We start from the raw sequence: 288,358 nt of genomic DNA on the forward strand, positions 1-288,358 counted from the left end.
TCAGAAACTCCCTTGGTACCTAAGCCGCCTAACCCTTTCCATACTAAGTAGGCCTGGTTCTTCAACCTCCTTCTTCCCAGAATGATGAACTCCAAGCCAAAGCCTACAAGATCCTTCAATGAACTCTGGTCCGGGGTGAATCTGAGTGATAATTTAATAGGCAAGGCTGGCAGGTGGGTGATGCTCAATTTTGTCCATCTGGCTGCACAAAGTGAAGCCAAATTCAATTGCTTATGTGTTATCCAGGATATTGGCAATTTCCTTGTTGTGATTTGATATTATTGTGCAACCTGGTTGTGGAAATATCTTTACTGGTGACGTTTCCTGTCATGTTTACTGAGGATGAGTTCTTCCCTTCCAGGTGGATCACAAATGCCCACCCTCCCAAATTATGTGTGGTATCCACTGCTTCTTCTATTAGAGAGAAAGCAATATGGCAAACTCACTTGAGTTAAAGTGTTAGTGACTTAATGTTTTTTCACCTTCATTAAAATACAGGATCTTAGTTTTAAAAGGACCTCAAGGAAAAAGCACGAGGCGTCCACATGAATGAATCAACAATGATGGCCCTTCAAGCACCAGTGGAGAACATACTTTGTGTAGAGGATTTCCCCAGGGCTCCCTAAATCACAATACATGGGTGGCTACCTGGTCTACCTACTCAAAAAAACTAGCCTTAAAGAGAGGCTCCTGACACTGATGAAATCAATATAGTGATATCTTTATCAGGTAGGGATAACTATTGCTGAGTCTAATATAGAACCCGTTCTCAAAAAGGCTAGACTGTCTCCATCCCAGAGACTAGTAGTCAGGAAATCCTCGAAGCTAGAGTCATGTTCTAATTAGAAGGAGAGGGAACCAAGGTGAGAAAGCAAGGAAGAGAACTAAAAGCTACCTACAGATAGCTAACCTGTCCTCCTCTGTGGGCTGGACATGCTGAGGTCCAGCCACGGACATCACAGCTGGGCTGGCTTGTTGATACAGGCTATCTACCAGCCCTCACCTCAGGAGCCCAGATGCTGCAGAAAGACCTGAAAGTCCAAATTCCCCCCAGACAAGTAATTGTCTCAGGTTCTTAATTGTCATCTGCATTTTTACCCCCTACACATGTAAATCAGAAACACCAAGCTTCTCAGGGATCTTTTCCTAACTTTTCTCTTTGCCTGATGACTGATCTTAGGTGCCTCCCCAAGAGACACGTGGCAGCAAATCTAGACCCACTGTGTAATCTAGAAGCCAAAATTTCAGTGATAACTAGATCTGATACAGGGCCGACCATTATTGTGGCTGCTTGGAAGTTGCATTGACAAAGTACGTTGTGTTCATCACTGTTAACGTGGTTTTCTTAACTCTTTCACAGTGATATTTATGTATTTATTAAATGAATTTTTGAAGTTTTAGAAATGAATGATTATCTATCCTAAGAGTGTCCTCACAGTGTGGGGATATTGAAGCTAGGAGCTTCTGTGAGGTGGATAAGATACTGTTCATAAATAAAATATAAACTCCCCAGTCTATCCTAACTGAAAGAGGCACTGTGGCTTCTCTTTACATATTTTCTGGACCTTAAAATTAACCCATGCTCTTTGTAGGTAATTTGGAAAATTCAGAAAACCTATGAAAATAAAAATCAGTGATAAACCAGTCAGAAATAATTAACTTTTTTTAAACTTTATTTTCTTTTTAAAAATTTTATCATTTTTTGTTATACAGCAGGTTCTTATTAGTTATCTATTTCATACATATTAGTGTATACATGTCAATCCCAATTTCCCAATTCATCCCACCACCACCCCACGCTCCCGCCGCTTTCCACCCTTGGTGTCCATACGTTTGTTCTCTACATCTGTGTCTCTATTTCTACCCTGCAAACCAGTTCAGATGAAATGAAAATGTACCATTTTCTACATTCCACATGTATGTGTTAATATACGATATTTGTTTTTCTCTTTCTGACTTACTTCACTCTGTATGACAGTCTCTAGGTCCATCCACATCTCTACAAATGACACAATTTTGTTCCTTTTTATGGCTGAGTAATATTCCATTGTATATATGTACCACATCTTCCTTATCCATTAGTCTGTTTATGGGCATTTAGGTTGTTTCCATGACGTGGCTATTGTAAAGAGTGCTGCAATGAACATTGGGGTGCATGTGTCTTTTTGAATTATGGTTTTCTCTGGGTATATGCCCAGTAGTGGGATTGCTGGGTCATATGGTAATTCTGTTTAGTTTTTTAAGGAACCTCCATACTGTCCTCCATAGAGGCTGTATCAATTTACATTCCCACCAACAGTGCAAGAGGGTTCCCTTTTCTCCACACCCTCTCCAGCATTTGTTGTTTGTAGATGTTCTGATGATGCCCATTCTAACTGGTGTGAGGTGATACCCCATTGTAGTTTTGATTTGCAGTTCTCTAATAATTAGTGATGTTGAGCAGCTTTCATGTGCCTCTTGGCCATCTGTATGTCTTCTTTGGAGAAATGTCTGTTTAGGTCTTCTGCCCATTTTTTGATTGGGTTATTTGTTTTTTCAATATTGAACTGCATGAGCAGTTTATATATTTTGGAGATTAATCCTTTGACCGTTGATTCGTTTGCAAATATTTTCTCCCATTCTGAGGGTTGTCTTTTCATCTTGTTTATAGTTTCCTTTGCTGTGCAAAAGCTTTTAAGTTTCATTAGGTCCCATTTATTTTTTATTTTATTTCCATTACTCTAGGAGGTGGATTAAAAAAGATCTTGCTGTGATTTATGTCAAAGAGTGTTCTTCCTATGTTTTCCTCAAAGAGTTTTATAGTGTCTGGTCTTACATTTAGGTCTTTAATCCATTTTGAGTTTATTTTTGTGTATGGTGTTAGGGAGTGTCCTGATTTCATTCTTTTACATGTAACTGTCCAGTTTTCCCAGCACCACTTATTGAAGAGACTGTCTTTTCTCCATTGCATATACTTGCCTCCTTTGTCATAGATTAGTTGACCACAGGTGTGTGGGTTTATCTCTGGGCTTTCTATCCTGTTCCATTGATCTATATTTCTGTTTTTGTGCCAGTACCATATTGTCTTGATTACTGTAGTTTTGTAGTATAGTCTGAAGTCAGGGAGTCTAATTCCTCCAGCTCCGTTTTTTTCCTTCAAGACTGCTTTGGCTATTCGGGGTCTTTTGTGTCTCCATACAAATTTTAAGATTCTTTGTTCTGGTTCTGTAAAAAATGCCGTTGGTAATTTGATAAGGATTGCATTGAATCTGTAGATTGCTTTGGGTAGTATAGTCATTTTCACAATATTGATTCTTCCAATCCAAGAACATGGTATATCTCGCCATCTGTTTGTGTCATCTTTGATTTCTTTCATCAGTGTCTTATACTTTTCTGAGTACAGGTCTTTTACCTCCTTAGGTAGGTTTATTCCTAGGTATTTTATGCTTTTTGTTGCAATGGTGAATGGGATTGTTTCCTTAATTTCTCTTTCTGATCTTTCATTGTTAGTGTATAGGAATGCAAGAGATTTCTGTGCATTAATTTTGTATCCTGCAACTTTACCAAATTCATTGATTAGCTCTAGTAGTTTTCTGGTGGCATCTATAGGATTATCTATGTATAGTATCATGTGATCTGCAAACAAAGACAGTTTTACTTCTTCTTTTCCAATTTGTATTCCTTTTATTTCTTTTTCTTCTCTGATTGCCATGCTAGGACTTCCAGAACAATGTGGAATAATAGTTTCAAGTATTGAAATAGTTTCAATGGCAAGAGTGGACATCCTTGTCTTTTTCCTGATCTTAGAGGAAATGCTTTCAGTTTTTATGTTTAAATACATTAGTGAAATTACAAGGAAGTTTTTTCTTGAGATGTGGTATCCAGAATATCATGCAGTTTTCTAGGTAAAGATGTTATCTTGAAAACACTCCGAAACAGAATCAGTTGTGAAAGTGACTTACATATTCAGGTGCTAAATCTACCACACTCAGGTCATAAGGTTCTGAACATCATTAACTTTTCAGAATTAGATATGAAACAAGGACTCAGGTTTGAGAAGAGGGGCTTCTAATATCTCCAGTCAAACTATCTGAAAGAAAACCCCAGATTTTCATCAATTTACATAGGGTCAAAGTTAACTGGCTGATTAACAAAGTTAATTGGCTGATTAACAGGGTCAAAGTTAACACAGGGTCAAAGTTAATCAGCTGATTAACAGTTAACTCACCAAATTGTCAAAATTACCTAAATCACTGCCTTATGGAATTAACTTCAGTTGTTTCTTCACAAAACACATTTACCGTGTTATCAAAGCAGTTAGTATTAGATTGATTTGCTTGTATCTTTCCTACTAATGGAGATTAAAAGCGAGGGTGGGAGGAAACTTTTGGAGGTGATGGATATGTTCATGGCATAGATTGTGGGGTTGATTTCATGAGCGTATACTTATCTCCAACACTTCAAATTGTTTACATTAAATATGTACAGCTTTTGAAACGTCAAGCATACTTCAATAAAGTGGTTAAAAAGAAAGAATCATTTGGAGAGAATTGGAGAGAGGAAGTAGGATTTATTTTGATTGTTTAAAGAAAATATAGACCTTGAGCTCTCGTGTACCAAGAGCTTCATATGAGGCCATTTGTGATGGGCCAGAAGACCTAGCACAGCCTCATATTTTAAGAACTCAGCAGAAATAACTCCCAGATGCAGATTATTCTCCTTTAGATGACTGGACCACTGCGTTTGAATGAGATTCTAAAATAAAACTGAGGCTGTGAAGTTTCTTTTTAGTTAACTCAACTGTGAAGTATGACGTGCAACAGAGAAGTGCTGAAAATAAATGAAGAGCCCAAGGAATGCCCATCTAACCTTCCCAAAGCCCCCCAATGAGAGAATATTGTAAGCACCTGAGAAGCTACCCTTTTATTTCTCCCAATTACCAACACCTTCTAACTCCCCAAAGTGAAGTACTGACTCTGAACTCTATGACTTGATCGTAACTATGTTCAAACTTAGTATAAAGGGAATCATAAATATTCTTTGGGGTCAGGCTTAAGTTTGTGATGCACCTGTGTTGTTGATGTTCAACTGCTTTCATTGCTGGGGGATATTCTATTAGATCACACTCCCCTTTCCTTCTGCAGTTGATGTGCACTTGGATTATGTCCAGTCTGCGGCCACTAGGAATTAGGTTTCTAGGAACATCCTTGAGCACATGTATATGTTCGGAGCAGGATGAACAGATCACAGGGTGTGCATTTTGAGTAAATGCTGTCCAACTGTTTTCCAAAGGCTTTTCTTCAATATACACTTTTTTCGCACACAGAGTAGTGCACAAGAGTTCCCACTACTCCATCAGCACTCAGTTCCTAGTCTCAACCTTTTTAACTTTAGCTGTTCTACCCGGTGTTTAGCGGTATCTCGTTGTGGTTTTAATTTGCATTTCCTTGGTAACTAATGAGACTGAGCACTTTTCCAGTTATTGGCCATTTGGATATTCTTTTCTGAAGTGCCTATTTGAGCCTCTTGTCCATTTCTCTAATTGGGCTTTCTGTGTTTTTCTTTCTTTCTTTTTTAGTGTTACGCGGGCCTCTCACTGTTGTGGCCCCTCCCGCTGCGGATGTGCAGGCTCAGTGGCCATGGCTCACGGGCCCAGCCGCTCCACGGCATGTGGGATCCTCCCGGACCGGGGCACGAACCCATGTCCCCTGCATCGGCAGGCGGACTCTCAACCACTGAGCCACCAGGGAAGCCCCTCTGTGTTTTTCTTAATGAGTTTTAGGAGTTCTTTATTTTCTATGGTACTGGTTCTCAGACTTCAGAATGCATCAGAGTCATCCTTCGGCCTTGTTAAGACAGACTACTGGTCCCCACCACCAGTGTTTCTGATGCAGTAGATATGGGGTGAGACACAGAATGTGCATTTTTAACAAGTTCCCAGGTGATGCTGATACTGCTAGCCTAGTGACCGTACTGTGACAATACACGTCCTACAGGTGTTTTAAATGTAGCAGCAACAGATGTTTCTTGTTAGTTTAGGGCAAAAAACAAAAAACCCAAAAACTTCAACAATTGACTACTTGGTTCAAGCTTGGGACATAAGTTAATACTTTCACTTTATGGAAGGGGTACAACTGGGATTACTTCAGTAGCAACTATTTAAATCCATCTGACACCCTCCTCTCTGCATAGAGTATCTGGTGTACCTACTTAGCCAAGAAACCAGGTGATAATAGATATTTTATTATCTCAGGGAACCTCATTGGCTTTCAACAGCAAGGACATGAGTCAGTTATACCTCTAAAAATAAAAATACAGATCTCTGGAGATGAAAACATTTATTTCAATTGAATTTTGTTTCATTAAAAAACTCTACAATGACATTAAAAAAGAAATAAAATAGAAACATATTTAACTGCCTTTAAAGACCAAATAAACCTCTAAAGACCAAATAAACACATATACATTTCAAATATTTCCACTGTTTTAACAAACCTCAATATTATCCTTGTTGTCACGTCAGTCTCCTGAAATAAGAACCATGACTATTACACAATTTACTGGACTAAACATTAACCATATTATTTCTAAATACCAACTGCACTCAATGTATTTTGGTAGGTTTCTGAGTATGTGGTTTTTAAGGCTTAATTCTATGAGACATCTGTTTCTCTCTGTTACAGAATCCCAAAACCGGCTATCAGAAGGCATATACGTGTGTGTGTGTGTGTATAATATATATAAATATATTCCATTTGAGGGCGGTTATGCCTTATTCTGAGAGCACACGTAAAACCAGGACAGTAAAACCTTTAGTAACTTGGACACACCATATCATAGCCACCACCATCAAGAAAAGCTAAGGACCCATGGTTCAAACAAAGTACGGCAGGCCCTAGGAGGTACTGTGGCTTGTTGATCTACTGATCAGAAAGAGCTAAACAAAGTACAGTTAGTGGTCAGAAGTAAACTAACCTAGGCAGCAGGCTCATGAAAGTGAACCTTCTTGACGCATCTTGAGAACATACTGCATAAATACAGTCAATGTATGCAACATCTTTCTGTTTTTCTCACCAAGTCAGGAGAGCCCATGCATGTGATTTAGAAAGGATTTCAATGACGGGCAAAGCAAAAGCCTTATGTCAGCAGAGGGTCAACCGTCAATTGACGGTCAATTGAGGGTCAATCACGGTTAGCAGCACGGCCTTTTTGAAAATATCACCAAGCTGAGTCTAAAACTGCAAGATGAAAATGAAAATAAATGCTGAAAATAAATGAAGAGCCCAAGGAATGCCCATCTAACCTTCCCAAAGCCCCCCAATGAGAGAATATTGTAAGCACCTGAGAAGCTACCCTTTTATTTCTCCCAATTACCAACACCTTCTAACTCCCCAAAGTGAAGTACTGACTCTGAACTCTATGACTTGATCGTAACTATGTTCAAACTTAGTATAAAGGGAATCATAAATATTCTTTGGGGTCAGGCTTAAGTTTGTGATGCACCTGTGTTGTTGATGTTCAACTGCTTTCATTGCTGGGGGATATTCTATTAGATCACACTCCCCTTTCCTTCTGCAGTTGATGTGCACTTGGATTATGTCCAGTCTGCGGCCACTAGGAATTAGGTTTCTAGGAACATCCTTGAGCACATGTATATGTTCGGAGCAGGATGAACAGATCACAGGGTGTGCATTTTGAGTAAATGCTGTCCAACTGTTTTCCAAAGGCTTTTCTTCAATATACACTTTTTTCGCACACAGAGTAGTGCACAAGAGTTCCCACTACTCCATCAGCACTCAGTTCCTAGTCTCAACCTTTTTAACTTTAGCTGTTCTACCCGGTGTTTAGCGGTATCTCGTTGTGGTTTTAATTTGCATTTCCTTGGTAACTAATGAGACTGAGCACTTTTCCAGTTATTGGCCATTTGGATATTCTTTTCTGAAGTGCCTATTTGAGCCTCTTGTCCATTTCTCTAATTGGGCTTTCTGTGTTTTTCTTTCTTTCTTTTTTAGTGTTACGCGGGCCTCTCACTGTTGTGGCCCCTCCCGCTGCGGATGTGCAGGCTCAGTGGCCATGGCTCACGGGCCCAGCCGCTCCACGGCATGTGGGATCCTCCCGGACCGGGGCACGAACCCATGTCCCCTGCATCGGCAGGCGGACTCTCAACCACTGAGCCACCAGGGAAGCCCCTCTGTGTTTTTCTTAATGAGTTTTAGGAGTTCTTTATTTTCTATGGTACTGGTTCTCAGACTTCAGAATGCATCAGAGTCATCCTTCGGCCTTGTTAAGACAGACTACTGGTCCCCACCACCAGTGTTTCTGATGCAGTAGATATGGGGTGAGACACAGAATGTGCATTTTTAACAAGTTCCCAGGTGATGCTGATACTGCTAGCCTAGTGACCGTACTGTGACAATACACGTCCTACAGGTGTTTTAAATGTAGCAGCAACAGATGTTTCTTGTTAGTTTAGGGCAAAAAACAAAAAACCCAAAAACTTCAACAATTGACTACTTGGTTCAAGCTTGGGACATAAGTTAATACTTTCACTTTATGGAAGGGGTACAACTGGGATTACTTCAGTAGCAACTATTTAAATCCATCTGACACCCTCCTCTCTGCATAGAGTATCTGGTGTACCTACTTAGCCAAGAAACCAGGTGATAATAGATATTTTATTATCTCAGGGAACCTCATTGGCTTTCAACAGCAAGGACATGAGTCAGTTATACCTCTAAAAATAAAAATACAGATCTCTGGAGATGAAAACATTTATTTCAATTGAATTTTGTTTCATTAAAAAACTCTACAATGACATTAAAAAAGAAATAAAATAGAAACATATTTAACTGCCTTTAAAGACCAAATAAACCTCTAAAGACCAAATAAACACATATACATTTCAAATATTTCCACTGTTTTAACAAACCTCAATATTATCCTTGTTGTCACGTCAGTCTCCTGAAATAAGAACCATGACTATTACACAATTTACTGGACTAAACATTAACCATATTATTTCTAAATACCAACTGCACTCAGTGTATTTTGGTAGGTTTCTGAGTATGTGGTTTTTAAGGCTTAATTCTATGAGACATCTGTTTCTCTCTGTTACAGAATCCCAAAACCGGCTATCAGAAGGCATATACGTGTGTGTGTGTGTGTATAATATATATAAATATATTCCATTTGAGGGCGGTTATGCCTTATTCTGAGAGCACACGTAAAACCAGGACAGTAAAACCTTTAGTAACTTGGACACACCATATCATAGCCACCACCATCAAGAAAAGCTAAGGACCCATGGTTCAAACAAAGTACGGCAGGCCCTAGGAGGTACTGTGGCTTGTTGATCTACTGATCAGAAAGAGCTAAACAAAGTACAGTTAGTGGTCAGAAGTAAACTAACCTAGGCAGCAGGCTCATGAAAGTGAACCTTCTTGACGCATCTTGAGAACATACTGCATAAATACAGTCAATGTATGCAACATCTTTCTGTTTTTCTCACCAAGTCAGGAGAGCCCATGCATGTGATTTAGAAAGGATTTCAATGACGGGCAAAGCAAAAGCCTTATGTCAGCAGAGGGTCAACCGTCAATTGACGGTCAATTGAGGGTCAATCACGGTTAGCAGCACGGCCTTTTTGAAAATATCACCAAGCTGAGTCTAAAACTGCAAGATGAAAATGAAAATAAATGCTGAAAATAAATGAAGAGCCCAAGGAATGCCCATCTAACCTTCCCAAAGCCCCCCAATGAGAGAATATTGTAAGCACCTGAGAAGCTACCCTTTTATTTCTCCCAATTACCAACACCTTCTAACTCCCCAAAGTGAAGTACTGACTCTGAACTCTATGACTTGATCGTAACTATGTTCAAACTTAGTATAAAGGGAATCATAAATATTCTTTGGGGTCAGGCTTAAGTTTGTGATGCACCTGTGTTGTTGATGTTCAACTGCTTTCATTGCTGGGGGATATTCTATTAGATCACACTCCCCTTTCCTTCTGCAGTTGATGTGCACTTGGATTATGTCCAGTCTGCGGCCACTAGGAATTAGGTTTCTAGGAACATCCTTGAGCACATGTATATGTTCGGAGCAGGATGAACAGATCACAGGGTGTGCATTTTGAGTAAATGCTGTCCAACTGTTTTCCAAAGGCTTTTCTTCAATATACACTTTTTTCGCACACAGAGTAGTGCACAAGAGTTCCCACTACTCCATCAGCACTCAGTTCCTAGTCTCAACCTTTTTAACTTTAGCTGTTCTACCCGGTGTTTAGCGGTATCTCGTTGTGGTTTTAATTTGCATTTCCTTGGTAACTAATGAGACTGAGCACTTTTCCAGTTATTGGCCATTTGGATATTCTTTTCTGAAGTGCCTATTTGAGCCTCTTGTCCATTTCTCTAATTGGGCTTTCTGTGTTTTTCTTTCTTTCTTGTTTAGTGTTACGCGGGCCTCTCACTGTTGTGGCCCCTCCCGCTGCGGATGTGCAGGCTCAGTGGCCATGGCTCACGGGCCCAGCCGCTCCACGGCATGTGGGATCCTCCCGGACCGGGGCACGAACCCATGTCCCCTGCATCGGCAGGCGGACTCTCAACCACTGAGCCACCAGGGAAGCCCCTCTGTGTTTTTCTTAATGAGTTTTAGGAGTTCTTTATTTTCTATGGTACTGGTTCTCAGACTTCAGAATGCATCAGAGTCATCCTTCGGCCTTGTTAAGACAGACTACTGGTCCCCACCACCAGTGTTTCTGATGCAGTAGATATGGGGTGAGACACAGAATGTGCATTTTTAACAAGTTCCCAGGTGATGCTGATACTGCTAGCCTAGTGACCGTACTGTGACAATACACGTCCTACAGGTGTTTTAAATGTAGCAGCAACAGATGTTTCTTGTTAGTTTAGGGCAAAAAACAAAAAACCCAAAAACTTCAACAATTGACTACTTGGTTCAAGCTTGGGACATAAGTTAATACTTTCACTTTATGGAAGGGGTACAACTGGGATTACTTCAGTAGCAACTATTTAAATCCATCTGACACCCTCCTCTCTGCATAGAGTATCTGGTGTACCTACTTAGCCAAGAAACCAGGTGATAATAGATATTTTATTATCTCAGGGAACCTCATTGGCTTTCAACAGCAAGGACATGAGTCAGTTATACCTCTAAAAATAAAAATACAGATCTCTGGAGATGAAAACATTTATTTCAATTGAATTTTGTTTCATTAAAAAACTCTACAATGACATTAAAAAAGAAATAAAATAGAAACATATTTAACTGCCTTTAAAGACCAAATAAACCTCTAAAGACCAAATAAACACATATACATTTCAAATATTTCCACTGTTTTAACAAACCTCAATATTATCCTTGTTGTCACGTCAGTCTCCTGAAATAAGAACCATGACTATTACACAATTTACTGGACTAAACATTAACCATATTATTTCTAAATACCAACTGCACTCAATGTATTTTGGTAGGTTTCTGAGTATGTGGTTTTTAAGGCTTAATTCTATGAGACATCTGTTTCTCTCTGTTACAGAATCCCAAAACCGGCTATCAGAAGGCATATACGTGTGTGTGTGTGTGTATAATATATATAAATATATTCCATTTGAGGGCGGTTATGCCTTATTCTGAGAGCACACGTAAAACCAGGACAGTAAAACCTTTAGTAACTTGGACACACCATATCATAGCCACCACCATCAAGAAAAGCTAAGGACCCATGGTTCAAACAAAGTACGGCAGGCCCTAGGAGGTACTGTGGCTTGTTGATCTACTGATCAGAAAGAGCTAAACAAAGTACAGTTAGTGGTCAGAAGTAAACTAACCTAGGCAGCAGGCTCATGAAAGTGAACCTTCTTGACGCATCTTGAGAACATACTGCATAAATACAGTCAATGTATGCAACATCTTTCTGTTTTTCTCACCAAGTCAGGAGAGCCCATGCATGTGATTTAGAAAGGATTTCAATGACGGGCAAAGCAAAAGCCTTATGTCAGCAGAGGGTCAACCGTCAATTGACGGTCAATTGAGGGTCAATCACGGTTAGCAGCACGGCCTTTTTGAAAATATCACCAAGCTGAGTCTAAAACTGCAAGATATCATGTAGGAGCCACGAAATCTAGAAGACGATTAATGATAACACGTGTCTATCATTATCAAATCCCCTAGAAGGGCTCCTATTTTCTGAAAGCATTTTCTCTTCCATCTCTTTTAGAAAATATAATTAAATACTGACCTTCTGTATTTTAATCATTTATCTTTTTTTTGGGGGGGGGGGCTCTCCTACTATAATGCCACTTAAACTAAAGTGTATTTTTTGTTTTTCCTATTAGTTTTTTCTGTACTAGTTTAGCCAGAGGTTTTGGGCAGGGAATAGTGGATCCTACTTATGTTAAAGAAAGTGGTAAGGCAAAATGATAACTTCCACAGTCTTCAAGTAAATAGAATCCCTGATATAACTAGAAAGTAATATGTAATTTGGGGGCAGTAAAAAACATCTATGACAACTTTGTCTTATACCTTAGAAAATGTGCTTTGGCTCTGGAGTCTCTTTAAGGCACAAAACCTGGTAAACAGCTTTTATTGGTGGCCTGTACCTCTGATTTAGATAAGACAAAAAATACTATAACGTATAAATAACAATAATAAATCATTTTGTTAGAGCTTGAAATCATTGGGTGAAGTGGAGGAAAAAAATCCAAATAGACGAACAACTTGTATGTAAATATTTGTTGCTGGTGTAAAAAAAAAGTAAAGTGTAGTTTACACAGTGCAAAGACTATTGGAAAAATGTCTTTGGAATAGACTTGACCTCATGGTAGAATCACAGTGCTGTCTCAAAAATTGTTAAGGCTGGGGGCTGTCCATTGGAAGCGTTCATAACCACATGCCCATTGTGAGTAATTTCTGGATAATTCCTTTTGAAGTACACCTGAAAAAAAAAAGACAGGTATAAAAACATGTTTAAAAGTTTTAAAGTCCTCCTCCCTAAAGCAGCGCATTTCTTTTCTTGTTTTTTAAATTTATTTGTTTAATTTATTTATTTTTGGTTGCACTGGGTCTTCATTGCTACGCGCGGACTTTCTCTAGTTGTGGCGAGCGGGGGCTACTCTTTGTTGCGGTGCACGGGCTTCTCACTGTGTTGGCTTCTCTTGTTGCGGAGCACAGGCTCTAGGTGCACAGGCTTCAGTAGTTGTGGCCTTGGGCTCAGTAGTTGTGGCTTGTGGGCTCTAGAGCACAGGCTCAGTAGTTGTGGCACACGGGCTTAGTTGCTCCGTGGCATGCGGGATCTTCCCGGACCAGGGCTCCAACCCCTGTCCCCTGGATTGCCAGGCGGATTCTTAACCACTGCGCCGCCGGGGAAGCCCCAAGCAGCACATTTCTATGTCCACTTTTCATGTGAAGCAATCCCATCACTAGTGGAGGAACAATTGAAAAAACCAGGGACGTATTTATTCTGTGGAGGAAGTAGCCCCATTAAAACCCTCAGTGGGGCTGGGCCTAATGCCAAACAACCTGTAGATCCACTTGAGTTCTGATCATTCTGATTCACAGATATGCTTTACCACTACGTTAAATTGATAAGCGAAATCATTTTACTGACTCAAAGCCTGGCGATAAATTAAAAACAGGGTGACAAAGAGGCTGGGAAACCTAGCGTCTGCATGACGGTTTCTCATTTTCGCACACAAAATGAGCACAATAGATATGGATGTTAATATCAGGTTGCAATCCCTATATTTTATAAACTCTGATGACAAGCATTGAAACGCTGGCGTATATGTATGAAATATCCTGGCATTTAATTTGTGCGGCAAAGCAGTTATAGGGCCTATAGAAATGTGATCTGTGGATAGTGGGATATAAGAATGAAAAGAGCATCAAAAGCTTTAACAATGACTCAACCAAGCAACTTCTCTAAAATGGAAGATGATACCAAATAATAGGACAGGTCTTTGCCAGGCCTTTGAGTTCTTGAATTCTACCAATTTCTAGCTGAACTGGAAGAGATACAGGTTTTCTGATAAATGTATAATCAGAACACAATGGAAATGAAATGCTGTCAAGATTGTCTGTTCCACAATCATCGGTTTTTAGTAGCTGTATCGTATCTCAGTTCCTTGACAGATGCACAGAACAAAATGAAATAATGTCAAGTCTTGTGAGCTCTTATCTCTAAATGTGTTTGGGTGAAAAAGGACTTCAAAAGTAATTTTTTCTTCCTCCAAAGAAGAATGTGAAAAGTTTTGTTTGAGTCTTTAAAACAGAAAATGTACCATCCATCTGAGGCTGGCTCGTGTCACGTGCTGAGGTGCTTAGTCATATGAGTTCAGATCTATTTTACAAAACCTGACTCCAAGTACATTTGTGGATGCTGTCAACAAAGTTATCATGAGAGACAGTGGACGTCACACATGAACTGGAAAAGCTATGAGACACCCACCTTCATATCAAGTGTACTTTCTTTTTCTCTTGTTGCTTGCATACTTGCTACCCCCAGAACAGCACTACATATGAAATGCTGTATATTAAAATGTCACTTAAAAGGAGAAAAATAAGAATTTCTCCAAGAATGCTTGGATCCAACTGGATGAAATTCGAGGCTATTTCCATTATAATGCAAGGATTTAAAAATAAAGCTTTTGGGGGGGCTAATTGCATTTCATCCCCCTCCTCAATTTTTTTTTAAATAGCCATACTTGTGTGGTTAGTATTTATATACTCTGTTAGTGAAAGTAAAAACAGCCAGAAGAACAGAAGGGACTTAATTTCATTTCCTACTGCCTGACAGCCACCCCTCCCCCATCGACCTGGTTCCTTTCTCCATACCCCTTTCTCAGTGAAATTTTTTATTAAAAATTTTTTATTATTAGCAATTTTTAACCAAAATGGTCTTCATTTCATGGTCTGAAATACTTGGAACTGAATAATGAAAATGAGCTTCCTATGTATAAAATCCTTGATTTGACCTTTCTTTTCCTCGTCTGTTGCCATGGTGTAGACTACACTCTGGCTGACAGCACAAGTGAGAGAAGCCATCTTTTTCACGGGGCGGGTTATGAAGGGAGTTGAGATGACTGAACGCTTGTTAGCATAGTCCTTGTGGATGGGTTGAGCCTGGGATGGAGAGGCCCAAACTCACCTCTCTCTCCTGGGACCACTGCTGACCTTGGAAAAATCACTTAAGCTCTCTCTGCACCAGCTGCCTCATTTGTGAAACGAGACAATGACTTACCTCATAGGAACTAATTGATGGCTACAAACTGCAGGTTGAAAACACGCTGAGCTAAGTGCTGGGTGTGATTATGATGCTGCTCAGAGACGTGGTCCCTTAAGTCCACAGAAAGCAGCAGCATCACCCAGCTTAAATGATGAAAACAAAACATCTAGGAGGCGCTTTTGTGAGTCTTTTGATTTTTATCTTTATAGAAGCGCAGGGTCGTAGTTCCTACACATTTTATTCAGTAAATATAGTAACCCGGGAGGCAGAAAATAGTTAAAAGATTACTAACAGTTTCTAACCTGTGATTTTGAGACGTTCCTTAGGCCCTTCTGCCTCAGTTTCTCGATCTGAGGGATAATACTACCATCTCAGAATGGCTTTAATGAGGATTAAAAGAGACAATGCCAAAAAAGTTCAAATTCTGGCCAAGCAGAACATAAGACCAGTGAGTGTTGGGTTTGAGCCTTTTCCTGTCCTTCTTTGGGTTTAGTTCATTATAGTTCCTCCAATGTAGGTTGAAACTAAATTTAGTATTTAAACTCCAACTTGTAAACAAAGCCACCGTCATGGAATTAGATCTTAGCAAAAGCAACAGAGCAATAAATGCTCCCCTGCACGGATAAAGGCCAGCAACCAATGGTTCAATATATGTAGAATTATGGTTCAAGAATCTGTCCATTCATTCTCCCTGAACTGCACGGCCCTAGTTCAAGCCCAGTAACCCTCAAACTCCTCATCTTTAAAGCAGGTCTAACTTTGTGGACATACTGACAGATATATTATCAAAGTTAAAGAGTGCTGGAGAGTTAGAGACGATTTCTCCTTTTAACTTAACGGAATATTGGATTTTTTTCTCCCCTTATCCTCTCAGAAATCACTCTCAACAGCAAGGATAGTGGGAGATTAAAAAGTAAGCCCAGGGCTTCCCTGGTGGCGCAGTGGTTGAGAGTCCGCCTGCCGATGCAGGGGACACAGGTTTGTGCCCCGGTCCGGGAAGATCCCACATGCCGCAGAGGGGCTGGGCCCATGAGCCATGGCTGCTGAGCCTGCGCGTCCGGAGCCTGTGCTCCGCAACGGGAGAGGCCACAACAGTGAGAGGCCCATGTACCACAAAAACAAAAACAAAAACAAAAAAAACCAAGCAAGCCCAATATTTGATGAAATCAGGAATCATTTGAAATCACAACTGACAAAATATCTAGAAAGACTGCCTTATGCAACTGGATCCAATGGGCTCTAGCAAGACAGAGAGAAAGTACCTAAAGAGAGCAGATCTCAGCAATCATGGGAGAGCACAGTTCTCCAACTAACTGGCAAATTCTAAGGTGTACATGAGGAATCCTATAGAATCACCATCTTTGCCTAAAGCATGAACACTGGTAAGGTCCTAGGACAAGAGAGATTCTGAAATGCAAGCAGCATTGTAACTGCCCATCTCTGAAGGCTAGGGAGGAGTACAGGCTAAATGAATATGTATTATCAATTTCTCTCTCACACTCACTCACTCACTCACTCTCTTTCTCGGGATCATGGGGAATGCTTCTATGTTAAGCAGAGGGAATACCCTTTAGGCTGAAATGATGTGCTAGCCACAACTATCTAGCAAATATATGGTCTTAAAAAAACGAAATTAAAAAGCGAGTAGTAGGAATAATAATAAATAAAAAAGTAATACAGAATTTGTAAAACACACAAACAAAAAATTAGGAAAAGTAACAGGATAAGCACATGATGGATGAAAGAAGTAATCACCGAACAGATGAAAATTATGAAAAAAATAATATTACATATTTAAAGAAAATGTAGTAGAATAATCAACCCGTGGAGGCAGAGATCTGAGAGTACAGGAAAACATGGCACAGCAACAAAAAATGAAACATGAATTGACAGACGCCAAAGTGAAAAGGAAGATAAAAATGAAAACATCAAAGAAATGACAGTTCTGAAGGCTGCACAAAGATCAGTCACTACTGAACAAACAATATGAGACATGGTGGATAGAACTGAGAAAGCAAGTCTAATAATTATAAATTAATAAAAATTTAAAAAAGATTAAGGAAATAATAGCTTTATGAAACAAAGGACAATATATACATTATAGATATTTGTAAAGAGAATCCAATCAACTAAAACAAATTCAAAGGTATAATTCAAATAAACTCCCTAAAATAAAAGACTAGAAGCTAGTGACCAAGAGTCTGTGCTGTTCTAGGAAAAACAAATGACTTTCAAAACAGAAAAAGAATCCTCTGAGTATCCAGGAAAGATCAAGTTATGTCCAATGTGCCCTTAGACTCCTACACGTGAATAAACAATGCTGGAAGACCTTATAGCAAAGATTACAACACAATAAGTGAAAGGACGTGTGATCCAAGAATATTGTAACCAGAAATATAAACTGGTGATGTAGCATAAAAATATTTCATATAGGTGACCCTTGAGCAACGTAGGGGTTAGGGACCCTCCACATAGTTGAAAATCCAAGTATAACTTTACAGTTGCTCCTTCATATTCACAGTTTCACATCATGCATTCAACCAACTGCAGATCATGCAGTATTATAGTACATATTTACTGGAAAAAAAACATACAAGTGGACTCCTCCAATTCAAATCCCTGTTGTTCAAGGGTCAACTCTATAGACAGTAAGTCGGGGATTCTTAACTCCAATGACCCTCCTTTATGATGGTATAGACATTTGTTTTCAACCTTTCATTTGTACTGCCACCCACAATAGTAAATACACTTAACTTTACTTTGAGTCTCAGTACAGATTCACAATCTGTATCTATATTTATGTATCCTGAAAGGAGTTTCATGAAATATTTACTATTACTATGAAAGATACATTGCTCCTTTTCTTCTATTCCATTCTTTCCTATTTCATTTCTTAAAGCATGCTGGTCATGACTGATTAAACGGATTTCTCAGCCCCACTAGTGAATCAAACCCCTAGGTGTAAAAACACAATACCAGAGGACAAATTTTAGCCAACTAAGAGATGGAAAAAGTATCATTTAATACAAGTAAGTAAAATAATAGAGGTTTAAGGATTTTTAAAGATATGAAGATAAACAGTAGAAGAAAAACAATTAAAATCTGATGGGAGAAGGGGGAGAGGGAAGATATGACATCATTGTTCATAATGGGGAGCCAAAAATAAGAAATAAAGTATTCTCAGAGGAAATGAAAGGAACATACATAAAACAGTGAGCAAAGAAACACAAATTACAGGCTAAAAAATTTTTTTAAAAAAAAGAGCACTAAAAACTGACAGTATAACACGACTGAACTAAGATAAAACGTAACTATAATCTCAATAAATGTAAATGGCCTAAACTCATATATTTGGGGGGGGGTGCCTCACGTGCTAAGATTAAACCTCAGAGCTAAATCTAACTACATGCCATTGCAAGAGACGTATCTGTAATCTGCTATTAAAAGATAATCAGAGGAATCCCCTGGTGGTCCAGTGGTAGAGAATCCATCTTGCAATGCAGGGGACACCAGTTCGATCCCTGGTCACACAACTAAGCCTGTGCGCCACAACTACAGAGCCCATGCACCACAACTACAGAACCCATGCACTCTGGAGCCCACACGTCACAGCTAGAGAGAAGCCTGCACACACACCACTATGAAGCGAAGAGCTCACGTGTTACAGTGAAAGATCCCGCATGCCACAACTAACACCCAATGTAGCCAATAAATAAATAAATATTAAAAAAAAAGACTATCAAAGACTGGGACTTCCCTAGTGGTCCAGAGGAGGTTAAGACTCTGTGCTTCCACTGCAGGGGGAGTGGATTTAACCCTTGGTCAGGGAACTAAGATCCCACATGCCCCACAGCATGGCCAAAACAAAAACAAAAACAGTCAAAGACATACCAGGCAAATGAAAACAACGTGAAAAGGGGAACTCAATTTAATTATGAACCATATTGGATTTAGGGCCAAGACCATTAAATGAATCAATGAAAGGCACTTTAAAATAGTAGAAAATATAATTCATACTGATAACAAAAGTCAAGAATATATTTGTGCACTGAAAAAAATCATATCATCAAAATTATAACAACCAAAGAAAGCAGGAAGTACAAAGTGAAACTTGGTAGCATGAGACTAATTCACCTAGTCCAAGTTACATTAAATGGACCAAAATAAATAAGGATAGAGAAGAACGAAATAATGTAATTAAATAGATCTAATTACAAATGAAGCTCTATAACTTAAACAGACGATAGCCCATCTTTTTAAATACCCACAGAACACTCACAAAAATTGCCTATTTACCAGAACACAAAAAAAGTATTAAGAAATATTGTTTCTTGGGGGAAACAGGACAAACAACATTTTTTGATCATAAGGTACTGAGACTGATGAGGAAAACAGAAACAAATAAACATGAAAATACTCCAACCCCCAGGAAGTTTTCAAGATATCCTTCTCAAATAATTTGTGGACCAAAGAGGAAAAGAAAACCAGACTCACAGAATCTATACAAAAAACCTAACTATGATGAAAGCACTACACACCAGCACCTGTAGGATATATCTAAAACAGTATTCAGAGAAAAGTTCACAGCCTTGAAATATTTATATTAATAAATAAGAAAAAATAAAAACAAATGCATTCAGGAAGTAAGCAACAATAAAATAAACCAAAGAAAGAAAGATAATAGAAGGTGATAAATTATAAAGAAGAATACAAATAGTAAGTGGACTAGAGCTCTTCCTGTGGGGAAATAAACATAAAACTGTAACAATTAATTAGAAGGGAAAATGAGGAGTAGGGAATGGAGAAAGCATAAATACTATGTAGCCATTAAACAGAATGAGATAACTATGCACATAGATATAATATCCAACAAAAAAATAAGGAAGAGCTATCGTTTGTGCTTAAAAACAGGAAGGCCACATCGGCACAAATTATTACTGAAGCACAGGACATGTCAAAAGAATAGTCAAAGATGGTGCTGGAGCTCCAACCCGGGGGAGGAGCTGTGTAATGACAGGAATGGTAACGTGACTTAAATTTCATTTATAAAATTTTAAAACCTATTCTAAAAAAGTAAAGTTTTTGAATTTTGTAGCATTAGACACATCATTTCTTTAAGAACTGATCATTAAAAATAAAATTTAATTATTTAGAGTCTCTAATGCTACTTAGAAGAACTGTGGGTACATTTTCTTATTGGGAGATAAGGGTTGAATCTATATCCAGAAAAAAAAAATGATGCGACTTTTATCTTATAGAATGCTCAATATTCACAAAGCGCTCTCTCATCTGATTCTTGTAATAAGTGCGAAGGAGCTGGGCAGCGCTGTAATCCCTGTACTACGTACAGGTGAGGACCCTGAGGCTCAAAGACCTTGGGCAACATAAGAGGTCACGAGGTTGCTAAGTGCCTCCTGCACTATTCAAACCAGTCCAGGGTCCTAGATCTAGGATATTAGGATTTCATAATTTTGGGGTTGTATCTAGTGATAAAACGAATAGATAAAATGAAACCTCTGTTACACACTGGCAACAAAGAAACTTCACAAAAGCCTCAGTCAGGTCTGCTTCATCACAGAAGAAAATGAATGATAGGCATTTATCCTTTGTTATGGGATGAATTGTGTCCCCTCCAATTTATTTTTTTTTGGTCTGTGTTGGGTCTTTGTTGCTGCACGCGGGCTTTCCCTAGTTGCAGCGAGTGGGGGCTACTCTTAGTTGTGGTGCACGGGCTTCTCATTGTGGTGGCTTCTCTTGTTGCAGAGCATGGGCCCTAGGCATTCCGGCTTCAGTAGCTGCGGCACGAGGGCTCAGCAGTTGTGGCACACGGGCTTAGTTGCTCTGTGGCATGTGGGATCTTCCTGGACCAGGGCTCGAACACGTGTCCCCTGCATCGGCAGGTGGATTCTTAACCACGGCGCCACCAGGGAAGCGCCCCCTCCAATTTTATATGTTCAAGTCCTAAACCCACCAGTTGTTCAGAGTGTGACTGTATTTGGAGATAGGGTCTTTACAAAGGCGATTCAGTTAAAATGAAGTCATATAAGTGGCCCCTAATCTAATATGACTGGAGTCCTTATAAGAAGAGGTGATTAGGACACAGGCACAAACAGACGAAAGATCATGTTTCTTTCTTTTTTCTCTTTCAAAGAGAAAAAAATGGCATCTACAAGCCAAGGAGAGAGGCCTCAGAGGAAATCAATCCTGCCTATACCTTGACCTCAGACTTCCAGTCTCCAGGGCTGTGAGAAAATCAGTTTCTGTTAAGGTGCCTACTCTGTGGTACTTTGTATGGCAGCCCTAGCAAACTAATGTACCCGTCAGCTTTATGTATCTGAAAGGTACTTTCTCTATTTCACGGATCATCTAAAAGGGTCAGTCAGACAGGGACTCAGCTTGCGCACACCATTTCCAGCAGAGAATCAACTACGTAGTCAAGAAAACATGACTTGGATGCACGTTTTCCCAGATGTTGAGTTTTCTTTTCAAATGAATGAATTCTGTTCTGTTAAGAGTGAAAAGCTTGTTGACTTAGGCTAATCCTCCCGGTGTTACAGCTCTGAACAATATCTGATGCTTGCACATTTAAAAATTTGACAACCTGACAGCTTGTTCTCCTAAGAGGATCAAGCATATGTAGAAATAACGTCAAGAAGATACTCAACTGAGATGAGAATCAGGATAGGTTATTTTGTTATGTCTTTCCGAAGAAGTGATCTGAGCCAGTGGCAGGACTGAAACCTAAGAGTGATGTTCTGTCTCCTTGTGAACTTGGGTGACTGGCCCCGCCTTGGCTACCACATGAAAGGAGCAGCGTTCTCAGGCTCGACACCGAGCAGAGTACCTAGGGCAGAACTCAGCCTCACCCACCAATTCACCCCCTGCGCTCCCTGGACCAGTTCTGTGACCTTAGGTGAGCCCTGGACCCAGTCTCCTCATCCATGATGGGGGATAAAAAAGGACCGTGATGAGGATTAAGTGCAATCATACATGTGAGAAGTATGTAAAATAAATTATAAAGAACTACACAAATGTAACTTACCACTGATATTGTTTAAGTACATGCAGGATTACTGGACCATAAATCAAAAGATATCTAATTCTATGACCTACGTCTATTTTTCTATGTATGTTACACTTGATTTAAAACATTTACTGGAAGAAAAGATTTCTAATCCTGTGTCTGCTGCACGGTAGCATCATCACTACTTGTATATATATGGACACTTCCTTCTAAGGGGGGCTTTAGCTTCCTTACCTGTAAAATGAAGGTGTTGAACTTATGTACCTACCTAAATGCTGTGATCTATTTCTCACTGCTCAATGTTTGATAATATATAATCATTACATATTTTCTAAGTGGAGACTTTTGACTCATACGTGAGGACATGTGTCTGATGTGAAATGCCTAAGATCAAAGAAAAAAAGGGTTTGTGAGATTCCTGGCTGTTCTGTGACTTAGGTTATATAGGGAATCCCAAATAATTACTGGATGTTAGGAGGGAAGCTCTGACTGGGAGACACTCTAGAGGATGAACGCGCTCTGTGAATTTCATGCATTAAAAAATATAGGGCTCCAAGTGCAACTTCTCTCTGTTTACATACAATATAAGTACTTATGAAAAGTTCAGAATACAATCTTCCCTGATCCCTAAACTCTTCAGCCAGCTCTGTGACCCAGCACAATTTCCTACATTATGAACAGTGGAAGGCACTGCTCTTCATTTCTAAGGAGGAGGAATGAGACAAAACAATGACAGAGAATTCAGGCCACATTTCAGATAAATGTTTCATATAGAATTACTTAGATACTGGGACATGTTTTCTTTTCCCGTTTTTTTGGTTTTGTTTTGTTTGTTTGTTTGCTTGTTTAGGTTGTGGCACATGGGATCTTCGTTGTGGCATGCAGACTCTTAGTTGTGGCATCCTAGGCTTCTTAGTTGTGGCATTCGGACTCCTTAGTTGCAGCATGCGTGTGGGATCTAGTTCCCCAACCAGGGATCAAACCTGGTCGGCCCCTGCAGGCCGTTCCCGGGGCCCCTGCATTGGGAACGCAGAGTCTTACCCACTGGACCACCAGGGAAGTGCTGCAACTGGCAACTGTTGAATACAGTATTCTGTATATGCCTATGATGTCCAATTGGTTAACTGACTATTCAGATCTTCTGTATCCTGACCTAGTTTTCTTCCTGCTCCATTAATCTGATAGAAAGTTGTTTTCATGCCTCCCACTGATTGTGGATTTTCCTATTTCTCCTTGCGGCTTTATCCATTTTTGCCCTTCTTTTTAAAAAATAAGCTATTTTACTATTTTGAAGTCTTACAATGGGAGCATACAAATTTCTAATTCTATCTCTTGTTGGTAACGTTATGGGACGTTTTCTTTAAGAGATATTTTAAATACTGAAAGAGTACTTTTATTCAACTTACAAGTGAAAATCTGGGAAATGCAGAAAAGTATAAAGAAGGAAAAATGCACCCATAATTTAACACCCGGAGGTAAAGTTTTGACAGAAAGCCTCACGACATACATCCCGAGGCCTCAGCCCACCCCAACCCACCCATCAAAAAGGGCAAGAAGAGCAGACCTTTCTTCTCGCCCTCTATCCTTCCATCAATCCCACTCCTATCTTATTCCAGAGAGAATTACAGCTGGCTGCATGACAGTGGCTAAGTCCCTTACCAGACCTCAGTTACCACATTTGTACTATGAGATACTCCCACCTCACCTTTGTTAGGCAGATACCACGTGACCTGAATGCTACTCATCAAGCACCTTTCTCACACCATGTACAGTGCTTAGAGCTTCCACACACCTCATCTGTGAAAACGCTTTGTCAACCTTCAAGCGCCATTCAGACTACAGTGTTAGGGTTATTGTGAATTCTTAATTTATCCTGATGACAAGTTCATCTGTTAGAAAGAAGAGGAAGCATAGGGAGGCAACCAGACCTAATTCTAAACAACGAAGAATTAGGGAGAAAGTGACGGTATCACGTAGGAGTTTTCTTTACAGTTAGAAGCCAGAAGAGACCTACACCTTTCCCTGGTAGATCATTCTAGACCCAATTCATAATATTCCACTCCAATTCTTCTTCTCAAACTCTCAAACCTCCTGCATGTTCCCCGACAGCATTTGCATCATAAATGTGCTAAGCACCAATTGTAAGAATGTGAAGGGTCCGCAAAACGAGCGTTCTGTGCTGTGAGATCTGACCCCGGAGGCCAAACATGTGGGAGCTCCAATCCGAAATCTCTCTCTCGTGCGCACGTGGGCGCACACACGTCCTGCATCCTGCCCCCACCAGTTCTGCAGATTCTCAGCAGACGTGTCCTCCCCCTGCAATGTACTCTTAAGGTGCAGTCACGAAGCTTTGTCTCTGGAGGCTTATAATTGAAAAGGGCACAGAGTGCTTGTTACCAGACCCCTGGTGCCAGATCCTGAGGAGTGAACCCTGGAGACGAACCTTAATTACAACTCCCTGCAGTGGGCTCACCTGTTTTGCTGTTTCAGTGACGGCAGCGGCCTCGGCCTTGCCCAGTTGTTGCACCATCTTGTAAAATAGGCCGTCTCTATTTTGTAGCAAAACATATGGCTCATCATATTCTTTCAGTCTCCCTGAATCCAAAACCTGTTAATCAGCAGAAAGAAGCCCATTAGCACACAATGTTTTGCAGTAACATATTATAACTCAGATAATATTTCCGAAAGGGGTAAGACAGCGAGAACAGAATCTATTTGGGTGGTAGGCCCGGCTGGTGTTTAAACGGTTTGATTACCCTGTTTTACCAGGCAGACAAAGGCCTCACCCGACCTTTTATTATTATAATGTTATAGGAAGAAAATGAAAGTTTTCGACTATGATCAGGGGCACTCAGCAGTATGTGGCATTTTATATTCTGCCCAGGGCATTTGCGGTTGTTATCATTAGTTAGTGCTTTTAGCTCTCAGACTCTTGAGCTTTGAGGGCTATTTATACAGATACACAGAGCTGGGAAATTTCTTGATTCAAGGAAATCAAACTCAATTTAGCAAAAAATTAGGGTGATGTCATAGAAACTGATGGCGGAGAGCAAATGAACTCCCGAGTTGGTTTCACAGAATCTGAGCAATTTTGGGGACACAAAGTAAATGCTTCCGGAATTTCCTTAGGGCCCTGGAATATTTCAGCTAAGTGGGGACAGAACCTTTTGCCAGAGAGGTTAAGGTGCTTCTTGAAGTTACCTTTGGTAGTAGCTTATCCTCCTGAGAGTGAAAAGCTGGCAATAAGAGTGGCTACCTAAACAGCTTTAGCAGGATTGCTCTGCACAGAAGAAAATCTCCAGAAATCCAATTTTCTCTTTGGATAAGTCTAAAGAAGCAATTAAGAAACTGAGCTCCAAATTCCAGTGATCACGGCCTGCACAGCACACGGGGGCAGCCCAATCTGAATTACCAAGGATCTGAATCTGTTTCCACAAATTATCTTTCCTTGCTTCTTGTTCTTTCTTCAGCTGCCTTCCTTTCACCCATTTTATTGCTCATTAATATGTCCACTAATTGGAAACTGAAAGGAAGAGGAAAGGGCTCTTAACTCTGCCTTTCTACTTATTAGTGGCTTTGGTTAATGGTTTCAGAGGGAAAAAAAAGAATCCGAAATAATTGGCCCAAATGACATACCTAGGAAAACAGTTTTGATGTTAAGTGGTACTTAGTTCTTCATTTAGATCATATTTAGAGTAAATGTATCGTAAGAGAATACGATGAAACTCTAAGCAGGACACAGGTTGTTCTTCCACATCTAGGTATTAACAGTTAATTTGGTCCCAGGGTATTCAATCGGAAACATTTATTAACTCTCATAAAGGCCATTTCCCTGTTAAACTTTTACTGCTAAGAATCACTGCTAACAGCAGGTCTCTCAAAAGAGTTTAAGAATAACTGAATCTGTTACATCCACATAATTACTAAAATGTCGTATAATTTGGCATGCCAATTTAGATGCCCTGAATGTGTAATTTTACTTATGTGTAGCATTATAGAGCATAACCATTCCTCCTGATGGTGAAGAAGAAAAAAATGCAATTTTAAAACATAGGTCTCTCTCATGCCAAAGACAAAGTAAATAATTATATCAAATTACTTCACACAACAAAGAATTTTCCATTCTTCAAAAGCAACAACTTTTAAAAATCACCACTTCAGAGTTGGTGGAAATGAGTTCTCTGACTATAAAGACTTTATGTATTTTTTAGGGGAAGTATTATTAATATTTTGTCCTTGTCCAACTTTCTATTTTATTTACTAAAATTTGAATGAATAGCAAATCTTTTCATTTCCTTTCATATTGTCTAAAATACATGATTCCACTGAGATGAGTAGTTCTCAGGATTGACTAATATCTAAGAAAGGCAAAGGCAGAAAAACATTAACACTCTCAAAAAACAATAGGATCAACAATGTAAATGGCAGAAAGATCTATTTTGACCCTTATAAGCATAAGCAACGTAATAACTACGCATAAGGACAGTTTTCAAATTTTTTTTGTCGGGGGTGATAAATAGTTTCTGGTTTTCATTCATCTGGGAAAACATTACTAAAAAGAGGTCTGAGTTGAGGAAGAAAGGCAAAGAATATTAAACCGTAAGACTGTCTATAAACAGAAGAGGTGGAATCCAAGTTTCCTGGCCCTGGTGTTGGTTCTTCATCATCCATTTCCAAAGAATTCTCTAACTGCAGACAGTGAAAATGTTGAACACAGGCAACAATATTGTTCGAGCAATTGCAGATTTTCACATGCTTCCTTTGCTCACACTTCTGGGGAGAATCCACAGTGATATGAAGACTGGAGTGTGCAGGGACTGGAGGGAAAAGCTGTGCTATTGGCTGAAGAGGAAACAGGTCACAAGCAACCAGCTAATCCTAAAAACTACAGAAAGAAGCCTTTCATGTAGAGATAGTTGTTGAGTCTTAGGAGGAAGAGGATTTCTGATTTGTCTGTCTTGCTCCACTGTTTTGTGGCAACAGAGAAAGTAAGGAAGATTCCATTAGCTGTCATTATGACTCCATCATGTTGAATAAACTTAAACTTGAGAGAACATCTTTGCAAAATAGAATTTTTAGCCTGACACATTAATGGTGCTTAATGAACCCAAACTGGGTAAATTCATTTGGAGAGCCAACACATAAACACAGCTATTAATTAGGTCACAGTTGTTTCCCAACAAGCCTTTTGCTTAATTTACTTACAGTAAACAAAACCATATCCATCCGACTTTGTGCCGAAGTATCCACCAGTGCAACAAAATGTAATTATTACACCTTAAGCACTTGTAATTACGTGACTTTATGGTGATAACTCTGTTGGTTAGGCCCTTCATTAGCATCTGTCACTTCCCCAGCTGCTCCCCCGAGGCTGGCTGCCCACCCTCTGGAACATCAGGGTATGCAGCAGATTGACTTGTCTTTATGCCCTTAAAGCTTTAGGAACAGACAATCACTGACATTCTGAAAAGCAAACAGGAAGAGGTATCCCTCGCAGATTTTGGGGGTTCCGTTCCTGAACACCACAAAGATATGAATATCACAATAAATTGGTTCACATGAATTTTCTGGTTTCCCAGGGCATACAGAAGTTATGTTTATACTACATGGTAGCCTATCAAGTGTATAACAGCATTATGACTGAGAAAACAATATACACGCCTTCATTTAAAAATGCTTTATTGCTAAAAAACGCTAACCATCATCTGAGCCTTCAGCAAGGCGTAGTAGTTAACACCAGAGATCACTGATCACAGGTCACCAAAACAAATGTAATGACAGTGGAAATAGTGAATGTGAAATAGTGCTGAGAATTACCAAAATGTGACCCAGAGACATGGAGTGAGCACATGTGTTGGAAAAATGGCGCCGATTGACTTTCTTGCCTTAGGGTTGCCACAGACCATGTGCTTCACAGATGTTGTAAAAAATGCAACATCTGAGAAGCACAATTAAACAAGGTATGCCCATATTTCTAAATCAAGCAAAAAAAAATTGCCACAAAAATCAAAGGTGTGGGAAAGAACATCATTTATGAGATTTTTGCAAGAGTGAAAGCCAACTGGTAATCAGGAGCTCCAGAACAACATAAAAGGTTTATGCCTAGGGTGGATGGGACCACAGAGGACAAGTCCCCAGCTCTGAAGCTAGGGGATGCACGTCTCTTGGGTCCCCTGAGGTCTAAGGAGTCAGCAACCGCAACCAGCTTGGACCAAGATGTAAACAAGTGGCCATGTTTACATTTCCTGGTGGGACCTCCCTGCAACATCACCGACGACCCTGACCAGGGAGCCCTAAACTGAAGGTCTCCCAACACAGGAGTGCCAAGGGCAGCTCCACGGTGAAGGGCAAGGTCCACCACAGAAAACAATGTTGGTCATCAAGAAGGTGACAGGTTCCGATGAGAACCCTTGCACTTCCCTTCTCCCAATGGACTCCTTCTTCCCCATTCACTCAGATGGTCAGGCCAGAAACCAGCATCGACTCCTCTCTCTTCCCTCGGATCCCATGTTCGATCCATCACACAGTTCACTTGGCTCCGTTTTTTCGTCTACCACAAATCCAACCATCTCACCATTTCCACTGCTAGCACCTTAGTCTAAGCCACCAATATTAAAAGAGAGGGCAAAACTATAAGAGAGAGTGAAAACCGCATTTGGAGAACTGAAAGACCATCAGTGTGGTTTTAGCTCTAAAGGAAAGAGCGCAGTGAGACAAAACTAGAAAGGTGGGGAGGGGCCGAGCTGTAAACCACTTTGTAAAACCATGTTAAGGATTTGTTCAGAAAAACTGAGAGAAAAATTTGAGACTCTAGAAATTTACCAGAATATACTGGTACATAAAGCATTAAACAAATGGACATATTTTGATAACGGCAACAAAGCTGATTGGCTAAGGTGATACAGATGTTCACACCTGTGGATCAAGTGCTGATGGATAAGATTTAGGAGTGACCAGCTGACATGTCTGCAAATTCTGTCCCTTCTCACTGTTTCTTTAACCCATCTTATATTCCATGGTGACAGTATTTCTAATAATTAGACAATAAAAGAAACCAGCTACCATAAATGCTGTAATACCAAAAACCAAAAATTGATCTCCAGGTTACATTTAGGAGCAATGATTAAATTCAGTGGATCCCCCAACTGAACTGGATGGAGATCAAGCCACCATTCTGCTGCTGCCTCGAAATACTGACAAAGGGCTTGAAATAGGTAAACTACACAGCATCATTCATTTCTTGTGGAAGAAGGGTGCTTTGAGGGACAGTCTGGAAAATACAATGCTGAGACACGAGACCAACAAATCGAAAAGTAAAGAACAGAAATAAAAGGATACTTTTCCGGTTGGTATTCAAGAACACAAAATGAGGGACTAAGGCTGATCCATGCTAAACAATGTTCCTGGTTTCTAAGTGTCACTGTCCTGCAATCTTGGAATGTCACCTGGTCCCGCACAGAAGACTGCTGGTGGGGCCTGCTTTCTACTGTGATGTGCTAGTCCAGATGACCAGACACACTGCTTGGAGCCCAGAGCATCCCTTTGGTTGGGGATGCCCCACTCCTGTCGTCTGCTCCCCAGAGCTCACTCCTGTGCACGTCCAGCTCGGGGGAGTGAGGCTAACGGCGCTGCTTCAGTGCTGACACTCTGCTATCTACTCAATGCCCCCACTGAGGATCCCATCTGACAATGTACGTGAAGTAGCGTGGGAGGTGACATTCCAGAGACTGCCCAAGAAGTCAAAAGGGACACCTCCATTATCACTGGACACGAGGGACTTTGGGCATTACTGATCGTATATTACTATCTTAGTACGGACCATCAAAATCACTAGTTAACTGCATCTGTTGCCTCTTATGACTTGTGCAGGCTTTCTTTATCTATTTACTTCATCACTAATCAGCATCACTAGATATGGTGGTACCTTGTGACAACAAGGTGGTACCTTGTGACATCATCTGTAAGATGAGTAGAACCAGCTCATTGCCACAGGCTGGGGGTTAGCCTGCCAAATAACTTGCATTCTTTTGGGCTTATTTGCAGTCAAAGGTTTTTCCTTTGAGGGATGATTATCTTATCATTTTCTAAAGCCACACCCTAAGATATATTGACACTCAACAAGCAAGAGAGGGAAAGGACAAAGAGAGAGAAAAGGAAAAGAGGGAGGAAGGAAGGAAATACAGCTAAATAAATAAACATTAAGTTACTAAGAAAGACAGAGCCAATCAAATCTGGAAGGAAGATACGAGACAAATATACAGAGACCAAAGCTTGGAGTCGTGCAGTGCCCAGACCTACTGTGAAAGAGACTTGCTAGTTAGGTCTGCAGATCTGCCCTAGATAGCTGCTTCCTAACATTACTTACGCAGTGTTCACTTTCATTTTCCCATGCCTCCAATTCCTATGTAGTAAAATTTCCTAAATTAAATCCATTCTGTTGAAATACTTTCTTTTTCTCACTAGGCCTTTCTTCTCATAGACTCCCCTCTGACAGGAAATCTTGTGAAAGTCCCAACAGCTGAGAAATTCTGCAACCTTACCCGACAACCTCTTGGCAGTCTAAATGAAAGGCTAATTTTTTGATTAAGGGAATCTAAAAATCTGAAAAAATAACTGACAAAGGCAAAATGACTGTGTTCTAGAACGCTGAAATATGAAGCTGTGTCTTGGATTTGGAGTATTTCTGTGGTTGGCCATCTTAATGAAAAATGACATTTCAAATAAACTTTTAATATGAAAATATGAAATTACTGGATATATTATTTAATAGCATATTCTGAAAGTGTAGGTAAGTACTTGAGTTACTGTCAGGAATGAGAGGAAAACTTAAGAGAAAATTAACTTATTGGAGGTTCCTATCACATTTTCTATGGAAGGATACATTGACAAAACTGAACGTAAATGGGAATGACTGATATTCCACAGGTGAGGGTCTTACCATTATCCTGTCGCTGTCAATAATGGTGTTCAATCTGTGTGCAATGGTTAGCACAGTGCACTGGGCAAATTTCTCACGGATTTTTTTTTGTATTAACTCATCAGTTCTGGAAACAAAGAAGTTGAATTTAGTTCAGTAAAGACAGAAATAGCAGACTTAAGACTTAAAAAAAAAAATCGCATATTTTTATAATGTTTTAAAAAATCAATACTTTAAGACATAATATTGCTCTTCAAAAACTGAGTATAAAAAGTCTCCTTAGAAGATTTTTCATAAAACAATGTAAGATAGTCTTCCCTTGAAATGACTTGAAACTATCAGAAGCTGGATTTAGGAATCTAGCTCTCTTAGGATGCCTAGTAACATTAACACCACATAACAGGTTTTGGTTTCTTCCTTTGTTTTCTGCAATTAATGTTATCAAGAGATATCTGTGAGGAAAAGAGAACGCTTAGAACATTTCTCAGCGACATTAAATGTTTTCCATTTACCACATTTAAAATTCAGATTCCAAGTTTCATGGACCTCAACTCCATACCTTGGATCCACATTTGCTGTGGCTTCATCAATAATCAGTATACGATTTTTCCTGAGAATAGCCCTGGCTAGGCACACCAACTGTCTCTGTCCAACACTAAAGTTCGATCCTGATTCTGCTAATTCAGTATCCATTTTACCAGGAAGATCTTCGATGGCTTCTTTAAGTTGTACCTGTGGATACAGAAAGAAGAATGACATTTTCCTAAATGAACTACTAATGAAGGAGACAAGCCTTTTAGACGTTAGAGCTTTGAAGTCCTCAGGACTTCTTAGGTATCTTACATGCACAGCCAGGTGATGGGAAGAGCTCCTTCCAAGTAGCGTTCACTGAGAAAGGTGGTAGAGTCAACTCAGGAGAGAAAGATCTCATTGTCCCCCATCACCACCACATGACACCCACCAGAAACCCCACCTCGGGATTAGTTAAGGAAGTCTCTCAAAAAATAAAGCTATTTCTCCCAATGTGATCTAAACAGGATCTTTAGGGCTGATAGGAGTCAGTACACTACAGGGAAAAAACATTTTTTTAAATTATTGTGGGAAGTATAGTTTTCTAGAGACATAATCTCATCAGCACTTTACCATGCTGGAAGGTCTAAAGGTTTAAAAAAAAAAAAAAATTCAAACTATGACAAACTGTACCACAGTAAACCTTGAGCCTATTGGGGGATGCTTCTTTCCCAAGTTGAACACCATACTGCTAGACCAGTCAAGGGTGTTTGCTTCAATTTCATTAATGTTTCATAGTGAATGAAAACTCATGAAAAACAGGACACAACATAAAGTTTTGTTTCCCCCAGACTATGGGTATAGATGGTGTTTAAAGCAGTGGATTGTTATAAGATTAAACTGTACTACAAGATTTAAAAAAAAAACAACAAAAAACTTTTAACTGCCAAAGATAATCTGCCTTCAGAAATCAGAATTACTGGCAGGAAAAACTGTAGGGCCGAATCAGCTCGCTCAGAGTCCAAGCTCATCCACGTAAACTGCAGATTTCACAGCTAACCTTGGAGAGGTGACACTAAGTGACAAAACGTACAAATTCAAAACAACAACAATGTGAGCAATTGGCCACTGGGATTTACACAAAAACAACAATAATAAAAATGCAATTTTTTAAAAAATAAACAAGCCACACTTCTCTGAAATGAAGAGATCAAGCAAATATTCAGTAACTGTTTATTAAGTGTTTACTTTCTAAAAGCAAAAGACTGCGCTAGGTTGTATGAGGAATTAAAAACCCGTGTATGGTTTAGAAGCCTAGATGTAGTTTCTGCCATCAGTAGCTGAGAATCAATTATCAGAACGAGGGCACATGCACAGAATAATTAGTATTAAAATATACAAACCATCAGCACCCTATCATTCAAAATCCTTTTCATGCAAGAGTAAGGAAATTCAAAGAAGTGGTCCAAAGTGAAACACTACACAAATGAGAGAAAATCCTCTAGAAATGAACGTATCCATATAAAAACTGAGCGAAAGGGCCAGGGTTCTGTTACCTGCATTCATGCTGCCGCATTAAAATGACATGATTGCCAATTAATAATCATTATCACATTCCAAATGTAGAATTCACCTTTATACAATTTTTTTTCTAAAACTTCACAGCATGTTATTATAGTATGATTTCAATTATCTTTCAGTTAATAATGAAAAACTATCATTGTATCCACTTAGTAGATGTTCCCTAAGACCAGAGGAATAAGATGAATGTTGCAGGGTAATTAGGATGATTAATTCACTAGGTCACTATTAGAATTAAAACCCATAATTTTAACTTCTAGTTTAGTGCTCTGCTAAGGACAAAATAATCTCTCTAGTTGCTTTGGGTTCTAGGGCAAAAGCTAAAAAGCATGACGCATTGTGTTGTCGGTTTTCATCATCATCATCAGTACACACATTGTAACTGCACCACGTCACCAGTATTCTCCTAGGAGGTAAACAAAGTCAGTTAAAACTATAAGCTCCCCTTAATTACCTGCAATGCTATAAATGCCCATCCATATATACTGATGTTAACAAATTAATTACATTTTATAAATTACCTCTTCTAAGGCATTCCACAGTTCCTCATCCGTATGCTCATTAAAGGGATCCAGATTTTTCCTCATTGTTCCAGTGAATAAAACAGGTTCCTAAATGCCACAAAATAGGGAATGTTATTACTGTAACTTATTTTCATTTTACACGAATGCTTACAGAAAATAATTAAAATACAAAAGAAAAATTCACTATAATCTTAGTAACAAGGTTGCAAATGCCTGTTTACAAAATTTTATCTCTATTAACTCTCCATTTTATAAAATGTGCTCCAAAATATCTTCCAGACCACTGAACACTAATAACAGAAGAAAGTGTTGAAGTGTATCACCTGAAGAAGAAACGGAAGAAGAGAGAGAAAGGTTTGAGTTTTTTTAAAAAATGCCTTCCTGGTAATAATAGCTACTTAAACAGAAACAAACGAAAAGGGAAGAGGATATAATTATTTGAGGAAGGTTACATCAAGAGCTATATAAGTTAACTGCCAATCCTGGTAGGATACTGGAAAATGCCAAGAGCATGATTAGTTGAAGTTTGTGGCTCAAAGCAGAATTGCTAAATATTTGCACGTTTGAACTGGAATATTTTCTTCATTCCTAAAACAGCCTTCAGGGATAGGGAATCTCTCCACATGTGTGAATGGAACATCTCCATATGTGCAAAGAGAATGTCAGCTACTGGGGCCCGTGGCACCTCTGGTTCATGAGGATTTGGCCTCTGATTCGGCATCAGCTGATCCCCATGTTCTCTCACCAGTGCATCAGGATTACGTGCTCACAGAACCTCACTATTAACTGCAAGGCCAGGAGGACCTGAAACCCATTGTGACCTGTGTCATAATGAAACTATTTTGATTTAAATAGCTCTTCCTATTCATCTGCTTCAGGAGGAACCACAAGGAAATTACTCTGCAAATATACGCCTCTTGCTGGGTTTCAAGAGAGAATCTTGTATGTAAACTCATGTAGGCCATTTAAGTTTTCTTCTGGAAGGCTCTAGTAAGCCAGGGCACAAGATCATTGGCAACAGAGAAGAGCCCAATAGTCTTGGGGCTGGACTATTCCTCCTCACTTCACAAAAGCCTGAGAAGAAAGAAGACATTTCTTTTCCCTAGACAAGAAGAATGACACTCAGAGAGCCTCCAGTCTGTTCTTTCCCTATTGTCTTAGTTTTAAGTCTGGTGAGAGAGAAATGCATGAAAACACAGGGTGTGCCACGGAAAAGATGCATGCCTAAGCAAAATCCAAAACTGAAGACATTATAAAGGCAGCTTTCTTTGCACAAAGTTGATCAAGTGGCTGATACACTCCAAAAGCACTGAAATCACTGGTCATACGATGTTTCAAAATGATTACTGAAGTGAACTGAAAAACCCAAGCCCCAAGTTCCTCATCAGGGGAATAACTATCATTCTACTTCAGAGTTTTATAAAAAAGTTTTTTATTCTTTGTAATTATCAACTCTAAGATTCTAATAAGCCAGGCGATTTTTCTTCTTTTATCTGTGACCATGAGGTTTACACTAACGATGTGGCCAGAAGAGGGGAGGCCGGTCCCCAGTATTCCACCCTCTCCCTTGACTCTTCTCCACATTCACCACTTAAGGCTCTAAACCATGGGCAGGATGCTACTCAGAGGCCCCAAATAAGGGACTCTTCAAGGACTTGTGTTTGAGGAGATAAAGGGGCTGAAAGAGGCCAGGTTTAGGAATTAATTAGATTGAGTCCAACTGGGAGAAGTGAGACAGGGTATCTGCTTGTAGTAACAACGGGACCATTTCTTTGGCCAACAGGGCTTGTACAACCTGAACATTTTTTCCTTCAGGTTCTTCTCATAGGCCAAATTCACAGGCGGTAAGAGGTCTGAGTTTCCGATGAAGTGCCTACCTGGTTTTCTTAGTACACTCCAGAGTCATCACTTAAGCTAATCTATGAAATAAATTGCCCTCTTTTTAAAAGACAGACCTTTCTTCCCTCCTTGAACAATCAAAGGGCTCACGGTACTAGCACGTTTGTGAAGTGCGGTTTTGGTGGTTCAAGAGAGCAGTCACAGGGACCTCATTTAAAGTTTAATCACAGGCTTCCCTGGTGGTGCAGTGGTTGAGAGTCCGCCTGCCAATGCAGGGGACACGGGTTTGATCCCTGGTCCGGGAAGATGCCGCAGAGCAACTAAGCCCGTGCGCCATGCGCCACGACTACTGAGCCTGCAACTGTAGAGCCCGCGAACCACAACTACTGAAGCCCGAGCACCTAGAGCCCGTGCTCCACAACAAGAGAAGCCACCGCAATGAGAAGCCTGCGCACCACAACGAAGAGTAGCCCCCGCTCGCCGCAACTAGAGAAAGCCCATGCGCAGCAACCAAAACCCAACACAGCCAAAAATAAAATAAATAAAATAAATTTTAAAATAAATAAAGTTCAATCACCTATTTCATAATCAGGGCCTCTCTCTATTGTCACTTCCCTCACCTTCTTCTCTTTAGGAAACTCTTTGAAGGGCATGAGTCTCTCCAAAGACTAGGGGACTAAAACGGGATTCTGTGCAGAAGAGGAGTCCCTCATTTCTGAACCCCTGACCAACGCCTGAACTTGGATGACGCTAACCTTTAAACAGAGCCCTCAGACACTCTGTAGGCCTTAAGGGCCGAGGGGGTGCCCACTTAAGTCTGTACTGTCAGTCTAAAAGGATATATTTGGAAATTTCACTTCTTTATTTATCAGCACTAGATGGAAGAAAATTGTTTTCTATACAAGAATATTTCTCTTTGTTAGGACATGCCCAATATATATTTCAAAATCCGTAAAATTTCAATCAAAACTTGTTGAATGAAAAGGATGATTTACTAAAACATTAACTGATTGAAGCTACACTTTTCTTTAAAGCCAGCAGGCGATTTGTGAACAAGGTCTGTTGTAATATGTCAGTGTGTTTTATGCATGGCGTTCATTTTGGTTTCTACTCATTCTTCTTTCATCCACTTGCCAAATGAGAAAACATTATATTATCTACAAAAGGTAATAAAATGCTCACTGTAGACACATACTGCAAGGGCAGATAAGGGTCAAATTAATGATCATTTCTGATAGATACTACTATTTAAAGTACCCACCTCGAAGCAATGAAGTTAATAAACTAATTGTATAAGTAAGTGTTGTAGAAATGTTTGCATGCAGAACACTTCAGTGTAGAGATTTATGGCAGGATATACAAACTTCATGTAAATATACACTAAAATTATTAGCCTAAGAATATTTTTTTCTGAAGGGACACAACTAAACCTCACTTAATAAGAGGTGGCACAGTACACTCAAAAACACATGCTCTTGTTTAACGTAGTATTTTAAATGAAGCATTAGTTTCAAACCTGTTTTTCATCAAGGTTTAAAGTTGATACTTTTTACGTGTAACCCTTTGTGCCATATTCAGTAGTAATTTTTTCCTTGTTACTAACATAACACGAGTTCATATTAGGCGTGTAACCCCAAATTGGCCACTCTGAATCAGAGTATTTAATATAGTAAATTGATAATCCCTCGACACATCTGTAAGACTGAAAACTGCAGTCTTACCGGACCTTTTGTATACGCTGCTGGAAGACAAGCCTCTCATTATCTTACAAAGAAATCCTACTCACTAACCTTCAGAGGGTTAAAATGCCCTGGGACCAAGACAAAAACTGTACAAGTGGTTACAAACATGGGAGGATAAAAGCACAATCCTTCCCCTAATCATTTCAGTCCCAAACCAGGAAACTGCCCTCTACTGAAGTTTATGTAGAGTAGCTACTGCTAAATACATATACGTAAAACTGAATGTATGCTTTGCTGTACACCTGAAACTAATGCAACACTGTAAATCAACCATACTTTGATTTAAAAGAAAAAAAAAAAAAAAGAAGTAGCTACTGCTGCTGTTTCCTCCAGTCCTAAAGCTATGTTCTCATTTCTCATCTGAGGACTCTTAAGGGGAAGCTCATCTCCCTGTTTCCAGGATAAGAGAATCACCTGAAGTCACTTTACATTTTGGTTCCTTTTTTTTTTTTCCCCCCTAAATCCTGTAGCCTCTGAATGAACTGATCATCATCCACATTCAGGAGAAAAGGACATTGTTCTCCAACAAAGGAAAGAGAATTTAAGTCCTGTAAAGTCCTCTTTCAGGGGCTCCAGGGAGCAGTTCCAAGGGATTTAATGAAGACTTCAGTGTCAGAGACAAAGGGCCGACTGCATTAGGCTAGAATCCAGTTGTATTTCTTTACTAGTAACAGCATAGCCACCTCTTCTCTCTTTCAGTTTTGTTCTCAACAAGAAAAAAAGGGAAAGAAAACCAGGTAATCAGCAAGAAGTCTGAGAGACAGCTCTGGTTCACGATCTTCAACCTACTGAAGAAAGCTCAGGGAACAGAAACACCAAAAGAGCAGACTGGACTGTATTAAAAAATACCTAGCTGTTGACTTGATTGAGAAAAGAAAACTTTTAAATATAAAACATGAATCTGTTTAATCGTGATAACGATGATGGCTGCTGATCTGTGCCAACCCTTGGGTTGCGATCATAAATATTGAATTTGCACGGAAGCCCTCTTCAACTAAAAACATTTTCTTTGTGCCAAGAGGATAAAGGGCTCTAGGTGTAGAGATCATCCAAAGAGGTTTTGAAGTCCGTTTTTCCAGATCCTTTCAGATAAGCAATCTGCTCCCCGAATATAATCTCATCTTGTCCTCTCTAACAAACTTAACTACTTCATATCACGAGCACAAATGCCATGTACATTTCCGCTACCTGTTCTGTTTAAGGAAATTATTTCGGAAGTGCTTTCATTTTTTGCTTATTCCTGAAACTGTGAACACGGATTGAGGAGTGCCTTATTAAGAATATGGTATTTGTTTTTGAAAGTTCCATCCAGGAGGCAAGGATTGATTGTCTGTGTCACCACTCCCCTGCCTCTGATTCCTATGCAGGTCTTGGTACTATCACATCTCCTCCAATTCTAACCTGTTCACAGTGAGGTCAACAGTAGTGGGGATGAGCCTGGGAGAGAGAGATCACCCCAGAAGCCCGCTGCCGCACCCAGGATCACAGAGAGCACCCAGGATCACCAGGGGAGAGGATGTGGGCTTGGCCCACCACAGCGGAACAACTCAAAGAAGCAGGACTGGGCTCCCTGGGCTCCCTGAATCTGCAGAATCTGCTTGCAGTTTCTAACGTTCCCTAAATTACGGTGTTCAGACATAAGCAACACTTCTTCCTATGCATTTTAGGAGAAGAGGGATGCAAGCTTTTTGCAGTTAAGGTTTTGAGTATCGTCTCCTGACACATATTACCCCATGACATATAAATGAATAAATGTGTTTCTAAATTGATACTGTCCAAAAGCGGGACATAGCACAAGGAGAAGTATCTTTCAGCTCTATTCTGCACTTGTTAACTTTTGTGATGGTTTTGGGAATCCTTTTTAGTGGGGTGGTAGTAAAAAAAAAGGGTAAAATCTCAAACGAAAACATCATTCAGTACAACAAACATATATTGAAATATACATATATGTATTTGCAGTCAGACAGTTCTGATTCTACAGCTTATTAGCGATTAGACTCAGGGTAAGTTATTAATCTTCCCAAGACTCAGTTCCCTTACTGTAAAATGGGGATAACGCTGCGGGGCTCCTGTGAGAATCTGGAACAACAGTGAAGCTCCTGGCGTAGTGCTAACAATGACCAGGAGCCCAGCCCAACAGGGGGACAGTGAGGGGTGGTGTTTGTCAAACTGCAGGCGCAACCAATGGATCAGGAAGTCCATTGTGTGCCTTGTGACCATCACTGTATCATTCATATTAACTAGAATAGAAGGGATATAATAGAAAATATTAGAGTGCAGAGCACAAGAGAAATAATACTTTTTGAAATGTTTATTCGTGTGTGTGTGTGTGTGTGTGTGTGTGTGTGTGTGTGTGTACATGACTGCAGTCAACAGCATGTTGAAGTCGCCAGCAGAGTGGTTAGCTGCTCAGGGTCTGGAGTTGAGAAACTCCCTAAAATAAATGTGAATACAGACTCTGCCGCTTACTTGATAAGTGGGTTAAGCTCACAGTGCCTCAGTTTTTAATCTGTCAGATAAGGATAACTAGAAAATTGTGAGGACTAAGTGGGAGATGGTAGAGAAAGAGGCTAAAACGTGTTAAGGATTCCACAAATGTTAGGAACTCTTATTAAAACGTGTGCAACTTGTCAAGGCCGGCAACAAGCACTAGAGCAGCAGAAATGAGAGACACAGGCCCTGTCCTCAAGGAGAGGAAGAAAACAGTCGAGAACGTGGGGAGGACTGAGAAAAAATGCCGGAGGTCTTGGTGGAGGACTGGAAAGTATGAGTGGGGTACAGGGTGGTAGTCAGGAAAGAACCTGGTGGGAGGGAAGCCAGAAATCAAAAGAAACAAGAAAGTAATATTCTTTCCTCTTATTCCTTGGAGAAAACACATTACGTAGGTTTTTCGCGGCTGTGCTTTTCCCCTAAAACTGCTACTGTGTTGATTTTTTTTCTTTTGCTTCACTCTTTAAATGTATATAAATAACGTGGTTTATGTTATAAGCAGTAAATAAATGTAACGAAAATCACCAAGGACCGCAAAAACATAAACAGAAATTAAAGAACAAAAACATTAAACAGAAAAGAACAAAGCCTTTCCATAATGTGTTACGTCTTATAGAAATAATACCTAAAAGGCCAGTGCCACAGTCCTTAAGAATACTTATAGTTACCATTGACTGAGCGTTCCCAAAACCCAGGTATGGGCCACAAATACTTTCTCATCCAGTCACATCTTCACAACAAATCCATGGGACATTAATTCCTAGACCTAGTTTAAGGGCGAGGACACTGAAACTCGGAAGCCGAATGACTACATCAAGTCCCCACATTCGTATGAGGCAAAGCAGGAATAAAAATGTGGGTCATGTTGACACTCAGTCTACACTCTTAAACATTCTGTCCCTGGCTGCCTCCCGAATGATTTCCTGGGACCCATTACACAAACACTCTCTCTTTAATCAACTAGCATTGCACCTCAGAGACAAAGGGATATAAAGTGAAAAAAAAAAAGGGTTCTGTGTTTACAATGGTTGGTGATGTTTACCTACATGGACACAAAGCTTAGCACTGTTTTGTAAGCACACTGTCTGGAGTGTATACATAGAGCATACTCAGAAAAGTAGGGTGGAAACCGATGGAACAGAACCAAAACCTGGTGATGTCAAGGTATGTTTATAGTCTTTGCTCAGATGTGCTTCCAAAACATTACCGGCAGAGCCAAGAATCATCTAATGTTATTTCTTTATTTACAGAGTTCTTTTATGTACACAAGCATACAACTTTTCTTATTAAGAAGCATTAGAAGTAATGCAGGGCACGTTTCACATTCCTTTCATCCAAGAACATAAAAGCACTTTACAGACATGCTCATTATTTCTGCAAACTAATCGAATTTGGCCCATTTCAGAGATGGGTACAATCAAAATTTAAAAGTTGGGAATCTAAAATCATTTATTTTCTACATTTATCACTAAGTCACCAATCTAATAGCCAGAGGGAATCTTCAAATGCAGGGATTCTACATGCTGAAAATTTCTTTCCATTTTTTCTAAAAGGGAAACTGTTATATACATAATAAATGATATATAATAAAACATATATATCATTATATACATAATTTTTTTAACTTGCAGTAAAATACATATAAAATTTACCACTTTAACCATTTTTCAGTGTACAGTTCAGTGGTATTAAATACCTTCACATTGTTGAAGCCATCACCACCATCCAGCTACAGAACTCCTTTCATCTTGCAAACCTGAAACTCTGTACCCATTAAACCACAGCTCTTCCATTAAAGATGTTAAAAAATAGAATAACAGACAAAAAACCCACAACTCCCCACTCCCCCCACTCTCCTGTCCTGGCAGCTCCTGGCAACCACCATTCTACCTCTTGTTCCCATGAACTGACCACTGTATGTACTTCATGTAAGTAGTATTTGTCCTTTGTGACTAGCTCATTTCACTGAGCATAATGTCATCAAGGTGCTGTAGCATGTGTCAGAATCTGCTTTCTTTTTAAGGCCAAATAACGTTCCGTTGTTTATATACCACATTTGTTTATCCATCCATCTGTCAATGGACCATGGGGTGCTTCCACCTCTTTGCTAATGTGAGTAATGCTGGTATGAACATGCATGTACAGATATCTGTGTAACATTCCCTTCTCAATTATTTTGGGTTTATACCGTAAATTAGAATTGTTGGATCATATAATAATTCTATGTTTAACTTTTTTCAGGAACCTGCACAGTGTTTTCCAGTCACTGTATCATTCTGCATTCTACCAGCCGTGCACAAGGATTCCCATTTTTCCACATCCTCACCAACACTTATTTTTTTGTTTTTAATTTTCCTTAAACAGCAGCCATCATAAAGGGTGTGAGATGGCATGTCATTGTGATCTAACAGGATTGTCTTCATTTCAAAAGTACTTAGAGTAATTCCACGTATTTTGGAGGCCAGCGGTAGGTAGCAACACCTGAACTCAGTCATAAGACACGAGTCCACATTCTACTTCCTTTGGGTGCCGTGTTCTATATGCTTCCTACTAACCAGGCATTTCAGAGCTCATCATACCCACATTCCAGGAAGTACATTTGCCTGGCTCTTTAATCGTGTCTCTTCTCTGTGGTTCTCACCTCAAGAAGGTATATGTTTTAGTCAGCTTCCCTTGGTGGCCTGATGATTGTAGAGTATTTAAAAAAAACAAAAAACCCAGCCTTGAACCAAGATGGCGGAGTAGAAGGACGTGTTCTCCCTCCCTCTTCCAAGAACACTAGAATCACAACTAGCTGCTGGAGAATCATCGACAGGAAGACACTGGAACTCACCAAAAAAGTACCCCACATCCAAAGACAAAGGAGAAGCCACAATGAGAGAGTAGGAAGGGCACAATCACAGGAAAATCAAATCCCATAACTGCTGGGTGGGTGATTCACAGACTGGAGATCACTTATACCCCAGAAATCCACCCACTGGAGTGAAGGTTCTGAGTCCCACGTCGGGCTTCCCAACCTGGGGGTCCGGCAACAGGAGGAGGAATTTCTAGAGAATCAGACTTTGAAGCCTAGTGGGGTTTGACTGCAGGACTCTGACAGGACTGGGGGAAACAGAGACTCCACACTGGGAGGGCACACACAAAGTAGTATGTTCATCGAGACCCAGGGGAAGGAGCAGTGACCCCAGGGGAGACTGAACCAGACCTACCTGCTAGCATTGGAGGGTCTCCTGCAGAGGCGGGGGGTGGCTGTGGCTCACCGTGGGGACAAGGACACTGGCAGCAGAAGTTCTGGGAAGTACTCCTTGGCATGAGCCCTCCCAGAGTCTGTCATTAGCCCCACCAAAGAGCCCAGGTAGGCTCCAGTGTTGGGTTGCCTCAGGCCAAACAACCAACAGGGAGGGTACCCAGCCCCACCCATCAGCAGTCAAACGGATTAAAGATTTACTGAGCTCTGCCCACCAGAGCAACGGTCAGCTCTACCCACCACCAGTCCCTCCCATCAGGAAACTTGCACAAGCCTCTTAGATAGCCTCATCCACCACAGGGCAGACAGCAGAAGCAAGAAGAACTACCATCCTGAAGCCTGTGGAACAAAAACCACATTCACAGAAATATAGACAATATAAAAAGGCAGAGGGCTATGTACCAGATGAAGGAACAAGATAAAACCCCAGAAAACCAACTAAATGAAGTGGAGATAGGCAACCTCCCAGAAAAAGAATTCAAAATAATGATAGTGAAGATGATCCAGGACCTCGGAAAAAGAATGAAGGCAAAGATCGAGAAGATGCAAGAAATGTTTAACAAAGACTTAGAAGAATTAAAGAACAAACAAACAGAGATGAACAAAACAATAACTGAAATGAAAACTACACTAGAAGGAATCAATAGCAGAATAACTGAGGCAGAACGGATAAGCGACTTGGAAGATAGAATGGTGGAACTCACTGCTGTGGAAGAGACTAAAGAAAAAAGAATGAAAAGAAATGAAGACAGCCTAAGAGACCTCTGGGAAAACATTAAACGCAACAACATTCACATTACAGGGGTCCGAGAAGGACAAGAGAGAGAGAAAGGACCTGAGAAAATATTTGAAGAGATTATAGTCGAAAACTTCCCTAACATGGGCAAGGAAATAGCCACTCAAGCCCAGGAAGCGAGAGAGTCCCATACAGGAGAAACCCAAGGAGAAACACACTGAGACACATAGTAATCAAATTGGGAAAAATCAAAGACAAAGAAAAATTATTGAAAGCGGTAAGGGAAAAACGACAAATAACATACAAGGGAACTCCCATAAGGTTAACAGCTGATTTCTCAGCAGAAACTCCACAAGCCATAAGGGAGTGGCATGATATACTTTAAGTGATGACAGGGAAGAACCTACAACCAAGATTACTCTACCCGGCAAGGATCCCATTCAGATTTGTTGGAGAAATCAAAAGCTTTACAGACAAGCAAAAGCTAATAGAATTAAGCACCACAAAACCAGCTCTACAGCAAATGCTAAAGGAACTTCTCTAAGTGAGAAACACAAGAGAAGAAACGGCCCTATAAAAACAAACCCAAAACAATTAAGAAAATGGTCATAGGAACATACATATCTATAATTACCTTAAACGAGAAGGGATTAAATTCTCCAACCAAAAGACACAGGTTTGCTGAATGGATACAAAAACAAGACCCATATATATGTTGTCTACAAGAGACCCACTTCAAACTTAGGGACACATACAGATTGGAAGTGAGGGGATGGAAAAAGATATTCCATGCAAATGGAAATCAAAAGAAAGCTGCAGGAGCAATACTCATATCAGATAGAATAGACTTTAAAATAAAGAATGTTACAAGAGACAAGGAAGGACACTACATAATGATCAAGGGATCAATTCGAGAAGAAGATATAACAATTATAAATATATATGCACCCAACATAGGAGCACCTCAATATATAAGGCAACTGCTAACAGCTATAAAAGAGGAAATCGACAGTAACACAATAATAGCAGGGGACTTTAACACCTCACTTACACCAATGGACAGATCATCCAAAATGAAAATAAATAAGGAAACAGAAGCTTTAAATGACACAATAGACCAGATAGATTTAATTGATATTTATAGGACATTCCATCCAAACACAGCAGGTTACACTTTCTTCTCAAGTGCGAACAGAACATTCTCTAGGATAGATCACATCTTGGGTCACAAATCAAGCCTCAGTAAATTTAAGAAAATTGAAATCATATCAAGCATCTTTTCTGACCACAACGCTATGAGATTAGAAATGAATTACAAGGAAAAAACGTAAAAAACACAAACATGTGGAGGCTAAACAATACGTTACTAAATAACCAAGATATCACTGAAGAAATCAAAGAGGAAATTAAAAAATATCTAGAGACAAATGACAATGAAAACACGACAATCCAAAACCTATGGGATGCTGCAAAAGCAGTTCTAAGAGGGAAGTTTATAGCGATACAAGCCCACCTCAAGAAACAAGAAAAATCTCAAACAATCTAATCTTACACCTAAAGGAACTAGAGTTAGAAGAAAAAATAAAACCCAAAGTTACCAGAAGGAAAGAATTCATAAAGATCAGAGCAGAAATAAACGCAACAGAAAAAAAGAAAACAAGAGCAAAGATCAATAAAACTAAAAGCTGGGGGCTTCCCTGGTGGCGCAGTGGTTGAGAATCTGCCTGCCAATGCAGGGTACATGAGTTCAAGACCTGGTCTGGGAAGATCCCACATGCTGTGGAGCAAGCAACTAGGTCCGTGAGCCACAACTACTGAGCCCGTGTGTCTGGAGCCTGTGCTCTGCAACAAGAGAGGCAGCAATAGTGAAAGGCCTGTGCACCATGATGAAGAGTGGTTCCCGCTTGCCACAACTAGAGAAAGCCCTCATACAGAAAACAAAGACCCAACACGGCCAAAAAAAAAAAAAAAACAAAAACTAAAAGCTGGTTCTTTGAGAAGATAATCAAAACTGATAAACCACTACCCAGACGCATTAAGAAAAAGAGGGAGAGGACTCAAATCAATAAAATTAGAAATGAAAAAAGAGAAGTAACGACAGACACCGCAGAAATACAAAGCATCCTAAGAGACTACTACAAGCAACTGTATGCCAATAAAATGGACAACCTGGAAGAAATGGACAAATTCTTAGAAAGGTATAACCTTCCAAGACTGCACCAGGAAGAAACAGAAAATATGAACAGACCAATCACAAGTAATGAAATTGAAACTGTGATTAAAAATCTTCCAACAAACAAAAGTCCAGGACCAGATGGCTTCCCAGGTGAATTCTGTCAACCATTTAGAGAAGAGCTAACACCCATCCTTCTCCAACTCTTCCAAAAAATTGCAGAGGAAGGAACATTCCTGAACTGATTCTATGAGGCCACCATCACCCTGATACCAAAATGAGACAAAGATGTTACAAAAAAAGAAAATTACAGACCAATATCACTGATCAATATAGATGCAAAAATCCTCAATAAAATACTAGCAAACAGAATCCAACAACACATTAAAAGGATCATACACCATGATCAAGTGGGATTTATCCCAGGGATGCAAGGATTCTTCAATATACACAAATCAATCAATGTGATACACCATATTAACAAATTGAAGAATGAAAACGATATGATTATCTCAATAGATGCAGAAAAAGCTTTGGACAAAATTCAATACCCATTTATGTTAAAAACTCTCCAGAAAGTGGGCATAGAGGGAACCTACCTCAACATAATAAAGGCCATCTACGACAAACCCACAGCAAACATCATTCTCAGTGGTGAAAAACTGAAAGCATTTCCTCTAAGAAAGAAGACAAGGATGTCCACTCTCGCCACTATTATTCAACGTAGTCTTGGAAGTCCTGCCACAGCAATCAGAGAAGAAAAAGAAAGAAAAGGAATACAAATCGCGGGCTTCCCTGGTGGCGCAGTGGTTGAGAGTCCGCCTGCCGGTGCAGGGGACATGGGTTTGTGCCCCGGTCCGGGAAGATCCCACATGCCGCGGAGCAGCTGGGCCCGTGAGCCGTGGCTGCTGAGCCTGCGCGTCTGGAGCCTGTGCTCTGCAACGGGAGAGGCCACAACAGTGAGAGGCCTGCATACCACCAAAAAAAAAAAAAAAAAAGAATACAAATTGGAAAAGAAGAAGTAAAACGGTCACTGTTTGCAGATAACATGATAGTATACACAGAGAATCCTAAAGATGCCACCAGAAAACTACTAGAGGTAATCAATGAATTTGGTAAAGTTGTAGGATATAAAATTAATGCACAGAAATCTCTTGCATTCCTATACACTAATGATGAAATATCTAATGCCATTATTCAGTGGCATTTACCACTGCCACAGAAAGAATAAAATACCTAGGAATAAACCTACCTAGGGAGACAAAAGACCTGCATGCAGAAAACTATAAGACACTGATGAAAGAAATTAAAGATGATACCAACAGATGGAGAGATATAACATGTTCTTGGATTGGAAGAATCAATATTGTGAAAATGACTGTACTACCCAAAGCAATCTACAGATTCAGTGCAATCCCTATCAAATTACAATGGCATTTTTTAAGGAACTAGAACAAAAAATGTTAAAATTTGTATGGATACACAAAAGACCCTAATTAGCCAAAGCAGTCTTGAGGGAAACAAATGGAGCTGGAGGAATCAGACTCCCTCACTTCGGACTATACTACAAAGCTACAGTAATCAAGACAATATGGTACTGGCACAAAAACAGAAACATAGATCAATGGAACAAGACAGAAAGCCCAGAGATAAATGCATGCACCTACGGTCAACTAATCTATGACAAAGGAGGCAAGGTTATACAATGGAGAAAACACAGCCTCTTCAATAAGTGGTCCAGGGAAAACTGGACAGCTACATGCAAAAGAATGAAATTAGAACACTCCCTAACACCATACAGAAAAATAAACTCAAAATGGATTTGAGACCTAAAAAGACCAGACACTATAAAACTCTTAGAGGAAAACATAGGAAGAAGACCCTTTGACATAAATCACAGCAAGATCTTTTTTGATCCACCTCCTAGAGTAAAGGAAATAAAAACAAAAATAAACACATGGGACCTAATGAAACTTCAAAACTTTTGCACGGCAAAGGAAACCATAAACAAGACGAAAAGACAACCCTCAGAATGGGAAAAATATTTGCAAATGAATCAACGGACAAAGGATTAATTTCCAAAATATATAAACAGCTCATGCAGCTCAATATTAAAAAAACAACCCAATCCAAAAATGGGCAGAAGACTTAAATAGACATTTCTCCAAAGAAGACATACAGATGGCCAAGAAGCACATGAAAATCTGCTCAACATCACTAATTATTAGAGAAATGCAAATTAAAACTACAATGTGGTAACACCTCACACCAGTTAGAATGGGCATCATCGGAAAATCTACAAACAACAAATGCTGGAGAGGGTTTGGAGAAAAGGGGACCCTGTTGCACTGTTGTGTAAATTGAAACAGCCACTATGGAGAACAGTATGGAGGTTCCTTAAAAAACTAAACATAGAATTACCATATGACTCAGCAATCCCACTCCTGGGCATATACCCAGAGAAAACCATAATCCAAAATGACACATGCAGTCCAATGTTCATTGCAGCACTATTTACAATAGCCAGGACATGGAAGCAACCTAAATGCCCATCGACGGACGAATGGATAAAGAAGATGTGGTACATATATACAATGGAATATTACTCAGCCATAAAAAGGAACGAAATTGGGTTGTTTGTGGAGACGTGGATGGATCTATCGTATATTAACGCATATATGTGGAACCTAGAAAAATGGTACAGATGAACCAGTTTGCAAGGCAGAAATTGAGACACAGATGTAGAGAACAAACATGTAGAGAACAAACCAAGGGGGGAAAGCGGCAGGGGGTGGGCGTGGTGGTGGGATGAATTGGGCGACTGGGATTGCCGTATATACACTGATGTGTATAAAACTGATGACTAATAAGAACCTGCTGTATAAAAAAATAAATAAAATTCAAAAATTGAAGGAAAAGACAAACAAAAAAAAACCCAAAGTAAAAAAAAAAAAACAAAAAAACTCAGCAAGTTTATCAAAGCAGAAAGCAGGATAGAAGATGAAGGCACAGGGCCTATGTTGCCCTTGGGTGTATATCTGGAGGATAGTAATTGCTCAATAAAAGTTCTCTGAATTATTTTGTGTGGATGAAACATAAGGAATGACAGGAGCTTCTATTGTGCAAATAATCAAACACTCCCTGAAAACCATACTTATTTAAGAAGTCAAAAAAAAAGAAAACAGAATCAGAGCCCAATTCAATGCTCCACCATCACAGAAACCACGTATAGGGTCTACAGGAAGCACTCCACACACACTGACCTATTTAGTCCTCACAACAGTTCGATGAGTTGTTCCTGTTAGCTGCCTCGAAAGAGAGAGAAAACCGAGGTGCACAGAGATGGAATTCCATGTCCCGCGTTCTTCCTCACTATTCCTTACTGCCTGCCTAATTAAAGTCACTTACTTATGGCTGAATTATAAAAGTCTCTCTAAAGCATATATACATGCTGTAATTCTCCAAGCCCCCCAGTTTCCCAGAAAGTACTCCAGGGAGATAATCACCTTTGAAAAGGTAGCTTATTTCCTATAGCATGATTCCATCATTAAGACACTTAAAATTCACGTTTCCCTACACAAACCGCTCACATGCTAAACAAACCACTTATTTTTCTTCAGAATTATGTGGTTATCAGTGGATAAGATTGTGGTACCTGAGAAAGTCTGAATCCAGAAATCTATCTGGGTAAGTTATTAAATCACAGGCACTCAAAAACAAACAAACAAACAAACCAACAAACCAAACCAGGTATCTGATGAAAATATCTGTTGAAAATCCCTGAAGTAAAAAATACGCTCTGTTGGGGGAAAAAGGATCAACCCTTCCAACCAATTTTTTAGAAACAATCAAATTGAAAGACATTAAACTTAGGTGCCATATTAAAAGAATATGTGTCAATGCTCTGAAGTGCATACCTGAGGTATGATTGACATTTTCTTCCTTAAATCGTGAAGTCCAATTTCGGTTGTCAAGATCTTATCAATCCAAATTTTACCTTCAGGTTCTGACAGTCTAAAAAGGGCAGCGACGAGGGAACTTTTTCCAGCTCCTGTTCTTCCCACAATGCCAACCTGTAAAGAGATACAGGAGGGATTAAGAATTCACAATACGCAACAAACCTAGGAAAACCCTTGGTTGTTGAAGATGAATTTTAAAAATTCTGTACAGAGTGTAGTCTGTAAGTTTCTCAACTGTGGCACTGTTGAAATTTTGGGAAAGATAATTCTTCGTTGGGGAACGGGGGATGTCCTGTGTATTCTAGGATATTCAGCAGTACCCCTGGATTCTGCCCACTAGATACCAGGAGCACCCCCGAGATTGCGGCAACCAAAAATGTCAGACACTGACAAATGTCCCCGGTTAAGACCCCCTGGTCAAGGAAGAGTTAAAAATAACAGAATCAGTCTACTGGCAGTGAAACAACAGCAGTTTCCCATGTGTTCAATTAGCAGTCAGCTTTTAAATGAGTTGTATTCCTAGTGTCTGGCTATTCTGAACATTGAGAATTATGTGAGTAATTTTACAGAGATGTCAACAAGTCAAGTAAGAAGGATTATACACAAACAAGAATTCAGGATCCCAGATTCTATCATTTAAGAGGAAGTACTCTTTGGCAGACAAACAAAATCACTTCCTGATAAGAAATACCTTAATAACGCTCTATCTTGAAAGGAAACACCTTAAAATTGTAAAATGCAGGTCTCAGTGTCTTAAAAGGCAGTACCCAGTAGGCAAAGTACACATAATGAGATCAACAACAACACAAATAACATTTGCTATTTATATGGGACCTTTCATCTGAGCACTTCAAAAGGCATTTTACAAACCAATTAATACTTCTAATTAAACCTTGGAAAGATACATGTCATGTATCGGTCAAGTTATTAAAATCAAAGCAGAGAGAAATTAAGTGCATTAACAATAAGATCAAAGAATCAATATAATGCAGGTAAAATGCTGGTCAGGAATGAAACTGTATTGTAAAAACTGGATTTTAGCTGTCTGAATTCAAACATGTATGCAGAAACTGGCCTTTTTTTACCAATGAGCTTCCCAACTACAAATTCCCTGGTGGGAGCTTCCCAAGAGGTGATTTCATCTCTATTTATACATCTAAATACAGATGGGGGCCTAAGATATGCTTTCAATCATTTGTAAATTAATTCAGTAAATTTTAAAAACTCATGGCTTTAAAGAGAGAAGAACTAAACCCCTCTGAGCACTGATTATACAACGGTAACTTGACATATTTTCTCATTAAATACCTCCAAAGTTTCGAATCTTAGTCTGTAAAAACAATAATCAAATTTCAAAAAATAATTTATCTTTATAGAGATTAACTAAAAGAAAAGTGGCTTTAGTTGATTTCCATTTGTAGCCATTTTGTATGATATGGTAAATCCTAATTTATATAATATAGATGGGCCACTTTCTGCATATAAGCAGGTCCTAGGGGTATATATACATACGGGTCATTTGTTCTGTGTACATGCAGGTTTTGAACACACTACGGATTTGGTTCCAGACCACCACAAAAATGGGAACATCGCAAAATAAAGCAAGTCATGTGAATATTTTTCTTCCTCTGTGCGTGCAAAAGTTATGTTTACACTATACTGTAGCATACTAAATGTACAACAGAATTATGTCTAAAGAAGAATGTACATACTTAATGTCAAATACTTTACTGCTAAAAAAGGCTAACCATCATCTGGGCCTTCACTGGGTTGTAGTAAGCTTAAGAACACTGATCACAGCTCACCATAACAAATATAATTATAATGAAAAGGTTTAAAATATTGCAAGAATTACCAAACTGTGACAAAGAGACACGAAGTGAGCAAATGTTGTAGGAAAAATGGTGCTGATGGACATGCTCAATGCAGGGTTGCAACAAATGTTCAACTTGTTATTTAAAGAAAAAAAACACACACACACACACTCAAAAAACCCCCAAAGAAACAGCGGTATGCCTGTATTTCTGGGTGTTCTCATATGTAAATCAGCACACATCAGAACAAAGGTGAGAACTGTGTCTGTGAGAATGTGTGTATATTCCTATGCTACTAGCTGTACTGAAACTGATCCATTATGCAAACTGGAACGTTTGTAGACTCCTGGTAAACGGCGGAGATAGGCAGTGGCACCGAAGGCTGCTTACGGCCACAGGAATGGAAGTACAACACTCCAGTGAGCAGAGTAAGAAAAAAGCAACTCAAAGAAAACCCGGCCTAGGCTATTGCTACCATTCAGTTATCAAAACTATAATCTGTAAGTCTTTTCCAGGTCACCAAAGGGTTTTACCAATTGCCTGAGGAGAGTGTCACCATTACCAGTTAAGTTTACATTCCTAAAGGCAAGGACACTTGGAGAAAATCTTTACTGGGAGGTCTCCCTCAAAAGCGATGCTGAATCAGTAGGTCTGGGTGGGCCTGAGATTCTGCATTTCTAAGATGCTCCAGGCGATGCAGGTGCTGCTGGCCCAGGCACCACAGTCTGAGTCACAAGGAATTAGGAAGCCTGCAGGGGAAGTGGGACAATCTGGGAGTGAGGGGAGGGGTTGCCGAGGAAATATTATGTAAAAGAGGAGAAAATGTAGCAAACTGATATTTTTGCACATTATAGCAAGGTCTAGTAAGCATCTGTAAGGATGTATTATTCAAGTAATAGCTCCGAGCAAGAAAAAAAAAATAACAAACCAAAATCAATCCACCTCTAGAGCTGCAAAAGGCTTGAAAATGGCCCAGTACTCTCTAAAATGATCAAATCAACCACAAAATCATCTAAATGAAAAATGCAGCCAGTGTTCAGAATCTAACCAGGAAGCCTAGGGTGCTATTTACCTCATTTGGGGCCTTTATTTTTACTTGCTATTTCTTCCATGAATTAGAAACCTGCATAGTGCCTATTAATGTTTCCCATTTACTCGAACTTCCAGAAATGGGGACAGCATAGGAAGGAAGGAAGGAGAATAAAGCTCCACTTCTGCTGGCCTGGTTCACTCCCACATCCTCCCCTGCAGCAGCCTCTCCCAATCAAATCCAACACCAAAGGGGTGTCCCAGAGCAACAGGGGCTGGGGCAGGTGTGCAGGAGAGGAAACCTGGGATGTACATAGATGGAGTGAAATGGCTTCATGACTATTCTACCCAGGTACAATCTCCAAACACAGAAATGGAGCTAACGGTGATACTGTGAATGGATCAAGACATAAATAAAAAGTCACGTTACTACAGTTATTAATTCAGTCTCCAGATTCAATTTTCCCACAAACATTTTCAAGCTCAGCTAATCCTACGACTTGGGGATTTTAAGATAGAAGAATACACACATGTTATGTTCCTAAGTTCTACTGCAGAGTTTCTTAGATAAATTTCCCCAAAAGCCAGAAAATATGAATTAAGACATGTGCAAATTAACAGAATTATGTATCAGACAGGAAATATGATGGACACACTGTCGGTGAGTAAGCAAACATCTCCTACAGAGTTCTCAGGGACAGGATTGCATCAAGAGCTTCAGTGAATGTTTTCTCGACACAGCAATCCTCACCTCCTTCCCAAGCTACGGTGAAACTGGAAATAATTAGAAGCCAGCTTTTGCTGTGTGACTAACTGAAGCTGCTCCCTGGGTATCATTTGGGCATTAAGTTGAATATTCTTTCCCCTCACAAGGGTATCATTCATTAAATTATGGCTATAGTCCGCTAGATGGGTCTGTGGTGGAAAGAGTTTTAAAGAGCAGTTCTTAAAGTATTTAACACTCTAGGTAACCAGTCGTTTACGCAGTTGTCTCGTGTGCGTATTCTGGTTACTGGTTGCTCACACCTGTACATGTTACTCACTCACTCTCCCAGCCAGCAGCTCCTCAGCACCCTATCTGTGCCCTGTAGAACGCCAATTCTGGGGGAACAAGAGATGAAAACAAGATGCTCTCCCATCTTAAGGAGCCTCAGGGTTCTGTGAGATACAGACCCACCGATACAAAGCATGCCACAGATGCCACCAGTTAACTGTGGTCAAATACAGGTAACATAAAATTTACCAACTGAACCATGTTTAAGTGGACAGTTTAGTGGTAAGTACATTCATATTCTTGTCCCACCAGAATATTTTCTCCCTTGTAACAAAGAAACTCTGTACCCATTAAACAACAACACCCAATTCCCCTTACCCAGTCTCTGGCGACCACCATCCTACTTCCTGCCTTCATGGATCTGACTACTCTAGGAACCTCATATAAGTGGAATCATACAGTATTTGTTCCCTTTATGTCTGACTTATTTCATTTAACCTGGTGTCCTCAAGGTTTATCCATAGACTGGAATTTTACTCCTTTCTAAGGCTGAATAATATTTCATTGTTAGGGGTATAGCACATTTGTTTACCCATTCATCTGTTACTTTCATTATGTAAAAGACGCTGAGGAAGAATAGAGGGTCTCAGAGAAGCAGACGAATGAGACTTGACTCAGAAAACGACGTGACTTTCACCAGCCACATGACGGAAGGGAAGGGTCTCTGAGGTTGAGGGGCAGCGTGTGCACTGGAAGCAGGGAGGACGTGATACACTGGGAGAACCTACACACGACCCGAGTGCAGGGGGTGTATGTACATCAGGACTTGAAGCTGGAGGGGCAGGTGAGGGGAGCTTCCTGCCACCATGTCTGTTCTCATTTAGCCTCTTTTTCAAGAGCTTGCCCTGGTCCCGCCCGAGGGACTGATCTAATCAGCATGCACACAGCAACAGAAAAAGAGGCAAATGGCTAAAACAAACCTTTTCTCTCGATTTAATGAGTGCTGTCAGGTGCTTCAATACCAGAGGCCCATCTAAGCTGTACGAGAAGTTCACATTGTCAAAGACGACCACTCCTTCCTGGGGCCAGGACGGTGGTGGGCGTTTCTGGTATTCCCAGGGTGCTTCTTTTTCCAGATCTGTATATTCAATCACCCTTTCTACTGAAATCATCTGAAAGATATGACATCACATGAGTTAGGAACGGAGGGTCTTGTTTATGGATGTTCAAAGACTGTGAATGAGATGCTCTGCATTTATATCATTATATCTGCTTTTCTATAATGAAGAATATCTCAGGTCTTAACACCCCCAAAAGACAGAAGTAGTAGTTTGATGAGGATACTGATGATTTGTAAACTTGTTCATTGTCTTGTAACACTTTTATTACGGCTACTTTCTTCAACATTATATTAAAACGAAAAGAACTAGAGAAATGAATACTATGATTTCACTGATCTAATTTTTGCATATGAATTTTAAAAAACAGAGAATTTTGTCAATGAAAAGAATATGTATGGAGGCCCACCAGTAGCATTTTGCTACAGAAGGGTCATCTGTTATAGATGAATAGAAATGCATAGTCAGTACACCTCATTTTAATAATTAGTTACTTTCTTCTCTGTTAGAGAGCGAAATAGAAAAGTTTCATTTTCATCATTTTTCTCCCTTTAGGAAAAATTGAAAATATTCGAAACAGCAGAGAATTTACATATTGACTAAGGCCTTCTCAACAACCATAACTTGATAGTACATTCAGAGAGAAGGGGCACCAACAGAGTCAGGTGTTCAACACATACAAGGAAAAATTCTCAAATGGGGAGGGTGGGCAATAATTAAATTAAACGAATTAAACAAATAAACCTCAAAATACTAAATTCTCCTTTCACCAGGAATGAGGAATTACCCTAGCTTATATCTTCTCCAGGATTTCAGAACCTCCCTCCTACAGAGACATTTATTATATTTGAAGACAGCTTGTGATGAATATAAAACCTGCTGACATGGCATACATAAGACTGAGAAAAAGATGTATATATTTTATTTTAAATAAATTGTAAACAGATGGAGGAAGGATCTAACAAACCCTGTTAGCTATGATGTAAAAAAAAAAAAAAAAAAGAAAAGTTTTAAGATTTTTTTTTTTTTACATAAGAATTGCCTTTATGTGATGTAACGACAAGGAGACCTGAATAGGCTAAAAGGTAAATGTTACCATATTTTCAACTTCGGCACTTTGCCTTACGCACCACTGGAACATCCCCATGAGCGTGAGGGCGTAGGACAGCGCCAGGCCAACCTGGCCGGCATCCAAAGCTAAATGAGGAAGAAGAAGGGGAATAACTTAGTTCCAGTCTGAACCCTGAGTTGGGATCCTACTGTCTCTGTACCAAGACTTCTTTATAATATTTAAAACACTTGTACATAACAACAGCATTACTTATATTTTTACTACCTGTTGATTGAGACCATGATACAACGAAAAGAAAAAAGAAAAAACAAACAAAGAAAAAAAACTATGAACTCAGAAAACTATTAAATAAGTTTATTAATCCCGACAGGATTGACATACACTTGACAGTATTATACAGGCGAGGAATCATGTCATCATTCAGGCTTTCGTCATTATGGTTTCAAGGACCATTATGTAATTTCACTTTGTATGCCCAACGCAGCCACAGTTGGAAACCACGAAAAACAAGTCAATAGGTTCTGAGAGCCAGTACTTTTAAATCTAAAATACTGCTCTCATTGTTCCATCATTAAACACTATGATTCAGTGTTGTTACTATGGAATAGTTAGGGATGGTGAATTCACGCCACACACACCATTACCTGCTCATCTGGTACCCACACAGCAGAGGATACTGTTCTTTCCTACAGAGAATATTTCTCACCTCAGTACACCAGGAAGCTACAACCAAGAGATCCGAGGAGCCTGAATGCCATAGGCTTGACAAAAAGCTTAACAGCAAACTTGGTCCTCTCCTCCTAACACTAAGACGCTATCAGGAATGTTCAGAAGGTCAGTTGCTACAGTTGTATAGCCTTCAACCCATTTAAGAAATATAAAAGGATCAAAGCCCTCATCAAGACATCTCATTAGGGCTTCCCTGGTGGCGCAGTGGTTGGGAGTCCGCCTGCCGATGCAGGGGACACGGGTTCGTGCTCCGGTCCGGGAAGATCCCACATGCCGCGGAGCGGCTGGGCCCGTGAGCCATGGCCGCTGAGCCTGCGCGTCCGGAGCCTGTGCTCCGCAACGGGAGAGGCCACAGCAGTGAGAGACCCGCGTACCGCACACACACAAAAAAGACGTCTCATTAAAGGCCTCATCAAGACCCAAATGACTCCTCTACAAGGGCCACACTGGAAAACCACACGCTGCAAACACTTTAATACAATTCATTAGAACCAAATGGTCTATGGGATTAGACAATGAGCCAAGAGTTTAAATTAATAACTGCAAACGAAGCTATAAATTGTAATCATAATACAAATAGTTATTCACATCTGTACTTACTTTTTGCCAGAATCAGGGACCCAAAGGCAACAACAATGACAAAGATGGCACAGATGGCATCCAGACGCACAGCGAACCATCGGGACGTAGTCAAAAACAAGAACCAAGCCTCTGGATTTGTGAAGTATAAGAAGCATAATGAATAAGCAGAAGTATCATGGAGGCTGCTTCTAATGAGGGAGAGCACTTTGCGCAGTTGAGCTACAACAGATTTTTACGCAAGGTAGGACAGCAAAGTTACGTACTCAAGCAACCTAGAGATCACGAAAAGCTAGGTTCTGACACAAGACAACGTATGGTATACACAGATATCAGTCCAGGGGCTTTGTGGGAAGAATGTACTAAAATCTTCAACCCACAGGTTATAAACAGAACTACGATCATAATCACGAACATAGAGAAACGGTCTCGTTGGTGTGTTTCTTACAGTTCTGGGCCTCAACGTGAGGCTCATCCTCTCACAGGGCTGACTGCTCCTAGTTCTCTGCTGGCAGAGAGCGCAGCTCACACTGTTTCCAGCACCTTCTGCACTTACTACAGGGCCCTGCACAATGTTTATTCTTAGGAGCCAGTATCCAAACGACCATCAGCTAGCAGGATCTGCATGTGGCTTTCAAAATGCCATTTTCTCTTCAAAATACAATAAAGATTGGAAAGTTGCGCCAGGATTTTATTGACTTAGAGGGAATTCTGGGTGGCAAATCTGATAAGAGAGAAATTATTTTCCTTCTTCAGGTCTGCCACCCTGTATGCTCTGAAAAGAGTCAGCAGGGGCTTCCCTGGTGGCGCAGTGGTTGAGAGTCCGCCTGCCGATGCAGGGGACACGGGTTCGTGCCCCGGGGCCGGGAGGATCCCACATGCCGCGGAGTGGCTGGGCCCGTGAGCCATGGCCGGTGAGCCTGCGCTCCGCAACGGGAGAGGCCACAGCAGTGAGGGGCCCACGTACCACAAAAAAAAAAAAAAAAAAAAAGAGTCAGCAAATTACAGCCTGAGGGCCAAGAATGGCCACAACCTGCTTTTGTAAATAAAGCTTTAAAGGAACACAGCCATTTGCCGACGTATTATTTTTGTCTGCTTTAGTGCGGTAATAAACAGCAAAGCTGGAATTCCCTGGTGGTGCAGTGGTTAAGAATCCGCCTGCCAATGCAGGGAACACGGGTTCGAGCCCTGGTCCGGGGAGATCCCACATGCCACGGAGCAGCTGAGCCCGTGCGCCACAACTACTGAGCCCATGATCCTAGAGCCGGTGCTCCACAACGAGAGAAGCCACAACAATAAGAAGCCTGCACACGGCAACAAAGTGTAGCCCTCGCTCACTGCAACTAGAGAAAGCCCATGTGCAGCAAGGAACACCCAATGCAGCCAAAAATGAACAAATAAATAAATTTTTTGACAATTCAATTATTAAAATAAATAAATAGCAAAGCTGAGTAGTTGCAACAGAGACCGTGTGGCTCTTTGCTTAAAAAAAATAAAATCTGTTGACACCTTCCCTAAACGGACAGAAGGCCACAGGGCACCTTGATGGAAGGACAATGCAAGCCAGTGAAGGGAGAAAAGCAGGGGTGTGATGGGGAAGAGGAGAGCACAGAGGGGAGGCTGAGAGGAAGGGCTGGGGAGGCGCAGAGAGCGGTGTGGGCCGGCAAGGCCACCTGACAAGGACTCAAGCCTCAGAAGGCAGCACCTCCCATCCTCTGAAATCATGTCCAGAAACTTACAGACCTGAATGCAAGTCCTGGTGCGCATCGAACAGTTCCTGAAACCTCTCTTCGGCTTTGTACGCCCGGATGGTCCAGAGTCCTTGGAGAGATGATGATAAGTGGGAAAATACTGGGCTCCGAGCTGGGGAAGCAGAGACAGACAAACGACAGAGAAAGTCAGGGAGACTCGATGCAAAGAAATCCACCGCCTTCCAAGGGGCAACACCCAAGGGCTTCCTGGAGGGCTTCCTGGAGGAAGGGGGATGACGCCCCTCTTCAGGAGAAGATCCTCCACGTGACCCTCCAACTCTTGCTCACACTAAGCTTCACTTTTATGACCTGGACATGAAAGATCTGACCTAGATTTAGATAATGAACCTCCATACTAACTCAATCATCAAGGTCCTCCTCAAACAGGGCCACATTCCAAATTCTTCCCTGACATCCCTCCAGGTAGAAATTACCTGGAGGTAATTACCTGTTCACTAATTTTTGGTTCAGTATCATTTTAAAATTTAATTCTCCATCAGAGTCCCTCACCACGCTGAATTTTGATGAACTATCTGTGTGTTGTCTCCACCTAAGGTTAGAAACTTAAGGGCTGGCACAAGGACAGAGGCGAGGTAAGTAAGGCGAACGGATAGTCTGCCATCTCCTTCCATCCTGGGAATTTTCCTGCACCTATGCCAAGAGTCTCTTTGTGTGCCACGGAGCACCTGGGCGTCACACGGCCCTTGTGCCCAGAGGACCCATGCAGTCAAGGGGTCTTTGAATAGTTTCGACTTCCGCTCTGGGAACCTGATGGACGTTTTTATAGCTGCCCTACTGGATACTTGAGGCATTTGGAGCCCACTGTGGTATGTGACACTGATGTCACTCTTTTAGAATCTGACAGCAGCCATTCTCTTTTTAGTGACTATGTATTGGTGTGGGGCCTCGTGTCACATGACCAGCCATTTGCTTCCTGGCATCTTCTCTAAGAGCACACTGAACACGAGCACCACGGTCTGGCTCCCGCACATCAGGGAACAGGTGGGTCATAGGTTGCTGGGCAGGGAGGACCCCTTTTGCTTTTCATTCCCCGCCGTGAATGAGGCAACTTGCTTTCTTTGTGGGCAGATTCTGAGCCTGTGACCTTTCTGGGATGAGTGATAACTTGTGCTTTATCAGCAGGAAATACCGACATCGCTTTGTTACCCGTGCATCTCCTAGAAAAGACATTAGTTCTACCATGATGAAATATCGTAATTTTAAGAAAAGTATTTATGGAGTAGATGCTCTGTGTGAGGAAGCATGTCATGAACAAGACAGAAACAGTCCCCTGTCCTCACGGTGCTCAATTCGTCCTCCTCGTGCTAAAATGCAAAGCTGCAGCTGACCCGCCACCAGCTCCATTTGCCTTAAGGGCCACATGGACTCACAGTGGCCATAATATCTAATTACCTAATGTTAACTTAGTGAGAAATTCCAGAAGACAGAGTCTGCAGAATTTCAGGGGTCTGGTCCATTACAGCACAAATGGAAGCCAGGCTGAGTTGCCATCCCAACCTGAGAGCCCCGGGTACTCACTTGTAGATTCCAGGCGTTTCACATCCCTTGACGTCTGTAAGAAATATCTCCGGAGAACAAAGAAAATGATGCCAAGGGGAACCAGGGGTATCGCAATCCAAGGAATCACCGAAACTGCCACACCCACCACACCAATCACTTGTAGAAATGTCTGGAAGAGTGAAAACAGATTCAGTGGCCTCTTTACCCAGCATTCTCTTCAAAAATAACCTTTAATGGGTTGTTTTGTTAGGATTAAACTCCTTTCTTCGAAGGACATGTTGGAATGGTAAGGAATGCTTTCCCATCCAAAGAAAGAAGAGGGGCTTCCCTGGTGGCGCAGTAGTTGAGAGTCCGCCTGCCGATGCAGGGGACACGGGTTTGTACCCCGGTCTGGGAAGATCCCACATGCTGTGGAGCGGCTGGGCCCGTGAGCCATGGCCGCTGAGCCCGTGCGTCCAGAGCCTGTGCTCCGCAACGGGAGAGGCCACAGCAGTGAGAAAAAAAAAAAGAAAGAAAGAAGAAAATTATAGGTGTTGCTCATGATATTTATTGCACGCTTACCATGTGACAAAGTTTTTCTGAAAAATATTTATTTATTTGTTTATTTATGTATTTTTGGCTGCGTTGCGTCCTTTTTGCTGTGCACGGCTTTCTCTAGCTGCGGCGAGCAGGGGCTACTCTTCGTTGCGGTGCGCAGGCTTCTCATTGCAGTGACTTCTCTTGTTGAGGAGCACAGGCTCTAGGTGCTCGCTCGGGCTTCAGTAGTTGCGGCTCGTGGGCTTTAAAGTGCAGGCTCAGTAGTTGTGGCGCAAGGGCTTAGTTGTTCCGCTTCATGTGGGATCTTCCTGGACCAGGGCTCAGACCCATGTCCCGTGCATTGGCAGGTGGATCCTTAACCACTGTGCCACCAGGGAAGTCTGACAAACACTCTTAATCTAAGCAAAAACTGGGATATACCAACAACATGAAAGGATGGTGATGGGAATTAAATGAGATACTGTATATAAAGTGCTTAGCAGTTCATATATAACAAATATAAATTCTAACTCCCTTAATTGTGTTCTAGATTCAAGGAGCCAGGAGAGATGGGACGGTGTATTCATAGATTTATGGACCCAAAGAATCTTAAGAATCCCATGAGGTTGGACCCTGTCAGTTCATTCTAACGACTGGAGCAGCTTAGTACCAACCAAGGACATAGCGGAGCAGGTGCTATTTTTCCTAGGTGTGGTAATGATGTCACCTGTACCAAAGTGACTATGGCTTTTCTCTGGCCACAGAGAAAACTTGAATGTGAGGTCTATTCTGTTTGAAGACACACTTTTTAAATAATATGAACAATAAACCTCATCCGTACTACAACTTCTGTCCCCTCTGTATTTTCTTCCCAACTCCAGGCCTTCCAAAGATTGATAACCTTAGGAGAATGGAGGCAAGTCACCATTTTTTGAGATGTTTCCTATTCTATATCCTTTTTTTATTTCAAACTTTGCTTCTTATTAGTGGAAACTTACTGCTCTGAAACTGCTGAGCATTTCTTGGAGACTAAGGGGAAAAAATGGTAGACCTCTGAAGCACCAAAGCAAACCTGATGAAGACGTATATTCCAAACAGAAGATCAATTTGACATTTCCTCTTTCATGCACCATGAATTGGTGAGTTCATATCAATGAAAGTACAAAAGCTACATTTTGTAAACTAGTGAATCCCAGGAAATTTAACTGTGTCCACCCGAGGTCACCCTTCTTGGTGGAACAAAGCAGCCTTGTTAGGATGTCAGGATGACTCAGGCAGAGGGCACTGTCACCACCACCTGCGGAAGGGAGGTCTAACGAGCACCTCTCATCCTCAGGAATGATGCTGTCCTGTGAGCAGCTCTTTCTGACAAACCACACTATAAGCTAAGTGAATTGTTAATCGAGTATAGAAAAACAGTAAAGGAAAAAAAAATAATAATAATGCTTTCTGGAAAATGTTAATGGTTTTGTTTAAAAACCTCCCCATTCAAAAAATGTGAAAACTAAGATAACTGCTGTATTGCTAGTGCCCATGGCAAATTTTTTCATAATACTGAAGAAATTCCACAAGTCTCTAGATCTGGTTGACAACCAAATAAATGGTGGTTATTACCGCGCCCTCCAAATTACCAATAATGGATGACATTTCATGAGGCTCGCCATGGGTCCCACCTCTCTAGTATTTCACAAGCGTTACTAATTTCATTCTCCTATCACATCTGAGTAGGAGAGATTATGCTTTCTGTTTACAAAGCTCAGAGAGGTTTGGGAGTTTGCTCGAAGTCAGAGAATTTACTTATTTTGTTCCCGAGCCTGTTCCTTTAATTTCTGCCTGATACAGCATCCCATATACAGATAAAATTCATAATAAAAAAATCAAGATCTAAATATACCCCCCTTATATAATTTTCCCCATTTATTTGCATTCTCTCCCATGCAGGGGCCAGTTCTAGTTTCCTAGCTAACTAGAGCCTGATCAGCTCATACAGCAGACTGATCATTAAAAGGTCTTAAAAATGATTGCTCATAGAACACACTAACATGTTTTAATAATCACTGTTTAAATTTTTTTTAAAGTTTCGTAAGAAAGCATAAAATACAACATGACTTAATTTTAATAAATATATAAACCCCAAGAACACACACATGAGGTTGAGGATTTTATAAGTTCAATGTATACACTTGGATTAAAGTTCCCCCAGGAAGTCTCTAAGTCTAGAATTAACACTATATTCTAATATGGCAGACTTTAACATATTCCTTTCACAAGCACAGTGTGAAATACGAGGGCCTGTTTGCCTGTTTGGCATTTAAAGACCAAATTGCTTACAGTCCTGTAGGAATTCCTAGGTATCTCTACCCACATGTCACTTTAAACTTAATTCCATGGGATTCTGTTCCTGCCAGTCTCTGTGAAGCTTGTGCCAAAGAACATGCTTTCTATAAACACCAGTAAAAATGTATTCTTCTTACTTTATGCAAACAAATATGCCATCCATACTTCTGGCTCACCCCATTCTTATGTGAACTCTCTCACTCACTCCTATATTGGGCACAACGTGAAATATGTATTTAATCATAAAGTCACTTAATAAGTAGACAGGACTTTTATTATCTGTTTACAGGATTAAAAATAAAATGAGGATCATTAAGACTGTTAACACCCCAAGAGAATTGCAAATCTTTGAGTTTTGCTGTCAGTCAGACTCCTAAGGATTATATTCCAAGTTGTGATAAGTACAAATCGTCCAGATTGCCTTAAACTATTACTGATTTTTGCAGAAAATATGACTCAAGTGCGATAAACAAAGCAAGATTCACCTCTTGGCAAGAAAATACAGCAAGATTTTCTTCTGATTTAGGGAGATTAAGAAATGCCCAGTTTTTGATCAGTAAGCTGTTTATTGATGTGGGTGTGGGAAAGATTCTTCTACCTATTTATTCTGGAAACATATCAGATGAAAAAAAAAAGCCTTTCAATGAAATGACTATCTCATCAATTGTACTGCTAGCTCACCCAAGATTCTCGTAGAGGCAGTAAAATCCTGAACGCCTCCACGAAGCTCTCTAAGTATTAAGAAATAGAATGTAATTTCTGGGACTTCCCTGGTGGTCCAGGGGGGTTAAGAATCTGCCTTCCAAGGCGAGGGACGTGGGTTTGACCCCTTGTCCAGGAACTGAGATCTCACATGCTGTGGGGCAACTAAGCCCGCGAGCTCTGGAGCCCGGGCGCCACGACTAAAGAGAAGCCCACATGCAACAATGAAGAGCCCACATGCTGCAACGAAGAGTTGACACAGCCAAATAAAGACATAAATAAATAGTTTTTAAAAACACAAAGCAATATAATGTAATTTCTATGAAACAATACTCCTTACCCTTCAATCACAGGATAAACAGAAGCAAAGGGAAATCAGTGCAAGCTCCTAAACTTAATACTAACCCTAGAGTTAATGTTGAGTCTGCAGGTGTAAGGTGATATGGTACCTTGCATGTCTAAGGGGGTCTACAGATCAGCTCTGGTTCCAGACCCCTCCTTTATCACATTTCTTTTGACCTCACCCAACCCAATTAACTCTTTTATATAAGAAAATGATAAAAAGTGGTGTATCTTATCTCTATGATGAGATCCATACACACTCTAATATTAATAAAGCTTTTCTAAACCTGTCCTTTCCTTAGGATTCACTAATCATGCTTTTCGTCCCTCAGTTGACTGCCTTAGATCTTTTCAGATCCACACTAGCTGTGGAACCTGTGTATTCCTTCAGGTAGCCCTTAATCCTGAGTCACAGTTAACTCCACTAAAGAGTGAATGGTGGGGTTTGGTTTACAGTTTCTTAACCAACACAAGAGAAATGATTAGGGAAACAGAGTGCACTTCTCCCTTCCTTTGTGTTCAGCAAGTCTCAACGATCAATAGCTTCCTTACTAACCTTTTTCAGTGTTTGAGCTTATTATGAAATCCAAGACTACAGTGCATCTATCTATTTCCTATGTTTGAAAAGCACAGCTTAGAAATAACACCAAATAAAAGTGGAAATAAAATGTTGAGCAATGTACCCCACATAAAAACTAACCAAAAGAAAGCTGGAGTATCTATCTAACATGAAGTGAGGAAGGATCCCTAGAAATAAAGGAAAACATTTCATAAGAATAAAGTGTCAATTTTATCTAAAAGATATTTTTAAAAATCCAAACTTACATAATCCTAATAACACAGCTCACTAATGTATAAAGCAAAATCTGACAGAACTCAGTAGAAACAGACAATGCCATACCCATAGTGGGAGATTGAAACCCACCCATCTCAGAGACTGACAGAAAAAGCAGATAAAAATCAACGGAGATAGAAAAGATTTTTAAAATGTCATCAATATATTTGACCTAATTAGGAACTATACAACACGGCAGTCAGTGATTACATAAGACATTCTTTTCAATTGCATATATCCTATACTATAAAGCAAGTATCAACAAACTTCAAGGGACAGAAATTGTACAGAATATATTCTGACCTAAGCAGATTTAACAAGAAATCAATAACAAAAAGGCAACTAGTATGTCACTAAATATTTGGAAGTTCAATAATACATTTCAAGGTATCATCTAATTCAAAATTACAAAGAATTTTGGCATAAAAGAAAATGAATATCTACAAATATTAAAATTTGAAGGCTGCAACTAAGGTGCTTAGAGGTAAATTTATAACTTTAAACATTTTTTTTTTAAAAGCCACAGAGTGTACATGGGAAATCTCTGAATCTTCCTCTTAATTTCACTGTGAACTAAAAACTGCTGTAACAAAAAAAAAGTCTTATTTAAAAAAACAAAAAGAAAGTATAAAAGTCAAGGGTCGGGCTTCCCTGGTGGCGCAGTGGTTGAGAGTCCGCCTGCCAATGCAGGGGACACGGGTTCGTGCCCCAGTCCGGGAAGATCCCACATGCCGCGGAGTGGCTGGGCCTGTGAGCCATGGCCGCTGAGCCTGCGCTCCGCAACGGGAGAGGCCACAACAGTGAGAGGCCCCCGTAAAAAAAAAGGGGGGGGGGATTATCATTAACGTGAATTAAAAGAGAATAACACAAGAGATATCACAGGCACTAACGACGGGATATAATGAGCATTGTGCTCATAAACTTAAAAATACAATGCAAACAACAAATTTCTTGAAAAACCACATACAAAGACTGACAGAATATGAAACAGAAGATCTGAATACTTCCATATCAATTTAAGAATCTGACTCCATAATATGAAAATTTCCCACCAAAAAAAGACTTTAGGTCTATAGGGCTTCACAAGTAGATTGTGAAAAAAGTTTTACCAAATTCTTCCAGGGAATCTGACTCCAGCATTATCATGATATAAAAACCACACAAACACATTAAAAGAAAAAAGCTACAAGCCAAACTGTCTTAGGAACACTAAACAACATACCAATAAACTGAATCTAACAACATAAAAAAAGTAGTATTTCCCAATCAAACTTGGCGAGGCAAGTCAGAAATCCACAGGGCCAGCTGTTACAAACGATAGGCTGGAACTCTTGGGCAGGAGCCAGTGCTGTTATCCACAGGCAGAACTTCTTTCTATTCAGGGAAGCCTTAACTCTTAAGTCCTTTCAACAGACTGAACCAGGACCACCAAGACTATCTAAGATAGCATTCCTTAAAGTCAACTGATTAATCATATTTATAAAATATCTGCACAGTAACACCTAGACTACTTTGTGACTGAATAACTGGAATGCAGCCTGGTCAAATTGACACATAAAACTGACCATGGGAGTGCCCTGGTGGCCTAGTGGTTAGGATTTCGGGCTTTCACTGCCCTGGCCCCGGCTCAATCCCTGGTTGGGGAACTGAGATACCAGAAGCCGCAAGGTGCAGCTAAAAAAAAAAAAAAAAAAAAAAAGACCATAACAAAAATATCCATTTCCCATGTCTTTTTATGGACTGCATAACTCTGATACCACAAAACCTGGCAAAACATTTAAAGAAAAGCAAATTATGAACCAAGATGCCTCATGAACAACAGATACAAATATTCTTGACAAAACATTAACAAATTGCATACAATGATACGTAAAAAAAAATATATATGGTACACATTAGGACCAAGTGGAGTTTATTCTAGGAATATAAGGTTAATTTAACCTGCAAATATCAATCGGTATAATATACCACATTAAAAGATTAATGGTGAAAATAATATAATTATCTGAAGAAATGTAGAAAAATACTGGTCAAATTTTAACACCTATTCTTGATTTTAAAAACAGTAAAATTTTCAGGAATTTAGGAATTAAAGGAAACATTCAATCTACCTAAAAAAATTGCAGTTAACATCATTCTTGATGGAAAAATATTAAAGTTTTATCTTAGGAGTACAAGCATGTATTATCACCTTTTTTCAACATTGTACTCAAACCTCTAGCCACAGCAAGGAAATAAAACTAATAAATATTGGAAATGAAGAAGTAAAATTGTTAATATTGGCAGCTAACATGACCGTGGATATAGAAAATTCTACAAAATTAAAAAAGAAAAACCACGCCCAGGAAATGCAAAGTGGATTCACAAATAAATCAATTGTATTTCTATACACCAGCAACAAGCAATTGGAAAGTGATATTAAAAACAATCCCATAAATACAATCAAAAGACATCCAATATTCAGGAATGAATTTAACCAAAAGATTATATAAGATTTCTGTAACAACTACGTAACACTTCTAAAATTCAACGTGACCTAAATAAGTAGAGAGATGTACCACATACATAACTGACAGATTCAATAGTGTTAAACTCAGACTCTCCTCAAATGGATCTATAGCTAAAAGAAAATATTAATCAAAATTCCAGCAGGCTTTCATTGAAAACAAATTAAAAGGCTTCTAAAATTTGTACAGAAAAGTAAATGATCTAGAATGATCAAAACAATCTTAAGGAAGAAGTACAAAGTTAGAGGACTTAAACCAGAGGATTTCAAGTCTTACTAAAACGAACAGTAACTAAGACTGCAGTACTGGTACAAGGATAAACAGATCAATCGAACAAAATAAAGTATACAAACTCAGACTTATTAACATACAGTCAGATGATTTTTAACCAAGGTGCCAATTCAATCCATAAAAGTCTTTTAAACAAATGTGGCTAGAATAACTGGAAAAAATAGTCAGTAAGCATGCATGAAAAAGAGCTCAATATCATTAATCATTAGGAAAATGCAAACTGACACCACAATGAGAGTAGTCATGCACAGAAAGACTTGAATCACAAAGACTGATAATACTAAGTGCTGCAAAAATTGCTAAGGTGCGGAACAGTCAGAACTCCCATATGTTGCTGGCGGGTGTGTAAAGTGGTGCAACTATCTTGAAAAACTTTATGGTAATTTTTTTTATGGTTCACAAACGCCTACCTTATGACCCAACAGTTCCACTTGTACATGGAGCTTGTATCATTCCTCTAAAATAGAGCTGAGAAGAATGATAACTTGTGTCCGTATAAACACTTCTCCAAGAAGGTTCATTGCTAAAAGCTATGAACGACACAAGTATCTGTCAACTGGAGAATGGATAAATTAATTGTGGTATCTTCACATAATGGAATGACTCAGAAAGTAAAAAGAAAGAAAAGAACCACTGAAACAAGTAGCAACATGGACGGATCTTGAAAATCTTGAAAACACGTTAAGCAAAACAAGGCAGCACAGCAAAACCTGCACTACGTTGATTCCCTTTATATACGGAGCCCAAGAACAGGAAAACTGATTTATGTCGACAGAAATCTCGGATAACTGCGGGGGTGTGGAAACTGACTGCAAAGGGGCAAGAGAGATTTTTCTGAGGTCATGGGAATGCTCTACATTTTGTTTTGTGTGGTAATCAAAGGGATGTAAACAATTATCAAAACTCATTAACCAAAAAGATGAAATATTGCTTGTTTCATCGTACATAAAGTATACCTCAAAAAATCAATAAACACGTTTTAAAAAATAGATTAAAAGACGGTCCAATGGTTAGGACTCGGTGCTTTCACTGCTTGGGTATGGGTTCGATCCCTGGTGGGGGAACTAAGATGCTGCAAGCCCCACAGAGCAGCCAAATCATAAAACAAAACAGAACAAAAAGACAAACAACAACAAGAAGAAAAAGAAAAACACAGCAACGACAGCCATGATGACACCAGAATCCAATTCCCATACCTTAGGTTATGCTCAGGCAGGTGTTGGCAATGTGTAAAATACACACTCATAGTTTCATGTGTTGATTACCTTGGGTGCGTTGGGAAAAGAAGGCTGGGGGACACATGTGGGAAATAACGGTAACCAGCGGGGTGCCTGAGCCCCATTTGACATATCTCCTACAGGATGCTGCCCTTGGCTTCAATGCTAGAGCTGTCCTATCTGCTTCCTAACTGGGTGCAGATAACAATCAGGGAAAACGAAATCAAAAGACCCAGAGAAAGAGTTGCAAGAAACAAAACTCACAAGCAGAGAGCAACCACAAGACAAATAGATTATAATTCATCACGTTCCACATCAGACTGAAGACACATATCCATGCATAAAGTAGCAAGGACGAGGTTTCCATAAAAATGAAGGAAGTTCTCCAGCTCACCCATTCTTCTTAATTTTATCAAGAAAATACACTGGTAGATAGAATTGAAGAAATATACTCAAGAAGAGCACATAGAGACCCTAAAGGTCCTCACCATGAGTAAATGTTTTGCCATTTTCCCCTCCCTAGGAACAACAGTCCATTTGATCATTCCTAAAGATACAAGATGGCAGGGAGAGAAAGCACTGTGAATGGCCACTATAGTTTTGTAATGGACATCGTCCAATAATGTTACAATGTAAATTTCTATGCTCTGAATAGCACCACAAGGCTTGATAAAAATGGGGTGCTTATTGTTTTTTCTTTAGGTCTTAATTAGCTTCTTGTTAAACTATAAACGTTATCATTGGACCACACATGGTGGGACAGACAAAATGGAACACTTGGTTGCCAGCCTAGGAAGGTCCCCACTGATTAACTGTCACCAGGCTGATGCTGGCAGTGCTGATTTCTAAGTGTGCTAACGACCAAGCTGGAAAAACCCACCCGCCGTCTGATCTTTCATTAAAAAGAAAGGTAAACGGAGCATACGAGTGGGCTTGCGTGAAGCATATCACCTTAATCTCTGAAACCCGAGGGTCAAGTGTTTGTAAATATTTCCAGTAACCAATATCATCAATTCTCCTTTCTATTAAAAAGGAAACCCACTTTAACTTGGCAGTGTGCATGAATCTTTAGCTCTGGGACTAGCATTTTCGGGGAATATCCCATCCCTGCAAATTCCAAACTAAAACGCTTCTGTTGATTTCAAAAGCGGGAAAATGCTGTGATTCAGTTAAAATGGATGAGTTTACTTTTAAAGGGTCCAAAACACAGAGATCTTTCAAACAGGGCAAGGCAGCCTAACTAACAATCACTTTTGTCCAATGGGGATTTGAGGGAGGGGGTGGGGAAAGGGTCAACACACCACAGAAATCTCAAAATGACAAAGTCATTGTTCAGTGAAAGAGGCTGGAATGCTTTCTACACACTTTCCCTGACATCTCTACACAATGAAATGCAAGGGTCAGTGGTACTGAGACAAGCAAAGGCAGTTCCACTCTTTGCTTCTATAAAAGCAAGTGACCCAAGCTATGAGCCCCTGGTCTCAGGCTGGCTTTGTTCCCAATATCCAGATGCAGCAGCTTGTTCTTTTGCGCTCCCCCCTCTGGAAAGAAATGACTGAGAACACCTCCTTCACATTTTCTTTTTCTTGGGCATTTTCACTTCATAAAGCTGCAGTCAATGTGTTTTGTGTGTGGTGAGGAGGGAATGACACGTTCCATGGTGGTCCCCGCCACTGCCAGCATTGGTGGCTCAAGCAACCTCAGGATTAGCCCTTTGTGTCCGTGAAAGGATATGAAAAGTCAGTTATTTAAGCTCAGCCAAGCTGCTGTGTTTTGTTTTGTTTTGTTTTGGGGTGGATTAGGGGTGTGTGAGGAGGAAAGGTTTTGCAATTCCGTTTTCCTCAATAAACTACATCATTTTGCCGTATGCAAGTTTGCATGCTCAGAGCAGTTCCCAAATTTTATTAATTAATATGCCTAAACCCAACCTTCCGAACCTTACTGGCCATTGTCACGCACTCATTTTTCTATTGGGAGATTTCTTGAAAGTGGACATTTTAATGGAAAGAATTCTGGAATAATTGTGACTCTTTACTCAATGTTATCAGGGATCTTGAAGTTTCCGAAATTGTATGGAAATATTTAGTACTCAATGGTCTATTCAGAAAACAACTGTTTTTCCCCCCCTGTAGGTCTACATTGGAAAATGTCCATTAAATTCTTCAGGATTACAAACCTAGAATCTTTGTGGCACACACTCGTGTGGTGATACAGATGGACCTGGAAACTGTCTGCAACAATTACTTTATTATAACATAATGCTGTTACTGGACTATTTTTCCTAATGAAAAATATATGTGTTATTTCAAAAATAACTAGCCATTATTTAGCGCTTAACATGTAGTTAGAATTTTATTGACTTCACTATGTCTTCCCAACAAACTTTATGAAGTTGGTAATATTTTCTCTATTTTACAGAGAAGGAAAGTGTAGCTTTGTGGTAGAGAGGGAGAGAGCTAGGACTCAAGCTTGGGAAGGGAGACTGCGGGGCTCCCCACTCCAGCACTCCTTAAAGCTACTGACGTCACAGACGATTATTCCCTTAACATATAATCAGTATATAATACAATAGCACAATCACACCACTAAAACATCAAGTTTTTCCTAGAGAACAAAGAACACTGGAAAAAACCCTTTTCAGGGCTCTTACATCCTCAGGCAGAATCACACTAAATATACCACATCAAGTGGCTTTTTTTAATGTTGACCTCCTTCTTCCTTTAGAATGATGAACAGCTCCAATTTGGCCAATAACTATAATTCAACTGGACACGCAACATATCTGGTAACTACAAGAGTCAAACTAATGGTGTACAAACTCGTAATTCCCCTGTTAGGATATGGGGATAATAATGCCATCACCTGAGGAGACGGACTGTCCTGCAGTGTGGAACCCCTAGTAAGAATCCAGAGTTTTCATTAGAAACATAAGGCATTGCTACTTGGATGTCCCAAAGATAAACCTGGACAAGTCAGTGCCTCGTCCTGTCTTCCCTATGTTGGCAAAATCCTATCCTTCTGGTGGTCTCTTCTTCCTCTCTGTAGCCTTCCATCCAACACTCCAAACCGAATTCCTGTGCTTGAGACACAAGTTACCCTGTGATCCGTCCCACTCGGCCTCTCCATCTTTATCTCCTTCGATGACTGACCCCCAGGCTCCACGATCCAGCTATTTACAGTATGCTGGCCCCCGCCTCCATCCTGCACTCTCCTGGGCTCCCTGCCATTAGTGCATCCTCCATCTCTACATGAGGTTCAGGAATCAATGGGAAGCCATCCCCAGTCTCTCCGGGCAGGGCTACAGAAGATGCCCCCTTAACTGCTACAATCTGAATAGCTAGTCAATTCTAGAATAATACAAAATCTTCATGTTTTGGTATAATTTAACAGCAGAAATAGGTATCATGTCACGAGTTTCTCTTGTGTAAATCACATCTGTAGTGCATCAGCTACAGTTTCTAAAACACTTCTGAAACTCTCAGCACAGAATTCTCCTATATTTCTGCAATTCATCCCTCCCCCCCACTCATCTGTTGTCTCATCGACACCTTTTTTATTTAAGTGACACCTTTATTAATTCCTTCCAAAGTATCCAACTTGCCAAACAACTCTTCCATTTGGAATCCAGAGATTTACAGTTAAGATAATACAACAAGGGCAAGTAGCGTGAACAAGTTTAGGAAGAGTCACAACGGATTCAGAACAAAGATAACGAGGTTGAGGACTGGAGCAGAGTGTAGGCACCCTGGAGACAGCCACCGGAAGCATATTTTACAGAGGAAATGGAGAGATGATGTGACGCAGGAGGAGGTGAAAATGAAGGAACGGATTAACTGAAAAAGAGCAGTTGCTGAATCTGCCGTCCCATCTAGAGGCAATCAGCCTCCTGTTTCAGGGTCTCTTCTTTTCTGTAAGGTATGGACATTGTTTTATTGCAGAATAGAGTGGTCAAGAAAAGCTTCATTAATGTGGAAGAGAGACTTTTTCTGGTCCTTAAATACTGAAGCACTGACAGGCTCCATTTGAGAATGGGCTAAAGATGTGCAAACGCAGACTTCCCCGGCGGTCTGGTGGTTAAGACTCCGCGCTTCCACTGAGAGGGGCGTGGGTTCAATCCCTGATCGGGGAACAAAATCCTGCATGCTGCACGGCGCGGCCAAAAAGAAAAAAAAAAAAAAAAAGATGTGCAAACGCAAACACGCAAACACGCACACACGCACACACACACACACACACACAGACAAACCAGTAGATCAACAGCCAGTCCATCAGACATGTAAAGTTTCTTTCCAGGAACTGTAGGGAGATTAGATTTAGGGACTAGGAAATTTCAATTTTACTCTCTAGGCCTGGGCTCCTTCATGACATAAATCACTGGCAAAGAAAGAGAAACAAATCTATGTAGATGTGTATTCCGAGATGGTACTGCACTGTGGGAAAAGAGTCCTACTCCAGTGTCAGGGGTGGTGAACGGCCAGTCTCTGAGGATCCTGGGATCCGATGATCCCTTCAAGGGTCTCACCCTTTTATGATATATTAGTCTGCATTTCAGTGAAAAAGCAAACTTAACTTCTGAAATTATTTGGGCATTGGAAGCAAAAATAATAAAGGTATCTGATCTTAGAGGATCGCAGGCAGGCTAACCTATGTAACACAGTATTCATAAGGAAAAGACAGAAGAAACACAGAAATAATACAAAGCAGGTGTTTTGTATAATTACAAAACATTAAATGAATTACCTGAGATTTCATTTTAGGGAACGAGAAAGAAATTAGATGAGAAAAAGTATATGGAACAAACACTTTAGAATGAAAATGATCAACTATATTTCAAGGTTTATCAAATATACCCAAGGATGAGCAGAATCATCACAAATGAGTTTGTAGGACTTCCCTGGTGGTCCAGTGGGTAAGACTCTGCGCTCCCAATGCAGGGGGCCTGGGTTCAATCCCTGGTCAGGGAACTAGATCCCGCATGCATGTCACAACTAAGAGTTCACATGCCCCAACTAAGAGCCTGCATGCCGCAGCAAAGATCCCACGTGCCACAACTTAGATCCGGAGCAGCCTAAATTAATTAATTTTTTTAAAAAATGAGTTTGAACACACTTGGCACTACCTACATCCTTTAAAACAAAACTGAACTGAAAAACCCACTTCAAGGCCCTTGCCAACACCACTCTCAGCTGGTGACAGACAGACAGACTGTTGCCCATTGGGAACTAGGCTTCCAGCAGCCCCTCCTGTCCCACCATCCACAAAGGCCTTTTCCTCTCATCTGGGATCAAAGGTCGCTTTCTAGAAGCCACGCCCACCTCCTGGACCAGGCTCCCTTACTACCTCCAGCCACACACCCAGTTTGCCTTCCAGGACTTCCCCCAGGGCGCTGCCACAGTTAGGATTCCAAAGGCGGCCAGGGGTGGATCTCTGTGTGTCTCCCTCCCCTTGGGGGCCTGGAGGGGAGGATTCCTGCCTGATCCACCCCCATACTTCAGGGCGTCAACGCTAATCCCTGTTTGTTGAGGGGAAGGAGGGGCAGAGGAAAATATTACCCACCACACACCCCCAACCCCAAAACTAAACACCCAACCAGCAACTCCTCCGCAGACCCTACATTCCGGATGGGCCTCTCTCTGGTTTTACTCAGACTCCTTCCAGGAGTAGCCTGCCTTCACTTCAGCTTCCTCCACGTCTCCTGAATTTGCAGCCCTTTGCAGTCTGGCCCCGCCCATCTGAAACCTGCTTCTTAGGTCACCAGAAGCCTCCTGATTTCTAAATCAACTGACAACTTTCCAGGGACTTACCTTCTCCTTTGCACTTAACAGACTTGTCCTTCCTCGGTCCCCCAACCTATTTCCTCATCTCTTCATTGTGTGTCTCCTCTGCTTCCCTTCTCTCTCTGCTTTCCCTCCGAATATTAAGGCTTCCATAAGGATCTTTGCTCCTGAAATGCTTCACTCTCTCTCTGGGCAGTCTTACTCATTTTCACAGATTCAGTAAAGAATACACAGGTGCCATACTCATCCCAGGTCTCTCTTTTTTTGTTTGTTTGTTTTTTTTTTTTGGTACGCGGGCCTCTCACTGTTGTGGCCTCTCCTGTTGCGGAGCACAGGCTCCGGACGCACAGGCTCAGCGGCCATGGCTCACGGGCCCAGCCGCTCCGCGGCATGTGGGATCCTCCCGGACCGGGGCACGAACCCGCGTCCCCTGCATCGGCAGGCGGACTCCCAACCACTGCGCCACCAGGGAAGCCCAGCAGGTCTCTCTTTCAAACACCAGACTCTTACTTCCAATTAAGTACAGGATGCTTCCATCTGGAGGTCCAAAAATGTCAAGGAAGATCTGGGTGTGGAAATCAGATTTGTCTCACACTAAAGCCTTATCCAGTCTCCTATCCAGTATACTCCTGTTGTAACTTACCACACAGCACAGTACTTGCTGACTTTCGATCTGTCTCTCCCAGGAGAGTGTGCCTCAAGGAAGATGGGAATTAGATTTCATTCAACTCCACATCCCCAAGCCCTGCATGGTGCCTAGCACACGCGACACACTCAAATGAATACTTGTCCAATGAACGAAGACAAAGGGTTTACCTTTTTCATCCCCACATCCCTAGCACATAATAGAAGCTCGATAAAACACTACTGCAAACAATCCAAAAATGAAGACATGTTGTGGGAAAGAGAAATATTGAACGAATTACAAATCCACACATCACAAATATGCAATGGAAATAATTCGTTTGAGAGAAACTTCAAGATTTCCCATTATATTTCTAGTTGCAAATACATTCACAAAACCATACAACTGGCCATCAAATATTACAAATTTACTGCATTATTAAAATGATCATTAAGAATTAATTTAATCCTTAATAAATTTTAAATTTAAATACTACTGAAACATAAATATTATGTATGTATGGTACCATTATTAATTAAATCAATCACTGTTTTAAGAAAGTGAGAGGCTATATTTATGTTGTTGTTATTTATGCTGTGGCATTAGGAAGTCAAGTCATACACTTAAGAATGTGAATTTTAAGTGACCACATTTTGTTTGTTTGTTTGTTTGTTTATTCAAATACATTATGTTTTGAAGGCCAAAGTCCTATTCAAAGAATTCTCCCTCATTGATTTCTCACATACGAGGTTTATATGGCCTTTATACTTTGTATTTCAATCCCTATTTTCATAAAGATATTTAGTTTTCATGAGTGAAGAACCATGTTCGGGATTGATAGATGACTTGGTTTTTAAAACATTGTTAATACTCAAAGCTGTTATGATTTTTGAGAAAGCAAACAAACAAAATGTGTCTGAACAGCACTTTAATAAGCCAGATGTGCACTGCCAGCCACTGGCTAACTTATCTAAAAAGCCCAAGGCAACGCTGAGATAACCTGCAGACTGTTGCTATTTTGTATAAAATATTTATTTCCTATATTTAAAAAACTTCCCCCATTTCTGGCCTACCCTTCCAAAATGCCTCGTCAGTCAAAAATTGGTCTCTCTTCATTCACTCGTGTTCCATGCCTGTGTCAGCTCAGGTTCCCATATCCCACACATTAACCCCACTGTTCCTCTGGAATTCTCACTGGAATGTTGCACAATAGTAAATTACACTCATTTCAAAATGAGCTGTGTCACTGTTTCCCATCAGCATGGATATGAAGCACTAAATGAAACCAAAAACAAAACAAAAAGCAAACAAAACCCCACAAATGTTCACACAAATACGAATCATTTGTTGAAGTCCAAGGGACAAAGTTAAGTAAATACCTTCCATGTGGCCAGCAAACTTGCTCACATTTTAAACAGAATTTTCTCATCTCAGTCACTGTGTTAGTGGAATAATAAAATCTGACTTCTGACTGCCTTCATGGGAGTATACCCCCTCCCCCATTATGAGGGCTCTGTCTCAGTTCCCTGTCTTCAATTCATCAGCATCAGACTTAACTGGAGACACAATTATGTTCTAGGCCAATGGTCCATATTTCTGAACTCTTACTTACAAAACCAACAAAATTATCATTGTCTTTCTTACAGATAAAGTAATGAAACATGCATGCTACGGATTAAAAAGTTACCATAGATTAGTGCAATTACATTATTTCTGTACCTGCTTGATTTTAATTCTCCTGAAAAGTATTATCACATGCTTATCTTCAGTAAGAAACAAACATTAAACATGTCAGTGTTGGTTTTAATACTCTGAAAAGTGGAAAGATATCTAAGCTTTGAATTTTGATTTGTATTCTATTTGTTACTATAAATCCTGCCAAGTTCTTTCTGGCTCAAGAATAAGAGATGACATGTAGATCAGGAAGGACCACAAGATCAAACCAAGGTTAACTTCTTGATACGGAATTTCCCAACCCTTTCTAAAGTCAGCTGTTGGGTTTAGAAGGACTCACGTTCTGCGAACTTCCCTGAGCAGAGGAAGACCTGCTAGTCATTAGGATTCTGACCCTAAGAATCAGATGAGAGACATTAAAACCCAGGTTCTCCTGATGTCAGCGGCCCGTTTTGCTAATGACATTAAAATCAAAGGCACACAAGAAATTTTCTATCTCAGTTCTGAAAGGGGATGACAAAACTCTTCAGAGAAGCTGATGGGCCAGACAAGAGACCTAAAAGTCACTTCCATTTCAGATTCCTATGCACTTGTGAGGGTGTTACTGTTAACAAAGATAATATTCAGGATACCTTTTATCCTGACTTTTTAAGTTAGAGGATTGAGTCCAAGTGGATAAAATTTCCTTAAAAAAAAATTAACTCCTTAAAAAAAAAAAATAGATCCACGTCTTAAGCAAAGCCATAAGGTGAGTCAAGCTGATTGTCATTTTGACCTTCCTTTGCTTTAACTCGGGAGCCTATTTAGAAATGTAACGAGCAACCCTCTTCATTCGGTTCAGCTCAGCTGGCAGAGCTAATAGGCTTCTAATTAATTTCCAGAAGATTGCTGTTATAACTAACAGGTTTTAAACATTTGGTTGATTGGGGAAAATGAATTGAATATAATGTATTTGATTTGGAAAATTAGTTTTCATTCTATGTGCTTACCATAATAGTGTTTATTTTAAGTTTACATGATTCCATTAAGAGTCCCAGATCACCACTGGGTTCTTTTCATCTTTACAGCGTCCTATCCAAATTCAAAAAAAGAGAAAAAAAAAAAATCAATTTACATTTTGATTTTTGTTGGCCTTTCTTTGAGGGCAGTTCGACTTCATTTTTGTGGCTTTAATAAAAATCTTTGCTTGCTAATAGAGCAACAGGTCCAAATACTTCAAAATGATCCCAGTGATACCTCGTCAAAACCCCACTCATTGAATGCAAATCCTCTGGAGAAAGGCTTCTGCACACAAAGATGAATCAGTTACTGCATTGTTTATTAAGTTTCACCTGATTCCTCTGGATAACCATTTAAACAATGAATGTTGGGAAATGTCTCTTAAAGAATCAACAACAATGGCAGGGATCAGGGCTTTTATATTTAACTAATACCATCTTATAAAGAAGAAAATATTTCTTCCTGAAGGGATTATGGGAGCCTTCTTAGAGACACCTGCAAACAAAACAAGTGACAATGGATCTTTATCATAATTGATAACTGAGTCATCCTTTATAAAAAAACTCCTTTCTTGAAGACAATAATATTGAGATTTACTACTGCAATTAGATTCAAGAAATCAGCTAATTGGAACTACTGGTATTTACGTTTCACCAAGATTAAGTTAGACCCTTGTCCCTCAGGTTAAAAAGAACAGTAAGACCCTGCCTCTAAATCACAGCTTACTTCACATTGGTAAACAGTGGAGGCCTCTGCCCACAGGCTACATTCATTGGCACATTTCTTTGTGACTAACAGGAATGGCTAGAATAATCTCAGGCCTATTATTGATATTTCTGACATAGTTAATTTTCCAAATTAAGTATTTGTGGCTCCTTTTATAAAAATGGCTCCAGGGGGCTTCCCTGGTGGCGCAGTGGTTGAGAGTCCGCCTGCCGATGCAGGGGACGCGGGTTCGTGCCCCGCTCCGGGAAGATCCCACATGCCGCGGAGCGGCTGGGCCTGTGAGCCATGGCCGCTGAGCCTGCGCGTCCGGAGCCTGTGCTCTGCAACGGGAGAGGCCACGACAGTGAGAGGCCCGCGTACCGCAAAAAAAAAAAAAAAAAAGGCTCCAGGAGAGACCCTAAGTTTTGACTTAAAGAGCACTTGAGCCTTGAAATAAAAAATGGGGGTATGGGGAGCATCAGTATCAAGCCATGACTGCACACCCTAACTGCAGCATTCCTCCTTCCTGGTCTTAAAATGGGCTCGTGTTAACTGGCACTTAGGGAATGTGAAAAGGCTTCCAACTTAGGAAGTATCAATATTAGCAGCAGCAGCTGGGATTTTAGAAAATGTACACCTTTTGATAAATGTGGTTTTTTTGCTTGGTTGGTTGGTTGGTTTGTTTTTTGGTAGGCGGGCCTCTCACCGCTGTGGCCCCTCCCGCCATGGAGCACAGGCTCCGGACGCGCAGGCTCAGCGGCCATGGATCACGGGCCCAGCCGCTCCTCCCGGACCGGGGCACGAACCCGTGTCCCCTGCATCGGCAGGCGGACTCCCAACCACTGCGCCACCAGGGAAGCCCTGATAAATGTTTTTGATGTCCAAAACACTTGGAAATGAAACAGAAAGTCCCCTCAGCCTGAATCACTTCAAAGTAGACAGAATTAAACAACAGAAAAAAACATCCCAAACGCACAACAATACTAAATGAGATTAGAGCTCAGATGACCTAACATCATTCTTTAGAACTTCCAAGTCCACAGACAAAACAAAGGCTGTGTAGAAGGTATTTCTGTGGGATTGAAGGTTTGTTTTTTTAAAGACACCTTAAGACACAGCAATCAATGTGTTAAAAGAAAAGCTGTCTACAGAAACGAAAAAGACATTTTCTGAGATGACTTTGATCCCTTACTCAAATTACTGGCTTAAAGGTACTTGCTTTTAAAGGCTTTGTATCTTCCATAACTGCTCACTATTGTCCTTCTTAAAGGATTATTTTCACCTTATTATTACTAATCTTTTCTTTGTAAGTAACCACACCTGGCTTTACACACACAAAAAAGTGCAGTAAATATTTGTCTTTTGTGGTAATCCGATGCATAATTTAGTTAATCTAGGCTACCATGAGAGGTGATTCTGTTTTGAAATGTGCTCACAGTAAAGGGAATCCACGCCAGACAGCTGAACGGCAGCGGGAGAACCACTTACCAAGCATGTCACTGCTTCGAACCAACCTTGACCGTGACTGTGTAGCCACTCCTACAGCAGGTGTCACTCATGTTAACTCAGCCTCCCGATCACAACCACACCTTTCTCTTACAAACATGGCCTTTTACTTAATTAAGATAACACAGTCAGGCTGAAAGGCCCATCTCAGCCCCTGTGAAAAGGCCTTGAAAAACAGGCACTTTGCTTTGCGCTGTGAGAACTCTGACATGACTGTTAGTTACCTGGATGAAATCAAGAAATGTCAGGGGCAGCAAGTCATCCATATGCCCAATGTCTTTGGAGAAACGATTCAAAATTCTTCCTGCAAGAACAGGATATGAGAAATTACTCATTTCCCCAGACAGGCCCTTTAAGAGAAACAATTCACGAACAAATTAAAACAATATTTTAAATGCATATGTATTTAATATATTATAGATTCATATGAAATAAGCCAATGTCAGTGGTAAAGAAAAAAATAGACGTTACCTAAAGAGATATTAAAATACCAATGGCAGTGAGCGGGCAGTTGAAATTTTTGGCCCTTATTTTTAAACGGGGGTGGGGAGGGGAGAAGCGGGTCTTGTGGAAGTATCAGGAAGGGTTGGTGGATTTTAGAATGTTCTGTCCTTTTACATCCATCCTACTTAAGACTTCAAGTGCTAGAGGCGGTAAACAATTTAAAATTCATCAATTACTCCTAATTGTTACACTAACTTTGATTTATCAGAATTAATGTTGCTAAGTGATACTTTAAAAAAAAAGAAAACTAATTACAACCTGTCTGCGATTTTTGAATCCCCAGGATGGCGCATAGCACCTTACATCTTGGGAAATTTGGGATTCTTCCAGTTTCCAAGTTGTGCGTTTACTACCAGGGTAATAAGTTGTTGTTTTCAGAGGCGCAGCAAGTGTGAAGAATGAAGAACACGCGACTCGCGCTTAAGCATCCAACAGACCAGAGGGATGGGAGCAGGAAAACAACTATTACTTGACGACTAAAAGATCAGTTCTTATTGCTTTTATTTCCCTTCTCAAAATTCACCAAAACAGTATACTCTGAAGGCTGCAGGACTGGAAGATAGAAGTAATTTGTAATAAATATCTGGTCTTTTTAATGATTAAATTCAAAGGCACTGAAGTAACAACACACGCAGGCACGCACACAGCCTATTCTGGTGTAGCAGCTCCTGAGAAATGTGTTATCTAGGCCCCTGAACTTCTTTCATAACTGAGGCTCCAGGAAGCCAGCCTGCAGGTGAGATGTGGGGCCTCTAGGTGCTCTTCCTGACCTCTGTCAGAGGTGACTTTCTCCCGAAGCCCTTCACACCAAGCCACAGCTGGACACTGAATGAGCAGAGGCTGGGCACTGAGTTTCCGCTGCCGGGATGAGCCAGCTCTGCTGTCCTCCGCGGGGCGCCTGGCTCACCGGAAGCACAGGGTGCGCCCAAGCCGGGGGCTGCAGACATTGGAGGCTTTCGTCCTCGGCCAGGCCAGGCCGTTACAGGCTGGGCCTCAATTCTCCTGTCTCAGGCTTAGGAAATACAGACTCCAGAAACCGTCTTTTAGTGACACGTTTGGAGGACCAGGGACAAATCTTTGGAGCCTCTAGGAATGCTTGCTTTAGAAGGTGATTCTCAGGATTAAAAGGGCTCATGCAGGTGAAGAACCCAGTCACAATGCCCGGTGAGTTAACAGGTGCTCAGCCACCAAGGTGAGATACTGACTATTCCCCCCAGGTTCTGCAGCATCACGTCACCTCCGAAAGTCCACCAGACACTGTAGCAATGTCCACCTGTTAAAATGCACTTGCTGATTCAGGAGTGCCGGGGGAGCTAGAGAGTCTGCATTTCTTCCCAGCTGTCAGGTGACCCCCCCCCCTTTAAACTATTTCCCAGATCACACTTCGAGGGGCAAGAAGATGGGAATCATTTAATCAATTCTGCTTTAAAAATATTAAAATCAGATGCGCAATTTCCCCACATATTCTTATGCATATTGTGGCCCATTTAGTTATTTTTTACCTTCTCAAAGCAGCAATGCCCAAATAAGGAATATACACGACAAAAAAATGTTAAAGACATACTTTAAATTCTTGTGACTTCTTCAATGGAAAAATACAACTTTTTAACGTAGGCAGAATTTGGAAACAAGTACAATTTGTCTTAGAAAGTGTTAAAAGAGATATTGGCTACTCAGGGATGAACAGTATGTGTCAACCACCCCTTTACCATTCACCAGATGTGGGAGTCCTAAGGTCTGAGAGACCCAGGGTTGGCAAAGAGTATAAAATACAAGCAAAGCAAAAACAATGAGAAAAACCCATCTCCCCTCATAGCAACTACAGAAACTGAACAGAATGTCAGAGATCACCAAAAAACTAAACTCTTATTCACCAATGAGCTAGGTATAGAAAAAGTGAGATCAAAAAGTTCGATAGTTACTACTACTTCTTATTATTATTATTTATTTATTTGGCGGGGGGGGGTTGCTTCCTTGGGTCTTCATTGCTGCGCGCGGGCTTTCTCTAGTTGCGGTGAGTGGGGGCTACTCTTCGTTGTGATGCGGGGGCTTCTCTTTGCAGTGGCTTATCTTCTTGCGGAGCAAAGCCTCTAGGCGCGCGGGCTTCAGTACTTGCAGCACGCAGGCTCAGTAGTTGTGGCACATGGGCTCAGTTGCTCCACGGCATGTGGAATCTTCCCAAACCAGGGATCGAACCCATGTCTCCTGCATTGGCATGTGGATTCTTAACCACCGCACCACCAGGGAAGTCCTCAACAGTTACTTCTTTGCACTAAGAAATATTAAGAGAACGAATGGTGTTTGCAGAATATTTCACCTGGCTCTGAAATAGGCTCTTGTAACCAGAGGTGTGATTCCAAGTTCATGGCCTCATAGTACTAAACTTTTCTCAAAACTCTCCAAATGAAATCCTAATGATGAATTCACTTCAACACACATGCCATGACTCTTCACCCACATGACACGTGGCCCCTGCTGGAGTTATCTCTAGGGAGGTAGAGGGAAGGGCAGTTCACGTGAACATGGGGAACCCAATGCATTTTCAGACAGTTCTGTTAGACGGCTTTCTCACATCAAACCGAATCTTGCCTTCCTAGAACATCCAACCTCTGCCGCTTCTTCTGCCCCTATAACCACACAAAGGGAACCTAATTTCTCTTGATATGACAGCCTTTCAAATACTCGACTGAAGTGAATCATATCCTCTCCAGCAACTACTCCCTGGTGCCTCAATGATCCCTCCGAAGGCTCGGTGTCCTATCTTGGCCGCTGCCTCTTGTCCAGACTCAGATGGCCAGTCTCAGGGAATGCCTTGCGCCCAGTATTAAAATGAATACCCCAGGTACTGCTTGATTACCTTAGGGTAAAGTAGTACCACCACCTCTCCCATCTTGCATATCCAATCACAGAGCCAACAATCACGATACATTCTGGTGGCCAGGTCACATTTTAGATGTGGGTATAATGAATATGCACATCGCTCCCATCTGTACTACACAGGAAGATACTGGGGACCAACGAGCAGTATGTATACACTCTAAGAGTGTACCTCTTCTGACCCAGAAATTCCATTTCTAGGAACACATACCCAGGAGTTAATGAGTGCATCAAAGATATTCAGTGTGGCACACTTGGCAAGTCAGAAGTAGAAAACAACTTGAACAAGTCTATAATGTATTACGCGCAATTTTAGTTTTTTCTCTCCCCAGGGGAAGCCAACTCACTGACTAGCCACCTAGTCATTCCGATTTCCCCGCCTCAAGCAATACAAGGCCAGGAGAGAAGCCAGGAAAGTGGACCAGCCTCACCATACCCAGCAAAGATCAGAGGCAAAGTGGCTTTGGGCACGAGCCCTGTGACAGTGGCCCCAGCTCCCATGAGGACCCCAGTTCCCAGCTTCAGTTACAGGAAACTCAGCATCGTTCCAGCTCCAGATGTCCATTTCCTTTCGATCAAGGTCTCCTCATCTGAACTAACTTGTGTAGATTCTGCCCCTAGCAACCCAAAAGCCTAGACTAGAACAAGCGCCACATGTCCAACAAGAGACTTGCTTTCTAAAATTAGTTGGGGGAATTGCACAGTTAAATTTTCGAATTACTAATTACCCTTTTAAGTAACAAAACTAACCTTTTTTATTTTGACCATTAATAGTTAAACTGTTTTTAAACATGGCAATAGCCTTTGGGGCTGCTTAAGGCTAGTCAAGTTGCACTCCAACCTCCACCCAACTACTTTTTTTTTTTTTGCGGCATGCGGGCCTCTCACTGTTGTGGCCTTTCCCGTTGCGGAGCACAGGCTCCGGCACCCAACTACTTTTTTTTAAAAAATCTTTTTATAATACTGTGCTTTCAGCTGATACATTATGCTATTGCCCAGAGCTTGCCACCAACTTCCATTTTTCCTTTTAGACCTGAGGACTGAGGAGACCCTACATCCAAGTAGAGCCAAAAAGAAGACTCCACACACTCTCAGCAAAGACCTAAGTGATTCTCATGTTTAAAGGCATAGATTTTTCTGACACATTGTTCGGTGAGGGACTGTTTCAGCGAGCTTCCAGATTCCACCTGGGGTCTGGGTATATTCTCAGAACATATCATAGTATAATCTATTTAGTGGTTTGACTACTTTTCATGTATATTAGTCTTGAGTTTACATCTAGATTATACACCCTTTGTAAACATGGACCACATTTCTCACACAATCTGTAACAAAATGCAAAGTGCTGGGCAAGGCAGAAGGTGGGGTTCACTAATAAAACACCACAAGGTACTGGCTTTCCAACCTTCTTTTTTAAAATAGGAACCCTTCTGTGCAGATACACTCTTACACAAAAACCTAAAACAAATCTATGAAATGAATTATTTCAAAAGGGGCTCATCCTGAAGGGAGATATACAGTAAGACCTGGAACCCACGTAGTGACCATCTTGTACATGTCAATCGGGGGCACAGCTGGAAAGATTAATTCTGATCACTATGGAGTCCCCCAGCACTCTAGTCGGGTTTGATTTATAAGCACATGGGTGAACGTTCCAGGACCTTGAAGGCTCCCGGGCATCCAAGTGAAGTTTGATCACAAAGACCCCAAGACTCACAAAGCAATGCTTCTAAGCTATAATCTGTATGAAAATCTCCAAGGCCCCTGGATTAAAATGTAACTTCTCAAGAGCTCTGTCTGGGTGAGGTCTGGATTCCTGATTTCTAAGAACTCCCGGGGTAAGTGGATGCTGGCTGCTCAAAGGACCACACTTTGAGTAACAAGGAACAACCTGAACATTTCTGATGATGTTCTCTCTCAAGAACCCTTAATCTGGTTTTATCAACATGTATAATTATGTCCCCTTTATTTATTTTGGCCAAGTGGCTCACCAGGGATTGGACCCGGGCCCTGGGCAATGAAATCGCAGAGCCCTAACTACTGGATTGACAGGGAATTCTCACGGCCCCTTTAAATTCCATTCTTTGCTTCCAGAAGCTAATAACCACTTGTCTCCATTTTAGTCACAGAAACTGAATTATAATATAGACATTATTAAGGCAGGAGTTCTACCCGTTTCATTCACTGCTGTTACCCCAGTGCCTGGACCAATGCCTCACATATAGAGGGTGCTTGAGTGTATTCTGTATGAATCTATACAACGAGCCTTTCTATAAATAAATGGCTTGTTTCCAAATCTCAGCGTCTACTGATATTTCACGCACTCTCCTGGGGAAATGCATGGGAAAGACGACGTGTCTGGTTCGGCATGCTCACACCAGCAAAGGCCATTAACAACTCCGGGGAGATAAAAATAGAATCTGGGTCATAAAACCAAGTCCAACCTTTCTTCTTTTCCTTTGTGCTTAATCAAGTTTCACTTGCTCACACATTGCCTCGTGCAGGTGGCCGGCCCTGCACCTGGCCCTTCAGACCAGAGGCCCTGGTGCGAAATGGCCGCGCCGACACCTCAGGTGGCGGCCCGCGTGCAGAGACGCTGGGCCAGGCACCGTGATCAAGATGCTGGTGGCACAGAGCGAAGACGCGGCCACGGCAGCAGTGGGTGACACCAGACAGTGTCACTGACTTGCAGGCTTAGGCAGGGTCAGGCTAATGGGTTCTCATGGAGGAAACACAGCCTGAGCACTTAGAAGGAGGCCAGAGGACGGACTGACGGAGAGTGGAGTTTGTCCGGGTGGGAGGACAAATATTTGCCTAGTTGGAGAGCTAAGATAGGAGAGAACCTGTGTGTGAACGGGCGTGGTGAAGAGTGTAGCGTTAAGGGGCCTCTGCTGAAAATTCCCTAGAGTCACAAAGAGGTCTGACTTCTCTTGTCAAAGCCATGGTTGCGAGGTGGAAGTCCTGAGGAGGGGCCTAGTGGAGTGAGCATGCATCTTACACATCCGACCCAGGCCAGACAGTCTGAGAGCCCCCGGCCGACAGCCGAGGACCAGTTCTGTCTTGGCCTCTGTGCCCACAGACAAACCCTGTACAGCTTCACCAGGCTGCCTGTGCTACACACCAGAGATGTGGTGGGATTTTTTTCTTGTGGTCGCTCTGCTTGGTTTCTAGAACACCCCCAACACCACATGAGCACCAAGTAAGTGCCAGAAACTATGTACGCATCACCTCAAAACTATGAGCGAGATGTTGTCCCCATTTTACAGAAGAGGCAGCTTAAGCTTAGAGGCAGGAGGAAATTAATTCAATGACACTCGGCTGTAAAGTAGCCAGGTTGGGGACTTGCACCCAGGGTTACAGAGACGAAGAAAATTTACGTCATTACATCTATGACACAGAGCTATTTTACTAGACGCATCTGAAAACTCTATTAAAAATGTACTAATAAGGATGAGACAATAAAATCATAGGCAGGGCTGGTGTTCAGCTGGTATGAACGGTGATCGTCAAACTGGCCTTTGACAGCCCAGCCCCTTCTGATTGGCTAATGTTGAATCCATTAGCAACCACAGCATCCACTAGATGCTGAATGCTTTGAGTATTAGAAGAGTTAGAAGAGTTCCAGGAATTCTCTCTTGGCTAACCATAATTAAAGCAAAACATTTAAAATAACCCCACCTCAAAATTAAATTATAGAAGTTATTCAAGATGGAATGAATAGATAGATTAACAAGTGAAGAAGTGACTGAAAAAGAATGAATGAGGACAGAAGCAAAGTCCAGGGCTTGAGAGCCACCTCATTCCAGGCCTTACCCTGTCCTGTGACATAGGGCAAGTCACATCCCTCTCTGCTAAGTTTGGAAAGGGACTGACCTTGAAGGAGCGCATACACCCCACAAATTGACACACAAAACCACGCTGCTGCAACCGCCATGATATTTTACATCTCCTAAGCACTGGGGGGGGAAAGGGGTTGGGAAGCTAGACCAGGCTAGTTCCTTTACCGCTGGATCTCGTGCATATGTCATGCAGGAGTCTGGCTCACAGCTCATATAAGGTCAGGAATGGACAGCAATAGGCAGAAAAATCTCTAAGACAGCGACTCTGAAACACTGCGCGTTGGATGAAACCTACAGAGCATGTCCACTGGAAAATGCCCATGTGCACTGGCTGCGTGATTTCAGGAGATACCTAAACCATGAACCACAGGAAGTGGGGTGGCCACGAGAGACGTGGGCCAGGTGAGAACTGCCAATTCTGAGGGAACAGGACACCACCTATCACGGGGCTCCTCCCGCCACAGGAATGCACCACTCTGTCTCCAAGGTCTTGGTTTCCTGGCCCAGTGCACCCTGACCACCTTTGAAGGCAAAATACGCAGTCTCTATCTCATATCTTCCAAAGAATGGGGATCGGAGGGGGTTTGGGTGGGGGGTGGGGGAGAACACGGAGCAGTCTCACCTGGGGAACGTGTTCCCACAGAGGTGCAGGCAAAACCACCTATTAATAAAGCTTTCATCTAAGCAGAGAAGTCCCACCTCCACAAAGGCACACATCAGGAAGTTACCATTCAACATGCGAAATCAACTCGTCCCATCTCTAATACACGTACAAGGACATGTAATGCTCAGAAACAGGACAGCAAAACATTTGGTGTGAGAACGTGGCTAAACTTTAAGACAATCGTCCCGCCTGCTACCCACCCAGTGTAAAGTGACTGAAAGGTGAGCTGGAGTGGGGTCCACCAACACCCAAATCTGATCTCAGTTGATCTCCAGCGCATCGTGTGAATATGTGGGGACCACCAATAGATGTTACACAAATGTGGTTGGGTTGTATTAAGTGTATGTGTGTGGACCTTTGTTGGGGGGAAAAAAACTGCAAAGTAAGAACACCATTACAAAGGAGGGAATGAAAAAATTTATACAAATAGGAAACAAATCACAGACATAGGAAACAATCTTATGGTTACCGAAAGGACAGGGGGATAAAGTAGCACTAGGACTTTGAGATTAACAGATACACACGACTAAACACAAAACAAAAAACAGTAAAGACCTACTGTGTAGCACAGGGAACTGCGCTCAATATCTTATAATAACCTACAATGGAAAAGAACCTCAAAAAAGATAGACAGATATGTATATACAAATAACTGAATCGCTTTGCAGTACACCTAAAACTAATACAATGCTGTATGTCAACTATACTTCAATGATTTTTTTAAAAGAAAAAAAAAGGAGGGGAAAAAATCATTTTCAACTACTGTACTCCTTCTTTCAAAAATTTGATAAAAGTGCTAAGTGGAAATATTGCTCTAAGAGTTATAATTGTATGTATTCTATTGTCAGTTATAAAAAGCTTAGGAGACACATTATCTCTTAGCCAAACGATGGAGTCATGACCTATTCAGAAACCCCACAAATCCCTTCCCGTCCATCTTCTGCCCTCTCTACACCCGTCATCTAGTTTCTAAAACCAACAGCCAGCTTTGCTTCCACCCTCACTCGTCCTGACTTTTTCTGTAGCAGATAACAATTCTAACGACCTTCTTTTTGAAACAGTCCTGTATGCTGGTTTCTGGGATACAATGGTTTTTTCTTTGAACATCTCTCGTCATTCCTGCGACCTGGCTTGTTGCCAAAATGCAACTCCCCCTGCCCCCCACCCCGTATTTGGAACTCTATCCCCACAATGATCATCTCCTACCTCTTCTGCTGTCATCTATTCTCTAAGGGCTGTGACACCCAAACCAGACCGGCCCCACTGTCCCTTCATCGTCAGTGTGTCTAGCTGGTGGATCTCTCCCCCTGGACGTCTCACGTGCGCGTACACGGTGACACATTATGAAATGAGGGGGCTTCCCTGGTGGCGCAGTGGTTGAGAGTCCGCCTGCCGATGCAGGGGACATGGGTTCGTGCCCCAGTCCAGGAAGATCCCACATGCCGCGGAGCGGCTGGGCCCGTGAGCCAAGGCCGCTGAGCCTGCGCGTCCGGAGCCTGTGCTACGCAATGGGAGAGGCCACAACAGTGAGAGGCCCGCGTACCGCAAAAAAAAAAAAGAAATGAGGAAGCGGATCCATTTGTATAAAATGTTTAACATAGCCCAATGAATATCTTAAAAAGAATTTCAACATAAAAAGAAAACCTTTCCAGACATATGCTGAATTTTGATTCCTAAAACTTTTGTATATTAAAAGAAAAACTGAAATCCCAATTTGTATGGGTTTTTGGTACTTTGAGACAGTCTCTGAGCTTTGAGCAACCACAGAGGTCGGCCTGTCGGAACTAAGGCAGGTACAGCAAGGACAGAGCGGACTTCCCCAGCGCCAGGGCGGGTTTTACATCATATAACTTAATCAAAACACAAACTGTTCTCAGATTCCGTGGGAGGTAATTAAACACCAATTCAATGCCAATTAATCACAATCAAATAAGAGTCTGTCAGAGAAGAACTCTATACACATGGAGGCTATTTAATGGTCAAATACTTGGCAGGATCTTAGTTAAACAATGATTCATTAAGCCTCCTCTACCACACAATAGCCAGGCTGAACTCCAAGTGAAAAAAATCAGAACTCTTTTGTTCCCCCATAAAAAGACATCAAATGCCTGTGCATCATATTCCTTCCTTCCCCTCTTAGCAGGCAGCTCAATTTGCATGTTTCAGGATGTGCTGGGCTAGTCCTGGGCAGGAGGGCATATGCAAGTCCTCCTGAGTTCTATTCTCAATACCATACCTAAGCAACTCTCTTCTTCCTAAAGGAAAAGTAAAGAGCTGTACAGTTGACCACATACTTGAAATATTTATTCACTCTGAGCAGGGAAAATAATAAGAGACAGGGAACGTACCTTCCACCTGAAGGAAAGGCAAGCTATGGTCACTTCTCCCAGGGCAGATAATTAGCCGCCATAAAAGCCCTTGATCCACACAACTGTTGTCCAGCAAAAACCTGTTCAAACACTTGTGGTTTCCTGCACCTACCTGATCAATTTGCTTCCTTTAAATTACTCGTCCCTTCAGAACACAACTCCCCAAGAAAACGCAGAGGACTAACACAACACTGTAAATCAACTATGCTCCAATAAAAATTAATCTTAAAAAAAGAAAACAAAGAGGGCCATTTTAAGTTCAGTTAATAATTCCCAGAGACTGTTCCTCAAGTTTCTTACATGAACTACTACTTTCCTGCAAGTTCATTTCTTCCTAAGGGTGAAGTATCAAGGAAAACGACATTTGTCTCTATTTGCTGGGGTTTCCCACCCGCCCCCCCCAACCCCGCACACTAGCACTATAAGCACTTCCATAGTTTCACTAATGCTGCTACTTTTCAAGTGCATGATTTCTACCCTTCATTGTGGACTCAGATACGAATTAGAAATCTTAGAGTTGGCTGAAAATGGGTTTTATAGTGTTGTAGTACAGGTGCTGCTGAAATTCTACTTGCCTATTTAGAGAGGGGTTCCTAGTCCAGCTTTATGAAATGCTGTAGCGTTACTAGTTTTATCATGCGCTTAAAAATAAAATTGTGAAAGTGAATGAATAAAATTAATTGTATTCCTCTTTAATAACAAAATATGTACTAGGAAATATTTTTAGAAGTGTCTCATGAAAAATTTTGAATTTTGATATATCTTACCCCCCCAACTGAATTTATTATAATTGATTAAAGATAAATACACGTGACATTGTTTTCCATAAGAAAGTTTAGAAACTTCATGTAAAACTTATTAGCAAAAAAAAAAAAAACTTATTAGCGCAACGTATTCTAACTCTGCTCATAAACTGGGTGATACAAAAAAAAGATGCACTTTTACTGGGTCTCACTGGACACAAAATATTAAATTCACATGCAAACCATAACAGTGAATGTAGGATATACTGTATATTTATAATTTAAAAAAACATAAAATCTGAGTCCAAAACTGCTAAGTCTTAACACAGTAACAAAAAAGTAAATGAATAAATCATTTAAAAATTGACCTTAATTATAAATATTAAATCTGTCTTTGTGATCCCTCAGGCATAAACCCACATTTTGTTTTATGTTGCTCTAATAGGACACAAGGATAACCGCCCTGCATGTGTTTATTTCTCAGCTACGCTATGACATACGATTTTGAAAAGGAAAGTCACACTGTGTCTGTACATAAAAATAGGAAAAGCAAGTTTTCCTGCAAATATAAGCAGTTTTACAGCCTATCAAAGTGAGGCCAAAAAGTAGATTTATTCACGTTAAGTGCTGACAGGAGCAAAACATTTCAGCAGTAAATAAAGTACACTGTAACCCAATCGTCAAATCAATAAAGTCATTAAGAATAGGCTCCATTCTTCAACGAAATGGGGAGTTGAAGGGAAAAAATATTCGGTTGCAATGGAGAATGCATCTCCAGCACATCTGACAGTAACTGATCTGGACCTTGTCTTCTCCCCTGTGCCTAGAAAAGAAGTCTTTGGGTCTCTTATCTTTCTTCATCTGTATTTAGCCATGTAAACTGCCAGACGGCGCTTTCAGCTTCCCTACAGGCATCCCATAAATACAAATAAGAAAATATGTCATTTTTCTTCTTATTCTAGGCCCCAAACTGACAAAATATTATCATCACTTTTGTAGGCTCTTGCAAATAGGCACGCTAGCGCGGGGCAGAAATGTGCTGAGATTATAACATCCATTTGTCTAAACCGCCAGCACATAACGGAAGTCGGGAGGGGTGCTTGCCACCTACATTAATTTACTACTTGAAAGAGACTTCTTAAGTCAAGCCTGTTAAAAGGGAAACAGGAGAGGAGTTACAAAACTGTAAATAAATCTAAACGCGGTTTGCATCTGAACTAATTTTCAAGCGTAGAATTAAAAAGAGGCAACAAGAGGAAAGAAACCTGCACTCAGAGCACAAGATCCGCACGGGCACCCTGTCTTCAGGGAACTGCTGCCCAACTCTTTGGGGGACGCAGCCCTTGCTGCCATAGAGGGCTGGCATCCAAAGCCACCTCCTATGATTCACTCAAGAAGATAAAGGATTCGACCACCTTGCACCTGTTACAATAGCTACCATCAAAAACAAATCAAAAAACAGCAAGTGCTGGCGACGATGTGGAACATTTGGAACTCTGTTCACTCTAAGTGAGAATCTAAAACGGTGCAGCTGCTATGGAAGAAGTATGGCAGTTCCTCAAAAAAAAAAAAAAAAAAAGAAACACAGAATTACCGCATGATCCAGTAATTCCACTTCTGGGGAGGTACCCAAGAGAACTGAAAGCTGGGTCTTGAAGAGATGCTTGTCCACCTGTGCTCACAGCAGAATTGTTCACAATCGCCAAAAGGTGGAAGCAACCCTAAGTGCCAATCGATAGATGAATGGAAAAACAAAATGTGGTGTATATACACACAGAAGAGTATTATTCATCCTCAAGAATGGAAATTCTGACACATGCACAGCATGGATGAACCTGGAGGACAACATGCTAAGTGAAAATAAAATAAGCCAGACACAGAATGTCAAATACTGAAAGATTCCACTTGCATAAGGTACCTAGAAGAGTCAAATTCATAGACAGAAAGGAGAATGGTGGTTGGCAGGGGGGTGGGCACAGGGAGTTAGTCGTGGGTTCAGAGTTTCAGTTTGGGAAGACGAAAACACTCTGAAGTTGGATGGTGCTGGAAGTTGCACAACAATGGGAATGTACTTAATGCCACTGAGCGTAAGTAAAAATGAATAAGACAGTACATTTTATGTTCTATGTACTTTACCATAACTTTTTTTACATAAAAAGAGAAGAAGAGATTCAAGCTGATCCTTCTCTCAGAATCCATTCCATCTGTCTCGCCTATCTGCTCCTGTTGACCTTATTAGAAATGTCAGCTCCACATGTACACTTACACCCGAGGTGCAAGGGCCAAGGAGGAGGTGCCTGTCGGGGCAGCCAGCCCTGTCACCATCCTGGTGAGGAAGACAGAGGCTCGTGCACTTCCGGGGACCCCATCCAGCACACCAACAGAGAAGAACTCTCAGTCGGTTAAGGAGAACAGAGCGAAGATGAAGAACATCTGCCAGGGTGGAAATGAGCAAAGGGCAAGGCTGCCTGCTGGTGGCAGAGGACAGTGCCAGAGAGACACAAACGCACCCACCACACAGTGAAGAAAAGGAGACAGAACAGAATGTGTAAACATTTTAGTCTTCAAAACATGTCTACAACGCTGTAGCAATTCACCTTTTTCAAAAATATTTCACACAATCAATAAACATTCTTGATGCACTCCCCCACCCCGTTTATAAACTCGCCAAGACCTTGAAAAGCCTTTCAAGATGCAAAAGAAGAAAAAAAAAAAAGATGGAAAAGATATAAGTCAACTATACTTCAATAAAATTTTTTTGAAAAAGATGCGGAAGATCAGCACAAGTGGAATCCAGCCCCACTGGATGACGTGGCTACATCAACACGACCAGGATTCATTGAAAGCCTCCCGATCTGTATAATTTCAAGGCAAGGACAACCCCAGCAGAACCCTATAGACAGTACCTAGTTGGTCATCTACACCCAGAAGCATGATCAAGAGCCTTTTAGAAGTGCCGACAGCCTCTGCCCTCTGTGAAGTGACATAACTTAGAAAGCAAAGGGGGAAAACACCAAAATAAATCTAAATTGGATCTAAACAGAAGACGACAGTGAGTACATACATTCTCTGTCCTTCCAGGGCATGTGTCTCCCGGAATAAAAAGAAAAGAGAGATATATCATTAGATCAAGTGAGGTGAGGATGGGCCAAGCGTTGAGTTCAAAGAAGAAAAATACCACAAGGTACACCAGAAATGAGTATCTAGGAACATGTATTAAGGGAAGGGTGATCCTGAGAACCACTTAAAGGATGGAAAGGAGCCTTGAAGCTCGGTGGACAGGAATAAAAGACCCACCAAACAAACGCCTGGGGGAGGGTGGGGGAGGGATGAAGGTGGCAGCACCAAACGCTGAAGGCAACGCCACACAGCGGTTACTCCTGGGGCCCTGGGGCCTCTCTTTCAGAATACATGTCACACGGACTTCCCTGGTGTCACAGTGGTTAAGAATCCGCCTGCCAGTGCAGGGGACACGGGTTCGAGCCCTGGTCCGCGAAGATCCCACATACCACAGAGCAACTAAGCCCAAGCGCCATAACTACTGAGCCTGCGCTCTAGAGCCCGCGAACCACAACTACTGAGCCCAAGTGCCGCAACTACTGAAGCCTGCACGCCTAGAGCCTGTGCTCCGCAGCAAGAGAGCCCACTGCAATGAGAAGCCCACGCACCGCAACGAAGAGTAGCCCTCGCTCGCCACAACTAAAAGAAAGGCCATGCGTAGCGACGAAGACCCAACGCAGCCAAAACTTTAATTAATTAAAAGAAGAATACATTAACAGGTCTGATTGTGTCCAAACTTCAGATGGCACATGGCATCTGTTTTCATTTATATCTTTAAAAGGCAGTAAGTAAAATCACTAGCTAATGTTTTTTTTTTTTACCACATATACACAAAATTGCTAATATTTTCTCCCTTATGCAGAAACTGTTCGAAAACCTCTCAACAAGTCTTGGTAGAACTCAGTAGTGACGACTTAGCGTCCAGCAGAAAACACCAGCATCATTCTGAACGTGACGCCACTTTAAAGGGTTTCGTATCGTATGATATTTAATTTAGACCCTTAGGCAAAGTAAAAGGGAAGAATACTATCAGACCCAAAGGAAATTAAATGAGGAGCATGGAAGTAGTTTTACAAACTCAACACAAAACTTTCTTCCCAGGATCAGGTAAATCCTAATAATATGCATAATTCTCATTGGAAAAATCAAGGGGTTGCTAGCATTCAAAACACCAATATTAGAAGGAGAAAATATTTTGACAATTATATTCGATTTAGATTTTCATTCCTTAGGCATAAAAACGACCTATACCTACTGTGTACAGTTGCAGAGATCTAATGCTAAAAAGCAACCTGAAGCCAATACTGATCTCAGCGATATAAAATATAAAAATTATATTTAAAAAAACCACCAGTTCCAATGGGTAAAAGAACATCAGGTGTGAAAGCACCTGTAGCTAAATGTCAACGTGGGCTTTAAAACACATTTAGCGAAATCAAAACTCAGTGGGTTTTTTAAAATGTGGGCAAATCGTGACTTTTCCGACACAATTCAATGTAAAACTCATTAAATGGAAAAATGAATTGATAATTTTATAAATATTTAAGGGACAGCGAGGCTTTTATCCTCAGGAGAGTTCTCAGATTAAAAACAAACCAAAAGGCTAGGTAACTGGACTGAGCAGACAGCCGGTGTTGCTGAGGATACACCCAGCATGAATTGGCAGCATCGAGAACCCAAGCCAAGTTAGACTCTTGAAGTCACTGATGATGACAAGGCTGGGTCCCTCAAAGGAGATCTAGCCTCAAGCTGACTGAAGCGAAATGGTGCCTCTCCAAATAGGCCAACCTGTAGAAGATGGAGAACTCCATGCCCTTTGGGCTAAATTCACTAAGCTTAAAGGCAATTCCTTTCAACTCTCTCACCTAAGGGTGGCTGATATGCTGGAGAGAGAGATGAAAGGGAGAATCAAGCACTTGAAAAGGTAACGAGCCACAGGGAGTGCCCAAGAGCACGGGGGAGGCATGAGGCCCGAACTGCCAGCAACTGGGCTGGCTAACAACTCACGTGCTGCTCTTCTAGGAAGGTTCCCAGGTTACTGAGGAAAGCACCACAGACTTCTGGATGGGTAAAGCCCAGAGCTGGGCAAGGGTGCAGATCAAGTTTATACCTCGCTTGGTTTGCTCTGTAGAGAACACTGTGTGTTCAGAGTAGGTATGAAGGTACGAGAGACGGTTTCTTTTCAAGGCTGTCACTTCACACAACTACCCGCCTTTCGTCACTTTCCTCCTTCCACCACAAGTCTCTCCCGGAAGACATCTGTGGTAAGGAATTGACGCAAGAAAACATCTACTGATTGCTTTTACAACGTTGATCGATGATGCCATAACCCAAACGCATGATCTTTAAAACATTCGGGTAAGAACTTCAAAGAAGGCCTTTTGTGTCTGAGGCTCTCGTAGCAGAAGAAAGCTCTGCGGCTCCTGCCTCTGCTGATTCTTCTATGCGGCCTCAACTATTGAGGGCGCTTCCTCATTCTGAGGTATTAGTCACAGGGGCGGTAATGGTTACTACAACAACTCATCGTTTTCCATTTAGATGGTATTATTTTTAAACTAATATAGAAAGTGACACCCCTATTTCTAATGGGCTGTCTTTAAAATTCTATGTGGTTAATTTAGTAATATTCAGGGATGGTGGAGAAATACTTATTGCCTATGTTTTAAAGGAAGAAATAAAAACATCAATGATAAAATGTGGTAAGAGGTCAGAGGTGTCCCAGCGAGCTAACAGAAGGTCTTGTTCTGCAGGAGGGTTTCAGGCGAAGACCCCTCACTGAGCAGAGAGGAAGAACCCCACCCAGGATGGGTTCTTCACCAGGTGCTTGGTCCCCATCTGGAACATTCCTCAAGACAAGAGGTGGACAGCAAGAGCTCTTACTTGGTTCCTTTCATAGAAATCATTTCAGAGACAGGCCTAAAGTGCTACAAAGAGTTCCTAAGACATAGGTCTTTGATCTTTGTGGCTTTGCCATGTATGTTTTTAAAATTTCTGGAATGCACCCAGGGAGGCAAACGGCTTGACAGCAAACACTATAAATATCGAAATAAATAAATACACACAAACATCTGGAACCCTGATTAAGCACCAAAGTTTCATTTTTTTTCAGGAAAGGAGGGGTGTGGGTAGCGGAGGAGAATCCCCCATGAACAGCATTTTTATTTTTATGGAAAAATGTCCTCTTCTTTTCATATAATAAACCCCCTCTGACATGAATAAAACTTTTAGAAAGCTGAAGTCTGTGAGTCCCAGGGAAAGGGAGGAGCTGCTGGTGTTCTGTAGCTGCCTCCTCACAAAGGGGCAACTTCACTGCTATCCCAGAACCAAGATGGGACCACAATTCACTAGGGTAGATGAGTGTCTATGAAATAGTAGTCATTACTTAGAACTACAAAAATAAATCCAGGCAATCCAGTAATCTGTCCTGAGTTTCAAATTAAGTTTGCACAGATTTTACAGTTGCTCATTATGCAGTAATTTTCTGTGTTAAAGGTATGCTAAAATACGCTGTTTTTTTCCCCTCTTTGTAAGGCACTCTGAGCAATAATAAACAGTGAGAAGACAGAATTTGCCAGTTATGGCCGATACAATGAAATTAAAACCAAAGAATCAAATGGCCACAAAGCATGTGGCTAAGTGTGAACTAGGAGTCAGACAATTACAAAAGTTTTAAAGGAGAAAATGCCCCCAAATTCCCACTCCACCTAGTATGAGGTTCCACGATGTGACGGAGCTTTGGGAAGCACAGAAAGGTGTGTGATCAGGCATCTTACCAAACGGATCCTACCGATCTCGGGATAGAGTTCAAAGTGTTTCCGGCCCCGGCCTGGCTCAGCCCCCTCCATCCTGCCCACACTCGCGCCACTCCAGGCAAGCAGCCTTCCTTCCCCGGTTTCCAGGGCAGGGTCACCCCAATCAGCCGCTCCCACGTCCTGGATAACCCAACTCATTCTCTGGTCAGTTCCACCTGTGCCACGACAGCAGCTGCTCCTCCCGTCTGCTTAGGTCCCCTTGCACATGCGGCCGGTTCCCTGAGCTGAGCCTCCTTGGCTCTACAAGGCCAATCACAGCCATACTTCCACGGTTACTAACATGGTGTCCAGCAGAAGACACACAGGTTTGGATGACACCATGCCTCGAGAAAAACTTAGGGAGCCATTATCACAAAAGAAGGATAAAAGACTGAACAAATGTGTTTAGAAAGTGGTGCTTTCAGATTGGCACTATTTAGAAAAGAGGTATTATGGGAACCTCGTTATGAGCCTCTGAGGCCAATGTGGAGACAGGCTGGCACTGACCACCCAAAGGAGGGATGAAAGAGGGCATCAGAGGTGGGTGTCGGGCAGTAAATGGGGCCAGTCACTGGTCTAATTCAAAACAAGAGGAATGTTCCAGCTTCTTCCTGTGGCAGCTACAACACAGACAGAAACTTGGCCCTGTGACAAAAGCATGACGGGGGCGGGGGCGGGGAGGGAGACCTCCCCCAGCGCCGGGAACCACCACCCCCGGCCTGGGCGCACCCTAGCCGCCCATGCTGAACGAGGCCCTGTGCTCCCAGAAACAACGTGCACATGTATATGATTTCTGTCTGCCTCCACCTCAAGGAAGGCAGGATCTACGGAAATTCTCCAAACTCAACAAAGAAAATAAGATTTCATCTTGCTTGTCATTCTAAGTTCCCTCTTTGCAGCTTTCAAGACATCTAAGGAGCCCGTGTTTTATTCAACTGTGATTCCCCACTCGGTTCACGCCGGCACAGCCCGCCATCTCGGTAGCTGTTCTAAAAGGGGAATATTTTGGCGCCAAACGTCTGAGTGGTTAATCACATCTACATGACCGTGTGCCTCCGTAAACGCCCCAGCATCCCCTGGCATGAAGTTGGCAACAACCCACGTGGGAAACTTTGTCAACTCCACGCTGATCTCCTGGCCTCGAGCGTTCACTCTGAGCCGTTCTACTACCCACCACCAGAATTGAATTCTGTGCTGCCCCAATTATCCCCGCTCCCCCTCACTCCTGATTCCACTCAGAACGGTTCTGCTTCCGCAGCCTCGCCTCAGGCTCTCCTTCTTCAAAGCCTCTCCTCACCCGTGAAGTCAGCCCAGCGCACTCTCACCAACACGCAGGGTGGATACACCCACAGGCTCTGCGTTTCCTCAACTGTGGGAAGGGGGTGTCTCCATTCTCTTGTCTCCCTCAGAGGGGAGGGCAGCCTATGGATACTCTACAGCCTCAAAGGAAAGGCAACAAAGCTAGTCTAAGGACAAGATACTGATTCAACAAAGAATTTGCAGGCATTCATCAGGTGTTAAAACCTGATTTCTCGTTGCACGAGCAAACAACATGAAGAGCAAACCATCTCGGTAATCCAGGCTACCAGAGCCTGCACCAGGGTACTAGTCTCGAGAATTGGCATGTATTTCTTAAGGGACAGTTAAAAAGAAATCCATAGAATAAAAGGCTTCTCGTGCATTCTTTCAACAGAAAACTCTAGCAACTGAGGAAAGGAGAAATCTCTATGTAAAGGGGAAAGGGTTTAAAACCTATAAAGACATAATTTTGCTGAACTTTTAAGAAAATTCTCTATTAGGAAAATCTGAAAATGTATCTGTCCATCATTCCTAGTAAAACCCAAAGGACACATCTGCAGGAATATTCTTGGCCTGGTATTTATGGATTTCCATGACTAATTTTTGCATACTCGTTCTTCTTTTTCCTCAAAATACATATTCTGCCTGACATTCCCACCACTCTCAGGGTATGTTGGCGACTGTAACCTACACGAACAAATACTCACCTCCCAAGAGCTATACTGCACAAGCTGTTCTACATATTAGGCGAAAATCAGGCTTCTGCAGGACATAAAAGTCCTTTAAGACCATGACCTTAACCGTGCTCCTTAGCAGCATTTGAAACTCGGTTGCATTAACTAATGTTGGTGTAGGCTCGTAATGAAGCAAAATCACGGCAGACCCCAATCTCTTGGACAGTCGTGGGCTCACGGGCCTCAGATGAAAAGTCCCATTACCGAAAGGTTTCCTCAGAGCCGAACAGATCCACTAGTCACAATTCCGAAATTGCTAATATTTTCATCAGAAAAGAGTAAGAGAGCTTTAATTCACCAAGACGTTACAACGTGGAGGCTGCAAGGAGGCCCAAGGCTGAATGGTTCTCGCCTGCAAATGCCATGAAATGTGTCAAAATGTGCATGGAGAAGAGAGTCCGAGACAACGTTTTACTTCTCTCCGATCAAAACACATTATTCCTTATCCTTGGATTTCTTAGGTCAATTCACTTTTCACCTAGGTCTCATTTGTTTCTGTTTTTGTCCAGGTGCAGTCTTTATCAGCCAATTATTTTTGCCTAACCTGTGCCCTCAACAGAGGAAACAAAAAGTTTCAAAAATCCAAGAACTTAATACTGCTCTGAAGTGCAGCGTGAAGAGGGAGAACACAGGCTATCACACGAACAGAAAGCCCCACACGCAATCTTTCACTAAATTACATATTATACTGGGCGGGGGCGGGGGCGGGGGTCATGCGTCCGGGGATTAATGACACTTTTGATAAATAAACCTTAATATGTTTCAGCCAATATTTGAAAAGAACCTGAGAAGTGAGGCACGTGGGGGGAGGACGGACAACTGGGGACCAGGACCACGACGCTGGGTTACTTTAGCCCAACAAAGGAGAAGCTGGTCCAATCATCAGCCAGGGAGCCGGCCAAGCCCGCAACGGTTCAGAAACCCTCTTTCTGCATTTCTATCAGAACTTAAATGACACTAGAAACAGGTTTTCCCAGGAACCAAGAAAACAGTGATACTTCCAGGTTATACACCTAAGTTTACAACAAAAAACAAAAAGATGGCTAAAATTAGGATTAGATCCTAACCTTATACTAATTGGGATAAGGTGAATAAGCAAAAGTTGAATGAGCAGAAAGAAAACTGTCTCACTGTAAAATATTGGGCCTTATAGACTAAATAATAAGATATTCTAGGCACTATTTTCCTGCAACTTTACAAATATATTTTTTTACTTCTATATCAGACAAACAAGTAAGAAAGCAAAACACTAACGTCACTACAAAAAAAATCATGACACAGACAGTAAAACAGACAACTGAAGAATCTCTTCTCTTTCCAGTCACCATAAATTTGGGGAGTAGGGGCATGGGGTAGGGGAGTGAAAAACGAACTAGGTACCAAAGCCTGAATAAAAGAAAGAGAAAAGGTGGTTTTAAGTGGGATTTCACCTGGATTGATTCATCTATGGCTCCAGGCTGCCATCATTATCAACTCTAAGCTCCTGGTTAGTAACAGGGTTTATCTAAACTAAACCAATGCGAGAACTTACCCGATCTTCTATAGCACCGCCATATCTTTAGATCTACCGAAGAGCTGGGTGGGGTTCCTATAATACAGGGAGTGGTTTTGCTGTGGTTCCCCCAATAGGAACCTTCTCAGATCTCCATTCTGTCCACTCCGAGTCCTCTAACCATAATATTCTCCCATTTAAAGTCAACATGAACCCTATTAAACATTAAACTATATTTCCAAGAGAGCCTACTAAGGGTAGTTTTCTCTTTATGCAAATTATTAAAGACATCATGGGATGCTTAACGGCATTTCTAATATGACAGGATCTGAGAACTAACTCTCTTACTCTCTGACTCCTCCCCACTTAAGTTAGGGAAAAAAACGCTCACGCGCACGCTTTGCTGTTTTCACTCCCAAGAGTGACTTAAATGCCAAAGATGAGCTCACTATGAAACCAAGATCCCACATATTTTCTTATAATATCAAATAATATAAATTTCAGATCTAACATTTTCCTAACTTATGATCAGTTATAAAATTACAAAAATTTTATTCTGAAAGTCAAGACAGAAATGGAATAGGATTTAGAATAGATACATGCACTCCTGTTTTTACTGCAGCATTATTCACAATAACCAAGATACAGAAACAACCAAAGAGTCTATCAACAGATGAATGGACAAAGAAGATGTTATGTGTATAGATAAATACATAGATACATACACACACAGTGAAATACTATTCAGCCATGGGAGAAAAGAAAATTCTTTTTTCTTTTTGCAAAAACACGGATGGACTTTGAGGAAATTGTGCGAAGTGAGATAAGTCAGACAGGGAAAGACAAATACTGTATGATATCTCTTATATATGAAATCTAAAAAAAAAAAAAAAAAAAAATCAAACTCATAAAACCAGACAGTAAAATGAGATGTTTAAAGGTCTATATTTGCAATTAATAGATAAAGCAGCCCTGGAGACCTAAAACACAGTACAGTGATGACAGACAACAAAACTGTACTATAGATATTAAATTTGCTAAGAGACTAGATATTAATCATTCCCAACATGAGAATAAATTATAATTATATGATGCCATAGGTGTTAGTCAGCTAACACAATATCAATCATACTGCAATATAAATAGACCAAATCAATACGTTGTACACTTTAAACTTATACAATGTTGCACCACAAATATACCTTTTTTAAAAGTCATGACAAGGCACTAGTAAAAGTCTCTTAAAAAATAGGGCCACGAGAACAGGCAAAAATGATCATCTAGTTTTCAGAAACAGTCATCTTCCTTGTAGATGGAAGATCCATCTCCGACCCCCATTCGGGAACTAATTCATTTTCAAATGCTAAATCCTTCTGAGAACTGATAAAAGCAAGAAGCTCATATAAAAGCTGGATAAACAAAATGAGGAAGATGAAGATCAAAGAATTCATACACACACACTCAGATACACATATCCATTCATTTCATACACACTGAAATACCTGTTTCGTGCAGCCTGTCCAGGTCATGGAAATTTCTGAAACAATTTCTGATTCATACAATGTCCACATTCATTTCATAGGAAATACTATGCTAAACATAACTTCACCTCTACCTGAAGAGCTGCCATTATTGTATAACGATATATAATATGTAGGAATGGGTGCCGGATCTTTAGAAAATGGCCATGGAGATTTCAGAATACAGTATCTGGTTACCTTATGCAAAATTCCCAGCACACTGGCATATGCAGATGCTTCTTAAATATTGAGTTATATAATCTGTATGATGATTAATGATTTGGGGCAAACTGGGTCATTATTTTCAATTCGAGGCATCATATCTCTATGGTTTACAAATAAAAACCAGTGGGGACAGTAAGTAGAGGATTCGGCAAGAAGGTAAAGAAGACCATGCATCTGACAGAGGCAGAAGAGACTGCAAAAAAATTTCTTGTGCTTCGATGGTATTAAAGATGAAATGAAGCAATGGAAGAGACGGTATTTTAACAAGTTTAAATTGTCAAATACATTTCCAACGTTGCTCTGAAATGACAAGACATAGGGCAGTAGTCCAAATTTATCATACTTCAGGCTGATGTTCAATGATAGGGAACTACATTATAACTGCCAACAGACGAAACCTGTCGTGCAGCAGATCTCTGAAACATTATACCGTGTGCGGAAACTACTATCACAAAAATCCTCTAAGTCCTTACAACCTATTTTTGGTTTTCTTCTTCATCAAATTATTTCTAAGCCAGTTCTGCAGGATGATAAAATCATTGAATTTCAGAGCTTAAGGCCTCTCAAACATAACTGAGTTCTTGAATGCCAAGACTTGGGACAAGGTAGGGGCTCCCTGCCTAACTAATACAGCCACCTGGCAGGCAGGTGTTAACCAAGTTAAGTGCTCTCTCTGTCTTCACTTAGGTCTCTCCACCCAAAATGATGTATTCTTCAGGGACCTCAATGCCATTTTACCCAGCCAGTAAGTTATGGCATTTACATGGTTCGTTTATTAATGCTAATTGAGAAATATTTATAGGAAAACTGTATTTGTTCTGTTGCATTTGGTATGCCTTTAACTGCATTAAAAATGTAATCTACGGTTTATAACAACTAACAGGGAATCTCATTTTCATCCCAAGCTGCTTTAACCATTATTTTGCACGAGAAGAAGTTTTGAAGTATCAGAATGTCCATCTGACGGAAATGCAGGAAAACTGCCTGGAATTAACCTGAGTGAACAAACCACGAAATTTCTCTAAAAACATCCCATGAATAAAATGTGAAGGCTGGACAGTCTAAAACTGCCTTAGGTCAACTTTAACTTTCACTTGTGAAATCTGCCATTTTTCATGCTTTTTGGAAAAGGTGAATACATTTTGACCAGTTACAGCGTTTTCTTTAAAAAATAGTAAGTCCCTGCTGCTCCTAAGAAGTACAGCCGTTCCCTGGAATAATTACAATGTTCCATTTAAATAGAAGTTATATTATAAAATTTCAAACTGTCTTTACTTAATTATACAATAGACTTCTGTAATAAACTTCAGCCGTATCATTTTCAAACAAACAAAACAGACCAGATGTTTGGTACTTACATGCAAAACTGAGCTCCCGCTGTGAAACTAGATTAAAATGAACTCGGGAACGAAGCTAAGCCCCGATGAAAACAAAAACAAAACAAGCAAACAAACAAAAAACATGCCGTTGATTTTGCTTTGTAGGTTGTTAGTCTTGATCATTTACATATTTTTCCTTGCATCTGGGAAAATACACACATCCTTTCCCACCATTTTATCAAAATTAACATATTCCTCTGGATTTTGTAGGGGTAAGAAAAGACAAAAAGGAAAATCGCTAAAATTTCATGATGTCACTTAGTCAAAATTCAATCAATGTCAGTTATTTCTTGGGCATTGCTTTACGTGCTTTACATAAAGTAATTCTCACACACATAAAACAACATTGGTGCTATTATTATACAATCATCCCCATTGTAAAGATAAAGTTGAGGCAGATAGTTTAAATGACTGGACAAAGGTCTGTCACTGGCCAAGCTGGATTCACATTCAGGCAGGTTGATTCCAAAGTCTGTTCTCTTTACCACTGGGCACTGTGGATACCAAATTACAGTAGTCAAAACCACTATTGTAAAATAAAGGAAAACCATTCAATTTGGTGTTGGTAAAGTCAAAGATCACTTTATTGTCTGGTTAATATTCAAACCTTAAATTTTACATCTCTTTAATAGAATCTAATAATACGAATCTTGTTCTGGTGTGACAATCTAACTCAAAAGAAGTCTCTCTCATTCACAAACACACACACACCACCACCACCACCACCACCACCACCACCACCACCACCCCACATCAATGCTGCTTAAGATAACTGTGCTTCAATCAAGAGGGTCTTGATCGTGCCAGTGAAGTGACTGGCACAGCTCTTCCAAAGCTCTGTTCTAGCAGATCTAAGACATCGCAATATCTCCACCTACATCCCAACTCCATTTCCATTAATAGCTTTAAAATGTCTACTGATGACAAAGTTCTCTTATCTGATATCAAATAAAAAATGGACATAAGAGGGGGCTTCCCTGGTGGCGCAGTGGTTGAGAGTCTGCCTGCCGATGCAGGGGACACAGGTTCTTGCCCCGGTCTGGGAGGATCCCACATGCCGCGGAGCGGCTGGGCCCGTGAGCCATGGCCGCTGAGCCTGCGTGTCCAGAGCCTGTGCTCCGCAATGGGAGAGGCCACAACAGTGAGAGGCCCGCGTACCGCAAAAAAAAAAAAAAAAAAAATGGACATAAGAATTAGGGGGAGAGAAAAGATGAGGTATATTTTTAAAAATACTCAATGTTTATCCGAAACCTGTAAGGTACTCATTGTGTTACCTAAAATTTCAAACCTTAATCTTATGTTAAAAAGTTGGCAACTTGGTTATAACAACAACTAAGAGATGAAACACCTGAAGGCCAGGTCAATTAAGCATGAAACTCTTATAGTGTCTACTTTGTGAAAGGAGATGTGAGTGGTTAAAAAATTTGATATCAAGGGGAATTAAACCTCCTTCATTCAAGTTTTAAAATTCCCTAATGTATGACTGAAATATACTCACCTGGTCTAAAGACTTGACAATTTGTTTACAAACACAGCAGCTTATCTGATTGAAGGCTAAACCACTGACTGTCTGGATTACACAGGTGCTGCCTTTTATTAGCATGGCTATTTATGTCAACAACGATTTATTTAATCTTGAAGTCAAGGAAGAACAATTTTCTAGCAACACTGATTACTCATCATCTTGAAATACGTGTTTATTTTCCTCCTATTTACAGGATTATGTCAAGACTAACATTTAAAACTTGGCACCAATAAAAAATATTTCTGTCTACAGTATCACCCATCGGTGGAACTCATTAAGCCATATTTGACAACCTTTTCATTTCTATGCTAAGAGGAAAATATAGTTAAGATTTATATTACCATGAGATATAATTTTAGGATATTATTGCCACTTTATTTTCCAAAAAGGAAAAATAATAAATTTATAGTTCCAAAGGAAATAAATTTTATGAGCCCAGGCCAGTCTGACACCAACAGAAAAGATAAAAAAAATTCTAAAAATAATGACTACATGTAAGAAAGCAACCATTTCTTATTCTATGTTTAAATATGTGAAGGTAACGAAAAAAAATTAATCCATGATCTTGACTACATCTCAAAGCACTGCTACTAACCTAGATAAACAGAATTATTTATGTAAGAAAATATGTTTAAGGACAAATCCACATGCACTGTGGTATCTGTTCAAATATCTTTGTGTAGAACAGAAAGAGGTGGAAGCTTTGTTTTTCTTACCACACCCTCAAAAGTCTCTATACATTTTCATTATATGCCTCAAGCAGCGTAAAGAATAAGATCAGTCACTGAGTCAAAAGAACACTTCCAGGGCTTGCCTGGTGGCGCAGTGGTTGAGAGTCCGCCTGCCGATGCGGGGGACGCGGGTTCGTGCTCCGGTCCGGGAGGATCCCACATGCCGCGGAGCGGCTGCGCCCGTGAGCCATGGCCACTGAGCCTGCGCGTCCGGAGCCTGTGCTCCGCAACGGGAGAGGCCACAACAGTGAGAGGCCCGCGTATCGCAAAAAAAAAAAAATCACTTCTAGAAACATCCACTTGAAGTTCAGAGAGAAATCATTAACTAATATTGACTTAAACATCCCAAAATCAGGAACTTGGGCTGAAAATCAACCAGGGCAGGTACTCTGGTTTCTCCTGACGTGTTAACAACACGCTGCTCGGTGGCACTGCCTTCTCCCAGCAGCAGACCCAGAGGCAGGATTCCCCATCATGAGGAGCATGACTGTATTTGGAATAATGTCTGGATAAAGATTCTTAAACACATAACAAGTCTAAAATAGACTTTCCAGGTGTTCAAGAGGTTGAAACATTTCCCCGTGTGATACAATCTATTAAAATGCAGATGCAAAAAAGAAATGAAAGGAAAATATTTCCAGAACAGAGAACTTGATTTCATGACATCTTTCCATTTAACCACAGTATTTTAATAAACTTCCACTCAAAGTGCACTTTGAAGCTTGTCAGATGGACTTTCTATCTATATGAGGGGGAAATTCTTCACAGAATAATTGTGGTTACCAAGAATGAAAAGAACACTCAACAGATCATAGTTGATTTCATGATACCATTACTTATGGAGAAAATGTCATTGCTTATGTTCTACCTACTGTCAAAGCATTTGTAACACACTTCTAAAAAGCCCAAAGAGGACTTCCCTGGCAGTCCAGTGGTTAAGACTCCATGCTCCCAAGGCAGGGGGCATGGGTTCGATCCCTGATCGGGGAACTATGATCCCACATGCTACAACTAAGAGCCCACAGGCCTCTGAATCTGTACCTTTTCTATATGGAATTGTAGAATATTAACACTAGATTAAAAAAAAAATAATAAATAATCCACTGTCGGCAATTTTTTTAATTTGCAAATGCCTTGAAGACAGGACTTTTTGCTCCAGTGCTTGGGACCACAACTGACAACCAGTAAATGACCAATAAATGGTCATTTTGATGAGTAAAAAAGCCCCAGTTAAAAGTGAAGTGACAGTTCTTCCAAAGCTCTGTTCTAGCGGAGCAGGAACGCTGCAACATCTCCACCTACATCTGAGCTCCCTGTCTAATAACAGTTTACTAATGTCTACTGACATTTTAAAATGGTTGAATTCCCCCTCTTTACTTCTTAAGGGACTGTAGTTTATAAGGTAAAACTACCAGGTATGAAATATTTAACCCTCTTAAGTGCCAAGACTCGTCTTCAATGCACAACTAAACCACAGGGGAACGTATTAGGTGTTCGACAGTTTCATTTCCGTGACTGATTGGCATTAGGAGAACTTGGAACCTTGCATAGTCTGGTTCTATGAGCCGCAGCTTCCAAAGAACCAATATGGGTGGTTTTTTTCTTCATGCCATCAAACACCAAAAACAAAGTCCACCATAAATAATCTATTACAAATTCTACTTTGGAAAATAAACTATAAGGAAGAATTCAATTTAATATAAACACCAAGTGTTCTTTCAAGACTGTAAACTTCCATTGTTCTTCGAGATCATGGCATGGAGAGATTCAAATACACTCCTGAACACCCTTTCTTCTATCCAGTCAACAAATACTTACAAAGCAGCTACAGTTGCCCAATCCTGACTTGGAGGCTTTCACAGTAACACCACAGATATACTCTAGGAGGGCAGAGAGCACAAGGCTAACAGAGGAGACAGGCAGTCAATACATAATTACCTAAATTATAATTTACTTGTACTTGCGAAAAATACTATAGAGATTAAAAACATAACTTTATGGGGACTTCCCTGGCGGTCCAGGGGCTAAGACTCCAGGCTCCCAATGCAGGGGGCCCGGGTTCGATCCCTGGTCAGGGAACTAGACCCGACATGCCACAACTAAGAGGCCTAAGAGCTCACACGCCTCAAAGAAGATCCCGCACACGGCAAAGAAGATCCCACATGCCGCAACTAAGACTGGCGCAGCCAAATAAATAAATATTTTTAAAATAAATCAATTAATTAACTAAAACATAACTTTATGTGAAATAAAACATTGCTGGCTCAATGTTATTAATATTTGGATTTTTTCCCATTCTCTTCATGGCAAAATAATAATAATGTTTAAAATAAAGGAGAGGCAGGGAAGAAATGGTAACAGAAGATGAAGGCTCCAGCTAGAAAATGAAAATCAAACTTCGCCCCATGGTGTCATAGGAGAGCTTTGAAATCAAATCTTTGAGGGGAAAGACTTGGCCGTAAAGCAAAACCATATGGAATTTTCAATCCAGGAAATTGATATACTTAATGTTTATTGTTGTTGAATCCGACCTCGAAGAACTATTCCAGTTTCTCTTGAAATAGCTGTACAAAAGCAATGAACTGTGTCATAAAACTACTTTGATGTATTTTCTGACTGTCACAAACAGCTACAAGGTTGAAGTAATTGTGTGTGTGTGTGTGTGTCTGTGTGTGTGTCTGGGGAGGCAGGTGTTGTTAAATAACAGTATTTGAATTACACTTACACTTGGGCCTTCCCATCCATGGGTTCCACATCCTTGGATTCAACCAACCATGGATCAAAAATATTTGAAAAAAATCCCAGAAAGCTCCAAAAAGCAAAACTTGAATTTGCTTATATAAGTAAAAGTGTAAGTAATCTAGCAGGGATTTAAAGTATATGGGAGGATGTGCATAGGTTGTATTAGGGACACTGAGCTTACTCAGACTTTGGTATCTACAGGGGTCCTGTAACAAACCACCCGAGGATACCAAGGGATAACTGTACTATAATTCATACATCCCATAAAATAATGCCAAACTACTGAGCACACTAAGACCAGAAACTGGAATACAGCAGTGAAGTCCTGGGTACCAAAGACCGCCTGGCTCCAATTAAGCTGAAGGTTGAGACAACACATATTAAAATGAAGTGGAGAACTTCTATATCCTACGATGTTGGAAAAGTTTTAAATGCAATCAAGTAAAATGTCATCCTTAACAATTTCCGGGGACAGTACCATTAGCACATCGAACAAGGTACAAGCTTCTCAAATCGTATCTTTTTAACATTTTATTGGAGAACGACAGTGCTTTCTCTGTTACTAAATTGTCCGTATTTCCATGTATGACTATTAACAGAGAAAAAAAATGGATAAAGAGTAATCAGAACATTCTAATAGATTTAAAATGTACACCAAAATGTTGCAATATTTACCAGGTGTGGACAAGTGCTATAATAATCACCTTTATAGAGATTACTGACAAAATAACAATGGTAATCAAATATATGTAACTATTTAAACTCGTAACAAAGGCTTCTATGATACTATTAGCAGTAAACGCGCAACACCCATAAAATGTGACTTAATATCACCCTGATAAGACTTTAAGTACATATAACCATTGTTACGTGAAAAACATTATTTTTAATATGTCACAACCCAACAGGATTTAATTACCACACCTACTTCAAACTATTAGCTGTTTAATTGAAACCTGAAAAAGTAATATTTATGTGGCCATTGAGAATCATCATGATTGATGAAATCTTTTGTGTTATTCCCATTATAGTCACTTGCATTTGTTATTTTTAACAAGGAAAAATGAAAGGGGAAATGTGTGTTTTAGTTTTGCAACAAAGCTTTTCAGATGATGACTAACTTCTTCCTTTGAACACAAAAAGCCTCTTTAACTAATGTACATATAAATATGTTCTCTACAATGTGCACTAAGCAAAGAAAGGGAAGAAAAACAAAGGCGGGGGGGGGGGGGGGGGGGGAGGGTGAGGCTGTAGGACTTAAGCCAGAATTAAAAGCAACCTAGGCAAGATGAGTACATGAAAGCTGTCAGGATAGTTGTTATTCTTATTCTCAATTACTTACAGCTCATCTGCTCTCAAGGAAGAAAAATCATAGTTTCTTTTAACCATATCCACAACAGATCTCACTTGAAAGGAAACATAGCAAGTGATTTGGCATGAATGGGCGTATTACCAATTTTCCAGCATCACTACTGAATATTTATGTCGGTGACGAATGATGACACTGGTGAAGTATTTTAACACGAAGCCTTGCCTTGTAAATCGTCTGAATGATGCTGTGTCAAAACAACACCTACCATAAATCAGAGGTTTCAGGACCAGTATTTCTTGTTCTAACATGCTACCTGCTCAGCAGAATCACTTGTGTGGACAGGCATAGATTACTGTGTGCTAAGCAGAGCCATCTTACCTCCTAACTTATAGAGCTATAATTTAACAGGCCTATTATCAAGGTAATTTTGACAGTTCTGAAATATTATACTTGTTAAAAATATGCATTTAGCACTAACCTCAGTGGTCATTTGAACTGAATAAACAGACAGGTATCCCTGCAATTATTATTCTTCCCTACGGATGACTCTTTTTTCTAGCAAGGCAGTGGTCTGTTGACAACCGATTTTATAAATACTAGAGCAAGAGGGTTATTCTGATACTACAAAAAGCTCACCACGTTGCTTTCAAATCACTTTTCACTTCTTCACAAGTTCATTAGCAACTTGTAGTGGAGGCTAAGGACTCCCTTTCCAGGTTAAAGAAACGGCAATAGTTCAAACCTCCACTACCCTCCTCCTTGCTCCAACCCTCAATTCCTACATGATGCACATCCTAATTCGGGGTATTTTACATGCGTGAAATCTGCAGAGCCTCATTTCCCACTCAGTCAAGTTGGAAATATTAATCCTTAGGGCAATTCTAGAGTTCTGATTACAGAAGATAAGAGAATATGTCTTCTCTTAGACTGTAGTGCTACCAGAAGAATAAAAAGAACAAAAGAAATTAGTACTTTTTCTCTTTTGATAATGCGTTAGCTCTAACTTAACTTGATCTGTAAAGAAAAACTAAAGATATACATTTGTACCTTTCTTTTTACACTGAATGCATAAATAAGTGAACAAACACGTGTGCGCACACTGCAGAAAAATAAGTTGCGTGAAATGAACATACTGGCCACAATCCAATTAACTTCGCGTCTCCGTAAGAGAAGAAATACAACATCTAGCAACGCCGGTGGCACAGTTTCTTAGAGCCAAATTAGCAAACTGACAGAAAATAAACAATTATTTATCCGGAATCCATTGCACTCCAAGCACTCAGCCAAGTGTCTTGTCACAAGGATTAGGCATGAAAAAGCAGGACAACCCTCTTCTCATCTTTTCTCCAAAACAAAGGGTGAAATTCTAGACACTTGATAAGAATAAAATATTTCTGCTGACTCTGATGGCATGGATGAAAATGGAAGAAACTGTGTGGTCATATTTCTTACAAAACTCATGTTTGACTCAGGTCCTACAACTGACCGTATTTTACCCTTCAGGAATTAAAATATATCCAGTCAAGACGTCAGCAGCGGGGCTTCCCGGGTGGTGCAGTGGTTAAGAATCCACTTGCCAATGCAGGCGACGCGGGTTCGATCCCTGGCCCGGGAAGATCCCATCCCACCTGCCGCGGAGCAGCTAAGCCCGTGCACCACAACTACTGAGCCTGCGCTCTAGAGCCTGCGTGCCACAACTACTGAAGCCGGCTCACTTGGAGCCCATGTTCCGCAACAGGAGAAGGCACCGCAATGAGAAGCCTGTGCACCACGACTAAGAATAGCCCCTGCTCGCCGCAACTAAAGAAAGCCGGCGCGCAGCAACCAAAGCAGCCAAGAAAAAAAAAAGTCAACAGCAGTCTATTCCAGTGACTAGGGTACAACACATAAGCTAAGAAATCCCTGGCAGTCCAGTGGTTAAGACTCCGTGCTTCCACGGCTAGGAGGGCAGGTTCGATCCCTGGTAGGGGAACTAAGACCCTGCATGCCGCCCTGCGCAGCCGAAAAAAAAAAAAACAACCAAACTTGTTATTAAAAAAAAAAAAAAAAAAGAGAGATCTAAATACCTTGTTTGAAATGCTAGATATTTCAGGACAACAAGAGTTTACTGTTTCACACATAATAAACCACAACAGTGTTTTTAAAATTCTGTATCAATACTACAAAATACAAAGATTCAAGACATAAAAATGGAATTTCCAAGAAATCTTTAATACAAAAAAAGCAGATCTTGCAATAAGGTGCCCCTTACATTATATCCCTGAAATAATGTAGATCATGCTGCCCTCTTGTGCCAGATGTAGAAAATAAAACAACTTCTGCCTGTTCAACGGAAACACAATTTGGATTCAAAATAGTAATGATCTCTAAATTTCTAACTGATTTACTGTTGACCTGAGATTTGCGTTACCTGTGTATGAAGATCTGATACAAGTGAAATGCAGCTTTGGTGATAAAAGACAAAGATTGGCTAGGAAGAGGTGGACGCAGCAAACAGCACAGGGACACAGCCCACATCTGCAAAGGCTCTATACTGTTCAAATCCAGCTGCAGTCAAATCGTGTAAGAAATGTCGGGGCCCCCGGAAATGTGTGGCACTTTAATAAACACACACAGTGCCATTACTAAAATACACGGAAGGAAGGAAGCGCAGCAGAGAGACGGTGAGCTAACGGGAAGGTGAGAAGAAAGGAGAAAAAGGAAACACTGCTTCTGCCAGTCTAAGGAACAGATTATGAAAGACCCGTAGGCAATAGGCTATCAAATTACATAAACAAACTAAGTAAACTTCATGCGCCCAATACAAGGATTCAAAATGGAGAGTAACATAGCCACTGGAGCTTAGAGGGATGGAACCCTCTTTAAAATCGGCTTCCTGGAATGTTCAACTGCAGGCAGAGAAACTATGCTATACAGAAGAACCGCACACTTGCCAGGCTGACTCTGCCCTCCTTCTTAAAATACAAGTGAACTTGGGACTTTGGTAGGACAACCCGTGTTTCAGGAACTTCCCCTGGAGGCCTGGTTCTTAGCATAAGTGCAGAGTACCCGAGCGTCTAACAAAGTTCATGAGGATCTGAGATGAAGCATGAGAAGGGAGACGGGACATCTGGAGCATTCCCACCAATGGATGAATGTATAAAAGGCATAGTGACAATCCAGTTCAGGGTCAGTGAGAATCTACTGGCACAAGTGGGCAGAAGGGAACTCTGGCGAACTGCTTGCAAATCCCAGCCAGACTGGGTATGGGGCAGATCCGATGGGCCTCTGCCTGGAGTTTCCAGCTTCCATCGGTCACCATGCCAACTCTACACACTGGCCAAAGTCCTTCCTCTCCCTCCCTTTTCTAACTCTGGGAGGCTGTCAGGATCCTGAACTCACAGGAAACTTACTCACCCCTGGGGTCTCCTGGAGAGTGTGCTCTGACAATGGAAGGATATGCTTCCTGATCTCTCCACGCTACCTGGAGAACATACTCTGGAACTCAGGGGCCACAACTTTATGCTGGGAACTTGGACGCATCAAATGCAGATATTTAATGCAACGTAAAAGTCAAGCATGTCCATCTCTCTACTGTAGAGGGGAGTTTTAAAAAGTATTATATAATTACTAGGTTATACACAATCAATAATGTCAACTAAGAGGCATAATTCTTACCCATGTAAGAATTTGTACTTTTTCCAACTGTAAAAAGCACAAAATTTTTATCCAAACAGAAAATTAAATTCGATCACTTAAAATTTTTAATTAAAAAAAGTTTTCATCTACCACTAAAAGAGTAAATAAGTAATTCTTGGCCCCTAAACCTTTTGGGCAAACTAGGCCTATGTTTGTAGTACTTATTTGGGCTTGTATTTTCTTGAAGGAATCAAGTCCTGCTAATACATACAGGAGGGGGAGGCAAGGTAAACACGAGCGTGCCGGCTGCTCTAAGATGAGTGACCTCAAAGATTTAAACGTGGTCCCAAATCCTTGAATGACAAATAAACCAGCGTCTGAAGAAGCCTACAGGTCTTGAACATGAAGAGCCTGGTTAACTGTGGTCACCAGCACTCAGAGGCTGTGATAACAGACATCCAGTCCCACTTACTGCTCCCAACTTTATGGCTGTAGTTTTCACATTAACTGACAAATTGAAGCAACTTCACAGCCATAATAGCACATCATCCTCCAATCACTTTTGCATGATGATGACATAAAAAGACGAGATCTGTGTGGGCCTCTGCCGTTTACCGTCCTGTGCTCTGCACAGTGCCTGGACTAAACAACACGTGCTGAATAAATCTGCACAACATGCCGCCCTGCACAGTCTTCCTGAATCCTCACGACAGTCTTGGGAAACAGGAGGGGCAGCAGTTGTTCCCATTTCACAGGAGAGGATGTTCCCAGATACCATGTATTCATAGTCACTAAGGTTCATTAGGCACTGACCGTATGCTAAGCGCTGTGAATGTATTAACCTAATTAATTCTAACAGTATCAATATATTAAGGAGTGTGTGAAGAGCACCCCCATTTTACAGATAAAACTGAGACACAGAGAAATTAAATAACCAACACATAAATATTAATATCACGTTAACGGACTATTACTATTAGTAACTAGCAGCAGAACTGAACCCAGGCAGCTGGCTCCAGAGTCCATACGTTTACAACAAGGCAGACAACATCCTGCCTTGAGATTCGCCTGCTCAGCAGTATGTATCTGCTTTGGCCTTGGTCACATGGCTAGTTGATGGCCAAGCCAAGGCTACTCCTGTCCTCCCTCCCGCCCACATCCCTGCCTTGAAAGGTACTGTCAATCACTGCCTGCAAAAACAAAGCCACCCTGGGCCTCACCACAAGTCGAACCAAGTGAACAGAGAGGGCATGTATGCTGATGAACTAACTCTTCATAGGAGCCCAGGTCAGGAGCAAGACGGGTCAAAGGCCTGAGTGTGGAGGAAGCAACCACTGAAAAACCTCCAGGGACACTCATATCCAGAAACTTACTACTGAAGACCCACCTGCTGTGTACCACAAGGCCTCTTACATGCCACCAAAAGCCCAATGTAAATTACACAGTTAATTTTATTGAAAAGGATGTTTACAGTTCACTAATCTTGGGTTTTAATTAATTTTTCATTACCATTCTAGGTAAACGTCATAGTCACGGCACATGCCAGAGCTCTGTGATTCCACAAGCAGATGGGAAATGAAAGAAAGAAACACACAGCCTGTCGTGTAGAGATTCATTATAAGAAGGTTCTAGCAGACAACCTACCTTGACAGAATATAACACAGCCAATATTTTAGCAACTAGCCAAAAATATTTAAATATATTTGCATCAAATGTAGGGTGTTTCATTTGCCACACAACAAATCGGCCCCTAAATCATCTGCAAAGTGAGCATACACTTATCTTTCCACACACACATAAACTGGAATAAAAGCTTATATGCCTCTATATTCAGATATCCTCTCATAGGCAAAAAACAGCAGCAAAGCTTTTTGTAGAAAATGGATCAACATGCAGTGATTTTCTTCCAAGCATCTCAAATATCAAACGTAATCAGGCATTAAGTACGATAACAAGACATATTTACTGAGAAACTTGGTGTCTGACTTACCTGTTGGGTTTCTATCAAAGAACAATACTGGAGCTCTCAAAATGGACTCGAACATTTGGTTGTGCAAAGTTTGTGAGGAACTAACAAGGACGTAGAAAACCAACAGAGATCTGGCGATGCCAAAAAGGACGGCAGATACAGTTAACCCTGAAATAGAGAAAACACTCAGCACAAGATCTCTGCCTTTTCTTCAAGGATGCTAAACCATGCCACGCAGCTTATAAAGATATTACGTAAATACTTTATTCCATTAAGCATCTGGATTCTAAAAGAGTTTAATGCATTCACAAGGTACATTTAAAAAGAAGAATATAAAAATCATGGTATTCCTCTCATTAAACAGAAACCTCATGGGGAAAAACATCAAGTGTAAAATAACATTTCATTCAAGGATTTCCTAATTCAATTATACATTCTACTGAAAGCTCAGAAGAAAGACAGTTTTTAAAAGTAGTTGATGGTCCCTTCTTCGCATTTGAAATCTTACTAATTACAACATGTCTCGATCTAATATTGTGATATGCTTTGGTAACAGCATGTGAATTAACAGGTAACAGGAGAAATGATTGACTACCATTTCCTTGTAGACAAAGCCCAAGTAGCTTTAAAGAATCTGACAATACCACATTAATTTTCAAGCAGAAAATCTACTTCTAACTAACTGAATTGCAAGAAAAATACAAATTATAAATAATCATTTAAATTCCGTTTTGTTAGTGATATGAGTACTTACTATGCACCTAAAAATTAAAATACCCTCCCCTAAGATCTTTTGAACTCACAATGCTAAATAGAATAACTTCTGTAATAAATATTCCACCAAGTACTTTTTTCCCTTTAGATGACACAACACTTATTTAAACCCTGAAAACCGCTCAAATTCCTGGATTCCATCAATAGGCACTTTCCTTAGCCCACCATCCTATATGAATGTATAACAAAATCCCTTCCTTCTTCCTTTAAGCCCTCATAGTCCACCAACTGAGAAGGTAAACAGCTAATGGGCTTAGATTTCTTAGCAAGAGATCAACGAAATACACACAAAATTTCAGCGAGTATGTTCTTACAAAGATAACTCACTCTATCTTTGCAGAAGGCTTGTGTGAGTATTTCCTGCGGGAATATTTAAAATTTTAGATGAGGATTTCCTTTTAAAAGCTACATATATTCTAGGCACTCTCGTGAAAACAGACAGCCATGTTAATATTAGCCTGGCAAGCCAGAAGTTAAATTAATCGCACAGTTGCGGACACGATAACATTGTGATCTCAAGGTAAGAAAGACTCGGAATCCTAATTCCCAGACACTGGATTTCTCCCTGCTTAGCTTCTCTCTTAAGTAATTAGTGAAGCCCAAGAGATGAGCAATGTGGCGAAGGGGAGTTTTGCATACCTACGAGGGAATGCTTTCACGTGGGGGCCCTTGCTGCCAGAGGATTTCATCCAAGGTCCATAAAAGCCAAGGTTTATTCAGAAAGAATTGGAACAATCCGAACCACAGGGTGGGGATCCGTTTCTAATCCTCTCGCCCATCCATATAATGATATACGATTTAGCTACAGCAACCTATCAGAGTAGACAATAGCCACATATTTCCAGTGGCTGGTTCTCTGAATGTGCAATCCTGGTTTAACTTCCACAATCCAGTACAGAGCAAATTAAGAGTTTTCATTCAACCTCTCTCTTCTAGTAGATTTTAAAAATAATTATTCTAATTAATTCACAGAATAAATGCGACTCAGACTCTTAATCTGTTAAGACATTACTGAATTACTCCTGGAAGCCCTAGTTGCTCACACAGGCTCATAGTAAGCACCTCAGACTCTCGTATAATAGACCAGATGATTCAATTTTACCTGAGTAAATTCCTAAGTACCAGTATAAATCGAGTTTTTCAGTTACATTTCCTTGTCCATTAACAGTGACATTCAGGGCACTCTGTTCATTCGCCCTATGGAACAGGGAAGAAAAAACATTATGCAATAGATGGAATTAGGTAAATACAAAAAAAAATGAACCTCGATTTAGGGGTCATGTTTTATGCTGGAAAATGTTTCCCAGCTCACAAGGCCCTGTGTCTGTCTACCTTATAAAAATTCAATTTGAATCATGACTTACAGTTCTCAAAACTGTCTGTAAGGAACCCGCTAAGGGTCAGACATCAGGAGAGACCATGGGAGGGTCACACCCACCAGCAGGAACTTTAACTTTTCTTCAGGGAAACTATGTGCGGATCAGAAGAGGAGGCTAAACAAGCCCCATCCCCCCGCCCCCATGACTGTGTGGGAAACTGAGAATTCGTGTCGATTTTTTAGCACTTTGGGTCAGACCAGGAATCACTCACCAGTATGAAAGCCACCAATCCTGAAGGACGTAGGCAACCTGGAGCAGGAAACAACAATCACTCAAACAGTGACATGACTGACCCCCTCCAAACCCCACTCACTAGAATGGGTGATGGAAAGGCTCCAGAGAACGGACACGGTCCTTCCAGCTCAGGTCGGGGCAAGCCCCACATCCCAGAGAACCACAGGTCAGGGAAGGGCACGTGACATTTTAAAATCTTTAAAAGACTTCATATTTTTCCTAGAATCTCTCTGTCACGGACACACAACACCCAGTAAGTCTCACTTATTTTGCTCCGCACATATTAACGCTTTTCAGCGCAAATCCCAGTGGACTGCAAAATATAGTTAATAATTGTGTAAATGTCAGGATTTTTCAAAGGAAAAAAGCTTGACAGGTACTGTGATGGTCAGTTTTCTGTGTCAGCTTGGCTAGCCCAGTCTCCAGTGACTCAGTGAAACTCTCATCTAGATATTGCTGTTAAGGTATTTTGTAGATGTGGTTCACATCTATCGTCAGAACTTAAGTAAAGTACATTGCCCTGAACAGTGTGATGGGCCTTCTCCAGTCAGACGAAGGCCTTAAGAGCAAGACCTGACGCTTCCTGGAGAAGGAAGAAATTCTGCCTCAAAACTGCAGGGTCAGCTCCTGCCTGGGGTTCCAGCCCGCACACCTGCCTTTCTGATTTCAGATTCACCCAGCTAGATCCCACAATCTCATGGAGTCAGTTTTCTGAAATAAATCCCTTAATACACATATTAAAAATAATAATACAGTAAAATAAATAATACAGTATAAAGAGTATTATAAGTATCAACCTCAGGGCACAAATCAAAATAAATGTCCTTACTTACCTGAGCTGCGATGTTTACTGGAATAAGGAAAAGGATGATAAGCCAGGGAGCACCGGCTGTGAAGTAATTTTTGTAGGCCTTAAAACCAACTTTTCCTTCCAAACGGCTCTCCTCAGATAGTGTAACCTGTATATTCTCAGTCTGGAAAGGAAAGGCAGTGAGAGACAAAAATATAAATAATGAACCCTACAATTTTTAGAATTCAACAGTGACCTCCACTGCAAAGCTGTGGGGAAAGAGACACAACTTATATGCTGATAGGAGCGTGCAAGATGGTCCACCTCCCACAGAGAAAGGTGTGGAAGTATCTAGCCAAACCATGTATGCATTTACCCAACCATGCTACTTCTAGGAATCTATTAGAGATAAGGAATACCATTTGCACAATGTTCTTGGGGACCTTTGCTTAAATTAGAACACCATGATTGATAGCCCCCTTACAACATAACTGATTAAACTATAAATGCAGAAGCTTTTTCCAAAATAATTATACAAAATGTTATGTAGCTAAAATACCCCTCTAGTTTATTTGTGTCACTCAATTATAGAAACATAAAACAAAGTGTGGGTTCAAAATATTAGTTAAATAGAGTAAACTGAGTTCACAGTGTGAGCTGGAGACATGTGAGTTTGGATAGCAGGGGAGCAGCATATGATCCAAATCTGTTTGGTTCCTGAATTTCAGAGAGGGATTCCTGAGTTTGGAATGTGAGTGACTAATCTGAATACTTATCAGAATCATCCAGGCTCCCGGGTTTGGAGAGTGAGGGATTGGATATCGAGGAACACCTGTGCATGTTTCTAAGGGAGATCTAGTGCATTTCTGCATTTCTGTCTGGAGGACTTAGAATACATTATAGAGTCACATGGGCTATGGATGTCCTGGGCTCTATGCTGGCCACTGGAAATGCAAGGTGGATAAGGTGTGGTTCTCGGTCTTGAAAGATAAGAAAGACAGACAAGAACTAACTCCAAAGTGTCTACTATGTGTCAGGTCCTTTGGACATGCTACCTTTGGCCTATCACAGGCCATCTGACAATGGGGAAAAATACCACCATCAGTCACCTGCACTGCCAGAACATTCCAACATGTAGGAACCATAGCTGATTTAATGTAAGTCATAGCAGGCTGGGTATGAGGGGTTCTTCAAATTAAGCCTCTGGATGAACAAGGGAAGCCAGGGTCTACCAGAGCAAGTACGATTTTAACTATGGTAACATGAAGAGTTCTAATGTCAATATCACATGCATCCTGGAATTCATAGCAGTAGACCCACTACTGGAGTCCATAAGATTCTCGACCCTACACCCAAAGAAGAACCCTAATCAGGCTTGCTCCCTGCATGCCCTTTTAATTCTACCAATTCCACGGAATAAGGCCTAGGCAGCTTAGGATCTACTTTGGGACAAACGAAGATGTCACGAGTGGAGAAGACTGAAGGTCCACGAGTCCACCGAGAGCAGACAGACCAGGGCATTTGCAGGATGACAAACTCACATCTTGGTCCTCTGGAGCGGCATCTTTCAACGAGGGTCTGGAAGACTGTTGAGACCAAACTGAGGACTCGGAAAAGGTGCGATTCCTCAGAGCTGGAGATCCTGGAACTGTAGATGGCTCAGTCTCCTCATTCTCCTTCTTTAAAATGGAACCAAAATCTACCCCAGATTTCAGGAACTCAGTGTACGTCCCCTTTTGCACCATTTCTCCCTAAAAGAACAATAAAGAATTTGAAAGGAATGCATTTGCATTTGATAATACTAATATAATGTAAATACTGGTCAAGAGAAGTAAATTAATCTTAAAGTATGATTTTTGTTAAAAAAATGATCCTTAGATCTGAAACTCTGGTTAACAAATCCAGTTCAGTTCAACTGAACTGAGCATTCTGTTCTCTGCCACACCCTGCGTTAGGTACTGGGGGATATGAAAGAAATGTGTGATCGGGAATTTAAAATGCAGACCACTGACGTAACTATCATGGGCATCTTCAGGGAAGCAGAAAGCACAGATGTTGGTGGGAGTATCAATATAGTCTGTTTAGACAACATGGGAATTGAGAGAACCCATGAGCGGCGTTGCAGCGTCTTCATGGTCTTTACAACCTCCCCACAAACGCAGAAGTTAGAAAATTCAATATTCCACCTGATAAAGTAGCTAAACAAGGAGGCCCTAAGACTGGGATGGCTCTAATGCCTTGGTACCCCACGCCACAAGCGAAAACTTCAGCCAGAACCAATGCACTTTAGTCTGAGAAAGAACTTAGGAACGAACAACCCATCACAAGCAGCCAGTCTTCCCCAAATCAGGCAACTGCTTCAACTACAGCCAGTCTAATCATTTTCTTTCAACACATGTGACACATCATTGCAGTTTCCCTCACTTACAAAGTTATATAAAGTAATGTGCAGAAGATTTTTTCTATTTTTTCACCATACAAAAAAAGACACAGCTGATTCATTCAGTTGCAAACAAAATATGGGAAATCCCAGGATGCAAAACTAAACAAAGGAGGGCAGCTCTGGTTAAGGCAGTATGGCTGAGTCCCTCTGCTGTGCGCCTGAAACTATCACAACATTGTTCACTGTCTATACTCCAATATTAAATAAAAAGTTTATACATACATATATATATATAAAACTAACTTTAAAACGAGAGAATAAAAAAAAAAAACTAAACAAAGGAGGGCATCTCTGGTGAAGGCAAGACAGATGGAAGAAGGTGGGCCAGGACCCCAGCTGATACCCCTTCTCACCCTATCCCCTGAGGCGGGCCACTGGGAGAAACCCAGTGAAGCCTTTGGGTACCACCTGACACTGCAGAACTAGAAAATTATTCAGGATATATTGTGTCTTGCTCCACTTGGAAGCAAAATGCATACACCTTCTTTAAGGAAATTACAACTTTCTACTTAGTTATCTGTAAGATGCACAGGGAAATGACTAGTGGCACACAGAAAGCAATTTTACTCTGCAGCCAAACGTTGATAATTCTGAAGGGATGGGGAGGCAGTCACCCCCTCACTACTGTGAGAGAGGGACCAGGCAAACAGTAAGGATGGACCCCAACTCACCCAAGGGTGCTCACCAGCGGATAACTGCTCGTTCTGACAGTACTAAAGCTGAGGGTGGTCTCCTCAGAACAAGCAATAAGGGGGCCCTGACACATCCACACACTGGTTATTCTGGTCGCCCAGGTTACTGACAATCACCGATTCTGTGCTCATTAATACTGCTAATGCTGGAGCTTTACCACACTAGCATCATGTCTCTGCATATGAAATTCATTATCCTCAAGTTGGAAGAATCTGAGGCCCCGATTTAGGGAGGAATAGAGGATCTGCATTTTAATACTATTTCTTATGGCAGAAATTCATTTCATAAGTGAGGGCCTATTGGGACAGACAAGGGTTCACGATGGAAGTGCTGAGGAACACAGGCAAACAAGGAGCGAAGCATAAAACAACCACTAACTCGGCAAAATTCTCAATAATCTCTACTCAACCCCCAAACACGTGAGTTGTTGTGCATTCGATGAATGGTGGCCCCCCAAAAAAGATATGTTCAAGCCCTAAACATGACACCTCTGAACGTGGCCTTATTTGGATACAGCTTCTTTGCACACGTAATGAAGGAAAGACGGCGTCATTCTGGAGTAGGGATGCCTTAAATCCAATACAACTGATGTCCTTATGAGAAGAGAAGAGCCTAAGACAGACACGGGGACAATGGCCACGTGACATCAGAGGCAGAGACTACAGTCCTGCAGCTGTAAGCCAAGGAACCCCAAGGAAGGCCGGTGAACCACAGAAGCTGGAAGGGAGGATTCTTCCCTAGAGCCTTCAGGGAGCGCACGGCCCTGCCAGCACCTTGATTTGGGACTTGCAGCCTACAGAACAGTGAGAAGATACATTTCTGTTGTTTTAAGCCACCTAGTCTTCAGTACTTTGCTATGGCAGAACTAGAATCTTCTCAACAATACCAAGACTTCTGTTTCTGCTGTTGCCCGTCCAGCGAACATTGGAGGAATCTTTTAAATCCCACCTCAGACCACATCACTCACCTGCTCTGGACCGTCCAGTAGCTTCCATCCCACTTCCTGGCCTGCCGCCCACTGCTCAGAGACCAGCGCCCTCCATGGCCCCCTGCTCCCTCTCCTCAGACACGCTGGCCTTCCTGCCATTCCTCCAACCTGCCAGCTCAGCTCCTTCCGTAGGACCCCCCTCCCCCAGGTGCCTGGATGGCCCGCACCCTCGTGTCCCTCAGGCCGGAGAGGCACCAGCTCCTCAGGGAGGAAGCCAGGATATCAGCCCCACCCCCTCTTTCATCACATCTGTCCCCATAAGAATGGGAGCCCTGGGAAGGGAGGGCTTTGTCCTCCTGCTGCACACGATCTCACACGTATCAGACACATAAAAAGATCTGAGCACTGAGACAAAGCAACTGGGTAAACCAGCAGAGTGGGCATCTCTAACTGGGGGTGCTCGGTTACCCATTTTGGGATTAATGAAAGATGCTCTTTAGGTAAACTGTACAACAAACAGGTGGATAAAAACATGTCTCAGTATCTCTAATTTCCAAATAATACACTTTGATTTAGGTTGTGGAAGGGGAAAATAAAAAGTTCTAAATCAAATAGCATCATTATCCTTAACAATTTTCACAGCAACACTGATAATTCAGCAACTCTGCAGCAGCACTTTTATACAGTTTAGGGCTTCTGTGGCTTAGAGTGCAACAGGGATATTTCTAAGGGCTTTGGATCCATCCTCAAAGCCATGGATACCAGCTCTGAGAAAAGGGGGGCATAAAACTGAGGCAGAAAAGGGCGTTTATGAAGAATCCAAGGAGAGTGACCTGCGGGGAGGGCTGGCCTTCAACACAACTAAGTGCTAGCAATTTGCACAGACTTTTAGAAATTACTTACATCTTTCAATATCAGAATCTGACTTGCAGCTTTTAGGTACTGCAACTGATGTGTCACTAGGACTGTGATCTTCTGATACAAGGCTTGACAAATACACCTACAAATGTAAAAGGTACAGCGTGCAAAAGCACGTTAGTGGAGGTGCTCCAAATTGGAAACAGAGAATTTGAAAACATAATGAGAAAAAGACAAGACAGCAGTCAAAGTTCTCTACTTCAAATACCAGTATGAATACAAATTAAATACAAATATACATCAATCAATTCAACTAGGTCCTCAAGTCAGCAGCAAGTTTGAATCTAGCTCCACTAAAAAATTCTAGAAAGCAGTCCAGCGAAAGATGCACCAACTGCTAAGTTGTTTTTCCTAAAACGGATCTTAACAATTATTTACATAGCTCACAGTGAAAACAATGGAGCAAAACTGAGATTCCAAAAGCTGACTGAATTACAATACGAATTATTTTACACCTATGCTGAGAATGGGAGAAGAGTGATCTATGTCATATAAAAATGGACACACTTTTCGTAGACAGTTTCCCAGGTGATTGTTTATGATGTACATATTAACCCCCCTAAAAAAGTCATAGCTTCTCAGTAACCTTAGCCAGATTGCGTTTTGTAGACATTTCTTCCCAAATAACATTAGATTGAAAACAAATGCTATCATGGCCTTGATCAGTCTCTACAACACTCCCAGTCTCATCCAGGAAGTAAATCTTATTTCATTTGCACTGAAAACTTTCTGAATGTGAAAATGAAAGATGAGAGTCCAAATGGTCCAGGTCACAGTGGAAGTCATCCAGTGGCTCAACCGACGCCAATCCTCTTAGCCAAAACCCCCTCAAGTACTCAAACTTCAGTGTTGTTTTTTTTTACAGTAACCCCTCAAACTGCTCCACATTTTAAATGCAGACCCCTAGGGACTCAGCCCCAGGCTCATCCTAGAGGGGTCTACAACCCCTCTGGGGAAGCTAGTAGCCGGATCCAGGGCCCCGGTGACCACAGGCAGGGCTCCAGGCGTGTATGCTGGGTGCCTGAGACCCTCGCAGAGCAAATCTCAGGGACCTGGGCCACAGCTCAGCCTGCTGAGTGAGCCAGGTGCAGAGTCTGGAGGCAGCAGACTGCAGCTCAATCCCTCTCACGAGCCCGACAGCGTCGGACAAGCTACTACACCTCAGTGTCTTCATCTCAAAACAAGGCCAATGACAACTCACCCACCTGTTCTGAGAAATCAAACCACCAATCCGCTCAGTACACGTCAGCCCCGCCTGCACTCCTCCTAACCCACGAGCGGTCATGTGCTCTGGACTCAGGACAGAAAAGTCCTAAGGGGACACGCTGGACACTGGGTCTGTGATCAGAAGCGAGAGCGCAGGACGTAGACACATACGCCATCGCTCCATTATGTCGAAACGGACTTATTTTCACCTTTTGACATGTCTTAGTTCAGATTTTGTACTAAATTTCTTGACCAAGTAAACACCTTTTCAGACTTAGCACTAAAGCTTTTCATGGAATTGTTTCTCCTAAATTCAAAATTATCTGTCAATAGCCACTGAAGGCAGATGTTAATCAAATCTAATGGGCTGCCATGTCCAAGACAGAGCTACCCAAAAGTTCTAGAATGTTTTCTTCCTGTAATTCCATCACAGAAAAGGTAATATAAATAATTACAATAAAGTGATCAGTTGATGGCTACAAATTTATTCCTAATTAAGACTTTTAATCCAAATCTCTAGGAAAATAATCTATCTTCCAAGTTTTTAAGGGTAAAGATTTCCAAGACATACCATACAGAAATAATTGATTCAGGGATGAGTTCTTTAAGCATTATTCCTATATAAGGGCTGTGTTAATCCTGTAATACCATATATATTCCTATATAAGGGCTGTGTTAACAGGGGGTACCTCCCGTAGCAGAGTGAATCAAATAAGAATGAAAAAGAGCACCTATCTACATTCATTCATTCGACAGGCTTTGGTGAGATACCAGGCACAGTCCTAACTGTCGAGCATACATCCACAGGTGAAGGAAGCAGACGCTACTCCGCACCGTGAACAGAGGGACACGCTGAACGAGTATGGAAAATGCACTGTCGGGCCGTGATGTGTGCTCTGAAGGAAAAGCAAGGGGGGCTGCTGCCTTAGATGGGGGTGACACGGGAGCCTATCTGAGGAAACGTCCCTAGAAGAAGGCACAGCAGGTCCAAGGGTCCTGGGACAGAACATGCCCTGCTAAGGCGTCTTCATGCATTCACAGCTTATAGCGGGTGGGGAGGACTGATAAATGGTCAAGTGCAACCCACCGAGGGCTGTGGGAAGACAGAAGGGCACAGGCTCCCCCTGAAGGAACAGGAGGGAAAGGCAGGGGCTCTGGCACAGAGGGAGCAGTATCTACAGACAGACAGGTGTGAGAAAGGGCCCGTCACAAAGCCGGCACGGCTGGAAGGCCGAGTGGGTGTGAGGGCCAGCTGGAAAGGCTGATGGGGGCAGATGGCAAAGGAGCTCGTTCTCCGTCTGAGGACCTGGATCTGCAGCCTGAACATGAGGGGGGTCTGTGAGGGGCTGGAGCAGAGAGGGCGAACTGTGTGGACAGCAGCGTGGGCATCTGACCAGGACAGGCCCGAAGAGCTGGTGACGCAGGAGCCGGGGGCTCTGGCGACGTGGGGCTCTCTGAACCAAAACGGGATCCACAGCTGGACACAGGTGAGACTGCATCAGTTCACCTAAGGCTCTAACCTTCTGTAGGTGAGAGAATCCACTTAAGGCTTACAACGTATAGTTGGAAAATTCACAAACCTTAACAACCTTCAATATATATTCATGACTGAAGGAAACTGTCAACAGCAAGTAGAAGTGCACTTTGTTCACTTTTAATACAAAACACTCCCCATTACTAAGCTTCGACACGACCACCATCTTTCAGAGCACACTGTTCCATCCAATTTTCTAACTCGTTGAGAACATTCTCCAGTTGCTGCTGAGCGATTTCCTAAATTGCATTCGTGCTCCCTGCCCTAAGTTTCCCCAGAGAATGTGGTTCTGATTAGCAAACAACAGTCTGAACAAGGTTGCTTCTATCAAGTGTACATCCAAGGTCATTAAACCCAACAGCTATAAATACTGCCTCTGTTAGAAGAACTTGGGAGAACTTCTGTGGTATTAAGCACCCTGGGAACAGGGAGGCTGAACTGCCCGTGATGCCAGGAGGATGGGGGGTGGGGAACCTCTGTCACGGCATTAGCGCCCTTTCACTGAACCCGTGACAAGCCACAAGGCACTTCCCTAAGGGAAAATTCATAAAATCACGATCAGGAGAGGGTGGGAAAAGGGGGTCAGACCAGAGAGCTGGAGGCCATGCCACGTGTCGGCTGCCCTGCTCTTGTGTGCTGAAAGATTCAATGCTAACTTGGGCACTTTTTTTTATTGTGGTAAAATATACATAATGTAAAGTTTACCATTTCAACTATTTTTAAGCATACAGCTCAGTAGCATTCAGTACATTCAGACTGTCGTCAGCCATCAGCACCATGGATCTCCAGAGCTCTCTCACCACCCCAAAACGAAGCACAAGTTACATACAGACTTTGGTGGAGCCCGCCAATGGCCCCTGCTTAGTGGATGTGGAATCCCAGCTCCCAGTACCCAGAGCTCAGGGCGGCCTCACCCGTCTCTCTCTCACACTGCTGACTCTGCGAAAGCCTCTTTACTATGCTACTTAGGACTTGCTGCGAATGAAGTTTTTCCCCAAAAAAATTCATGTTGACACATTATTCGCCAGTACCTTAGTATCTGGTGACAGGGCCTTTAAAGAAATAATTGTTACCCTTAATTACGCTGGGCCTAATGCAATCTGACTGGGGTCCTCAGAAACAGAGGAGCCCGGGCTTCCCTGGTGGCGCAGTGGTTGGGAGTCCGCCTGCCGATGCAGGGGACGTGGGTTCGTGCCCCCGTCCGGGAAGATCCCACATGCCGCGGAGCGGCTGGTCCCGTGAGCCACGGCCGCTGAGCCTGCGCGTCCGGAGCCTGCGCTCCGCAACGGGAGAGGCCACAGCAGTGAGAGGCCCGCGTACCGCAAAAAAAACAAAAAAAAAAACAAAACAAAAAAAAACAAAGAAACAGAGGAGCCCAATACCTAAGAGCAGGGCACATGGACAGAGAACAGATCACGTGCGGACACAGAGAGAGGACACGGCAAGGAGGATGCCATCGGAAGTCAGGAAGAGAGGTTTCCGCAGCAACCAAACCTGCCCACACCTTGATCTTGACCTTCCAGCCTTCACCATGTAACAGGCTGCTGCAGACTGTTTTTTTTCCTCAAAATTCATACGCTGAAACCTAATCCCCATAGTGAAGGTATGGGGCCGTAGGGAGGTGATTAGGTCATGAGGGCAGAGCCTGCATGAATGGGATCAGTGTCCCTATATAAGGAACCCAAACGGCTCCCTCACCCCTTCTGCCATCTGAAGACACAGGAATGGGGCCCTCACCAGGCACCAAATCTGACAGTGCCTTGACCTTGGGCTTTCCCAGCTTCCAGAACTATGAGAGATAAATTTCTGTTGTGTCTTAGCTGCCCAGTCTATGGTCTCCTGTGAGAGCAGCCTGGACAGACAGAGCCCTAGCAAACTAAGAGGAACTGACGGCGAAAATTTCAAATTGCTTCTCTCTGCCGCACAACCTGCATCCTCCAGGCGAGGACGTGCCTGCTGTTGTTCTCACAGCCTTGCTTCTTCCCATTTAGCAAAAGGAACTGAATCCTATTCTCAGCCTCCACAAACCCTTCCAGCCTGCAGGCCCACAGGGCACTTCCCGCTAAGGCCAGTGCACAGGGAGCTTTCCAACTTCACCTGAAAGCCTACAGCTGCCCACTTCTACTTCCACTTAGCATTTACCATCCTATATCCAAACCCTCTAAACCGCGACTCTGCTGACCTTTCCCAGGCATCTGTCTTAACAAGCTCCATAGAGACAGATTCCTTAGAGGCAGAAATGAGAGCTGAACGTCTCGGTCTCCCTTATTCTGCCCCGTGTGGGTCCTTCCCCTCTCCTGGCTCACTGTTCTCCTCTGTAAACTGAGAGGTTTTGTGCAACAACATCTGTAAGGGCATGGACCTCAGTGCACACAGTAGGGCTTTAATAAGTGCAGCTGGAAGGGCTCGTTGGCTTTAACAAGGTGAACAGCAAGGTAACTAACAACCGTGGGGTAGATGTGGGTGGCGTTTCAGAAAAAGCAAGTTCACGAGGCTTTCGAAGAGGCCAGTCTAGACTCCACAGAGGCCTCAGTCAGCGTGTGTTGGGACACATGATACACAGAAAAGCATAGAGCTGTTCTGCTTCTGGGGTTCCGTGGCCAAACAAGAGCCACTGACAACAAATTCCGGAAACTCCAAGTGAAAGTCAGCATTTCAGCCAGGTATTAGATACCGAGTTTGAAATTCAACTTAACCCTACAATGTGGGTCTAAGTATTAATTCCAGTAAGCATCCATGAAGCAATGTTAAATATCTGAGGTCATACTCTGAGGTGGAAGAAAAATCATTCTTAAATTCTAGGCTTCATTAAGTATTTCCAAACCGATACAATAATAAGCATAAACCAACAAGGCCTTTCCATGGAAGCCCTATGTCGCTACTGAGAACTTGGATTCTAACATGCCTTAAACAACTGATGGAGGAAAAGGACCGGCAGCCAAGTGCCAGGCTACTGAGTCCCACTCTCTGATTTAAACGCCGTACGTACGTCGCCTTTCTTACTGCTGGGGCTGGATCCACCCACAATGTGTGGTTGTCAACTACAAGCAGCAAGGGGAAATCTGCCATCTGTTCCTCTCCTCCCCAAAGCATGGACTCCACTGGCCTCCACACACTGCAAGCTCCTTCTGCATTTTCCTATCTCGACCTCATCCTCATGCAAAAGTTCTCTAGGACGGATCTGCTGTGGAGGGAAGGGAGGGGGGACAGGGACACCAGGGCAGAATGAGTCGAGTCTCCTGAAGCACACACGCCCTCCTGAGCTCTCTTCCCTGATCTCTGCGGGGTTCCTGGAAAGCAGAAATGATAGAAAACAGGAGCAAACTCACAGCTCGAACAGGTGCCTGCTCACTTCTGCATCTACTGCACTGAGCGGATCGTCCAGGAGGTAGATGTCTGCATCCTGATACACGGCTCTAGGAAACGTAGAGAGATGTCAGGAGAAGGACGCTTCAAGCTTCCCGTGTCCCATCTTTGAATCAAGATGGTGTCCAGCAAATCATTATTCATTCCAAGAGCCCATGGAAAAGGGCCAAGACCCTGCTTCACACAGGGCCCACCCGGTAAGCGGGGTCTGCGTGCTCGCTTCCACTAGGAGCCATGGAGGAGGGAGGGGCAGGAAGGCAACTGAAACGCCATTTACCTGGCGAGGTTGACCCGGGCTTTCTGGCCTCCACTCAGCGTGGTTCCCCGGTCTCCTATCACGGTTAGGTCTCCATCCTCCAAAAGCTGTAAATCCTACATGGAGACAGAAAAGGGGAAAAAGAGAAAGATTTCAAATGTGTTCTCGGGCTTCCCTGGTGGCGCAGTGGTTGAGAATCCGCCTGCCGATGCAGGGGACACGGGTTCGTGTCCCGGTCCGGGAGGATCCCACGTGCCGCGGAGTGGCTGGGCCCGTGAGCCATGGCCGCTGAGCCTGCGCGTCCGGAGGCTGTGCTCCACAACGGGAGAGGCCACAACAGTGAGAGGCCCGTGTACCTCTTATCATGCTAACCTTCTAGCATCAGTTCTTTATAAAAGTATTTGATCAACAGCAATGGGTATATTTTATAGTGACTAAATTGTAACATTAAACGTTAAAAAAAACCTCTCAGGGCTTTTCATTTTTTTTCATTCTGTAGTTTTTCACAGCATTTATGCAGTTGACTATTTTGACACACATTTATTGAGGATTAACTATATACCAGGCAGTGTTCTGGGCACAAGGAATTCATCCAAGAGGAAACAAAGTCCCTAGAGTTTCTTTCCGTGATGGGAGATGGAAAATTAACATGAGTGCAAGTACTAAGGACTAGAAGAAAAAGGAAGCCGGCTTAGGGGGATAGGGAGTAAAGGAGGGAAAGTGAGTCACTACTGGGGTCGACAAGGGCTCAGTTCAGAGGGGGTTTGAGTAGATCTGTTGGAGGATGAAGCAGGCTTAGATTCAGATTGCCTGTAATTATCATCTGACAGATCCTGGCATAGACAAGCAGAGTTTGCAGAGTTTGTTTTCTACTAAACCCCTCAGGCATCAACCTAGGATACACAGACTACCTTTCTACAAATGAAGCCCTCATTTCCTGGTCTCTACTTCAGCAAATTTGGGGAGAGAACTAGTGGCACACTGGGATCTCCATGATAAACCAGTCCTTTGAAATCCCTAAGTCTCATTTTCAACTTCTACAGAAATGTGCTGCAGAAACAATCACTAAACTCAAGGATCCTGTGAGCATCAAAACAAGCGCACAAACACCCTCCATGAATGCAATAAGGACGTGAAGGGACTGTAACTTGCTATTGGTGATTGAGGCCTATTTTCTCATCACACCAACAGTGAAAATCCACGCAGAGTGTGAATCATGACACGCATAGCACATGACCACAAGGAAAAGAAAGAGACCATCCCCGTCATAACCCTCCCTGACAGCCACAGAGACACACAGGCACACACAGGTGCCCTGTACACTCAAAGCTTAAATGCGGAGCATCAGATGAAAAGCAGCAATTGCTCTGTCATGAAAATTCATCATTTTTTCACCTTAATTCTTTACTACCATCGCTTGCTTTGGGTTTTCCTGAGATACAATAAGCCATTTTAAGATACGTTCCCAGCCTTCCACACACACACACACACACGCACACACACACACAGTTTACTTGGCCTCTGTTTCACTGATGACAGTCCTTGCAAACTGTTCTGCTTAGTTTTTACGCCTCCATTTTATGCTGTTTTTGTTTCCTTCTCAAAACAGCACCACACTGTAGTGCGGCAACCCGAACCATGTTTTAGAAAAGGCACTTAGACCCACTCGAGCACAGTCAGGGCGTAAGAAACAGGCTCTCTCTGCAAGTCTGGTAGGAGGACTTCCAGTGTGCTGTTAGCTCTGCAGTCTATTTAAGGACCAGCACGAATGGGAAAACATTTTAGACGATTTGAAGTAAAATCCAAGTCAGGCTGCTTTCCCAGCCACCATTTTCTGATTAGGTTAAAGGGGAAAAGCCTGAGTTCATTATATATTACAATTCCTCCCACTGACAGGAAGGTATTCTTCTTCACCAATCTTCAATGGAAAGCAGACATACAAACTACGGGAAAACTAGGAAATGGCGACGCTGGTTTGATGCCTTCTGTCCAGAAGCACATCAAGGGCCCTTTAGGGATGCTGGAGACTTCGTGTACAAACATGGAACAGACTGTTAAAATATTTAACGGGGACCTGACGTGAGCCCCTGGCAGAGGAGGGCTGGGTTCCAGAGTCAAACAGCATAAAACTGCCTTTCATCACAGCTTTAAATCCATTTGGCCGATAGCACTATGATTTCCATTTTAAAGATGATGAAACTGAGGCCAGGTGAGGTTCAGAAAAGCAGCTGAAATCGCATGATTTTTTCCCTACTAAATAGAGAAACTGAAACTCATTCCCTGAACCTTCTATCTCCTAAGCCTTGCAGTTTAAACACGATCCCTACAGCAGGCCAAACATTATTAGGTGGTTCCCTACACTGTGTTGTATAACTCCCTATAGGGTCACTTTGAATATGGCATCAGCTTAATTCGACGTTGCCAAATGTGATTACTTTATATTTTAACTACAGATACGTTTTCGGCTCAATGAAGTTAAACACGTACTTCAATTAGATCTAGTATAAAGCATCTAGTTATTAAGATATGTAATAAAAGAAATGCTGCTTTTTCCTATTTTATGGGAACCACCCATAAAAAGAAATCTTTATTATTTTTGTTTCTATGTATGTATTTACTGAAAACCTGGCAGGTTTGCATTTTACAAACATTGCCTTTCTCTTTACAACAAACCCACACCTCCCCCTCATTTTATAAAAAGGAAACAGAGAAACACCTGAAATTACTACTCAGGACCATTTCTCTCCAAAGACCACACTTTTTTTTCCTACTACACATGTGGTCTCTGTATCTACAGGTCAAAATAATTCCACGACACCAATATTACCTGTAACGGTCTTATGACCATTCATTGACACATAGATTTCATTTCAGAGCAGCAGCAAAACCTCTTGGAAACCCTCTGACCCAACGCCCTCATTTTGCTGCAGAAACGTCAGAGGCCCAGGCAGGAAACAGGACGTGTCCAAAGTGACAGCAGGCAAGCGACGAAGCCGGGGCCAGGACTCTGCTCTCCGCTCCTTCTCCGCCCTGGGCCTCCCTTCCTGCCAAGCAGGGAATGGGCACGAGGGGCCCCAATTCTATGTCCCGACCACGCAGCACAACGGGAGATCAGTCCATGCTTATAAACCTCACATCACGTACAGAAGAATCGCTGTGCAGCCCAATCCCGCAGGGGCCCCTTCCCACCAGAGTCTGTGCTGCACAGACATCCGAGGGTGGGTGAAGCCCCAGGACACGGCCCGAGTTACTGGTCCCATCACCCCACGGGGCTGGGGCAAAACACTGACCCCCTTGGGTCTTAAACCTGAGCTGCAAATGTAGAGGTGAGGCATTCCATCTCTCAAGCCTCAGTTTTACTAATTATAAAATGAGGATGGTAACATCAAAGAGCCTTGTAAAAGATTAATAACTCATACACCTTGTCATGTGTGCTTGCATGTGAGTGACAAACAGAAAAATGACTTCCACATGGACTCTGAATAAATGAGAGCTATTTTTCTTACTGTTTTACATTTGCATTTCCCCTTTTCGTATATCATTTTTTTAAAATTCTACCTCATTACTGTCAACTTTACTTCACTTCTGTAAACGAAAAATCTCCCATTAACCATAACTCACGAGAAGGAAACAGAAGCCCATTAAACAAGCAAACAATTGTGTTGTGCCCAGCACATCATCAAATGCTACTCATCTAACACAGTCTATGATGTTCAAGCCATTGTTCAAGCAGGGTAACTATTTCCACACAGGCCTTTAACACCACACCTTTGAAACCCTGTCCCAGCTTTTTCCTCACAGTATAAAAGAACAATACGAAGCTCAGACTGCTCTGACCAGACCCTGGGGTTGGGGTTGGGGGTGGGGGGGTTGGGGTGGGGGGGAAGAGCTCTTTAACGCCATTATGCAGATTTTTATGACCAAAGAGAATAACACAGTATTTATCAGTATTTACATTTTTTCTTTTGTTTCACTAAATTATATTATCCTACAAGCTAAGTTCAGTTTGCATAACTGATTCACTAATTTCATTTAAATCCCCAGGTACAGAGAAATGTTTCATTTTCCATTTTCTATGAAATTCAATGTCATTTCTGAAAACAATCTCTTCCCCAATGAAAATAGGCCATATTAAGAAGAAATGTTAAAGCATTACTTTTTCTTTAAATAATAAATTACAAGTCAAAAGTGAAGCGGAGAGGGAAACCTAGAGAATGAAAGGGACCAGGGAGGCATCAACCCAGTGCAAGGCGCAGACCTTACGTGGAGCCCGACTCAAGCCAAAGGTTAAAGAAATTTCCCAGTGAGATGATTAACAACATGGAAACACTGACGAGAACACTGATGATATTCAGGAAATTCAGGTTACTTTTCAGGTGCAATAACGTGGCGACTTTTTTCCAGAGGCTTTCCTATCTTTTAGAGAAAACTAGTGAAATGTTTACAGATGAACTAATCTGAGGCCTAGGATCTGCTTCAGAATAATCTGGGGTGGGAGTGGGGCCAGCAGTGGGCAGGGGTAAAGATGCAGCAAGACTGGCCACGAGCTGATCCTGGCTGAAGCTGGGGGTGGGTAACTGAGAGTTCATTAAACTGTGCTCTCTATTTTCACAAATTTTTGTAATTGTGCATTAAAAAAAGAAGGTAAAAGTGAATGAAACTTCACGAAGTGAAAGTCCCCTCCCCCAAAAAGGCATTCTGTGGGCGTCGTTACCACATCAGAATTCAAACAGTAGCATACGTGTGTACATGTTCATCCAGAAGACCAGCTTAAAAGCATTAAACAGGGGAGGGGGAAGGGTAAACGGTGACAAAGCGAGAGAGAGGCATGGACGTATATACACTACCAAACGTAAGGTAGATAGCTAGTGGGAAGCAGCCGCATAGCACAGGGAGATCAGCTCGGTGCCTTGTGACCACCTAGAGGGGTGGGATAGGGAGGGTGGGAGGGAGGGAAACACAAGAGGGCAGACATATGGGGATATATGTGTATGTATAACTGATTCATTTTGTTGTGAAGCTGAAACTAACATACCATTGTAAAGCAATTATACTCCAATAAAGATGTTAAAAAAAAAAAGCATTAAACAACATTAAAAGGTCTTTTAACAAACCTTGTAGTTTAAACCAACACTATCATCATTTGAAATTCGAGTATATATAACTCAAAAGTCATGACTCACCTTTTTCAAAGCACAAGCCTTTATTACTTTTTCATACCGTTCTTTTTCATATTTCTTCCCAAACAGAATATTACTCCTCAGAGTTCCTGAAAACACCCAGGGCTGCTGAGAAACATACGCGATCCTCCCGTGCACGCTGACCAGCCCCTGGCTCGGGGGCAGCTCCCCCAGCACAGCACTCAACAGTGACGACTGAAACAGACGGCAACACACACGCGTGAACAGGCAGCACTCAGGACGGACACGCCCCGCAGAACAACTGTCCCCACCCTGGGCGCTTGATAAACGATAGAACCCTTTCCTTTAAAAGAGGATAAAGTACAGCTGTGGCAGTTGAGACAAAAAAATTGAAAATAACACTACTGGTCAATGTACACTATTGATTGATAAGGAATATTAATATAATACTATGACAATCTAAACTGCCCAAGAGTTTCCCGCAACTAAAATGCTCTACTCAGCAAAGACTAAGTTAGAATGTTTAACATCCTTAACTAGCAGAGCAGCCCAGCAGAACGTGTAGTTTCATGTATCTGATGTTTAGTGCAGTTGTTCCTGCATCCGGGTATCCTTTACTTGACAAACACTTGTTCTTAAATAAAGCTTTCTATGAATAATATACCGAAAGATGATTATTTTTTAAAATACTCTGAAGTGAGTCGTGTCCAAAGAGCAAAACTCCATCATAACTTAAATCATCACCCCCTCGTGTACATATCCCACGTTTAGGTTCCTGTATTTTGTTGTTTCAGACCAAGTGCACGTGCACATGTCCTTCAAATCTTTAACAACACACAGAGGTGGCGCGTCTGTGTCCACAGCATCACAGCGCTCACCACACTGGGCTGAAATAATCTGCCTGCGTATCTGTCTCGCCCCAGAACCCGGCTGCCTCTGGAGGGCAGAGGCGTCTGCGGCTTGCTCACGTCTGTATCTTCAGCTCCAGCACATGGTTGCACACTCATTACACGTGCACTGACGGGACCAACTCAAGTCCCATGAGGAAATGCTCAGAGCTTCCCGGAAGAGCCATTACAACCTCCAGACCTCCTGGAGGGCCCACTGTGACAGAAAGAAGTCCCCACGGTCTCAGTCTGTCCTGAACAGCTGTCACATAAATCATTTCCTTCACTGAGACGTCCAAAGTCCCGACAAGCAGTTCCCAACTGTGTAACGGGAAGCACCAGGAAGGAAAACAAAATGGGCATTTATGCACGTTTATTTGGACATGCAACCTTCTTGCAAAACTAATGTTCCATGCAACAGAGAAATGCTGTTTGAGATACATCCAATTCAAACTGTGTTACCTACAGCTCTGGGCTCGACTCTGAGAATTTCACAGGGGCTGTGGCATTGCATCAAGCTGCCGAAAGGCATCGTAACTTACCTTTCCTGCTCCCACGGGTCCGACCACAGCTAACAGCTCACCGGGTCTGACAGTAAAGGAAAGGCCTCGTAGAGTTGGGGTTTCTGATGCCTGTAAATTTAAGTTTACAAATTTAAGTTTACGGTTCATTTCAATAAAATAAAAAAGCGAACTTCAGAAAGTAGAGAAAATAACGTAAGTCACTGATATGCTAATATAACCCACATTTTCGTCCTTCCTATTTTAAGATAGTGAGTCCTGGGGGCCTCTTCATCAAAAAACACCTTTGAAACAGCTTTAGTTGCCTTTAGGAAGCCTACTTCTTTTGCCAGATTTTCATACGGACAGAGCTCTAGACACCCACAGAATTTAAGTAGTTGCAATGACACGGCCCGTCCTCGAAATGCAAACTCCATGATGCACACTAGCTTATTAATATAATATAATTAATAGAATATCCAGTATGGGAGGTTTTTAATCATTTGTAAGTTTTCATTAGAGCCATTGGTGTTGTTTACTTCACTCCTCTCCACAGGGTGGCAGTGTAAGTACATATCATGGCTGGTCCTCTACTAAGAATTTGACATCTCCACTTATCTCTTTATTTTCACTTGATAAAGAATGAATCTCAGTAATGGTCAGCAAGCAACAGGGCGCTTTATATGATAAAGTTGCTCTTGATAAATAAAGTCACATAAATGGCAGTCAAGGCTCCAATTTCACCAGAGATTCAATTTAACACTAACAACCAAAAAAAGGGGGGGATGGGGGTGGCGGGGGGATTATGTATAACACAGTAGGTTAGAGTGATCAAGCCTCAGTTTTGTACCCCTTACATGCATTACCTATTCTGGGTAAATAGGGACAACAAAGTACTTCTACCCTAAAAAAAACAAAAACAAACCACGGAGGTACATGTCACAGCAAACAGTCTAACACAAAGGAGACGGATAAAGTACTCATCGTGCCAATCACAGGTCATGTTCTTGAACAAACTGTAAATTCTATCATAAAGAGACTTAGGGGTATGTGTATTTCTTTACATATACTAAGTGTTTAAAAAAAATCTTAACTGCTAATGTTAAAAAAAAAAAAAAGTGGTTACGTATGATTAAGTAAAATGCCCAAAAGACTAATAAAAGCACAGGGTCTGGATAAGAAGTCTGGATAATGTTCTAAATGGAAAATTTCTCTGGAAAGAACTGAACTGATTACAGATACAGGCAGATACTGAAAAAATAATTATTTTTAATCATCAAAATAACTAGCCCCATATTTTAACACGAGACATCTTCTTAAAGCTACTCCACTCCTTTCTTTTTGATTAACACCTGCATTCTTATTTTGCTACTTTTCACTCAGTTGCGACTGCACGATAATGAGCCACCTACAAACACAGCTTCCTGCTGCAGCCCTGCAGTTTGTCAGGGCAAAACACATGGACTTCCCTCCCTGTTCAGGCTTGAAGCTCTTCATCACCAAAACACTAGCCCCAGATGTTACAGGAATTACAAATCTATCGATAAATAGGAAGCTAGACTTTAATACATGAGAAACATTTAAGCTTCTCCACTTCTTCTCTGACACTTAGGGTTCTTATTTTACCATTTTTCACTCAGTTAAGACGACAAAATAGTGGGCCACTTACAAACATCAGCTCCCTGTCACCACACCTCACAGTCCGTCAGGACCAGACACTGAGTTCCCTCCCTGTTCAGGCTTCAGGATCGGGCACTGCTCTGCCGTGACCAGAAGGGGGCAGCACTCGACAGCCCATGGTACTGAGGCCTGTCCTCTCCTGGTTATCCAGGCTCAGGGCATGCGGATTACACAGCATCATCAGCTGAGCCCCACTCAGCTGCCACACACAGTTTGAAATCCCTGTCCCTTGGAGGCTCCCACAGGACCATTTATTTTAAACCTTAAAGACTGAGACCAAGTCCCATCATTTCATGAATGAGACCTGCGTCCCTGAAACCTTCTGCCACCTGCCCAAGGGGCTGTATAGCGGAGCAGCTTAGAAAGCCCATGTCTATCTCCAGCCTCCCAACCCAGCAGGGGATTCATTCAGACTCCGCTTCTCTCCAAAAATCCCCAAGGTCTGTGCCACTCCCCCATCCCCGAGGGATGTTTCACCCATGACCTAACCTGAGAGGCCCTAATTACTAATGACCCAGCCCAGGGCACAGCCTTCCATAGGCAAGGCCAGGACAACAGAATAGGGTGTTCTGTACTACACTGCAAGTTACACAGAAGTCTGAGAGCACGTTATCACGTTCTTGCAAGAACAACAAAACAGCTCATTTTATAATGCCGCGTAGTTTGGTATAAGAGATTTTGTTAATGTTTCATACAAAGTATGTGTTACCATTCACAAAGAGTTGCCATCGTAATGGAATTCTAATGGTGCTTTTCATAAATGCTTCGAGTGTATTATGATGAGAAATACCAAGCAGGAGGTAAATCTACACTATTAAGGTAGGAGAAACTATCAGGTCAGATACGGTACCTTGTTAGAGTTTCCATGTGCGAAAGCTAAGGGGGTATATTTTTGTTTACTTGGGAACATACTACTGTTTTGTCGGTGGGGAAGCAGGTACTGAATCAGAAGTAGGTGAACAGGATGCAAGTGGCACCACACTTGGTGTGACAGGCGTGAACACACACGAGGAGTCTGCACAGTCCGGACACTTGCACTGTGGTCTCCACTCCCACCAGCAGTCGAGCTCCTGGGCTCTGCACCCGATGGTGGACCCTCTGGTAGAGGCACCACCTCGTTTGAGTCCTTCCAGCCCTGGGGGTGGGAGCGGCTTCCCACCACTGCTAATCACTGCTAATCTCATTTTGCCCTTTCTGCTTTTTTCTTCCCCCGTCTTTCATCCTCTGCGTAAGTATTCCCCACATGGAATGCCCTCTCCTGCGGTATGGGTTCTGTTTCACTGAGTGATCCACAGAGGACCACTGAACCGGGGAGGCAGGAATGTTTCAGTCGTCAGAAAAGGGGGCTGCACTAGGTGCGCAGTTTTGAGAGCCGACCCTGCTCTTTTTCCTGTTTGCCTGAACGTCATAAATAAACCAAGTGTTCGGAACTGCCAGTTCTCCCTGTCAGCTTGCCACACAGTGCAAGCCTTCAACTGGGAATCACGGGTGCTCACTATGCCCTCCTGCTGTCGCCTCCCCGTCCCTGGCTGCCACCAAAGTAGCCAGAACCATTGAGAAGCTTAGGATGGGGGAGCCCCACCCTGCCCCAAAGCAAAGTCCTAAATCATGGCCTCAGTATGTAATAAGATGATCTGAGAACATCAAGGCAAAAAAGGTACACCGATTCCCCAAAGCCTCTGGTCTGTAACAACTGGTTGTATATTTGTCAGTTAACCCATTCCATACTGCAGCTTTTCTCCTCCACAATCAATATAAATTCTAACATTACAAACATATGGACTTTAAGGTCAAAATGTGCTAATACTTTGAAAGCTCTCTTGAAAACGAGAGAGAGAGCAACATGTCAAATGTCTTAGGCTGATTTTACACTTAATCTCCAGTAGTTGCAAACCAATTCCTGATTTTGAGAATTTTTATAACATACTTTCAGTAAATTAGCAGGTCACATTTTGCACCAGGTGTAAAACCTCAAAGTTCTCCGATAAATCTGCTGTCCTTTAGCAGTCACAATCTTGGTACACAGGCTGTGTTACCTTATCCCAAGAAGCAGTGAAATCTTGCACGTCCACTATCATTTTACCATCTGATGGCAGCTGAGGGTTGCACTGTGTTATCTCATCAAGTAACAGAAAGTTCTACAGAAAAAGGAAAAACACAGATTGTTTAAACTCCAGGAGAAAAGCATAAACAACAATAACTGCTTGCTTGGAATTTGCAGTAAAAAACTTTACACAGCCCGGAGATGGAAACAACCTAAGTGCCCATCATCGGATGAATGGATAAAGAAGATGTGGCACATATATACAATGGAATATTACTCAGCCATAAAAAGAAACGAAATTGAGCTATTTGTAATGAGGTGGATAGACCTAGAGTCTGTCATACACAGTGAAGTAAGTCAGAAAGAAAAAGACAAATACAGTATGCTAACACACATATATGGAATTTAAGAAAAAAAATGTCATGAAGAACCTAGGGGTAAGGCAGGAATAAAGACGCAGACCTCCTAGAGAATGGACTTGAGGTTATGGGGAGGGGGAAGGGTGAGCTGTGACGGGGCGAGAGAGAGTCATGGACATATACACATTAACAAACGTAGTAAGGTAGATAGCTAGTGGGAAGCAGCCGCATGGCACAGGGATATTGGCTCGGTGCTTTGTGACAGCCTGGAGGGGTGGGATAGGGAGGGTGGGAGGGAGGGAGACGCAAGAGGGAAGAGATATGGGAACATATGTATATGTATAACTGATTCACTTTGTTATAAAGCAGAAACTAACACACCATTGTAAAGTAATTATACCCCAATAAAGATGTTAAAAAAAAAAAAAAAAAAAAACTTTACACAGCCTACATATCATTTTGCCAACTGTACTTAACGTGTAGGTTCACATCAGAACAGACTACGTAATATGCGGAATATTATATAACATTATAACAATATACAATAAAGTCTACAGATAGTGTACGGTATAGTATGATATATATTACATATATGACAAATAAAGAGTTCCTGGCCCTGAGGCTGTCTTTGTAACTTTCTTAACAAGTGTACTGGTTCCACCCTAAGGAGAAACTGTGGCAGCAAACTCCAACACATTTAAAAGCTTGATATTTCCATTGTTTTACTTTTGTGTTACTAACAATAAACAAAAGAGTTGGTAGGGAATTATTCTGTAAACATTTACTGAATCCCGCCATGTGCCAAGCACCATACAACACTGCTAGGAACACGGAGAGGAAGGCCATTCCCAGGCCTGCAGGTATCAGGTGGCACTGGACAGGCTGGGAACACAAGACCTAGGAAAACCCTGGCTCTGCCTGTTTTGGGTCGCGACCTTTCCCTGGGCACTTAAGTACACTCTGCTTTACTCCTCATGCACGTTAAATCAATCACTGCTTGTCATTAACTATCACTCAAATCATTGCTCTAAAAATGAAATGCTCTTATTAAGTTTCTGTCTCTTAAAAAATAGTTTACAAGCATCTATTCACAATCACTTGTCTCTTCTCCTTAGTCAACACCCTCTCTCCTCGACAGCAGGAATGGCCACATCCTCCACTGCTTGCTATTTTCACACCCCTTAGCAGCTATTCAATGCAATTCAGTTGAATAAAACCAAGTCCTGCGAACCACTACTGAACTAACATAATCATATACAGGAAAACTCCCTCTTGCCCTGCAAATGTTGCACATAATTCAACAAGAAACAAACCCCAGGTTTCAGCTGGCACCTGGCAGCCTGGAAGGAGGCCCTCTCTCTCCAGCCTCCCGAGCAGATAGGTGTAGCCATGTGACTATATCCAGGCCAGTGGAAAGGGACAATGTCCAGGACCTTCATCCACCCCACGGCCTGGGCCTTGGAGGTTACCAGCTGGGTCAAGGTCACACATGCAGAGGAGTAACAAGAGAGAAGTCTGGGTCCCTAACACCCTGGAGGATCATACTAGCCATGGAACTTGTTACAGGGAGAATTGCTCACCCCGATGAAAATAAATAAATGTTAAGGTCCTAACCGCAAATACCTCAAAACGTGACTTTATTTGGAAATAGGGTTGCTGCAGATGCAATAAATTCAGGTGAGATCACACTGGACGAGGGTGGGCCCTCAATGCAATATGATTGGTGTCCTTATCAGAAGAGAGACGCAGAGACACACACAAGCAGAAAGCAGCCATGTGACAATGGACACGGAGGCTGGAGTGATGGCTGTTAGGAGCCAAGGTACACCAAGGTTTGTCTCCAGCCACCAATAGCTAGAAGAGACAAGAAAGGATTCCCCCTTATAGAATTCAGAGGAATTGTGACCCTGCTGACACCTTGAAACTGAACATGAGGACTTACCTGGTGCTGCAGTAGTTAAGAATCCGCCTGCCAATGCAAGGGACGCGGGTTCGAGCCCCGGTCCGGGACGATCCCACATGCCGCGGAGCAACTAAGCCCATGCGCCACAACTACTGAGCCTGCGCTTAAGAGCCCGTGTGCCACAACTACTGAAGCCCCCGTGCCTAGAGCCCATGCTCCGCAACATAAGACGCCACCACAGTGAGAAGCCCATGCACCACAACTAGAGAAAGCCCAGGGGCACCAACAAGACCCAACGCAGCCAAAAATAAATAAATATATAAATAAATTTATTTAAAAAACAAACAAACAAAAAAACCCTGCTTCTGTGAAGGAAAAGGAAGACGAGATCCTTGCATTTCTCTCAAAGACAAGCTGGCAGGAGACGCTATCCTTTCGTTCCCACCTCCTCTCATCCAGGCTCACTGAGAACCGGAACACTGGGCACGGCCGCTCCTACCCGCCCCGAGCCCGTGTCCAGCAGGAGGCAGGATGGACAGTGGTCTGAGGACTCCTCTGCAGGTTTTCAACCACTGCAGCCTGAGTTCTCTCTCCATACCACCTCTCCCATCGTCAGCCAGGTACCAGCTCTCGCCTGTTCTGCCACAGTTCATCCCTCTCCCAATTCTCCTTTCCTCTTGAAACAACATAATTTCAGAATCTCTTCTATTAACCATTTCAAATACTGATATGCCTTTTCTTTTGCTGGTTCCTTCCCCAGGCCTCCCCAGCACCACCAACCCTCCCCCAACACCACTCCCTCCTGATCTCCTTACAACACCTCTGAGAGTGTCCAGCACGCTTCAACCCCTCCAGTGAGCCATCAGCACCTATGTCCACATCCCCAAGTGGCCTCTGCCTGGACACCCTGAGTACCGACGCCACCCATCCTTCTGGGCCATCTCAAATGCTAATCCTCCTGGGAACCAGCTCAGGAGGATCCAGGCTGGCACTGACCTCCCGACCTCTGAATCCTCATAGGGATATAAAGTCATAAAGAGGGGAGACACTGGGTGATTCCTGCACTTACACAGTCCCAACTCCATCTGAGACCAAGCCTTGCACAGAGTTGGCCCATCATGGGTATCAGGCTAAGGGAAGGAACAGACTACATGGCTGTTCAAATCAGTCCAACCGGTGACTGCGTGGCTACAGCCTTACATAGTCTGAGCTAACAGAGCAACGAGCAAAAGGTTATACTTGTATGTTATACATCTTGTCTAAACAGAAATTCCAATTTTACCTTAAGCGTGTTACCAAGATAAAAAACTTCAATATTCAGGGCTTCCCTGGTGGCGCAGAGGTTGAGAGTCCGTCTGCCGATGCAGGGAACACAGGTTCGTGCCCTGGTCCGGGAAGATCACACATGCCGCGGAGCGGCTGGGCCCGTGAGCCATGGCCGCTGAGCCTGCGCGTCCGGAGCCTGTGCTCCGCAGCGGGAGAGGCCATAACAGTGAGAGACCCGTGTACCGCAAAAAAGTAAAAAATAAAAACCTCAATATTCAGTGTATGTATGGTAGAACAGAAATTCCCCACTTTCAAAAAAAAAAGAAAAAGTAAGCCTTAAATGAGGAATTAAATCTATTGAGCGCTTGTCTACAAATAATAGGTCTGCTAAGGCAAAGAAGTTACAATCTTCCAGGGGTTAAATGAGACTCCATTCAACACATGACCAGCTTGTAAAGTTGCAAGAAGTGCTGATTGCATTTTTCCCCAGGACTCAGGCTGATGAAAAAGGTGAAATTAAACTGCCATTAGAGCCATGAAGTGCAGACTCAGAACACATCATGAGGGAAAGTATCAACGTCAGAACTGCAGCCAAAAAGACTGACTTCCCAGGGGCTGGTAGGGGAAAACCTAAGCAGCTTTGCGAACAATATAACCTCAGAGACACATTTTACTGGATGTAAAAGTCACTGAAGACTTTTAGTGCGTTTAAGTTAAGACAAGATATTTTTAATCCTATTGCAGTAGCTCAATGCCAAGAACTTCAGTCCCCTTTCATTACTAAGAGAAAAATAAGGGGACCATCGCACCACCTCCAAGGTAGCCAGGGGTGGTGGATTTTCTTCCTAGGACCCCCAAACATGACCTGAGTGGAAATCTTGGAAGATGGCCCATCCAGTCTCCTGAGTCCCAGGCTGCAGAAGGCAGTGGGGCAGCAGGGCTTAAACCACACTCTGTTCTAAACTCTACGTGCCCACCACGCCTCCAGCCCATCTATGGTCAAACCTCACCTAGTTTTCTTCCATTCTTGCTGCTGTCCTCATCTTCTAATTAGGCATTAACACATCTAACTGAGAAGCAGGAAAAGGAAGAACAATAATTCTTGCTCTTCTCCTCCCCTTAGTATTCCAGGTGACTTTGCAGCCCCCAAACTGAAAGCAGCCCACAATCCATCTCTCCTGTTAAGGGGCTTAGAATACTCCTGGGGAGTCACAACACGACCACCCCACTTGACATGATGCTGGGCCGTGCAGGGCTGGCCGTGCACACAAATGGAAGCGCTAGATCAGCGCGAACGAAAGTGCTGGGAGAGGGACATGGGGCTGCTGGAGGCTCAGCAGCATTTGCTTAAATCAAGGACTGATAAGAAGGCAACCCAGGAGGCCCAAAAAGTGAGGCAAAACCAGGGATGAATGTGACAGGTCACACAGACAACCCGTCTTCCCCCCTCCCCCAGCAGAGTGGAGGGTCGTGCGCTGTGAAACAGAGCTGCCAATGGAGCGTAGAGTTTAAAATTTTGATTCTGCAAGTAACATGGAAACTTTGAAGGTCTTCGGACTAAGACCAGATGATGAAAACAACACTTAAATAGAAATTCCACATGCTAGAAGGTACTAAGAAGGCAATGTAACAATGGTTTAAAAAAACAGGCTTGGGCTTCCCTGGTGGCGCAGTGGTTGGGAGTCCATCTGCCGATGCAGAGGATGCAGGTTCGGGCCCCGGTTTGGGAGGATACCACATGCCGCAGAGCGGCTGGGCCCGTGAGTCATGGCCGCTGAGCCTGCGCGTCCCGAACCTGTGCTACGCAGCGGGAGAGGCCACAGCAGTGAGAGGCCCGCGTACCGCAAAAAAAAACAACAACAAAAAAAAGGCTTTGGGCAGGATCCTACTTGTCATTTACTAGCTATGTAAGGATAGGTGAGCTATTTCACCTGTTATAGGAACCTGTTTCCTTATCTGTAAGGTGGGGACACTAATGCTTATCCCATTCAGTTGCTATCAGGATTAAATGGGATGACATGCAAAGGCTTCAGGAGCGCGCGGACCACACAGCAACCGCGGCAGCACCGATTGAAGACAGCAGCTGCGGCAGCAGCAATAACAAAACCACAGCAGCACAACACATGTGTGAAGCCTCCATCTGGACAGCTTACTGTGTCACTAAGAGCGTCACTACAGTTCAAGGATATCCCTACATGTCCTCTTTCGAGATGTGAAAGCTTCATAAAAGAAATTTTATTGAACTGCATGGACCATCCCTTAACAGTGTCACTAGAAGCCCCCATCAAAAAGAATGATTAGGGCTTCCCTGGTGGCGCAGAGGTTAAGAATCCGCCTGCCAATGCAGGGGACACAGGTTTGAGCCCTGGTCCTGGAAGATCCCACGTGCCGCGGAGCAACTAAGCCCATGCGCCACAACTACTGAAGCCCGCGCACCTAGAGCCCATGCTCCACAACAAGAGAAGCCACCGCATTGAGCAGCCCGCGCACCGCAACGAAGAGCAGCCCCTGCTAGCCACAACTAGAGAAAGACCACGCGCAGGAATGAAGACCCAACGCAGCCCAAAATAAATAAATAAATACATAAGATTAAAGAAAAAAAAAGAAAAGAAAGAATGAAATTCAGGGGAACAGAACTGACCCCATATAACTGATCTGTTTTATGGGCAATAGCTTTTTATATTATAGAAACTTCATCATAACCTTTTATGACGGCTGAATGATCAAATAAAAATCACAGCCAAAGCTATCTAACTTCACAAGAGATCTATTACTGGCCATCCATCACTATCGAGAAGTAGGAACAAAACAAATTAGATGTGTTGTAAAGCCCAGACACTCAAGCTCACGCCCAGGCCGGCTCACAAAGCCAATTTATCTTCATTTTACACCAATTAATAAACACACAACTCCTTAAGTATCTACAGGTTCTTATCTTGGTGATGTAAATTATTCACCCCTGGCAATTTACAGACAGATTAAATAGAGAGAGAGAGAGAGACTGTGGGTATGGTAGGAATCACAAGTTTGAAGGGAAGAGGGCAGCTAGAGATAGGATTACACGTAAGTGACAAGAGAACAGGGACTAAAAGGCAGATGGAAAAGGCATACTCAGAAATCAACAAGCAAACCATCTACGGAGGAAAGAACCCATTTTTAAACACAGAGAATGAAGTGAGACTGAGGCCATGCTTCCTACCCAAGGAACAGAGACCTCTCGGCATGTTCATTCCCTCCCGGCCCAGAGGGGAATCCTATTCACCCCAGGACTAGTCAGTGGAGTTAGCATAGGAGATGAGATCTGTTTGCTTCTCCTACTTTCAGACAACTTAATCGTCTTGCAGTCATTACTCGACAAGAGCCCTGTACCGCTGGTACTTATACTACTGCCCATAGATGAGCAGGCTCTTAAGATATTTATAACGCACCCTATGTCAGAAGACGGGAGTACTAAAGACTTTCTGGAACAACCACCAGCTTAGGCAGTGAGAGTTAGATCTCACCTAACCGGCACACAGTGACACCAAATAAAAGGAGGCATTTTAGGTAAAATCCACCTACAAGTGAATAAAGTTATTTGTCAGCAAACCTTGATTCTTCGGATGCTGACGACTGCCTCTGACACCTTCTCGACGGCCGAGGGGAAGAAGAGGGTGACTGTCAACCGCACAGCCCCATACAGTGTCACCGCCACAAACACACGGCTCGCCGTGATCACATTGCCAAGCAGCACATACGTGGTGAAGGTGACAAAAACAATGATTTTGCTTGCAACAAAAAACGATGCCAAATTCATTCCTCTAAGGTAGGAACTTCTCAGAATCTTGGAAATTTCCTTCCTGGAAAAGAGTGGGAAATAGATTTTAAAAGAAGCATCAACATCCAAGACATGAATTCAAGTGCCCTGTGTGAGTGGCCTCTTCCTAGGGAGTGGACACAGATGAAGATAAACCATCCCTCACATCACGGAGACACTACACAGTGCACACCCGGGGCCTGCCCGACACAAAGACCACACACTCCATCACCACTTCACTCTTCCAACTAAACAGACGCTTAGTGTCTCATTTTAAACATTCTGGGTCAATCAGACTGGGTTTGAACATTCAGTCAACATCTTTTCATAACCAGAAGTCCTGTGCCGGGCTCCTCACTGATGACAGAAAGACACAGCCCATCCCCTCCAGCAGTTGACAAACTCATAAAAGAATAGAGAAAACAACCCCAAAATTATGAGACACCAAGACATTAGACAGAGGCGCCAGCACGGCCACCGCGGGAGCGCAGAGCAGAGGCGTGTAACTCGGAGCAATAGAGGCCGGGCAAGTCACACGCACGTGGACCCTGAGAAGATGAGCTGGAGTCAGTCGGGCTTGGCGGAGGCCAGAGAAGAAGTAAGATGAGTGTATTCCCAGCAGAGGGAGGGGCACCCACAAAGGTGCAAAGTGAGAGCTGACATGGTACTGCCAGAGAATTCTAAGTACCCTGGGCTGGAGTATAAGCACTCATCAGATATTTAAGTCAAAGATGGAAAAAAACTCTACAAACAAAGCAAAGCAAAAAATATATTTATGGCTTTGTTTGGAATGAATAATACTGACTCATAAAGTTTGGCCCAATATAAGTACCCAACCTTTATATAATCTCCCCATTTGTGCTACATTAACATAAATTATACTTTTAGTTTAAATATCGTTTTAGACGTCAACATCTTAAATCATTGTTTATTTGGAATCTGTGCTATTAAGAAATACTTGGGGGCTTCCCTGGTGGCGCACTGGTTAAGAATCCGTCTGCAGGGCTTCCCTGGTGGTGCAGTGGTTGAGAGTCCGTCCGCCTGCTGATGCAGGGGACACGGGTTCATGCCCCGGTCCGGGAGGATCCCACACGCCGCGGAGCAGCTGGGCCCATGAGCCATGGCCGCTGAGCCTGCCCGTCCGGAGCCTGTGCTCCACAACGGGAGAGGCCACAACAGTGAGAGGCCCACGTACCGCAAAAAAAAAAAAAAAAAAGAATCCGCCTGCCAATGCAGGGAACATGGGTTCGAGCCCTGGTCCCGGAAGATCCCACATGCCGCGGAGGAACTAAGCCCGTGCGTCACAACTGCTGAGCCCACGTGCCACAATTCCTGAAGCCTGCTCACCGAGAGCCCGTGCTCCGCAACAAGAGAAGCCACGGCAATGAGAAGCCCGCGCTGAAGAGTAGCCCCCGCTGGCTGCAACCAGAGAAAACCCACGTGCAGCAACAAAGACCCAATGCAGCCAAAAAAAAAAATGAATGAATGAATGAGTAAATAAATATTTTTTTTTAAAGACAGAAATGCTTGGAATTTAATTTCTGTATAAGTAAGAGGCATATATTTTTTTTCCTTTAAGAAGATGGTAAATGGAGGAGCAGGTTAAAATGACGTCTCCACTGTTCTACTTAACCCCACTGCCACATGTTGGGGGTGGAGTGGATAGTAGTTAAGTTCATCTTAATGTGAAAACTTGGTAAGGCTTCTAAACCATTCAGTAAATATGAGATAAATTATGAAAATATGCTGTATATATACAAACACTTACCTTCTCAAACTGGTAATAAGGTCTGCAAAGGACTTTTCCCAGCCATACATTTTTATTATTCTGATGCCAGTTATCACTTCATTCATGGTCCTGATCCTGGTGTCTGTGAAAGCTGCAGTCTTACTCCTAAGGGACAGATGTGAGAGATGAGCCTTAGTGACCACAGCCCAACTTTCCTTATCAGCAGCAACAGTGGCACAGCCAGAGACCAGGGATCAAATGATTCCCTACAGCTCTTTTGCGCAGACAGGCAGGTCCTACTCAAAGTAGAAATGGAGAAGACTTCAATTAGGAAGCCAACCATTCAGCCCAATTCAAGAAGTAACTTGGAGAACTTGCAGTATCCTCTAATGAAGACCCAGAATTAATCAGATACAAACCATCTGCCCAAGGATGTCACGGTCAGGTAGGGGAGGCAGAAAGACAGCCGACTCTAACAGGAAGACAGTGGCTGTCCTGTAATAAAATAGGAGTAAAGTGCTGGGGAGCAGAAAAGATGGGGCTGTAAATTCTACTGGGAAAGGAGAACAAGACGGCTTTCAGAGACCCGGTAGCATCGGAACAGGGCCTCAAAGGATAAGGAACATCTCTCCAAAGCAAAAAGAGGAAACGAAATTCCAAGTAGAGAAAAAAAAAAAAATACCACACGAGGCTTCCCTGGTGGCGCAGTGGTTGGGAGTCCGCCTGCTGATGCAGGGGACGCGGGTTCGTGCCCCAGTCCGGGAGGATCCCACATGCCGCGGAGCGGCTGGGCCCGTGAGCCATGGCCGCTGAGCCTGCGCGTCTGGAGCCTGTGCTCCGCAACGGGAGAGGCCACAACAGTGAGAGGCCCGCGTATCGCCAAAAAAAAAAAAAAAACACACGGAAAGATACACACACACACACACAAGAACTCAATGAGCTTCAAACAGCACAACATCTCCATCACCTGACAACCTGCACAATGACCAACCACCAACCCTCTGGGACCTGCTTCACGTCTTACTAAGCAGCGTGAGGCTCTTCGTCACCAGCCACTTTTCTATCACACAGGCTGCTAGGAATGCGGGGCTTTATACAGACATACTTAAGATCGATCTTGCCCTCGGGCTTAATGGAAACATTGAATTAAAAACAAGATGCAAACATATACACACCTGAAAATGGCTCTAACAAACAAGCATAACAAAAATAGATGCATATGGAATTGAGCCTGTAAGATCATTACTATTTAATAATGCTTAAATAACACTGTTCAATGTACATTCCGCTTAAGGACACTCTGCTTGTTCAGGCACGGTGCCGGGAGGAGCCAGCGAATGCTGTCACCTTTCCCGCCTCAGGATCAAACCTCAGCTTAAGGCTGGAGCATCTACTGGCTAAGCCTAAAGGGTCTACAGCACATGCAAAGAGACCAAAGAAGGCATTTTTGTTTTGTTTTTGAACAAAAGCATCAAGCAGATGGTGGATGTTACCAGTTGCATATTAACACTTTTTTACACCAGTGTTTCTCTTACCGGAGTGATGAAAACAACTTCCCAATGCAGCTTTGCAAAGGCAGAAGAATAATTAGAACCGCCATCCCAGCAAGACATGATATTCCTATTTCCATCCAGAGCAGGATGGTCACTATGATAGCCTGCAGTGGCCCTGCCCACAGAAAGTGCAAGAATATCGTTACCTTAAAAGAAGAAAAACAAAGCCTTCTTAGGAATGTATAAAAACCAGACCAGTGAGGACACAATTTAGAAACAATCTTCTGTCAAAGAACAGACAGGAACCTAAACAGAAATGATCACAGTGGGTTTTAAACCTGCTAAAGCAGAAATCAAGTATCCACCCCAGGTGATGCTCAGGGACGTCCAGGGAGAGGAGGACCGGCAGTGCCAGGAAGAGTTCAGTTTTGTCCATCCCACAAATGAGCTCAGGGCTTCCTCACAGTCCGCCCCTGTCAAGCAGGGCCACTCCAGGAGCACCCTTAGAGACGCTAACCACGCTGGGCACGAACACTGCTGCCGATTTATTATTAGAAAAATTAAATTCTCATCTAAAGGACAATACACATTGTTACATCTCATAGGCACGCAGAAGAAATGAGAGTTGAATAAAGAGAACTCTTTGTCTTATGTCTTCAAAAGAATCCTGGCCACCTGGCATCCCCAAAAGCTAAACACAGTAAGGACAGGGAATGGAAAAGGATCCCCCAGGGGCAGCTTACCTGATCAAACCTGTTCACATCGTTGGACAGCAGGTTGACTATCTGGCCTGTGGTGGTCTTCCCCATGGCCAAGTTACTCAGGCAAAGTGCCTGAAACAAGAGAGGGTAACAGAGAGTTGGATCCCTGCGGTGATACCAAGTCACTCTTAGAACATAACAAAACAGAGCACGTTTTCACGGGGTCTTGAGTGGTGTCAGGACGAGCAGCATGACCCCTGACAGCGGGGCTCTAGGAACCCATGTTTACCCTTTGACTCCTCAATGTGGCGACAGCCATGCCCACAAGGACAGCAAACAGAGGCCGACGCAAAATCTCCCACCTTTTTTTTTTTTTTGATGAACCTGGACATGCCCCAAATATAAAGGGATGTAGGTTCATACTTAGAAGCCAACTAAAGGAATTTTAGGCCGTATTAGATGAAGGCAGGGGAGCTGCCTGCAAATCAATCGTTAATTTTGTGTGTGACATCACTTCCACACTGTATTCTCAGTTTCCTCATTCTCTGAACGGAAATAACTCTTCACCGAGCATAAGATCATAGGGGACGTATGAGAGGTGAATGGCAGATTTGTTATCTACTACGTGGAGGAAACCAGGTGCTCCTGGAGATACATTTACTGATAGTCATGCCTTCTTGTCTTTGGAGATGGGACAAGATATATGCCAACACCTGTGATACAGGTGTGAACAGTAAATACGGTGGCACAGGGAACTGGTGAAGGTTTCTACCAAGTGACACTGTGGTGAGGGAGGAGCTAGGACGACGAAAAGGATAAAGTATATGGAGAGAAGGGAAGGGCACTGTGGGTGAGAGGAACCCATGCAGAGACTCCAGTGAGGGAAAATGCAAAATCTGGCTAGAAAGGTGGTCTGGGAAATGGCTAAGGACTTTGGAAGGCAACATGGAACGGTCAATGTTTTTTCACATTAGAGAAACTCAACTTTAGGAAAATTAAACTGAAGAAGTGATTGGCCAGGAGATTTTTGGAAGAAAGGAGAATTAGGGGTCAGTGAAACAGTCAAGAGGTAACCAGACTGTGCAGTAGAGATGTGTGAATGGTAGCAAAGGGCCACTGAAAACACTCTGAAAGGTAAAAAATGCTTTGCAAATATGAGCGACGGAGGGAGGGAGGGAGGGAGGGAGATGCCACTACAGGAAAGAAAGAAACCATACTGTGCCTTAACTTCTGAAAGCTCTCTTGAAAATAGGTTTAAAGCCTGTTTTACATACAAATACATGTTAATCCCTCATGAAGAAAATACTTATTTGAAAGAAGTAGCTAGTTTATCCCTAATTTGAACAACTAAAAGTAGGCAGAATGGTGTACCAAACTCTGAGTTTAAACTGATCATCAAAAAAAATCAAGACAACTGCACATAATTGGAATTGATGGACCAAAAGGCTGGTTCTGGAACAAAAGTTAACATGAATCAAATATAACACTGCAGCCAGGGACTTCCCTCGTGGCGCTGCAGTAAGGAATCCACCTGCCAGTGCAGGGGATGACGGTTCAAGCCCTGGCCCGGAAAGATCCCACAGGCCGCGGAGCAACTAAGCCCGTGCACCAGAACTACTGAGCCTACGCTCTAGAGCCCGCGAGCCACAACTACTGAGCCTGTGCACCACAACTACTGACGTCCACGCACCTACAGCCTGTGATCCACAATAAGAGAAGCCACCACAATGAGAAGCCCGCGAACCGCAACAAAGAGTAGCCCCTGCTCGCCGCAACTAGAGAAAGCCTGCGCGCAGCAACGAAGACCCAACACAGCCAAAAATAAATTAATTGATTAATTAATTAATTTAAAAACAAAAAACAAGTCCTTTCTCTACTCTGGCTCCCCTGAGTGGGGAGCTTCAGGCTGAAAGACATTTAGGAACTGCTGTCCCTAAAGGAGGTCACCACACTCATGGCAGGGATTTTGCGCTCAATAGTTCAGAGGCCCCCAGGCAGACTACAAACGGTGACAAAAGGTGTGGAGCCCCTCGTTTGTACAGATTGGATTCATCACAAATTTGCGAAGTCAAGAATTCCAGATAAAGTTTTCCAGCCTTCACCTGAAGATCATGAAAAACATGGTGGGGCTCCACAGCGACCTCATAAACTGCATATTGTTGCCAGAATATAAAGTACAAAGAGGCGTCCACGTTGGGAGAAAGATGTAATAAAGGTGCTTGGGTTACAAAAAGCACATACCCTTCAAGTCCACAAGAATGCCCCTTCGGCGAAAGCAAAACTGAAAGTGGTTAAACATCCCATAAGAATCAAGCCCCTGAAGCTGCCACAAGGTCTCCCAACAGAGGAGGACGTGTCCAGCGCGTGTCTCAGGAGCGCTGCAGAGCTGGTGGTGGGGCGGCTTCAGGACCCCACGGACCAGGAAGTGAGTAAGTCCTGATGGCCTCGCAGCTCCAGAGTAAAAAGGGCAAGTCGTTTCTATTTAAAGATGGTGAGAAAGTGTTCTCATTAAAATACGGTTTTTTTGTTTGTTTGTTTGTTTGTTTTGCGGTACGCGGGCCTCTCACTGTTGTGGCCTCTCCCGTTGCGGAGCACAGGCTCCGGACGCGCAGGCTCAGCGGCCATGGCTCACGGGCCCAGCCGCTCCGCGGCAGGTGGGATCTTCCCGGACCGGGGCAAGAACCCGCGTCCCCTGCATCGGCAGGCGGACTCTCAACCACTGCGCCACCAGGGAAGCCCTAAAATATGTTTTAAATTCTAAAAACAAACAAACGAACAAAACAAAAAAACAAAACACTGCAGCCAACAGAGAAATCAAGGATCTGTCAAAAGAAAATCAGTCATATTCCACACAGGATAAAAAACAGAACATGAAGTGACAGTAATATTATTAATGAGAAGACACAGCTTACAAGCCAACTACCAGATTTCTGTTTCCAACCATGAAAGAATAATTGGTGCTGGACTCGCCCACCACTGTAAAACTGCAAAGGTGGACAAAATATAGGAAGCAGCTGTTTTCAGGCACTGAATGACAAGCAGGGCTGAACTGTAAGCCTAGAGAAGAGAGCCTGGGACTACTGGCCTGCCTTTCTGCCTGGGGGTATCTTCTGCCCAAGCAGAACTAAAGTTTCACTGAACTGAAGAGGAAGAGATGACTGTTCTAAGTTGCAGAAATGGCTGGAATTTGGGAGGAATAGCAGAGGGTAGACCCAGAATATCTTGTGGGGATTTACCAAAGGGACTTTGCCAGAACTTCACTGTCCATGAGCAGGGTCAGACTCCATGAAGCCTCTGTGAGGTCACGCCAATGCCAGGAGACTAGAGTTTCTGCCTACCTAGAAGAAGGAGTTCTTCTTAAGCGCCTCAGACATTCACTTAGCTGCCAGGAAGGCCATGCCTTACGCTGTAGAGCCATGCACTTGGACTAAGTTCAAAATGAAAATAATTGCCCCAGATAGACAGACAAGACAAACAGAAAGATAGAAAGAATGAATAAGCCAATCCTAACAAGACCAATCTACCAGGAATTCCCTATCAGAACAAATACCCTTTAATCCAGACTTCCTATAATGTAAACTTCATAACACCCAACATAATAAGACAATTATTAGACCTGCAAAGAAGCAAGAACATTTGACCCATAATCAAGAGGAAAAAAATACAAGCATTAGAAATAGACCCTGAGATGATCCAGATTTTGGAATTAGCAGACAAGAACTATTAAACAACTATTATAATTATGTTCAAGGAATTAAAGGAAAATATGGTTATAACAAGTGAATGGATAGGTAATTTTTTTTGTTTTTTTTTTTGTTTTTGGCCTCGCCACACAGCTTGTGGGATCTTAGCTCCCCAACCAGGGATCAAACCCAGGCCCCCGGCAGTGGAAGCACAGAGTCTTAACCACTGGATAACCAGGGAATTCTCTGGATAGGTAATTTCAGAAGAGAGATGGACACTATCAAAAAGAAGTAAACAGAAATTCTAGAACTAAAAAGTACAATATGAAAAATTCACTAGATAACTTTAATATCAGATAATTTCCATTGCTCTGTGCCCAGATTCATTAAACCTTTCTTTAAGTTTATAACCTGAAGAACAAACAGAAAACAGAGAACGAGAGCAAGATTGAATGAAGAAAAGAAAGCCTAAGGGTTCAATGGGAGCATACAAGCAATGAAACACACATGTAATTGGAGTCCTGGGAGAAGATGACAAAATAGGGAAGAAAAAATATTTGAGGGAATAATGGTTGAAATTTTTCCAAGTTTGGTAGAAAATATTAATTTAGATACCTAAGAATCTTAGCAAACCCCAGAAAGGATCAAAACAAAGAGACCTATGCTTGGGCACATCACAGTCAAAATGCTGAAAACCAGAAAGTAACAGTCTTGAAAGCAGCCCACGAAAAACAACTGCATTACATACAGAAGAAAAATAATACAACTAATAGCTGACTTAACAAACTCAATTCTGTAACTATGTATGGTGATAGATGTTAACTAGGCTTACTGTGGTGATCGTTTCTATACACACACGCACATATACACATACATACTATACACTATATATATATATATATATATACATATATATACTCACACACAAAAATACTGAATCATTTTGCTGAATATCTGAAACTAATATGCTGTATATCGATTATACCTCAGTTTAAAAGGAGGAGGAGATAGTGGAACAAAATTTACAGAGTGCTGAAAGAAAAGAATAACTGTCAACCCCAAATTCTATAACCAACAAAAGTAAATATCCTTCAAATGATGAGGGTGAAAGTGAGACATTTTCAGACAAAGTCTCAGAGACTTTCTCACCACCCAACCTGACCTTTAAGAAATTATAACGGATATTCTTCAAGCTAAAGGGAAATAGTACCAGATGGAAATTCAGTTCTAGAAAAATAGAGAAACCAAAATGACAAACAAAGATACAGGTAAATATAAGAGATTGCGTTATTCCTTTCCATTTCTTTGTGAAACAAACGGCTGCTTAAAAGCAAAATAATGGTAACACCGTACCATGTATGTAGATGTAAAATAGATAACAATAGTACAAGGGATAGGATGTTACTCCTATATGTTTCTTACATTTTATGTAAAGTAATCCAATACTAACATGCAAAAAAAGACTGTAATAATAAGATGCCTATTTTAATCACTAAAGCAAGATTAAAACTACGAGATACTGCTAAAAAGCCAACAAAGGAATCAAAATGGAATACTAAAAAATATCTGATTGACTGAAATAAGTCAGGAATGGAGCCCTGCCACCCAAAAAAAAGGAAGATGAAACAAATAGAAAATAAACAGTAAGTAAAAGGCTTAAGCCCCATCACATCAATATTTACACTAAAAGCAAACATACTAACACTCCAGTTAAAAGCCAGAGACTGCCACACTCACAATGGATTAATAAAAGAAAGATCCAGCTTGTTGTATATGTGAGATACACTTTTTAAAGTAAAAGGATGGAAAAAGATGTGGCATGCAAACAGTAGGCGCGAGAAATCATGTGAGGTTATATTATTATCAAAGTTGATTTTTGAGTCAAGGAATTAAACCACCAGAGATTAAGAAGGACATTTCATAATGATAGGATAGTCAATTCACCACTCCTAAATGTGTATGGATCTAATTACCGAGCTGCAACGTATATGAGACAGCAACAGAACTATGGAGAAAAATCAGAAAACCCCACAATCATAGCAGGAGTTTTTAACATCCTTCTTCTCAGTAAATGTAACAAGTAGACACCATCCCCCCCAAAAAATCAGTAACAATACAGAAGATTTGAATAACAAGTAACCAACTTAATCTAACGGACATTTATGGAACACCACACCCAACAATTACAGGACAGGTTTTTTTCAAGTACGCATTGTAAATTCACCAAGACCATATGCTGGGGCCATAAAATAAATCTCAATAAATTTCTAAATATAAAAATGGTACTCAGACTGCTCTCTGATGACAAGAATTAAATTAGAAATCAATAATTTATATCTTATCTAAAAAGCCCAACTATTTGGAAATTAACATATTTCCAATGTTAATATTGGAAACAAATAAAATATCACAAGGGAAATAATATGGGTAATCAATTACATGTCTATTGCCCTCAAGAGCTATCAGCTAGTTGAGTGCACAGACATCATACTCATTTATGTCATCATGATCATAAAAACAGCTACCATTTATTCAGCACATACTACAAGCCAGACACTGAATAGAAAACAACCTTATTTGTAAGAATTTTTTCCTATTTTGCACATCAGAAAATAAACTGAAAGTATTCATACCTGACAAAGAATGGGCACTCAGTTACTTGGTTTTTGTTTTTGTTTTGAATGAAGCAAAGTTACAACTTTTGAAGGAGAGAAATGTTACCTGCCAAGTCATTAAACAAAGGACGTTGCAGCCACCAAGCTGCCACATTACTGCCGGTCCCCTGAGGGAACTCGGGATGGAAACAGAATGCTGGTTGGTCATGAGGCAGTCAACTGCTGCAGCCACCCCTGTCGTGCACCCTGAGGAGACTAAGGATGAGAAAGCACAGGATATTGGCCCCAGATAGCTGGGGTGCACATCAAAGGAACGATTTCAATGAGCCCAGACTTGCATCTTGCTATACACAGAAAAAAGCTAATTTCATTACCTTGAGATGTCTGGTTTTCTTTAATGAACAGTAATCTTTTGATGTTCTGACTACCCAGTCCTTGTTGCAAAAACCCCTTTGTATCCTGCCTCGCCCCCTGCACCCCCTTGCTCTTCAGAGTAGTCCCTCAGAGCGATGCGAGCATCCTGTCTCCAGGGCTTGAGGTCCTGACAGAGTCCGCTAAATAAAATATAACTTTCAACTTCTAGGTTGTGCTTTTTTTTTTCAGTCCACACACTGCTCCTCATTAATGTATAAAATTAAAGTTCAGTTCTATTAAAATGTATATGTTATAGTTAAAAACACGTCACATCCAGTGTAGAGAAAAACATACAAATAAATGCTAATGTTTTGGTTCTATTTTCCTTTAAGTTGACATTTTACAAGGGGATACTATTTGGTTAAATCTGTTTTCCTTGTGAAAGAAAATAGTTCCACCATGAGAATAAAAGGCAAAAAACTGGAATCAAATTTGCACCATGTATGTCAGACACTAAATTAGTTAGTAAGCTATTAATCTTTAATAAATCAAGAACACCTAAATATACATAAGAATTATATTATAAAAGCCTACCAATTTATTTAAAGGGCAAAGAACATGTACAGGAAATTCACTACAAAACACACAAAAGGCTAATGAAAATTCGCGAATACTCAAATTCAAAGAAACTCAAAATGTGACATCCACGTTTGGCAAGGGTGTAGGGCCATCTCGTTTCACTAAAGAGAACGTACAGTTAACTCTAGAAGGAAATCTGGCATATCAGAAGGCTTAAAATGTATACACCCTGAGAAATTAAGGATGTCTCCAAAGGTTTAGCTTTAATCAGGTTCATTGCACTGCTGTTTGTTAATACATAAAAACTAGAAAACAATCCGAATATCTAATTACTGATTATTCTAGAATCCGCATGGCCTTTAAGAACAATATTATGAATTGTGAAGTGTGAATTCCACCCAAGCAAGGATCCATTTATGGTGGGTTCCTACGGCATGGGAGGTGGGGGGTGCTAAATTACATATGGGGTCATAAGAGAACTCTATAATCTAGGCCAAAACATCGATTTTGTGCAACTTTTTAAAAAAGAAATGCAAGAAATATTAGTCATTCATCTGAAAAATAAACAGTGTGTCTTTCCTCAATTATTTTAAATCAGCAGACTTCGTGAAACACAAAACCCAAGTGTGGGCAGATAAATATAACCATCAAAGGAGCAGAGGAGAAAAGTATGTTCTTTCCACAGAATTGAGTTTTCTAGACTGGTGAAAAGCATTATCCCTTTAAGAATCCAATCTTCATTTTAATAGAAACGCTCCCCAAACCGTTCTCCAATAGTCCTTTAAAACAGAAGATGGGAGCTGTACTTCATCATCCTCATGACGAAGATTCCTCATCACTAACATGACTCTCTTCCGAGGCCAATGATCCTCAGTGTGGAGACGCTCCTCCCTCCTGCGAAGTGCCCGAAATGGCCATGCTTTTTGGGGTTTTCATACATTGTCATTCTATCCTGTCCCTTTGCCATCAGGCTATCCCTTCAAGAGACTATCTCACCATTAACTACTGCTGTTTCTCAACTAGGATATGGCTTCGTAATACTGTAAGTGAGTCAGAGTAAACAGGCTCTGAGTAGGAACCTAAAGGACTTTCAGAACAGAAAACAGGCACTGTGTCACTTATTCTGCACTTCTGGCTTACTTCCTGGTTCACGGCCCTACCCCCCAGAGTTGAGCTTGTCAGACAATGCAGTTTCTAGGTACACTGGGTATTACTCCAACAGGCAACTAGGGTGAGAATATGTTTAGCTCACCTAAAGCAGAACATTGCTGTATTTTTCCCATATTGTTGCCCAGAGGTGCTTAGTAATGCTGTCACACCTACTTTCATGATTGCATAATCTAAAGCCATTAATCTCCGCTTTGAGGGGAGAAGCCAAAATCTGCCTAATATCTTCCATGCATGCTCAGGGCTTCCCTGGTGGCGCAGTGGTTGAGAGTCCGCCTGCCGATGCAGGGGACACGGGTTCGTGGCCCGGTCCAGGAAGATCCCACATGCTGTGGAGCAGCTGGGCCCGTGAGCCATGGCCGCTGAGCCTGCGCGTCCGGAGCCTGTGCTCCGCAACGGGAGGGGCCACAACAGTGAGAGGCCCGCGTCCCCCCCCCCCAAAAACAAACAAACAAACAAACAAAAAAATGCAGTGGAGAGACTGCTGCTCTGATGAATGGCTGAGTAGCTGATAGTGGAATAGCCCCACTTCCACTGCAACCACATTGGTAGGCACTGGATAACTGGCAGTACAAGACTGATCTTTGAGAAAAGGGACACCCATGGGTACTGTTACAAACGAGGAAATTAAGGCTTAGAGCAGTTTGCCTAAGGCAAACATCTACAAAGAGGAAAGCTGGGCTTCATACAAAAGCAGTCAAACTACAGAGTCTTGTTATGCGTATGACGCCCACCCTCCTAAATTTAATAAATGACTTCTGTAAAAAGTGCTTTGCAGGAGTTACTTTATCCAATGCTCAAAAAACCCCATGAAGCAGATATTCTCTACTCCAACGTTTCAACTCAGGAAACTGAGGCCCTGAGAAGGGAGTTCACTCACAGTTTAGCAAACAGCCAAGTCAGGATTGGATCTCAGGTCTGGCTGTTCTCAGAGTCCACACTCACAGTCTTCTACCCTATCCGACCTGCCACAATGTCTTCTACAAAGTACCTGTGCACCTGGCTCAACACCTGATCGCTCGGTGCACACGAGATTCCCAGCGCGGAATCTGAGACACAGGAGGCCTATAGAACAGCCACCACCCTTCAGGTCTACAGCTGCAATTTCGAAAGGGTATCTCCACTGAGAAAGGTTAAACTTGCAGCCCACATGATAACCCTATGTACTGGAAGGTCTTGGTTATTAGACAGAAGAAAAAGAATTAAGCTGAACATGCACTTGAGGCCGATGGCTATTACCTGGCATCTTTTTAAATTCCCCCCATACAAAAAAAAAAAAGAGAAAAAAAAAAAAGGACTTCCCTGGCGGTCCAGTGGCTAATACTCGGCGCTTCCACTGAGGGGGCACGGATTCGATCCCTGGTCAGGGAACTAAGATCCCACGTGCTGCATGCGAAAAATAAAATAAAATAAAATCCCCCCCCATACCAATTAAAATGGAATGCCTGCGGAGAGGGCCTGGGTATCAGTGTTGTTTTTAAATTTTCATGAATCCATTGTGCAGCAGTCTGGGAATCACTGAGCTAAGCATTCCCTTCCAGCTTGCACTGCACCCCACACAGCAGACAGTTATCAGGTGGTAGAATACAGCTGACACCCGTTACTCTCCAGCAGCAGAGACATCCCCTTTGAACAAAGCTAAACCAAACAGCCTCTCCTCTCCTTCCTTAAGCTGCTTTGTTAGGAGCACCCACAGAAAATTAAACCTTCACCCAACGGCTCCCCTTAGCTCTCCCCTAGCAAATCAGAACAACTGCCATTGCCCCCGATGAGATTAACTCTTCACAAAATGCACAGATCCAATTCAAGTTTATATCAGAAATAAAAGCGAAAGAAGGAAAAAAGTGTGTTTAAAATATTGTAAAAGTGTGGAACAGTGTAAGAAGCATTACTAGTTCATTCTAATTTTGTCAGAAAGTTAGAAAATACCATTAGAAGAGAAAGTCCAAACAAAGTGTCACGTGCTTCAAGGGAGTCCCTCTATTTCCATAAATACCACACTGTTTCACTTTAACAATACTCGAGATGCTTGTCCCTCAATATTTTCAGAAAGAAAATACAATACAACCACAGACTAGTAAGCAAGATATCAGATTGAACCCTACGAAATTGCTGCTTTATAAGCCCAAATCAGTTGAACATCTGTCATTTCATATTGCCCAGTCTAAATTTAAAGCAATATACTGTCTGTACCGAAACAGAATTAGCTTTAAATAAAAACAAAAGTTCTGAGAGCTATGAACACAACATCACATGGCTGAGGCAGTGACAAAGCTTTCTACTCTCGGCTTTCCACACTCCAAGGAGCAAATTCAGAGGGAGATGAAACTGGAAGGGTGGGATGAAGAGGGAGGTGCTGCAGGAGGTGAACCTTTCCTTCCCGGCTCACACTTAGCACACTCAGTGCATAGATTTTTTTTAAAGTCAGGCTCCATTTACGCACAGGACAGCAGACATCGCTCGGAGGAGTCTGCAAACTTGGTCACTCCCTGCACCCTGGAAGGCCTCCTTCTACTTCCTGCTTAGGCTCTGAGAGAAAGGATGCCTGCTGTCCTGACCACTGATCTTAAAATGTAACTGAGCTGGGACTTCCCTGGTGGCGCAGTGGTTAAGAATCCACCTGCCACTGCAGGGTACGTGGGTTCAAGCCCTGGTCCGGGAAGATCCCACATGCCACGGAACAACTAAGCCCATGTGCCACAACTGCTGAGCCTGTGCTCTAGAGCCCGCGAGCCACAACTACTGAGCCTGCAGGCCGCAACTACTGAAGTCCCCGCGCCTAGGGCCCGTGCTCCGCAACAAGAGAAGCCACCGCAGTGAGAAACCCCCTCACCGCAAGGAGAGAAAGCCCGCGCTCAGCAACGAAGCCCCAACAGAGCCAAAAATAAAAATAAATCAATAAATTTGTGTGTGTGTGTGTGTGTGTGTGTGTGTATATATATATATATATATATATGACTGAGCTGAAGTGTCTGAAAAAGAAATAAAATGGTTGAGAGGAGGAGGGAGTCTTAAGAGACAGGATTAAAGGAAAGAGAAAGGGTCCTTCACTCAGAAAGATGATGGTTACCTGAAACCATGAAATAGAAATAGTGTGGATACAGCGAGCATGTATGTCCCCCCAAACTGAAAATAGAACTACATCACTTAGATGACTGAAAATAGATCTAAGGTAAGTAAGAATATTTCTCTAGGCAGGATGTTGATCTATAGAAACAACCTCCTTGAGTCAGTAGTCGATTCTCATTACTGACAATGGTCATGTTCTACAGTCACTATGAATGTCAACTAGTGAATATTCACTGCTCCTGAGGGAAGTACAGGGCTAGGGTTCTGGCAGCCTTTGGTAACAACATCTTCACCATCTCAATACTTACATAACCTTGTCTAACGTATGTTTCTACTTAACCTTATTTAATCGCTGTTGTAAATTCATTAACATTGGCCTCACAGCCAGCAGCACTGTAACACATACCTGAACCAAGCTTACTCACCTACACACATATTTTCTCCATAAGACACATGACAGTCTTCCTCAGCTAAGGAACACCAGACAGCACTTCAGCCCTCTTTAGGGGCCATTTTAAACTGCAAAATCACCCCCCCAAAAATACAAAAATGTGGAAAGCAAGGCACTAAGTTGACCACAAAGAGGGCATCTGTTCCATAGTATGAGAACAGGCACACGTTGTTTTCACCCCAGCTGGGAATATGCATGTCAGATGACAAAAAACTTTAAGAGACCATGTGCACACCCGCAGAAGACCATGAAAGAGCCCCAAGTATTGATTTTTAGAATTACAAATAAATTTTAGCAAGTAGGCGAATTCGCAAACACAAAATCTACAAATATCCAGGATTAACTGTACATAAATTCTTGTAAGACAGATCTACAATAAAGGATAAAGGGAAACTAGGGTGTTTGCAGGGAGTCAACTCATCTTAGAAGCTGAAACAAAGAATGACAAATCTCTCCTGCAAACTATCCTTTGGGTAACAGTAAAGAGAGGGATGATTTCAGCCACAATAAGAAATCTGCTCGAACTAATTAGATTCTGCAAGAAAGTCTGCACTGGGTAAACAAGCAGCAGAGAACACTCAGTGAGCTCAATGACTATCTGCTCTGGCTTTACCTGGCGTTCAGAGCAAACCATCCATCGTCAGGACCCACCATGGGGAACGGCCGCAGCTCTACAAACTGCACACAAAGTCAGGAAACCTACAGTCCACTAGGCTATTAAGGAGCCTCTTAAGGAAAACTATCTGTGCCCTATGCATTTTATAATACGTAAAATCTCTGTGCCATGTGACAAGATCAACCTGCTTAGAGAGATTATCATGCTGTCTGCCCCACGTCAGAACACCTGTAACATGCAGGCACGAAGACAAGGGCAGGACTGGAAACTGGGAGATACATTCTCACTGCTGACTGGGGTTGGACATCAACAGCTGTCTTCAATCCAGGCTCAGCTGGCTTGAAGTTACCATCTTCCCCCAGCCCGGGCCCACCTCCCATGCTCTGAGCTGGGGAAGTTACCCTTTGAGATCTGAAGCCGGATGAGTTCTCCTTCTTCTCTGTCCCAACCAAGAACAAAGAAAGACAGGAATTAAGACACTGGTCTCACTGTAAAGGTGATAGCAACTCACGCTGGGAATATCACCAGGGACTGGGGGCGATTTCCCAAAATGAGTGAATATAATGTTTAAAACACTATTGCTTTGAGGAACCTGTGTTTGTAAGGCCAGTCTGCTGACTTTACACAAAACAGAGCCCGTGTTCCACAATCCCTTTATTCAGTAAGAAGTTCGAAAAAATGCTCTAGAGACTTGAGGAACCTGAAGAGACCATCACGAGCTGTTTCTACAAACCAACAACTGGAGCCACTGATCCAAACAAAGCGTCACAGTTCATAGAAACTTCTCATTTAGTCCTCAAGTTAGACAGAAAAATCAGTGATCAAGTGTGAATGTAAAATGAGGCAGCCACAGCGGAAGAGTACGGACGTTCCTCAGAAAGCTAAACATAAAATCAGCACATAATACAGCAATTCAACTTCCTGGGGATGTACTCAAAAGAACTGAAAGCACAGACGTGAACACATATTTGAACACCCATGCTCACAGCAGCATTATTCACAATAGCCAAAAGGCAGAAACAACCCAAATGTCCACTGACAGATGAATGGATACACAACACCTATAATGGAGCATTACTCGGCCTTGAAAAGGAATGAAATGCTGGCACCTGCGACAACATGGATGAACCTTGAAGACACTGTGCTACATGACGTAAGCCAGACACAAAGTGACAAACATTTATGATTCCACTTCTGTGAGGCACCTAGAGCAGTCAAATTCAGAGAGAAGTAGAACGGTGACGGCTGAGGGGAGAGGGGGTGGGGAGTTAGTGTTTAAAGGGTGCAGAGGTTCAGTTTGGGAAGATGAAAAAGTTCTGGAGACGAATAGCGATGATGGCTGCACAACAATGTGAACGTGCCTAATGTCACTCAACAGTGCACTTAAAGAGTTAAAATGGACAATTTGATGCTGTGTATATTTTACTACAATTTTTTTAAAAAGCAGTGATCAAAAGTAATTTTACCAAAGCAGTTGAAAGGTAGATAAACGACAAGTCATTCTTACATATGATACATCCCACAAGATCATTCAAAGTTACAACTGTGACTTAGCAGCCATTCCATTTCTAACACCCAACCTGATTTCTCCCCAGGACCAGGGATTAGCGGGGGGTGGGGGGGGGGTGCATAAACCCCAAAGATCAGAGGGGCTTTTCAGAGCTGCTGTGCAGTACCAGCTTTTCCCCTAAGGAACTAGCCCACCTGTAACCTGCTAAGAAGTGTCGAATTTCTACTCCTAAAAAGGATCCTAGATGTAAGGCTGTGCCTGAGGAGACTGGTCTTTCCTACGTTTCTGGAATTTCAGGTCACGTCTATGGTATAATCGCAACAATAGCTGACTTCCTAAAGAACAATTCTCTTACCCTAATCAAGCCAGCAAATTAATGGCTTTGGGACATGTTTACATTCATCGAAGCAAATGTGCCAGATTATATCAGATTTCCCAACGGCAACGCCAAGTGTTAGTGGGAAGAGGAAGAAAAACTGGTAGACAATGGCTCACCTGTGCAGCAAAGAACGATCTGTTTGACTGAACCATGAGACCTAATGAAAGGTTTTCACAGTGCACTTCTGGTGAAATTTCCCATTTATTTATGGGAGCTAAGCATGATCTGGAGAGACAAGCATCTAGCTAATCTGGGGGAATCTGAGTACCCATCTCCTAAATAGTAGAAGGTGCAACAGAATAACAAAGATGATGATGAACGACAAGGAAGATCCCCGACTAGAGTGTACAGGCACCACTGCCATTTCCACGTCACCCAGGAGGAAACCGGCTCAGATGCTGTAGCCAAACACAGACAGTGAGATGCCAGGTCCCTGGGTTCACAGACCCCCGAGATTCACAAGACTCTGCTCAAGAAAAGATGACGAGGGCTTCCCTGGTGGCGCTGTGGTTGAGAGTCCGCCTGCTAATGCAGGGGACACAGGTTCGTGCCCCGGTCTGGGAAGATCCCACATGCCGCGGAGCGGCTGGGCCCGTGAGCCATGGCTGCTGAGCCTGCGCTCCACAACAGGAGAGGCCACAACAGTGAGAGGCCCGCATACCGCAAAAAAAAAAAAAGAAAAGAAAAGATGATGACACATCTTCCATTTTGCCAAGAAAAGTACTGCCAAGAAACAGAAGGTCTAAATAAGTACCAACTAGGTAAAAGAAGTGAAAATTTTCAATTTAAATTGTTTGGTTTTGGCTTTCAAGGACGATTTTAATTGTTTTTTAATAAAAAGTGTATACATTTAAGGTGTATAACATGTTGCTTTGATATAAATATACAGTGGGAAATAATTACTGTAGAAAAACCACTTAACATGTCCATTATGTAGTTGTCCTTCGTGTGTGTATCTGCTATCTCAGTAAATTTCAAGTATACAATACAGTCAAATGAAAATTCTTTAAAAAGTAAATAGGTAAAAGAGATATCCAGGATCAAGTTTATAAAGAGCCCTTCAGCTCTTGACACTGGTGTATCTGTGGCAATTCCTTTGTAAAGACACCTGAAATCCTTACTCCTTTCATACTAGTTAAGACCAGGGTAATCTATGGAATAATTCTATGGGCATTTCTCAATACAAAAGCACTGAAAACATCAAAGCAGGTCTTATTAAAACTGCTATAATACATACTAAAGAAAAAAGGGAAATGTATTACGAAAAAGACTTTGAATGAACGGTAACAAATTCTCCCCAAAATTACTAAAAACAATGAAAAATTTCAAGTTTTATCCCACCATCTATTTTCTTTAATACTGTTATGAACAATCACAACTCCACAACACAGTGAGTGAGTCTGTATGTAGCATGGACTCCATTTACATTTTTCTTTAGTTAACATAATTATAATGAATAGATGGGTCACTTAAAAATATAAACATTCCCTTTCTCAAATACATTCTTTTCTCCTAGATTTAACTTTATACATCCAATCACTGAAGCTTACTATTAAATACAACTTTGTGTAAATAAAGGTTTTCATGAACAACAACAGTCTCCATAAATACCACTATGAGATTTAGGCATGAAAACAGTAAAAATCAACTTGATAACACGGGTGCTTATAGACTTCATTACAAATTTACTGCATATAATGCAGTGGACTGTGAATGAAAGTTATCAAAAGCAGCCCTGACCTGAGAGAAATCTGTTCATTACATTTTTGTAAGGTTTGCTTAAACAACAAAACTGGCTTGATGCAAATACCAAGCCTCTGTAGTATGGTGTAAATGAGGACAGTCATTAAGAAAAAAAATTTTTTTCCCGGGTACAATGTGTTTTTCTTACTTTTTTACTGAAGTATACTTGATGTGCAATATTATATAAGTCACACGTGTACAATGTAGTGATTCACAATTTTTACTAGTTATACAGTTTTTACTTGACAGAGAACTTTCCCAAAAGGCTTCTGATAGTTCAGGAAAGGTACACACTTCGGTTCCGAGTGACACTTACCTTGCGGTAAATCATATGGCACATGGCTACTCTTAACCTCATCCCCGCACACTGAACATGATAGAAGTATAAGTGGTGCAGAATGGCCAGAACGAGCGTGCAGGCACTCAGCACTCCGGCATAGCCGTAGGCTTTGTACAAAGCAGCAGAATCAGTGGGATTGTAGTTTTCAAAATAACCAATAATTTTCCCCAAAATTATGGGCTGAACTACTCTGGTGCTTTCCTAAAAGTAAAGAAAAAAAGCCTTAATTAGAAATACAAGCCAAGTCCGTTTTTCTTAACACAAACTTTACTTTTATTATTACTTGTTAAAAAGGCATTTTGACAAAATGCAACATTCATGGTTAACCTAAAAGAAAAATCCACATATCTACTATCTTCTATAACACAAGCAGACAACAGTTTTAACCTTAAGCAAAAATTTTACAAAGACAATAAAGCCTTAGTACATTGTGCTTCGTACACTGTGGATGCTCAGTAAATACTACAACCGGTGCTTTAGAAAACATTTGGCAAAATACCAAGTAAGTCTTAGCTGAAGATAAGCTGAGGAAGGGTAAGAAATTTGCTTCCATATGAACAAGCCCTGCTGGCAGCCTGCCCCTGCCCCTGCCCCCTGTACTCTCAACGTCCCAGCCCAACAGAAAGTCAAGATGGTTCATGTACAGGAGACATGCTCTTGCCATCACCTTCTGTTTTAAGAGCCTTTATGAAATGAGACACTGGCATAAACACATCCACTCTTTCCCAACCCAAACTCCACATGTCCAAAGATCAAGAAAATGGAGCCCAGCTTCTGAGGGAGCATCACAAAGAAACAAAGCTTGGGAGGTTCGCAGGCTCTCAGCCCCAGGGGACGCTATGTGAATATGTCTCTACCCACTAGAAGCTGGGATGTTCCTTGGAGTCAAAAATTAAACAGGACAGAAGCCAAGCTAAAAAGTGATGTCATCCATGGTTCTCCATCCGCCATACACTGCAGCTGCTGGTTTGGAAGAAATGTTACCAATCATCTATTCCCCAAGGCCAAAATTCAAATCCTAAAACCAATGAGTTCGGAGGCATTGATGCTTACCTCCTGAGAAAGACTTAGTGAAAGCAATTTTCTTTCCCAAAACTAAAGGCACAACAGCAACACTTGCCCACCCTGCCAAATGGCCACTCCACCCGGTAACCTACTTCCTCCCTCTACTCACCCCTCCAAAGTTACCCTTCTCCCCCATCAAGGAAAACCAAACACTCAACACAAATTCAAGTCACCAAAAGTAAACACCTCCGCCCTCCACATCCTTTCCTCCACAGACTTCTCAAAAGACAACGTGCCAAAAGTTTGGAAATCTTTCTGGAACTCGGCTTTTCCTTTTAGGCAATCCCTCCTTACTGACACAGACATGGTAAACAAATGACAGGTTGAATTTGATAGCTCTCTTCTGTCCGTCTGAAGCTGAAGAACCCACACACAGGAGGAAGGGATGGAGACTCCAAAACTCCAAACGCGAAACAAAACTAACATGCAGGGCTTCCCTGGTGGCGCAGTGGTTGAGAGTCCGCCTGCCGATGCAGGGGACGCGGGTTCGTGCCCCGGTCCGGGAGGATCCCACATGCCGCGGAGCGGCTGCGCCCGTGAGCCATGGCCGCTAAGCCTGCGCGTCCGGAGCCTGTGGTCCGCAACGGGAGAGGCCACAGCAGTGAGAGGCCCGCGTACCGCAAAAAAAAAAAAAAACTAACATGCATTTTTTGCTCAACCAACTAGTACCCAATCAGGATATCTACAGAAAGCTGTCCCCGTCCCTCAAATCGGTGTGACATCAAACCCCAACCCTCCTGTCTTGCTCTACACACATGTTCACAGGCTGCACCAGCTGCCTCGCCTTCCATGAGGTCACGGAAGGTTTCATCTACTACAGACAAGTAAGGGAACACTGTTTAGCTGAACAATCATGATGAGTAAGATCATCAGATGAGAACAAGATAATCGGCTCTCAAGGACACAAAGGCTCACCGTTCCATTTTCAGCATGCCCCTTCATTCACCCCTAGAGGCACTAAGAGTTCATGGAAGAGTCCCTCATACAGTAAATGGTAAAACACACTGTTTAGAATTTACTGAGATGGAAATCTGGAGGCTTACACAGAGAAGCAAGAATGTCAAACTGTACACACGGGCAGTCCCAGCCCGGGTATGGCCAAGGGCAGCCCGGTGCTGCAACCTACAAACCTGGGACTCTCCACCAGAAGCCCAGTGGTAACACTTGCCGTCCCAAACTTGCCTAAAACTTATCTTTGGGGATCACCGTTCCCTGTTACTCAGCTCTCCGTTTGAGCCTAATGTCGGAAACCCACCAAAGAGAATACCGACAGATGCAACAAATTCAGCAAAAAAGAGTACAAAATAAAGGCAGGTCACTACTGCCTAAGCGTCATGATTTTTTCACTGAGACCATCTTTAATAACTCAATTGAGCAAACAGTCTCATTAAGGAGTAATGCCAGGGACTTCCCTGGTGGTCCAGTGGTAAAGAATCCGCCTTACAATGCAGGGGACACAGGTTCAATCCCTGGTCAGCGAACTAAGATCCCACGTGCCGCGGGGCAACTAAGCCCACGTGCCACAACTACTGAGCTCGTGCACCTCAACTAGAGGCCGTGTGCTCTGGAACCCGCACGCCACGACTACAAAGCCCACGCACCTGTGCTCCACAACTAGAGAAAACCCGTACGCCACAACTAGAGAGAAGCCCACACACCACAACGAAGATCCCACGTGCCGCAACTAAGACCCGATGCAGCAAAAATATAAAATGAATTAAATAAATAAACCTTTTTTTAAAAAAAAAAAAAAAAGAGTAATGCCAGTCCATGGCCCAAAGCTTCCAAACTGCTGTCTGTTCCTGAGCCTAACCCTCAACTAGTGAGAAATAAAACAACTGAAACAATATTCATCATCAAACCTGAAACTAACCAAGTGAAAACTTTCTGGATAAGCAGGAACAAGGTCAAAAATTGCTCCAATAAACCCTTCATCTTTGGCACCAACTTATGACCCAGTGAATATTCTTTCCACGAACCAACTGAGAATACAGTTCTTATTCCTTCACAAGAATTCTTCACAACTGCAAAACCATAAAGGAATTTTAAAACAACCCAATATAATACGACAAAGTCCCAATGTTCGACGTTTCATAAGTCTCTCAGGCAAATATTTCTGGGTGGAGTCCTTCGTATTCAGCCTCCTGAAAGCACCTCACATTTAACCCCACCTCTTACTTCTTAGGGGTATTTCTTACACAGTTTGATGGTAGAACTTCCCCAGTAGGTACAGTTTCTCCTCCATGTTTCCCCATGTTCTTTCTTTCTAGTTTCTCCTCCATGTTTCCCCATGTTCTTTCTTTCTCTTTCTTCCTTCCTTTCTTTCCTTCTTTTTCTTTCTTTCTTTCTTTCCTTATTTATTTATTTTGTTCGGCTGCACCAGGTCTTAGTTGTGGCATGAGGGATCTAGTTCCCTGACCAGGGATCGAACCCGGGGCCCCCCCCGCACTGGGGGCACAGAGTCTTAGCCACTGGACCAGCAGGGAAGTCCCTCCCCCATGTACTTTAAATATTTCTTGCCCAACTCCATCATCTCTGAGTCATGAGGGGAAAAAAAAAATTACAGGAAATAGAAACCATCTAACACACAAAGAAACAAATGAGTGAGCTTGGGGGGAAATGAATAGGCAGTTAATTTTTAGAAACTGGGGAAGAAGTGACCAAGTTAGAGTTGAGAAAGATACAGAGGCTAAGGAGGAAAAGCAGTGGATCTGGAGAAATAACCACCACCAGGATTCTGTATCTGTCTTCACTCCTCTGTTCCACAGTGGCCTTCGTTGTGACTGCATCACCTCGAGGAGTTAAGAGCCCTCACAGGCCTGAGGCCCAGCCTCCAGGAACTGGTTTAGGTTCAACAGATGAGGGATGGAGCCTTAAATTCCCTCTCCCTGGAAGATTCTGGATGCAGAAACTAACCTCATGTAAACATCTGCTATCTTCCTCTCCTGCATCACCATGGCATCTGAGTCTAGAGGGGCTACAGATCTGCTCTGAATGACTTACAAGTACCACCAAGGGTTTTAATCAGAATTCCATGAGACATATCGTACTTCCAAGAAAAACCTATATGAACACAAGTCCTGAGGTTCCAGCTAAACGGGGGGAGGGGGGAGCCTTATGAGAGGTTACTAGGAAAAGCAGAGTAAACAAGTTAAGAAAGGCAGAGTTGGATTCCTTATGCAAACCCAATCTTCATTGACAAGATTCTTTTGTGATTTAGAGCCAACCTTCTCTTCCAGGTACAGAGGAGAAGCCCTTACAAATGGAGTTACCAATGTAAATGTCCCCGTGTCTGTTTCTCAAAATACAGTCAGCTCAAAATAATCTTCACTCCAGAAAGTCATATTCTAGGGTGGTGCATTCTGCTACCTTTCAACATTATTCTGTTTTTCTATTTTTGAAATGTTCTTTAAAATCTTCAGTGGGGGGGCTTCCCGGGTGGCACAGTGGTTGAGAGTCCGCCTGCCGATGCAGGGGACACGGGTTCGTGCCCCGGTCCGGGAGGATCCCAAATGCCGCGGAGCGGCTGGGCCCGTGAGCCATGGCCACTGAGCCTGTGCGTCCGGAGCCTGTGCTCCGCAACGGGAGAGGCCACAACAGTCTGAGGCCCGCGTACCGCAAAAAAAAAAAAAAAAAAAAAAAAAAAAAAATCTTCAGTGGGGGGAAGAAAAACCAAAAAAACACACTGCAGGAAGCAGCTGAAAGAGGAGCACAGAGCTGTTTTCAGAAAAGAAAGTTCTCATACAGGCTTGGCTCTGCGAGCCTTCACTGGAAGCTGTGGTGGGAGAGGAAGCCTCAGGACAGAATGCAAAGAACACTGGCCTAGGAATCAGAACGCTGTGCTTCAGAACCCAGGTCTGCCACCTGCAAGTCACATGACCCCCTAAGCCCATCATGTGCCCTCCTGCACCTCCAGGGCCTTGTCTGTGGAAATACTTGCCTTGTCTACCTCAGGGGAATCCTGGGACAGCTAAATGCAATACAACAAACAGCTCAAAGTGCTCTTTATCATCCAGAAGTTCTGGGAAGAGACCTGTTCTATTCTGAATGGCAGAGGCTGGTTTCACAAAGGGTTGGAAAACTCATTGCTTCTTACAGGCGATCATAGCAGAACAAGCACTCTTGAGAAGTCATTCGTAAAAGCCAACTTTTCTGGAAAGTAATAAAAAGTTTCGGTTCTAAGCAGATTTTTAAAATTTGAACCATTATAAATACAGTCTTGTAAAAATGAGTCACATACTTGCCTGACTTCTTAAAAAACGACGGGTGGAGAAGGGTGGGGGGATGAGTGAAGTAGGTGAAGGAGATTAAAAGGTACAGTCTTACAGTTATAATATAAATAAGGCAAGAGAATGTAACGTAGAGCACAGGAAATATAGTCAGTAATATTGGAAAACTTTCTATGGTGACAGAGGGTAACTAGACTTATGGGGGTAATCATTCTGTAATGTATAGAAATATTTAATCACTACGTTGCATACCTGAAACGAATATAATATTGTAAGTCAATCATGCTCCAATTTTTTAAAAACTTTTGTTATAATAAAAACTTACATATGTTTAAAAAAAAGGAAAGAAAATTGATTGAAAAGCATCACCCTCATTTATGACTCAAGGTCGTCACTGTGGGTATTACTGATATCTAACGGCTAATGTATACACTCAAGAACCAGCAGGGCGCACACAGCAGGGCTGCTCTGCAGGTCCCCCATATCCTTTGCTCAATGCTCCCTCTGCCTCTCCCTTGCTGTGTGGCCCTCAGTGGCTGCTCATGGCCCACAGTATCTTTACCACCAGTAGCCATCCTCAGTCTTCTGGGTTGAGTGGAAGTGAGAGACGTGGAAGGAAGTGTTGGGAGATAGATGCAAAGGCCCAGTACAGCTCTCAGGGAGGCGGAGGATTCTGCTTACTTCCGATCCATCAGATGAGTTCCCAAGGAAGTTTAAACAAACATGTGCCTTCATACAGGCTCCACCTGGACCAGGGACAATCAGTAAAAGTGGCCTCAGAAAAAGGCCAAATGAGGCCTTGCTAAGGGTAAGGTGGGGGCCATTTCTAAGGGTCCCGGGAATAATACATAACCCCTCAGGCCACTCCTCCCCTCTCAGGGGAAGGGACTGGGCGAACCCACACTTGCTCTTTGAGGTCACCCCACTCACACACCAGCGAGCAGGCAGAGACCTCATCTCTCAGGGAGAAGGCCCCCGATGACCTCGGGAGGCAGCCTCTGCGTCTCTGGCCCAGGCAGAGGCTTCAGGCTCCTCCTCTCCAACCTGAGGGCCCTGGGCAGGCAGAGACCCGTCCTCCCCACCTGCGGTCCCCAGGAAGGTGCACACAGGAGCCAGGCGTGCTGGGAACTCGCTGGTTGTTCTGTTCTAGTTAGGGGCGGCCTGCAAGAGCTCCGTGTTCAACATCAGTCTGGTACTTGTTTCTCCAAGCATTATGATCACTCCTCAATTATCAGAGGACAGAGGTTTTCATACTTCAAAATCCTAATCCCGAAAGCCTCGCCCTGGGCTGGAATCACCTGACTCTTCCCGCTGGTGCTGCCGGTAGTGCCGGGGGAGGCCCTGCCTGCACTGTGGGTGGTCACAGCACACTCCATGGGAATCATGGATGATCCACGAGGCACTCTGTGCACCAGAGGAATTAAAAGGGGGCTGGAGGTCACAAAGGAAGAAACATCTGTGTTTTAGAGAATCCAGGACGGAGTACTGAGTATACATCTTCCACTATCTAAAATACGAAGACCAGGGACTTCCCCGGTGGCGCAGTGGTTAAGACTCTGCATTCCCCATGCAGGGGGCCCAGGTTCGATCTCTGGTCAGGGAACTAGATCCCACATGCATGCCCCCAAAAAGAGTTCGCATGCCAGTGGTTAAGAATCCACCTGCCGGTGCAGGGGACTCGGGTTCGAGCCCTGGTCTGGGAAGATCCCCACAGGCCACGGAGCAACTCAGCCCGTGCGCCACAACTACTGAGCCTGCGCTCTACAGCCCGCGAGCCACAACTACTGAGTCCATGTGCCACAACTACTGAAGCCCGAGCACCTAGAGGCTGTGCTCCGCAAGAAAAGCCATGACAAGGAGAGGCCCCCGCACCACAACAAAAGAGTAGCCCCCGCTCTCTGCAACTAGAGAAAGCCCGCGTGCAGCAATGAAGACCCAACGCAGCCAAAAATAAATAAATAAATAAATTTGTTGGGGGTGGGGGGGAAGAGTTCGCATGGCACAACTAAGGAGCTCACCTGCCACAACCAAATAAATAAATAAATATTTTTTTAAAATAAAATAAAATACAAAGACCAGCAAGCAGCATAGATGATCACAAAATGGGCAGTTGCTTCATAAAATCAATTATTTAACTAACATTTATTGCATCTAACTCAGTAGGTTTAATCACTGAAAACCCAAAACAGCACCTGAAAATGAGTTTTAAAATGGAACAGATCCTTATTAGCTCTGTCATAAGGAATGATTTTTAACTTCTCCAAAACAGCAGTATGTCAAACAGCAAGTCTAGGAAAACAGGAGTATTTGTGTTGGATTTCAGGCTTCGTTTGACTGCCAATAAAATTCGATGTTTACTTCTCCTTGAGCTTTAATGGCCCTCAGCTCCCTGAACTCCATTGCATCAGAACTAAGAGCCCTGCAAGTTATTATCCTAAGGACAAATTTAGAATGAGCACCGTACGCCAGTCACAACACTCACCTAGGGAAGAGAGACCACTGTCTAGTGTTATACTGCAAACCAGCATGAGTTCTGCCACTTATTATCCTCACCAGTCCAGCTGCTCCTACCCAGCTATCACCCTAGGACCTCAGGCCCGGGGCACACCTGTGTGTGGGAAAGTGCATTCAGACAACAGAACAGGAGAACTGCTCCACACCCCAGTAACCGACCTGGGATCCTCACTCTCGCTGAGCAAATGCAACCGCATATTCACAGGGGTGCAAGTTCTCTGCGAGCTCTCAGCAAGCAACCGGGCACTCTTACTAAAAAACAGCACGGAACACTCCACCTGTGCCCAGATTATCAATGTCCCACCGTAGCCACCATCCAAGACCTACTACCTTCCCCCGGCCCATCTCAGGGAGCCCATCTGGAATGGTTTCGTAAAAGTGTGGATGGTTGTTTAGAACTTGGGTCACCGGAACAGTCACAACCTCATCCACTTACAGCCGGTAACGAGTAAAAGGTGGTTTCCTAAAGGGCCTCTCCTGGTCCATCTAAATACAGCATGACACTGCTGCTAGCGTCAAAGCCCTAGTAACGTCTTCACCCAGGAGCTGTGGTCGCCTTGACTCCGCCCGCATTTATGTTCCCATCTGGCTTCCTGCTCCAGGAAGTCCTTAGCAACCTATTTATTATCCTTACACCAAGTTCAGGATGCATGTGTCTGAGACCATGAAAACAAAGCTCTCAAGACAAGCCCTCCTGACCCTGGACAAGCTCAGTCATTGAGACGGACATTCTCTTAAGTCAGAGCGTCCGAGATGGAACCTCAGTCCGTCCTTTATGCTTCGTGTGACCACAGGCACACTGTGTAACTACTTAGCACTCTGTATCTTCTTCTCTAAAATGGGGGTAATATAATACCTATGACTTTGTTGACTCAGACAAAGAAATAATACTAATATCACATATAAAGTGATTACAGCAGTTCTGGTACATGGTTTTTTCAAGAACTTAATATTTTTATTGCCACACTAATAGTACTGCAGTCGCCACCACCAGTGCTACTGAGTAGGAGCCCCTGTTACTGCTACTAGTACTTCTAGTACTACTACTGAGACGAGCCCGCACGTTTGCCAGGTCCTCTGCTCCCCCCTTTTCTGCCATGACTGCCCAACAACCAACCTCCTGAAAGAGGGGCCAGTGCTCTACCAGTTGCACCTTATGCAGCCCCCAGGTCTGGTTTTCCTGGACCCCTAGCAGGAAGTATTACCGGGGCTGGACAACTTTGGAATCAAAGCTCCCAGCACCCCAGTGCGGCCGATTCCCTCTCAGGAAGAACCCCAGTTCCTGCGGCCTCTCCCTCTGTGTCTGCTTCTCCCATAAGCTGCCACAGCAAAGACCTGGAGCTCATATTAGGATGGGATCCATCTAAAGTTTAGTGACCCCACCCAAGGGACCAACAGTGCAGGACAGCATGAAACACCTGCAGCTCGCTGCAAACCCAGCCACATGGGCCACGCTTTGAGACCCACCTGCCTTCACCTTCTTCAGCATCTGGTACCAAAGAGAAACTAGAGAACCAGGGACAGCAGAGAAAGACCTGCTTCAGGATACGATCCAACACTAAACCCACTCATCTCTGCTCACCCCAAACCAGGCACCTGGCATGAGCTGCAGGCACACCCCGACGCCCCAAGGTTTCCGGACAAGCAGAATTCATGAGCGCTTGCTCTGTGAGGTCAGGAAACCCTACACACACAGTCCACACCAGCTTGCTGCCTGTATTTCAAACAGAGACTTACTGTGACTATGCAGAAACACCATCATTGGGACAGCTGTACACAGGTCAAAGAAGGGCTGGGACAGACTGAGGGGCTCCTGCACCCTCTCCAACCCCTGAGGAAATCGCATGGGTTTGCATCTCCACCCTGCCCTTCACAAGGCCACGGCAGTATCTAGGTGGTCAGTGCTCTCTCAAAGACGGAACACGGCCCCATATAGATGTCCCCACCCTCTGGCACAATGGCCAAGCCACCTTTGTCATCAACGAGAACTCAATCTCCCAGGACCATCCAGTCACCTGTGAGGTGACAGAATTCTCTGGTTTCTCCAGTTGTGTGGGGCAGGCTTCACCTACCCAACTACCCACTGCCCGCAGTGCCCTTCAGGACAACAAAGCCTTTTAAACAAGAGCCACACAATAAAAAAATGGGTGGAAGACCTAAGTAAACACTCCTCCAAAAAAGACATACAGATGGCCCACAAACACATTTTAAAATGCTCAACATCACTAATTAGTACAGAAATACAAGTCAAAACTACAGTGAGATTTATCACCTCACACCAGTCAGAAAAGCCATCCTCAAAAACCCTATAAACAATAAATGCTGGAGAGGGTGTGGAGAAAGGGAACCCTCTTGCACTGTTGGTGGGGATGTAAATTGGTACAGTCACTATGGAGAACAGTAAGGAGGTTCCTCAAAAAACTAAAAATAGAGCTACCACGTGACCCAGCAATCCCACTCCTGGGCATATACCCGCAGAAAACCATAATTACAAAAGATACATGCACCCCAATGTTCATTACAGCACTATTCACAATAGCCAGGACATAGAAGCAACTTAAGTATCCGTCGACAGACGAATGGATAAAGAAGATGTGGCACATATATACAATGGAAGAGTACTCAGCCATAGAAAGGAACGAAATTGTGCCATTTGCAGAGACGTGGAGAGACCAAGAGACTGTCATACAGAGTGAAGTAAGTCAGAAAGAGAAAAACAAATATCATATAATATTGCGTACATGTGGAATCTAGAAAAATGGTACGGATGAACTTACTTGCAAAGCAGAAATTGAGACACAAGGTACAGAACAAACTCACGGACACCAAGGAGGGAATTGGGGGCGGGGGGAGGCAGGATAAATTGGGACTGACATATACACCCTACTATGCAAAAAAGAGATAACTAATGAGAACCTTCTGTACAGCACAGGGAACTCTACTCAATGCTCTGTGGTGACCTAAACGGGAAGGAAATCTAAAAAAGAGGGGATATATGTATACATTAACTGATTCACTTTGCTGTACAGAAGAAATAACACAGCACTGTAAAGAAACTATACTCCAATAAAAATTTTAAAAAGAGCCACACCTGCCACCTACAAACCACCTAGCAGACCCATCTCACCCCCAATAAAACCATATTTATGACAACTCACCTTCTCCACCTAAAACAACTCTTTCATAGCAACTGCATCTTCTATCCCTCCTGCTCTCACACACTCACAGGCTGGCCCTGTCCCTACGGCAGCACTAAGGTACCACAGAGAGCACGAGCCACCCAAGTGGATTTGCAGCAGACCTCCAACAGGCTGCAGCCGGAATAGGCAGGCCAACTGGCACTGTGCCCCCAGGGAGAACTGTCTCACTAGGGGATCTTAACCCAGAACCTTCTGGGTCATGGTGGTCACTGACCTCACAGCTTTCTGCCTTAGGTTCTCCCCTGCACATCCCCCTCCTACACCCTCTGCAAACTACCAAGGCTCTGCTTTCAACCAGCAATCCACTCCCACAGCCAGGGACCGAAACCAGAACGTGTGGTGCACAGAACTCGTGGTGAAGCTGGAGCTCCTCCCCGTGGGGGGCTTTGGCTCTCAGTGTCCGGCCCGCTGGGAAGGGCCAGCCCAGCGAAGGGTGTGCTCTTCCGAGCTCTGGGCAGCTCCAACCCAGATGCAGGGCCACGGGTTCTGTTCCGCTGGAAGGGGGAAGGTGAAGATACCTTCTTAGGAAAGCATTTATCAGATGTGACCTGGTAAAGTTAACAGTTATTTGTTGAGCATCTGTAAAATGTCTTATGTTGTCGTGGGCTCAGGTCCAAGTTTACTTTCTCCAAACCCCAGGGCACATCTTCTTTGAAGTTTTGCTGGATTTTCTTTTGGTCAAGGATCACTTTCAGCAGTTATACTGAGCACCGAGAACATCCTAACACAGTATGTCTTTCCTTTTCAGCACCACCCCTCCACGACACTATGTTTTCAATCAGTTAAAAGAAAAATAGCAACCCCCTGGAGGTCCACTCCTTCTAAGGACCTGTCCATTCTAAAGCTAAATACAACCGCTGGGCTACACGTTTCCTAGACAAGGTTTATCCTCGGACCTTAAACGACTGGCCTCTCCCCACCCGTCGCATCCGTCTCATTACTGAGCCACACACACCGAAAAGCAATGCGCTGTATGTAACAGCTTTTACCTCAATTAACGTAAAAATCCCCAAAACTAAATAGGATTTCCAGTAACACTTTATGATCGCTTTCGTTAGAGAAGGCTCCCGTGTATCCTTCTCGGCTCTCAACACTTCTTGATCCCAGTACCTGCAATGAGAAACCAAGCACAGTAAAGAACGGCCCTGCCACGGGTAAAACAGGGGAGGTGGCAGAGCGGAAGATAGGCCTTCACTCCAGGGCACTCTGTGGCTGTCCCATCAGTGCTGGTTAACTGCTTGCAGGGCTCCGGAAAGAGGAGGGTGCAGACCCTGAAGGACCAGAAAAACAGGCTCTGAGGGGAACAGTCACAGTCTCGGAAACAAGTTACTTCCAAGCTTTGCTGTATTCACAGCACCACGAGTAGCTCAAGAGGGCAGACAGCCTCCTCCAGGGACACCACCGCCGGGGACAGAGCTCAGCATCCAGGGCCTTGGCTCCCCTTCCACAAACGCACAGGAAACACGGGTCCCCCCGGCCTCCAAAGTGGGCGAAGCCCAGGGTCGGCCCCAGGCGGGTGAGCGTGCCATGTCATGGGCGAGGAGGCTGCAGGAGAACCCAGAGGAAGGTAAAGCCCACTCCAAACCACTGCCACACGCAGAAGCTCTCACCTTCCTTCCCCTCCCCCTCACCGCCTGCTACTCACCCCTGCAGCTCTTCCCCGAGGTGCTTGGAGCGATCCTCCGGAAGCACTGAGTACATGTCATCTTCTTCTAATCTGCGTTTGTGACCGATTTTAAACAAGGGGTTTAGCCACCTGTTAAAAATTAAAGGAGAGTGACATATATCCAAACTACACATCTGTCTAATTAGAATCCCACATCGACGGCCTCTGTCTTTAAAAAAATTTAAAAAAGAGGCCTACAGAAATAGGTCTACATTTTAAATATACAGAGATATGGGGGAAGAAAATTAGATGCGTGTTTACACACACACACACACACACACACTCTCTCTCTCTCTCTCTCTCTCTCTCTCTCTCTCTCTCTCAACTCTATACGCTGAGAGGCCCTGGAAGAAGTGGCACACTGGTAGCAGGGAGCATTCAAGTCTCCACATCTTGGTGTTTTGTTTTTTAACATACACAGTAATAATTTTTTTTATTCTTCTAATGAAAACTTTTAAGGTCAACTCTCAGCAGCTTTCAAATAACACAGTATTATTAACCACAGTCACTATGCTGGACATTACATCTCCATGACTTATTTCTTTTATAACTGAAGTTTGTGCCTTTTGGTCCCCTTCACCCAGATCTCGGCTTTTTAATATCCTTCCTAAGAGGAACCAGCGCTCCTTGAAGCAATGGCTGATTCCAAGGTTGGTTCAGTGTGTGTCAGCACCTGACAATTAGCTTTTTCATCATAAGTGCCTGCCTGACATGCACCCAGCCCTTGACCCCAACAAGGCAGAAGTGCAGGTACAAGCTCACCACGTGCACGTGCTCGCTCTCCCTCCCTCCCTCCCTCCCTCCCTCTCCCTCTCTCTCTGGGGCTGTGTGACCTCAGGTGTGCCTTGTACCCTTCAGGACATGTGAGTGATAAATCTTGCCATTTCAGAACTCCCTCTTGGTTGTTGCTGAGACATGTCTCACAATCTTAAGAACCACAAGGGCCAGTCCAGCCACAACATGGGCCCCAAAAGAGGAAATTTCTGGGCGGGCTGCTATAACTAGACCAGGTCCAGGTGAGTAGAGCCCCAGGCATTCCCAGCAACAGCATCACCATCGACAGGCCAGGACCAACGGCAGAGAAAGTACAAGATGGGCCTGGACATCTTGCACCCTAAAATAAGGAAGCTCTAAAGTAATCACAAGGATGTGTGCAAAAGACAGAGAAGCCGGCTTGAAGGGCTCTTGCTAGCCAAATCTGGGATACTTTAGGTATTAAATAAATGTCAGTGAATTATAACCCATTAAATAACAAAAGAATCCATGACTTTATTGCTTCATGAACAGCAGAGAAGGGAAAACTGTTGCAGTCTAGATTGCAAACAAATATAGAAGGAACAATGGAGTCAGAAAATTATCAATGGAAGTTAAACTCGTGGATGAAAGCTTGTGTGAACCATGACATTTACATAATCTCAAATTACCTCTCTACAAATTACTTATTATTAATGGAAAAAACAGTAACTATACAAAGGGCTAAAAAAAACATTATCCAAATCCATTATGCATTATTTAAATAACGATTAATACGCAGAGACAGCCCAAAGGTTAACACCATTCTACTCACTTTGCCAGAGTAAGGAAATTTCCAAGGCCAGACAATAATAACCCACGAAAGCAGAGACCACACTTCTTTTTTTTTTTGGCTGTGTTGGGTTTTCGTTGTTGCGCGCGGCCTTTCTCTAGCTGTGGCTCTTGAGCTCTAGAGCGCAGGCTCAGCAGTTGTGGTGCACGGGCTCAGTTGCTCCATGGCACATGGGATCTTCCTGGACCAGGGATCAAACCCGTGTACGCTGCATTGGCAGGCGGATTCCCAACCACTACGTCACCAGGGAAGCCCCACACTTCTTTTACTGCGTTATTCCTAGCACAATACAGGTAGAAAGGAGATGCTAAAGAATTCTTTGTTGAATAAGTGAATGTCTATGAATTATTAAAGAAGCAGTAAGAGAGACTGAGCTTCAGATTTTGCTAACCCTGGTAGCTTGGCACCTCTAAAGATCCCCAGACCAGGAGGCAGAAGACTGGATTCTAGTCCATCAGTGGTACTGAGGCCCCAGGGCCTCGACTGTCCCCCCGATCTCCTTCTCCACTCCAGTTCAGCATCTCCGTGACCCTTAATATCTCTAGGTCTCAATTTCCTTCCAAAGTAAAAGTATAAATCTGCGAGCATCACCACTAAACAGGTTTGAAAAATGTTTTCCCATTTATCCTACACTTATTCCCTCCCGAAAACGCTCAGGGAATTAACACTGGGATTTACCCTGAAAGGCCCTCTTTAAAAGTTTACTTGCACAGGAAAAGATGCTCAACATCACTCATTGTCAGGGCAATGCAAATGAAAACCACAATGAGATGCCACCTCACATATATTAGGATGGCTGTTATCAGGAAGGAAGGAAGGGAGGGAGGGAGGGAAATAAGTGTTGGCAAGGATGTGGAGAAACTGGAACCCTTGCACACTGCTGCTGGAAGTGTAAAATGGTGTAGTCACAAAGGACAGATACTGTATGATTCCACTTCAATGAAGTACTTAGTCAAATTCAGAGAGAAACAAAGTGGCACTGTGGTTGCCAGGGCGGGAAGGAAGGAGAGTGGGGAGTTAGTGTTTAATGACACACTAAGGCAGGATGAAAACAGTTCTGGAAATTGGTTGCACAATGATGTGAATGTACTTCACACTACTGAACCATATGCTTAAAAATGGTCAAGATGGTAAATGTTATTTTATATGCATTTTACCACAATTTTAAAAAATTGTAATGATACTTTGCTGCTTTCTGATTGCATGACCTTGAATTAGCCACATGACCTCTCAGTACTGGCCTCCAGCAAACGGGGAGAACACCTGGAGATAATAACACCTCCCTGGGCTGCTGAGCCATCAACTGAAAGGATCAGTGTTGCTCTGAACACTACAAAGTCCCATCAGACAAAGAGCAGAGGTCACCATGACAGCGATCTTGAGGAATCCCATGTGGGCCCCAGCAGAAAACAGATGAAGTTGCTCAATTAGGCAAATGTCTTTCCCCATAGCTCTTGATTTAAGGACCCTCACAAATCCCTTCACTTCCCAAATCTGGGTACCATCAAGGCACGAAGGTTTTCACTTCCATCAGATGGCAAGCTCACTGACGGGAGCCTAAAGTATGTGTCGCCACCTGAACAGTTGGACATGGAGACCTGAGTCAATTGGCACCCTGACCCCAATTTTTCACTGACAGCACCGAGACCACTGCCAAACCAGCCATCCCTCAGCCCAGTTCCAACCCAAGAGTCGTCCTCGCCACCATGATACTCTCTCCTCCCCCCACCTCCCACAAGTCTTCATCCACAGCAGCACTTCCCTCCTAACTGTCCCACCAGAGACCACAACTCCCTCCAGGCAATGACAACTCACACGCTATGTGGGATCTCCATGGGCCTCGCGTGCCACGGTGCCTGGCACAGATATCACTGGAACCTATCCAGCGTGACATCAGAACACCCACAGTGCTGATGAACTATCTTGAAACGGGTCACCACCCTGGCTTTCCTGGAGTGGCCCACAGCCAAATCCAATTAGACGTGGGTGGCAATGTTCAAGCTAGAATCTTCTCTCCTTTCCTCTGTAACTTTCCCCATTTCTTTTCTTTTTTTTTTTTTAATCAATTTATTTTTTTGGCTGCATTGGGTCCTCGCCGCTGCCCATGGGCCCTCTCTAGTTGCGGAGAGCGGGGACCGCTCCTTGTTGCGGTGCGCGGGCTTCTCATTGCTTTGGCCTCTCTTATTGTGGAGCACGGGCTTCAGTAGCTGTGGCATGCGGGCTCTAGAGCGCAGACTCAGCAGCCGTGGCGCACGGGCCTAGCCGCCCCGTGGCATGTGGGATCTTCCCCGACCAGGGATCGAACCCGTGTCCCCTGCATTGGCAGGCAGATTCTCAACCACTGTGCCACCAGGGAAGTTCCCCCCATTTCTTAAAACTTGCTCAAAATCCATTTTCTCATCCCTGCTCTTTTTATCCACTTCCTGTTGTAAGTGAAGCAGCAATGCAAGCTGCGTGCCCCCAGCTCCCTCCATACCCTCTACCCTGGGGTCCACCAGAGTCCTCCCAGGCTGTGGGCACTGCAGAGCCTTCCTGCCTCCGAGCTTCCAGGCCTTTTCTGGTTCACCCCTGGCCTTCTTATCTCCCTTTCCTCCCACCAGCTAATCCCCTCCTTTCACTTCTTCATAGTGTCCCTTGTCTTATCACCACACTGTCTTCCAAATACTTTTTCCCACGCTACAACCAAGACTGAGAATCTACAACTACTGTGCATGGGTAACCATCCTCATCGCCTCCTCAAAAATAATTTTTTTAATTAATTTTTATTGGAGTAGAGTTGATTTAGTGTTGTGTTAGTTTCTACTGTTCAGCAAAGTAAATCAGTTATACATATACATATATCCACTCTTTTTTAGATTCTATTCCCATATAGGTCATTACAGAGTACTGAGCACAGTTCTGTGTGTTCACAGTAGGTTCTTATTACTTATCTGTTTTGTATATAGTAGTGTGTATATGTCAATCCCAGTCTCCCAGTTTATCCCTCCCCTCCAAAAAAAATTTTTTGACACATTTGCACGCAATTCAGTTAACACTGAGAATAAAACAAGGAATCACAAGTAAAATATTGCTCATGCTGACCACCTCCTAAGGTTCAGAAGGGATTGAAGCAGTATTGGTTGGAACTAACAAGTAAGGGACCTCACAACCAGCTGGTGACACCTTACCTACCTAGCACAGCACACACGGCCACCACTAGATACAGGACTCAATTCGTCACCAAGATCCCTCTATGCCGGTGAGTGCCTGCGCTGACTCACCTCTGAATATCTGGCCTTTAGTGTCTGTTCCAATCAAACGCTTTCTTCCAAACTATTAAACTTCTTCCCCCATGAGGGATGACAGAGCTCTTGCTTCCAAGTTCCAGGTATCCCTCCTGAGAGTAAGGAGTGTGACGATGACTGCCTACCCAAGCAAGCCTTTGATGCTACTCATTGGGATTTGTGAAACCACAGAGCAAAGGAAAGAAACTACCTTACTTGGGTCAAAGAACCATTCCAGCAGCTGAATCAAATGCATGTGAACAAGTAATTCACATTTTCTTAATTAAAAGGATGCCTAGGGGACTTCCCTGGCAGTCCAGTGGTTAAGACTCTGCTTCCACTGCAGGGGGTGCGGGTTCGATCCCTGGTCGGGGAACTAAGATCCCGCACGCCATGCGGTGTGGCCAAAAACAAGGATGTCTAACTCAAGGTTAAAGAACTGATAGAATTTATTAAGTTACCTTGATGCTTTCACAGAGTGCGCAGTGTTTTGGTGCATGGGAAATAAACATCAATGCGTCTAGGTTAATTTAGGATATATGGCATCTCATACGGCTTGCAAAGCTGTGCCTCATGCCTCATCAGTAGTCTGGGTCTGCCCACACTACGTACACCTGATATTTTCTTTTTCTTTCCTTTTTTTTTTTAGTATTTATTTAGGCTGCGCCAGGTCTTAGTTGTGGCACACCGTATCTTCGTTGCTGCGCGTGGGATCTTTAGTTGCGGCATTCAGACTTCTTAGTTGCAGCATGCATGTGGGATCTAGTTCCCCAACCAGGGATAGAACCCAGGCCCCCGGCATTGGGAGTGTGGAGTCTTACCCATTGGACCACCAGGGAAGTCCCATCTCCTGCTATTTTCTATTCTAGCCTACTTCATTGCAAGAGAAATGCCAGTCATGATATACCCATAAGGACAGGAGCATTATTCACAGTACCCAAAAGGTGGAAGCAATGATGAATGAACGGAAAATCAAAGTGTGGTACACATGTACACTGGAATATTACTGAGTCTCAAAGAAGGAAATTCTGACACAGGCTATAACATAGATGAACCTTAAGGATATTATGCTAAGTGAAATAAGCCAGTCACACAGAGACAAATACCATATGATTCAACTTATATGAAGTATCCAAAGAGTCAAAAATGACAGACACAGAAAGTAGAAAGGTGAAAACCAGGGGAGGGGGGAGGAGGAGGGGGAGGGGAGGGGGAGGGGGAGGGGAGGGGGAGGGGGAGGGGAGGGGAGGGGGAGGGGAGGGGAGGGGGAGGGGAGGGGAGGGGGAGGGGAGGGGAGGGGGAGGGGTACAGAGTTTCTGTTGTACTGATGAAAAGGATCCTGTGGACCATGATGATGGTTGCACAGCAGTGTAATGTCATTAATTCCACTCAAGTGTACACTTTAAAATGGTTAAGGTGGTAAATATGTTGTGTATTTTACCACAATTTTTAAAACTTATTTTGAAGAAGGAAGAAACACCAGTCGAAATCCACAAAACTGATTTCGTGCTGCACTAACGGGCTGGGATCTTACGTCTGATCCACACTGGTGTGGACAGCTGTCCGCTGGGCACACACAGTCCTCAGCACCGTCATCTCCACAACAGACTGGGGCTCCCTCAAGGGCAGGACAGCCTCGCGGACGCTTCGCACACTCCGTGACCCGCACGGTTCCTGGGACACAGTGAAGCTCAGTGAACACGGAGCCACATGGAAATGACCTCCTTCCCCAGCTCACACTTGGCTGCCACCCTGTGTCACTTATTTTGCATAAAGTGAGAAGGAAGTGACATGTAAAACGACCAAAACAATACAAGTACTTACGCTGTAAAGGCCAATGCCCCACGGAGCCATGTGCCTGACCGGACCAAGGGAACCCCACACTCCCAGGAGGGCTCACGGATGCCCCGGGAGTGCACAAAGCCACAGAAACACAGGCGCATCTTCCTGGCAAGTTTTATTAAACTGTGGAGCATGCTTAAAAAAAAAAACTCAACACTGAATGAAGAGAACAACTGGCAAAGACGTGTCATGGCCTCTATAGGTGTCGGGCAGTGTTTACAGTAGGCAGGGATGGGGCTAGAAAACAGAACTGAGGCTCCATTATTGGGAAGCTGTACCCACTTGATGTTGAGGAAGTGTATCTGTGAATGAAGCCATTGCTTTTTCAGCTCTGTTCCCCAAGGCCCCCAAGAGGAGAGGCTGAAGGAGACACTAAGAAGTGTCGAACTGTTAGCCAAAGCAGCTCCCTGCACTCTCTGACAGACGCCACTCCCCCAAACCCCTGTGGCTAAGTGCCTTCTTGTCCTCTCCTCGTAGATGGCTAACAGGCATCTCCACTTATGAGTCCAAGATGGGACTCCTGACTTCCCCACCAAAGTTGCTCTTCCCATTCTCTCTGTAGATGTCAACCTCACAGACGCACTGCTCAAACCAGAAACCTGGTGGTCACTACCCTTGATGCCTCCCTTCCCCTCACCCCCGCAGCCAACCCGCCAACTAGTCCCACAGCTGCTTCCTCCAAAATGCAGCCTGGCCCCAACCACTTGGCATCTTTTGTCACCCTCCCACCACCATCGACCCGAGACCGAAGCCCCAAGCCGCCATCGGTTCTCAGAGCTGCAAGAGCCTGCAAACTGTACTGCCTGCTTCCACCCTTGGTTTCCCTATGATCTTTCTACAGAGAAGACAGAATGCTGTCTTCAAAGTACAAGAGCAGGGCTTCCCTGGTGGCGCAGTGGTTGGGAGTCCGCCTGCCGATGCAGGGGACGCGGGTTCGTGCCCCAGTCCGGCAGGATCCCACATGCCGCGGAGCGGCTGGGCCCGTGAGCCATGGGCGCTGAGCCTGTGCGTCCGGAGCCTGTGCTCCACAACGGGAGAGGCCACAACGGTGAGAGGCCCGCGTACCGCAAAAAAAAAAAGTACAAGAGCATGCTGTCCTCCTGCACTAGAATTACACCTACGGTCCTGACCGAGTGCAACTCATGATGGGCCCCTCCCAGCTCACCACCCCATGTCCCGTCCAGCACCTCTGCTCAGCGTTCCAGCCATGCTGCTGTGCTGTGCTTCCGAGAACCTGCCCCGCTCCTGACTGCTGTTCCCTCTGTTGGGAACAGACAGATCCACTTGCGCACTTTCCCCCATCATTACACCTTTTCTCTTCCAGGTCTCAAGCTAATTGTTGCCTCCACAGAAAGGCCTGGACTGCCTTGTCTAAAAAAGCAAATCCAGATTCTCTACTTCCTCCTTCCAACTTTCTTTACCCATTTACTACATTCTATTTGTTGAGAGAAAAAATAATCCACTTATTTATTTCGTCCTCCATGCAAGAGCTCCATGCAGGTAGGACCCAGTCTTCCCGTGGTGGTTCACTGGGCCCAGCACAGAGTGAGTCACTCAAAACTCTGCTGAATAAATAAATGAACAACTTGCTGGTGGAGGAGCCGCGGCAAAGAACACACTCACACAACCCTCTCTAAATTTCTCTAGGAGAAGGGGAATGCAAAGGTCAGCTGAGGTCAGTTAATCATTCAACAAGTGCCCTCACCCCACTCAAATAAGTCATTTATTGTTGAAAGAATAATGCATTTGAAAGCGTTTTTAGCTGTGGCAAATTATTAATCATTGTTTAGTGCTCCCTGATTACTGGAGGCTTCCATGACCCAGCCTGGGCAGGGCTGCTGACACAGGGGGTGTAGGGAAGCAGAGTGACCTGGGTCAGAGAGTCCAAGAGCAGGGACTGAGGTGAGGGACAAATGAGAGGCACGCAGACAGATCTCACAGTAAGACCCACCCTACCGCACTGGAACACTTTCCCCTATGGCAGGATTTCTTTTTTGTTTGTTTGTTTTTGTTTTGCGATACGCGGGCGTCTCACCGCTGTGGCCTCTCCCGTTGCGGAGCACAGGCTCCGGACGCGCAGGCTCAGTGGCCATGGCTCACGGGTCCAGCCGCTCCGCGGCACGTGGGATCTTCTCGGACCGGGGCACGAACCCGTGTCCCCCACATCGGCAGGCGGACTCCCAACCACTGCGCCACCAGGGAAGCCCTGGCAGGATTGCTTAAGCTCAGCGGTGCTGACATTTCAGGCTGCATGCTTCCTCGTCACAGGTGGCTCTTCTGTGCTTTGTAGGAGAGTGTGCAGCCTCCCTGGACTCCTTCCTCAAGATGCCAGTAGCATCTCTTCACCCTAAATTGTGACAACCTAAAATGACATTTTGGTAGCAAAATCTCCTAGATCAGAACCACTGCCCTAATCTGTCTTTCTGGAAAAGGCACAGAACTCTACTTCAAAGGTTGGCCCCAGAGAGTAGCACAGCACACTGGCAGCAGTCCTTAGCCACCGAGTCAAGGGTTATGGTTGAAACACATTCCTGTATTCGCTGGTTCAATTGTCCTTGAGCAGCTCAGTCTGGGAGCAAGGGATCTATGTTAACAAAGAATTACAATATGATGTGGAAACTGTGGTTGTGAGCTATGCATAGGATCTGCTTCTTGGCTTTTTTGCAGGTCAATGTAGGACGAAGTAGGGCTAAGGGATCAATCCCCCAGCTTACCCATCTTCTATACAGCACAGGTTCTCAAACTGTGGTCCCCACTGCAGCAACATTAACATCCTGCAACTCGTTACAAACGCAAATTCTCGGCCCCAACCCTGCCCTATGAAAAATACTCTGTGTGGCCCAGCAAGCTGTACTGTACCAAGTCTTCCAGGCGATGCTGACGCCGGCTGCAGTCTGAGAACCTGCCATAGAGCATGCTTTGGCACACCTTGTCTGTATTTACATCAACAGTCCCAACCCTGGGCTTCCTTAGTGTCGCAGTGGTTAAGAATCCGCCTGCCAGTGCAGGGCACACGGGTTCGAGCCCTGGTCCGGGAAGATCCCACATGCCGCGGGGCAACTAAGCCTGTGTGCCACAACTACTGAAGCCTGCGCTCTAGAGCCCATGCTCCACAACAAGAGAAGCCACAGCAATGACAAGCCCGCGCACCGCAATGAAGAGTAGCCCCTGCTCACCGCAACTAGAGAAAGCCCGTACACCGCAACGAAGACCCGACACAGCCATAAGTAAATAAATTTATAAAAAGAAAAAAAAAGAATAAAACTAGACCATTATCTTACACCACACACACTAAAGTTAACTCAAAATGGATTAAAGACTTGAATGTAAGATCTGAAACCATAAAATTCCTAGAAGAAAATATAGACGGTAACCTATCTGACATCAATCTTAACAATGTTCTTGTGGATCTGACTCCAAAGGCAAGGGAAACAAAAGCAAAAATAAACAAATGGGACTAGAAGGCTTCTGCACAGCAAAGGAACCCATCACCAAAATGAAAAGGCAACCTACTGAATATAAGATATTTGCAAATCACGTATCCAACAAGGGGCTAATATCCAAACTATATAACGGACTCATACCTCTTCACAAAAAAACAAAACAATAAAACTGATTAAAAAACAGCAGAAGATCGGAATGGACATTTTTTCCAAAGAAGGCATAAAGATGGCCAACAGACACATGAAAAGATGCTCAACATCACCAATCATTAGGGAAATACAAATCAAAACCACACTGAGGTATCACCTCACATCAGTTAGAATGGCTATCATCAAAAAGACAAGAAATAACAAGTGTCGGAGATGATGTAAAGAAAAGGGAACCCTCATACACGGTAGGTGGGAAGGTAAGTTGGTGCAGCCACTATGGAAAACAGTACGGAGATTCCTCAAAAAGTTAAAAACAGAACTACCACACAGTCTAGCAATTCTACTTTGGGGTATATATCCAAAGGAAATGAAATCTTCATCTCAAAGAGATACCTGTACTCCCATGTTCACTACAGCATTATTCACAATAGTCAAGGTAAGGAAACAACCTACCTGTCCAACAAATGAATGGATAAATAAACTGTGATATGTATATGTACATATGCATATGTATACACACACACACATATACACACACACATAACACAATGGAATATTCTTCAGCCTTAAAAAAGAAGGGAATCCTGTCATTTGTGACAACAATGAATAACCTAGAAGGCATTATGCTTTCTTTGTGAAAGAGAAAGACAAATACTGCATGGTATCACCTATATGCAGAATCTTTTTTTTTTTTTTTTTTTTAAAGTCAAACTTATAGAAACAAAAGAAAAGTGGTTGCCAGGAGCCTGGGGATAAAAAGGGAAAGGTTGGTAAAAGGGTACATACTTTCAGCTCTAAGATGAATAAGGTCTGAGAATCCAATATAAAACATGGTGACTATATTTGATAACACTGTATTGTCCAACTGAAATTTGCTAAGATAGAACTTAAATGTTTTCACCAACAAAAAAGGTGTCCGTGAGATGATGGATGTATACTTAATTTGATGGGAGGAATCTTTCCACAATGCATACATATATCAACTCATCACATCGTAAACTCCAAATATCCTACAATTTTGTCGACTGACCTCAGTAAAGCTGGGAAGGAAAAAAAGAAAAGACTGGCTGCTACTTATCCTCGTTCCTCTAAACCCATGGAATTTCCCAAGTAACAGTGTGTGGGCTCCGACTGTTTATGCTGACAAGGTGACTCATGGTTGGCTCCTAAAGGTCGTGCTAATGAGGACTCAGGATGGGGAGTAGCCACACCAGAAGACTAACCGTGGGATTAGAAGGTCGGGCCTGTGAGTCCATGCTTTCAGCCTGACCTCTGTAGAGGGGGGTCTGAAGATAAGATCAATCACATGGCCAATGGTCCAATCCATGATGCCTACATAATGAAACCCCAGTAGGAACTCTGGACACCAAAGCTTGGGGGAGATTTCCTGGTTGGCCATACTCTACCATCGCACACCGATGTGCTGCAAGGGTGACATGTCCTGCCTCCGCAGGAATAAGACAAGGAAGGAAGTCTAGAGTTTGGGACCCTCTCAGACCTCACCCTGTGTGACTCTCCCTTTGACTGGTTCCAATTTGAATCTGTTTGCCATAATAAGCAATTGCGTTCTGTGTGTTGTTCTAATGAATTATTGAATGGGAGGAGGTTGTGCGAATCCTTTAATTTGTAGCCAGTGGGTCAAAAGTGAGGGTGGCCTGGGGAGCCCCGGACTGGGAGCTGGCGTCTGAAGGGAGGGAGGGCAGTCTTGTGGAGGACGAGGCCCTTCACCTGTGCGGTCTGGGTCAACTCCTGGGAGTTGGTGTCAGAACTCAGTGCAGAACTCTGCCCTAGAGCTTAAGATTCCACATCATCAGCTCACATCTCAGGACAACACATGCTTAGCTTCTGCTGGCCGAGAGGTCCCCCCACCAACTGGCTCCTCTGCTCTGACCACCTCCTTCTCCCACAGCCTCTCTGTCCTCCCCGCAGTTAATACACAACTACAGTCCTAGACCTAGTGCCCATCAGCCCATTGCTGTCACTATGAACATTTCTGCCAACACGGAAAGAAGAGACTAGGAATGTTTTAAGAGCTCCCTCCTCTTGCTCGGTGGGCACGGGCTCTTTCTAACTCTAGGACAGACTTCTCACATTTTATTCTGTAATGAAATCACCTGAGAAGCTCGTTAAAAATAAACAGACCCCACTCACCAGGGTTCTGACTCCCCAAATCTGGGGCAGAGACGAAGAATCTGCATTTTCAGCAAGCATTCCTCGTGGATTTGGTCTGGAACTGCGTGGAGAATTACCCTTCCAGGAAAGACTGGCGGTGGTAAATGATTGTTGGATCATAGGGGATGAGAGCTAGAACACACTTTGGAAAATCTAGTACAGCCCATGAGCCCCAGAGAGGAAAACTGGCCTAAGATGGCAAGGTCGGTTAAATGATTGAACTAGAACCAAAAACTCAGGCCTTGGGATACCCGGCCTGAGGAACCTTGCAAAAGGGTAGGTCAAAGATCCCTCCCTCCCCGTGGAATCTAGCTGTGGTGGATGCCTGAGGGAAGGACGGGGAAGCAAGGATTTAGGATACTGCCTAGCAGACCAGCTACTGAATGGGAATGCACGGGCCCCTGTTACTGGTGTCCCCTCACGCCCGCCACTCTGGCCACCACTGACCGCTGGCTCAGAAGTGGAACAGGTCTGAGGCTCCAGGCAGCTGTGGAAATTGACAGCAGCAACTGGAACGAGGTAGGAGAAGGGCTGTCAGTGGACAGATTACGAGCACCTGGGGCCATGCCAGTGTGAAGAGGGTAGGACTCAAGTCAGGGACACCTGTGAGGAGAGAACCTGGCCCTGCCTCACACGTAAGGGCATTAGCGATAAACAGTCAACCTGTTCAGGAAACCCAACAGTAAACAGTGCTGGGGAAACATCAACCTTGGTGGGAATCAGAAAAACACAGAGGTGCCACGCCAGACCCAATTTCATTTTTCCTTCCAGTTTGGCCAGGTCAACACAGACACAACTACAGGATTGGCTTATTTCAAATTGATCCAATTTTCCTTTAAAACAACCCAGATGTAGGGACTTCCCCGGTGGTGCAGTGGTTAAGAATCCGCCTGCCAATGCAGGGGACGTGGGTTCGATCCCTGGTCCGGGAAGATCCACATGCTGTGGAGCAACTAAGCCCGTGCGCCACAACTACTGAGCCTGCGCTCTAGATCCTGCGAGCCACAACTATTGAAGCCCTCGTGCCTAGAGCCCATGCTCCACAACAAGAGAAGCCACCGCAATGAGAAACCCGTGCACCGCAACGAAGACCCAATGCAGCCAAAAAATAAATAAATAAAATTAAAAAAACAACAAAAAAAAACCCCAGATGTGTTTAATACAAAGCCAGTGTATCCTTTGCCTCAGAAATTTAACTTTTAGAAATGCACTCCAGGGACGTCCCTGGCGGTCCAGTGGTGAAGACTCTGTGCTTCCTCTGCAGGGGGCGCAGATTTGATCCCTGGTCAGGGAACTAAGACCCCCATGCTGTGCAGCGCAGCCAGAAAAAAAAGAAATGTACTCCACAGAGCTAAACTGTAAAGCTTGGGAGAGAAGGCCAGCACTTTCTCTCCCCAGTGCGTAGTCCAGTACCTGGGGCAGAGAAGGATGAATGATTACATGGCTCAGAATTAAAGAATCAGGCCAGAGATGATTACACTCAAAATACTACCTTAAAAAAGTAGCCAAGGGGCTTCCCTGGTGGCGCAGTGGTTGGGAGTCTGCCTGCCGATGCAGGAGACACGGGTTCGTGCCCCGGTCCAGGAGGATCCCACATGCCGCGGAGCGGCTAGGCCCGTGAGCCATGGCCGCTGAGCCTGCGCTCGGCAACGGGAGAGGCCACAGCAGTGAGAGGCCCGCGTACCACAAAAAAAAAAAAAAAAAAAAAAAGGAAGCAGAATGTGAACCCATCAGAGTATGCAGACTAATTGAAACTCTAAAAAAATGAATACAATGCAGGTATACCGATGAAGATTTAAAAGAAATAGACACTGAAGAGTTTGAAGTTGACCTTTAATTCTTTTTGAGGAAAGGGAAGGGCTTATGACTGGGACAGGATACTTGAAGGTGGATGGGGAAGCTGGCAGAACCTTATTTCATAATCTGGGTGGTGGTTACAGGGTGTTAACTCTACAATAGTTCTCTAAAGCTATGCCTTTGTATAATATTCTGTGCCTGTTGTATGACACAAAGAGTAAAAAAATTGTGAAGTGAGAAGATGTACAATGTGATTTCAATAGATAATTTAACAGGTGTGTATGTGTATATATAATCATACTGACACTTTCCTACAAAGACCTGTGAAAATTACATAACAAATATATACGGTGACATTAAGAAGAGTGGGTTTTGGTGCTCTTCCTTTTAAAAAAAAAAGGAAAGAGCAATGGTATATTATTTGTATTAGTTTGCTAGGGCTGCTACAACAAAATGCCACAGACTGGGTGGCTTAAACAACAGAAACTTCTCACATTTCTGGAGGCTAAAAGTCCAAGATCAAGGTGTCAGCAGGGTTGGTCTCCTCTGAGGTCTCTCTCCTGGGCTTGCAGATGGCCGGCCACCTTCTGTGTCTCCTCATAGGCCCTTTTCCTCTGTGTATGTGCATCCCCAGTGTCTCTTTCAGTGTCCGATTCTTCTCTTCTTACAAGGACACCAGTCATATGGGGTTAGGGCCCACCCTAATGTCTTTAATTTTCGCTTAATCAACTCTTTAAAGGCTCAATGTCCAAATACAGTCACTTTCTGATGTACTGGGCACTGGGGTTTCAACACATAAGTTTTGCAGGGACACAATTCAGCCCATAACACCATTCTTCACTCATCAGACATGCAAAAAAACGGACACTTCACATCCAGCACATGAAGTGAGTCGAGGCAAGATTAGCCATGAGGTGGTACACTTGCTGACACTTACAGATGAGTGCTCAGGGGTTCATCATGCAACTCCTTCTACTTTTGTATATGCTTGTCATTTTCCATCATGAGAGAAAAGGAAGACGGAGGGTAAATCCACATCTGTACATAGGTCTTAGATGTTGGGTTTTTTTTTCTATAAAAGTGAGTCACCCAACAATTAAGACTGGTGTTATCTGTGGTTAGAAATAAAATTAATATCTTTTTCTCTAATCAGCAATGAGTATACTTTTTAAATATTTTAATTAATGAAAAAGAATAAAGGAGTAACAAAAGGAAAGGTGGGAATAATATTAACAGCTGAACTCCATCCACAGCGTAGCTCACCTAATACATCACTTGGCCCATTCGTGAGCTGATCCTTCCTTCTCTTATTCCTGGCACATGTTCAGACTATTTCCTAGCCCCCCTGCAGTTAGGGGAGATGGTGTGGCACGGGAGACAGGAGAAGGGCTGTGTGCCACTCACACGTAGGATCCAGGCCTTAAAACCATGAGCACACCTCCTCCACGCTCTCCTCTTCCACCGTCAGAACCCGGATGAGGTAGCAACCCAGCTTCGACAAAGCAGAAGACAACAGGAGCCTGGCCTGGACCCATGCATTCGAATCACCTGGAGATCCTGGTCAAATACAAATTCTGATTCACTAAGTCTGTGGCAGGACCTGAGACTATGTTTCTCCCCAGCTCCAGGTGATGGCGATACTGCTGGTCTGCAGACCAGCGAGGCTCTAGGCAGACACCCACCAAAGAGGTTCTCATTTCTGATGACTCAGAGATGGCAGTCAAATGAGGAGCAGTAGAAGACACACCAAAAAAGACCCGACCAGGAATAGCCAGCTGGCCTTTCTCTCCTGACCCATGACAAAGTTTAACTCTGACCTATGATTAACTCCGGTCTCAAAGTGCAGCTGGCAAATGAATCCCGAGACAGCTGCAGACACATTACTTTAGTATGTGTAACGTGATACAAGTTGCCTGGGTTCTATTAAAAACAGTATCTGCCACCCTGAGTCAGAGGACAGCGCTGTCAACAGTGGGATCTCCACAGCACACGAACAGCGACAGCTGGCCTGGCAGAAGAGGACAAGAGGACAAGAAGGTCACACGTGGGCCTTGGGTTCACACACAGGGCCCACCAGAACTCCTGTTCTTACGCACAAGTCCATGTAGAAATTGTTTACTCCCTGAGACGACAGCTATCATTAACAGACTATTTGTCTATATAAAATCTCGGCAAATATTTGCATCACCTCAGCCCTCAACATACTAGCAGTCCGGTGTTTATAAAGGTTTTGTAACCTTTTGTACACTGTGTTTGTCCAAAATTTGCAAGAAGCAGATGAGAACTTGGCAGTAACCCCGTGATACTTTGAGACGCTCTGTTTTGCAGTGGAACCTTCTTGGGTTTAGGGAGAAGTTTACCTAACTTCGTGTTCTTTTGCTATGCACGTAACAGACATTGGCACACAGTGTGACATGGCTTTGCATGAAACCGGAAAAGGGGAATAGGATTCCCTCAGCCTGCAATCACCATGAAACCAAAGCCTGGGAAACAGGCTGAACATCTCTAGGAAGCCCCGATCCTCCCCCCTCACGCCCCAAGAACTCCCATCGCAAGCCTCTACCCACTAACTCTAAGAAAAGGCCATCTGAGGGGGAATTCATGAGAAATCTAAATTATTGGATGAACTCAAAAGAGGCGCAGGCTGCTTAATCTCAGGGACCTGAGACAACTTCCTTGGGAAAAACATTCTAGAGTTCAGGGCATCTAAGTTATAATGTTTATGTAGGAAAAACATCTCACAGCCAGGGAAGAAAGCACCTTACAGCCTGGCACTGCTGAAATTGCCACAATTTTCACAGTCAAACATGAAATCTAAATCAATCCCCTCTACTTTCAGTGGCCCCACGAGGCCTCAGGCTGTCTTTACTGTTTTCATTTCCCCAAAGCATCTAATATATATAATGCAAAGTATGTTCTGGGCAAACCTAAATACTTAACACAAAAACACACATATGCCTAATTTGTGACCCCATTTATTTTCTGTCCCCCAAAAGGACAAGAAAAACAGATACTGTGCCACCCAAAAAAATCAGGAAGATGCATCTATTGCAATCATTTATCTCTAACTCAAAAACAATTTATTCAGAACAAGGTTCCTATTTATTTGGAATCTCCCCCAAACTTCCAAACTTTTTCTTCCCGAAGTCTCCACACAGCACAGTTCTAATGTTTAGACATTCTCTTTTTCTGATGATTCTTTCAGCATCGACAGTCTAGGGCTCCCTTCAACAGATGTGAATTTCAGGGTGCAATTCCATCTTGCCCAGCCTCACTGCAGCTCTGTCAACTTGGCTTAGGTGTGACGTCCTGAAGAGCGACCTCTGTTATTGCTTCCTTTTCTTCCTGGTTCCTCCCCTTGGGGTCATGACTCTTCAGGCCCACCGATCAGACTCAGTTGTGCCTTCAACTCCCCAGAGGATGTCATCGAAAATACAGAAGGTTAAAATTAAACTCACAATGTTCAACGAGGCGGCATTTGGCGCGTTTCCTTCTGTTCCACTGAGCGAGCTGAGGACCCTAAGACTTTGGTATAGCACCACTGACCCTCCTGTTCTCTCCAATGCCTCTTGCAGCTGGCTCCAGGATTTTCTTAACAATCTGCTTCAGCTCTTCATGTTTCTGCCCAAACTTTTTTCTCCTCAGGCCTGGCCATCAGATTCTTCTATATCATCACACAGCAAGGTGACTAATTTTTAAATATTTAAGGCCCCGCAGGAACACTCTGACAGAGACTTCCACCCCTGGTCTAGGCTGCCCTACAATTCACGATTGTCTCTTGGCAAATGGTATGAGGTTTGAAGAGGAAGGGCAGTTGATGACACAGCTATGATTTTACTCCAAGTAAACAGAATAACTAATAAAGTAGGTGAGCCTATTTTTTCATTTAATTTTTATGTCACCACCCTACATGATTAGAAGAAAAGGTAAAGGGTTAAAAAAAAAGCAATGATTTGAGTTCATATTTCTTTTTTTTTAATAAGTGCGTAGAGACCACACATCACTTTTTATTTATTTATTTATGGCTGTGTTGGGTCTTTGTTGCTGTGCGCGGGCTTTTCTCTAGTTGCAGTGAGCAGGGGCTACTCTTCATTGCAGTGCACAGGCTTCTCACTGAGGTGGCTTCTCTTGCTGCAGAGCACGGGCTCTAGGTGCCGTGGACTCAGTAGTTGTGGCTCGCAGGCTCAGCAGTTGTAACTTGCAGGCTCTAGAGCACAGGCTCAGTAGTTGTGGTGCACGGGCTTAGCTGCTCTGCGGCATGTGGGATCTTCCCAGACCAGGGCTTGCACCCGTGTCCCCTGCATTGGCAGGCGGATTCTTAACCACTGCGCCACCAGAGAAGTCCTTGAGTTCATATTTTCTGGTAACTATCCATGAGCTAATAACTGAGAGATTCCTTAAGCTCCACAAACAAAACACAGAAGGCCCAACAGCCCTGAGGCAGAAGGCGTGATGGAAAAATCCCCAGTGCCCACGCTGGCTTTGAACATAAAACCACTCTTCCGCACCAAGTCACTCCTTCTTTATGACTATTCTGTCCATCTTTCTTCTAGGCAACTGTTTAGAGCTCTGAGCTCTCAAAAATCCAGACCTGGAATGTGGGATTCTTTACATAACACTGAGAAGAGCTGTCCAACATGACAACCCAATTTAAAATGTAACAGGCTTTCTGCCTATTACTCAGAGTTAAGGGGGAAAAGCTAATTATAAATTATACACTTTCTATCTGGGTAACACTAAGTCACTAGGACAGACTTTAGGAAAATTCCAGCTAAACCAGTTCATTCTTTGAAGCATTAGGTCAATTATGAGCATACCAACCCTCAGCTTGAATAGCTGCATATTCAGAAAGAACAAAAACATCTTCTGAAAAGCCTCTGTACGGGGTCTGTTAAAGGGCTTATTTGATAGGAAGTAAGTTGAGAGAGACGAAACTCCCTAGCGAATCCTAGGACAGGCTAAAACAGCTTCCTTAATAATTCTGGTACCTTCTCCCATTTGCTTTAAAAAAAAAATGTTTCCTATAAGCTTGCAGAGGTGGGAAAAAAGCAACTGAAAACAACACAAGCAGGCTTTGTGAGCAAAGAGAATGCTTTGTAGGAGACACTTTAGGATGGCCTGTCACCTTGGCTCCGGCCTGTGCCGTTTCCCCGCAGCCCTAAACCAGCCCCTGTGATCTGAATGCCCTTTTCAAGGGAATCTGATTCCCTCTCACAAGCCTCTCTACTCCCTGCCCCTCATGGAGGTCACCTGCACTTCATCAGAAGGATGGGGGCACAGAGGTAAGAGAGACCACCGCACACACACCCCACAAAAGGTTAAGAACAGTGAAAGGGCCCCAGGACCCTGCTGTGTAACCCAAGAGCAGAGGAAGGGCCGCTCCCTCTTTCTCCCTCCAAAGAGGCCAGAGACAAATGCGATCTTCCTCCCTCGATCCCCAGGGCAGCAGCCCCCAGACCACAGCACATGCGTAACCCCTTTATGAATACAAAAGGATGCGACACACAAACTCACTTTTTTCACCAGGAATCTCAACAACAGGACTATAGGGAAACCGGGATTATACCATTAATTCGAATTAATGCCTCGGCTTCCTATTCAGCTGGCTCTTCCTGCTGGAGCTAAGCGCGTTCGCTGGCTAGACTAGCACACACCTTCAAGAGACCCCTTTAGGTACTGTCTCTCCAGTCCCATCGTGTAACAGGCACTTTTCTAGGTTCTAGACCTCAGATACAGTCTTTTTTATGGAGCTCACATTCAGGAAGGGAAGAAGGACGATCATCAAATAAAAAAGATACATCCAGAACAATAATAATGACCAGACAGAAAATAAAAAGAGGGAGACATGGCTGAGGGCGGTGGCGTGCTCACCGAGGAGGCCAGGTGTGGACCGGGACTCTAAGGACGAGCAGGGTCGTGTTCCAAGCAAAGAGAACAACGAGTCAGAAGCCAAAGGCCTAAAGCACTCTCAGAAAAATCCTGAAATACTAAGTACTTGCCTCTAATTCAGCAGAGATCATAAAAGAATGTCCTGTAGAACGGAGGGTATCAGGGAACCTGGGAGAGGTAGCTGGGCTTCAGGCAGGTCCCAGAGGAAAGCAGCAAAAGCAAACGTGGCTAAAATCTTCTCCCATCCACCCCACAAGGTTAATACTAATATGTTATACCGGCAAATAAAGAAACTGGCTTGGGGAATTCCCTGCCCGTCCAGTGGTTGGGACTCAGGGCTTTCACAGCAGAGGGTGTGGGTTCAATCCCTCGTGGTGGAACTAAGGTCCGACAAGACAAGTGGCGTGGCCAAATTTTAAAAAGAAAAGAAAAAAAGAGACTGGCTCGGATTGGAACTGGACCAAGATAGAGATGACACAGCTGGTAATAAGCCAGGACAGTCACCACAGAGTTCAAACTCACTTACTAAGCCCCACCTCAGACACAGTGTCCTTCCATCAGGGCTGAGAATCCAGCTTCCTCAGCCTCTGCAGAGCCCAAGGGCACAGGGAGCCACCAGGCCCCTCGGAGCCCTTGGCCCACTCTTCCCCCCAACCCACTACAAAAGCACTACAATCAGCTTATCGTCTAAGCTAGCTAAGACGGTGAAGGTCTGGGTCATCTGGGGGCCTGCCAGCCTCTCCACCTGACCCAGGACTTCCCTGGCGCCCGGCCGCTCAGGGGCCCCCCTTGCCTCGGCTTCCTATTCAGCTGGCTCTTTCTGCTGGAGCTAAGCGCGTTCGCTGGCTAGACTAGCACACACCTTCAAGAGACCCCTTTAGGTACTGTCTCTCCAGTCCCAAGACTGTCAACATTCCCCCAGGTCCCACCACCGGCTGGGACCAGGCAACCCAGACGCCCACCCACCTAGACTGCCAGATGCCACCTCCAGGAGGACATACTCTCCCTGTAGCTTTCACAGCCATCATTCTCATGTACATATCACAGGTCAGGGGTTATCTTAGGAGGATACCCGCTCAAGTGGGGATTATAATAGTAATAGGTTTTCACTAATCATTACTCTTGGTAAAAGTCTAGCAAATACTAAAAAGTTTATTAGCATTACTCTGTCCACAGTTCCTGCCCATACTCCACGGCAGGGGGGAGGGGCACATTTTAAGGAAGATGACCTTAGCTCCGTTAGAGTGATCATATTATCATCCAACCTAAGATACTCCTAGGAGTGAAACGGGGTGCTGTTAATAATTACAATGCGATAAGTGATGTATACCAGGACCGTCCTGGGAAAACCAAGAGTTGAGCCACCCAATACAGGCGAAAAGAAAAATTTTTTTAAAAAACAGACTTAGAGGCAGATTGGTTCAAGATGGCAGAGTAGAAGGATGTGTGCTCACTCCCTCTTGCAAGAGCACTGGAATCACAACTAACTGCTGGACAATCATCGACAGGAAGGCACTGGAACTCACCAAAAAAGATACCCCACATCCAAAGACAAAGGAGAAGCTACAATGAGACAGCAGAAGGGGCGCAATCACAATAAAATCAAATCACAAACTGAGGAACCATTATAACACAGAAGTACACCCACTGGAGTGAAGGTTCTGAGCCCTAGGTCAGGATTTCCAACCTGGGGCTCCGGCAACGGGAGGAGGAATTCCTAGAGAATCAGACTTTGAAGGCTAGCGGGATTTGATTGCAGGACTTCGACAGGTCTGGGGGAAAGAGACTCCACTCTTGGAGGGCACACACAAAGTCGTGTGTGCATCAGGACAAAGGGGAAGGAGCAGTGACCCCACAGGAGACGAGACCAGACCTACTTGCTCGTGCTGGAGGGTCTCCTGCAGAGGCAGGGGGCAGCTGTGGCTCATCATGTGGACAAGGACACTGGCAGCAGAAGTTCTGGGAAGTACTCCTAGCTGTGAGCCCTGCCGGAGCCCGCCATTAGCCCCACCAAAGGGCCTGTAGGCTCCAGTGCTGGGTCACCTCAGGCCAAACAACCAATAGGGAGGGAACCTAGCCCTACCCATCAGCAGACAAGCAGATTAAAGTTTTCCTGAGCTCTGCCCACCAGACCAGCACCCAGCTCTACCCACCACCAGTCCCTCCCATCAGGAAGCTTGCACAAGACTCTTAGATAGCCTCATCCACCAGGGCAGACAGCAGACGCTAGAAGAACTACAACCCTGCAGCCTGTGGAATGAAAACCACATTCACAGAAATATAGACAAAATGGAAAGGCAGAGGACTATGTTCCAGATGAAGGAACAAGATAAAACTCCAGAAAAACAACTAAATGAAGTGGAGATAGGCAACCTTCCAGAGAAAGAATTCAGAATAATGATAGTGAAGATGATCCAGGACCTCAGAAAAAGAATGGAGGCAAAGATCGAGAAGATGCAAGAAATGTTTAACAAAGACCTAGAAGACTTAAAGAACAAACAAACAGAGATGAACAATACAAAAACTGAAATGAAAAATATACTAGAAGGAATCAGTAGCAGGATAACTGAGGCAGGAGAACAGATAAGTGACCTGGAAGACAGAATGGTGTAATTCACTGCCACAGAACAGAATAAAGAAGAAAGAATGAAAAGAAATGAATGCAGCCTAAGAGACCTCTGGGACAACATTAAAAGCAACAACATTCGCATTATAGAGGTCCCAGAAGGAGAAAACAGAAAGGATCCAAGAAAATATTTGAAGATATTATAGTGGAAAACTTCCCTAACATGGGAAAGGAAATAGCCACCCAAGTCCAGGAAGCACAGACACTCCCAGGCAGGATAAACCCAAGGAGAAACACGCTGAGACACACAGTAATCAAATTGACAAAAATTAAAGACAAAGAAAAATTATTAAAAGCAGCAAGGGAAAAATGACAAATAACATACAAGGAAACTCCCTTAAAGTTAACAGCTGATTTCTCAGCAGAAACTCTACAAGCCAGAAGGGAGTGGCACGATATAGCTGAAGTGATGAAAGGGAAGAACCTACAACCAAGATTACTCTAGCTGACAAGGATCTCATTCAGATTCAACAGAGAAATCAAAAGCTTTACAGACAAGCAAAAGCTAACAGAATTCAGTACCACCAAACCAGCTTTACAACAAATGCTAAAGGAACTTCTCTAAGTGGGAAACACAAGAGAAGAAAAGGACTTGCAAAAACAACCCCAAAACAATTAAGAAAATGGTAATATGAACAAAAATATCAATAATTACCTTACATGTGAATGGATTAAATGCTCCAACCAAAAGGCACAGGCTCACTGAATGGATACAAAAACAAGACCCATATATATGCTCTCTACAAGAGACCCACTTCAGATCTAGGGACACTTACAGACTGAAAGTGAGGGGATGGAAAAAGATATTCCATGCAAATGGAAAACCAAAGAAAGCTGATATAGCAATACTCATTTCAGATAAAATATACTCTAAACTAAAGAATGTTACAAGAAACAAGGAAGGACACTACATAATGATCAAGGAATCAATTCTAGAAGAAGATATAACAATTATAAATATATATGCACCCAACATACGAGCACCTCAATACATAAGGCAACTGCTAACAGCTATAAAAGAGGAAATCGACAGTAATACAATAATAGTGGGGGACTTTAACACTTCACTTACATCAATGGACAGATTATCCAAAATGAAAATAAATAAGGAAACAGAAGCTTTAAATGACACAATAGACCAGATAGATTTAATTGATATTTATAGGACATTCCATCCAAACACAGCAGGTTACACTTTCATCTCAAGTGCACATGGAACATTCTCCAGGATAGATCACATCTTGGGTCACAAATCAAGCCTCAGTAAATTTAAGAAAATTGAAATCATATCAAGCATCTTTTCCGACCACAACACCTCAAGATTAGAAAAAAATTACAAGGAAAAAAAGTAAAAAACACATGGAGGCTAAACAATACGTCACTAAATAACCAAGAGATCACTGAAGAAATCAAAGAGGAAATCAAAAAAAACTTAGAGACAAATGACAATGAAAACACGACGATCCAAAACCTATGGTATGCAGCAAAAGCAGTTCTAAGAGGGAAGTTTATATCGATACAAGCCTACCTCAAGAAACAAGAAAAATCTCAAATAAACAATCTAAACTTACACCTAAAGGAACTAAAGAAAGAAGAACTAACAAAACCCAAAGTTAGCAGAAGGAAAGAATCATAAAGATCAGAGCAGAAATAAATGAAAAAGAAATGAAGGAAATGATTGTAAAGATCAATAAAACTAAAAGCTGACTCTTTGAGAAGAGTCAAATTGATAAACCTTTCGCCAGACTCAAAGAAAAAGGAGAGGACTCAAATCAATAAAATTAGAAATGAAAAAGGAGAAGTTACAATAGACACCACAGAAATACAAAGCATCCTAAGAGACTACCACAAGCAACTCTATGCCAATAAAATGGACAACCTGGAAGAAATGGGCAAATTCTTAGAAAGGTATAACCTTCCAAGACTGAACCAGAAAGATAGAAAATATGAACAGACCAATCAAAAGTAATGAAATTGAAACTGTGATTAAACATCTTCCAACAAACAAAAGCCCAGGACCAGATGGCTTCACAAGTGAATTCTATCAAACATTTAGAGAAGAGTTAACACCCATCCTTCTCCAACTCTTCCAAAAAATTGCAGAAGAAGGAACACTCCCAAACTCATTCTATGAGGCCACCATCACCCTGATACCAAAACCAGACAAAGATACTATTAAAAAGAAAATTAGAGGCCAATATCACTGATGAACATAGATGCAAAAATCGTAAACCAAATACTAGCAAACAGAATCCAACAACACATTAAAAGAATCATACACCATGATCAAGTGAGATTTATCCCAGGGATGCAAGGATTCTTCAATACACACAAATCAATCAATGTGATACACCATATTAAAATGAAGAAGAAAAACCATATGATCATCTCAATAGATTCAGAAAAAGCTTTCGACAAACTTCAACACGCATTTATGATAAAAACTCTCCAGAAAGTGGGCATAGAGGGAGCCTACTTCAACATAATAAAGGCCACATATGACAAACACACAACCAACATCATTCTCAATGGTGGAAAGCTGAAAGCATTTCCTCTAAGATCAGAAAGAAGACAAGGATGTCCATTCTCACCACTATTATTCAACAGTTCTGAAAGTCCTAGCCACAACAATCAAAGAAAAAGAAGTAAAAGGAATACAACTTGGAAAAGAAGTAAAACTGTCACTGTTTGCAGATGACATGAAACTATACATAGAGAATCCTAAAGATGCCACCAGAAAACTACCAGAGTTTATCAATGAATTTGGTAAAGTTGCAGGATACAAAATTAATGCACAGAAATCTCTTGCATTCCTATACACTAATGATGAAAAATCTGAAAGAGAAATTAAGGAAACACTCCCATTTACCACTGCAACAAAAAGAATAAAATAGCTAGGAATACACCTACCTAAAGATACAAAAGACCTGTATGCAGAAAACTATAAGACACTGATGAAAGAAATTAAAGATGATACCAACAGATGAAGAGATATACCATGCTCTTGGATTGGAAGAATCAACATTGTGAAAATGACTACACTACCGAAAGCAATCTACAGATTCAATGCAATCTCTATCAAACTACCAATGGCATTCTTTACAGAACTAGAACAAAAAATCTTAAAATTTGTATGGAGACACAAAAGACCCTGAGAATAGCCAAAGCAGTCTTCAGGGAAAAAAACGGAGCTGGAGGAATCAGACTCCCTGACTTCAGTCTATACTACCAAGATACAGTAATCAAGACAATATGGTACTAGCAGAAAAACAGAAACATAGATCAATGGAACAAGATAGAAAGTTCAGAGATAAACCCACGCACCTATGGTCAACTAATCTATGACAAAGGAGGCAAGAATATACAATGGAGAAAACACAGTCTCTTCAATAAGTGGTGCTGGGAAAACTGGACAGCTACATGCAAAAGAATGAAATTCGAACACTCCCTAACACCATACACAAAAATAAACTCAAAAATGGATTAAAGACCTAAATGTAAGACTGGACACTTTAAAAAGTCTTAGAGGGAAACATAGGAAGAACGTCCTTTGACATAAATCACAGCAAGATCTTTTTTGACCCACCTCGCAGAGTAATGGAAATAAAACAAAAACAAACAGGACCTAATGAAACTTAAAGACTTTTGCACAGCAAAGGAAACCCCAAACAAGATGAAAAGACAACCCTCAGAATGGGAGAAAATATTTGCAAACTAATCAACGGACAAAGGATTAATCTCCAAAATATATAAACAGCTCAGGCAGCTCAATATTAAAAAAACAAACTACCCAATCCAAAAATGGGCAGAAGACCTAAATAGACATTTCTCCAAAGAAGCCATACAGATGGCCAAGAGGCACATGAAAAGCTGCTCAACATCTCTAATTATTAGAGAAATGCAAACTAAAACTAGAATGAGGTATCACCTCACACCAGTCAGAATGGCCATCATCAGGAAACCTACAAACAGCAAATGCTGGAGAGGGTGTGGAGAAAAGGGAACCCTCCTGCACTGTTTTTGGGAATGTAAACTGATACAGCCACTATGGAGAACAGTATGGAGGTTCCTTAAAAAACTAAAAATAGAATTACCATATGACCCAGCAATCCCACTACTGGGCATATACCCAGAGAAAACCACAATTCAAGAAGACACATGCACCCCAATGTTCACTGAAGCACTGTTTACAATAGCCAGGTCATGCAAGCAGCCTAAATGCCCACCGACAGACGAACGGATAAAGAATTTGTGGTACATGTATACAATGGAATAGTACTCTGTCATAAAAAATGAACGAAATTGGGTCACTTGTAGAGACGTGGATGGATCTAGAGTCTGTCACACAGAGTGAACTAAGTCAGAAAGAGAAAAACAAATATTGTATATTAACGCATATATTTGGCATCTAGAAAAATGGTACAGATGAACTGGTTTGCAAGGCAGAACTAGAGACACAGATGTAGAAAACAAACGTATGGACACCAAGAAGGGAAAGTGGGGTGGGGCAGCGGGGGTGGTAGGATAAATTGGGAGGTTGGGATTGACATATATACACTATTATGTATAAATTAGGTAACTAATAAGAATCTGCTGTATAAAATAAATAAATAAAATTCAAAAAAAATACTTAGAACAGGGCTTCCCTGGTGGCGCAGTGGTTGAGAGCCCGCCTGCCGATGCAGGGGACAGGGGTTCGCGCCCCAGTCCGGGAGGATCCCACATGCCGCGGAGCAGCTAGGCCCATGAGCCATAGCCGCTGAGCCTGCGCGTCCGAAGCCTGTGCTCCGCAACGGGAGAGGCCGCAACAGTGACAGGCCCGCGTACCGCAAAAAAAAAAAAAAAAAAACTTAGAACAGCTCTACAACCCCAGGCAATCAAAAATTTTACTATTAATCTGATTTCGTATCAAATCAAGGTATGTTTATTTCCCCTTTTTTGGGTGGAAGAGCAGGAGGGAGGCTTCTAGACCAAATCATTCCCTTCCAAAATAAAAAGATGCAGGAATTCCCTGGCGGTCCAGTGGTTAAGACTCTGCACTCTTACTGTCGAGGGCCTGGGTTCAATCCTTGGTCAGGGAACTAATATCCCAGAAGCTGTGTCACCCGGCCAAAAAAATAAAATAAATAAACAAAATTTAAAACAAAAACAAAATAAAAAATGCAAGCGCAACAACACTAGGATCGTGGCCTGTCAGAACAGCAGGATATGAAGAACACAAACTCTTTTGTCTACAATCAAGCCAAATGCTGAAGTCCATCGGGAATCAGGTGATACTTCAGAAATAAAGATGGGACTCGGACATAAACACCAGACTGCTAAACCTAGCCACGAAGCCATCATTTGTAGTGCGATATGCTTTTGGAGGTGCACTTCTTAAGGGATTTAAAAAAAAGGGAATTTCTGCACAAACTGAGATAAAATGTAGTTTTCCAAGCACCACCTGGTTCTAGTCTGAGATCACAGCAGCTTCCGAAGCTCAGTGTAAGTCTTCCTCCTCTGCCTTCCAAGGACCTCTGGCACCGGACTTGCAACATCTGAAATTGAGACAATACCAACCCCTCCCCATTTACAAAGTTGTGTTGCTTTGGGCACAAAATTGTTTAACCTCTCCGCGCCTCGGTTTCCTCATCTGGAGGCAAAGAACGCGGCTACCCTTGGCCGGGCTTTTACAAACGTTAACCACGGTTGCGGTAGCATTGCACCTGGCATTACCGGAATTTGCTTAAGGTTGGAAAGTATTCCGCAAAGCCCCCGCGGGTCCTGGAGCGCTCAGAGTGGCTGTGCAGAGGATGCGAGGAGACACTGCCTCTTGCTTCGGAGAGCGAGGGCAGCTGAGAGGGGGATGGAGGCGGGCGGGGCGAGGTCCCCTGGTAACTCGCAGTCCCCACCTTCAAAGATCACCCAGCGTCACTGCACATGGATTTCCGTGGAGCTCAGTAGACGGGGCCAACTTTCTGAGGACGGAGGGGAGGGGAGCAGAGAGAAAAATAAAGCAGAGAACACCGGAGAAGGCAGGACCAGGAGGCAGAAAGAGGCCCAAGGGAGGGAGTACAGAAGCGTCCGGAAGCGTGGAGTAAGACCTCAGGCCAGCGGCGGCACTGCGTGCTTCCTGCCCCCCCGGAAGGCAGGACTCAGCGGCCTCACTCAGGTCCACGGTCTCCACCACGCTCGGCGCCGCGGGTCCTTCCGCACACGGGGCGCTGCAGCGGTGCTCATGTGCACCTCTTAGGGCCTTGAAATCCTTGCCAGGAACTTAGCCTAAACATGTGAGACGGAGGAAACCGCACAGTGGCTTAAACCACAGCGGCTCTGTCTGCGTGACCCTGCGCAGCGTTTTCTTCAACCTGCCTGGGCCTCCCCTGTTCGCCTGTCACCAGCTTCTCAGAGTCATCAGACTTTCCCAGAGGGTCAGCTGGCTCAGCCGGCCTCGAGTTCACCTGCAGTTTGCAGGCTGAGTTCAATCTCTCCAACACAGCCCTCCCCCACCGCACAGACCACCTTTTGCACAACTCGCATTCAGCGGTAGCTGCTCGTTACTCACTTTGCTCTGCCCTAAATAAAACGGCCAGTTCCCAGAAATCAAAGGCAGCTAATTCCCTTTCTGTGTTTGAGTTGGCTGCTCTGTGGGATTCCTTCCTGCTGCACCTCATCCTTCCTGGAAAGGGTTTCTTAGAAAATGTGTCTCCCCCTTATAGGAATCCCTCCCCATGAAGGGGCTGGAATTTCCCTTCAAAAGACTTCAATTTACTTTCTGAGTGGCTCCTAGCAGAGATGACCAAAATCCACTCAAGAGAGGAAGGGAGGGAGGAGGGAGGGAGAAGAGGAATCCTAATTTGGCTTGCTCAAAGGGACTACTCTTTAAAATATTTGTTGAAGGAAAAACTAGGACTACATCATATTCTAAGGGGGGAGAAGAAAGGATTTTGAGTTTGCCTGAGAACAATAGAGCCATCTTTTTTCGACTATTAATATCAGATACACTACGGTCTTGTATGGGGTTTTCCCCAAAGCAAAATTATTGGGGAAACTTTCATGTAGATGAAAAAGAGAAAGTTTAGAGCATGAGTCTGAGTTACCTCATAGCCCAAAAGAACAGAAGAGCTTACACTGGATAGCCTTATGCCAAAGATGTCCCCACCTCGTGCTGGGGGAACTAACAGCAACAATGAGTAATCTAATTTCTAGAGCAATAAATTATACTTGCAATGCCCAGCCTGCCTGTCCAGGGGCAGAATGCACTCTCCCCTCCCAAGTACAGCACTCAAAGGGTTTATGAAGATTAGCTACATGTATGTTTGAAGGCTTAGGAATTATACCTGAATTCAACTCAAAAAAATATGTGAGGGCAGGTCTATAATAAGCAGATGGAATAGAGGGTAAGGCTTGTGAGGTCAGAATCCTTGGTGAGTCCAGTCTAACGGGACAAACTACCACAATACAAAGCAGCTCTGATCAATGACCAGTGGCACTAATTCCAACCAAGCCCTCCATGGGAAATGGGAGTTGCTCATGTGCTCAGGCTACCAAAGTACCACACACAGGGTGACTTAGACAAGAGAAATTTATTCTCTCACAGCTTTGCCAGCTAGAAGTCCAAGATCAAGGCACTGGCGCTGTTAATGAAAGAGGGAAGCTGCCAGAAGTTGACTTGGGCAGTCCTGGCCGCACTGCTCTGCTGAGAAACTGCTTTCCAGAAGACTCCTGGCAGACGTAGCAACACCACCTTATAATTTTCAAAGTGCTTCCACAGACAGCAGCCCAGTTCTGAGTATAAATTACATTCCCCTTTGTTGCTTTTTTCATATATCTTAATTTCTGTGGGACAGTTACTAACAGGTCACTTCTCCATTCATCAGAGATGGATATTATACACTGCACTACTTCCCACATTACTTCCCTGCTGCCTTGCCCTGCCTGATTGGAAGTGGGGGAGAAAAATAAGTATATGGAACTATATTCGTTCTTTGTACTAAATCTAAAATCTAATTTTTAGAACACATTGTGAGTAGGTTTAATTCTGCCAGCTTCTAGAAGAGGGCACCAAAGCCCAGAGTGGGTAAGTGTTTTGCTAAGGTCACACAGCTAGTAAGATCCCAGACTAGGACCCCTGGCTCCAGTCTGATGCCCTCTCCTTATACTCAGCTTGCTCCCATCTAAGATGGAGGTGTCAGCAACTCCAAGTTAGAAAAACTCAGATTAAGACTAAAGTAATTTACAATCACTGAATAAACCTATTAAGGGCAAGATGCTCAGCTAGGCACTGAGAGATGCCAAAGACACTAGTTTCTGCCCTTGAAGAGCTAACAATATAGTTTTTTTCTTTTTTAAGTCACAAATGAATAAAGACTTAAATAACACTTGATCATTTAAAGTAATAAAAAGACATGATAGGACTTCTCTGGTGATGCAGTGGTTAAGAATCTGCCTGCCAATGCAGGGGACACGGGTTCTAACCCGGGCCCGGGGAAGATCCCACATGCCGTGGAGCAACTAAGCCCATGCGCCACAACTACTGAGCCTGTGCTCTAGAGCCCGCAAGCCACAACTACTGACCCCATGTGCCACAACTACTGAACTCATGTGCCACAACTACTGAACGCACGTGCCACAACTACTGAAGCCCACGCACCGAGAGCCCGTGCTCCGCAACAAGAGAACCCACAACAGTGAGAAGCCCGGGCACCACAACAAAGAGCAGCCCCTGCTCGCGGCAGCTAGAGAAAGCCAGCATGCAGCAATGAAGACCCAATGCAGCCAAAAAAAACAGAACAGACACCTTTCTATATTTACAGAGAGAGAAAAGAGTGCACACTGCCTAGTTGAAGAATCCCTTCAATAGAAGTTAAAAGAAGTAGCCAACTGGGTTTATCATCTAATCTCAGTCACATCCTGACCAACAAAACACACCAATAAGGGTCTGCAAATAAAAGCAATTTATTGGGTAGCAATTTTACGCTCACCAGCTTTTTGCTGACAAGTGTGAGATTTCCACTCAATTACCCTTGTAGGCTCAATCAACCCAGGCATTCCTGTCTGCCCAGGGTGAGGAAATAAACACAGCGACACAGATGCCATAGCTCACTCTCTGGAATTTGTCATCCTGACTCAACTCTGAGCTCCTCACTGTCCTGCTTTGGTAAGATGAGGACAAAACTAGGTTCAACAAGCGTTTACTACAAGGACCCAAGGACCAAGTCTATCTAAGATCCCCACACAGAGGAAGCTCTCTTCCTCCACAACACCCTGCTGAGTCCCCACGGGGACGAACAAGCCAGTTGTTCTCCCGCTTTGAGAGGAACTTAGAAAAGGGGGTGCAGGTGAGGGCAGACCAGAACCCCCAGCCACAGAAATGAAAATTTGCACAGAAGCATGTTTGACCTTTGGAAACTGTTTTTAATCAGGGGTTCTTGGTCTTCACTGTCCATCAGAAACTTGTAGGGAACCTTTTAAAAATATTGATACCTGGGTTCCATGCCCTGAGATGATGATTCAAATTGGCCTAACGGGAGGGACCAGGCATTCAAATTTTAGGGCTGCCCAGGTAATTCAATCATACTGAGGGCTGAGAAACTGTGGTACACTCAATAGCAGGAACTTAAGATAAAATCTAGCAAGTTTAACAGATAATACATGCCAACAATTGTTTGAAGAAGGTAATTTCCAAGTATATTTAGGAAAGGCAGCACCAAGAGCCAGCCTGCAATCATTAAGAGGAAATCATGTCAAACTAGCCTCAAGTCTTCTCTTTGTAGGGTTTCAGAACAACTACCCCGTAGATAAGAGACCTCTGAACTCCCGACCTCTCCTGATACCTGTGTCAAGTTCACCCACTGCCCACGGTGTTCATTAGCAGATTGGCCATAACCTGGAGGACAGTCCCAGGATCTGTCCTTTCTCAAGTAAAGACAACAAAAGTTTTCAAAGCACTTTCTACAGGCAACAATGAGACGCTGAACTCTGATATCAACAAAATAAATGAACTTAAAACCAGATAAAATAGAAGTTTGTATGGGGATGCACTGTGAAGTCAGTTGACCATGGGTCCAATACATCTCAACTGTATGCGTTGCTGATGACGCCCAAATCTTATCTCCAGCTCAGACTTCTCTGAGCCCTTGACTCATGACCTGCTCAACCTCTCCCACGTGTACCAGGCATCTCAAACTTAACTCGGTCAAGACCAAACTCCTGGTCTTCTCCAACCCATTCCTCTTGCAGGCTTCCGCATTTCATTTAATGGTGACTCCATCCTTGCAGGTGCTCAGGCCAAATCCAGAGATAACCTTGAAAGTCACTTCCTCTCAAGTTCCACCATCAAAGCCAACCCCCTCTCCTACAGCTCTACCTTTAAATAAGCTCTTCCCTGAACCCAGCTACTCACCACTGCCACTCCTTCCATCCTGGTCAAAGCCACTATCATCTCTGGCCTGAACTACTGTGAAATCTCCTGCCAGTGTCCCCATTTCTGCCCATAACTTTCTTTAGTCGACTTCCAGTACAGCTGCCAGAAGTGATCGTACTAAATCCTGAGCAAATCATGTCACACCTCTTCTCAAAACTGTTCAGTAGACTCCATCCACGCAGAGTGAAGCCCAAGTCCTCCAATGGCCAACAGAGTCCCCATCATCTCTTGTCTTACACTTGTCCTTCCCCCTGAATGTGCACAGCTCACTCCATCACCTCCTCCAGGTCATCTCTCTGGAGTGTTTTCTTCTCTGTGAAGCTCCCCCTGGCCCCCCTAAAACTGTCACCTCCCTTCCCCACACACACTCCCGATTCCTTTCCCCGTCTTCTTATTCTCTCTTCTCAGCACTCATAACCATCTAACATACTATAGGTTACTTATTCACCTTTGCTAGAGCTTAAATTACATGAAGGCAGGGACTGTTACCTCTTTTGCTCACTACTACATCCCAAACATCTAGGACAGGGCAGCAAACATTTTCTGTAAAGAGCTAGATCATAAACATTTTAGGCTTTGCAGGTCACAGTCTCTGTTGCAACTTCGCATCTGTTGCAACATTCATGCTCATGAATGAGCATAGCTGTGTTTCAATAAAACTTCATTTACAAAAGCAGACAGTAGGCTGGATTTGACCTGTGGGTCACAGTTTGCCAACACGTGGTCTAGAACATAACCTGGAACACATCAAGCACGCAAATTATTTGTTAAATTGTCTAAGTAATTAGTTAAAACACTACCTCTGATCAGTTCAAACCTGTCCAGTTCCAGATGCCACATGAGAATAAAGATGTTGATACTAAAGAGCATTCAGGGGCTTCCCTGGTTGCTCAGTGGTTAAGAATCCGTCTGCCAATGCAGGGGGCACGGGTTCGAGCCCTGGTCTGGGAAGATCCCACATGCGGTGGAGCAACTAAGCCCGTGTGCCACAACTACTGAGCCTGCACTCTGGAGCCCATGAGTCACAACTACTGAGCCCACGTGCCACAACTAGTGAAGCCCGCACACCTAGAGCCCATGCCCCACAACAAGAGATGCCACCACAATGAGAAGCCCGCGCACCACAACAAAGAGCAGCCCCCCGCTCGCCGCAACCAGAGAAAGCCCGCGCGCAGCAACGAAGACCCAGTGCAGCCAAAGATAGATAAATAAATAAATAAATTTATTTTTAAAAGAAACCTTACTAAAGAGCATTCAGTTCAACCAGATGGAAGAGGGCCTGAAAACCTTGCCACTTAACAAGGCAGCATGGAAAAAAAAAAAAAAATTTTAAGGGGCTTCCCTGGTGGCGCAGTGGTTGAGAGTCCACCTGCCGATGCAGGGGACGCAGGTTCATGCCCCGGTCCGGGAAGATCCCACATGCCGCGGAGCGGCTGGGCCCGTGAGCCATGGCGGCTGAGCCTGCGCGTCCGGAGCCTGTGCTCCGCAATGGAAGAGGCCACAACAGTGAGAGGCCCGCGTACCACAAAAAAAAAAAAAAAAAAGGCAGCATGGGGGCTTCCCTGGTGGCACAGTGGTTAAGAATGCGCCTGCCAATGCAGGAGACATGGGTTCGAGCCCTGGTCCGAGAAGATCCCACATGCTGCGGATCAACTAAGTCCATGCGCCAAAACTACTGAGCCTACGCTCTGGAGCCCACGAGCCACAACTACTGAAGCCCGTGGGCCACAACTACTGAAGCCCGCGCGCCTAGAGCCCGTGCTCCGCAACAAGCCACCACAATGAGAAGCCCGCGCACCGCAACGAAGAGTAGACCCCACTCGCCACAACTAGAGAAAGCCTGCGCGCGGCAACGTAGACCCATCGCAGCCAAAAATAAATTAATTAATTTTTTAAAAAAAGGCAGCATGGAAACTGGAGACAGTTCTCTTTAAAGATTTAATGGGTCCGTAAAGCCCATCTCTGAATACCAGAAGGCCCCCATATGAAGATGGGGAGTCAAATTCCTGTGTTGACCAAAAAACATAAAAGGAGACAAAGAAAGAAAGAAAGAAAACTGGCTCAATAGACCACACTCTGTCATTTTAATATGAAGACACAAGAGCAGTAAATTTCCCCATTGCACAATGTCTGGAAGAGATTCCTGTATCCAGTATGGACTAGAAGCTCTCTCCCTTCCAACCCTGATCTCATAACACTGCAAGGAGGGCAGACAGGAGCTGGTTTTGGGAAAAGACCAGGTGGGGCCTAGCCACATGAAGAGATCAGCACAGAAGTGGCCATGAAACCAGGAAATGGAATGAGGAGCGACGTCAGAAACCACAGACGGGCTACAGACGTCCGTCAGGAGTACAGGACGAGGAGAAAGGATCAGAGAAGTCTGCAAGCCAGCAGGGATGAAATAGGGGAGGGGTGTGGCCTTGAAGAACCACAAACACCGCCAGACAGGAGAGAGGGGCATCCACACACTTCTTTCTATTCTCAGGACATACTACCTTCTGCAGAATTCTGTGTCCTGCGTGTGCCCGTCTCCTGCCTGGGATGAGTCCCATTCTCCGTCCAACCGCTCCTCAAAACCCTGCATCAATCAGTGCACACCTTCTTCATCCCCTCCTGCAGCACACACCCATCTGGGAAATAGACCATGTCAATTTCCAAACGAAAACGTTAGCTTACACCTGCTAACAAGAAGGTGGCACGGCTACCTTTTAATATGTATTTACTGCTCGCTATCTGCCCGACACTGTTCTAAGTGTTTCACCAGTGTTTGGTTCATTTAATGCTCTCCACACCCTGTGAGGTGCGTAGGATGGTCAGGGAAGTTGCAGAGGTCAGATCTATACCCAGGCAATCTGGCTTCAGATGGGGCATTGCTCCACTGTACCCGACCTGGATGAGGACTCAGTGTTGTATAAATGAGCCTTTGGCAATGGTGCTGGGAAAACAACATGGGCATCGGCCTGCTATCCCGCATCTATTCCCACAGCCCCGGTAACGCAACGGCTCACTCAGCGGCAGCTGCCTTTCACCAGGCAGGACCCCAGGCCTGGCTCTGATGGCCCTGCAAAGGCAGGACAGCTATAAGATGGGCCTCAACTCATCAGACAAGTCCAGCTGTGTAAGAAATGATGAAAGATGAGGCTCAGAAAGGAGATTCTGAAGGATCCTTGAAGGCCATGCTAAAGAATTACTCTTGACAGCAGGAGGAAGGAGAGATTTTTAAGCAGGGGGACGGCATGGATTTGTTTTAGGGGAAAGGATGGTAGCAGGAAGACCCGTTGGGAAGACGTGAAGCCAAGACTGTTAGGTGAGGACGGAACAGGGGCGGGGAGGGACACAAGTTCCAGGAGGGTGGCATCTTTGTGGTCCCCTTTCCTGTGAATTCCACACATCTACACTCAGGAAACAGTTGCTGAATGAACGAATGACTCCAAAGGCATGTCTAAAGTTGAATCAACAGGATCTGATGTCAGCAGATGAGGTTGAAGAAGTCGAGGGGAACTGACAGGTTGATGCCTTCAGAACTGGAGGAATAAGGATGCCAACAACCCACTCAGCAATTCGGGCAGCAGCATAACAAACAGAACGTAGGAAAACATGCTCCAGATGCATGCCTATGTAAAGAGCATATTCAGTCACTAACATAAGTTTTAACTGTCAGCATATTCATTTATTATTCACCCAACCTGTGGGAGCTAAAGCCAGGCAGACAGGACAGTGAGTACTGCCAGCCTCCTGGGTGTGCTGAGGATGTGGGTGGAGTCCCAGCTGGGGCCTTCAGACCTCCCAGTTATGAGGCTCCTCTCTGGACCTAGATTTCCTCATTCACAGGATGCCTGCCGCACTGACTCATAGGAATGTCTGAGGGTTAAATGAGACACTAAAAACAGGGACTGCCTTGGTGGCACGGTGGTTAAGAATCCACCTGCCAATGCAGGGGACGCAGGTTCGATCCCTGGTCCGGGAAGATGCCACGTGCCACGGTGCAACTAAGCCCGTGCGCCACAACTACTGAGCCTGCGCCACAGCTACTGAAGTTCATGTGCCTAGAGCCCGGGCTCTGCAATAAGAGAAGCCACCACAATGAGAAGCCCACACACTGAAAGGAAGAGCAGCCCCCGCTGGCCGCAACCTCGCCGCAACCACCGCAACTAGAGAAAGCCAGCGGGCAGTGACAAGACCCAACGCAGCCAAAAATAAATAAATAAAATTTTGAACAAAGTAAAAACAATGAGTAAGATTCTGAGCCCAGAGGAAGCATTCAATAGGTGTTAGTGATTATGTGTATTGTTATCTAAATGGTTCCATCTCTGAGGACTAATTGCATGTAAGTGCTGTGAATAAACTTAAAATGCAGGTCCCTTCCACACCTACCAGAATCTGAATACCTTGAGGCAGGGAGGGAAAGAGCCCTGCATCTGCATTTTTAACAGCACATCAGAAAATACTGCTGAAAATGGGAAAACATGACTTAACATCTGAAGGAAGTATTCGGTTTACCCCCTGCCATTTTCAGTTATCCCTAGGTATTTACCTAACATAAAGAGATCTTTAAAGGAATAATCTTTGAACGGACCTAAAAGCTACCTTCCTGTCTTCAGGCATCCCCTGGCCCCAACAAGCTGAGGCCATAACTCTGGACTGGGTCAGTTGCACTAGGATTATCTCCAGCCTCCCAATTGTAAGCCAGGGGAGGCTGAGATTCCCTTGCACGTAGCTACATAGAACTGCAGGGCCGAAGATAAGACCTGAGTCCATCCAAACCTAAGTCCAGACCTTCCCACTGCATTACAGGTATTCACCTTCATTTTATCCATGGTGGACAAAGAACACAGAAAACTCTTACAAGGGCTTATCTCACACAAAGAGGAAACCCATGGAAACTGCCTCATGGTAAGAGGGACAGGGTTCCCTGGATCCATCAAAAAGTTACAGGCAAGATTTAGGATGAAGGTGTTCCACACCCCACATAGCAGACATAGCCTGGGAGACAGACAGGGAAGGGTAAAAAAATTAACAAACAGAAACCTCAATTAAATAGTTGGGAGACCAGGAGGGGGAGCTCTCACGCCTGCAAAAATATCAGAGCCCAAAGGCAAGCAGACAGACTCCTCTTCTTTCCGGCCAAGGACTCAGCCAATGAAAAGCCATGGGGCTTCCTGGTGGCACAGTGGTTAAGAATCCGCCTGCCAACACAGGGGACACAGGTTCGAGCCCTGGTCCAGGAAGATCCCACAGGCTGTGGAGCAACTAAGCCCGTGTGCCACAACTACTGAACCTGTGCTCTAGAGCCCACGAGCCACAACTACTGAGCCCACGTGCTGCAACCACTGAAGCCCACGCGCCTAGAGCCCGTGCTCCGCAACAAGGGAAGCCACCGCAATGAGAAGCCCGCACGCCGCAATGAAGAGTAGCCCCCGCTCACCGCAACTAGAGAAAGCCCGCGCACAGCAACAAGAACCCAACGCAGCCAAAAGAAATAAATTTATTTTTTTTAAAAAGGAGAAAGAAAAGCCATGGACTCTGCTTACGACAACAGCCCTCGCAACTCTCTTTTCCCCTCTATAAGAGTTCTCCTTCCCCTGCCCTTTGGAGACGTACACATGGCTCGCCATGGCTGCAGACCCTGAATTGCAACTCTCTGCTGATCCCAAATAAACCCATATTTGCTGGAGAAATGCCTGACAGTCTGTTTCAGATCAACAAAGGGAAGGGAGTCAACACATTGGGGGACCCCTGGAAGACTCAGAAAGGCAAATTATTCACGTGACACATCTGAATGGACACTAGTTGATACCTCTCAGGCTGAGCAGATGAGGACTATAGAGACCCCCAAAATCAAGAATATACTATAGGAAGGAAACTTAAATTTGTTATACTGTGCATTTCACTGTAAGGACTTAGCAGTAAATTTTAATACACCTTTAGGGTGTTCTTCATCTTCCACGGTGCTGGAGTTATTGTATAAAATTGCCAGAACTAATCAAACTAGACACCTAAGAAAGGGGAACAAACCAAAGCCGGAGAAAGAGCCCTGGGAAGCTCACGCAGCCTGCATCTACAGCATTTGGAGAAAATGGTGCAAAGAATCCTAGTTTGGAATTATACATTTCTGTGCATTCACGATCGGTATTTACCAGGACCAACCTCCCTAAACATCTCAGCACTCAGCCAGTTCACATCCCCCCTCATGTCATCAGCTTCTCTGACAAGAGTCTCCAGAGTCTGTCTGGACACCAGGGGCAGTTTCCACCACAGCACTCCCTTTGCAAGGTGACAGCTCACCAGCTGAGACGTGGTCAGCGTCGGGGGAGCTACAATTTAACCACTCCCTGATGGGCCAAGTGCATCTGGCCAAAGACCCTACTCAACCCTCATCTCTGGGGACAGGTCCCACACTAACCCCCAACCTGCTGGCCTCTGGGACGAGGGTGGGAGAGAAGTGCAGAGCACACCCCAGAGGCCTGCAGTGCAGGACAGTGGGGACATGACCAGGAAGAGTCTCAGCAGACTGGACACGGTTCATAATTTATGCTACTTATTTCCAATAATGGGGATGAGCAAGAATTATTCAATAAACCATGATAGGAAGATGGGCTGTTTCAGAAAAAATGGGGCCTATCTTATATCTAACACTAAGAGAAATTCTAGCTGGCTTTATTGTTAGAAATGAAACAAGAAGTAACGTAAAATGCTTACAGAGATTTAGATGGTGCTGGGATTTAGAAAAGGTATTACAAAAGCAACAGGAAAAACCAGAAAGAAAAGCTTGATATACTTAATGATATATAATTTAAAACCTCTAAGCTAAATTAAGAGAAATGAAAATCTGGAAAATTATAAGCACTATTACAAGTTATTTCAAAAATATAAATACCTCATAGGAAAAAATCTATTAATACACAATTCAAAAAAGTACAAATAAATGGTCAATAGACACCAAAAAAAGGTTCCATTTCTGCAAATCAAATAAATTCAAATTAAAACTGTTTGATATTGGGGGACTTCCCTGGCGGTCCAGTGGTTAACACTCCGCGCTTCCAATGCAGGGGGCCCGGGTTCCATCACTGGTCCGGGAACCAAGATCCCGCATGCCTCGTGGCGCAGCCCAATAAAACAAAACAAAACAAAAAAACCGAGTTTGATATTATTTTTAACTTTAGACCTAGAAAAATGTAATTCACGTACTCAAAGCTGACAATGAAATGAGCTCACAAACAGCTATTGAGAGGGCAAATTGGCCCAAACCTGATGGAAAACAATGTAGCCTTTCACTGGTTATTTTACTTCTGAGAATATAGAAGAAGGAAAGATGCACCAAAATACAAGGTCGTGGATATACATCACATCATAATTAGCACTATAACTGTGCTGGACAAAAGTGAAAGACTGCATAAACTGCAATTAAATACCATGTTTTAATACCATGCTTACTTAATGCCGTAAGTAAATGTTAACCATAGAAAATTAAGAAGGGTTCAGGATTCAAAACGATTTCCTTTTAAAGAAAAGACGAATGTGGGCACGAGGTGTGCATAAAGATTTCTAGGGGAAACACTAAGAAACGACCAAATATCAGCAAGTGTGCTTGGCTAACAGAAACACATCCTTATTCTTTTCGTCTTGCTCTATAGTTTTAAATTTCTTACAGAAATAGAAAAATATATATTCTTTCCTAAAATCCACAAAAATTATCAATAGCCATAGTGTATGACTCCTTAGATCCTATGTGCGCAGCCCGTGCTGTGGAAACGCTAAACCCCAGATGAAATTTAAGAAGCGCATACCCAATGAGAAGATGAAAACTTGACTTTTCTCTACAAGGTAGGCCTTCTCTCTGGGCGGAACTTCCTGGCTGGGCTCATTTCAGCTTTCCCGTGACAGCCAAGTTGGGGACACAAGGAAATCATTAAGGTACCTCAGATTTTGAATACAGGATGGCAATCATGGTCAACAACTAACTTCGCAAAGTCTGGACCCCGCCCCCCTTCTTTCTTATTTTGGCCGCGTGGCATACGGGATCTTAGTTCCTGGACCAGGGATCAAACCCGTGCCCCTTGCAGTGGAAAAGCGGGGTCTTAACCACTGGACCGCCAGGGAAGTCCTGGACCCCTTTTTAAAAGTTAAGACTTAAGTAACAATGCCAGTGGGAGAAGTGACTTAAAGCTGTAGCCAGCATCAACCTTCCCTCAGAATCACCTGGAGCGCTTACGCAAGAGGGAAGAGATACGGGAACATATGTATATGTATAACTGATTCACTTTGTTATAAAGCAGAAACTAACACACCATTGTAAAGCAATTATACTCCAATAAAGATGTTAAAAAAAAAGAATCACCTGGAGTGCTTGTTTAAACCCCATCCCAAGAGTTTCTAATTTTACAGAACTGGCCTAGAATGAGTGCAGGGGAATTTGCATTTCTAACAAATGCCCAGGTGATGAGGATGCTGAGAACCACACTTTGAGAACAGCCGCCCTTTAGCTTGGTTATAGAGATGTATCACATACCATGACCTCCAACAGCTGCTAAGAACTTCCCTTGAGAAACTCCTGCCGACAAGAACAAAGATGTGTTTGCAATCGCCTTCTCTGTGCGTTTACCAACGAGTATACAAACTGAAGCAGCTCAGAACTGCAGTTACATACACAGGGAACACAGGCTCAGAAGCCACACTGCCTGGTTAACGGCCCCTCTCCACCACTTACTAGCTGTGTGATAGTAGACAACTTATTCAAACTCTCTGCTTCGGTGCCTTCAGCTGTAAAATAAGAGATAATAGGTCCTTGCCCTCCAGCAGGAAAACTGGAAATGGGTGCCTACCAAAATCAATGAGAAGTCCTCACCTTCCCATTTCCATTCGCATACATTTTCGAAGTCCACCAACAGAATGGGCTTGGAGAGTTCCTTGCCCTGCCTGAAGTTACTGTAACCACACCCATGTTTCTTCTTCTAGGACCCTCTTGATCCTGAAAGGCCACCAAATGTCCAAGAGACGTAGCTACACAAACTGAAAACACCACCATCAAAACAAGCATAGGAGCTCCCATCCCCGGGGGATCCCCTAGGCTGTCCCACTAAAAACAGGAAATAGAATATATGGGAAAGATGAATGGGTTAGGGTCCTGAAACAAAAGATCTAACAAGCAAGTGTGACTAAAGCCCAAAGGTTGAAGTTAGTAGTCCCAGCTACTAGATGGAAAACTTCAGTTAAAAAGCTTCTCTCTGAACCATTTTTCATTGGTGTTTCCTCTCAACTCAAGGACTCTTCAGTGGTTTCAAGACCATGGGACTCCTGGGCAGACCACCTGCACCAAGACCACAGAACACTTCTCTGAAGGCTAGAGACCTGGGTAAGACACCACAGACTTCAGGGACCCCACCCCCAGAGTGGTCCTCAAAGGTGGAAGTGGAAAGATTCCCAATAGGGAAAGGGCTGGTCAAATTCACACTCCAGTCGTGGCTGTGAGTCCCAGGCAAAAGCAAAACGTGTTCTCGAATAGTGTCCCCGTTCATTAAATACAAACTAAGAGTGTTTTTTAATCCACTAGAAATTTGCCTTAACTACGTACCAGGACACTGAGAGACGCACACGGAGAGAGGGAGGGAGGGAGGGAGACAGGGTCACAGACACAGAGGGAGCCCGGAGGAGTTGGAACGCTGCTGTCACATAAGACATACGGAATATGGTGAAAGGTGGGGACATTATTGGAAGACGGCGACTGGTCCAGGGCACTAGTCACATAAAGGAAGCTGTTCATAAGCTGCTTGCTTACGAAAAAAAGAAACAAGGGTGCAGTTCAGAGGTGGAGTCGGGGGCTGGGGAGAGTGCAGTCCCTCCTCCCGCTGGCGGCCGGTTCCCAGCGGGCAGCCTAGGGTCTCAGCCTCCGCGCCTCCTGCTCCCGCCGCTCCCGGGAACTGGAAGCCGGCGCGGCGGCGAGCGGAAAGGCAGGGACACCCGGTGCCGCCGCCGCCAGGTCCCAATCGCCGGCCCTCTCCTCCGCCGCCGCGCGCAGGCGGGTACCAGGAGGCTAGTGCGGGGCGGCCCCGCCAGCAGCAAGAAGCCCAGCGGCCTGGGCGCCGGCGGAAAGCGCTTGCTCGCCGCAGCCCTCTGCCCCTGAAAGGCGCCAGGCGCCGGCCCGCGGAGGGAAGGGGTGTCACGGCTCAGGCGGGGCGCTCACCAGAACAACACGCGGGAGCAGAGGTTCGCGTCCTGCAGCGGGTTGGGCTTCACCTCCGGGTACACCGGCAGCATCTTGCGGGTCAGGACGGGCGCTGGCCGGGGTGGCGCTGCTCCGGCGTGGGCGCCGCTCCTGCTGCTCCTGGAGGTGTCGGCTGGGATGCTGGACCTCAGGCTGCCGCGCGGATCCGCGCTCCGGGAGCCAAAGAACCACTCGCTTCCGGGAGCCGAGCGCTTGTGGCCCTCCGGGTCCCCGCCTCCCAGGCCGCGCCGCCTCCCGGGGCCGCCTGGAGGAAGCCGGCAATGCGCTGCTGCCGGATCCCTGGGAGCCTAGAGCTACAGGCCGCGTGCGGGGGCGGCGGCACAAAAGGTTGGCCGCGCGGACGCAGTAGGGAGCCTGGCGAAGGTGTGAGGCAAGGCCGCCGGCGCCTTTGGATAGAGGCGGGTAGGCCGAGCGCAGGGAACACTGGGCTCCGCGCCTAGGCGGCCACGTGCTAACACCTGGCTGCAAACTCTGCCGTAGTTCTTGCTACTAGCCCAGGCACCCACCCAGAAGGTGGAGAAGGGAGGCGCCATATCTGCCCGCCCCTGCTGCTCAGAAACGCCCCCTCGGCAGCCGCTTTCCAAACGCCGGGAGAAAGCGGGCAGAAGGCGTTAGCAGTCGGCCCTCTGGGCCCCCTGCCCTCATCCTGACCAAACTGGAGTCCTGGGGGAAGGTCTCCTACCTGCGGCCGAGCATTTGACCACAGACAACAGCAGGGCTTAGCACAGATTATGTTCGTAGAGCTGCAAGAGCTAGAGAAAAGTAACACAGGGTTAGAACTCAAATGATTTTGGAAGATGACTGCATGTTGCCACTGGGGACAGGCTTTCAGCATCTCACATTGCTGCACTGTGCGAGGGACCTCTGTGAGCTTTTTGGAAAGGGGAATATGGGGAGAGAGAGACTGCCTTCTGATTTCTTTCGTCATGTGCTCAGATCCTAGTGGAAGAACAGTGACATGTGTTCACAAAACACGGTTTTTCGAATTTCTGGGCACCGGATCTCACTTTTAACTCTAACAATGCCCTATTTAAGAAGGCATTATTATCCCTATTTCACAGATGAAAAAGATGGGGCTTAAGGACAGAACTTTGACCAAAGTCTTAAAATCAATAAATGATGAATTCTGATTTGGACTCAAGCGAGAGTCCAGCATGGTCTGGTGGATGGACAGTGTGTGTGGAAAGTACCTAGAATGCACCTTGAGTGAATGAATGACTGTAGGACTGAATAAACAAAATCTTGGGCTCCCACTCATAAGTGTTTAGTTATTTGTGTGGCCATCTTACCAGCTCAGCAGTTTCTCATCCCTTCTACCCTAAATGAGGGAAGATCAAAGTTCTTGGTGCTTATAACAAGATCACTTTGATAATTTCCCATGTACCTTGGCTAAAATGGTGTTATTAATAATGGCTTTTAACACAAGGTTGTGAATCAACTATACTTCAATTTTTAAAAAAACAACGGCTTTTAGCGTCAGTTATGCAAGATGAATAAATCTGTAACTAAGCACAACCCTGTGGGGTCCTTCTGGGCGCAAAAGCCTGTCTTTGTCCCCTCCTTTCTTATTTGCAGGATAAATAGCCGCCTAGACCTCCCTGTTGCAAAGAGCAGATTCACATAGTTGCTAATCGTGGAAGTAAAAGACTGCAGAAACAAAGGAGGAACAATCAAACTATAGTGCAGTGATTAAAGCAGGATCCTGGTTCCTCCTCAAGGAATATACATAAAAATATCTTTGAGTTCTTCTGCTGGAAATAAAGCCCCCGCCCAGGTGAAGGACGGTAACTTCAGGCTGAGCACAGGATTACTGGAATGCCCTGTTACCTCACGGCAACCAATCTGAAGAAATTCACACACCCTGCAGCCCTCACCCCAAATTTTGCCTATAAAAATGTCTTCCCAAAACCATCTGGGAGTTTGCAGTTTCTGAGCATGAACCAACCATCTCTGCCCATGAGTCAATTTTTTCAGTTTCCATTAAACCACCATCTCTGTATTGTAATGGCACTTGTCGATCCATTTGGGTGTTTTATTGCATTTTCCTGCATTGTTTAAAATAAATACATGGAAGATGGAGAAAACAGTATGCTAATTCAATAAAGCAATTAATGCAAATATGGAGAGAGTATGAAGTAGACCAAAGGAGGCACCTCTTCAGTCTGGTTTGGATGCATATTGGAAGTAAGCTGGTTGATTTTATGTTCAATTCTGAAGGAAGGGAAAGGAATTTTTTTGAATCTGTGAAATGCCTATAGCAGCTTTATTCATAACTGCCAAAATTTGGAAGTAACCAAGACATCCTTCAGTAGGTGAATGGATAAACTGACCCATCCAGACAATGGAATATTATTCAGCACAAAAAAGAACTGAGCTACCAAACCATGAAACGACATGGAGGAAGCTTAATGCTTACTACTAAGTGAAAGAAGCCAGCCTGAAAAGGCTGCATACTGTATAATGCTAACTATATGACAAAACGCAAAACTATGGAGTCAATAAAAAATCAGTGGCTGCCAGAGGGTGGAGGTGGGAGTGAGGGATGAACTGGTGGAGCACAGAGGATTTTTGGACAATGGAAATACTCTGTATGATACCATAATGATGGAAATGTCATTATATATTTTTCCAAAACCATAGAATGCACAACACCAAGAGTGAACCCTAATGTAAACTATGGACTTTGGGTGACTAGGATGTGTAAGTGTGGATTTATCAATTGTAGCAAATGTATCACGCTGGTGGAGGAATGTTGGTAGTGGGGAGGCTATGGAGTGCGGGGACAGGGCAGATATGAGAAATCTCTGTACTTGCCCCGCAAAAAAAAAAGAGAGAAAGAAGGGAAGGAAAGTAGGAAGGAGGAAAGAAAAGGGAAAAAAAATCTATGAAACACTGGTAAGACACTGATGAAGACTATTTATCCAAAAGGTGAAATGTTATAATAGTGGAAATAGATTTTTTTAAGTTATAGATTCGATTCTGTATTAATAAAATATCCCCATTGATCCCTTAGAGAATTTCAGTCTTATACAGCATCTGATAGAGATACAGCTTTCTCCAACTCAAGAAAATTAGAAGCGTAGACTTAGCTTTTCTCCTGTCAATTTTTAGAAATAATGTATAAACACTACCAAAGTTATCATAATAATCTCCTTTCCATCCCTTGCAAATTACCATCATCGGGTCCATTTTTTTCTTCATTAAAAAAGATTTTATTATATATTAAACTAAGAGAAATAGAATTTGAGGTAAGAAATAGATTTATAAAATTAATTTGTATTGCATATTGTTTAATCTGTTTTAGATACTCATAGATATATAACATTCAGGGGTTAAAAAGCTGAAGCACTCTTCCTGAACATTAAAAACTTTAGAATTTCTTTTTGGTTTTCTGAAAAGACTTCCCTTCATTCCTCTTATTTATTTCTTTTACTATTTAGATATTTATTTTAGCTGTGCCGGGTCTTAGTTACAGCAACAGGATCTTTGTTGCGGCATGCATGTGGGATCTAGTTCTCTGACCAGGGATTGAACCCAGGCCACCTGCATTGGGAGCTCAGAGTCCTAGGGAAGTCCCCCCCTTCATCCCTTTTAGATGTGAACTCTCAGGGAAGCTGTAGGTATAGAAGTAGCAAACTGCATCTAAATGAAATGTAAGTTTCATACCCTCACAGAGCTTACAATTTAGCAATTTCCATCCTCAGAGACACACCTTTGAGTGAAGGCTTTTATTGTAATGGAAATAATGGAAATAAATTCCATTATGTTTCAATATTAAAACAAAAAATGTTGACTTTTTTGATGGGCATTTTTCTAAAATGTATTGCTTATGGCCCTCCATTCTCAGAGTGGGCAGAACATAATGACAAATGTTATTATTTAGTATCATTACTGTAAGGCCAACTGGCCCGAGGCAGGGGGACACAATCAGATTCACAGGTTGCATCAGACCGAAATTCTCCGGACCACCCAGTTCCAGAAACTGCCCTGGAGACATTCCGGACCACCCAGTTCCAGGAACTGATCTGGGGACTTTGAACCCAGCCCAGCCTTCCCGCCTTTCGAGGGGCGGGACTAACGGTCCCCCAGGATACCCGAAAAGACCACCAAATAAGGAATACCCTGCACCCTCCCAGATTCACCACACCCCTTTCCCTTCTTCCCCTATAAAATCTTGCCCAACCCTCGCCCAGGTGCGACTTCTCTGGCCCCCTTTCTCTCGGACCGGTGAACCTCGCCGGGGAGCGCTCCCTAATAAAGCTCACTTGAAGCTTTCCTGTTTCGTGGTGCCGTTTGTTAAGATCCGACCTTACAGTTACCAGCATGTGGTATTGTGTCATTTGGTGCAATACTCTTGGGCCTAATGAAACATAGGTATAGGGGTTTACTGATCTATGTATATATATTGAATAACAACAAAAAAACAAAAAGTTTAAACTTTAAAAAATTCACGTCTATTTTTTCTACATTTTTATTTCTTCTCTAACTTTTTTTAATATTTTACTTTTAAATGCCTTTTTTTTTTTTTTTTCTTTTGGCTGCGTTAGGTCTTCATTGCTGTGCATGGGCTTTCTCTAGCTGTGACAAGTGGGGGCTACTCTTCATTGCGGTGCGCGGGCTTCTCACCGCAGTGGCTTCTCTTGTTGTGGAGCACAGGCTCTAGGCGCACAGGCTTCATTTGTTGTTGGCACATGGGCTCAGTAGTTGTGGCTCACAGGCTCTAGAACGCTGGCTCAGTAGTTGTGATGCACGGACGGGCTTAGTTGCTCCGTGGCATGTGGGATCTTCCAGGACCAGGGCTCGAACCCATGTCTCCTGCATTGGCAGCCAGATTCTTAACCACTGTGCCACCAGGGAAGCCCCCCCCCCCGCCTTAAATGCTTTTAAACCGGCTTGTAAAGTAATACTGAATAGGCTTCAAAGTAAGGATCTGAGGCTCTCTGCTAGGAATAATGAGTTTGTTCATATAATTTTGGCAACTTATATGCCTCTTGGCCTCAGTTGTCTTCTGTGAAACTGAACTTGCCTAAAGAATGACAGCTGGAGAAGCGAATGTTATCAACAAGGCGATTTGGTTTGCTAATGGTTTATAAGTGTCTCTAAAAGGTTAGTAAATTTTCCCTCTTCTTTTAATGTGAAGTATTTTAAGAATGCTAAAATGATCGCCAAATTTTATTTTTTAAATGTGTATATAACCCCGATTATATAAAATACTGATTTTCCTATATTTACTTAGAATTTTCCTTAAAGAACTAAGATGTATGGAAACAAAGGGAAAGAGAGAGAGGGAGAAGCCAAAGGAGACAGAAGTGGGAGAAAATGTGGTCACAGAAGTGCAGGAAAAGCTGGAACCTATGCTTGTGAGAGGCTAGTAAGTTGAAGACTGAAGAGTAACAATTGGATTTGGCAAAGTGGAGGGTTTTGGTGACTTCGGAAAAGCAGTATTTTAAAGAGAGATAGAAACACTATAAAAATGTGTTGAGCAGAGAACAGTGTGTGAAGGTGTGGAGACAGTGGTTATGCACAACTGTGAGAAATTTTGCTGTGAGGAGGAACAGAAAATGGAAAAAGAAATAACTACAGGAGTACAACCCTTGAGAAGGCACTCCTCCACGCTGTAGACTGTTCTATAGCCAGTGTTTAATAACATGGACGAGTCAATGATGTCAGTGCCTGCCCATAAGCCCTGGCCCCTTACATTTCACACCAGCCTGACTTCCTGCAACTCTGCCTGAGGGCTTTGTCTGCCACCACAGTCAGCTCTGCTCAAGTACAAGGCAGGCCCAGAGCACCAGGGAATTTAATGTCTCTGCTCTCCTCCCCCAGAAGCCTTCAGTCAACAGACAGACAGGAGTATAAATACCCCAACTCACTCACTCCTCAAAGAAGTTAACCATGAGGCTTGTGTTCCACACTGTCTCCTAAAGTTACCCAGCAGGATTATGCTCCAATAGCCCATCCCGGGAAAGTGCTTGATAATATAACCTTTGCTGCCTTCATTCCCTTTCTTGTCTCACTTACCCCCTCCATTACCAGCGTTTCCTGGGACCACTACCAAAATAATCTACTGCATTGAAATTCTTGTCCTAGAGTTTAGTTTCAGGGGACCAAACTAATACAACAGAAAATATTCATATAATGACATGAAACCATTATAACAATTTTGCACAAGAATGCGTGAAACAAGAAACACTGGAAGAAAATATTCCAAATGAAAATATTCCAAATATTCCAAATAATTGTTTATTTCTGTATTGTCACATTATGGGTAATTAAAAACCAAGGCAAACCTTATTTTTCCTGAGGGAAAAAAAGTTTTAAAAGAAATGCTGTAGTGACTTCCCTGGTGGTCCAGTGGTTAAGACTCCACCCTTCCACGGCAGGGGTGTGCTCGTCTGATCCCTGGTCAGGGAACTAAGATCTGGCCTGCAGTGCTGCGTGGCCAAAAAATAAGTAAATAAATAAAATAAAATAAATGCTGTACTACATTATACAGATTAACAGAGGTTTTCTAAATTTCAGAAGGCAGTGTTGAAAGAACAAAAACTGTTACTAAATAAAATCATCGCTGATGTTAGCTTTCTCAGCAACACATAGCAAATGAACTACGTACCAATATTCATATGAAAAACACACCAAAAATCCAGCCTTCCAAGGAATTTATCATCAGTCTGTAATTATGCTTCTGACCAAAGGTTATGTCATATAAGGCAACTGTTCGGCAAAACGTGGTATTTTTCATTCACTAACAATAACTACCGTTCATTGAATGTGTAACTGTACCCTTTTATCATCTCACTAAATCCTTGCAATAGGGATAGGGTATATATAATTATCTTCTTACAGGTAATAAAGTTTAGACAAAGGTGAAGCGAATTTTCCAAAATGGAAAAACAACAAGATTTGAACACAGATATTGGTCCCAAAGCCCATGAACTTCCTGCCACTTCGGGCTGCCTCTCTCTTCATCTTCAGATATGATTTTAGAGTCACAAACAGAAAGTAAAGAAGTAATCATTGCATCAACATTTCTGAGGTACTTGATGCAATTTAGAACCAGGAGGCTGGATGTGTATAAAGACAGTTTGCTGGAGCAAATGGTTGCCTCAGAGCAAGGTGAAGTGGTGTCACCAGAATCGTGCTGGGTAGAATGATTGGAACGCTGTGCTCCCCAAACCCTGGACCAGTATGATCACAACAGCAGAAAAATCAGCTTGTACAGCAGAGACATGGATTTTTTTTTTAATTGCCCAGTCCAAGAAACACAATTTTAAAGTATTTATGAGCTTAAAAGCCTTGAAATGGCACAGATTATATAATTACCTATTGTAGAATAAATTTTTGGTCAGAATTAGATTCTTCAATCACACTTCACATGAGAACAGCTCTTACCTATCTCTCAGCAGTATTTGCTGAATATTTACTAGTCACTCACTACTTTTACAGGTAAAACATAGACTAATCTGTAGGAGAGAAGGGAGAAAGAATCCTGTTAGTTCTATTTTCAGCTTTTTTAAAAAAATGAGCTAAAAAGTGGATATCAGCACAAGAGGGAAATAAATAACTTCAGACTTTTTGTCCATATATGAAACCCATCTGAATATGTATGTCAAGATTTTTTTCCTAAAGAGATACTAGTTTTCGTTTTTTTTTTTTAATTTTTTGGCCGTGCCACCCAGGGCTCTTAGTTCCCTGACCAGGGATCAAACCTGTACCCCCTGCGGTGGAAGTGCGGAGTCCTAACCACTGGACGGCAAGGGAATTCCCTGTATGTCAAGATTTATTTGAAGAAAATAAATGCATTCAAAAGTGTTATTTCTGAGATGAATAAACAAAATGTGGTAAACATGCAATCGAGTATCTTTCAACCTTAAAAAGGAAGGAAATTCTGACACACGCTGCAGCATGGATGAACACTGAAGACTGTGTTATTGTGATTTATAATTAGAAATATACATTTGATCTTCACCCTGTTCCTGGCTCAGAGCTCCTCAAACCTTTAGGAGGTCTAAGACAAGAGAGATAAGGTTTCTTTTCTCATTTAAAACAAGCCCCTTTCAACCACACCTGAGTTTGAGTGAATGAATCTGTTTCTCAGGGAAGCCAAACAGCAGATTCAAGGGTTGGAACTTTCAGTCCCACCCCCGACCTCCAGGGAGGGGAGAAGGGCTGGAAACAGTTCAATCACCAACGCCCAATGGCTTAATCAACTGCACCTAAGTAATGAAGCCTACCTAAAAATCCCAAAAGGATGGGGTTCAGACATCTTCCAGGTTGGCAGACATATGGAGGTGCTGGGAAGGTGACTTGCCTGGAGAGAGCTTGGAAGCCCCATGCCCTTTCCCCCCATAGCTTGCTATGCATCTCTTCCATCTGGCTGTTCCTGAGTTGAATCCATTTATAATATAAACTAGTAACCTAATTAGCTAAACTGTTTTCCTAAGTTGTAAGCCACTAGAAAATTACGAAACCCGTGGAGGTGTTGTGGGAACCCTGATTTATAACCAGTCTGTAAGAAGCACATGTGACAACCTGGAGTTAGGACTGGCTTCGAAAGTTGGGAAGGAGGGGCAGACTTGTGGGACTGAGCCCTTAACCTACAAGGTCTGACACTAACTCCAGGCAGATAGTGTCAGAATTGAGTTAAATTGTAGGACACAGTTGATGTCTGGAGAGCTGGAGAACTGGTTAGCGTGGGGAAAGCAATCCACCATTTGGTGGCCAGAAGTACTGAGTCATCAAATGACATTCTGAAATTGAGCAGGACCCTGTAGGGCCTCCTGGGCACAAAAGCTGTTCTGTGCCCCCCATTGCTTATTTGCAGGAAAAAGACTTCAGCCTCCTAGACCTTCCTCAGTGCCAAAGAGCAGGCCCAAACAGCTGCTATTCAGGGAAATAAGGAAATGCAAAAACAGAGGAAGAACAATCAAGAAACTATAATGCAGAGATTAAAGCAGGATCCTGGTTCCTCCTCGAGGAATATACATAACAGTATTTTCGAGCTCTTCTGCAGGAACTGAAGTCCTCACCCAGGTGGAGGATGGCAACTTCAGGCTGAGCACGCGATTCCTGGAACACCGCCCTGTCACCTCGCCAGCAACCAATCCAAAGGAAGTCACACACCCTGCAGCCCTCACCCCAAATTCTGCCTACAAAAACTCCCTGAAAACCATCAGAGCTCGGGTTTTCGAGCGTGAGCCATTTGTTCTCCTTGCTCGGCACTGCAGTAAACCTTTCTCCACTCCAAACTCTCACGTTTTGGTTCGTTTGGCCTCACTGTGCATTGGGCACGTGAACTTGCGTTTGGTAACCATTTCAGTTACACGATGTACCTAGAGTAGTCAGATTCTTAGAGACAGGAAGTAGAATGGTATTTGCCAGGGGATGGGGGTTTGGGGTGGGTGGGGAGTTGTTTAACGGGTAGTTTCAGCTGGGGAAGATGAAAAAGTCCTGGAGATGGATGGTGGTGACAGTTGTACAACAATGTGGATGTACTTAATGCCACAGAACAATATACTTAAAAAGTGGTAAAAAGGTAAATGTTGAGGTTATTTATATTTTACCATGTAGGGGAGGGGAAAATTCCTTTTACTTCTACCTTTCTAGAAGACTGGGGCACTGGAAGGCCAACTGATATAAGGCAGATGGACAAGAGAAAAACAGTTTATTGACATGTGCAGCATGCATAAATATGAGAGAGATGCAGTGCTGAGGAACTCAGAGGGGTCCTTAGAACTTGGGGTGTGTGTAGCATCTTAAAGAAAAACAGATCTATAGAGAAATGACAAGACAAAGGAAAACCAGGTTAGGTTTTTAGGGATGGCAAACTGTGGGAAGGTAAATATATGGGAGAAACTACTGGAAGATGAGGGTTATTTTAATATTTTAATCGTGGTGCCCACTTTCTGTCTTCCACAGGGCCTTTTTCTTTTTAGTATTTATTCGGCGGTTGGCAGGGCTTAGTTGTGGCACAGGGGATCTTTTAGTTGCAGCATGCAAACTCTTAGTTGAAGCATGTGGGATCTAGTTCCCTGACCAGGGATCGAACCCAGGCCCCCTGTATTGGGAGCACGGAGTCTTAGCCACTGGACCACTAGGAGAATCCTTTCCGCAGGACCTTAAACCTTCCTTCCTGGAGACAGAATTTATGGCTGGCCTCATTTCTTGGAAGTTTCTGCTTTTAGTTGGATAAGGGAAGCTCCGGGAAGGCTTCTTCCTGTATCTATTAATTCTCATTTGCCTCCAGTTCAAAATAACTTTTATGCCAAAGTAGCATATTTGGGGGTGGCATATTCTGACCCCCTATAAGCACGATTTTTTTTAAGTGTTATTTCTTTTTTTATCATTTATTTATTTTTGGCTGTGTTGGGTCTTCGTTGCTGTGCACAAGCTTTCTTTAGTTGTGGTGAGTGGGGGCGACTCTTCGTTGCGGTACGCCGGCTTCTCATTGTCGTGGCTTCTCGTTGTGGAGCACGGGCTCTAGGGCGCAGGCTTCAGTAGTTGTAGCACGTGGGCTCAGTAGTTGTGGATGCGGGCTCTACAGCTCAGGCTCAGTAGTTGTAGCACACGGGTTTAGTTGCTTCACAGCATGTGGGATCTTCCCAGGCCAGGGCTCGAACCCATATCCCTTGCATTGGCAGGCAGATTCTTAACCACTGCGCCACCAGGGAAGCCCCAAAGTGTTATTGCTGAAAGTAAGAAGGAAAAAAGAATCTATCTTTTTATTTTTTAAATTTTTACTGAGATATCTATTTACTAAATATTTCCAGTGTGCAACATAGTTATTCACAATTTTTTAAAGGTTAAAGTCCATTTACAGTTATTTAAAAAATACTGGCTATATTCCCTGTGCTGTACAATATATCCTTGTAGCTTATTTTATTTTTTAAATTTTTAAAAATATTTTTTTATTTTTTCGCCACACTGTGTGGCATCTTAATTCCCCGACCAGGGACCAAATCGGTGCACCCTGCGTTGGGAGCACAGAGTCTTAACCACTGGGCCTCCAGGGAACTCCCCCCTTGTAGCTTATTTTATACACAGTAGTTGGTACCTCTTAATCCCCCTGCCCCCCGCTTCCCTCTCCCCACTGGTAACCACTAGTTTGTTCTGTATATCTGTGAATCTGCTTCTTATTTGTTATATTCACTTGTTTATTTTTTAGATTCCACATATAAGCAATATTGTATAGCATTTGCCTTTCTCTGTCTGACTTATTTCACTAATCATAATACCCTCCAAATCCCTCCATGTTGTTGTCCATCTGTTTTTTAGGGTCCCAATGCCAAGGCTGTTTTACAGGCTCTCAGTGTGTAATATTTAATAGAGCAGTGGAGGTGTTTCTCTTTGATTTGGGGGGTAATGTGTCCCAGTCATCCTCAGAGTGCTTTAACGGAAGAGATCCAGGTTCTCCCCTGCCAGCCTCCTCCCTTTCACGCACCAGGGATCCTCCAGTAAAGCTTTAGGTTGAGGTCACTGGGAGGAAGGCCTTTCTCTCTCAGCCCTCTGTTCTGGCTTGCCAGGCCACATAGTTCTCTGGCTGCTGGAGGGAAGCTGGTGCTGGCCAGCATATCTAAAGTGGAAATACAGAGATTTTGGCTCTAGGGAATCAGTGTCACCAAGTACCCTAAAACAGATTCTGCCCTGAGAACCGATGGAGGAGGCTGATTTGGTGCTGGGCTGAGTCATCGTACAAAGACTCTGTATGGAGGCATTCCTTCAAGTCAAGCTTGCCTCACACGCAAACAGGCCTGGGTACACATGGCATAGCGTAAAAGTGACAGGCATCAACTGTCTTACCTCACAGACCCAATCACTTTCCATAGTACTGTCCAGCTTCTGAAGGGCTGTGTCTGGAATGTCCTAGTCTGTTGCCTCTCTGACCAGACCCACCTTCCCCCATTTCCTTCATGGCAGAGGTCTGAAGCCACTCACAGAGAAAAATCTAGTTAAATTATTCCCTGACATGGGGCTAGTCACCTTATACAGAAACTTATGTTGTTCTAAACTGAGCAGTCAATTTTTTTTTTTTTTGTGGTACGCGGGCCTCTCACTGTTGTGGCCTCTCCCGTTGCGGAGCACAGGCTCCGGACGCGCAGGCTCAGCGGCCATGGCTCACGGGCCCAGCCGCTCCGCGGCATGTGGGATCTTCCCGGACCGGGGCACGAACCCGTGTCCCCTGCAACGGCAGGCGGACTCTCAACCACTGCGCCACCAGGGAAGCCCCGAGCAGTCAAATTTATAGCAAGACAAACTGTGGTACAGGAGGCCTACTCACCATACGCTTATATAATTGAAACTCTGGTCAAGTGACTCTTCCCTGCACGATGGAAATAATTCCAAGGTAAATAATCTTTCTCCTAGGACAATGTCGCCTACCTATTTACCTAAGTAGTAAGGCTCACCCTGCAGAGCCAATCTCCATCAGAAATCACTGACAGCACAGGTCAGGAATCCAAAATGAAATTTAGGGTAAATACTAATCCATTGAATCAAATATGGCCTGTCTGAAACAAAAGCTCCAAGAAGAAATCTAAGGACTTAAGGAATAAATGTGCGTACGGATAAGACCAAATAGAAAGGAACTAAACATGAGTTGACACCTCAGAGAAGAAATGCAAAAACCTACACTAAAATAATTAAAGTTTAGCACCAACATGGTTAATAAAATACAAGAGACTCCAATTTCAGACAACAATACATGAAGGAAGTTAAGTTTGTGCTGAAGGCAGCGATTGAAACTAGAATGGATACATTCTTGAATAAATAGCATTGAATGGAAATTCCCTGTTGGTCCAGTGATTAGGACTCTGAGCTTTCACTGCTGAGGGCCCAGTTCAATCCCTGGTTGGGGAAATAAGACCCTACAAAGTACAGACAAAAAAAAAAAAAAAAGAAAGAAAAAAGAAAATAAATAGTATTGAAGTAATAGGTTATTTGGAAAAGATAAAATTTAATATGTATGTCACACCTTATAATATATATATATTATATATTATATATATGTGAATCAAAGGTTTAAATATTTAAAAAAATGAATCTATAAAAGTCCTAGAAATAAACATAGGTGATTTCTTTCTAATAATCTTGGCTTAGAGAAGACCTTTAAAAGTCATAAACCCACACACCATGGAGAACAAGACTGTTAAAACAGATTTACGAAAAACAGAAGTTTGTCGTATGGCAAAAATCACATAAAGAAAAATCAAAATATAAATGACAAGACAGGAAAAAAAGGTAATTGCGGCAGGTATGCTGTAGATAAAAGGGGCTGTTCCTTTCATTTACAATGATACTGGATAAATCAGTAAGAAAAATACTAACAACCCAATTGAAAATTGAACAAAAGATCCAGAAAGCTGATCATAAGGGAAAAATGCAAATTGCTTATCAACCAGAGAAAAGATGCTTAATATCTTGCTCATAATTAGGGAAACAAATTAAAACAATGCGATATATAGTTTTTCACCTTACAGAGTGCAAAAGATCAAAAAATGTGTTGGCTAGGGTGTGGAACTGGCATTTTTATAAGACTTGGTGACATTTTATGAAAAACGAAGTCTATATACATTTTGATGGACATGTGTTTCAACACAACAACGTATTTCAGGGACACATCCTAAAGATATAATCATGCCTGTGTGTTGACGTCTCTGAAGAAAGATGTTATCACAAAACTGGTTGTAAAAGCAAGGGCTGCAAATGATACGTTGTGCTCATCAATGGAGGACTGGTTAAATTAATGTGGGGCATTGACACAATGGAATACCAGGGAAACAGAAAAGAGAGGCAGAGATCTATCTGCTCTATCTGATATCACAGGCTACCCAAAATATATCATGAAATGAAAAGTGCCAGACAGAAAAGAGTACTTATATATGTCCCCTCTGTGAAAAACCCAAAACAGTAGCATACGTCATCCTTGCACGTTTGTGGAAACTTAACAGTTGCTGCCTCTGGAAAGGGTTACCAGGGGGTCTAGGATGCGAAGGAAACTTACCTTTCCTTCAATAGTTTCCTTTGATGCACTCAAAGGGTCTAAAGGGAATAATCTCTTTAATGTAGAAAAAAATGGGAATATGCTTTTCTGTAACCATCTTGTAGCCAACTATCCAAGTATGATTATTTTGATCATGCCTATATCAAAAATGTGTGTGTGGAGAGGCTGGGGCCGGTGAGATGGGATACGGTAAGAACATATGACCCCCCCCCAAAAAAAATAGAACATATGCCCAATTATACTAAGCGAAATAAGTCAAATACTGTATGATATCACTTATATGTGGAATATAAAAAATACAACAAACTAGTGAATATAACAAAAAAGAAGCAGACTCACAGATATAGAGAACTAGTGTTTACCAGTAGGGGGACAAAGTGGGGCCGAGATAGGGGTAGGGGATTAAGAGAGTAAGAGGTACAAACGATCAGGTATAAAATAAGCTACAAGGATGTAACACACAACATGGGCAACACAGCCAATATTTTATAATAACTATAAATGGAGTATAACCTTTAAAACTGTGCATCAATATATTGTACACCTGTAACTTATATAATATCACTGTACATCAACTATCTTTCAATAAAAAATGGTTAAAATTTAAAAATGGAAAGAAAAAAAAAACTACACGCCAAGAATACAAAGGAATTTGGAACAACTGTACTGTTACAAAATAGATACAGATAACCAAATACAGACACCCCAGATACAGATACCATGTAACTCTTGATAAGTACAGTTTCTCTGCATCCTACAAGATTTGATAGGCAACACTTGCATTTTCATTCAGATCTTATTTGAGGGATAAAATATATTTTGTATAATATGACTATGGCTGTTGCTTTCTTTTAGCTAGTATTACCTGGTATCTGATTAATGTTTTTTTTATTTTTCTTTCAACTTGATGGGTCCTTATGGTTTAGTTTTGTCTCCTGTAAACAGTATAGGTCTGTCTTTTGTTATTCATCCCACATGACATTTTATTTCTCTTATTTCATAAAACTAATCAATATTAACTTATTATAATAACTGATATATTTAGAATTAATTTCAACCATCTTATTTTTTACTTTATTTATCCGGATTGTGTCATGCCATTTAAGAGGAAAAAGGAAACAAAATTATATATGTACAATATGAACATATATTTTACTCAGTCTGTGTAAAAATATACATTATTGTGGAAGAGAGACCAGAAGGAAGGATATCTAAGTATTAATGATGTAATGATTTTTCTTAAAGAAGTGAAATTATGGGTGGTTTCTTCTATTTTTTTCCATATTTTCTAAATGTTACATGATGAGCAGATATTATTTTTAGGGTAAAAAAAAATTGGCCAGCAAATTAAGATAAATTTTATTTAAAGAATAAAACTGATGAGGATGATGATGAACGACCCCACTCCCACTGGCAATCCTTCCCTTCATCCTGTCCAAAGAGCACCGGAGACTCCTAGGGTGTGTGTGTCTCCGCTCACCAGTCCCTAGACTGACTTTTCCTTTTATGTCTACAAATGGCAGTGTCCTCACGTGGCCCTTGACTCCTCAGGGCGTGCGAAGAAAGGGGAGGGTTAAGTGAATGCTCAGGGCCTTATCCTGCCATTGAGTCTCCTAGGATATCAGCAGGATGTGGCCCTGAGGTTTTTCCTCCCCTGGTTTCCCCAAGCAGAAAATGCCATCCATTGTCTAGACAGTACTTTGATGGACTGTGGATACAACCATATTAAAACTTTATCCGAAGTAGATGAAAATGTCTTGCAGCCACTTAAAATTTAATTTGTGGAGGTCAATGTTTGTTCACTCTTGGTTCCCAGCCTGGATGCAATTTGGCCGCCAATACCTACTGAAATGATTAGCCTGAATTTAATTTTGATGTACCCTTTATTTTTTGTAATTCTTGGCACTGTTTGTAATGCCTTCTGATGTTGGTCTGTGTCTTTGGTTAACGGGAGTTTTGTCTTTTCAAGCCCCAACTTTTAAAATCGAGGCTACCCTGTAAGAATTATAAAATCTCATACATTTTTCAAATGAGTGAAACACAGGACCTAAAAACAAGCCAAAGCAAAGGAAGCAGTAGTCTTATTGTTTTGGAATGATGAACAGCTCCACCCAGGGCTGTTTTAAAATCTTATTAAGTTCTGGACAGGACCAGCTACACAATTTGGAGGGCCCAGTGACAAATGAGAATGTTGGGTTCATTTTTAAAAAATTATTAAGACTTCCAAGATAACAACAGTAGATCATTAAGCCAATCTCAGGGCCCTTCTCAACAGGGGCCCTGTGCTAATGCACCGGTTGCATGTCCACAAAAGTGGCCTTGGCTTTGGACACTTCTGATGGGTCCCACCCCACATAAGTTCTCATGTCAAAATGCACTCACAGGGCTTCCCTGGTGGCGCAGTGGTTGAGAGTCCACCTGCCGACGCAGGGGACACGGGTTCGTGCCCCGGTCCGGGAAGATCCCACCTGCCACGGAGCGGCTGGGCCCGTGAGCCAAGGCCGCTGAGCCTGCGCGTCCGGAGCCTGTGCTCCGCAACGGGAGAGGCCACAGCAGTGAGAGGCCTGCGTACAGAAAAAAAAAAAAAAAATGCACTCACATGCTAGAGAAGATATGCTTTAATGTTGGAATCATTTGAGAAAGGAGTTTGCTTTGAAATTATGTGGCTACAAATAACTCATTTACTTGATTGACTGTAATATCTCTATCCGTAGATTTCCTTACAAATAGTGTATATGTTTAGAAACACCTGTGCGGTGAGAAAACCAGACCTTTCAAATCACTTTATTTTTTTAATATTTATTTGGCTGCACTGGGTCTTAGCTGTGGCACACGAGATTTCATTGCCATGTGCAAGATCTTTAGTTGCAGCATGCGGGATCTAAATAGTTCCCTGACCAGGGATCGAACCCAGACCTCCCGCATTGGGAGCAAGGAGTCTTAACCACTGGACCACCAGGGAAGTCCCTCAAATCACTTTCATTAACATTTTCATAAATATTAAAATTGGCAATGAAAGGAGTTGTCATTGGTTGTGTTGTATGAATAATTAAATAACTGTAAATCTCAATATTATAGCTTTCTTTTGATATTTGAAGTTGATAATTGTGGGTTCTTTTCATTTTTTTTGCTTTTGTTTTTGTTTTCTTTTGGCTGCATCAGGTCTTAGTTGCAGAACGCGGAATCTTCCTTGAGGCATGTGGGATCTTTCATTGCAGCTTGTGGGCTCTTCCCTGCGGCGCATGGGCTTCTTTCTAGTTGTGGTGTGTGGGTTTTCTGTCTAGTTGTGGCACACAGGCTCCAGGGCATGTGGGCTCCATAGTTTTTGTGGCACACGGGTCTCTTGCTGAGGCATGCGAGCTCAGTAGTTGTGGCACACGGGCTTAGTTGCCCCACAGCGCCACGTGGGATCTTAGTTCCCTGACCAGGGATGGAACCCATGTTCCCTGCATTGGAAGGTGGATTCTTTACTGCTGGACCACCAGTGAAGTCCCGATAATTGTTTTTTAGACCAGATATTGGCATAGGTCCCTGAAACACTCAACTCTCCATGTGCCGTGACTAGAGAACTTAATGGGGGAAAACGTGGTGCTAAGCACCCCGACTCCTATTCTGACACATCCCCTCGTTAGAGCAGACCAGCCCTCTTCCAACGCATCCCGCTCGCGCGCACACACGCACACACACACACAGAATGAAGGTCGCTGATAAAACCCATGGGACTACAAAGCTCTGTCTGGTACAGAGGACATTTAGGGCCTTGTTTTCTCATTTTGTTCACCTAAAGTTAGAACTGAGTGTCTTGGAATCTGTACACCCTGTAACAGACTTATTCTCACATCTCATTGGTTAAAATTGTACCACAAGTCCACTGGCAAGGGAACAGAATTCCTAAAAGGTCTAGATTCAACTCCTGAGGTGGTTGAATCCACCTTTTCTGAATCACAGGATGGCATGCAGTATAGATATCAGAACAAAACTGGGTCTGTGCCAGCAGGAAAAAAGGGTAACATTCAGCAATGTCCTCTCACCTGCCCACTTGGCCAGATACCTGCCTAAGCTCTGTCAATTGGACTTACCCACACAAGATTTTGATCTAGGAACTCCTGATGCCAAGAGACTGACCTGTGTGGAATCCATCCTGTCTTAGGTAGGGCTACTACAGCCAGCTTCCAGAAGTGTGGAGGTCATGGTTCTAACAGCAGGGTCCAAGGTCTAGGAACAGTGCAGGAGGCTATGTCTGTGGCCAGTGGCAGTAGCAAAGGCATCTTCACAAGCCTAGTAGGGCGGCACAATTTCGGACGTATTTTTTCTGTGGACACAGCCTTCAATCCTAGTTGTCCCCCCTACTGGACATTCTATGAATTATGCAAAAGCCTGTAATAACTTCTCCCCCTGATTAAGTTAGTAGCTTGAATTCTTTTTCTTGAGAGTCTGAACCTGTGATTATCCATCCCTTTCTGAGGGTCTAAGTCAGGACGTCATGTGTGAAAACGCCATGCAGAACCTAGGTGCACAGAAGAGAAATTCATTTCACCGGTGCTAGTTTACAGCTTAACAGTCCAGGAAATCCTCAATTTGAGCTTAAACTTTCTCGTTCGGATAACCCCAAACTGAACTCGGAAGCTTCAATTCTGCTTTCATGTGAGTTTTGCTTTAAATCCTGGAAAGGAAGGCGCAGCCTTATTCACTGAGCGAGACAACTCCTTCCTTCCGGGTTTGTAATGTTCCTCCCTCTTTGAGGGTGGCCTCGGGACCTCTCGGGGAGGCGGGAGGGGGAGGTGCTGAAACAGAAAGTTCCACAGTGCTCGAAAGACAAGCTTTTCCTATTTCATAATAAAGCCAAGTTCCATTATCACACTGACCCATTCAGCAAAGATGTGGCTGCACTGTACTAACATACGGGTTATTGGGGGGCATCTTAGGATATGACGAATTTGTCACTGTTTGGATGCTGTTGAGGAACGTGCTACAGTCCACGCAGACTAAAGATAACATACTCAGAACAGAACAGGATAGAGGTGTCTACTGGTCACTGGTATTCATGTGGGAGTATTACGGGCTGCGATCTTTTTTTTTTTAATACATTTATTTATTTTATTTATTTATTTTTGGATCTGTTGGGTCTTTGCTGCTGCGTGTGGGCTTTCTCTAGTTGCGGCGAGCTGGGCCTACTCTTTGTTGCGGTGTGCAGGCTTCTCATTGCAGTGGCTTCTCTTGTTGCAGAGCACGGGCTCTAGGCGCATGGGCTTCAGTAGTTGCAGCACGCAGGTTCAGCAGTTGTGGCTCACGGGCTCTAGAGCACAGGCTCAGTAGTTGTGGCGCATGGGCCTAGCTGCTCCGCAGCATGTGGGATCTTCCCAGACCAGGACTCAAACCTGTGTTCCCTGCATTGGCAGGTGGATTGTTAACCACTGCGCCACCAGGGAAGTCCTGGGCTACAGTCTTGACTTGGCATCCTCAGATCATCTTGAGTGAACTTCATAAGAGTATGAGGCAACCACACACCCATGTGGAATGGTCACACGAACCTTTAGAAGACCTGGGGCATCTGAAAGCCTTCAGACACCTGGAGACTTTTATGAGATGGACTATGGTTAGAGGGCAAGGATGCCTGCATATGCTACAGGAGCAGAGTTGGGGGTCTGCAAGTCCCTCCTGCAGCTCCTTCCTGGGCTCAGGCCCCTATCACTGCTGCAGGGACATAGACTCTCCACTGCAGTTACCTTCAGGTAGCGCTCAAATCCATTAACTCCACCATCTTCTTCTATCTTGGCCAGTCCTGGTGATTACAGCAGTATGTCTCCTTGTTTCAGTTCTCCTTCTGCTCTAGAGGAACCACGTGGAAAAACAATTCCTAAAACTAGGGAAGTCACAAGACCACTCCTGGAATAAACTGTCTAAAGTTGCTGTCAGGCATGGACACCTGGCAAAGATTCATTTGGAACTTTTGAGCGCTAGAAGTGTCCTCATTCTTCACGTAAGCTATTCGGAAGCCTCAACCGAAGAAGAATCATTAATACCACTGCAAAATTAAAGCCAGGCAAAACCTATAAATAGCTTGATCGTGAGTTCCATGCTGAGTTCCCCCATATTGCTATGAGTTTCTTCTCTTTGCCAATATGTGATAGAAAATTTGGAGCTCCCCGCCCAGGGTTTTTTTCTGTCTGCGCGGCTGGCGGGATCTTAGTTCCCCCGACCAGGGATTGAACCCGGGCCCACGGCAGTGAAAGTGCCAAGTCCTAACCACTGGACTGACATGGAATTCCCTGGAGCTCCTGTTTTCATCTTCAATGACATTATCTTTCCTATTCTGTCAGAACTGTGTAATTTAACCTGAGCCCTTCAGTTTTTCTTTCTTTTTCTTTCTAACTTAGCCCATATAATCCCCAAACAATGTGAATTTGTTCCTTGCCCAAAATGTCTTTACTGACTAATGATGCCTTGAAATTCCCTCTCCTGTGGATTAAGATTCCATCCAACTACTGTTCCTGAATTCATAGAATTCAGTGATGGTGCTGGTTTTCGTACAGGCACCAAATACTCCTGTAAGGTGGGAGATACCATTTGAATTTACAGGAAGAGAATCTGAGGCTCGGAGAAAGTCCCCGGTTTGCCAAGGCCACACATCTCAGTGACAGTGACATAGCTGGGCATAAACCCACATATTTTTGACTCAAAGCCAGCTGTCTTGACTTTCACCAGACAATAAAGGATCTTTACTGTCCAAATGTAGATGTATTACCTTGGCAAGGATGAGCTCCATATTAGACCACAGTTAACATAAACATCAGACAGTAAGTTAGCTGAGGAGCTCTGTCAGCTAAGCCCCAAGATGATGCAGAGAAAATGGGGACCAGTAAAAGGAGTGCAGGATACCTGTCCTGGTGACCTGGGCAGGAAGAGCTGGCAGAGGTAGTTACTGGAAATGGAAAAAGAAACAACTCTCCCCTCTTCATTATCCTGCTGCTTTGAGTGCACCCTGAATGCTGCCCAGCTATCTCCCTATTATTCATGTGTCATTTGTACCTCACTTCTACCCAACAGTGTTCTGTGACATTTAAGATCAGATTGCCTGGATCTAGTTATCTCTCCTATTTCCCCTGTGTTAATCTGTCCTTATCCCAGAAGCTGAACCCTGATTTGAAGGTGAGTACTGTGTACCAAATTTTCTAGATTCATATTCATGTCTTCCATCTTTTACAACTCTTCTGCCTCTGGCTGAATGACACGTATTCTCTGAACTCAGTTTCTCATGGGTAAAGTGGGTACTAAAAAGTAGTATCTATTTCACAGAGTTATTATTTCTGTGAAAGTGCTTAATACAGTTCCAGGCACATAGGAGTTGTTCAATAAATGGAAGCTATTACGGCAAGGTATTTTACTAGAATACTGAATTGGCTTGTCCCTTGCTATGGTCTGAATGTGTGTGTCCTGCCCGTCCCCCATCAAATTCATATGTTGAAATCCCAATCACCAAGGTGATGGTGTTAGGAGGTGAGACCGTTGGGAGGTGATTAAGTCTTGAGGGCAGAACCTCATGAATGAAATTAGTGCCCTTGTAAAAGAGGCCTCAGAGAGCCTACTTGCCCCCTTCCACCATGTGAGGATGCAATGAGAAGTCTGCAACCTGGGAGAGGGACCTCATCCAACCACGCTGGCACCCTCTTCTCCTATTCTGAGCCTCCAGAACTATGATAGATTTCTGTTGTTTGTAAGCTACCCAGTCTACAGTATTTTGTTATAGCAGCCAAAATGGACTAATACAGTCCCTATATCTTCCCTCCACCAATAAAGGAAATAGATAGCTAGGTTGCATTTTTTTTTTTTTTGCCATGCCACGGGATCTTAGTTCCCCGACCAGGGATGGAACCTGTGCCTACTGCAGTGGAAGCATGCAGTCCTAACCACTCGACTACCAGGGAATCCCCACCCCACCCCAGCTGCAATTACTTGACGGGAATTCTGGCACCAGGGAGAGTTGTGTGGGAAGCAGACATACTGCAACTTCCATAACACATTCCAAATTTCTTGAGCCATGGTTTTCACCTGGGGGAGACTTGGCCCTCCAGGGGACATATGGCAATGCCTGGAGGTATTTTTGGTTGTCACTACTTTTGGGAGGGTGCTGCTAGCTTCTAGTGGGTAGAAGCCAAGTATGCGGTTGAACATTCAACAATGCATGCATGGGACAGCCCTCCCAAATGTCAACAGAGCTGAGACGGAGAGACCCAGATATGGGGCCCAGGGTCTAAGGAGCTTGATGGGCAGGTGAGGAGAAGAGATTGAGTAGAATGTAAGATAGAAGTTGTAAATGAATAGAGCTGAGTCTTATGCACTGAAAAAACATAGAATCAGTCAGATTTCATTAAAGGAAAGACAATAACATAGACGAGCTGGAAAAACACCTTTTGGAAAAAAAATAATAAGCCACTTTATGTATTTACCCCAATGAGTAAACTCTTATTTTTGTTGTTCTTGTTTTGTTTGTTTCGTTTTCTAGAAAGGTATCAGATGGGATGGGGTAAAATCTTATTGTTGCAGCTGTTGATATTATTAAGAGTTACTGTCTTTTATAACCTCAATTTTTCTATAAGAACTCTGTATAATCTCCTTGTTGCTGCTTTTCGTTTTTCTTTTTCTTCCCTCTCAGCTTTATTGAGTTGCTGTATTTCTATGTAACGTAAAAGAAGATACTGGTGGGACTTTCCTGGAGGTCCAGTGGTTAGGACTCCACACTGTCACTGCCTAAGGCCAGGTTCAATCCCTGGTCGGGGGAACTAAAGTTCCACAAGCGAAAAAAAAAAAAAAAAAAAGATATTGGTGCCCATGCTTGAGACAGAATGTGATGGTGGCAGTAACAGGAAGAGAACATGGCCCTTCTATTCCCATTGTCATCCTTGGAAAACCTGAGTTATAATTTGCTGCGACACACATGCAGTGTAAGGCAACAGGCCTCTGTGGAAAAACGGATTATCATAGCTGATATGAGTCACTGGGACCACCAGGCAGTGGGCCCAAAGCCCCAGGGTCAAGTCACACTTGAACCTTCTCAGTTTGTCAAGTACATCCATTGATCACCCCAAGTCAATGAATAGAGTGAGATGACAATGGACTCTTAAAATGGAATGTTAACCTTCTGTTTCATTATACTTGTTCACTCTCAAATGTCCTCCTAAATATTTTTAAAATAGAAAACTAATAGCCATATTCTTTGAAGCATATTTATTCCTGATATCTAAACACCTTATGTTTTTTCCTTTCAGAATTTTTGTTCATGACTAACTCTAATATATATATATATTGTGTGTGTGTGTGTGTGTGTGTGTGTGTGTGGTACGCTGGCCTCTCACTGTTGTGGCCTCTCCCGTTGCGGAGCACAGGCTCCGGACGCGCAGGCTCAGCGGCCATGGCTCATGGGCCCAGCCGCTCCGCAGCATGTGGGATCTTCCCGGACTGGGGCACGAACCCGCGTCCCCTGCATCAGCAGGCGGACTCTCAACCACTGCGCCACCAGGGAAGCCCTAATATATATTTTTTAAACAGAGAAATTCTTATCTAATCTTTGAACTGTTTTCATACTTTTGAAATGGTTTTTGGAAGTTTTTTTGTTTTGGCCATGCCGCATGCAGAATCTTAGTTCCCTGATCAGGGATTGAACCTGTGCCCCCTGCAGTGGAAGCACAGAGTCTTAACCACTGGACTGCTAGAGAAGTCCCTTGAAAGTTTTTTGGATGTTAACTTTTCCATGCCACCATGACTTAAGCAAGAGAATAGTTGAATTTTAATAAAAATATCACATCTGTATCACTGTACTTTGTTTCTCTGTATTGCCTTTAACAGTACATCAGGTTGTAATCCTTAAAGCAAGGGCAGATTTGGCACTTATATTAAGTTCACATGGTTCTCTGCTAAACTTCTAAGTAAGCATTGATCTAGTGGAGAGTCAAAAGGCCTGAGATCTAATCGTGATATCACTAATAGCATGTTTTGGGCAAGTCATCGCAAGTCATCAAATGCATCCAAGCTTCAAGCTCTTGCCTGTAAAATAGGACCCCTATTTTATATAAACACTCCTATCCTGTTTATATGAAGGCAGCTTCATATGCTGAACCTTTAAGGATGAGACAGTTGCTAAATCTGATAGTAGAGAAACAGCATTCTAGGCAGAGAACGTGTACAAAAAGAAGAGACTATACAGGAACACTGAGTGGGTACATATTCAGCTGAAATGTAGGGTTTTTTTTTTCCATTTTACAAAAATGTCATTTTTAATCTCAAGTGACAACCAAAAGTATCTGTTGCCAAAGGGAGATGATATTTATTTATTTTTTAAATACATTTATTTATTTATTTTTGGCTGTGTTGGGTTCTGGTTGCTGTGTGTGGGCTTTCTTTAGTTGCAGCAAGAGGGGGTTACTCTTCATTGCTGTGCGCGGGCTTCTCATTGCAGTGGCTTCTCTTGCTGTGGAGCACCGGCTCTAGGCGTGCGGGATTCAGTAGCTGTGGCTCACGGACTTCAGTAGTTGTGGCTTGTGGGCTCTAGAGCACAGGCTCAGTAGGTGTGGCACATGAGCTTAGTTGCTCCGCAGCATGTGTGATCTTCCCGGACCAGGGATTGAACCCGTGTTCCTGAACTGGCAGGCGGATTCTTAACCACTGCACCATCAGGGAAGTCCCTCTGTCGTATATCCTAATGATAAACTCCACAGTTGAGATTACCTGTCCATGTTTTTTGCCTGACAGAGTTCAATTTTTATCTAGTTATTTGTATTTAATTTTCATTTAATTTAGTTTTATTTTTGGCTGCACCGTGTGGCAGCAGGGTCTCAGTTCCCACACCAGGGACCGAACCTGGGCCAAGGCAGTGAAAGCACAGAGGCCCCCAGCCACTGGACTGCCAGGGATTTCCCTAATTTTTATTCTTTATGCAATAGTGAGATATAATAAAGGCATTCCAAAAATAGCTGCAAATAACTGTTGCAAATTGAATTACCACAAGTCCACAGACATCACCTACGGATGATCTGGACCTATTTGCCATAATAAATGATCACAGATAATGTAACTGAGACAACCTGGGAGTCAGGGAGGTTTGAAGGAAGAAAGCAGACTGACTGAAGTAGATGTGATTTATCCTGACAGTTCAGGCTCCCAAGTCACACTGGGAGCCCCTTGCAACAGCTGGGGTTTCTTTCACTTGGGACGTTCTAAACATCTCTCAAAGCAATAACATACAATCTGAGAATATGGGGATTCAAACTGTGAAATGAGAAACTCTAGGGTTGTTGTTCTCAAAGTTTTTGGTTACAGAACCCTTTCATTCTCTTAAATATTACTGAGCATCTTCAAAGAGCTTCCCCTTCTATGGTTAAACCTGCTGGTATTTACCATATTAGAGAGCAACACTGAGAAATGTTTAAAATATTTACGAAGTCAGTTAAAAATAACAATGATAAACCTATTCAGCTTGACATAAATGTCTCCCACACTTGCAAATTTCTTTAATATCTACTAGTGTAACAGACAACAGCTGGATTCTCATACTTGTTTTTGCATTCAATCCATCATTACATGTGGTTTCAGTTGAAGGATATGCAGAAAATCTGGCCTCACCCTGATATATGGTTGGAAAAAAAGAATCTCAAACACCTCCTGAAAGGGTCGTGGGCACCCCCAGGAGTCCTCAGACCACACTTTGAGAACTGCTGCTACAGACTTAAACAACTGTATATATATAAATTTTTTTTTTTGGCTCCGCCACTGCACAGCATGCAAGATCTTAGTTCCCTAACCAGGGGTTGAACCCATTCCCTCTGCAGTGGAAGTACAGATTCTTAACCACTGGACCTCCAGGAAGTCCCTACAACAAACTGTAAATACACATGGTAGAGATTCTGATATTAACTTCTTGTTCTTTTCATAAGGAAACTGGGGACATTCTCAGGCAGATATGGACCATTTTTCTTACTGTATTTGGGGTCTGTTGATTCTACTCTGTGGACCTTGTGCCGATCCCTAGGGTTTTTACTTCCTTCTTTCAGAGTCATTCTTATTCACAGCAGAATGATCTTGGATTCTGCGTACAATTACTCAAGGGTCTTACTAAAAAGAGGCTTTTACTTGGTGGAATTTTAGAGAGAGTTTGCTTCTGTTAGGCTCTGCTAACGAGCCTACCCTTACCTTTTATATATCACCCAGGGATGGAACGTGCAAGCCTTGTGGTAGTGCAGACTCTTTGCCTGAGACCTCTGTTCTCATAGCCTGCTGCTATGAGAACAAAATCCTGTTCATTCCTCACGAATAGTAATTTCCAAACTAGGTTTCGGCTAAAAACAGATTTCCACCTAATGCCTAAACATGGCTGCCATGATGCTCTCTGTGTCACCCACTGAACACCCCTTCCACTGGAAGAAGGAAGTATTCTGGGCCTCCCTGGAGGCACAGTGCTTACGAATCCGCCTGCCGGGCTTCCCTGGTGGCGCAGTGGTTGGCAGTCTGCCTGCCGGTGCAGGGGACACGGGTTCGTGCCCCGGTCCGGGAGGATCCCACATGCCGCGGAGCGGCTGGGCCCGTGAGCCATGGCCCCTCGGCCTGTGCGTCCGGAGCCTGTGCTCCGCAACGGGGGAGGCCACAACAGTGAGAGGCCCGCGTACAGAAAAAAAAAAAAAAAGAATCCGCCTGCCAATGCAGCGGACACGGGTTCAAGCCACGGTCTGGGAAGATCCCACGTGCCGCGGAGCAACTAAGCCCATGCGCCACAACTACTGAGCCTGCGCTCTAGAGCCCACAAACCACAACTCCTGAAGCCCAGGCACTTAGAGCCCATGCTCTGCAACGAGAAGCCACCGCAATGAGAAGCCCACACACAGCAACAAAGACCCAACGCAGCCAAAAATCAATAAATTAATTTTAATTAAAAAAACCTTTAAAAGAAAAAAAAGAAGGAAATATTTTAAGGATTTACAGTTTAACCACACCATGCCCTCTGCTGGGTGGGTGTGGATTCAAGGCTGCATGAAATGAAAGCATTGCCCACTAGCATAAGAACGACAAGCTATGTTTGGTTTTGCTTTTTAAATGTGTGGTAACAACTATGTCCTCCTGCGGGAAATGACATAGCAAGTGAGAGATGCAGCCAGGACCAACTGTTTTGTCGGAATGTTCCTGGTGTGCCTGGCTCTCATATAGAATAAGCCTGATGTCTTCATATTCAAAATCCTTTTCTCTCCCTTACCTGAGCTCAGTGTTTCATTTACAACCTTTATCACACCCTCTTATCCTTGAGTCACTGTTGGAGTTAGATTTCAAGACCCTCAAGATCCTTGATTTTACTCTCAGTTAAAGGAAAAAAGCATCTAGGGAATTCTCTGGTGGTCCAGAGGTTGGGACTCCAAGCTCTCACTGCCTAGGGCCCAGGTTGTATCCCTGGTTGAAGAACTAAGATCCCGCAAGCCACGGTGTGGTCAATGAAAAAAAGAATAAAAACAGTTAAATTTTTCTTCAAATTGAAGATCTGAAAATTCAAAGTGACTTGCCTTTGCTAATTTCCCCAACACATAAATGATTCCAAACTAATGGGTATCTAGAAAATCTAAGTTATGCAAGATTTAAGAATATTGTAATAATTAACAATATCAGTTGTATCTTATATGCAATAAATATTAACGTATTAATTGCACTGTTCCAAAGCCTTCAATCTGCTATCGTGAACAGATACGTGCCTTTATGATGTATAATAATTTAAAAGTTTCAGAGACAGTGCTTCAAAGCTTTAATGTTCACACAAATGACCTGGGAATCTTGTTAAAATGTTGACTCTGGTTCAGGAGGTCTGAGAACTTGTATCTTTCTTCTTTATTTTTCTTCAATTTTAGCCATGCCACATGGCTTGTGGGATCTTAGTTCCCCGATCCCCAACCAGGGACTGAACCCAGGCCCCTGGCAGTGAGAGGGCAGAGTCCTAACCACTGGACCACCAGGGAATTCCCGAGAACTTGTATTTTTTTTTTAATAAATATATTTATTTATTTATTTTTGGCTGCATTGGGTCTTTGTTGTTGGGTCTTCGTTGCTGCACACAGGGTTTCTCTAGTTGCGGAAAGTGGGGGCTCCTCTCTGTTGCGGTGCACGGGCTTCTCATTTGGTGGCTTCTCTTGTTGCAGAGCTCGGGTTCTAGAGCACAGGCTTCAGTAGTTGTGGCGCACAGGCTTAGCTGCTCTGCGGCATGTGGGATCTTAGCTGCTCTGCGGCATGTGGGATCTTCCTGGACCAGGGCTTGAACCTGTGTCCCCTGCATTCCCACCAGGGAAGTCCCGAGAACTGGTATTTTTTACCCTTTCCCAGGTGACGCCGCTGCTGTTGATTCATGGGCCACACAGGGTACAGAGCATGATACCTGCCTTTAATCATTATTTCAATTGAATTTTTTAAAATACGCCAAAAAGTAAAATAGTGACTTAATGTTTTCTTCTTGCCACCAGGATGTCTTACTTTGTTTAGAATATATTACATACATATTTTTGTCTCTCTGTAGTTATCAGTCTCTTGCTTAGATCAATAGTACTTATTAGCACAGGAATCTGGGAACTTTATCTGATAAAGAAACCCTTTGTTTACTTGATATTCAGAAATCAGGCCAGGAGCCAGCATTTGTATAGCAGAATTAGGTTCCCATGGCAACCTCAGGGCTTTGCCACTTTTGTTGCTATGTAGGATAGGAAAACTCCGGAGGTGGACCTTAAAGCTCTTTGTGAGCTAAATCCTGTTCGGCAGCGTTTTAACTCCTCCCTATTGTGTGCCTGTTGTATCAGAGGATTCGTCTTCAACAGTTTCTGGTGAGAACTGCCTCCTGGAACAGCTTGTGAAGTTCTTGGGGCCTGCTGTCTGATTACGTGTGTCACACGCTCATCTTTATAATCCCTCGTCTTCTTGAGCAACAACAGGAATGGTCTGGTGTTGGAACCTTCCGTGTTAATGAAAGAAAGTCACTCTTACATAATTGCATGATGTCATTTTTGCACCCCTGTAATGCCTTTGTTACCCTGTGGCCCTTCCTCCTTTTAACACTTGGCATGGAAGAAATAGACCACACAGAGAGCAAAAGGAATGAAAGAATGGAATTCTTGAGTTTTTCAGCTTGAAGGGAACTGGTGCTGGCATAAAGAGCACGGTTTACAAGAAAACGTATCCAGCCAAGTTTTCCTCCACAGAAGAGAGACTGAAACACAAGTCACAGGAGAGCAAAGGTTTGGGAAGAGAGTTGGAGATCCCTGTCCCCAACTGTCACCATCCCCAAACTCCTGGGGAAGGGCAAGTTAGGGGGGATACAGGACATGGCTTGTGCCTTACTGTTAATGCAAGTTTGTGCGCCCGACGCAAAGTGAGGCCAAACCGAAACGCTGGAGTTTGGAGCAGAGAAAGTTTTATTGCAAGGCCATGCAAGCTTATGCCCTAAAAATCCTCGAGCTCCCTGAAGGGTTTCAGCAAAGCCCTTTTAAAGGCCAGGTGAGGGAAACGGGTGGCAGGGTATGTGATCAGCCTGTGCACAGTTCGCTGATTGGCTGATGCTGAGGTAGCAGGGTGGTGTCCCAGAGATAAACGTTATCAGTCCTTAGGCTCCAGCAGGCCTGGGGCTGTGTGCTGATGGTCGTTATGTCCTTAACATTTTCCATTTGTTGGAAGGGGTGGGGGGGTTTACATCTACAAAACCACTCAGGAAATGTGCATCAAATACTATTATCTAGGTACTTCAGAGAGGAGCTAAAGCAGAGGATACAGGGGAAGGCCTGTCCCCCACCGCCGAAGGCCCCATGGGGCCCTGCTCAGTTACAATTCCCCCCTTTTCTTTGATACTCCTCAATCTTGAGGAGACAAATTTTTTTTTAACTTATTTATTTATTTTTGGCTGCGTTGGGTCTTCCTTGCTGCGCACGGGCTTTCTCTAGTTGCGGTGAGCAGGGACTACTCTTTGTTGTGGTGCGCGAGCTTCTCATTGCGGTGGCTTCTCTTGTTGCAGAGCACGGGCTCTTGGTGCGTGGGTTTCAGTACTTGTGGCACACAGGCTCTAGAGCACAGGCTCAGTAGCTGTGGCGCACGGGCTTAGTTGCTCCGCAGCATGTGGGATCTTCCCAGACCAGGGATCAAACCCGTGTCCCCTGCATTGGCAGGTAGATTCTTAACCACTGTGCCACCAGGGAAGTCCTGAGAACAAGTTTTGAACAAGAAAAGGAATAAAGGTGCGGATAAGGAGGTTACTTGACAGAGGAACCCACATTCCGGCCAACACTGCTTTGAGAATGGCTTGGGGCACAGCTACTCCATTTTTACTTCCACATGCATTTTTTTCTTCAATGGTCAAAGCAGATGTCACCATTAGTGATTTTAATGCTTTTCTATATATGAGAAGATGCAAGGATTTGGACTCATAAAATCTTCTGAAAAGATCTAACTATCTGAAGGCCTGTTCTGTCAGTTTTTCCCAGAGCACAGCGTGCCTCATTCCTCATCTCCACCTTGAACTCCTTTCAGGGGTGCTGAAGGTCAGCGGCTGCAGTGGCGAGGTAGACTGGCAAGTGCCAATTTTCAGCTGGGAAGTAGATGAGGACTCAGTTACATCCGTCCTTTAAAATCCTGTAGCAGGGGCTTCCCTGGTGGTGCAGTGGATAAGAATCTGCCTGCCAATGCAGGGGACACAGGTTCAATCCCTGGTCTGGGAAGATCCCACATGCCACGGAGCAACTAAGCCCGTGCGCCGCAACTGCTGAGCTTGCATTCTAGAGCCCGTTAGCCACAACTACTGAAGCCCGCACGCCTAGAGCCCATGCTCTGCAAAAAGAGAAGCCACCGCGATGAGAAGCCCGTGCACCGGAGTGAAGAGTAGCCCCCGGCTCACCGCAACTAGAGAAAGCCCACACGCAGCAACAAAGACCCAACACAACCAAAAAAACAAACAAAAAAAATCCTGTAGCAAAGGTGATTTTGAAAACAAAATAAATTTTAAAAATATCTGCCCAGAAAAGTGGAAACCACTTTGCTAAAGTTTAAGAGACAACAACAGGAAGATAAATAAGAACCTTGCTTAAATCTAGAGAATGTTGTTACCGAACCAAAGCCAATCCGCTGACGCTGGGTTGTGGTGAAGGAAAATGTAACTTTGTTGGAAAGGTGCCAATACAAGGAGGACAGGTGGCTCATGCTCTAAAACCCCAGGCTCCCCGATGGTTTGGGGGGGAAAGTTTCTACAGGCAAAATCTGGGGTGAGGGCTGCGGGGTGTGGCTGATTGGTTGGTGGTGAGGCAACACAGCACTGCTCCAGGAATCCCGTGCGCAGCCTGAAGTTACCGTCCTCCACCTGGGCGGGGGCCTCAGTATATTCCTTGAGGGGGAACCAGGACCCTGTCCCCAAGGCTGCACTATTGTTTCCTGACTGCTCCTCTTTCTTCTGCATTCGCTCCCTTCCCTGATTAGCAACTGTCTGAATCTGCCCTTTGGAAGTCAGGGAAGGTCAAGGAGGTTGAAAGAAGCCTATTTCCTACAAACAAGAAAGAGGGACACAGTCACAGAAAGGATTTGTGCCCAGGAGGGCCCCACAGGGTCCCGCTCCATTTCAGTATGATCTGTAATCAGGTTAGGCCTATAATCCATACTCTTCATCCTCCACAGTACAAGCACAGACACACTGTTTCCACATTGACAAGGCCATCTTCGCCTGTTACCTGGGAGCCCAGACCTGGTTCTCTGTGCACACTGATGTCTAGGCCCTTTCCTTTCCCATTTAACTAATACCCAATTCTCTTCTGCAAATAAAGGACACTCAGGACTCTCACTCATTTCAGGAGAAACATCAAACCCCTAAAAATAGGGAGTTACCTTATGGGTAAAAAAACAACAAAATAAAACAAAAAACATTACATTAATACCTTCTCTCTTTGGACATTCAGGCATAGGGTCTCTTTCTCTTTATCAGGATTATCTCCACTGATAACAAAGGAAACAGTGATTAAAGGTAAGGTAGTCCCCTTCATTTTCAGCAGCCCATGCTGTGACGAAACTGTCACCAACAAAGCCCATTAACAATTCCCTGGGAGAAAAATTGAATCTGAGTAATAAAATAAACCCTAACTTTTTCTTTCCCTTTGTGCTTAGTCTAGTTTTGAAGCAGGAGGGAAGGGGGCAGGGTACAATTTTTAAAAGAATGACTTAGACACAGGACATAACGAAAACTGAATAGAACCAACTAGGTCCAAGTGGCGGAAGATTCTACTTCCAGTAGACCTTGAGCCTCATTATATGTTCACTGTAATACATTAGCATGCGAAATGACACACCCACCAGAGCTATGACAGTTCTGAGGCCAACCACAAAAGGTTAAAAAGTGGGCAGTGGACCAATGCCTGGAGATCCCCACCCCTTCCCCAAAATAATTAGAATAATCTTCCCACTCATTAGCCTATGAAATTACCCAGCCCATAAAGACTAACCACACCGTATTTCAGGGCCTCTCGCCTTCTGAGATGTCCGACACTCTGTCTGTGGAGTGTTTCTCTCTAAATAAATCCACTTCTTACCTACCACTTTGTCTCTCACTGAATTCTTTCTGCAAGGAGCTGGGTTTAGGCTGGGTTCGAGTCCTGGGCACTTGGATTCAAGTCCCAATCTGAGCTGCAGGGCTTCAGTTTCACTTGCTTACAGGGCGCGCAGAGGCCTCGCACCTGGCCCTTCAGACCAGAGTCCCTAGTGCAAAATGGCTGTGCTGACACCTCAGCTTGGCTGGCCCGGGGCAGAAATGCTACGCTTGGCACTTGAATCTGGTACACCCCCTCCCCAAGAACTTTATAAAGCAGCCCTGCCTACGGCCTTTTGGAGAGAGTATGTACTCTAGCCAGGAGCTTGCACCTCTCCATTTTTTGATCAAAGACTAAAGATGTCCTTTGCTTCTGAACAGTACTTAGTTCAGAAGGGCAGCCCTAGAACTGGTAACTTGGCAACTACCCTCACACCAAAAAGGCCAGATCCATCCTATTACTCCCTAGTCTATACGAAGGATGAATTACACAAAGCCCAGAAATGGGGCTTCAAAAGAGATCTAGGAGGCCATGGACGGGTAGTTAATGAATGTGGGCAATACTTTTTGCCCCAAACAGCAGCTTGTCAAGTCAAAAGGGAGGCTCATCAAGGAACTCACTATGGGAGGGATGCCCGGTATAATTGGTTAGTTCACCTCATGGTAACTCCCGGCACGAAAAGTATAATTAGTCTGATAGTTGAGACGCATCCCAACTGCACAATGAACATCCCCAACACCAGACCCCCAGAGGCCCCCAGATAAGGCCTATTCAGACCAGAGGGACAAATCCTGGAGAAGACTGACAGACTGACTTCACTGTCATGCCGAGAGCATAGGGCAACTTCAGGTATCTCTCGGCGCTAGTGGACATGTTTTCAGGGTGGGTAGAAGGGTTCCCCGCTAGAACTGAAATGGCAGGCGAAGTGGTTAAAGTAAAAGAGATAATCGCCGGGTTTGGGCTCCCAGGATCCTTACAAAGTGCTAATGGCCCAGCATTCCTGTCTCAAGTGACAAAAGGGATGACAAGTGCCCTGGGCATAAAATAAAATGGACCTTGCAGTCAGCCTGGCGACCCCAATCATCAGGGAAGGTAGAGAGATCTAATTAGACCTTAAAGTGAACCTCAGCAAAGCTATGCCAGGAGACTCAAGAAAACTGGATTCAGTTAATTCCAACTGCTCGACTCAGCCTGTGGTTATCCCCAAGGGATAAGTTAAAGGGTGTTTGAAGTCATGTACCGTAAACCCACTCCCCAAGCCCAAGAGAAGTGACACTTTAACCCCCTTGAAATGGAACGACTCGAGTGTGTCCTCCAGGTAGGAGACACCGTGGTAACCAGGTGCTGCCCGCACCCTCCGACCTGCCCCCCACCCCTTCCGGCCACAGGACCAGGTGTATCTGAAAACCCGGAAAAGCTGCGGCCCCGCGATACCAGCGACTCCTTAGAGGAACGGACCCCACTTGGTGATGCTACGCACCCATCCGCCCGGAAGCCGCTGGGCGTCACTCCACGGGGACACGACACTCGCGTGAAGGGGGCCCCGGAGCCCCAACTTCCAGAGGGACAACCTGGGGAAACAGACCCCCCTGGTTACTCGTGCGAACCCCTCTCTGACCTAAAGCTTCTCTTCCGAAAATCAACAAAAGTCTGTCTCAAAAGAGCAGACGACTAATTGTAGGAATCAACTGTGCTCAGAGGGGAGCTAGTGACCTTGGCCGGGGGAACCATACACAACACTGACATCATAAAAAAGCTAACAGCCACCCTGGTCACAGCGGCCAGCGAGACCGGCCCGGACTTCCAGATGTGACAAAAGGCCGCCGACTCACTGACCGGTATGGTCCTGGGGGACCGAGTTGCCCCGGATCATCCTTAGCTTCCCCAGGGAGGAGGGGGGCGGGGGTCTGTGCACCGGGCAGCACGTGAAGCTGTTTTCACGTGGACGCACGCGGCCTAATTGGAGGAGGCGCGCACAGACCACTGGGAAGGCCGCTTGGCTGCAGAAACCAGGCCGCCTGACCTGGTGAACACTTCTGGAACCGGGGAAACGCCGGCCACCCTCGCGCCGCTGGGGTTGGGCCTTTCCTGGGCCCCTTAATGACCCTCCGGATCTATAAAACTCCAGACGGCGGTCACTCACGGACGCAACAGTTAGGGCTGGGGCCCCGGGAGGCCACCAGACACGGCTACAGGCGGCGGGAGACGTCCTGCTCCTCCCCCCGGGGCCTGACGACCCCACACTCAGCAGGAAACAGCTCCAGGAGCCGAACCTGCGCCCCTCAGCACCCCTCAGGAACGAGGCGCAGGACAGAAGCCAGAGGAGGGACGTGTCACCGGCAAAGCCCATCAACAAGTCCCGGGGAGGAAACACAGAATCTGGGTCGTAAAATAAAATCTTACCTTTTTTCTTTTCCTTTGTGCTTAGTCCAGCTCGCACCTGGCCCTTCGGAACAGAGCCCCGGCTGTGAAACGGCTGCGCCAACACCGGAGCCCAGCGGGCCTGCACCCAAAGAAGCTGCACCCATCACCGTGATTCAAGATGGCGGTGAGGGGGCCGTGTGCAGAGATGCTGCACCCGGCCCCGCAATCTGGAGCATAGCTGCGCCCGACCCACCAAAACTCCGCCCCCCTCCCCGCTCACGGAACCAATAAAGCAGCCAGGCGAGTGCTTTCCGGGGGAGTGTGTGCCAGAGCGTAAGCTGTCGCATCTCCCTTCTCTCTTCTCTCATCAAAGACTAAAGCTTTCCTTTGCTTCTCATCTGAACTTGGGATCCTTCTATGGGCACCAGGTGGAAGGACTCCTGTTGGGGTCTGACTCGGGAGGGTCGGTGACAGAACAGGAAGAAATCAAACCCTCTTCTGCCCAATAAAGGTATGTGACATCTCCTAAGGGAGAAAAAGTGAGCTAGCTAAGAAAATTATTGGTTTCTTAGATGTGAGTGCAGTCTGCATCGTTCCCTTGAAAAGTGGTTATTTACTTTTGGAAACTTGTGCCTCCCCTCCTGATAGAAGCCAGGTGAGGTTTATAGACCTTCTTGTTCTATCAGGTCAGAGGCTTAAAGAAACAGACACTCAGGAACCTCTCAGGTGGGATTCTGGAAGAAATCCCTCTCAGGTGGGATTCTGGAAGAAAATCCGTTGTCCGGGAGACCCAGGCTCACACGAGACCCAGGAGCCAGCAGCATCAAGTGTTTTCTCCTTCAGACGGCCCACCCTACTGACCTGAGCCCCAGCAAACGCCCCTGTCACTCTAAACGGAGTGATTTAGACTTGAGACTTGGCGACTGGCCAGGGGAATGGAGCCTGACGCAGGTGATGAGACCCTCCTGGGGATGAGGTTTTCCTACGAGGACGGGTCTCCTGAAGGTGATGGGTAGAGATTCACGTGAGAGTTGAACAAGGGCCCTCAATAAAAAACCAGGGGCAAGAGGAATGGTGTGGACCCTGGGGAGTTCCCACGAAGGGACCTTTTTGCAAAAGGCCCAGTTCTTTAAGTGATTTCCCTTTTAGAATCTGGGAAAAGACAAGTTGTCAAAAACCTAAGCCATTTCCTTCTGCACTGAAATAAATTCCCTTTTGAGTTTATTCCGGCCCTTGAGTTAACTGAATTAGAATATCCCTCCCAGTGCAGTGCTGCAGTTCTAGGGAGGCTGATGGGACAGGGTGGTGAGATGGGAAAGGGGACCCAGTCTCCTCTCCTCTATTCACTGACCTACTGGGGAGAGAGTATCATCCTGTCAAGTGGACCGTGACCCAGAAACTCAGGTCTTGAGCGACAGCCCTGTGGAGGGTGACAGAGCCAGGAGGTGAGGGGAAATTCCGCACAATATCAGGGAGCTCTTAGTGCAAGGCTCAAGCACGCCAGTGAGAATGAATCTGCTGTCTGTCACTACATAACCCACCCGAGACATAAGTGGCTTAAAACAGCGGTCATTTATTCATGGCTTAGTACAGTTGTGAGGGCTGATTAGGCGGTGCTGTTGCTGGCCTCCCTGGGCTCACTCACAGGCCCAGCTGGAGGCCCAGCTGGCGCTGGGTGTCCAAGACAGGCCTCACTTCCATCGCAGGGCTGAGCTGGGATGGCTGGAAGAGATGGGATGGACTGGTTTCTCTCTCCACGTGGCCTTTCATCTCAGGCTGCTTACAGTTTGGTGGTCAGGGAGGGAGTCTGATGGGGTAAGCTGTGAGCTGAGGTCTCCTAAAGGATTAGAAGGCAGCAGTGAGTTTGCCCAAGGGTGAGAGGCTGGTAAGAGGGAGGAAAGTGATTTATAAGAGGGAAAAACATGTGCCAAGATCCTGTGAGGGAGGAGGAAGTATGATGCTTTCTAGAAAAACAGGAATAAAGTTAGGCTGGTTACTGCACAGAATACAAGAAAAGATGGAGGGTGGCTGCCAGGCCATGCAGGTTCAAGGAGCTGAGGATTTTCTGTTTAATCTTCATACTAGGAAAAATGGGAAAGATTAAAAGGTTTTAAGCAATGCGGTGACATGATACAAGTTGCTCTTTAAAGAAAGAGCGTGGGGGTTTCCCTGGTGGCGCAGTGCTTAGGAATCCGCCTGCCAATGCTGGGGACATGGGTTGGATCCCTGGTCTGGGAAGATCCCACGTGCTGCAGAGTAACTAAGCCCATGCGCCACAACTACTAAGGCTGTGCCCTAGAGCCCGTGCTTTGCAACAAGAGAAGCTACCGCAATGAGAAGCCTGCGCACCGCAACTAAGAGTAGCCCCTGCTCGCCGCAACTAGAGAAAGCCCCCGTGCAGCAACAAAGACCCAACGCAGCCAAAAATAATTAATTAATTAATTTTTTAAAAAAATTAGAGCATGGTTATGTATTCGAGGTATTGCAGGGGGACTGGAAGCAGGCTTTCTCAACCTCAGCACCACTGACATTTTGGACCAGATAATTCTCTGTCAGTGGTGGGAGCTGTCCTGTACATTGTAAGATGCATAGCAGTGTCCTCGACCTCTACACACTAGATGGCAGTAGTCACTGCCCCTGCCTCCCCCGCACTTAGTTGTAACAACTGATAATGTATCCAGACATTACCAGATGTCCTCTGGGGGAGCCGAATTCCCAGTTGAGAACCACTGGGCTGGAGTGAATGCTGGGCTTCTCTGGCCAGTATGACTGTCTTCCAGGAGAGAAAGAGCCCAGCTCTTCACTGGGCTTGAGTGGTGGAGCTGGAGCTGAGATAAGCAGATGGGATTAGAGATTCAAGGAGATGAACTCAACAGTATTTGGGTGGACAGACCCATCAGGACAGTCCAGTCCTCAGTCCTCCCTCCGCTTCCCTCCTTCAACATTGTACCCGCTCTGAAAAAAGAATCTGGTGTTGGGAATACTCATGGTCAGATGGCAAAAGGATAACACGTGAAGTATAAATTTCATGTTCACTCCTTTGTTATTTGTTGATGCAAGGCTCGTGCAGGGTCAAAGTCTGATCAAGGAAATGATTGAAGATCAGCAAGGCAGTGTGTTTACAGGCTTAGTTTGGAATAAGGGAGGTCTAGGGATTTGGAGAGCAAACCCTGAGAAGTGAGGGCAGTGGAGAGAGGGCTCTGGAATGAACTTGCATGAGTCACTGGCAGCAAACCTTAGCAGTGAGGGCTGCAACTGTCCGATGTCCCAGCCATCAGCCCACCTGTCTGCAGAGGCCAACTTGTTCTTTCTTATTGTAATTGTGCCCTCCTTCCCTTGGTTTTTACACAAAGACTCATAGTTCTCTATCCCGTGCCTGCCTGTAAGGGAGGATTGTGAGTTCCCAACCTTAAAACAGTTGGAATTCATCGGATAAAAGATCCTGCCCTTATTTCTGTACCTACAGAGTGCAGTTTTCTGCAGGAGAGGAAAGGTTGTGTTTTCTGCCCCTATAAAGAAAAATTAGAAACCAAAACCCCTTCCAAATCAAGGTATTTTTCTTGAGTCAAAAGCATCTCCTGAGCCTCCAGCCAAGTCCATCAAAAGGCTTTGTTAGATGATCTAAAGCTACCAGGGTTCATAAAGGTCATCATATCATTCAGGCTGAGCTTGAGAAGTCTGTCCTTTCTCTGCTTCTCACATGCAGAGGAAATTGAATGAGAAATTTTCACGTCATTTCTACCCTACCCACACTCTTTTCTTTCTGACTTAATGAATATAATCACCCAGAAGATAACCAGTCATGTTATGGTCTATTTTACTGTGAAAGTGTTATTATTAAATTAATGACAATGTAATCACATAAAATTTGGAAAACAGTATGAAAAACTGTCAATTCTTTTCTTCACGGTCAGAAGGCTGGTGCCTTTCCATCCACCTCCCAATATTTCTACTGGACAAAGGTGACCATGAATCATCACCACAAACCACAGAGCCAACAGCCAAGACCCTGTCCTACCCATTCTCACTTAGAAGTGAGCAGAAGACTCTTTTAGAGTAAATTCCAATTAATAAACGTAGATGGGTTGGCAGAAATGTTAAAAATTACCATGTGGTAAACATCATAGTAGTAATAGTTACAGGTAAGAATAAATGCTAAAATTACTAGGCAAAAATATGATGAGAAACAAGATATTGCATACTTACCTGGCAGGGGAGATACGATGATCACAAAGGTGGTTTTCCCAGGACGAGCGTCATCCATTGCACTCTGGATGTGCTGACCCCTGAGATTTCCCCAAATATGGGAAACTCGACCGCATAATTTGTGGTAGTGGGGGACTGCGTTCGTGCTTTTCCCTGGAAAAAAAAAAAAGAAACAGGATATTGGCATAGACTCAAAGTTATATCGCCACAAAACCCTTAGTAAGTTGAAAGGGAAATGGTAAATTCACAGTGGAGAAACCTGTGATTGAGTTAATATCACCAATGCTGAAACATATCTACATCATGGGTCTCCTAATATGATGTCAGCTTGACTGTCTACAGAGTGCCCAGATTCACCATTGTTTCTGGGTGAGTCTGTGAGGATGATTAGCCTTTGAAACAGTGGACTCTTTAAAGTAGATTGCCAACCCCCAACCTGTTAAGGGCCTGAATAGAAGCAGGGCAGAAGACAGAGGAATTCAGTCCCTTTTTTCCTGTCTCACCGCTTGAGTGGACATCTCATCTCATCTTCTCCTGCCCTTGGACTGGGATTTACATCTTTGCCTCCCTTGGTACTCAGGCCTTCTTCGGACTTGGACTGAATTACACCACTGGCTCTCTTGGGTCTCCAGTTTTCAGACGGCAGATTGTGAAACTTCTCAGCCCTCATAATCACGTAAGCCAATTCCTCGTAATAAATCTCCCTTATCTAGGTATGTATGTATCTCTATCTATGTATATGTCGATGAAAAATAGATCAATAGTCAACCTAAGAAAGAAATGGAAAATTTTATTGGTGCCAACCCGAGGATTATAACCCTGGAACACTGTCTTTTAGAAAACTCTGAGGACTGTTCTGCCCCGTTAGAGATCAAAGCACAGTTATATATGTTTTTGAGACAAAGGGTAATTTGTCAAATGACGTATTGACAGTTCCACAGTCCAGATCTGCAGGTACCAAGTAAGTAGTGGGACATCTGACACCTTACAAGATGAAGAAGGCAGGTTATCTCCTGAGGAGTTATCAAGTAATGGGTCATCCTGACTCTTTACAAGGTTAAGAAGGAATGTTATCTCCTAAGGAGGTCTGGTCAATGCAGATGCACAATACACACTAAAGGGGAGGGAGGAGGCCCAAACAAAGAAAGAAAAGTTAAATTTTTCTTGTCTTGCCATAAAATATGAATTTTATTTCATCTCCTGTTAGTTTTTTTCTCTGGAAGGACACAACATCATTTCTGTGTTATTCTTGCCAAAAATGCGTACCTGAATTTAATCACAAGAAGACATTAGACAAGCCCAGAATTCACCAGGAACCTTCGTGTTGCCGAATTCAATAATCATTTCTCATTCCACGTTTTACTCAACCTATAAGTATTATGTAATATTGTTAAACAGCTGTCTTTAAATCACTTTCTTCTCTTGCTCTCTAGGGCATAACTCTCTTTTGATTCTCCTCCTACCTTATAGTTAGTCTCCTCTTCTGATTTCTTTTCATCTTCCTACTAATGGAATTTTACTTTCCATCAACTGTACTGACCCCCAAGGTGATCTCATCTACTCCTATGGCTTTGTAGCTGCAGGAGGACCACTGATTACAGTCTCATTCTAGGCAGCAGGAATAAAGAAGGGAAGGATAAGACCCCCAACCAACACCCTTAAATATAAGCACAAAACTCCTCCACCGACGTTCCACCAGCCAGAATTTAGTCCCACGGCCGCTCTTAGCTGGAAGGACCATGTGCCAAGCTGCCAACAAGGTTCTGTTATCGCAGAATAAGAGAAAGACAGACATTGGATAACTAATAACTCTTCTATAGGTGGCAAATCTTATCACTCCTCTGGTTTACACAGTGCAGAAGTCAGATGGATCTAGAATAAAACAAGTGGATTATTATAAACTTAATCAGATGTTAACTCTATTAACAGCTGCTGTTCTAGGTAGAATTCTTTCCTAGAGAAAATTAACACAGCACCTGGTACCCAATATGTAGCTCTTGAGCTGACAGTTTCTTTCCTCTCAGGGAACATAATAGGCTGTTGGATGTTCTCCTGATGTAGAATGAATGACATAAAGTGACAGAAGGCGTTTTGTCACAATTTGGTCTGCAGTGACTTTATCATCTCCTTATTACACAGGGTATCAGTCTGGTCCACTACATTGATAACATCGTGCCGATAGGACCTGCAGAGTAGGAAGTAGCAGGCTTTGCACTAAGTGCTTATCTCAGGGAGACGTGAGCTGCTGTGGTGTATCAGCCACACTCAGGGATAGCACTGAATAAGTTGATGTGAAATATTCCCTGTCAGCAAAATTTTGAGTAGTACGTGCATATCATTACCCACTTTGCCTAGAAGGCATGGCCTGAGAAATATGAACAGACGTGAAGGTTTATGTCCCTTTCCCCACCTTCCTTCCTCCCTTCCTCCCTCCCTCCCTCCCTCCCTCCTGTCTATCTGTCTATCTATCTATCTATCATCTATCATAGCTAAAATTTTAGCCAGATGATAGGAATTAATGGTTGGAAGATTTGTAACAAGTTCTAGGGAAGAGATACATGCACGGATGGATGTATCTTTTGGCATCGCAGTGAGACAGTATTTTCGTCCTGTGCGAATGCCCACTGGAAGTCCCTCCCTGCTGAGGATGTTTTCACATTGGGTATTCCCACTCTACGACAGCTCTTTGCTCAGCCTCTTCGAGACCTGCCCAATGAGTTTATGCACAAAGTGGCAAAGGTGCTAGGGATGGAAACCTGCCTGGACTCAGTAATACAGATCCCTTCTCTCCAAGTTAGCCTGGCTGCTGTCACTGCTGAGCGTCCAGCTTGCCCACAACAGCAGCACCCAACCCTGATACCCTAATATGGCGCCACGCCTTGGGTACACGAAGCCGGCCCAGCCATCAGATGGCGTGTTGATGCCACGGGCCCCTCCACTGTAGCTGGGGCAACAATTTGTCCTCAGTGGAATAGACACCTTCTGGATTTGTGCCAGCCCCGCCATCCCTGGGACTTACCGAATGCCTTATTCAAGGTCATGCATTCCGTTCCAGAGTTGATTCTGATCAAGGGCACTTAACCATGTGCATGAGCTATGGGGCTGCAAATTCTCTATATCAGTTTCACTAGATTAGGTCTAACCGGCCCAGGGTCCTGACCTCCTCAATATAGACTTTCTTCCAGTTGCACCCCATCATCACCTGGACCAGCCTTTTTTTTCACTTGGTGGTTCTGCTTCCTCCTAGAGGGCGCATCTCCGTCTGTATTTCTCCCCCACGCCCTGCCTCGCATGCTGCGAACTGCTGCTGCTTCTCGCTTCCAGAACTATGAACGAATACATTTCTTATACGGATGGCTGCTGCACACCCAGCTCGTGGTGCTTTGTTACAACAACCCTAGGCAGCTAGAGCCATATTCATTCATTGATTTCAGAAATATTTGCTGGGCATCTACCATGTACCAAGCACTCTTAAAGACACGGAGGAATACAGAAAAAAAAAAAAAAAAAACCCAAAACCCAATAACTTCAGATAATAGGGAGAGCTCTGAAATAAATACAGCACTTAGAATCTTTCCTTTTAAGGACACCAGTCATTGAATCTAGGGCCCACCCTAATCAAGTATGACCTCATTATTATTATTATTATTATTATTTCTGGCCATGCCACACGGCTTGCAGGATCTTAGTTCCCTGACCAGGGATTGAACCTCGGCCACCCCAGTAAAAGCCCCAAGTCCTAACCTTTGGACCTCCAGGGAATTCCCAAGTATGACCTTACCTTAACTTGATTACATCTGCAAAGACACTATTTCCAAATAAGATCACGTTCACAGGTGGGAATATTGGTGTTCAGACTTCAATATATTTTTGGGGGGAATGGGGGCACAGTTCACCTCGCAACAGCTCAGGGCTGGGAGAGTGGCATCTCTGTAGAGACTATAGATAAGTGAAGGCCTAAATGATAAGCCGTGTTGCACAGCATTACTGCAGTGCAGACACCAAGTGCTAATAGCTCTTGTAAACAAACAAATCCGGTGGGAACTAGTGGGTTTTCATTGGTGAAATGAATAGCTCATAATTGGCATCCTGGGTGTAGAAGTGGATCCTCGCTGGTGACTCAGTGGTACTCAAACTACAAGAACAGATTAAAATATTTTAGACAGCATCATGTAAAACAAGGTAGACATAACTTCGAAAGACTTCCCTCTCTCTTCATTTGGCCTGGATCCCAAGGCAACTTTCTGAAATGGTCTTGCGTGTCCAGCCATGATTGCAGAGAATTTTGATTGCCGGTGGGTTAACTCCTTATCTCTAGATTACTGTAACTGTCTCAGGTCAACCTTTCCTAAGGTGTAGTTACAGCATATATAAGGACAGGGAGCTGGGACTTTATGGAGTTTACAGAACAGGTTATGTGAACTGTTTTTGTGCTTGCCTGCTCATAAATATTTGCTACTAGCTGACTCTCCTTGTGGCAGAATTCCATCTGAAATCAGCTGTCATTAAAATTCTGTAGCAAGGTTGTTGCGGAGTAGTTAGCCTTTTCTTTTTTTTACTTAAATTTGGCAGCTACAAAATATACCAAAAAGGCTCTGGGATCCCCATAGGCTCTGACCTCAGTCTCCATTTTGAACCCTCTTTCTCTCTCTCTCTTTTTTTTTTTTGGAGTCTTAACCACTGGACCGCCAGGGAAGTCCCTGAACTCTCTCATTTGAGCCTGCTTCTGAATGTTTCTGACCTCATCCTGGACCTGCACTTTCTGCTTTTCTCCTAGTCCCTTTGATTGATATCCTGGGTGGCACTGTCTATCTTTCTCTTTCAGTTTCCTTCCAGATATTGCCTCTTGGAACATCCTTGACTCCAGGTGCTGCTACTAAAATCAAGTCCTAACCACCTAGGAACAGCACAGGTCCCAGGAACCCTGCCTGAGAGGAGTGCTCCAATTTCTCTTTTGTAGTCAGATCACTTGGGCATTTTTTAGAGTCATAGGAAACCTTCAAGCCAGTTCCTATCTCCGTTGTTACATATCCCACATTAGCAGTCAGCATAATATGACATATTCATTAACCTGGACTTCAAACTGCATTGAGAAAAACAAGGACTGACTTTATTTATTTTTTTAAAATATCTAACAAAATTGATTTTAAAGGGACTATTCATCTATCAAAATATTTATTGCTATAAGGAAAGTTAAGAACAAACAAAAACAACTTAATAGAATTAACATATGTTCACTGAATCCATACACCTGCAGTGTACTGGGCCTTAGGTAATTTTACTTTCTGAAAAGTTTGGCTATACTTCACGTTATTTCCGTTCGCTGGACTCAGGCAAATGTATTGCAGTAAAGTCACAGCTTACAAATACTAATGCTCCATGACATTCATTTCTTATTTTTATCACAGCTCAATAAACTTAAAAAAATAAAAAGTGTTTACTGTGTTGCGCTCATTAGGGAAGAAGGACTGACTTTAAATTACAGGCATTAAAACCTTGCTAGGGGGCACTTCCCCGGTGGCACAGTGGTTAAGAATCCACCTGCCAATGCAGTGGGCCCGGGTTCGATCCCTGGTACGGGAAGATCCCACATGCCACAGAGCAACTAAGCCCCTGCGCCACAACTACTGAGCCTGCGCTCTAGAACCCGTGAGCCACAACTACTGAGCCCGTGTGCCACAACTACTGAAGCCCACGCACCTAGAGCCCGTGCTCGGCAACAGGAAAAGCCACCACCATAAGCCCAAGAGCCTCAATGAAGAGTAGCCCCTGCTCACCACAACTAGAGAAAGCCCACGCACAGCAACGAAGACCCAAAGCAGCCAAAAATAAATAAATAAAATAAATAAATTTATTTTTTAAAAAAAAGCTTGCTAGGAGAGGAATATATTGAATAGTACCATGACCTGTGACTGTACCCTGGGATCTGAATAGTTAGGCTTTTATCTGGGCCAAGCATTCACTGTCTGAGCTACAGAGTCTATACTTTGCCCTGGTGCTCATCCCACTTGGAATTTGGAACCAAATTGAGTCAGAATGTCCAATAAACCTCAGTAAAAAAAAGAGGTTACTCCAGCAAGATCTAGTTTGTGTTCCCTTTCAGAATTCAAAGGTAAGGATGACTTAGCCATAATATTTTGATGAAACAAGACTTTTTTTTTTTTTTGCGGTACGCAGGCCTCTCACTGCTGTGGCCTCTCCCGTTGCGGAGCACAGGCTCCGGACGCGCAGGCTCAGCGGCCATGGCTCACGGGCCCAGCCGCTCCACGGCATGTGGGATCTTCCCGGACCGGGGCACGAACTCGTGTCCCCTGCATCGGCAGGCGGACTCTCAACCACTGCGCCACCAGGGAAGCCCTGTTATTATATTTTGGGCAAAACGTAAAGATGGGAAAAGCTGCATGGTTTTTGTAGACCAAACATTGAATATATTGCCTTAAAATTTTAAAAAATGTTTTTGCTTGTTCTGGTTATATTTTTTCTGTGATCAGTACTTGATAGGATGCCACCTGCTATCCTCAAGTCTTTCCTCAAGGAAGTAAGTACCCACCAAAACCAGCAAACCAACAAATAACAGAAAAAATCCCTGTGTTACAGCTCACTATACATCAGGCAATGTTCTAAGTACTTAATAAAAATTAGCTCATGTTATAAATATAGCTCACAATGCTTTGATAATGTTAATTGTTACTATTATTCCCATTACATAGATGAAAAAACTGAGCACAGAGAACTTAAGTAAATTCCCCCAAACTTTTATGACATAACCGCAAAACCAGTATTCAGATCTAGGTGGATTCCTGACTTCAGGTCTTAGGCTGAATCCTCCAGGTCTTAGGCTCTTAAGTACTACACCAGTGGCTTTGAAACTTATTGGACTGGGACCCATAGTTAGAAATATAAATATTTATTTTATTTATTTATTTATTTATGGCTGAGTTGGATCTTCGTTGCTGTACGCGGGCTTTCTCTAGTTGCAGTGAGCGGGAGCTACTCTTCGTTGCGGTGCGTGGGCTTCTCATTGTGGTGGCTTCTCTTGTTGCAGAGCATGGGCTCTTGGTGTGCGGGCTTCAGTTGTTGTGGCACATGGGCTCAGTAGTTGTAGCTCGCGGGCTCTAGAGCGCAGGCTCAGTAGTTGTGGTGCACAGGCTTAGTTGCTCCATGGCATGTGGGATCTTCCCGGACCAGGGCTCGAACCCGTGTCCCCTGCATTGGCAGGCAGATTCTTAACCACTGTGCCACCAGGGAAGTCCCAGAAATATAAATATTTGCGGTATTTCTCTGGTGGTCCAGTGGTTAAAACTCCACGTTTCCACTGAAGAGGGTGAGGGTTTGATCCCTGGTCTGTGAACTAAGATCCTGCATGCCATGTGGTAAGGCCTAAAAACAAAGAAATATATTTTGTATTGTGACCCAGTATTATCTCAACTATTCAGATGATGAAATTGAAGCACAGAAGGTTTAATAAAATTTCTCATGTAAAGGGAAGAGCTAGAATTTGAACACAGATATCTGGTTTCAGAATCTGTTCTCTTACTTCACGTGGTGTCACACAGTATGAGCTTAATAGATATGTTTAATACTCGTCCTAGTGTGAATTATAGGATGTTTGCTTTAGCTTTGCCGTTTGTAGTTTTCTGGGATGGGAAGCAAGAGACTTCTTCCCTGAAATCTCCACAGAGGTGGTATGGCATCGTGGAGAAAAGATGGGCATTGTCTGGGGTCCAGAAAATCCCATTTTTCTCCTCATTGAGCCAGCTCTGTGAATTCTAACAGAATTGGCCCATAACTTTCTACAATTTCAAGTCATTAAGTAATTTATAGAATTAAATGCAGCACCATAGGCAAGTAGACATTTAGAAATAATCTTATAGTCATATCTTGATTATTATTTTTCACAAAATTATCTCATTGGACCTCAGAACAATTTATAAGATATTGGAAATCATATGCAAGAATGTTTCACTAGAGGTTTAACAACTTCATTGACCTCAAAGAGGCAGCTTTGGATTCATTTTCACAGCCATTTTGCTGTTTGCTATTTCATCAACTTACACTTTGATCTTTCTTTTTTTTTTTTTTAATTATTCCTCTTTAACCTTTATTATTTTCTTCCTCTTACTTGCTCTGGGTTTAGTTTGCATTTGTTTTTCTTACAATTTCCTAAGGTGGTATGTTAGGTTATTGATATATTTTATTTGTTCTTAACATAGGCATTTATGGCTATAAATTTTACACTGAGCAAAGGTTTTATCATCACCCTGTAAATTTTTGTACATTTAAGCTGCAATGTTTACTACTATGTTACGAAGTGATAGAAAGTGAATGAAAAGAATATGCATTAACTAAAATATTAATCAGATTTAAATTATTGAATCATTATTATAAATACAAAAAAAGAAAAAAGCACACCATATGATAACAAACAAGAAAGATAAAGGAATAAATAAAAAAGACATACCAGTCAGATATTATTCATGAGGTTTCTGGATATATAAAAAGAGAGGAACAACAAAAGTGAATTCACACACACAAATACACACACACATAATCAATATCACACCAGTTCTAACATTTTTTAAAAGTGTATATATAGCTTGGCTAAAATATAAGTTGGTAACTTACGAGTTAAGTCTTGACATGTGACCAAAAAATACTATATTTCTGTATTTTATCTAAAAGAAACAATCTGATATAGTTTATTCTGACTTAAAAACTTTTAAAATGTGCCCAATCTTCTGAGATTTTAGAGTAAATCAAACGAATTCTCAGGACATTAGTTTTGTGATTGAAATTCTTATATCTCCACAGGCAGTGGATTTTCCCACCAAAAGTTCAAGAGGTAAATAATTTTTAATAACTGGTGGCTTAGTGGTTTTGACCCTTGATGTTTCTTTTTCTTTTTTTTTTTAAACATCTTTATTGGGGTATAATTGCTTTACAATGGTGTGTTAGTTTCTGCTTTATAACAAAGTGAATCAGTTATACATATACATATGTTCCCATATCTCTTCCCTCTTGTGTCTCCCTCCCTCCCACCCTCCCTATCCCACCCCTCCAGGCTGTCACAAAGCACCGAGCCAATATCCCTGTGCCATGCGGCTGCTTCCCACTAGCTATCTACCTTACTACGATTGTTAGTGTGTATATGTCCATGACTCTCTCTCGCCCTGTCACAGCTCACCCTTCCCCTTACTTTCTTGCTTAATTTGGGTTTTATTGCTCTACCTTTTCTAGTTAAGGGGACAGCTGAGGCCAATTATTTGAGACCTTTTTCTCCTTTCTAATATAGTCATTTAGTGCTATAACTTCCTAAATGGCTTTGCTGGCCATTCTACAACTCTAACATGTTCTGTTTTCACTTTAAATCAGCTCAAAATATTTTCTTATTTTCCTCTTGATTTCTTCTTTGATCCGTGGGTTATATAAAAATATATTATTTCATTTCCAAATATTTGAGGATTTTCCTAATATCTTTTTTTTTTTCGGCCGTGCCACGCGGCATGGCCTATGGGATCTTAGTTCCCTTATCAGGGATGGAACCTGCACCCCCTGCATTGGAAGTGCGGAGTCTTAACCACTGGACCGCCAGGGAAGTTCCCAAACAGTCAACTATCTTTTTTTTTTTTTTTTTTTTTTTCGGTACGCGGGCCTCTCACTGTTGTGGCCTCGCCCGTTGCGGAGCACAGGCTCCGGACGCGCAGGCTCAGCGGCCATGGCTCACGGGCCCAGCTGCTCCGCGGCACGCAGGATCCTCCCGGACCGGGGCACGAACCCGTGTCCCCTGCATCGGCAGGTGGACTCTCAACCACTGCGCCACCAGGGAAGCCCCAGTCAACTATCTTTTAAAGAGACTTAAATACTCAGAAAAAATCTTAGTATTTATTACTTAATACTATTTAATACTTAGCATATGCTTTCCAAGTAGTGACTATTTCCAGTGCTCTTCATTCTTGTGTGTAGATTCAGCGTTCCACCTGATAATATCTTTCTTATGCATGAAGGACTTTCTGTAACATTTCTGTAGTGTGAGTCTGCTGTGATGCATTCTTTTAGCTTTTGTATGATTGCAAAAGTCTTTTGCTTTTTTTAAAAAATAAATTTATTTTATTTATTTATTTTTGGCTGCGTTGGGTCTTCATTGCTGTGCCCGGGCTTTCTCTAGTTGCAGCGAGCAGGGGCAACTCTTTGTTGTGGTGCATGGGCTTCTCATTGCAGTGGCTTCTCTTGTTGCGGAGCATGGGCTCTAGGCGCGGAGGCTTCAGTAGTTGTGGCTCACGGGCTGTAGAGCACAGGCTCAGTAGTTGTAGTACAAGGACATAGTTGCTCCGCGACATGTGTGATCTTCCTGGACCAGGGCTCGAACCTGTGTCCCCTGCATTGGCAGGCAGATTCTTTTTTTTTTTTTTTTTTTGCGGTACGCAGGCCTCTCACTGCTGTGGCCTCTCCCGTTGCGGAGCACAGGCTCCGGACGCGCAGGCTCAGCGGCCATGGCTCACGGGCCCAGCCGCTCCGCGGCATGTGGGATCTTCCCGGACCGGGGCACGAACCCGTGTCCCCTGCATCGGCAGGCGGACTCTCTACCACTGCGCCACCAGGGAAGCCCGGCAGGCAGATTCTTAACCACTGCGCCACCAGGAAGCCCGTCTTTTGCTTTTTTAAAAATGTTGTAAAATTCTTATAAATTTGATGGAACAAAGATCATTTGCTTCAGAGCAAGAGATATCCCTGCTAAAGGGAAATTGGAAAGAGAAGCCCTTGCAAGAGGGACTCAAAAGCAACTTTATCAAGGCGTAATTTTTATGTCATATAATGGCCTCCTTTCAATTGTACAATTCCATGATTTTCAGTAAATGTACCAAGTTGTTTTCACTTTTGCTTTTGAAAGATAATTTTGCTACTTACACAATTCTAGTTTCACAGGGCATTTTTTCCCTCAATATTTCTTTTTTTTTTTTTTAACATCTTTATTGGAGTATAATTGCTTTACAATGGTGTGTTATCCCTCAATATTTCAATGACTCTATGCCAATATCTTTTTTCTTGAATTTGTTTCTAACAAAAACTTTGTTGTCATTTCAATCTTTGTTCCTGGTTTTTTGGGTTTTTTTTTTTTGACCACACTGCATGGCTTGCAGGATCTTAGTTCCCTAACTAGGGATCAAACCCAGGCCCATGGCAGTGAAAATGCTGAGTCCTAACCACCAGACTGCCAGGGAACATGTCCTTTTTCTTTTCTTTTTTCCTCAGGATGTATTTAAAGTTTCCTCTTCGTCTTTGGCTTTGAGCAATTTGATTATGATGCACTTTAATATAGATTTCTTTGTATTTCTTATGTTAGCATTAATTGTGCATCTGTGATCCATGGGTTTAGTTTTCATCAAATTTGGAAATTTCTTTTTTCAAATATATTTCCCCGTTCTCCATTCAGGGCCTTCAACTACACATGTATTAGGCTGTTTGAAGTTGTCCCACAGCTTACTGATGCACTTTGTTATTTATTTTTTAAATTTCTTTTTTATCTCTGTGTTTTATTTCGGACAGTTTGTATTGCAACGTCTTCAAATTAACTAATCTTTTCTTCTACAATGTCTAAACTGCCTAATCTGATTAATTTTTCACCTCACAAATTGTAGTCACTAGAGTTCAATTTGAGTCTTTTCATATCTTATTTGCCTTTATTCAACCTTTTGAACATATGGGAAATAGTTATTATAGCTGCTTTAATGTCTTTGTCTGATTCTAACATCTGTGTTAGTTTTAGGTTAGTTTTAATTAATTGATTATTTTCCTTATTATAAGTTGTATTTTCTATGTCTCTGCATGTATTTTTGTATAATCTTTCATTAGGTGTCAGCCATTGTGAAATTTACCTTGTTACAGGCTGGATATTTTTATAATCCTATAAATATGTTTGAGCTTTATTCTGCAATGTGTTGCTTAGAAATTGGATTCTTTAGGGTCTTGCTTTTATAATTTATTAGGAGGCTCTGGAGTAGTAGTTAGTCTAGAGCTAATTATTCCCCATCATTGAGGCAAGATCTTCCTGAACACTCTACACAATGCCCATAAATTTTGAGTTTTTCAATCCGACCATTGATGACAGACATGATTCCTGGTCCTGTGTAAGCACCAATGCTTGTTTCCTCTCATTCTTTCAGATGATTCTTTCTCAAGCCCCGGGTTTCCTCACATGCATGTGCTGATCTGTATTCTAGTGAATGCTTTTTTTATTTTGAATTTTATTTAATGTATGTTTTTATACAGCAGGTTCTTGTTAGTTATCCATTTTATACATATTAGTGTATACATGTCTTTCCCAATCTCCCAATTGATCAGACCACCCCCCCCCCGACACTTTCCCCCTTGGTGTCCATACGTTTGTTCTCTACATCTATGTCTCTGTTTCTGCCCTGCAAACCAGTTCATCTGTACCATTTTTCTAGGTTCCACATATATGCGTTAATATACGATATTTGTTTTTCTCTTTCTGACTTACTTCATTCTGTATGACAGTCTCTAGATCCATCCATGTCTCAACAAATGACCCAATTTCGTTCCTTTTTATGGCTGAGTAATATTCCATTGTATATATGTACCACATCTTCTTTATCCATTCATCTGTCGATGGGCATTTAGGTTGCTTCCATGACTTGGCTATTGTAAATAGTGCTGCAAGGAACATTGGGGTGCATGTGTCTTTTTGAATTATGGTTTTCTCTGGGTATATGCCCAGTAGTGGGATTGCTGGGTCATATGGTAATTCTATTTGTAGTTATTTAAGGAACCTCCATACTGTTCTCCATAGTGGCTGTATCAATTGACATTCCCACCAACAGTGCAGGAGGGTTCCCTTTTCTCCACACCCTCTCCAGCATTTGTTGTTTGTAGATTTTCTGATGATGCCCATTCTAACTGGTGTGAGGTGATACCTTATTGTAATTTTGATTTGCAGTTCTCTAATAATTAGGAATGTTGAGCAGCTTTTCATGTGCTTCTTGGCCATCTGTATGTCTTCTTTGGAGAAATGTCTATTTAGGTCTTCTGCCCATTTTTGGATTGAGTTGTTTGTCTTTTTAATATTGAGCTGCATGAGCAGTTTATATATTTTGGAGATTAATCCTTTGTCCATTGATTCATTTGCAAATATTTTCTCCCATTCTGAGGGTTGTCTTTTCGTCTATTTGTACTTTTCATTTGCTTTGCAAAACCTTTTAAGTTTCATTAGGTCCCATTTGTTTATTTTTTATTTTATTTCCATTACTCTAGGAGGTGGATCAAAAAAGATCTTGCTGTGATTTATGTCAAAGAGTGTTCTTCCTATGCTTTCCTCTAAGAGTTTTATAGTGTCTGGTCTTACATTTAGGTCTCTAATCCATTTTGAGTTTATTTTTGTGTATGATGTTAGGGAGTGTTCTAATTTCATTCTTTTACATGTAGCTGTCCAGCTTTTCCAGCACCACTTACTGAAGAGACTGTGTTTTCTCCATTGTGTATCCTTGCCTCCTTTGTGACAGATTAGTTGACCATAGGTGCATGGGTTTATCTCTGGGCTTTCTATCCTGTTCCGTTGATCTATATTTATGTTTTTATGCCAGTACCATATTGTCTTGATTACTGTAGGTTTGTAGTATAGTCTGAAGTCAGGGAGTCTGATTCCTCCAGCTCCGTTTTTTTCCCTCAAGACTGCTTTGACTATTCGGAATCTTTTATGTCTCCATCCAAATTTTGAGATATTTTGTTCTAGTTCTGTAAAACATGCCGTTGGTAATTTGATAGGGATTGCACTGAATCTGTAGATTGCTTTGGATAGTATAGTCATTTTCACATCATTGATTCTTCCAGTCCAAGACATTGGTATATCTCTCCATCTGTTTGTATCATCTTTAATTTCTTTCATCAGTGTCTTATAGTTTTCTGCATACAGGTCTTTTGTCTCTTTAGGTAGGTGTATTCCTAGCTATTTTATTCTTTTTGTTGCAGTGGTAAATGGGAGTGTTTCCTTAATTTCTCTTTCAGATTTTTCATCATTAGTGTATAGGAATGCAAGAGATTTCTGTGCATTAATTTTGTATCCTGCAACTTTACCAAATTCATTGATTAGGTCTAGTAGTTTTCTGGTGGCATCTTTAGGATTCTCTATGTATAGTTTCATGTCATCTGAAAGCAGTGAGTTTTACTTATTATTTTCCAATTTATATTCTTTTTATATCTTTTTCTTCTCTGATTGTCATGGCTAGGACTTCCAAAACTATTGTTGCATAATAGTGGCGAGAGTGGACATCCTTGTCTTGTTCCTGATCTTCGAGGAAATGCTTTCAGTTTTTCACCATTGAGAATGATGTTTGCTGTGTGTTTGTCATATATGGCCTTTATTATGTTGAGGTAGGTTCCCTCTATGCCCACTTTCTGGAGAGTTTTTATCATAAATGGGAGTTGAATTTTGTCAAAAGCTTTTTCTGAATCTATTGAGATGGTCATATGGTTTTTATATTTCAATTTGTTAATATGGTGTATCACATTGATTGATTTGCATATATTGAAGAAGTCTTGCATCCCTGGGATAAATCCCACTTTCTCATGGTGTATGATCCTTTTAATGTGTTGTTGGATTCTGTTTGCTAGTATTTGGTTGACAATTTTTGCATCTATATTCATCAGTGATATTGGCCTGTAATTTTCTTTTTTTGTAGTATCTTTGTCTGGTTTTGGTATCAGGGTGATGGTGGCCTCATAGAATAAGTTTGAGAGTATTCCTCCCCCTGCAATTTTTTGGAAGAATTTGAGAAGGATGGGTATTAGCTCTTCTCTAAATGTTTGATAGAATTCACCTGGGAAGCCATCTGGTCCTGGACTTTTGTTTGTTGGAAGATTTTTAATCATAACTTCAATTTCGTTACTTGTGATTGGTCTGTTCATATTTTCTCTTTCTTCCTGGTTCAGTGTTAGAAGGTTATACCTTTCTAAGAATTTGTCCATTTCTTCCAGGTTGTCCATTTTATTGGCATACAGTTGCTTGTAGTAGTCTCTTAGGATGCTTTGTTTTTCTGCAGTGTCTGTTGTAACTTCTCCTTTTTCATTTCTAATTTTATTGATTTGTGTTCTCCCTCTCCCTCTTTTTCTTGATGAGTCTGGCGAAAGGTTTATCAATTTTGTTTATCTTCTCAAAGAATGAGCTTTTAGTTTTATTCATCTTTGCTATTGTTTTGTTTGTTTCTATGTCATTTATTTCTGCTCTGATCTTTATGATTTCTTTCCTTCTACTAACTTTGGGGGTTTTTTTGTTCTTATTCTAGTTCCTTTAGGTGCAAGTTTAGATTGTTTATTTGAGATTTTTCTTGTTTCTTGAGGTAAGATTGTATTGCTATAAACTTCCTTCTTAGAACTGCTTTTGCTGCATCCCATATGTTTTGAATCATCGTGTTTTTGTTGTCATCTGTCTCTAGGTATTTTTTGATTTCCTCTTTGATTTCTTCGTTGTTTAGTAACATATTTTTTAGCCTCCATGTGTTTGTGGTTTTTATGTTTTTTTTCCCCTGTAATTGATTTCTAATCTCAAAGTGTTGTGGTCAGAAAAGATGTTTGATATGATTCAATTTTCTTAAATTTACCGAGGCTTGATTTGTGACCCAAAATGTGATCTATCCTGGAGAATGTTCTGTGTGCACTTGAGAAGAAAGTGTAATCTGCTGTTTTTGGATGGACTGTCCTATAAATATCAATTAAATCTGTCTGGTCTATTGTGTCATTTAAAGCTTGTGTTTCCTTGTTAACTTTCTGTTTGGATGATCTGCCCATTGGTGTAAGTGAGATGTTAAAGTCTGCCACTAGTATTATGTTACTGTTGATTTCCTCTTTTATAGCTGTTAGCAGTTGCCTTATGTATTGAGGTGCTCCTATGTTGGGTGCATATATATTTATAATTGTTATAGTTTCTTCTTGGTTTGATCTCTTGATCATTATGTAGTGTCCTTCCTTGTCTCTTGTAACGTCTTTATTTTAAGGTCTCTTTTATCTGATATGAGTATTGCTACTCCAGCTTTCTTTTGATTTCCATTTGCATGGAATATCTTTGTCCATCCTCTCACTTTCAGTCTGTATGTGTCCCTAGGTCTGAAGTGGGTCTCTTGTAGGCAGCATATATATGGGTCTTGTTTTTGTATCCATTCAGTGAGCCTGTGTCTTTTGGTTGGAGCATTTAATCCATTCATGTTTAAGGTAATTATCGATATGTATGTTCCTATGACCATTTTCTTAATTGTTATGGGTTTGTTTTTGTAGGTCCTTTTCTTCTCTTGTGTTTCCCACTTAGAGAAATTTCTTTAGCATTTGTTGTAAAGCTGGTTTGGTGGTGCTGAATTCTCTTAGCTTTTGTTTGTCTGGAAAGCTTTTGCTTTCTCCATGGAATCTGAATGAGATCCTTGCTGGGTAGAGTAATCTTGGTCGTAGGTTCTCCCCTTTCATCACTTTAAATATATCATGCCACTCCCTTCTGGCTTGTAGAGTTTCTGCTGAGAAATCAGCTGTTAACCTTATGGGAGTTCCCTTGTATGTTATTTGTCATTTTTCCCTTGTTGCTTTCAATAAATTTTCTTTGTATTTTATTTTTGTGGATTTGATTTCTATGTGTCTTGGCGTGTTTCTCCTTGGGTTTATCCTGCCTGGGACTCTCTGCACTATCTGGACTTGGGTGGATATTTTCTTTTCCATGTTAGGGAAGTTTTCAACTGTAATCTCTTCAAATAGTTTCTCTGGTCCTTCCTCTCTCTCTTGTCCTCTGGGACCCCTATAATGTGAATGTTGTTGCGTTTAATGTTGTCCCAGAGGTCTCTTAGGCTGTCTTCATTTCTTTTCATTCTTCTTTCTTTATTCTGTTCCGCAGCAGTGAATTCCACCATTCTGTCTTCCAGGTCACTTATCCGTTCTTCTGCCTCAGTTATTCTCCTATTAATTCCTTCTACTGTAGTTTTCATTTCAGTTTTTGTATTGTTCATCTCTGTTTGTTTGTTCTTTAATTCTTCTAGGTTTTTGTTAAACATTTCTTGCATCTTCTCTGTCTTTGCCTCCATTCTTTTTCTGAGCTCCTGGATCATCTTCACTATCATTATTCTGAATTCTTTTTCTGGAAGGTTGCCTATCTCCACTTCATTTAGTTGTTTTGCTGGGGTTTTATCTTGTTCCTTCATCTGGTACAAAGTCCTCTGCCTTTTCATTTTGTCTGTCTTTCTCTGAATGTGGTTTTCCTTCTCCGGCTGCAGAATTGTAGTTCTTCTTGCTTCTGCTTTCTGCCCTCTGGTGGATGAGACTATCTAAGAGGCTTGTGGAAGTTTCCTGATGGGAGGGACTGGTGGTGTCTAGAGCTGGGCATTGCTCTGGTGGGCAGAGCTCAGTAAAACTTTAATCTGCTTGTCTGCTGATGGGTGGGGCTGGGTTCCCTCCCTGTTGGTTGTTTGGCCTGAGGCGACCCAACACTGGAGCCTACCCGGCTCTCTGGTGGGGCTAATGGCAGACTCTGGGAGGGCTAATGCCAAGGAGTACTTTCCAGAACTTCTGCTGCCAGTGTCCTTGTCCCCCCCGCCTCTGTAGGAGGCCCTCCAACACTAACAGGTAGGCCTGGTTCAGTCTCCTATGGGGTCACTGCTTCTTCCCCTTAGTCCCGATGCACACACTACTTTGTGTGTGCCCTCCAAGAGTGGAGTCTCTGTTTCCCCCAGTCCTGTCGAAGTTCTGTAATCAAATCCCGCTAGCCTTCAAAGTCTGATTCTCTAGGAATTCCTCCTCCCATTGCCAGACCCCCAGGTTGGGAAGCATGATGTGGGGCTCAGAACCTTCACTCCAGTGGGTGGACTTCTGTGGTATGAGTGTTCTCCAGTCTGTGAGTCACCCACTCAGCAGTTATGGGATTTGATTTTATTATGATTGCGCCCCTCCTACCGTCTCATTGTGGCTTCTCCTTTGTCTTTGGATGTGGGGTATCTTTTTTGGTGAGTGCCAGTGTTTTCCTGTCCATGATTGTTCAGCAGTTAGTTGTGATTCTGGTGCTCTCGCAAGAGGGAGTGAGCGCACATCCTTCTACTGTGTCATCTTGAACCATTCTCCTCTAGTGAATTCTTGAGGGATTCTCTCTGTGCAGCTCTGTAACCACCTTGGTCTACCTGGACCCTTGGCTCAATCTTCTTGACTCAGAGACTCCTGTGGGCTCTGTCCAGGTGCCCACTTCCTGCACCCCGTCCTGGAAACTGTTTCAAGACAGTAAGCTGAATCAGGTGTTGGCTCACCTTGTTGTTTTTCTGTGTCTCAGGGATCACTGCCCTTCATTGTTTGATGTCCAGTGTCTTAAGGTTACACATATTTTTCCGATTTATTGTTGTTGCTCTTCTTTCAAGTGGAAGAATAAATCTAGTCCCTCTTATTTCATCTTGACTGGAAGCAGAAGTCTTTCCAAGTTATATTTTTGAAAGTTAAATTTCATTCAAAGGTAATTATAGGCAAAAATTAGATGAATCTTCCCCTGAACGCTTTTCTTTTAAAGAACATTATCCACCAACACCCCTTTGTCTAATTTTAAAGTAATTTCTAGGATTGCTAGGATCTGGATAGAAATAGTTAAGCCAAAAGGTAAATTATATAGACATTTCCCCCAACTATGCATCTTGCTTATCATTTAGCAATGATTCCTAATCAAATGTAAGGCTGCTCTTGCGGGCTCATTCTCCCTCTCCTAGAGTTTCAGAAGCAGAAAACCTTCCCCACTCCCACCCACCAGCCCCAGCCAGAAAGCACATGTGGTTGCATTTATTTATCAAATTATTCCAATCGGGGCTTCCCTGGTGGTGCAGTGGTTAAGAGTCCACCTGCCGATGCAGGGGACACGGGTTCGTGCCCCGGTCTGGGAAGATCCCACATGCCGCGGAGCGGCTGGGCCCGTGAGCCATGGCCGCTGGGCCTGCGCGTCCGGAGCCTGAATATTCCAATCAGTCCAGGTAACATCACACAGAAATTGTGGGCAGAAGGAACCTTGACCAAGTCACCTGATGTTCTCGTTTCATTTTCTCCCATCTCTAGCTACAAACGCAAGTCTGCTCAGTTGCATTGTTTTGAGAATAAAATGTACAGGGATTTGAACTTAAAATCTGTCTTCTTCCCCCAAATAATTAAATCATTACTCTGTGCTTTTTAAATGAATTGACACTGATCCCCTACCCGCTCACCTCAAAAGTTAATATTTAACATTTTTGTTTCTTCTGCCATTTTAGGAGTTGTTATGGAAATTACCTGTGTATTGGTTTAGCAAATAGAAACTGGGTACATGAGGAACAACTGTGCAGTATTAATTGGAAACTGAATATAAAAATAGATGAGAATTGAGACTTTACTTTTCAAACAAAAAACCTTGGCTGGTTTGGTTTTAGTAATTCATTTAAGACTTACTTTCTGCTAATTATTTACTATTTTGTGACTTCTTTTACTTAATTCGTTTTTAATCTGTAATTTCAGTTCTCTGAGATCAAAGGGCTGACTAACAGGGTGAATGAATTCACCTCTTCCTGGTGCCTCGGGCATCACTGTGCTTTAAGGTTACAAGTCTAGGGAAGGAAATATTTCTGGTTGTTGTCATCAGAGCTTGAAATCCCATTGGGGTGACAGGATACGTTCACAGAAAGATAAACATATATCAAGCACCAAAGGCTGGAAGAGACAGAAAGAGCAGCAGTAATGTACGTGAAGGGGCCATCACCATGGCCTCCAGTTTAAGAAACAGATCATATAAGCCCTTCAGTATGAACTTCTTCATCCAGTCCAAGTACAAGCACAGTCACCCACCTTTCATTTTTCCAACAAAACGCTTGAGTACCCACGTGCCTTATTCACGAAAAGTTCAGTGTTTCCTTCTGTCCTTGGATCATCTTCATATATGCTCCCCCACCCACTGTGTTTAAGCAACCTGGGTCTCACTCAGTCTTCCTCAGTGCAGATGGATGGTTTTGGAAATACATAGAGTCATGTTTTTCTGGACCAGATACTGACTGTTGCACTATTTGGTACCAGGAATGGATCACAAAAAAAACAGACCCTCAAGATGGGAATCTGAGATTGGTCGTCAAATTGTTTGGGCTGGAATATAGTGACAACCCTATGGCCAATGAAAAATAGGACCCGGGTAGGGTATGGCATCAATGCCAAAAGAGGTGTTTGAATTATGGCCTGTGACTGCCTTGGATGAAGTACTTCTCAAAGGCAAGGCTTTGGGACACTGAGTGGCTACTGCATTTAACGTTTCATTTCGCTGGGAGTGATGGTGAAGGATCGTGTGGTTGGATGACTACTCTTTACTGTACCAAAGAGCCTTAAATAAAGAAAATGACAAGCTCAGGACTTTAAATACTCAGTTTAAGGCCATCGGAGAACCCAAGAACTTCTGTGATAGCCCTAGAATAGTCACTGATCTCTTGTAGCCACAGAACTGATAGAGACCTACAGTTGGATGATTTGGTCTGAAGAATTACGAGAGAAACTGATTTGGCAGCCTCTCCAGTTTTCTGGCATAAACCTTAGGGCATTAATTGAGAACTGGGACTCTGAGAACCGAGATGGGGACATTTGTGTGGATTTGAACAAATAAAATGATTTTGAAACACCAGAGGTCCCTAAGTCACCATTACAAGTGGATTCACTCTCTTCTCTGTGTCCAAGGAGACGAGACTCCTTGTCCTGGTTGAAAACACCCTGTTAGGTTGGAGTGCTATTTTATAGGAAAAGGTACATGCTTTGGGTCAGAAATTAAATGAATATTTCTCCCACAGTCAGACACTGGTCCAGGATATAGGTGGTAGAAGTTGGAATAGCACCTGTCAGTCTCACACCTGAAATTTGCTTCCCATTCCTGCATTTTTAATGTCTGAAGATTTAGTGGACTTACTTTATTTCTGAGGGGAGCATGTGTCCACCAGGAGACACATCAATGGTTCCAGGTAAACTGCTTCTCTTGCCACTGAATCAATACGCAGAGCAGGAGGTAAATTACTGACTGGAGTAATTGATTACAATTATAAGAGGATGTAGGGTTGCTACCACACGGTGGGGCAGGTAAGACTTAGTCAAACCAGGGACTCTCTGGAATGCCTCTTAATATCCTCAAGTCCAGTAATTAAGGTTAAAAGAATGACTGTATTCATCCAATTAAGGATGCTGATCCTTCAGGAATGAAGATTTAGGTCACAATACCACATAAAGAATCCCAACCAGCTGACTTCCTGGCTGCAGTGAAAGGGAAGATGGAATGGGTAATAGGAAACAATTAGAAATATCAGCTAAAGGCTCAGGATCCGCTACAGAAATGAGGGCTACAGCGGCTGGGCATGCTTTCTACCTTGTTGTTACGTACACGTTACTTATGATGAACCTCGAGAACGTTATGCTAAGTGAAGTAAGCCTGTCACAAAAGGACGAATACTGCATGATCTCACTTATATGAGTAACCTAGAGGAGTCAAATTCAGAGAGGAAAAAAGTAGTTGCCAGGGGCTGGGGGAGCAGCGAATGGAGAGATATTGTTTAATGGGTACAGAGTTTCAGTCTGTGAAGATAAAGAAGTTCTGGAGGGACTTCCCTGGTGGTCCAGTGGCTAGGACTCTGTGCTCCCAATGCAGGGGGCCTGGGTTCAATCCCTGGCCAGGGGACTAGATTCCACATGCATGCAGCAACTAACAGTTCTCATGCCACAACTAAGGAGCCCACATGCAGCAACTAAGACCCAGCACAAACAAATAAATAAATAAATATTAAAAAAGAAAAAAGAAATTCTGGAGATGGATGGTAGTGATGGTAGCACAACACTGTGAAAGTACTTAACTGCCACTGAAGTGTACCTTAACAGTGATTAAAATGGCAAGTGTTACATTGTGTGTATTTTACCATAGTTTCTTTAAAAAGCAGAAGACTGTTCGAGTTGTCAGATGTAGGCTAAAATATGGGTAGCGGAGCGTGTATGGAGTAGTCAGAGGTGGCAGAGCAAAACGAGCTTTTGGTCAACTCGTGTCTCCTACCCCTAAGTCCATCCTTCTTCTCCTTTTTTTTTCTTTTAAGAAAAAAAGAAGTCCATGTTCTTTAATGTACAAAAAAGTATGAGTAGAACCAAAAGTAAATTAAACATTCTCACATTTGTTTACACCACAATCTAGTTCTTTATATTACCTTTACTATATATATATATATATTTTTTTGTGGTACGCAGGCCTCTCACTGTTGTGGCCTCTCCCGTTGCAGAGCACAGGCTCCGGACGCACAGGCTCAGCGGCCATGGCTCACGGGCCCAGCAGCCCCGCGGCACGTGGGATCTTCCCGGGCCGGAGCACGAACCCGTGTCCCCTGCATCGGCAGGCGGACTCTCAACCACTGCGCCACCAGGGAAGCCCTATATTACCTTTACTATTGAAACAACAGAAAGTAGGTGGCAATTTAGGGATTGGGAAAGAGATAAAACCCCAAACAGCATTTCGACTGTGTTTACTCTATGCTGTGTATACAGCCATCCTTTAATAGGCTCCTCTAGAGAGCTGGGGCTAGGATTCCGGAGACTACTTTTCCCAGACTCCCTTGCTGGCTTGTTCCTGTTAGATTCTGTCAGCAGGAGGTACCAGAGGGAGACCTGAGGCCAGGGGAGGGAAAGGAGACTTCATATGTTGGTTTCTGCCAGCATTCCTCCAGCTCCTGGCACCGTCTCCAGCCACAGCCCAAGTCCTCTCTCAGTGAGGCTAGGAGCAGTGGCAGCTGGAGCCCCAGTGGAGCTGAGCTCCTTAATGCCCTGTCCACACCTCCTGGTTTCCCAGAAGTCGTCTCCTCTCTGAGCCCCTGTGGAGTCAGGCCTCTTCCTCAGGGGTCCACACAGCTGCTGGGGCCTTGCCTGAGCACCAGTTGAGTGGACATTGCCCTCAGGAGTCTGAACAGCACCTGTAGTGCCCTTCTCTCAAGCTTTAGTTCTGGTCACCCCACCTCTTCTCTTCTGTTTCCTCAACCCAAGGGATTTTATCTGCCTCCTGCAGTTATTTGTTTCAGGGTTACCTCAGTATCTCCATTGTGCTCTCAGATTTCCAATACCTAGGTAGCCAGTTTTTTGCGTTAAATCCCTTCTGTTTAAAGTACTAGTGTGGTTTCTCTTTTCCTGATTGGATCCTGATTTATACAAGTCAAAACTAAGGGATTAGCAGAAAAAAGAGGGGAGAGAGAGGGAGGCAGGGAGAGAAGGAGAGGTTTAATAGACCATTGACCCTCCCCTATACCTGGCAGAAGCAACCTCAAAACCACCAGATAGAAAAACTCACAAACCATGTCACATGGAACTCCCACAGAGAAGATAATCTCCTTTGAAGGCCATTACAGTTTGCAAAATCCCAATTACCAGATGAAACAGCAGTTTAGAAATAGCTGAAAAGTGACTTAGTAAATTGGAAGAGAAATCTGAAACTATGCAGATTGTAGCACAGAGAAATGAAGAGATGAAATATATGAAAGCATGATTAAGAGAAACGAAGGTTGGGATGTATGAAACTAGAGGAGAACTGAGGGAGAACAGGTAAAAAGGTCGTTTTTGAAGAGAAAATTGTCCAGAATTGAAGAAAAGTAGGGACCTCTATCTCAA

The 288,358-nt window shown here is 43.2% G+C and overlaps 1 protein-coding gene, 1 non-coding gene and 1 pseudogene across 2 annotated transcripts; 2 read left to right on the forward strand and 1 right to left on the reverse strand.

Moving 5' to 3' along the window:
• Window positions 1–11,060: 11,060 nt before the first annotated feature.
• On the reverse strand, window positions 11,061–226,004 carry ABCC4 (ATP binding cassette subfamily C member 4 (PEL blood group)). The gene is made up of 31 exons (XM_030856904.2): window positions 225,545–226,004; window positions 182,172–182,282; window positions 181,516–181,636; window positions 169,495–169,719; window positions 153,055–153,144; window positions 152,354–152,517; window positions 150,858–150,983; window positions 148,883–149,132; window positions 141,758–141,859; window positions 138,084–138,173; window positions 136,697–136,888; window positions 131,535–131,629; window positions 131,221–131,307; window positions 125,137–125,233; window positions 121,711–121,920; window positions 120,213–120,353; window positions 119,357–119,394; window positions 118,869–118,963; window positions 117,014–117,160; window positions 80,824–80,903; window positions 60,585–60,735; window positions 59,038–59,157; window positions 57,316–57,426; window positions 56,011–56,111; window positions 54,777–54,968; window positions 49,918–50,073; window positions 33,771–33,860; window positions 31,718–31,890; window positions 31,180–31,285; window positions 24,715–24,849; window positions 11,061–12,928 (listed from the first exon to the last, which is right to left on the reverse strand). The coding sequence occupies exons 1-31, from the start codon at window positions 225,616–225,618 to the stop codon at window positions 12,821–12,823; spliced, it is 3,978 nt and encodes a 1,325-aa protein (XP_030712764.1). The 5' UTR covers window positions 225,619–226,004; the 3' UTR covers window positions 11,061–12,820.
• LOC115853289 (large ribosomal subunit protein uL30m pseudogene) lies at window positions 154,961–155,452 on the forward strand (annotated as a pseudogene).
• Window positions 226,005–264,713: 38,709 nt separating the features above from the next.
• On the forward strand, window positions 264,714–264,877 carry LOC115853476 (U1 spliceosomal RNA). The gene has a single exon (XR_004039599.1). It is a non-coding gene; the product is annotated as a U1 spliceosomal RNA (small nuclear RNA).
• The last annotated feature ends 23,481 nt before the right edge of the window (window positions 264,878–288,358 follow it).

Source organism: Globicephala melas, chromosome 18 (assembly GCF_963455315.2).
Source record: "Globicephala melas chromosome 18, mGloMel1.2, whole genome shotgun sequence".
NCBI lineage: Eukaryota > Metazoa > Chordata > Mammalia > Artiodactyla > Delphinidae > Globicephala > Globicephala melas.

What these genes read in the sequence shown, in the direction of transcription:
- ABCC4 (XM_030856904.2), bottom strand. Translation starts at nt 225,618, where the DNA reads ATGCTGCCGGTGTACCCGGAGGTGAAGCCCAACCCGCTGCAGGACGCG. An exon ending in AGCAGGCACCTGTTCGAGCT is followed by an intron (nt 125,234 to 131,220) that starts GTGAGTTTGCTC and finishes TTACATTTGTAG; the next exon opens with GTGTATTTGTCAAGCCTTGT. An exon ending in GTCCCTGATTCTGGCAAAAA is followed by an intron (nt 56,112 to 57,315) that starts GTAAGTACAGAT and finishes TTCCTCATTTAG; the next exon opens with CTTTGGATGCCGGCCAGGTT.